The sequence below is a fragment of the Amblyomma americanum genome, chromosome 1 (genome assembly GCF_052857255.1).
Source record: "Amblyomma americanum isolate KBUSLIRL-KWMA chromosome 1, ASM5285725v1, whole genome shotgun sequence".
NCBI classification, from domain to species: domain Eukaryota; kingdom Metazoa; phylum Arthropoda; class Arachnida; order Ixodida; family Ixodidae; genus Amblyomma; species Amblyomma americanum.
Genome location: NC_135497.1, coordinates 164,920,747 through 165,139,523, shown reverse-complemented (window position 1 = coordinate 165,139,523; position 218,777 = coordinate 164,920,747). Strand labels below are relative to the sequence as shown.

Below are 218,777 nucleotides of genomic sequence, written 5' to 3'. Positions count from 1 at the left end.
TGCCGAGAGTGGCTATGGGGTGGTGGAAGAGGGCACGAGAGGGGTTTGTGTGGACTTTGTGATAGCGCGAGCGTATATAAGGGGAGGGTAAGGTGCGTGTTTGGAGCCGCCTCCAAAGTGTCTGGTGATAATTGTCGAAGAAGGGACGGGGTGAGGGGTAGAGCCGACGCTCGGCTTTGCAGGCCTGCGTTAGTTCACTGAATGAATGCATGCGCTCCCTTGAGAACCGTAGATCGGAGGCCGCCGGTGCCCGGTTGAGAGAACCTCGGGCTAAAGCGTTGGCAGCCTCGTTCCCGAGATTCCCGTAATGGGCAGGCCCCCATGAGCTCCATGTGGTGGGGCGGGTGTGCGGCGAAGGAGTTCAGTATACGAAATGCAGGGACGTGAGCTCTCCCGCGGGTAAACTTTTGTATGGCAGTTTTAGAGTCTGATAGTATATACCGGCCTCTGTGCGCCTGTTCAAATAAATACTGCGTGCTTCAGAACCTGTCATCCCATAACTGTTGCATGCATTGGCGCTTCCCTAAACCTCTTTCCTTTTATTTTTTTGCTAAACAATATATTGTAAGAATCACAACATGAGAAAAATTATGAGCAAATAAAAGAATCTGGGAAATTGTTTTTTTTTTACAGAACTTGGGGCTTAAACAGTTAATCGAATTGAATATCCTAATGCCTCTCCAGAATCTTCTCGAACACTGCAAACAGACAACTTTGATGAAAAACCACTTTCATGGAATGCATGCCCAATACCAATTATAATAAATATAAAAAGGTGGGGTGCAGCGGTACATATATAGGTTTAGAAAGCCGCTGCCGTGGCTGAGTGGTTACGGCGCTCGGCTGCAAGCCCAAAAGAGGCGGGTTCGATGCCGGCCGCGGCTTCACATTTCGATGCAGGCGCAATGCTAGAGTCCCGAATGCTGTGCGATGTTAGTGCACGTTAAAGAACCCCAGGTGGTCGAAATTATCCGGAGCCCTCAACTACGGCGTCCCTCAGCCTGAGTCGCTTTGGGACGTTAAACCTTATAAGCCAAATATATTGCAACGGAATTCACAAGGGTGGAAACTTGGGCAAGTCGGTGACGACGATCCATGGTAGATGGGGAGCGCAAAAACGGCACAAGGGACAAAGAAAGACGGACAACACAAGAAGCAGAAAAAAAACATCCATATTATCCGAAGATTGAATGGCTAGACAAAAAACTTTCAGGAAACAATCTTTTAAATAAAAACTGCGTAAAATGACGATTTTTCGCGATTCCGTGATGCTGTACTGCATTCCCACTATAGGTAACATCAAAACAGAAGTGCTCCTAAATACTAAGGCATTCCGCGGCCTCCTTCAAATGCGTGACGGGTTAGCGGTGGAATCTTCTCACAAGCCACAGCGTCCATGTGGAGGTTTCACCATACCAACAACAAGCAGCTCGCGATAAACGCGCATTTTCTGCAAATAGGACCATGCAGACGGAAGACGGAAACAAGGGGACAGTATATTTGCGTCGGAACGGTGAGCTGCGTCCTAAAAAGAAAAAAGCACAGCGACACGCCAGTCAGCGTCCGAAACAGCGCACAACTGGGCTTGGCAAGCTGATCAGCGGCTGATGGCCATTATTGCCATAGGCTGGTAGCGAAGCTTGGAAAACGAAACCACGTAATGACAGGACGCCTCTGATAGCTGGAGTGCCGGTTGGACCTCGACCTCGAGGGGCCGAATTCTCAAGCCTGACGTATCCGACATTGGCCACCATTCTTTCACGCACCGCAAGCGTTGGAGCATATCAAAATGTTTGAATATGCAAATTATACGGAATCGTGGTACGAATTAAGCGAACAACCAAAATTTTTAAATTTGTTCGAATTAACTGTAAGTGCGGATTATCCGAGTTTAAAGTATCGAGAGTCCACTGTGCAATCACTGCAGCGATATCGGCACCAATATAAGCATGAACTGCTTTTTAGGCCTCATTGTCAGCGCGCCGCAGGAGACCTTGGCGCCAGAACGGAAGGGGAACCGAAGGGGGAACATGGAGGCGAAACTAAACTAACTGGGGCGAAACTTGCGGTCACCTCCGGAGCAGCGTATGTGTCAACAGCGTCTTCCTAGTCCCAGGGTGGCCGAAGCCAGAGTGTGGCGCGAAGGTGCCTGCGCACTTTTGTACAGCCCGAGCGGCGCACGCACCCTCTTAGCGACGTATGAGCCAGGCGCCAGCGCCAAGCATGCTGCATAATCCGCGCCCCCACAACTCCTCTCGAGCGCAGGCGCGCGCATCGAGGCACCCTATCTCGTGCGCAGCCATGGCGCCATCCTTTGGCTCGGCGCGGAACCAGTTGAAAATAGTAAGAGCAGCGGAAGGGAACGGCTTCGCATGTTGCACCCGGCCGCCTGTGCGACAGTGCGGGCGGATGGATGGACGAGGATTTGCCTTCCAATGAGGTTCTGTCTCTAAAATGTGTTACGCCGGTACTACAAAGTATTATATGCTTACGTCTACTGCCGCCCGGGTGGCTGAGTGGTTATGGCGCTCGGCTGCCGGCCCGAAAGATGCGGGTTCGATCCCGGCCGCGGCGGTTAAATTTCGATGAGGGCGAAGTTCTAGAGGCCCGTGTGCTGTGCGATGTCAGTGCACGTTACAGAATCCCAGGTGGTCGAAATTTCCGGAGCCCTTCACTACGGCGTCTCTCATAGCCTGAGTCGCTTTGGGACGTTAAACCCCCATAAACCATAAGCCAAACCAAGCTTACGTCTACTATCTCTCCACCATGAGAGAGAGGGCATTTTCTTCCCCATTTCCCAGCACACCAACAGCAGCTGACTGAAATGAGCACTTAGAATAGAATAAGCTGCAAAAAAACAGTACACAGAAGGTGCCAGAGACAGTCACTATATTGGGACTTCCTGTTACTTATAAGTAAGCATTTATAAAGGATAAAAAAAAAAGAAGAACGCTACAGTACACAAAACAAACAGAATATAGATGCACAATTCGGAGCGATACTAAAATCTAAGGCAGAAAACATTACACAAATACAAAGAAGAAATGCATATAAACCATACACACTAATGTAAATTTAGAACTCAACACAATGAAAGAAACAGAAGAAGAGAATTCAAACACGCAACCATATAAACAACTAAGGCAAAAAAAATGCAGAAACCATCAAAGATGATTATCTAAGCAAGCGAATAGCGTCCTTATGCAGTTGAATTATCTGTGAATGTCCGTAGATCACTGCAATCCATGACGTTTTCCCAATTCTTCATGGGTGGGGCATGCTCTGGTGGTATATTTGAGAACATTTCATGAACTACAGTGTATACCAATGCATGGGAGACTCCCTCCTGGCACAAACCAAACACTGCCAATGCTGTACACCGGACACGAGCAGTCACACAATTGTTCCCTCTCACTTTCCACTTAACGACATGATCTTGACCCCCCCACTGAAACCCTTTCCCCTTGGCATTCTTCCTTGCCCTTGACATCATTCAGTCGGATGAAAAAACTGCTACGGTAGCCAAAGAAAACTATTTGCTTTAAAAATGTTTAAAAGGCCACGTAAAATCATTTATTAAAAAAAGACTGAGGAAGGAATAGGGAAGTATTCAGAGTAACAGTGCAAGTGAAAAATGATCAAGGCTAATTAATCAGAAGAAAACTTTTACTTAGTTCATTTCTAAACACGAATGTTGAACATTACATTTTTACACACAGTGGTAGCATACTTTAAGATCAGAAAGACGACAAATAAACTGTTTGTTTACCACAGTTGATGCACACCTGGGGCAAAATTAAATCATTGTTTAATGCTAATCTGGTTAAATCTGGAACATTCTGTCTGTCACTAACACTAATAAAACAGAGGCATATTTATCTTCAGGTTTGACCAGGCATGTTTTTGAAACTACAGCTGAACCCGCATATATTGAACTTGCTAAGAAATGCCTAAATATGAGTTCGATATAATGGGTAATTCGACAGAAAAATAACCCTAAATTGGACACACACTCATTGAGATGGCAAATAAATATATTTATATGACAACCAATTACGGCGCGCAGTTCACCAACTAAAAAAAAGTGAATTTATATGTTTCTTTATCATCATTGCCTTCATTACACATTTTTCAATGTTATAGATGTACTCCGAACAGCTCAGACCGCAGGCTTTTATCCGCATGCAACAGCGACGAACCATGCATGTCAAACCACGTAACAATTCGCATCAGTGATGTCATGGTTATCCGCGACGTCAGCAATGATGTCTTCGTCCGAAAGCTCTCCCGCACTCTCAATGTCGTTGTCCATGGAGAAAAAGTCGCCTACGGCTGCCCTATCACAAATAGCAGCAGTAAATTCAGACAACTGGTTCTACAAATCAATCCCCGCGATGGCTTCGTTGAGTTCACCCGACAAAGAAACTGCTCCGTCTTCTCCAGGAAAGCAGAGACCAGAATGCCGGGAACAGCTCTGGACAGTTTCGTCTTTCATATCCTTTCACAGCCCACTCGACATATACGGGGCACCTAAGTGGTCCATTTATAGGTCTCTTCCTGTCCTCAAGTTCTGCAGGAGCGTTCAATCAGATGTTTCCTACAACCAACCTTCCCCACGCAGGTTATCCGTTGGTCCAATGGTTGAAACACCGATGTAGTGTTTGGTGTCAGGAAGCGAAGCGCAATGTCGCTGAAACTACAGCGGTGGGCACAGCCGTTGTCTACGATGAGGCAGACATTGAGATCTAGGTCTACCAGGTCGTCATTCCAGGGTTTCATCCATTTGGCAAAAAGTTTGCAAGTCATCCCCAGGTCATGCATAGTGCGATACATGTTCTCTGCAATTACCTTTTCACTGCAAGGCCATTTTATTCATTATTTTCATGTAACATATATTTCGGCACGTCAGCATATGCTCACACATCTTTTTTGGGGCACTCCTGTTAAGACGAACTTCTGACAAGACGAAAAAATTTTCGTGACCCTTTTAAATTAGTCTTAAAAGCAGTTTACTGTATTTTTATCGCTTAATTCTGTACAGTCTGATATTAACTAAGCTGGAGATTATAAGCATTCCAACATACAGGTACAAATTAATGAAGTGAGAGAACTGTTGCAGGACTGAAGTACTGGCGGGCTTTAATCAGTAAACGAATACTGTGGGGAATTTTATTTTCATTATTGGCTGTGTGATAGAGAACCGCAATGGAATTAAAAGCTCGAATTGAGTTCTAGAATGAAAACGAGGTTTCCGTCTCAGTTTTCGGTCGGGAAGATGTACGTAAAACTGGATCCCAGGTAAATCGCGCTAAGTGCTGTTGGAGCTAGCAAACAGTACAACAATTTCTTGAACTCTTTACAATGTCCATTGGTGCCTGAAATAAAATTCTGCTTTGCTCGCTGCCGCTCCGGCGAGTCCGTGTCGCTGTCTTCCTGAACGCGCGCCGCCTTCTCACTCTGGACGCGCGCGCCGCCGCTGGTGGCGCGCCTGTCGCTCTGGAGTTAGATGCGCACGGTGCCTATAGAGTATGAGTTACAATCGGTCACAAGAGTGAATTGACAAAGTGTGGAAGCTAAGAATGCAGTGAGACAAAAAGATCGTTGGATTGAGCGGGGATTGATCATTTTGAAGCACTGCTCTGCCACTTTAGACAAATGCCGGGAGCAAACTGAGATGCTCCACTACACTGCCAAGCATCCTCGACTAGCATGGTTCCTTCTGCTCACTGACTATTATCGAGCCTTTATCTACTCAGTTAAGGAGATTTCGCACGTCATATAAGGGCACTGACAATAGTTTGTAACCGTAGCAAGCAAACGTGAACCCACAACCATGCGCAAGCATCAAGGAAAGGGTCACGTCCTGGCTTCTGCGACGGCTCAGCAGCACTTCACTCATCAAACAGACAACGTGATTGGAGGGCCTCTGGCTTCTTACGGATTCGGAAACAGTCACTTTTATTTTCAATCCGAAACTTTCTTCTAATGTTGTGCTGTGTTGCTACCCTGTTGCAATTGCTTGCTTTTTTTTCTTGTTTGTATAGGTTTTTGAGCAACCCTGTTTGTACAAATAACCTTCTATTTACGTTTTTGTATCACGGCCGCCCAACACTTAACGTACACACCATTACTTTTTTTAATGGTGACAGTATTGCATACTGCAACCACTACTATAAACACAACCACTTGTGAGTTATAATTGTATCGGTGACCGCTAAAACTGTACGGTGCACGCCAGCCAGTCTGGCAACGTGCTCGGGCACTTCCGGTGAGCGGGCAATAAACGTCAGTTGTTTCATGGCTACCGCACGTGTCGGTCTCATGTATACATGGTGTCAGAAGTGACCAGTTCCCGCGCCAAAAAAAAAAGAATGACGGAGCTTCCGCCCCCAGAGCCGTTACGTTTCGGGGCTAATGTGGCGGACAACTGGACTCGATTCAAGCAACGGGTAGAGCTCTACTTCATCGCCACTGAGTCAACAGAGCCAGGACGACAACGCAGCAACGCCCAGAAAGCCGCCATTTTGCTTCACCTCGCCGGTCAAGAGGCAATAGATGTTTTCAACACCTTCGATCTTACCGCTGAAGACAAGAAGGACTACGACAAGCTAGTGCAAGCTTTTGAAGCCTACTGGCTACCTCAGAGCAATGAGACGTTCGAGCGCTACGTGTTCCGGAACCGCACGCAAGCCGAAGGTGAGCCGTTCGAGCAATTCTATCGAGACCTGCAACTGAAATCCAAGACCTGCAATTTTGACAACCTTCGGGAATCGATGCTGCGAGACCAAATAGTGTACGGCACATCTAGTAAGACGTTGAGGGAAAAGCTTCTAGCCAAAAAGGACTTGACACTCACCACAGCCGTCGAGTGGGCAAAGGCTGAGGAAATCACTGCCGCACAAAGCAAAGTGTGGAGTGAAGACAAAAGCGTCGACGCAGTGGGGGAAGAGAAAAACAAGCATCAGCAGCACAGGAACGACGCGCTGGGTTACGGCAAAGGGAGACACCAAGAAAAGAAATGCGGCTACTGCAACCGCTCGCATAGGCCTCGCGAGTGTCCAGCATATGGGAAAAAATGTGCTAGGTGCGGAAGGCAGAATCATTTCGCAGTTTGCTGCAAAGCAAGAGCAGCGGATGTTAACGAGGTTGCCGAGCGGCCGGACGACGACGACGACTTTACCGTGCTGCACGTATCTACAGCATGCAAGAAAGCGAGCGCTGCTGATGCGCGCGACTGGGAGGTAGCGACTCGTATTTCGGGACGGGAAGTGCGGCTGAAAGTCGACACCGGCGCGCAGGCCAACCTGCTGCCGCGCGGTCTGTTTGAAGCCCTGGGAACCAAGCAGCAGCCAGAGCCAGCCAGGGCTGTACTACGCAGCTACGGCGGGAATGAAATCGTGCACATGGGAAAGGTATGCCTCCCGGTTCGGATTGGCGCCGACACTCGACTAGTGGAATTCTTCGTTGTGAAGAAGGGCCGTCAAGCGATCTTGGGACTGCAGGCTTGTGAGCAGTTTGGTCTTGTCAACAGAATCAGAGCAGTAAAAAAAGATGAGGCTTTGTCCGAGTGCGTTCGCCGGCAGTATCCCAAGTTGTTCACGGGCATCGGAAAACTGAAGCGGGAATACAGCATGACTCTTCAAGATGGCGCCCGTCCAGTCGCCGAGCCAGCGCGGCGGGTACCTCACGCAATTCGATCGCGGCTGAAAGAGGAGCTTGATCGCCTGGAGGCAGCAGGAATCATTGCCAAGGTGCGAGAGCCATCTGACTGGGTAAGCCCACTTGTTATTGCTCGAAAGAATAACGGCCAACTTCGCGTCTGCATGGCCCCAAAAAAGTGAACGAGCCTTTGAAGAGGGAACACTTTCAGCTTCCGCGCAGGGAAGAGATCGAAAGTGAACTGGCAGGAGCGAAATATTTCAGCACGCTTGACGCCAATAGTGGATTCCACCAAATCCCGCTTGATGACATGTCCTCGAGAATTTGCACATTTAGCAGTCCATTTGGTCGTTACCGGTTCCTAAGGCTGCCCTTTGGTATTTCATCGGCTCCAGAGATATTTCAAAGGACAATGACAGAGATTTTCGACGGTCTACCAGGGGTACGCATCTACATCGATGACATTTTGGTTTGGGGTGCCTCATGGGAAGAGCACCAGGAGAGACTGTACAGAGCCTTGGAAACGGCCAGTGCTGCTGGCCTAACTCTTAATTGGGACAAATGTAGGTTCGGAGTGAAACAGATCGACTTCCTTGGAGACAGAATAAGTGAACAAGGCATCAAACCAAACCCAGAACTGGTAGAGTGCCTAGCCCATTGCCAGAAGCCAGCTACGAAAAAGGAAGTCCAGAGGCTACTTGGAGCAGTCAACTATTTCAGCAAGTACTTGCCGAACTTAGCAAGTCAGACAGAATCACTTCGTGGTCTGTTGCGGGAGGACTCTGTCTTTGAATGGACTAGAGCGCACGACATCGAGTGGGCCCGTCTAAACGAAATGCTCACGCAAGCTCCTGTACTTGCTATATTTGATCCATCTTTACCTACAAAGCTGTCCACTGACGCATCCGCCTTTGCATTGGGTGCAGCCCTTTCCCAGCAGCATGGTAGCGACTGGCGGCCTGTAGGCTATGCGTCAAGGGTCCTGACAGAGACCGAGCGCAGATACGCACAGATTGAAAAGGAAGCCCTTGGAATAGTGTTTGGCTGTGAGAAGTTTAATGAGTTTGTCTTGGGCCGAAGAATCACTATAGAGACCGATCACAGTCCATTGATATCTATCTCGAATAAAGGACTCGGAGACATCCCGCCTCGACTTCAAAGGCTCTTCCTGCGACTGCTGAAATACGACTACCTGTTGCAATTTGTTCCTGGGAAGAAACTGGTTATTGCTGACACTCTTTCCAGGATGCAAGGGAAACGCTTGTCAGATAACTTATCAGATGACTTGGAAATACACGCCATAAGTGTCTTGGAGGACCGGGTGAGCAAGATAACAATGGACAAATTGAAAGATGCCACGGCTAGGGACCCGGAGCTGCAGCAAATCATGGCAAAACTGCAGGCGTCACAGTCTTTGAACGGGGAGTGGAAAACGCACACCAGTGAACTGTCAGTGGTGGAAGGTGTGTTGTTGAAAGGTACCAAAGTTGTCATTCCTTCCGAGCTTCGAAAGGAAATGCTTTGTCGGTTGCATCGAGGGCATCTGGGCATAGCGAAATGCACATCACGAGCACGCAGCCTCATGTACTGGCCCAGGATGGCAGCTGAAATAAGAGAAATGGCTGAGCGGTGTCCGACCTGTCAGATACATGCTTACAAACAGCCTGCTGAACCTCTGCTGTTACGGGATACGCCCAGTCGCCCATGGTACAGGGTGGGAGCCGACTTATGCGAGCATGCTGGGAAGCATTACCTTGTTGTGTACGATGCCTACTCTAACTATCCGGAGGTGAAGGAGTTGAACGGCACCACAACTACTGAGGTCATAAACAAACTATCTCGGATATTTGCACGTTATGGCATCCCCCACGAGGTCTGCACTGATGGAGGTCCCCAATTCACAGCCAAGGAATTTAAGGACTTTGCAGTGATGTTTGACTTTGAACACATCATTTCCAGCCCTTATTATCCGAAATCGAATGGACTCGCGGAGAAAGGCGTACAAATAATCAAGAGGCTACTCAAGAAGGCAGGATCATCAAAGGAGGAGTTTTGGCTTGGCCTCCTCAACTATCGTGCGTCTCCGCTGGAAGACGGTGTCTCACCATCCAATTATCTCATGGGTCGCGACAGCAGAACGCCGCTCCCGGACCCCTGCTCGGATTCAGCTCAGCAGCTCTCAAAACCTCGAAAACATAAGCAGGATACGAACAAAGGACAGCAGCTCCCGCCATTACAGCCTGGAGACAGCGTTCGGATTAGGTCTGGAAGCAAGTGGGGCACAAAAGCTATAGTTTTAGATCTTGTGGCCCCCCGATCATACAGAGTAATAACAGAGGATGGAAGCGAATTTAGAAGGAACCGTCAAGACTTGCGAAAAACGAGAGAGATTTGCAACCCAACATCACAACAGCTTCATCTTACAGGACGCAGCGCTGGAGACGTGGAAAGTCGCCCAGTGTTGCAGAGAGCGACAAGACCCCAACAGGCCCTCATGCGTGTTGACACTCCGTTATCCAGTGCAAGATCAACAGCCCCAGCAAGGGAGCTGTGTACACCACCTAGACTACTAAGACCGCCTACAGCATCCTCGCCAGCAGCAGGAGAAAGGGGTTCCGCGGAGTTCGTTCCTCTCACACCCCCTAGACCAGCTGGAGCGTTGGGGGCAACCGAACCAAGCGTGTCGCCCAAGCAACAAACAGGAGAGCGGCCAGCGGTGCAACCTCAAGGGGGAGCAGCAGAGACTGCTACAGAACACACTACATCCTCTGGACCGACTAGAGTGGTTGGTGCAGAACTAAGACGGTCCTCAAGACTCAGAAGGCCTCCCCGCCGGCTGGCCCACCAGGATTAAGGCGCCCCGTCCTGCATATCACCCGCTCCCTATTGTGAATGACTTACTCTGTAGTCACCTTCTCAATGGTTAAAGAAAAGAGGATGTATCGGTGACCGCTAAAACTGTACGGTGCACGCCAGCCAGTCTGGCAACGTGCTCGGGCACTTCCGGTGAGCGGGTAATAAACGGCAGTTGTTTCATGGCTACCGCACGTGTCGGTCTCTTGTATACACAACGGACTTACCTTTTACGAAGTGGGCGCCGCAAACACGTATGCCCGTCCTTTCGGTGTTGAGATCGGCACGTTTTATACGAGCCAGCCACACCTCCCGTCGCTTCGCGCATAAAGCTTTCGTACGGTCACCTTGATGCTCGATGACCTTTGGAAGACGAAAAAAGTTTGTGTTTGTTGATTTCGCCCAACAAGTGCGGTTGGAGCATCCAACAACAGCGCAGATAACCATCGCAACGCCGTCGAAGTACACCGTACGCGCGAATTGCATCAAGTGCACCACGGCCGCTGCGACTGCACCAACATGGCGGAACAGTATCCCAGGGTTCCCAGCTACGACGTCAGTGCAAGCCATGTATACAACAAATACACCAATACAGGAATATGCTGGTTTATGGTTTATGGTTTATGGGGGTTTTACGTCCCAAGCGACTCAGGCTATGAGGGACGGCGTAGTGAAGGGCTCCGGAAATTTCGACCACCTGGGGTTCTTTTACGTGCACTGACATCGCACAGCACACGGGCCTCTAGAATTTCGCCTCCATCGAATATGCTGGGTGCGCGAGCTGAAAATATGTAAAGTTGTAAAAAAGACTGAGTGTTCCAGCCAAGTGAAACCAACCGAGTAATGTTGTTAGTCGTGTAGCCTGGTCTGCAGCAGAGTTTTCTTTCCCCAAAGTGAATAAGCTAGTAAATACTAATTATCCAACTTTTTAAACATTGGCTTCAGGAATAAAGTGTGATTTCAGTTGTAGATCATTTTGAAAACAGCTGGCTGAATCAAGGTACCGTTTGCGCAGCTTTATTTACCAGTCTTAAAAAAGGCCTGCGAAATACATAAACTACCACGTGACAGCTGCTGGCGTATACCTCTCGCCCACTGCATGTGCAAAGCACCATCGGGGACAGCGTCTCGGAGGAAAGTGGATTTTTTTCTCTCAGGAGCGTATCTTGAGACCCTGAAGTAACGTTGCCATAGCGCGATAGCTTTTGTATGGTTTTGAAGCGAAAGCTTCACTGGGCTAGCTGCAACGCCTTTCGCGTACGCCGGAGTTTGACCTTCAGCCGACCTTCAGGCCAACCACGTTTATCCCTTCCTTACGGCGCGGTTCGGGGGTCCACCCATATAAGTGGGACATTTACTGCGCCATTTTCTTTCCTCAAAACTGGTTCGGGTGTCCACCGATATATGTGAGACAGTTAATAATAATAATAATAATTACTGCGCCGTTTCCGTTCCACAAAGCCAGTTTAAAAAAAAACAATCTTCAATTTTCTTCGAAAGCAAAGGAAAGGCGCTTAACTGGCCCCCTGGGACAGCGGACACCTCAGTAGCACTTTCAGGTACATCGTGGTGGTGAGAGAGAGTTATGGGCTGCAGGCATTAGCGCTGACAAAAAATCGCAGGATTGCACTTAAGTCTGCTTGTGAGCGGAAATGCGAAAGCCTTTCCGTGTCTGCTTTCTCCCTCCATTTTTCTTTTTTCCCCTGCAATTTTGTGTTTCTTTTGGCTTTTTACGCGACAGCCTATACAGATCGTTCAGTCGAAAAGCGGTCGGCGTCGTAGTAGTAGTATAGTTGGCACCGCGTGTCGGAACGGGTGTCCACCGAAATATGTGAGACAGGCGTCATTATAAGTCAGGAGGATAGTGAGAAACGGGAAACACTGAAACCTTGTGTTGTAGATCAAATCCTGCAAATGCCCCCCCCCCCCCACCCCTCTAGGTAAAAGTTTGTTAATGGTATCCTGCTTTCTAACGCTTTCATCTGGTCCCAGAAGGAAACCGTCTGGTTTGTTGGTAGTTGAAATGGTCTCTGTAGTGCCCCAAATGGTGTCTTGCTTGGATCTGCTGGTCCAAGGAAGCCTTCTGGTTTTGAGCTGGGGTCTACTGGTCCCAGAAGGGAGACAATTCTGGTTTGCTGCTTGTTGATGGGGCCTTCACTCAATTGTAAATAAACGATTTCATGGACAGATGTGTTGCTTCATTGTATAGAATCGTCGGAGATTATGAGCGTCAAGATGGCATGCATGCTACAGGTTCGCAAGCGGGGACAAAAACTGGTTTGTGCGTTAATTGGGGCGCCTTCAACCAATGCGACTGCAGTTGCGAGGTCCTACGGCACGCATTACAACCTGCTCTTTTCGCCGTAGTGGCTGCGTTTCGATGGCGGCGCAACGCAGAGAGTCAGTGCACGTTAAATAAACCCAGGTGGTTAAAATCATTCCGAAACCTTCCACTACGGCGTCCTTCATCTCCTGGGCAGCGTCTCGAAATGTGCACGCACAAAACGCGCTTCAGTCCAGCTATGCAATGCAAACTGGGCTTGTACGTAAAGCAGCACATTTCACGGGAATAATGATGCGAGCTGACGAAACATTATTTTATGGTAAAGATTCATTCTCGCAGAAAACGCGCGATAAGCGAAACGGGATCATTTTTCGCCTCAGTCGCAAAAATTTAGCCTACGCGATGCGCTCATTTCGGCTGCGCGCCTTACCGCGCCTCTGCCGTCAGCGTCGCCACACGGCATCGGCGCGCTACGGGGCCATGCTTCCCCGGCCGGTTTTCACACTTTTCCATTCTAGCCACCTTACCCTCACCTTAAGCGGAGGGCGGGCACGCATCGAGGCAGCCGCCGCCTGGCCGAGGTTTGGGAGCTTTTCCAAGGTCCATTGCTTTTCCTCGTAGGGCATTGAGGAAGGATAATAAGGAAGTTAATCTTCCTCTCGATTGCACTGATCTGCAGTGCACAGAATATAGTGAAAGTTCGGCCTAAGTTCTATACGAACCGCTACAAATAGATAATACTGTTAAAAGGCTGCCATGGATGGTGCAAAACGCTGGCGGCGCCGTAAGGGGTGTCGCGGCTTTGTTGAACCGCTATGTGAAAATAAAGTTATTCTGGCTGACTGATACGTACAGTTAACATACACGTACCTATGAAAAGTTTCAGAGTTTATCCAAGGCTTGGTCAGCCACTATACTTCAGTTATCATCACATGTCACATCTTACAGCTTTTTACTGCAAGAGAAGTACGTGATAGGTGCTTTGAATGCAGTAAATATGACCTGCGATTCGAAGGAGAGAAAAATTCCCAGAGCCACCTTGAGCATAGGAGGTTTTAAACTAAAAAGTGGTATGTATAAATACCGACTAGCAACCATGTCTACCACTTAACAAAAATGGCGCACCTCTCGGAGACATGGCATTCACGGGCTAATAATGTTCAAGCAGATTTCAGTGATTATGGAATTCCTTTAGAAATCGTACCGCGTTTGAGTTGCACTGACCCAGAAGCGAACAGGCTAATCACAAGCATGGTGAGTTATAATACATATGGAAAATCAATCATTTTAAATGAACGATTGCTCTCGCACTTCCACATGCTGTCCGAGATGTCTCGAGTCATAGCGAAGCAACTGCTAAGTGTATTTTGCTCTCCTTTCTGCATGATCCTTTTCATGCCTGCACTGGCATTGCCTGCTGTGGGAGCCTGTGTGAGACGGGATCATGCAGAAAGGAGAGCAAAAGGGGACCCCCTTTTCCAGGCGTCTTTCCAGTGCAAAAAGTGCCAATGTGTTCCCGATTACAGGAACACGCGCATCCTGCTAAGTGTATACATACTAATCCCTTCCGTCTTCAGCAGCCTTTAGCTTGATTATGTAAAATTGTGTAAAAAGTAGTGGCAACTTACGTGTAGTTTTGTGTGTCTGTAAATTGGGCATTTGTTCTGAAATTCCCCTTGTTGATCATCGTCGGTATAGCTTGCCTCCTTGTGCCTGTTACGCATGTGACAGGACTGTTTACAGTAGCATTATTTTTATTATTATTGGATGCCAACCGCCTGCACGACATATGCAGCTACGCCTACTTATTCCGACAGTGTCGTGGTCAGGGTGAGAGTACAGTTTGTTATTGTTTACAAATCCGCATGCGATCGCGCTGAACGCGCACTACGAAGCTAAGCGCAGGTTATTGGCGGTTCCAATTCTAGGTTCACTACCGGTGCCTACAGTCTGAACGTTCGGATGACAGTAAAGACGTTTCGCTTTTTGTAATTAGTGCCGGTCTTGCACATTGCTCACAGCGGATCATGGCTGTCTAGCGAAGGGACCTCCTGCAGTCCTTCTCATTTCGATTCCGTTAACACTGTCCAGCTTGACCATAGCAATGACCCTCTGGAGTTTATTGAATAAGCCTGCACCGCCATCTGGCGTGTATCTATATGCACATCTAGCCGGGATTAACAGCCAGTGCGTATAAAAACTCATGGAAGCGCAACGTTTGCTTAGCACTATGTGTAAAATCCCGTTCTACTCATCGTTTATGCACTGTACTTGAACTGGGCTGCAATGTTTCAGCAACATTTTGTCAGTGCACGTCATGTTAAACTCGTGATCGAGAGCTTAGCAAATTGATTCACTTTTGATTTATTTGGAAACAAGACGTTTCTCACGTGGGAACGAAGGAGTATATGCGCCATTTCCTTTGTTCCCTACGTTGCTGCATCTTATTTACATTAGTCCTGAGTAGAATGACCTATGGTGTACTGTATGTAAATTTGTGATGTCTAATATTGAATGATTATTGCAATCTTTTAGATGCCTGTTGTCCTGACCGACACCAACTTGGTTACAACAGCACTTAAATGGGACCTGGACTACCTCTCTAAGCACTTTGGAAATGGTGACTGCACTGTATATGAATCAGATTCTGTTATCTTCAAATATTATGATGATGCCAAGGTCAAGGAGCACCGCCTCAAAAACTTTTCACCTCCAACTCGTCGACGGGAGATGAAAATGGGGCAGTTTGTAGAGCGATTGAAAAATGCTGGTCGAACCAAGTGAGCGATATTCTATGTATATATTTGCTTAACTTGGGTTGACAGACCACAAATGCTGTACAATGCTGTACTTGCATTGGTAGTGACACCTACCACCGCAGACACAGCAGGCTGGCATTGCAGGACAAATATTTTTGTGAGGCATGTGCTGTTGTTTTATGCTGTGATATGTTTTGGCAAGCAGTGTCACCCTAATTGCATCAAAGACAGAAAAGCTAAGTGTCGTGAGCAATTTCATTGCAGTAGTAACATTTGGCAAGCAACAGATTGTCATGTCAGCCATGGAATTGGCCAGAAATAGTGTCCAACAAGGCGGGGAACTTTGATCCTACTGCAGCATCATTAGGAGCTCTGCAACATTTCCATTCTTAAATGCTACGTGCTTCCATAGGCTCAACTAATCTTGTATCATACGCTAAATAAAATTTTATCGTTTTGTTCTAATAGTGTCACGCTTTTTGTTTGCAAAAACGCATTCTTATTCCAGTGAACTGAATTTTTTGAGCAAAATTAGTTGCGTTTGTAAACTTTTGTGCTCTGTGGAGAGAGTGGTACTATTGTCATGTCTAGTGTTCATGTGCTTCTTTGTTGACCTTCAGGCTTGAAATACGTCTGCTTCATTACAACTGTAATGACAGAGTTTAAAGTGAAGAAGGTTCATTATAATTGCATTGGTGTGAATATGTTCATCCTGGATATCAATTCTTGGTTTTTTTAGTCATTTGTCTTACAAGAGTGTAGTGGCTCTATGTGTGTCTCTTCATCATTGTCTGAAATTAGTTTTTTGGCAGGTGCCCACAGGTACTCTTGTGTATCTAACTCAGCACTGATGAATGTATGATTAGCAGTAGCATGAGCGTCCTCATCGGGAAAGCAGCATTAGTGTCGGCTCATATAGCTGAGCTGTAAGAGCGCATTCTGGAGCAAAAATGCTTTTTTATTGTTTTGCTTAGTAATCGTGGCACCTGCCTGCAGTCTCAGAATTGCAAAATGCACCATGTGGTAGCACAATTTGCATAGTTTAGAAGGAAGGTACACAACAGGTGTGTAAAAAACTGGATAATATGAAACTTGGGTATCTGGGCAAGGGGAATGCTAAAAAATGAGATGAAGGGAGGGGTTGCTATAAAAGCTTGGCTTAAAAGAAACCATTTTGTATCTGGAAGGGCAGCAATAAATAGAATCAGGAAGTAATGCTAGCAAAGTGTCTGAAGCTTAGTAGTTAATAATTTAGAAAACCATTTCGTGAACATTGTTTACATTCTTACTTTACGTCTTGTTACCATCGACAGGTTACACCTCAATTGTGACATTTTCCTGGGGTACAAGGAACATCAATAACAAGCAAAGAAACAATAAACAGGCTAGGTATAACATGGAAAAAATAATTAAGCACCAGAGAGTAAATAAAAAAGCAGGTGATAAAAACAATGTAATACAAATTATAAGTTTAAAGAAAAAGTTTAGGCATAATGGAAATTAAAAATACTACAGTGTATGTATTACGCATGAAAAGAACAGAAGTAATCGCAAAAGTGCAGCAACTGGAGAAAAAGAAAACGTTCAAAAATTTCGAACATTTCAACTGCCAACGTCACTGCGACTGAGAGCAAGAAATGTGGAGGCGTTAGATTCAATGGCTATGTGCGCTGGTAAATTGTTCCATTCTGTGAACAACTAGTTAATTGTAACACTGCAACTCCAGTAGAATTCTCAGTCACTAAGTGTATGCAGGATTATTATGTATTTCCTAATTAACGATTTTGTTTAGTTTATCTTTAGTAATCGCAGACCTCTAAAATGGCCCACCGCAGTAGCTCAGTGGCTTTGACATTTGGCTGCCAATCTCAAGGTTGCTGGTTTGATCCCGGCCGCAGCGGCTGCATGTCAGTGACGGCGATATACAAAAACGCCTTTGTGCCGTGCGATGTCAGCACACATTAAAGAATCCCAGGTGGTCGAAATTCATCCAGAGCCCTCCACTACGCCATCCCTCATACCCATGTGTTGCACAAGAACATTAAACTGTACAAATTACAATTTAAACCTTTGAAGCATATGAACAGAGACAGCTAGAAAGCAGTGACCATGAAGAGAAATACCAGTCAGGTCAGTGTGGGAAAGTTGCCTGTGTTAAAAACATTTCTTTTCTGCTGAAGGCTCCCAAGATTACTGCAGTGCACACACTGTGATAGCAACTGAAACTGTGACAGCATGAGCAAACTGTGGCAGCAGCTAATAAATGCACAGCACTACACATGGGACTATTTGTGCAGGGCTCAGCCCCTTAACATTTTACTTTCTCATGAATTTCACTCAATTTTTTGTGCTCCGAGTAAAGCTGACATCATAGAAATAGTGCTGCTAGGTCTTTGTTGTGATGGTGAATACCTTTCTAATTGAAGCTTTTCAAAAACTTGACATTATTGTTAATTACGAGTTAATAAAAGAAAAAAATGCTGCAGAGTATGTCAGGCACCCTATAATACTACTTTTGTCTTTATTCTTGAAAAATCTACTACATTTCTTGAACACCTTGGTTCAGGTTTTATGGCACACCGTGTGTAGTTAGGCCATGACTAGTGACAGCCTTACAAAGCTGGCATGTAAGCATAAAATGTAACCTGCCATTTCTGCTAATGTCCTCATCAGTGAGCTGTGTAAAAATGAATAATTGAAAATTGGTTTTTGCGGAAAGGAAATAACGCAGTATCTGTCTCACATATAAGCGGACACCTGAACCGGTCTGTAAGAAAAGGGATAAAGGAGGGAGTGAAAGAAGAAAGGAAGAAAGAGGTGCCGCAGTGGAGGTCTCGGTAATAATTTCGACCACCTGGGGATCTTTAACGTGCACTGACAGCACACGGGCACCTTAGCGTTTCGCCTCCATCAAAACGCAGCCGCCACGGTCGGGTTCGAACCCGAGAACTCCAGATCAGTAGCCAAGCGCCCTAACCACTGAGCCACCGCGGCAGGTGTGTAAAAATGGCAGATAACAATAGCTTTTAGTCTTTGGCGACCTTAGGCCCTGCTTGAGTAAAACTGCAATCTTCTTATGTACAGTATGTACATTTTTTAACTTCTGTGTCCATGCTGTGGTGTGCTGAAAGGTTGTGCTGATGTAACCTGGCCTGCATTTTTTAATGACACCAATTTATTTATTTCATCATTTAGGTACTATCTGCAGCAGGCAATGAATGAAACTGTGGGGCCAAACATAGTGTTAGACTTTCTCGGCTTCAACTGGGAGTGGGTCACCCGACAGCAAAAGCAAAATGGCTGGGGCCCCTTGACATCAAACCTTCTCCTTGTTGCTACTGAAGGTCAGTCTTGCATTGAAGTTGAACAAAGTGAAGGTAGAGCTGACACGTGATAAAATAACATGTTTTATATTAAGCTGTCCCTGCTGTTCACCAAGGCCTGAAAGAAACAATTTAAAGTTGCTGTGAAGTACATTTGCAAGTATTTCATACTGCTCATAATGCATGACAGCGTGGCTAGCTGTTCAGTGCTGTACATCCACAGTCAAAAGTTTATGGAAGGCAATATATTAGCAAAAAAGTTTATTTGATTGCCATATTCTCATGCATCGTAGAAAAGATATATGCAGCCTAATTGCAATTGTGGAAATTTCACAGTGCAAAATTAAATCTCAAGCAATGGATGCAAATAAGCTGAATTTCTTCGACAGAGTCGCTTTCGATAAACTTTTGACGGCATGTGTACATCAGTTGCTTGTGCATGTGCCTGGTCCTTCTGCTGCGAAAAATTTTACGTCTCCTTGTTTGTTCACAATAAAGCCAGACGGGTCATGGTGGCCAGAATTAAGCCTTACTCGGATATATTCTCTTCTGAATGCTCTTTGTCAAACTGTAGGCCAAATGTGAATAGCCTAACACACTGCAGCTTCTTTCTGTCAGATTAACATGAGCAGTTTAGGTAAATCGCTCAGTTTGTAGGCTCTGCGGATGCACGAAAGAGAAAATTACTGGAAAAAGTAGAGCTCTACAAAATGATCTCATATTAGATACATCTACAGGCATGCTTCAGATGTGGTATTTATACTTTTGTTTGTTATATTCTTTTAATCTTTTATTTGTTATTTTTATTAGCCTTAGACACCTACAATGGTGGCTCAATTTTTGCGTCTTTTTGACCTTAACTGCCCTTGCCCAGAAGCCCATCATCATCTTTTTTCAGATGCCTTAAATGTCTACACTAGAGGCATGCCCTAGTTAACCTGACACAGTTAATTTCTTATTTGCTGTAAGTTTGTCTTTTAGGTTCATATTTGACCATGAAGTGAGAAAGAATTCACTGTTCTGTATTTAAGCCGCCGCGGTGGCTCAGTGTTTATGGTACTCGGCTGCTGACCCAAAAGATGCGGGTTCGACACCGGCCACAGCAGCCGCATTTCGATGGAAGCAAAATGCTAGAGGCTCGTGTACTGTGCAATGTCAGTGCACGTTAAAAAATCCCAGGTGGTCAAAATTTACGGAGCCCTCTACTACGGCATCCCTCATAGCCTTAGTCGCTGTGGGACGTTAAAGCCTATAAAACGAAAAAGTCAAACTGGTCTGCATTTTTGTACATGCAGAAGCTTCATTGTGCCTAATGTATGCTTATAATAGTACATTTATGTGCACAAGTTATAGAAGCATAAATAATGAGGTGGCTATGGAGACGGAATATTCTTGAAATATCAAGGTTAACTAACAAGATGTTTTTGTACCTAGTGTGTGCGTGCATATGTTTGTGTATGTAAACTTTTTTCACTTTCTGATCACCTTTGGCACTAAATGCATTTTGCTTTTAATTTTAATGCTTGAATATAGCTTTCTGCTCACGCAAGTTTTGTTAATACTCTTGCCATGCCGGTCACATTTGTATTTATGGCCTGAAGTACTTGAACAGCATATCGTGCTGCAAACTACTGCTTTATTTAAACAATTCTGGCCATTGTCACTTAGTGTAATAATACTGCTCCGTAAATTACGTGGAAGCTGTGTGCAAGAGACAATTTTCATTAGATTACTCATGGTACCTTTGGTGCCATTATCAGCGCCATTTCTTGCTAAGCTATATGTGCTATCTTTGCTTTCAGGTGATTTATTTATTTATTTATTTATTTATTGAAGCATTGATTGATTGCAGCTTCGAATGTTGATCTTTGCCTACTAATTCTGTGATCTGTACTTGCTCTGTAGGCAACATAACCCCCACGCATTATGATGAACAACAAAACTTCTTTGCCCAGTTAAGGGGCCACAAACGGTTTCTGCTCTTCTCCCCCGATCAGTATAAATGCCTCTACCCACACCCAGTGTGGCATCCACATGACCGACAAAGTCAGGTGAGGCTAGCTTCTGATTTGCATTCTCGAACTGCATGTGTTGCCTGAGCTTGGTGTGTTAAACTTTCTGCAGGCAACCTGGTATGCTCATGTCTAACATAATGTGATCCATGTTCAGGGGGATCCTTTGAGATAGCCTTAGGCAGATGCTGATGAGTAATTACTCACTTGACTGAATGTAATGTGATCCAGAGGTTTAAAAAAAATGCTGCTCACTATGGGAATTGAACTGGAGTATCATTGCTGATAGTCGCTTGGAACAAGTACAAGTAATATACTTTGCGGTTATCCAAATAGGCAGTGAAAACCGTTCAAATTTTTAAGTGCTGGAGGTGTGTGAAAAGTTTTAGTGGAGAAGTTGTAAAGCATCACTAAAAAGCCTAAAGGCACAGTTTATGCGAAAATAGCTTCGGTGTTAATGTATCCTGTACATTCTATGCAAAACCCCATAGGAGCACAAGATAGCACTATTCACATGCACTACACCTGCACCAATTTTGGTGTACCATTCCAACAGCCAGTAAAGGAGCACCAGGTGTAGGATGTCCAAAATATGCTCCTGCTCTTAACACTTCGCTTTCACATACTTTGCTCAGAGAATGGAAAACTTTTGCAATAAAGCTACCATTGTGAAAACTGCACTTTTGAAAGTTTCATTTGGCACGTTGTAACTTGTAATTGAAACTGTTTGCTATTCCCAGGTGGTTAAATGGAGATCAATCTTATCAGGTTGCTCAGGCAATTGTAAAATAACAAAATCGCAAGTACTCCTGAGAAACACTAGGTGGGGCATCTGCTGCAGAAATGCATTTCCACCGATTGTGCCTGTGATTGCTAACAGATTACTGTGCCTCTCCTCTGCTGCTGCTGTTCTCATGAGAGCTCCTACTAAGGTCCATGTAGACTCCTGTTAAGATGAACAAGCGAGACCATATGGTTAGTTTCCCATAGGACTCGATGTGAAAAAAAAATCCGGTTAAGGTGAACTGTTTCGCATGTCCTTCGGTTGAGGTGAGCTTTTGCAGTGACCGCAAACCACGGCGACCCCATGCAACGGCAATCACGGGGCATCTGCGCAGCAATGTCAAAAAATGTATATATATATATATATATAAAATGCGTCAATGCAAGGAAGCATACACCCACAAAGTGGCTTCTGCGCACTTTGGCGCAAAGTTGCGGGGAAGCTGTCTTGCAAGAGCGCATTCTTGGGGAAAAGCTCTCCTGTTGGTGCGGAAAAGGCAGGACTCCACCTACACTGGCGCAGATCTCAGCATCACGCGTGCATCACGTGCTGCGCATTGCCCCCCGCAGACTAAGAGATGTATATGTTATAAGTGCACCCGCTTGTTGACTTGGAGTTTAAGGCGAGCGTCCCACTCTGGCTGAGCGAACTGTCCATTTTAGGCTATGTTCGCGCGAGCATTCTGCATGTTTTTCTTGTTCAAACAGCACAATGTAGGCATCATTCGAAAGCTTGTACACTCTGTCAATCGACGCACACCACCATGGTATAGCTGCATTATCAACTGCACAAGAGGTGGTGTTGCAGGTGACGAAGTCGGTAGTTCCATTGGTATGACCTACTTCGGAGAACAATTCTGAAGAAAAAACTTCATTAAGGACAGTTTCGTTTGGCCTACATATAGAATAGATGTTTATCTAGTATCATATGGTGTCAGAATGTGCACTCGTTGAATTGTATTTGATCGGCAGCCTTTTAAATATAGCAAAATTTGGCTATTTTGGCCATGAATATCTGCTGTGTATCGGGGTGCACAGCTTCATTATTTTTACCACTTGGGATAGACAATATACTAGCGCAGTAAGCGAAGTTTAATCAACTTATCTTCGATAATTCAGTTTTAATTGCATTTTCAATTTGAATATTTTCGTAATACTTGCCTCACGATCTTCGAACTGGAAAGGCAGTTAAAAACAAACTATTGAAGACAAGTTGATTGAACTTTGCACCACTGCAGTAGTATATTCTCCGCCTCAATTGGTAAAAATATTGATGCTGTGCACTCCGATACGCAGCAGATATTCGTGCCAGAAATAGCCAAATTATCCTATATTTAAAAGGCTGTCGATCAAATACAATTCAACGGACGCACATTCTGAGTCTGTATGATACTAGATAAATGTCTATTCTATACATAGGTCTTATAGCGAATGCTATATGGCCTATGCAACCGCAGCGGTGGCATTAGTGGTTTGAGCATCTGCCTTGCATGCAGGAGGTGCGGGGTTCGATTCCCAGTGCTGCCGGTTACCCACTGTGATACAATGGGTACAAGCTTTCCCCTGCCTGGTGCTCAGCTTCTTTAAGGTGAAATGCTTGGGAAACAGGTCTTTGACCCCACCTTGTGCAATGACAACTACCTTGTGTCATGGCGCTCTTTGGCCACAGCTGCCCTTGCACCATAAAAATTCATCATCAATCATATGGCCTATGCCTTCTGCATCATAGCGAATGCTATGGTGCAGAAGGAGCGAGATAAGAGAGGGACACATGGCTACTCTGCTGGGCACCTTCAAAGCACTTGGACCAGGATGCAAAGCAAAAAAAAAAACACATAAGCACAACTAACAGCCACTGTACAGTGACAAAACAAGATGGTGAAAAAAGAAAATGGCTGGCGCTCGGCTACTAAGCCGGAGTACCTGAGTTCGAACCCGACTGCGGCGGCAGCTGCGTTTCGATGGAGGCGAAACACAAAACATGTGTTGTGCGATGTCAGTGCACATTAAAGATCCCCAGGTGGTCAAAATTATTCCGAAGCCCTCCACTGCAGCACCTCTTTCTTCTTTTATTCCTTCCTTTATGCCTTCCTTATGGCATGGTTCGGTTGTCCACAGAGATATGTGAGACAGTTACTACGCCATTTCTTTTTCTCAAAGACCGATTTTGAAAAAGAAAATAGACCAATGCTATTTTCAAGCAAAATAATGTGAGCTTGTTTCATGCTCTCACTCTTCAGCTTCTTTCATGCATAGTGGAATAAATTCTCTATTTGCAAATATCCTCTCTGTGAAACGCTATTTCATTCATTGTTGTCATATAACATATACAGGGTGTTTCACGTAACATGAACCAGGGGTTTAAAAGAAGTGGCTGTCCGGAGCTGGGTGAAACCAAAGACATATTGTTTCCGTTCATGTGGCGATCCTCTAGTATTTTTACATTCCGCTTAATTAGGTAATTAGCTAAGATTAATTGTGCAAATTTTCGATTATTCGCGCTAGGGTAAAGTGCGTTCCTTTACGTTGTAGAGGGGTTTAAGAAATAACTGGTCTATTTTTGTGTAGCAGCGTACCTCATAGATGGTTCTTTTTCCCGGCATTTAAAGAAGGGCCACAAGATATGAAGAAAAAAAAATCACGTGACTGCGCTTATGCACTGCCATATTCCAGTGGTCCAGAATATGTTTTGAACGAACGAAACTTGCGCGCTGACCATGCCCAAGTGAGCAGCCTCCACTCAGTTCAGCGGACTGCAAAGTGATTGTAAAAAATACGGAGCATACCTTGAAATATGACTTCACTGCTTTCCCTTCCTTTTTTGTTTTGTCTGTGCGATGGCTCAATAGAACCTCCATCTGAATTAGCTGTCGATGGCCTGCTTAACACTTATCTCAGATCACGCCACACACTTACTGTGTTCAGGAAGAATGTGCTGACGCATTTTCAAGACTATGCTGAGAGCAGTGCCGGCCGCTCACTTCGAGGCGGTGAACGTGCATACTTCGTTCACTCAGGTCGTGCTTGGAAGCACTACAATATGGTAGTGCAACGGTGCAATCGCATGGTTTTTTTTTTCATGTTTCGCGGGCTTTCTTTAAATGCTGGAAAAAAAGACCACATAGATGATACATTGATACAAAAAACTGGATTAGTTGTTTTGTGCCCCTTTACACCGCACATGACCCGAAAGTAAATATTAAAACTTTTACATAATTAATCTAAGCTAATGAACTAATTAAGAGGAATTTTAAAAATAATCTGAGGAGCGCCACATGTCGGGAAACAATATGTCTGTAATTTCAACCTGCTCCGATGCGTTACTTTTTTAAAATCCTTGGTTCAAGTTACGTGAGACACCTTGTATATGGACACACCTAGCCTGCTGACATATCTTTTTTAGAGGCACTTCTGATGAGACGAACAAATTTTCTGGTCCCTTCAAGTTCGTCTTAAAGGGAGCCTTCTGTATTCTATTGAAGCTATCTCATTCTTCTTCATCTTCCTGTGCTTGCAACCTGACCTGGTTAACATGCATAGGCTGCCCTTCTACCAGCGTAGCCATGTATTCAGTGTACGCTGTACAGGGCCATGTATGCAGCATGCACAGTTGAAAAGGTGTGCTTTTATCCAGATGACCATGGTTCTTGAGCTCTGCAGTGCAGATGCAAAAGTGTTGCCATGAAAATCTGGCATGCAAGCTCTAAAGTGCATTTCTGCATTAAAATACTCCTGCTTGTGCTAGGCAACCGTCAACAATACTATTGCACTTTTGATCCCCGATCATGTAACATATTTCTTAAACAATTACCTCATGTTACATGTGACAAACTGTAGATTGTGCACTGTTATCATGTACTATTCATATTTTTCACATTTCTCCCTTCTGCACATTAAGCGGTATTCACACGGGGGACTGCGGCATGAAGGGTTGTGCAGGAAGTTTCCTAAATGTCACCTTCCAGCAGCACTCCCTTCCCCATGCCACATTCACATGAGTAGCCAGGAGTCGAAGGGGACATCAGTGCTACCACACAAACCACCGGCTGAAATGGGAGACCTCCATGGGCAGTCATCTGGAGAACATGGGCTGCAAACTTGCCAGATGTGAAAAAAAAAGCCTCTAAGGCACTCCCTATATATATATAAAAAAAAAGTGCAAGGAGATTGAGATCATTTGTGCCAACTGAGCACAGTCTCGTTCCCACGCGGCCTCTCAAAGGTATGATGTATGCGCAGTTGCCCTTGCTTTGGGAAGGATTCATCGCCCGTGTGAGTACCGCTTTACCAGCAGGTTGGTTGCAAAAGTGTTCACAGGTCCTGATCTTTGCAGTTGTGCCAAGTAGGGAAAAACCGGGAGATATGGGACAGCGGGTGGAGTGGGACACTCAAATTCATTCGTCCATGAGTAGTCTCAAGAAGTTGACAAACAGCCAAATGGATGATACTAAAGTACCGGCAACCCTGTTTCAAATCGCCTACATGACTGGTGCGCGAATCATTTTCTGGAAAAAGAGTTGTGATTTCGGCACTCAAAAGTAAGTATCCAAATTCACTTTGCTTGATGCTGAAGTCAAAACCAACTAAAAAGTTAGCTGTTCACTAGCCCCTGAAATAGGCTTTATCGATATGCTCTAGGGCACTGCTATTTCATGCGTAGCTGCAAACATGTTGGTGGGAAATGGCATTGTTTTGTGTACAATGTAGTTTAAGAGTTTTAAGAAATGTGGGATGATAAGGGGGGGGACACTGCCCACTCTGTCTAATGTTCTTGTACATGAGCTCCAGATGAATGAATGGTCAAGGTCGCCTTAATGACACCTCATATATTTTTAAGCTTGAACTGTATTGTGCAGACTAGAATTTTGTTGAAGCAGCTTGTCTTGCAGGAAAGCAGTTGAGAGAAATAAAGGAAATATGGAAGCACAAGATAAGACCAACTTGACAGTGCAGTCACTTCCCATTAAGAGCGTGCTGCTCAAGTCTGCTTTCTGCAGATTTCAGACTTGTTGCATTAGGTTGCCTCACACTAAAGGAAAGTAGGCATGTGCACCTCCTATTAGAATGGGATGACCTAAATATTTAATTTTTACGAAGAGGTCTGTTTGCTATCTATTGACACCTGTGAGTGTACACGGGTTTTATCGGCATCATAGCAGTCGCCATGTTCGAGACCAGACGCATGGTGCAAACATTTGCATTTTTCTCATCTGCTTATCGCCACCTCCTCCGACCTGCACTGTTAAAGCTGTCTTGGGGCGCCAGTTTCATGATGTGCAACCCATGTATTGCTGCGAGTTCTTTTATTCTTTTTTTACAGAAGAGATTTGGAAATAAAATGCCTAGAATTTGGTAAGCAAAAGGGAAAGTGTGCAAACTTCTATCAGCCTTATACTTTAGTCTGTGCAAATTGATTTTGAAGGGAAAAGTGAAGCATGGCAGCAAGCAGTCAGTTAGCTTTTATTTTGTGGGCGCAGTCAAAAGTGCAGGCAATTTTGAAGCAACTATGAAGTTGATGAGAAAAAAAAATTGAAACAGGAACACCTACCTTCTGTCATAGGAAAGTGTCAGTACCATGCAGAATTCTGGGCATCATGCTCTAGCTGCCGCAGCGAGGAAAATATGAAGGAAAAGAAATATTGAAAACAGGCTTCACATCTAACATAGACTTTGGTGCGTGTAATGTGAATTAACAAATTATTTCCGAGTTCCTTGACCAGTGTTCCTTTCCTCCCTTTTGCCATCTCACTCCTCTCAGCAGGGAGGTTAGAATAGGGCAAAAAAATTTGTGGGAAATAATTTTTTTAGGTATTTCTTTTACAGTTAGGCACTGTACTTTTTTTACATGTTGAGGACTTTGCATATCCTCACATATGTGAGGCTGTAACTTGTTTGAATATTCCACATGTAGAAATATAAAACTTCTTAATAAAAATGGTTCCACTCCTCCTGGTTCTCCCTACTTACCCTTGGTACTGTACTTGGCACAACTTGCATTTTCATAGCATTGGTTTAAAACCTGTTAAAGGATGCATGCATTGTCATTGCCATAATCATGCATGCATTGCCATAATCCTGCACGATTTTACCAGGATTTGACATGGAATAGCGTAGTAATTTTGTAATCAATTTACCTTAGTGCTCAAGTGGCATGGATGGGGTCTTTCACATTTGTTTAGCCTTCCTTTGAAGATCAGATGCATAGAGGCATGGCATGCCTGTTGTACATTACCATTTGCAAGCACATCAAGCATTACAAACCGATTTCTGAGGGGCTGCTAGACTGGCTTCTCATGAGCACTCCTGTCACCGTTGTTGCTTTTGTTTTTCACGAGAGGAGGCTTTAAGGCATGAAAACCACTGAATGTACAGGGGTGGTCAAAAGTTCTCAGGCCACATGGTCTGCTTTTTTTCGGTATATCCTGGCACTTCTGATGCAGATAAAGCTATCAAGATTGTAAAATGTTAGAACGATGCTTCTTTTACCTTCTGCAGATATTTTGAGCCTAGCGGGTGTCATAACGGCCCAACTATGCTACTCAAAAGCAGACCCTGTGGCCTGGGAACTTTTGGCCGACCCTGTACATGATTCTGAGCAGGTCTTCATGTAGCCGTAGCCATGTGAATGCTATAAGAGTATGTAGCAAAAGGGTTTGAAGTTTAAATGTTGAGATGGAAAGTAGGAGAGAATGTTATGTGCATCACATGTGTGGCAACTGGTTTGAACAGAGTGCTTCGTAACAACATGCACTTTGGACTTGGCAATGGATGCACATGCAGGCTGCACACATGTGATTTATGTGCGGTGTTATTTTGATGCCATTTCCTCTACCTGCATTTGTATTGCATGCACCGCTCGGTGTTCTCCCATCTCTTGTACCCTCTGAAGGTCACAGGTGTTATTTTCAGCTAAAGTTTACTTCAGTGCTTTTCACACAGGAACATGCATGCCGTGTAGCCAAGGTGCTGTCTGAATGCCATATATAGCTGATGTGGTGCTCCATTTTGCGCTAGGCTGCTCACTGCAGCATTGGTTTGCATAATTTTGTGGAGACGTTTTGTGTGGGTGATTTCTCTGCCGGAGGGCACACAGTGCTGGGCTCACTGCAATCGTTGGAAAAAGGGGGTTTATTCTCTCACATGTCCGCGGCTGTCCGTCCAGGGAGTGGTGTCTGTCAGGGCTCAGTGCAGCGAGGTAGCCCCAGGGTGAAGGGTAAGGTGAAAGGGGCTTACTGCGATATGTCACCTTCACCTCCACAGCGACCTCCTCTCTCCGTCACCACGGAGAAGGAAGGTGTGATCAGAGGGCAAATGGGGGATGAGGGGGAAGTGACGCACACTTCAAACATCCTACGTCACGTAGGATGTTAGAAGTGTGCGTCACTTCCCCCTCATCCTACGTGACATGGGCCCCACAATTGGTAGTTATGTTTTCTTATATTGAATCAAATAATAATACGCATAAGTAAACAACTTTGAATATCAAATTTAAGAGCAAATTTTTTTTTTACGCGATAGCGTATACAGTTCATTTGGTTGAAAAGCCATCGGCGTAGTTGGCACTGCATGTCAAATAATTGGGGGCTGCATAAAAAAAAAATCATATCATGCCAACCGTTTGCTGCAGAATGTTCTAGCTGGTGTCATACGATTCAGCGTTTCATGCAGCATAATCTTACTAATTAAGTAAGAGCCTAGCTCGCAGCAGGGATTCGAACTGGTGACCTATAATTGGAGGCTGTGTAAAAAAAATTTTATCATGGTAACTTGTGGTTCTAGTGATTGATGATTGATTGGTGTGTGATAGCCAATGACGAATCAATGAAATCGTAGTTAATTTATTAATAAAGAAATGAAAAAATTGGACAAAGGAGGGTTCAAAGGTGTCAAAATGCTCAGAATGAAGAGGCAATGCTTGATTATGCTAATTAAGGAAATTTAGAGTGTGATTGGTCAGTTAATTGAAACAATTGAAAAAAAAAAAGAAAAATGCATTCTAAGGTGCCAAACTGCTCAGAATGAAAAGCCTAACCAATTAGAGGTCATTCAGGCCGTACTTGATGCCTCCAAAATGGTTGACCACATACTCCACCTTCACTGGCTTTGCACTTCCCAAAAAGAACGAACACGCAACATACCGCCCACAAAGATATCTTATAACCATTGCTGTTTGCTGTTTATCTTAGCACGCAGCGTTGGATGCCTTGAAATATTATTAACCTAGCACACATTAAATGTAAAAGCATTTCAGTGTTCACAAGAAGAGGATTTCATAAGGGCTTTTAATACATTCTAGTTTTTCTGATTTGGCCACCTTTAAAAATTTTGGGTACACTTTCCTGCAGCTTGGTATTCACTGTTCTTGAGGGTCACTAGTTTTCGACAGTGTGTTTCTCCGCTCCAAAAAGCTGCCACAGCAGTGTCATGTTTGAATTTTCCTGCAACACCTGCCCTGCAGCTGCAGGTTGATTTGACCAGGTGCTTTGTCGGTGACAGCTGTGTAGTGTAATAAAGAGGAACCGTTAAAACTTGCCTAAGTGAACAAACGAATATTCTTTCAAGTGATTGATTTCAAGGGCGCAGAGAAGCATGTCTACGTGGTGCACCCGGCCGACACTTCATGCCCGTCTTCTACCAAAATTTCTTTCACGTCGGGAACATGGCAGGATTAAAAAAGCAAAGATGCCTTTAGTTAAGTTTCCTCCTCAAAAAAAACTTGTCAGCTCTAAGGCAGATGGAACCCGACTTCTATAAGCAATGGCGTGCAGGCGCCTGTTGTCATATAGTCATGAAAAATCATCTGCTACGGCGCAGACCGATCTCACTCAGGACACCAAACTGGCCATTGGTGGCGCTGGACGCAGCGCCGCCGGTGGAGGCGCCTGATGGGTTTACGGTGCCTATAGCCAGCCTGCTATGCCATACATCCGAAGGGTACTGGCCTCTCAATTAAAAACAAACGTCAAACCGAATGCGTTTATCTTTTTTTTTTCGATTTAAACTGAAAAAGATATAAGGCAGAAGGCGTGTTGTGTGATGGGACATAAAAAGTGGCAGATTGTTTACAACTGGAACCTATTTTGGTATCGATTTATGTTGGAAGCCACTGTGACTGGAACCGTCTCAGATGGAACCATTCTTGTTGGGAACTATATTACCATTGGCTGGTGAATGAATTTACTTCTCCACTGAGGGGAGTTTTCACTCATTATAGATTGCTGTTTGTGTGCCGTAGTACATTAAATTGTAAAAACCATGCATTTCTTTGCAATTTATTTGAACTGTGACTGGTACGCATTGCTGTATGTTGAGGAGCATGTCTGCCGTGGCCTGTGTGTGAGCAACTTCATCGTTTAGTCAGCGCACTCACTTTAGGTTCGTCACAAACTTCATCGTTTAGTCAGCGCACTCACTTTAGGTTCGTCACATCCTCACAGGTTGACCTTGCCAGTCGAGACCTAGACCATTTTCCTTTGGCTGCTCAGCTGCACGGATGGGAGGCCATTTTAGGACCAGGCGATGTGCTCTACCTACCCATGTATTGGTGGCATCAGGTAGAATCAGCACCCTGCTGTGGCTACACTGTCTCCATCAACTTCTGGTACAAGGTAACTACATCAAGCTGTTTCGTGCAATAGCTTTTACAGCCAGGGGCATAAGCAAGTATGGCACCAGGTGCAGTCAATGGTTAAATCAGAACTAACTCGCAATGCTCAATTCTTATTCAACTCGGTGCACCCCAGAAATCATCCTGCTTGGTTCCATCACTGAATCTTAGTTCTCACCTAATTCCTGCTAGCACTGATTTCTCATTTTTATGAGTTCAGTTGGACCGTAACATTAAATTTCATTATCAGATCTCCAATATTGAAAATAAAATTCCCCATAGTATTTGTTTACTAATTGAAGCCCGCCAGTACTTCAGTCGTGCAACATTTCTCTCACTTCATTCATTTGTACATGCATGTTGGAATGCTTAAAATCTCCAGCTTTGTTCATATCAGACTGTACAAAATTAAGTGATCAAAATATAGTAGACTGCCTTTAAGACTAATTTAAAGGGGCCATGAAAATTTGTTCATCTTGTCAGAAGTTCGTCTTAACAGGAATGCCCCCGAAAAAGATATGTGAGCATATGCTGACGTGCCGAAATATATGTTACCTGAAAATATTGAATAAAATTGCCTTGCAGTGAAAAGGTAATTGCAGAGAACATGTATTGCACTATGCATGACCTGTGGATGACTTGCAAACTTTTTGCCAAATGGATGAAACCCTGGAATGGCGACCTGGTAGACCTAGATCTCAATGTCTGCCTCATCGTAGACAACGGCTGTGCCCACCACTGCAGTTTCAGCGACATTGCGCTTTGCTTCCTGACACCAAACACTACGTCGGTGTTTCAACCATTGCACCAAGGGATAATCTGTGCGGTGAAGGTTGGTTGTAGGAAACGTCTGATTGACCGCTCCTGCAGAACTTGAGGACAGGAAGAGACCTATAAATGGACCACTTAGGTGCCCCGTATATGCCGAGTGGGTTGTGAAAGGATATGAAAGACGAAGCTGTCCAGAGCTGTTTCCGGCATTCTGGTCTCTGCTTTCCTGGAGAAGACGGAGCAGTTTCTTTGTCGGGTGAACTCAACGAAGCCATCACAGGGCTTGATTTGTAGAACCAGTTGTCTGAATTTCCTGCTGCTATTTGTGATAGGGGAGCCATAGGCGACTTTTTCTCCATGGACAACGACATTGAGACTGCGGGAGAGCTTGCGGACGAAGACATCATTGCTGACGTCGTGGATAACCATGACATCACTGATGCGAATTGTGATGTGCTTTGACATGCATGGTTCGTCGCTATTGCATGTCGATAAAAGCCTGCGGTCTCAGCTGTTCGGAGTCCATCGATAACATTTAAAAATGTGTTTTCAAGGCAATGAGGATGAAGAATTGCCCATTATATCGAACTCATAGGCATTTCTTAGCAAGTTCAATATATGCGGGTTCAACTGTAGTTTCAAAAACGTGCCTAGTCAAACCTGAAGATAAATATGCCTAGGTTATATTAGTGTTAGTGGCAGACAGAATGTCCCAGATGTCACCAGATTTTCACTAAACAATAATTTAATTTTGCCCCAGGTGTGCATCAACTGTGGTAAACAAACAGTTTATTTGTCGTCTTTCTGATCTTAAAGTATGCTACCACTGTGTGTAGAAATGTCATGTTCAACATTCGTGTTTAGAAATGAACTAAGTAAAAGTTTTCTTCTGATATTAATCAGAAGAAATACTTCACTATTCCTGACTCAGTCTTTCTTTAATAAATGATTTTACGTGGCCTTTTAAACATTTTTAAAGCAAATAGTTTTCTTTGGCTACCGTAGCAGTTTTTTCATCCGACTGAATGATGTCAAGGGCAAGGAAGAATGCCAAGGGGAAAGGGTTTCAGTGGGGGGGTCAAGGTCATGTCGTTAAGTGGCAAGTGAGAGGGAACAATTGTGTGACTGCTCGTGTCCGGTGTACAGCATTGGCAGTGTTTGGTTTGTGCCAGGAGGGTCTCCCATGCATTAGTATACACTGTAGTTCATGAAATGTTCTCAAAAATACCGCCAGAGCATGCCTCACCCATGAAGAATTGGGAAAACGCCATGGATTGTAGTGATCTACGGACATTCACAGATAATTGTTGTCGTGGGTGCGCGGAATATGCAGCACGTGTAGCGCTCGCCCCTCGCTCATACGTCGCAAAGAGTATGCGTGCGCCGCTCGGGCTGTGCAACAGTGCAACTGTGCGACGCTGCGGCTTGTGAGGAGGCTCAACTGCTAACCCAGCCTTCGCGCCGCGCACTGGCTTCGGCCACCCTGGGACTAGGAAGACGCTGTTGACACATACGCTTCTCCGGCGGTGACCGCAAGTTTCGCCCCAGTTAGTTTAGATTCGCCTCCATGTTCTCCCTTCGGTTCTCCTTCCGTTCTGGCATGAAGGTCTCCTGCGGCACGCTGACAATGACACCTAAAAAGCAGTTCTTGCTTATAATGGTGCCGATATCACTACAGTGATTGCACAGTGGACTCTCGATATTTCAAACTCAGATAATTGGTACTTACAGTTAATTTGAACAATTTTTTAAAATTTGGTTGTCCAGGTATTTTTTCAGTGCATTTTAAAGCCGCTTAATTCGTACTGCGATTCCGTATAATTTGCATATTCAAACATTTTGCTATGCTCCAACGCTTCCGGTGCGTGAAAGAATGGTGGCCAAGGTCAAATACGTCAGGTTTGAGAAATCGGCCCCTCGAGGTCGAGGTCCAACCGGCACTCCAGCTATCAGAGGCGCCCCATCATTACGTGGTTTCGTTTTCCAAGCTTCGCTACCAGCCTATGGCGATAATGGCCATCAGCCGCTGATTGGCGTGTCGCTGTTCTTTTTTCTTTTTAGGACGCAGTTCACCGTTCCGACGCAAATATACTGTCCCCTTGTTTCCGTCTTCCGTCTGCATGGTTCTATTTGCAGAAAATGCGCGTTTATCACGAGCTGCTTGTTATTTGTATGGGGAAGCCGCCACATGGACGCTGCGGCTTGTGAGGAGGCTCAACTGCCAACCCATCACGCATTTGAAGGAGGCCACGGAAAGCCTTAGTATTTAGGAGCACTTCTGTTTTGATGTTCTCAATAGTGGGAATGCAGTACAGCATCACGGAATCGCGAAAAATCGTCATTTTACGCAGTTTTTATTTAAAAGATTGTTTTCTGAAAGTTTTTTTTCTAGCCATATGATGAATCAATCTTCAGATAACTTGGATGTTTTTTACTGTTTCTTGAGTTCCCAACTAATGTACTTTTACTCTCTTAGGAAACCAGCGCATTATTGATAACTTTTTTTTCCGGTCGCACAACTATTTGGAGACTGCTCCTTAAAGGGACACTGAGGAGAAATTGAATTTGGCTTGTATCGACAGAATACCAGCTCCTGATCACAAAAGCGCCGCTCTTACTGAAAACAAAGCTCTTGTAAGGTAGAAAATAGCAAGAACCAAAATACAGGTATCGCCGCCACAGGCCAATCTCGCAAGTACAAGCCTGGTGATGTCATAGGACAACAGACACCACCTTTGAGGAATTTTTCTTCCTATATGGGGCCGCAAATCTCTGAGGCTGACAAAGGAAGGTTGCGCGTTTCAATATTGAAGTAAGTTTTGTTTTAAAACCGATAGTGCACTTTTATCACACAAGGAAGGCAGACAAAAGACAACCTGAATGTTGGAAGCAAAGAAAACCGATGCTTGGCGGCCCCACAGGCGGCCAGGAGAGTCTCGATTTGTTATGGCGCTTCGCGTCTATGAGCTTTGCATGCCCCGTGGTTTCGTTTTTGATGTGCCTCGTTATACAAGTGCCGAACAGCAGAGGAACTCCAAGTGCCGCTTCAAGTGCTAGTTAACCTTTGAAGGAGCCTGTTAAGGCTGGTCAGATGATCGCCACGGTCGATGAAAAACTATGATGGCATGATGGTCAGTGATCGTACAAGGCAGTTCGCAGTATAAAGAGCACTTGTGTCTTTGCACGCTCGCCCGGCGAAACATTCCCGGCTGTGCCAGTCAACTTCAAACTACTTAACGGAAATCTTTTATTAGGGATGGGAGACAAGGTACAAGGCAGTTAAGGAAAATTGCTGATGGCCTAGCTCTGTTAGGCCAGGATATACGTAGCGAAAGCGCGGAGATTTCTGCATCGGAAGAGTGAATTCACTAGATGCGCCTTTATTGATGGTTATACCATGAGCCGTCGTGGCGGAGTGGTAGCATCTCTGCCTCGAACGCCAAAAGCCCTGGTTCGATTCCGAGCCTCAGCACAGGATTTTTTTTTATTCAGTGAGTGGGGGGGGTTTCAGTGGCTTTCAGGGGGTTTCAGGGGTTTCATGCCGCCACCGAATCCGTTGGTTAGCAGTTAAGCGCAGGATCTGTTAAAGCGCGTTTATGCTCGAGTGTAACGCGTGCGCGCGTGCTGCACGGCGACGTCACGTCGGCCAAAGCGAGACCCTCTATACTCCAACAGCGCTTGACCACCGACGCGTTCGCCGGCTTCGGCGCACTGTGACCGCACTGGCGGAGACTTGGAGCATGTCTCTATTTCGCGTCGAGTGCGCCAGCCGCCGCCGGCCCGGCTAGACTGATTCGGCTCCGCGGCGAGGTGCGTGTTGTGACGTAATTCAGTAGCTTCGGCAGTTGGGCGGAGCTGTTCTTTTTGAGCTCTCGGCTAATTTAATCCATTCACAGTACACATCTGAAGGTACATGCAAGTGGGCGAGAGAGCCCGATCCAGTGGACCCATTGGATCTAGCGGAAGCCCTTTGAAGCGTCGTGCGTCGGCTTTAGTTTCAAGCCGCCAACTTTAAACGCGACTGCCCTTGAGCACCCATCCGTTTTTTGTGGCAAAAAAATAAATAACTTGGCCCTTGCAACCATGGGAGACCTCGACGCCGCCTGCTGCACCGTGCAACCGCGCCGTTCAAGGAATCACAATCCGTTGGCCCCAAAACCCCGGCCAGCCTCCGATGGGCGCAACGCGCCGACCTTGTCCTGGCCCCTCACGACTCCCCGCACTGGGGTTATGATATTTAGTTTGCAACGGCTGCTCACGGCGGAAGGAGGAAACGACCCGCCGGTGCCTAACCTAACCCTGCTCCCTCAAAAGCATTGCACGCTCTGTGGTTCTGAGGTCGCTGGAATGCAGGCCGGAGTTTTTGCTAGAACTACGTCGTCGGGTTCGGGAAAAGCATCTATCGTAACGCTGGCAAGACACCGGTGCAAATGTAAACGAAGCGATGGTAGCGACCCCCAATAGATGCCTTCAACGTGCGGCGGCGGTAGCCTTCATTTCGGCAGCTGCTAGACCACACTGCTAGCCACCAGAAATCACGAAGTCTGTGTTTACGTCACGTTTCACGTCACTCCGTCCTGTGACGTCATAAGAGTTCTCCGTGACATCATAAGAGTTTTCGAGTTTGAATCGGAGCGGCGGGAAAACCTTTTTCAACTTCGAATCCAGATTTCTTTGAAATAAATGTATCTCGCTCCCGGACAAGCGGCAACAAAGCCATGAAATGCCGAACTATCAGATTTTGCTAACAAAAAAAATTTGATAGTGTTCTCAGTGTCCCTTTAAGTAAACATGTCACTGCCTTTCACCCATATTTTTATGTTGTGCTAACACGTTTAGCTACGTTTTCATAGAGAAATAGTTCCAAAATACTATTTGTATGCATGGATATTCACAAAGCAAATCACACTTTGTCTTGGATCATATTAAAGGGGCTCTGAAGAACCTTCCAAGGAGGGCACATCAACTCGCTCTGTCACTGCGTTGTGTTGTTATGAACACCTGAGCCAAATAATACACTTCTACACGCAGCAGGGAACCCGCAGTCACACACAAATGTTGGCGAGCACTTTCCAGTGCCATTAGATTCTTTCAGACATTGGGCAACTACCATTGCCGCGGCCAGTAAGTCTTGTAGCTCCGACTTTTCAGGGTGCAACAAGTGACAAGAGGAGAGGGAAAGGCACGAAGATGCTGAAATTAAAATTTTGACTACAAGTTACTCAGCTTCTACAAAGTGCATTAAAATATTCTTGTCGGAGAATATTCATGAAGCAAGCGTCCTTTAACATCCCGGGCATACCACATCTTTATTAGAGCCCTTTCTGGGCACCTTTAATGGGCACGTCTGATAATTCAAACAAATATCCCTGGTCCCTTAAAGTTTGAAATAATGAGAGTCTAGTGTAATTCAATTGTAATAGCATTTATAAGCCCAAATGCGGCCAAGATGTGTAGTGTGGCAAAACTGATACATGGGAGCTCAGTGGGTCATATTAACAACTCCACTTTTGGGGTGCCGTTGCTCAGTTGCAAATGTGCCTTAAGGTGTCACAGGGAGCATGGATGGGATCATATTGCTGAATGTCTCACTCTCGTTGTAGCCGCTCTTTGACCGTTTTGCGAACCATCTTGTTTTCGCAGTGATGCGCCACACCATGTCTTTCCAATAACAAGTTTGACATCACTGCACCAAGGAGGGGATGTCTGTCCATACCAACCACTAGCAGGAACTGCCTCTTATCTGTGTCTGAACTGTGACAAGAAGAGCATTTCTATTTGTAGAACACGTTGGACACCTTGCAATGTTTCATGACAACATTCAATGGTGCTGTTGCCATGCAAGCATTCAAGGACACTTTTACCTCTGAACACAGTTATGCTTTGTGTGAATTGTACCCTTGCGCCATGATTCCCCCTTCCGCATTTTTGGTCTCCGACAGGCATTAAAGGGACACTGAGGAGAAATGGAAGTTGGCCTGTATTGATAAGGTACCACGTTCTAATCACAGAGAGACCACTCTCACCGAAAATGGAGCTCTTATAAGCTAGAAAAGAAAAAAATGAGAAAGAAATATAGATGATGTCATCACCAACTGATTTCGCAAGTAAAATGCATCCATCAACTCCAAATTTTGGGTGCACATCCCAGAGGCTACGCTACACGACCATTCACTTCAAAACTTTGGCAACCCATCATTTTCAGTAAGAACATCACGAACTTGAATCGACTGATGGGAGGATTTTTAAGTCTGATTTTTTTTTTTTTTTTTGCCGATAAATGTGTCTTCTCGTTCTCGACGAATGTCAACATAGCCAAAAAGGGGCTAGAGAATTAGTCTTAACTGAGAACAGTAATTGGATGAAGTTGTTCTCAGTGTCCCTATAGACCAACATCGTATACAAACAAAGGGGGGGCTCGCAGCAGCCGGATTCGACTGGGGTTAGTTGGGTATAACTCAAGAATGAAGCGGCTTTTCCCTATCAAAGGACCCCCTCCTAGCCATTGGTGTCGGCAGATTCTCATCACCCTGATAGTTTGACAATGTAGGGAGAGGACTATACCCTTTCATCTGCCACTCTCTGCATTGTCACGCTGGCACTTTATGAGAATCGGCCGACGCCAGTGGCTACGAAGGGGTCCTTTGACGGGGAAAAGCTGCTTCGTTCTTGAGTTATATCCAACTATAGAACAGGCTGTGAAAGTATGACCCGTCATTTCAAAGTCATTGTATTTTTGAAATACCGCATTATGTGCGCGGGGGGGGGATTCCCTGCTGGGGGTACAGGGCGGGAGCACGGCATTATGCCACTTCGTTTTTTCTTATAAATCTTTCTAGCTTCTGGGGGGATCTGGAAGGGAACCAGAACTTGTATTTTGCGCTATTAATAAAATGTGCTGATAAGCCGTGATCGTGGTGTTTCTTTTCTTGCTTTTGATGGCTTGCATGTTGCTGTTTGTACGAGCGATTGTTTGTTTTATATGCAAATGCACTAATTTGTCTTAGCAGTAACTAAGATTGAAATTAGGCTTCTTTGATTTGCTCCTGCAAGAGCGCATACTTTTTCTGTCTACTGTAGACCTTTTCACAAACAGGTCCACGGGCGCCGCCATACTGGGCACTGGACTGTACTCGTAGTGCAGGAAAATGTTGAGGGTTATGCTCTCCTTTGTTCTCCCCACAGCCCAGAAAACCGGTTCATTCTAGAGTCGTGAAAAGGTCTATAGTAGGATACAGCTTGCAAAACAGCAACTGGTAACACTGGGCCACGGTCCATGGCATCTTGTGTTACTCCACTGGCCAATCGCAACAATAAACGAAATGTTTGACTCTATTAAACAAGGCAGGGATGAAAATTCTAGAGCTTATAACTTTTTCTGGTGATAAGCTCCTTGTTTAGGTAACAAAAAGAGTTTCAACAACGGACTACTTTTTCTTTGTAGAGGAGTTCTGTGTAGCGGTCCTGAATGTGGGCGGAGCTTCACTGCAGTCTTAGTTGTATCCGACTATAGGTGGGAGCATACCTATCTCTATTTTCTACAATTTTAGAGACTACTTCATTGCCCAGCAGTGATTATTTTCTCAAGCTCCAGACAAATAATCAAGGAAACACCTTTACAGATTCATTGTCATCAAATCATTGTAGTCATGCTTTGTTGGGTTAGTATTGTATCTAGTATACGCTCTTAGTAGACATGTTTGTGCACAGAGCAGCACACTATGTACTTCACTGTTGATTGGAGAAGAACAAACGGACCAGGAGGGTGATCATATTAATAATTCCTCTCGCCTACGCTAACTTCCTCTTCGCCGGTGCCTTTTCAACATCCATTTTCACTTTACTTCTTTTTAGCAACCTTTTGAAAACTGCACCAGCAGAGAAATGATTGTCTGCCTGTGCATTCTTGAGTTTTCTTGACATTTAAATTTAATATCACCTGAAATAGAAGCCCTGAAATTTGCCTGACTACTTTATTATTTCTTCATGCATTTTTTGTAGACTGCACCAGCGGACAAGGTCATTTACCCTCTGGTTGGACACCAGAAAATGGCCATCATGCGAAATATTGAAAAAATGCTTGTTGAAGCACTAAAGGATGTAAATGAGGTTAGTACCTGACTGATTTGGAATTATGCTGTGCATGAAATGTGTAGTATATAATGGTACTAGTATCGAAAATATTTGCTTTACAGTCAGTCTGTCTGTCTGTGCATGCGTGCACGCATGCATGCATGCATGCACACGATTAAGTGGCATAATAAATCTGGCATGTGTCTCTACAAAGCTGTGGTCTTTCTTTCTTACAGGTTGGACCACTACTAAGAGCTATGGTGCTTGGAAGGTATCTGTGAGGTTCCCGTCCAGCAAAATACTGTTTTTGTCTGCAAATGCAAATTTTATGTTTATTCCTCGTTTTCCATCGGAGCATGTCTGTTTCACTGCAGGCATCAGTAAGAGTTGATGTAATTTATTGACTCTACTACAGTATGTTGCTACTTTATGGTTACATTTTTTTTTTGAATTTTTTATAGGTTAAGGTCAATAAATGTTATAACAATTTTTAATGTCTTTCCTTGATTTCCTTCAATTCTTGCTTATTGACAATGGAAATGCTTGTAGCAGAAGTGAGCAGCTGCCTAGAGGCATTTCAGAAACGGTGTGCCATGTGGCATTAATAAGCTTTATTTCAGATTTGTCTAGCTGTCACAATTAGGCTGGCTTAATTCATTTATTCTACATCTTGAAGCGTACTGAAAAACAGGTACCATCTACAGTGCAGTAGCTGCACTAGATGCAAGTTTCCCATCTTGAGGTTTTCATGTGAAAAGCTTGAACTAAGTGTAACCAGCAGTGGTGGACTGCTGTGCCATTTGCACCAAACAGCACCAAATCACAAATTGCGCTACATGCTGCTACAAAATCCAAGATTTTGCTCACATTTGTGCCGCATCTGCACCAAAAGATAATTGAAAAACTGAAAAAATATCTTCGAAAAAAGGTAATTGAGAACAGTATCAACACTGAAGCCTACACATTCAAGCCTTGGCAGTCCACTCCTTGCACGTCAGTGTCGTAGAAAGTAGGAGTGCGGAAATGTTCGCAATTTCGAATAGTTTGTGAGTAAAAGTATGTTCTATTTGGGTCACGCCGCACATATTTTGTTCGAAGTATCGAACGAAAAGCGCTAATTTTCCTGCTCCCTTGAATTTGCATTCAAGAATTTGGCGTTTCTAAAGCAGTATTCAGATGTTGGATACCGGCGCGGATGGATGTGGAGAGAAGATGCGCGGCGTCACCGAACGGCCAAAGTCCGTCCCTGTTTTTAGGCCCATCCACACGACGGTCGAAATCAATTTTGTCCGTGCGCAGACACAGCACCACGTGACCTGACTTCACTGGCTCCGCCTCGTCCGCGGACAGCGCAGGCTACGCAAGCCAAAAACGCGGGCGAGTTGCACGTGCAACTCTTCAGAAGTACAACTCTTGAGAGTGCGCCCTTATCCCCAAGCGAGCTCCCTGAATGCCGTCAATTATTGGCATTTTCGCTTGTTTTCTCTTTTATTAGGCGCTTTTGTGCGATTAAATCGGATTAAATTTCCCTAGTACTGGTGCAGTTGTGGGGAGCGGCACTTCGCTCATTCTTGGGAGGAAAGTGCTAGGAGGTCAGGGATCATCAGAAGGCGACTGCGCGGGAGGAAGAGGCTTACCACAACTGGTTTTCCCGTTCGTCCGCGCCGTAATCCGCTTGCCGCCCGCGGACGAGGCGGAGCCAGTGACGTGATCCGGATTATGACGGAAATAACTAGAAGGATAAGAATGGGATGGGGCGCATATGGCACATTCTCTCAGGTCATGAATAGCAGGCTACCAATATCCCTCAAGAGAAAAGTGTACAACAGCTGTATCTTACCGGTACTCACCTACGGGGCAGAAACGTGGAGGCTCACGAATAGGATTCAGCTTAGTAAGGACAACACAGTTAGCCATGGAAGGAAAAATGATACGTGTAACATTAAAGGCACTATGCAGTGAATTAAAAGTCGCTTGTAAATGTTTTCAAAGCTTAGAAATGATGCTAAGGAGTATTTACACTAAGTATGAGCCTACGGAACTGAGTCGGCAATTTATTATTATTTTTAAAAACCGTGTTTTTCAAAATTCGCGGGCCGATTGGTGGTCTCGTAGTGACAGATTTTGCAACTAAAATCATGAAAATATACATCACTAGTTCCGTGACATCCGCAGGCCATTGCACGCTGTCATTCGCTGGAGCCGCGACAGCCACGACGTCACGGGCACTTCCGGTAGCCGTGAAAGTCGTCTGCTCGTGCCGCCGCGCCAGCCAACCTCTGCCGCCTCTTTCTGTCGGGAGTTGTGGAGCCACCCGCAGTGTCTTGTGTTTTTTTCGTCCGCAACAACAGACGACAAGCAAAAGAATCCGAAGCGCGCCGCAATCCAGAAAGGTGAAGAGAGACTGCGGAGACGTTGCCGATGCTGCTGCTGGGGCGCTGGGTGCGACAACCAGAAGTTGCAAACCGAACGTCAGCGGATGACGGGCTCATAGGCGGGGCCCAGTCCCAGACCTGTTTTCTTTATTTTTTTCTGGTGCTCCCCGTGTACGAGTTGAGGGGAGAGAGGAGGAGCGTAATTTCTAATCATCTATATCTTAATTGGTTGTTATTGATGCTAGCTCAAAAATTATTGCACTGAGGTGATGAGTGATCGAATGCCAACCTGCCGTCTGTTTTATGTACCCTCAATTAATTTATTATTGTATAGTTCCTTTAAGAGATCGGAAGCAGGCAGAGTAGCTGAGGGAACAAACGCGTGTAAATGACATCGTAGTCGAAATCAAGAGAAAGATGGGCCTGGATAGGGCGTGTAATGTGAAGGCAAGATAACCACTGGTCGTTAAAGGGGTATTCACACTGGCGATGTAATCCCTCCCTAAGTGACGGCGGCTGCGTACACGTCACGCCTTCGAGAGTGCTCGCGGCGACGCAGCTTCCGGGTTTGCTCCGGCAGCCGCAGCGGACCGAGGGGGACCGTTCGTTCTACCTATACGTTGTCCCTGTCTCCCCGGGAGATGTGGCCTTCCGTGGCACGCGTGGGGTGCAGCCCGCTCCTGTCTTTCTTTGCTTGGGTGTTCCCCCTTGGGTGTCTTTTTAAAGCGAAAGCTTTACTAAGCCAGACAGCGAGCCATTTCGGCTCGTCGTGTCGTATGCCGCGGCCGACCTTGAGCCGCCGTTGCCTGGCAACGCCGCAGCCGCGCTCCAACAGATGGCGCCGCCGTCTCGACGCCGCTCGCTCCACCAGATGTGCTCCGCTGAGGTAGAGGGAGAGGTGTCGACTCGCGGTGTGTGTGTGTGTGTGTGTGTGTGTGTGTGTGTGTGTGTGTGTGTGTGTGTGTGTGTGTGTGTGTGTGTGTGTGTGTGTGTGTGTGTGTGTGTGTGTGTGTGTGTGTGTGTGTGTGTGTGTGTGTGTGTGTGTGTGTGTGTGTGTGTGTGTGTGTGTGTGTGTGTGTGTGTGTGTGTGTGTGTGTGTGTGTGTGTGTGTGTGTGTGTGTGTGTGTGTGTGTGTGTGTGTGCGTGCGTGCGTGTGTGCGTGCGTGCGTGCGTGCGTGCGCTTCGCCTCAGAGTATTGTAGTCGTTATGGAGAGCGCGAAGGAGACACAACGACAGTACGAAGCGAGGAAGGGACAACGCGCTCAAGAGGCGCCAGAAGAGCGCGCCGCACGACTCGATAAGCGTCGTAACGAAGATGCGGCTAAAAGTGCCACGTCCCGGAGTGACTCTGCAACTGCGGAAGAGACCGGTTTGAGTTCTCGAGAGCATCGGAATGAGACGCTGCGTAGAAGACGTGCCGAGGAACTGAAGCTTTCGTAAATCAACTAGGGTTAACCAGAGGGTTGGTTGGTTGGTTGGTTGGTTGGTTGGTTGGTTGGTTGGTTGGTTGGTTGGTTGGTTGGTTGGTTGGTTGGTTGGTTGGTTGGCCGGTCGGTCAAATGAGAAAAGCGGCGGCAGAACAGCAGGAAGTGATCTATTGTATCAGGTTCGGCACAAGAAGGGCACAATGGGGAAACCACCAGGCCAGATCTATGAAAGTAGAAGTTTAGAAGGGGAAACCGGCAACTCAAACGCGTGAAAAAGACCTCTAGCCTGCAAGAGCGCCAGTCTTTGCTACTCCGAGGATGCAGAAGATGCTGATATTCGGGACATGATGTAAGAGCCTAGGCAGCAAATTCCTGAAATATTGTGTAGCTGCGAAACCTCACCGCAGCTGTATATCCACAGGTTGGCATTACAGCAATAATTGGGCCGCAGAGAGAGGCCCTTGCTAAGTAATCTGCAGCCGCATTTAATTGAAAGCCCATGTGCCCCGGTACCCAAAGCAACCTTACCGATTTTAGATGGAGCGGGATCAGAAACTTAAAGGGAATATGCAACGAATAAAAAGTCACTTGTAAATGTTTTCAATGCTTAGAAAAGATGCTAAGAAGCATTCACACCAAGTATGAGTCTTCAGAACTGAGCCGGCAATTTATTATGAACTTTTAAAAACCGTGTTTTTCAAAATTCGCGGGCCGATTGGTGTGCTCGTAGTGACCGATTTTGGAACTAAAATCCTACCCATGACGTCGCCAGGCCACCACACGCTCTATTCGCTGGAGCCACGACGTCACGGGCACACTTCCGGTAGCCGTGAAAATCGTCTGCTCGTGCTGCCTCGCGACCCTCTCGGGCAAGTGCGAGCCAGGGCCATTGCCTTCGCGCATATGGTTTCAATTTTCCTCTGCCGCCTCCTTCTGTCGGGAGTTCCGAAGCCACTCGCACGGCTCTTCGTGCGCACGCATAGGGATCGATGCCCATCGCGGCCGTAAAAGCGAGCAGTCGCACCTCGAGGTCCGGGTTTATTACTGCTAATTACCACAGATGACAAGCAAAGAAACCCGACGCGCGCCGCAGTTCAGGAAGGCGAAGAGACCGGAGAGGTGCCGCCACGCCGTATACGCTACTGCTGGGGGGCTAGGAGCAACAACCGGAAGTTGCAAAATAAACGTCAGCGAAAGACGTATTCATGGGCGGGGCCCAGTCCGAGTGCTCCTCGTGTACGAGTTGAGGGGAGAGAGGAGGAGCGTAATTTTTAATCGTCTATATCTTCGCTGTTGTTGATGCTAGCTCAAAAATTCTTGCACTGGGGTGACGAGTGATCGAATGCTTATCTCTCCTCTGCTTTACGTAATCTCGATTAATTTATTGCATAGTCCCTTTAAAGAGGCGTAATGCCCGAGACTCACTGGGCGAAGATAATGAAGAGCAAATGGACAAAGAGTCCGTCATAACCACGACCTGGGAAACGGTAGTTTCTAATTTTCGTAAGGCTAAGATCACTGCTAATAATTCAGCTTGATAATTTGTAGTGAAGTCAGGAAGACGGAGAGAAAAAATTGGAGGCTTATCAAGGTTAAGCCCAGTGGATGCGAAGCATGTTAAGCAGCTGCCGCATACACGCCCGGCGCAAAGACGCTGGCGCGGTTGCGGGCACAGAGACTGACGCGACGGCGGGCGCGCGCCGCTTCATCCCTGGCGTGACGTCACATATCACGTGATACAGCGATGGTGGCGCCGCCGCCGCGTCGCGCGCGACGGCGCGAACCGAAGCGTGGAGGCCTCCACCGGGCGACGTCCGACGGCGCGATATGAGGCTCCATCTGCAGCCGGTGTGACGTCATCACGTGACGTCACATCATGTGATCTCACTTCAAGGTCAATGGTGGCCACCGCCGGGAGGTGACCGACGGCGCGATATGAGGCCCCATCTGCAGCCTGTGTGACGTCATCACGTGACGTCATGTCACGTGACCTACTTGAAGGTCAATGGTGGCCACCGCCGGGAGGCGACCGACGGCGCGATATGAGGCCCCATCTGCAGCCTGTGTGACGTCATCACGTGACGTCATGTCACGTGACCCCACTTCAGGGTCAATGGTGGCCACCGCCGGGCGTCGCGCGAAGGCCCGAAACCTACGTTAATATGCTTCGCATAAAAGACCAACCCAGTAAAGGTGAAAAAGTTCCCACACCTGCCTTTTCGCGATTCTGTGAGGCATCAGTAGGAATAAGAATTTGAGAGGGAAATGACCTTAGGTGGTCCTGTAGCAAACCATGAAGAAGAGGAAAGGGCTGCAGGTTTGCATTCGATGGGAAATTATCATTAAATTCAATCTCGACAGAAGATGAGTTGTTATACATATGGCGGACATCTGTGAAATGAATGTTTAAGGGATCAAGGAGGGACTGCACGAAACATATCTGCGGAGTATGCAAACGAGACCAGGCGGCCCTAAAAAAGACTGCGGGTTGACTAATAAATATTATACCGAAGGCGTGAAGAGATGAGTCGCGCAACTTTAAAAATGTTTGAACTGTTAAAAGGTGAAACCTAGCTGATAAAGATGGGATTCGCGCCTCAATGTGCAGAACAGCATTGGCGACATATTTTGGAAGCCCCAGACAGAGGCGCAACGCCTCACGCTCCAAGAGCAAGATGGCGAAGTTAATAGGCAGGAGCTACTGAGAATAAAACACAGCCGAACTGCAAAATTGGGCGGACGCACATTTTATAAATCATCAGAAGGGTATGCCTTCTCATGCCCGACCGAGCACTACAAAGCCTACGCAGGATGCCAATGGCCCGAACTCATTTTTCAGAAACTTGCTCATTGTATGGCCGCCAGGATAGTGTCGTATATTACTCCGAGATACTTCGCCGTCTGTACTTGAGGAATTATGTTATTGCTATAGACTAGGCAGATATGTACAGGAACAGAACGCGGAAATACTAACAATGCGCATTTCTTCACATTAAGGGACAGATGAATTCTTCCTAACCAGCTGTCAAGAGCATTGAGGTAATTTTGCAGAGTTTGATAAAGAGTGTGAATATCAGCAGCTGGTGCAAAAAAAAATGCAATATCGTCGGCGTACACAATGTTATCACATTTTGAATGCATGGAATTGGGTTTAGAAAAATGTTAAAAAGAACAGGTGAAAGAACTGATCCTTGCGGTACACCTCTTGTCTGTTGAAATCTCCTAGAGGAAACGCCATTTAGGCAGCAATAAAATTCTCTATTTTCCAAAAACGCAGAAATCTAGGCTACAAAATAGCTTGGGAAGATGAGTTCCTGTAATATGAGTAACAGAACCGAGTGCTCAACGCTGTCGTATGCTTTACTGACATCCAAACTGACAAGCGTAGCGAACTGTTTACTGTTGCGAGCTAATTTAATACGACTCTCTAGGTCAGTATGAGTACACCAAATTGAACAGCCCGGCCTGAAACCAGTTTGACACGGATTCAAGAGAGAATTTTCAGAAATGAAAGACATGTATGACACGGCTGAGGAGGACCCTTTCCACCAATTTCACCAGGTTCGATGTTAATGAAATAGGGCGTATTTTGTATAAAGTAAAACCCTCCCCTTGCTTTTTAAGAAATGGAACTAGTTCAGCAAGACGCCACTCATGGGGTATCCAAGGGCCTTTAATGGAATGGTTAACTAGAGCTAATAGGTCTTGGGTCTGTCCCAATGCCTTAGAGGACATTAATTGCGTGTCCCTGATGAAGGAGCCGAGTCGGCTTTGAAACGTTGGGTTAAAATTAAAGTTTTTGGTTGGAGATGTGCAGTTTATTATAAGTCCTCCTTTGTCTGCAGCGTCTGCCGAAGGAAAACCGGAAGCTTCGTCGCCGCCCGGCCTCTCAAGTTTGTGACATGTGCGCAATCGCCCTCGCTTCGGGAGGGATTCTATCGCTTGTCTAAATACCGCTTAAACAGAGCTCACTAGCTTGACATGCACGACTTTGCGCATATCCTCTGGATGAACCTGCACTTTCCTCGTGTGGCCGATCGCCAGCACGGCGCGGCAAAATCGCACGCGCGGAGCCATCGAGAGCCGTCTCGGCTGCTCCACGTTCGATGACCAGAAAACGAAGTGCAACATACCGCGGCACGTCATTGCGTCGTGCTACGGCGCAGCCGATATTTGGCCATGAATGCGTTAACGAAGAATTTAAACAGGCGCCAGCCCTATCATTTTTTACCTCTGCGATGCGCAGCGCGCACAGAAACGGAGCTTTCAGAGGGCTTTGCGGCCATTAAAATTGGCTGTGCCCTGTCATCCATTTCTCCCCCCACCGCGACGAGTAGCAGACGATCCGCGCCCGAACCCAAGCGCCGGCGGAGAACGGCAGCGCCAGTTTTGTTGTCATTAGGCAGAGGCGCACGGAACTGCTAGGGTGTCTAGAAGGGAAGGTGTGAAGAACGCGGCGCGTGGCCCATAGAGAGGGGTGGCCCCCTGCGCGTTACGGCCGCCAAGGCCAAATCGAGCGCTGCGGTCTGGGGCGCTGTCAGAATTCCGGAGGAGACGGCAGGGTGGGGGTTGTCACTGCGTGGCTTGGGCAGTCGTCATTGCGTACTTCGGTGCGATCTTCAGCGTGTGCTGTTTGAATACCGGTGATGCGTGCTGGCAGAAATGTCGCCGACGTCAAAGAAAAAAACTCGGAAGTGGTGTTTTGTTCCCGGGTGCGATTCGGGTTACAAATCGTGTTCGGAAAAAGCGTCTCTTTTCCGTGCGCCTTCTTGCCTAGATCAGCTCTCTAAGTGCGCAAAGAGTGGGACTTGGGTGGGCTTCTGTACCTATCGGCCTCGCTATATGATTTGATTAATACTATTGAATGCCGGCTAAGCAAGGAATTCTGCAGAACTCGTCTGCATTCTAGATTTGCTTTCACCATATTTAACAAAGTGAGCTCAAACGTGCCACGGATTGGTTGTGTGGAGCACTGTTCTGAGCTCACAAAATATGTAGTAAGGTTTTTCTGCCTCACCAGGATTCATTTTCTTTTGAAGGGTCTCAACCAAGAAATGAGTGAAAAAATAAAAATAAAAGGAACAAAGCCAATTGTGTGATGTGACCCAAGCAGCAAAATTGATCTGCTGGCTGCCAATAAAGCATGCTTGTCCAGGAACATATTGCATGCGTTTACTGGGTTCTTGTAACATATTAAAAGTGCACGAATCGTGGTCACAGCACCCGACCTTGTAGCTGTACGGGTGACGCTTAATTTCGTTTACGTTCAGCATGACGCCCCCCACAGCAGAAGCAGCGAATTTTCGAGGAAGTAATTTAAATTACCCTGAAACATCTCAACAGCGTGCTTGCGGTGGTTTAGTGCTGCTTTGGCAGGTAGAAACAGTCAACTCCTTTCGAACGTGATAACACCGCCGCAAAAGGTAACGAACGAAAAAATCCGGTGTTCCTGGCGATAATTATACTGCGTTCACCCAGGAGAAAAAAAATTGCTTATACAATTTTGCAGAATACATTCAACCCTAGATAAGCACCACAAAAATTCACTGCCTTTAGCAGAGATTTTTAACATATGTACCTTCGGCAGCAGAAAACTCGCGCAAAGTTCGCATAGATTCCCAAATATATTGTTGTGTTTCTCCGAGTTTATTTGTCAACAGCAGCGTCGTTTAAACTTTATAATGTCTAAAAAACTGCGGTGCCTGCCAAAACCTCGAAAATTCAATAAAGCTCGTTTCCTCTACAGCCTTCTCCTTGCTCGCGCAAGCAGACGCGCTGACGGCGCCGCTGACAACAGCGCCGCCGCGCGGCAGTCACGCAGAAGGGGCCAGCTTTTCCTTACCGGTTTTTCACACCGCCTCTTCCCTAACTAGGCTTTATCCCTTGCCGATCGGCAGTAGCAGGAGGTAGAGGGAGGGCGGAAAAGATGAAGCGGGAACTTTGCTCGCGGTTTTCTCATCAAGAGTCATCTTTAGCGCAGAGAAAATGCTGATAGGATTTACGAAGGACAATCTACCTTTTTAGTGTAACTTACTGCTTCCTTTATGATTTCCCCCGAGTGATTTTTTGTTTCATGTCCAGCGTATACTGACATAATTGCTTGGTTACGAGAAGCTAGTTTTGGGGGAGTAATTACAGTTGACATCAACCCGACGGGCGCGCTGTCTTCTGGTTGAGGAAATAATTACATTGACATCAACCCGAGTGGCAATTATTCTGGCTTGTCACGTGATTGTAGCTCGCGAGTCGAAAATATAGCGTGTAACGCGTTCACGTGCGAATTAAGTCTGGGAAAGTGTAGTGGTTATCATGGAATTCCCACCGGAATACACCGAAGAAGAAAAAATGCTGCAGAAGAAATACGCTCAACTGAGAGAGCTGGTAAGTGCTTGTGACGGTAAACTAGCTGTCGTTGATAGTGCGTTCATTGCGTCGACTGGTTCAGTGTACAGTTGGTCGTAGGCGCCAATTTTATCCCGAGTCAAAAATAAAGTTCTGAGTTTCAGCTGAATTATTGACTGGAAAACATGCCCTTCCAGCTGGTTTGAGCCATTGAATCCCAGCTGGAAAATGTCATTTACAGGTGGATTATTGGACTGCAAATCGTGTCAGCCGGTTGATGAGGTCGCTAGGCCTAGTGGACCTACGCAGTTACCGCCATTGTGGCAACCTGTTGCTGTGCAGACGGGGAGGGAGAAAGACCGTTGGCCGCAATTTTCTGTAACCGGCAATCGCTAAGACCGGGATCGAGGCCACCAGTTTCATGTTCAGTATTCAATGCGGAAGGAATGAATAGCAGCGATTCAGGAGGCCGCTGTTGTTTCTTAGCCGACCAGTGAGAAGGCCGGGAAGCTGCCGCCATTTTCCACCATATTGTGTATTCGGCAGGCCGCTGCGTCATTTCCAAGCTAGAAGTCCATATATTCAGCGCCTGGTAGCGTGAAACCTCTCAGAAATATGTGCCCTAACATATATTAGAGATCATTGTAGCAGCCGCATGATACTAGTTAACAACAGAACTTTTTAGCGAGTGAATGAAGCGTCACAAACTTCTGCCCGAACAGACGACGCACGCCGAAACGTTCGCACTTGCAACGCTTTTTCGCCATTAATTCAAATACGGAACGCCAAGCGCGGACATAATAATGCAGGTACAGCATCCTTTTTTTTTTATCCATGGCTTCATCCGCGCGTATTAACTCATGAAGAGCCGAATTAAAGCTTGTCAGTTCTGCATTTCAAGCAAAGCGCGCTGTACACACGCATCTCGCAGAACGACCCAGAAGTCAGAGTACCCAGCATGCCTTGCGGCCCGTTCAGATTGGGCAGCACCTATATGTGTGCGCTTATTTGATGAAATAAGAGATAAGCAGTCATTTTCTGTCAAGAAAGCGCACGCATACATTCCAGTGTCAAGGACGGTTCCTGATAATAAAGCCTGTATGTATTAGGTCTCTCCGCTGGTAAATGAGTACCTGAAGCTCCAGATGTTGCATTTTATTGATTTTATTTTATGTTAATGTGCAAAACCACACAGGCACATCATATCTACCTAAAGTTTGGTCCCCTTCCTCCTAAAGCTTTCTCGTGCGCCACCTTACTATGAACATCCTGGTGCCGTCACTGGTGTTGTGATACACAGTCATAGTTTCTCTGCATTTACAGAAAAGAAGACTGCTGGAGATCTCGAGTAAAACACCAAACCAGAAACCTATACTAGGTGAGCTTCAGTGGCATGCATTCATGTGCTAAAATCTTATTGGGCTGTTAATTGTGCAAAATACCTGCGTCCCTTGCTGTCAAGCATGCATCTGACTGACCTGTTTTATTTCTTCTCCATGTTTAATGTAAGAGGCCAAACCAGGTGCCGAGGATGAAGCTATGGAGTTACTGAAATCTGAGGTATGTACATACAGCTCATATCCTAACGTCAAGCAAAACTTCGATAACACTACAGTAAGTCAGCAGACCACGTGCATGGCCATAGTACCATGAAGCATTGTGGCTTATATCGGCACAATGCAGAGGTATACTGCAGGTGTAAGCTGATGGGGCCCGGATCAAGCACTGACAGGATCGTTTTTTTTTTTGCAGAGGATTCTGCCGTTGTGCAGAGCTTCACTGCAGACATTAGAAAATTCAAATTTTCTTGGTTTGAAACTCATAGAAAAGCAACTTTTCTCTCAAAAGCTTTTATTTATGTATCTACTTTGATATTATGCAACAAAGTGTTTCTGTGAAGTATAAAAAAAAAATGATATGACTATGTACCAAATTGATATTTCGGATACTTGCAGAACAGTCTTGAGTGCAACGGGACTTCACAGCAAAGTGATCATCATGACTGTCAGAAACTCAACGAAGAACAGGACTCAGATATGAAAGAAAGGAATGGGTGCACCTGAAGAACATGTGTTGTTTTTTCTTTTGTTTTTTCTATCTTGAGGTATTTTGCCGTATGAGAGTAGCATTCAGGATGAACATTGTCTGTCTTGTCTTATTCGCAGCATTTCTGACTAAATATTAAAAAAACTATTGATTTTCCATCCTTTGTAATATATATTATGATGCATTTATGTAATAAAATGTTTGGCCCCAAATGCTGACTGTTGTGCACTATAATCTTTTTACATTGCTGGATAAATTGCACAGCACGTGCTTGAAGCAGGAAATTGAGAGCTCAATGTGATGTTAGATTGCACATTGTAGATTCTGTTTCTTATTCTGGAATACTGCTTTACTTAGCATATGCTTGAAAGCAGGCTATCAGTCCCATCAAAGTTGAAAACAGAGCAGCATGGTTTCAAGCATTTTAGAGTATCTCGGTGCAAGCGTAGCCTGAAGAATCGCCCTGAAAGCATTGGATATCAACTTTTGTAGCCAGCCATCCAAAAGATGACTCCAAGAATGCAGCAAGTTCCTCATGAAGCTTGTCATTGTGCTTGTCCTTGCAAGTTTCTAGCCTGCAGTGTGCTCAAGCATAGAAGGAAATGTAGCCTGAAAAGGTTTAAGCACAGCCTGAAATATGACTGCTACAGTCTTGGCATTTGCAAAGCTAGCAAATTTCATTTTATGTACAGCAGAAAAGTCTAGGTACAAATTTCCTCTTAGTGCAAGTTTGGTTTTGTTTATGCTGCTACTTCATGCTATATGTTATTGCATTGATTTGGCTTGTGCTAAGTATTTTTATTTTATTTACCAGGGAGTTAAATGCATGTCGGCACTGCTTATTTGGTTTAAACTTTTTGTTTCTGATGGCACATGTTATGAATGCAGTGAAGCATCATCACCATAGGGTTAGGCACTTTCAAGCACCAAAGGGCACCATAAGTGGGACCATAAGTGGGGAAGGTGTGAAAAGACCACGTCGAAAATTTGCAGAGGTTTTTTACTCTCTTTATGTTGAGCCAAAAAACCACCATGGTTTTTGAATTTTTTCACTGCAGTGCAGTAATGAATGGCGCGAAGAGCTTAATATAACTAGCGGTCTTGTCACATGGCCAAGCATGTCAGAAACCACAGGAAGATTGTTTGTAGTTCTACTTTTTTTTAGTTAGCTTATTGTGTATTATCAGCAAGAAGTGAAATGCAAACAAGGCAATTGAAACACAGACAGGAAAATGAGAAGCTCTTAGCCAGGCAAAACTCAATACTAGCTCAGGTTATTTTAACTTCGAAGGTGCGAAGACTCTTCTCCAGAAGTGTTAATCAACCTCACTTGTACGTATTTCCTCTCCAGGAGCAAATATGTTGGTGTTTTTGTGTTGCCACCTCAGTTTTCTTGTTCAACATTTCATTCGTTGCTGATAGTACATGAAAGAAATATAAGCATAACACAATCAGCCATATTATATACAGTCAACACACTGGCCAGTTTGAAATGCTTGTTGTGTTGTGGTGGCATTGGAAAAGGTTCTTTGAAGTGTGAATCATATGGATATGCTTTCCTTGGTTTCAAAGACTTTTGTGTTTATAACGTAAATGAGGGCAGCCCTCATTTCCCTTATATTTATTTGTGCATTGCATAGTGAGGGTTTCAGATTTGGTGGTCATTCATAGGTGGCATAAGGGGGCTTCGCACAGCTGCCTGCTTATTGCTCTGACATGTCCACTGCTATGGTTGGGAGTGGCACTGGTGAAAACTAAAAGATCTGATCAAGGCTAGGTTCCACACGAGCACACACAAAAAAAGAAGGGAAGGTGGCCCATTGTAGCTCAGGTGTTGCCATGCATGACATGAGGTTCCATTATATCAGATGTATATCAACTAGCCTGCATTACCACTCTGATAATGGGAGTTTCATTGATGGTGTGTTCTTTTTTTCTACTTTCTGTCAAATTGCCTGCTGTCTTAAGTAATTGCTGAATTACTCTTTTTTTTAATTTTGGAAAAGAGTATCCTGGTATGCTTTATTTTGTTTCAAAAACTGCTGGATGTTTTTGTGTGCACGTATGTATGTGCACGTGCATGTGAGAGAGATGTCATTTTTAAATTCATGATGCTGGTAAAATGAAACAATATAACTAGGACCCTTTGTTTTTTTGGGTTTTATTTATTCCTGAATTTGGGGGTAAAATGTGGCGAAGTTTTATGAGCTGAAATTTGGGTAAAAATCAGGTTAGATCAGCAAAATGTTTGATAATTCGAGTTTTATCAAGCCATATTTTGTAACAGAAGACAATTTGCTATAGGCACTTGTTTTTGTGCGGGACATAAAAGGGCCTACTTTTTAAAAAGCACATTGTTTTGTAAACAATATGGAAATAGTAGGTTGCAATGCAAACATTCTATATAATCAGGTATTTCTTTTTTTCTCATTTATATTAACTGTCTCGCATTGTGCATTATCATCTACTGCACAGCACTTCTGCATCTGTGAAGCACCTATCTGCTTTGTTTGCAATCATTTTAAACACAGAAGAACTTTTGAGCAGAACACCGCTAGCATGGGTAGCACTTGATACGGTGACACCAATAGGACTTCCGGTCAGTACTCGCGCTTTTGATTCTCACTTCTGAAAAATATTATTCGAACCTGGCTTCAAATTATGCACCATCATGAATATAAAGCCTTAAATAGAGGTTGCGCAGAATGATCAGTTGACTGAAAACACACTTCTGGGTGTCCACGCGTACAAGATGTCTGCTAATTTCTTGCAGTGTCTTAAGTTTTGTCCACATGGAAACCAAGTTTCTTGGAGGGCTTATCTTTGAGTAGAAATTGGGCCTATTTTAATGCGATAGCGTTGAGGAGCTCGTGTCGGAGAGAAGCCGGTGTCGGTGTTGTTGGCAAATTTGTAACACGAGAACTTCTAAATAAAAAAATCTTGTGGAGATAAAGGGAATTGAACACAGGTCTTTAAGATTGTGCGGCGAGCATGCGTAGAGCACGCTACGAAGGCTTCTTGGTTCGAACTGAATATAAGTGGACCTAGTGAATGCATTGTGGTCTTTAACTTTGTGAAGTGTCTTTGTGAATACTGATGCATACATGAGTAATACCATGGCAGCGCTGCAACATGCTGTTGCAATCCACTCTTAAAGGTGAATCTTAAGAGTCCTCCAATTTTTTAAAGAAATTTGCTCGGGTGCAAAATCTTGGTAAAATCGGGTTTTACCCAACAATGAAGAGCCCTAACTATAACCCATAATTATGTTTTATCTTGCTAATGCAAAGCAAGTGGTTTGTTCCAGGCATGCTACAAATGCTGACTGCCTAAAAAATATGCACACTAATACGGAAGTGATTGTCATTGCATTTTATCTTTTAGGAATCTTTGCAATGTGAGAGAGGTTCTAAATTACAGTGCTGATTACTTGTGGTGCAGAACACCACAGCATCAACTTCGCAACCAAAAATCAAGTCTCCTCGTGAAACTTGTGTAAAAGCAGTCAGTTTGGATAATCACGACAAAAAAAGACTCTGAAGCATCAAAGGTCTGTGGACAACAGCTAGAGGGCACACGCTACAAAGATTGGGCTGCTATGAATGAACAGCAGTTGCGTGCAGCCTTTGAACCTTTTGGTGGCCTCGTGGATATCACCATGATGCTTGAGAAAAGGTGAGTATGATCTTATTTGCTTTGGTTACTTGCCACAGGGATGGTCCACTTGTAAGTACTTGCTTCAGTGGGGCATGAGCTTCAAAAAACTGCATGAAAAACTGACGGGCAATTGCGATAGTTGGTAATGCAAAAGCGAAATTTGAGCACAGCAACTGTTCACACGGCACCTGCCACCACTGGCAGGTGGCGTGTAACACTGCTAGCTACCCTTCGAGATCTTCCCATGTCAGCCACCTTCCGGTTATCCTCCGCTCTTGCCATGGCAGGTGCCATTTCTTGTCACGGTTGTCAGATGGCGTGTTATGCCAACTACACCAATGACTACAGCGCGGAGTCCATGAATGGGCACCTAAGTGCTGTGCTCTAAAAACAAGGGGAATAGAAAGAAATCAGGAAGATGGGATTCTTGGCAACTTAAAGCAAAATGAAAAAAAGTCGAAGGGAGCCTCAGTCCAGTAGCCAATGTTTTGACAACAGGACTTGTCCTCTTGCCAGCAACAACCTTAAGGTACTGCTCACTTACACAGCAGAAGTCGATGAGTGCTGGAAGAAAGCATGGTTAAAGTGACATTGAGGACTAAATTGATTACTGCCTTGGGAACATACAGGATCTTTGAGCAAGAAATTGGCAAAGAAAATATCTATGATAATTGTAGGGGAAGGTCTTTGTTGTTTGAGGCCAGGATGGGAGTTTTGCGGACTAAGACATATAGAGTCAGGTACCACGAGATAGACACGTGTGTTGCATGTTGAGAGGAGGAGGAAACGGCTGAACAATTGATACTTTTCTGTAAAGGGCTTCACCCTAGAGTGGAAAGCAGCTGGGCTGATTTATTCAAAGCATTGGGGTTTAAGGACAGTGAAGGAAAAGTAGATTTTAAGTGGGTAGTAGTAACCAAGCGAAGGTTATCTGATTGGTGGCTAAAATCAAGACAAGGGTAAAATTTCACAAGTCATATGGCTAGGTGTCTTGAGCCACCGCCCGATTTAAAGGGTTCAGCCTCCGTATCCGTCTGTCCGTCCATCCATCCATCCACCATCATCATCACTGTCCGTCCATCCATCCATCCATCTATCCACTGCCTTGCATGCAAAGTAAGGCTAACAGCAGTCTGCCCACCTCCCCCCACAACCTCACCTGCACAGGCAATGACACGTGTTCTTGTTGAACCGTTGCCTAGCAGATTAAGGCTCTCCCTTGACCTTAATTGAATGTTCATTTTGTTCTGTGTTGTTAGGACAACAAAATATAAACAAAAAGATTTGTAGAGAGAACCTTACGGGCTTAGGATGTACATTATTCAGCAAAAGCTGTTGTAGCTTTGGTTAAGCCATTTAGCCTTGAATTTGGCCGAGGAATTTACATCATTAGTCATAAGAGAAAGCCTAGCCGTGTTTACGCAAATCAGCGAAATCTTATTTTGCCACCTGTCATTTCCCACCCTCACTCTTCCCTCTCCCTCCCCTTCCCCAGACATGGACACTTGCCAATGATGGCAGGTGGCAGTTGAACTGAATTAAATTAAATTGAAATAAATTCCATTAATTAGGTTAAATTCATTAAGTAACTAGGGCATTATAGCCGACACTGTAGATTCCTCGGCAGAATGCAGGGCTACATGGCTAAACCAAAGCTGTGACAGCTTTTGCTGTAAAACTAGATGCACAGCAGACTTCAATCTCATTTATTACAAAATGAAACAAGGTGTATTATAACGCAGTAACTGGCAATTGGGCTTATCGCTGTCATCCAGCTGCAGCCAGCTGACAACCATAAGACACTGTTCGCTTGCACAGCAGAATTAAGTCAATGAGAGCTAGAACAAAGCATGGTTAAAGTGACACTGAGACCTACATTGATTACTGTCTTCTAATGACAGAGAGGCTACTTTCACTGAAAATACGCTTTCACAAGCTAGAAAACACCCAGATATAAAATATAGGTATGCATGGCCACTAGACAGTGTTTTTCACAAGATGTGGCAATGCCAGTGCCTTGCATGCAAAGTAAGGCTAACACCAGTCTTCCCCCTCCCCCCAACCTCGCCTCCTGTCTGGCCTTTCTCTTCACATTTTTGGTGAAGGTGTGTCCACTGGTGTTCCTTTTTTTTTTTTTTGCTGCCTTAATGTGGTTTGAACAGCGCTCGCCTCCACAAAAGTTCGAAGCGAAAAGAAAAGTGTTGCCCCTAGCATTATTCCTATATAGTTTTCATTTGCTTTCACTTCTTTTCAGTTTTTTTGGTATGCAGAAAGCTTGCAGCACTCAGAGACATGATATTCTCATAATAAGGTCCATTGGTTAAAATTGGAATTTTTCCGATTGGGACCATGTTACGTTTTTGGACACCAATTGGTTTCAGTGGCGTCAAAAATCAATTGGTTCCAACTGGAACCAATTAGGTTTTCTCCCAGGACCATTGGGGAACATTCTGCCTTGTGCCAAAATTTTACAGGAAAATTGAAATTATGAGAATTGCACACTGTCAGGGAAGTGAAGCCAAACAATCCATCACAAAGGTATCACACACAAGGAACATAAGCTCAATACATATCCACAGAACACACTTTTGCTTCCACTTATATACTCCATTAATGGGACCCTTCTGCTGGAGCTATAGTGACGCTTAATTGTCCATTAAGCGAAATTATTTCATTTACTCATGCCTGCGGTGGTGGTGGAAATAATGAAAACAATTCAGCAGGCAAAGCTGCTAATATCTTTTTAACAGAAACCTCTTTAGTTCACTGTTTTATGTCAATAATGAGCAATATAGTATAGCTGTGAATTTGGACCCAACTGGAGTTACTGGGTTCCAATTGTTCCAATTGACAGCAGCTTGTCCAACTAGTTTTGCCAAGTGGTAATAACTGGAACCAATTGGAGTTACTGGGTTCTAATTGGCAGCAGCTTGTCCTGCTGGTTTTGCCAACTGATGTTGGAACCATTCGGAATCACTAGGTTCAAATTGGCTGCAGCTTGCCCAACTGGATAAGTCCAGTTTGTTCTTGAGATTCCAATAGGACATTCCAATGGGTTTCAGAGGTTTCAGGTGGTCGTTCTCTTAATAAAAAAATTGGCTGCTAATTAGAATTTCCAATAAAATTCACAGTTGTATTCTTTCAAGCAAATGGAAGCTCCAACTCCATATGGAATTCCTTAAGCATTATGCTCAAGGCATTCCATGTGGAGTTGGAGGCTCCAATTGCTTGAAATGACACAATTAACTAAGACCAATTTTTTACTAGGACACCGACCATCTGGAACCTCTATAATCCATTGGAATGTACAATTGGAATCTGAAGAACCAATTGGATTTATCCAGTTGGACAAGCTGCGGCCAGTTGGAACTCGGTAACTACAATTGGTCCCACTTAATACCAGTTAGAATTCTAATGGGAACCAATGGGCTATTTCAGCTAGGTAGACACATCCAACCAATCAGAAAGGCAGCGCCCAATCTGAATGCCACGTCATTTCTGTTGCCGAAAATGGCCGGCGCGTTGAGACACCATCGCCTCGAAATAGTAATTACTGGAGAAGGTTAAAATATTAAATATTACGATTTTGAAGACCTCTTTGGGCTTCCCTATTGTTTAACTGCCTAATCATACTTTTAGCCTTGTTTTGCCCTCACCTAGGCTTTTTTTTTTGCATTTGCTCATGTGGCAATTTTAGTCCCGGCATGTCCACGATTTACAACTTCGACAAAGTGCAATTGTAAAGGTTTCTATTGGATGTGTGCATTCACCCCTCGGTTTTTTGTTTTGTTTTCTGGTTCTGCCTTTTTATAGCAGTAGCTATATGGCCTAACTCTAAGGCATATACATTGGCTGTCTGAATGGGAAAACCAAAGCGCCTCATAGCAATTCATGGCAAGAAACACCAAACAAGAAGAGAATTGGCCTACTCTTGGGAACAGGCATGTGCAATTATGGTATGAAACAGCAAAATAAAAAAGCGGCAAGAATTATGTGCCATAATATACAGTTGCAGTATGGAGACTCAGAATGTGCAGCAGCTGGCCACACTATTACGGTGAGGCCATGTGTTTTCAGGGGACACAGAAGGAAAATGTGCGCTGTAATATACCAGGCAAAGATGTCTATGTATTCTGAATGGGATTTGAGCCCATGCCAGAGCGGAACCAGTGCTGATATGCCTTAAACCACTTGGCCATCGTCGCAGGTATACGTAAGGTATGCCTAACTGCTCAGTATTTGAATAGATCAACTGCATCCTGCAACTGTTTGGTATAATTGGATAATTTGAGAGCCCGCAATCTTAAGAATCTGGAACGCAATGCAAGTATAATTGCGAGAAGGGGGCGGTACTTATGTCTTCAAGGCTGGAGAGGAAAAGCAGGCAAATGTTGCCCTAAATGCTTGGCCGAGACAGATTTAAAGAATGCTGCTGGCAGCATCTCTAATTCGTCCTAGAATGTGCGTGAACATTATTTGAACAGTGGGTCCTCAAAGAAGTTCACATAGCTATCACTGTAGAGCATCCTACATATTGCATATAGGATCACCAATTTTTTAATTTTTTAGCGATGACTTATCCCAGCGCTGGTAGATATTTATTATGTAACTACAATGTGTCTCATGCTGTTGTTTGATAATGCCGATGATTGTAATTGGTAGTTGTGGTGCTTGTAAACAATATACCTTGTTTTGCTTTTGAACGGAAGTGTTGGAAGTCTGCACTGTGTGGTTTTTGTGTGCCTTCTACTGACGTTGCTTTTAATGCAATTTTTAACAGACTGTACGTTGTGATAACTACCTTCCAGAAAACATTGCTAGCACCATGGCATTGATCCAGTAAATGTAAACATGAAAGCTCCTGTTTACAAAACTGCTTTGCCCACATTAAGAAGTGGTAGTTACTAATATTACCATACTTGCCACTGTCTACAACAGTAGCATATAGTAGCATAAAAAAAAGTTTTGCAATGCAAGCCTTTACGTTTGCACCCAAATACCATGTACTGCTAGGTATAAGTCAACTTTGAATATAAGTTGAGCCCCTAAATCATATCCCTTGCTTCACCCCACCGCCCCAAAAGTTGACTCCAAATATAAGTCGACGCATACCTCCTAGAACTGGAACTGAAGAAATGTAGCCACAATGGGAGGCAAAGCTGAAAATCTGGGATGACCAATAGTTATCCAGAAGGGGCATGCATAACATTAAGAAAGGTGCAGTGAATAAGAAGGGTGTTGCATAATGTTCACTTCGAACATCACTGCATTAACTAACAGCATGTGGAAAAGTAGGCGAAACACTAAAGGTGCCCACATGCTAAGTGATGTCAACATGCATTAAAGAATCCTAGGTTGTCTAAATCCAGCCGGTGTGCTGTCAACCTTTTCGTAGCATAAAGCAAATGATTGCATGAGTCATGCTCCTAGCATTAGCAGTAGTCACTGCTACTGTGTGTAGGCTGACATGTATTGGTTGTTGGAAGTGCGTCTATTGGCACAGCGCTTGTCATTATCATCATCAGCCTCACTACGCTCACGGCAGGGCAGAGGCCTCTCCCATGTCTCTCCAATTAACTCTTTCCTTTGCCAGCTGCGGCCACCGTATTCTGGCACACTTCTTTATCTCATCTGCCCGCCTAACTTTCTGCAGCCCCCTGCTATGCTGGCCTTCTTTTGGAATCCACTCCGTTGCCCTTAAGGACAGCTGTTATCTTGCCTTCACATTACATGCCCTGTCCAAGCCCACTTCTTCCTCTTGATTTCGACTAGGATGTCATTAATCCACATTTGTTCTCTCACCCACTCTGCCTGCTTCCGGTCTCTTAACATTACACCTATCATTTTTGTTTCCATAGCTCGCCCTTATTTAAGCTGAACCCTTGGCGTTCAGCTTAAAGGGGTGTGAACAGCGTTGGTGCTATACCACAAACGCGATTTGTTTGGAGCCACAGCGGTGGCCAAGTGGTTGAGCATCCGGCTCACATGCGGGAGGTGTGGAATTCGATCCCCAGTGCTGCCGTGTACCCACCAATGATACAATGGGTACAAGCTTTGCCCTGGTCTGGTGCTCGGCTAATTTAGGGTAAAATGCTTGGGAAATGGGTCTCTGACCCCACCTTGAGAAGACAAAACTACCTCGAGTCATGGCGCTCTTTGAGCATAGATGCACTTGCACCATAAAAACCCATTATCATCATCATTGGGTTAGTAGCAGCACACAGCAAGCTTAGTAAAGTGGCACAGTTTGAAGCAGTTGGTGTTGCATACCTGCCCCTGCTAATGACCATACCTTCTAGCACAGTCCACTGCATTTCTGTTCCCCACAAGGATCTGCTCTAGCTCTTTCAATTTTGCTTAGTTACATTGACAACCTCCTGGCTCACTCTTGCATAATCTTCTGGGAAATAGTTACTGGTAATGATGTTGACAAAGGACCTAAGTTCTTTGTAATTGCAGTTCTGCCGTAATTGGTTAATAAAATTAGATATTAAGAGCAAGCGAACGTGTTTACTTATTATGTTTTAATGATCCTCTATTAGCATTTTTGTCTCAAATTACTGTCTTGACATAGTGTCTAATTTAACCTGGTGTCCTCACTGGGTAGGTAATAAAAAATTTGAACTAGACGGCAGGTTATGCAAGCCCGAACTTTTCGGCTGCTCAATCTGTAATGCTATTACTGTACAAAACACTTGTTCAAGATAAAGGTACGGTACTGCAGTACAGGACCTTAACAGAGACAAAGTAATTGCTTCGTTTGAATTGGAACAAAACAACTCTACCTTTACAACTGCAAATGCCAATTTAACATCTGTCATCAGCGTTTTTCTGCATAAATCTGTATTTTGGTCCAGCAGTGCATGAACTTTCATTGTCCTCATTACGCTTTTCGACTGCATCACTCACCCCTATCATATTGGCGCACGAACTTGCAGTACGAAAAGCTTGCCGTCTTTTGCTACATGAAACTCACAAGATTGGAATTGTTTGCCCAGTGATATTGATGATGATGACTAATTTTCATGGCACAAAGGCAGCTTTGGTCAAAGGGAACCATAACACAAGGAATTTTCGCCTACTCAAGGCAGGGTCAGAGACCCATTTTCTAGGCATTTCACCCCCAATAAGCTGAGCACCAGGCCAAGGGAAGGCTTGTACCCATTGTATCACCGGTGGGTACCCTGTGGCACTGGGTATCGAACCCCGCGCATCCTGCATGCTGCCTTGTGATATTGTTGTTGACATCTATGACAGCACTCGCTTTAAAAATGCCAAGACTAATACTGTATATTCAGAGCTTCTATGAGCTGTATTTGCATTTTGTAACAGTGATTTCTTGGTCCCGAGAGTAAATTAAACATTTTGTGGCACAAATGGTGTTGCAGTGCAAGGCAAATCACTTAATACCTACTGCGACACATTTGTATAGGACTGTGTGCAACTGTACACAATAAAATGATGCTCTTGTCATGGCAATTACATGTATCATGACCATGGAATTTGTTGTGCAGTTGTGTTTCTGACCTTTGAGATGATGGAATCAGCAGAAAAGGCATTTAATGAGGTGAGTGAATGTATACCATTTTTCTCATGGCTGTGAATGAGTACTTTTGAAAGCTGTATAGTTGAGGCACTGTAGTCATTAGTGATAATTCACTGCTCAGGGACAAGAGGAGAGAAAAATAATGTGTAGTCAAACCAGAATTTTGCGGTACAGTAAACTGTTCACCTGAGCAACTGCCAACATTGCATTAGGACATTCCTAGTATTAAAAATCATGTCATGGGGTTGACTTGATGTGTGGGCATTCTGAAACGAGTTGACCTGTTTTTGCAGATGAATGGTGCCACTGTATCAGAAATCAAACTGAAAGTGTCTTTTACGTAGAAGTAGCCTCCGACCCCTCAGCAACCCGGTGGTTCCGGCCACATGCACCAGTGTGGGCAAGGAGAATATGTCATGTTTACCTGAACTTAAATGGCTAGTTTTCTCACATTTGGGTGAATAAATGTTGACAACTGGTATTGCATGTTTAATGTTTAGCACGTTGCAACACAGATTAAGATTGTGGATGCACCTTGCACGTGTCTGTGTTAAGCTCGCATGAGCAGATGTGATTCTGCCAGGCAGTTCCAGATACGAAATCAAATATGCCAGACATTCTAAATAACTGAATGCCTATTTCGCTTGCCCGGTTGGTTATAGTCAAGCCTCTACATAACAAACACTGATATTACGAATTATTGGCTATACTAAACTCTTCATAAATATTTATGACAAACGCATGCAATTTCTACTTTATATACCGAACGCAGCTGGCCTTGAAATGGATGTATCGAACTTCCCAGTGCCAAACGCTGTTAGGACGGCAGGCTTTGCCACACTGCACAAGTGACTGGTGGTTTGTGCTAGAGGTGGTTGCACAAGTGGTGGTTTGCGCCAAAGTTTGCACTTATATCTCGCCAGCAGCGGCGAGTAGGGTTCCAGACCGGCAGTTAGCACGCGTTCACGCCTCTGGCATCCGTCAACAGCGCCCTGGAAGCCGCAACGCAAGTGGTTGTAAGCTTGCAGCAACAATAATGAGCTGATGCCGGCAGCTGCTTTCACTCTGAAATACCGCTTCCCATGCAACACGCCTGTGATGCAGGGAAGCGACAGTAGGCGGCGCTTAAAGGGGCTCTGAATATAGTTTCGATACGCATGGGGTGTAAAGCACGCCGCTTCACGAATATTGTTCAGCAAGAATTTTTTTTAATCCGCTTTGTAGAAGCTGAGTTATCTGAAGTCAAAATTTGAATTTCAGTGTCTTCGCGCTTTTCCCTCTCCTCTCGTCACTTCGCACACGCTGGAGGGTCGGCGCTCCTTTGCCGGCCTCACCACCGAGGGGCGGAGGTGACATGAAAAAGTTGCCGGGAAGGGCTCGCAAACTTTCACGCGTGATTGTGGGTTGTCAGCTGTGAGTAGAAGTGTAATGCTTGCCTCCTGTGTTCATGACAGACAACACAGTGCAGTGATTGGGCGATTTGATGTGCTCTCCTCGGAAGGTGTTTCAGAGCCTCCTTCAACCTGCGTCTGTGGTGCTGTGCAGGGAAGCCAACATTACTGGCGCTCGGTTTTTTTCGGCCTTCAGAATAGCCGCGAGTGCCTTTGAAACTTCTCCAAAACCAGAGGGAACATCTCTCCGTTTCTCTAGCAGGGATCGCCTGAATTGCTGTCCCTTCACCGAATAAATTGCGCCGTTATTGCGGGCATTCCTGGTGTAACTTTATATTACAAATTGCGGCTACATTGAACTATTTTACGATTTTTTACCTGCTCGCTATAACGAGGTATGCCAATTTCACCGAATGAAGCTGTAGGCCAATATAAGTTTTGCCATTAACAAAAACCTGATAGTATAGCCTTGTAAATGCTTTTGACTGGAAAGAATGGCGCTATATCCTTACTGCTCGTGCTGCCAGCCGGCAATGAACAGCTGATGCCAAAACCTGTTATGTAGAGCACTTTTCATCTTGGCTTTGTATAATCTGCATGCTTCTTGAGGCAGTAAAATTACAAAACTCGCTCCAACATAGCAGGTTCCCCACGAGGTACATCTTTCTTAAATGTGAAACTTGAAGTGTTTCTTCTGTCGTCTTGGCAATGGGCACGGTGACTTGGAAATTTGGGGTACTCATTTTGTCCTGATCATGGTGCAAAATACAAATAACGCTATACCAGCCTTGGCACATGACAATTTGTAATATATTTTATGCTTTGTGTGGTTGGAGTTGTCTCTAATATCTGTGTTTAATCTCATCGATCTTTTATTGCAGCTTTTACATTTCTGTGATTTGTAGGTGATTGCGGCCATCAGCTTTGGCCGGAGAGAAACAGTTTTAAGGCCTTATGGCGGAAGTCCACGGCTGCTCATGTCTTTTTCAGTTTCAACAGCCAGTTACAGCCATGAAGGAGAAAGTACTGATACCAGTAAGGCCTTTTTTTTACAAGAAATTTCGTTTGTTCTGACTTGTTCACTGTTTACTCATGAATGTGTAAATACAGCCTTGAAAACAGTGCACATATGTTCAGTTGTCTTCCTCTTCAGTCTCTGTGTATATAGACTGATTTCTTCTCTTCATTACTCTCCCAGAAGACAAAGGAGATGTCTTTGGCTTCACATCCTCAGTCCTTTCTGTTAACTCTGGGAAGAGCTCTTTCTTATCTTCTGCCAAGCAAACAGGACTGCCAAATTCTGATGTGTGCACCTTTTGCCGTTCTTCTGCACTCATCTCATGCAAGGGCACTGACTCGTCATCTGTGTCTGGGCTTGGCTGGTGGCTCAGGTTTTCAGATTCATTCAGCGATGATGACATTGTAGTGCTTGTCACATCTTCATTTCCCAAAAAGCCAGAAATACCCAGTGGTGATGACTGCTGTTGAGGGTTCAGAGCCTCAGCTAATGGGTCTCGAAGTCCAAATCGTTTGCAAAAGGTTTTGGTTTGGGGATTGATATAGGGCTTCACTTGGCCTGGACAACGTTCTGATCCTGGCACATACACAGGAGCAGTGCGCTCAAAATTGAAAGGCACAAGCAAGTCATTGTTGAGGGTAGCTGCCAGCTTCTCCTTTTCTTCCTTTGTAGGTGTGAACTGCCACCTAAGTGAGAACAGAAAACAGAACAAATTTCAGCTGCAGAAATTTCACTACAAGGATGCATACAAATGTTTAGTAAATTAACTGTTTACCGCTGGCCGCATCCCGGTCCAGGCATATAGTGATTCTGAGAGTCAACACGCAGCAAATGGTCTGTTAGCTGCAGTACACAGAGCCACTCTAAGTCGTAAGTAAGTCTTGGAGGCTCGTCACTTGAGGTTGGCATGTCCAGCGTCTGCAACAGTTTGGAAGCGTGAAAACAATTCAGGGAGACTTAAACAATACCTTTTACCTTTTTGACAAACCACTTCATACTTTGCCAACACTGCAATCCAGCAGAGCACAGCATAGTAGGCATAGCAGTGTGCTTACTGGAGAGGGCATTTGTACAAAATATGTGTGTCCAGAGAGCTCTTTTTGTTTTCTGATTTGCTTTGAAAAGGCAACTGCAAATGTTCCACTGGCCCGATTAATCCTGATTTCTTTGTTTCAGATGGATTTAGCAACCTTTATGTTGCAAATGCAGCAAATAATATTTCAGAAAACAGTGAGCTTGGTAGCTCATCAGCTGCCATTTACATACAAATAAGTTTTGCCACAAGTAATGCAGTAAAATCTCGTTACAAGAGACACTCAAGGGACCCGAGAAAGATGTCTCTTGTAACCAAAAATTCCAAAAACACTGAGGAGCTGGACTAGATCAGTTTATTGCACGTCAGGATATAAGTGCGTTTAAACACAGTGAGTTTGTGTCTGATGCGAAACTATAGCAGATAAATCATTGAACAGAACTGTCCCATGTAAACATGGCGACAGCTTCGGAGTCCGACCGATTTGACTACCAGCATACAAAGCAATCGGCATCGCGGAAGCTGGGACGAAAATCCAACCTTACGTAAATTCAACTCAACAGTCGGTACAGGAGCGCAACTGCAATTATAGAAACAGAATGATGGAATTTCGGTGCAGTGAGACAATAACTGCAACCATGTAATGTGTGACACCCAGCTGTGAAATGGAACAGCATCGAGCCAAGGGAATGAAAAGTGCAGTGCGTAAGAGTTGGTACTACGTCGGCTGTGTTGCATGAGCTTATCTGGGTTGTGGCTCTTCTAAACCATGAAGAATTTACTCCAGGAATCTAAAAAAGTTGCCTTTAGTAACCGAGCATGTCTTGCAACCATGTCTCTTGTATATGATGTTTTTAACATGGTGAACATAGGAAAACCAACCAAATCACTTTCAAATGTCTTATAACCGAGTGTCTCCTGTAACTGCGTCTCTTGTAACGAGATTTTTCTGTAGCATCAATTTCTTTTCCTTATGAATTTTGAGCGTAATGCACATCTTCCTTACAGAGTGAGTCCATCATCCCCCAGGTGTTTATTTCAAATCCTGGCATAGCAATGTTGGAACTTTTTGCCACTGTGGCATTTGGTAAAAAATTTTGTACATGCATACAAAAAATACCTGTTAGTCTATAGCATTTTAAGGCCTGGATAATCAATTTATGAGGAAAAATGTTAGTCTGAATCTGAATAACAAAGCAGCACCTGAAATGGTGGTTAAGAATGTGAGCTGCATTCCCTTCTCAGTCAAACACACAACCACGTGCATGCAAGTGGCATCTATTTCGGTAAGAAGAAAATTACGCAGAACACTTGACTGTTACTTGCTTTGAATGCGAAAGCATCGTCGTCTCATTGTGAGCTCTGCTGTGAAGTTCATTAAAGATTCCTTCCCTTCTAATGACTCACCTACTCATTAGCATACAGTCGTGAGGAACTGCATACCCTAGGTTCACCTTCATTCACCAAAAAGTAACATGGCTTTGTGACTTATGGGTTGCATGCTCGCCTTGGCATCTGAACGTCTTTGGTTCAATTCCCCACACCTTTGGAAGAATTTTTTATTTTTCTTTCCTGCAAATGTCACTGTCTTACAATCTACTGCCGGCATAATCCAAGCGCACGGTGATGTCACTGAGGAATTTGTGCCATGGATGGTGACGGATGATGGCTTTTGTGCTAATGGGACATATAATGCTTTCGCATTAAAACATGGCTGCCAATGCCAGACTGTTTTATGTTCCTATATTTCTTGTGTCCAGATGGTTGCTGTAGTTTTGGCGGTGGGCTTTGATGAATTAGGGTACTGAGTACAATGAAACAAAAAAGTTTACCTTGCAGCACATGTTCCCTGAATGCAGAGTTATGATGACCTACAAGGTTACAGTGATGACCAGTGCCAAAGGCAGGAATTTGACTTTCTCCGTAAAAGTGAGAACTGCTTCCCCGCTAGTTGGTGCGTCTAGTTCACTGTAGCAATTTGCACAGTATGCAGGTAATGAGTGCAAGAAGAAGATGGTTTGGTTTATGGGGGTTTAACGTCCCAAAGCGACTCAGGCTATGAAGGACGCCGTAGTGAAGGTCTCCGGAAATTTCGACCACCTGGGGTTCTTTAACGTGCACTGACATCGCACAGTACACGGGCCTCTAGAATTTCACCTCCATCGAAATTCGACCGCCGCGGCCGGGATCGAACCCGCGTCTTTCGGGCCAGCAGCCGAGCGCCGTAACCACTGAGCCACCGCAGCGGCTACAAGAAGAAGAGACCACAAATACTGCTGCATCTGCACTGGCACCACTTAAACATCACGCAGATGATTCCACAAGTTCATTCGCCAAAAGTGTTTTGGGGAGTCCCTACTATCACCTCCCAAGTTTGTTTATGAATGGAAATAAAGGTCTATAAACAATCTCACAACTTGCTGGCGGTGGAGTGGAAACTATTAGCGCATATCGATGACTTGAGATGACTTTCAAGACAAGTGTGCTGTTCTCGCTTGCAAGCCAGGCACACAGATATGGAAGCTTTCACATAGCACCTGCAACTTCCATCCCATTGCCAAGAAGTTTAGGATGGAGAACAGGCAATGTTTTTTGCAATGACTCTTACTTGAAGAAAGTCTCTTCTGGGCAGGCACTTGTCCAGGGCCAAGAACTTCGTGCACATCCCATCCTGGTTCATAAGATATGCACATTAATGTTGAAAATCATTAATCGAAAGGAGACTGAGACTCGCCTGGTGGTTGACTACTGCGGCAAATTTGCAATGCAGATGTGCTGCAAACCAGTATTTCGGCTTCAGTTGTTCCAGCAAGCCCTCAGTTGGACGACAGCCGAGAGTATTGCTGTGAACTTCAGCAGTAAAATATTTCTTTTGCCGCAGCAGCTTTGCAGTGTTCCCGTAGTTGTAGATTCCACGTGGCCAGTCATGCGAAATTACTATGTCAACAGGATCTGCCAGCTACAAGAAAAATTTTGTTTTTTTAAGCAATAGCTAATTTTCAGAAACACAGTGAAGAGCGCTACATTTAGACAGGTTTCAACAGGTGTATCAATGTTGCAGTAAAGGTCTGCCATGAGAACAGTTTCAAAAAGCAAGCCATTGACATGCCTTCTTAGAAAGAGTAGCATATTAATTCCATGGTGGCACAAGGAAATGTCGAAATGGCAAAATGTTGACCAGAAAGGTCACATTTAAAAATGTGCAAGCTATAACGCTACCTAATAAACTACACATCCAGTGCTTGTGCCCTCTCATAATTCTGAAGCGTGTATGAACTGTAAGCACGCTGTCTGTTATCCTACCTGTTTCATTCTGAAGACCTCCAAGTTTCGTAAATGGTAAGCACTTCGTTTTGTGGAATCATTGTACGGTGGAACTTCAAAGTGGCCTGCAAAAAGAATGCAGCTCTATAATTGAGGTAGCAACATTGTACTGAAATGCCTACCTTTTAGATAGTCATGACCCTTATATATTCCAGAGATACCTGCTATCCTTATACCGTTAATGTTGACAACACTTGCATAACCTGAAAAAGAAAACAAGTCTTTGTACTCTCCACATGATTTCCACCTCAGGCCAGGTGAGCCCCATGTTATCCTTCAGCCAGAAATAACTACAGAAATGTACCCAAAGGAACAGGTCTTAAGCTGTTTGGATACCACGTGTTTGTAGGTAGTTGGACTTGGGCATATCGCACTTCAGTGGCCTTGCAATACTTGCCAGCACCATGAATGCTGATACGAAATTTAGAAGTAATGCTGGTAACAGTCCCATTTATGGAAGCTGTTAAGGCCAGGGTGAGCTTTGCCAATTCGTGTTTGTCAAGTCATTCACCTCCAAAGTGGAACTTGGCCCCACCACTTTGCTCTTAAGTCCACCAAAATTTGAGGATTACCATGCGCCTACAACGTATGCTGGCTACATGGTGAATTAATTTTGAAGAACTGAGCAGACTTGGTATAGACTGGATGTGTGTTCAGTGCAGTACGTTCACTGCTTTATGTGAAGAAAAAATCAAACCAAAAACATGCCAATTCTTTTTACTGCAAGCATTTACTATTCCTTGATGCCTAATTAATCTTTTGTATGCTTTTTGACATTGCTGCAATTTATTACAATAAAATGAACATATGCGGAAGTCTTGATCAGGGCACTTGTGGGTTAATGGTAATTCAACGCAAGCGTGTAAAGTCGCGGCCAGAATAATATGTAGCGCATTTCAGTGATCAAACTCTTCTGCTGCGTTGTCTGCCAGAAATTGAGCAGTGTTCAATACTCATGCAAGCAAGTGCCCAGCATGCAATTGCACATAAGCACAGCAAACTTCCCTATTTCATCTGTTGGATGAAAAGAAAGAACGAGAACGGCAAAGCGTGCCCTATATTCCCCATGACTGTACACATATACAAATGTTTGCCTGTCACCATGATTGCTGCCAAGTAGTAATCAGGCAATTGCAAAGATGCCTTTTGCAATGCTTTCATCACTGGTGAAGGAAAGAGTATTAAGACAGGACACTGTGCTACGAGACAGGACAGAGCCATCTTCACCTCTCCTGCAATGCTTCACGAACCGGCCCCTGATTGTGCGCAGTTAAAAATCAAGAAATGGTATTTGCTGCTCGAGGAGAAACTGGGAATTTGAATGTGAACAGTGCTTTTACATGAATTTATCATATGCTCTTGTGCCCATGGCTGCACCATTACCTTATTCCAAGTGCTGTAAAACTAAAATATGCAGCATTTCAGAACACAGATTTTAATAAGCATGCAAGACCATTTTAAATGCGCACGAAAACAGAAGCTTTAAACTTCCTCACCCATGTAGTAGATGTTTTCACACAGCCAACCCCCATATGCCAACTCGGCCATATAGTTGGAAGCCTCATGGTTTCCACCAATTACTATGGTCAATAGTGGAGCTTTCTTCTCTCCAGAGTAGTACCTAGGAACATTCATATGATGAACATACAATTAAGATGAAAGTAAAATGTCTAAGATGCAAAATTTACAGGAGCGGTAGACATTGGTCTTGAGTGCCACTAAAATGTTTTTTCCCTCTTGCAAGCATAAGCAATGATCGCAGCTGAAATTGGTGTATGTCCTATTCATCTTATAAGTTTCAGCTCTTGGACCCAGCACAGTATCACACGCGTTGACTACTAGCACTGGTTCACGCTTTTCTCCAAATCATGGCTAGGCTGTTTGTGCTTTGGCTGGAGAATTAAAAAGAAACTTCAATATCAATACACGCGAAGACACAAGGGCTACGTGTATAAACCTTGCTTAGTGCGAAGACCGACATTTATGCTCTGGGGGCCTTAAAATGACTGTCGTTACGGTTAAAATGTGTAAGACACGAAATTTCACTGAAGCAACAGCAGTGGCAGCTTGCTGTGCCCTTGTTCAAATCGCACACATCCGCGGGGATTAACCGCACAGTGAAAATTCTTCACAGAAAGAACAGAAAAAAAAAAAGGATTCCATGAAAACAAGAATAAAAATAAAAGCTAAAAATCCTCATACGCCGTTACAGCGTCAGGTGTTGCCTCAGTGTCGTTGTGCCCTTGGAGAATGGCACATACCTACGAGGGGGATTGGTCACACATGAAAGCGTCAAAATAGAGAACAGAATGCGGAACAGATGGGGTTTGTCATGCATTGTCTTTTTTCGTATCAACCTGATCATGCACTCCGATTAGCCAAAGGGGTATTTCGCGCAGTAAATGCTGGCAAATCAACATAATGCGTAACCTTCAGAGGGCCCGTGTTATTCTGATTACACAGATACAGAAACGCTAACACAAGCGTTCATAATTTACACTGAATTTCACGGCATACAGAAGGAATGAATTACTTGTGAAAATCTTTCATCTCTTGATATTTCTTAGGAACAGCCATACATTCCATGTCGGACGCATTCCTGACTGCTTGGAAGTCCCCACAGATGATCAGCAAGTCTACCTGGAACGACAGCACCAAACATTCACGCTCTCCAGTGCAAGAGAGCCCACAAAGTTCTTACGTACTGTGAACTGGTACTGGTTTTCTAAGCCTTTGATAGTCTCATAAATCTTGTCAAGTTCTCCATGCGCACAGCCTTCAACAGCGATTTTCATTACTTGCGATTTGGGGGCTCTTTAACGTCACTAAGATGCCTTGCAACAGGTATTCCACAAGTACTACTACAAACAGCGTAGATCCGCAAGTCCGCGCCGCCGTGCTCAAACTTCGACAGTCACGTTTACGGCTCAAACTGGCTCGAACCTAAATTGGCTTCACGTGGTTGGCTTGGTTGACTTCGTGGAGGCTACTTAAGTGTTCAACAAAACTTCTTGCTGGGCTAGTTGGTGGCACATACTTGAATAAAGATGTAGCGAAAAAGAGACGAGCACGGGAGCGTTCGTCTTTGTCGTGTCTCCCTCTCGTGCTCGTCTCTTTTGCGCTATATCTTTATTCAACTACTAAATGTTGTTGAATACATAGTGCATCTTCGGACAAAATGTGCAAAACAATGAGTATTATTTAAACAAAATAACTTTTATAAAGTGAAGTTGAAACTTTCCGAAAATTGTGGCTAAAATAATTTTTCGTTGGAAAAAGATTCACGCGCTTTCTTTCACCAACAAGTAGCAACACTGAGTTCTTTAGAAATTTTTGATTGGTTCGTACATGCTCACGTGACCCAGTAAAATAGGGAAGTAGCGGATGGTAGCGGATTCGGTGATTCGGTCGGTGTTGTTGATGCCCGCAGTGGAAATTTAGGGCTAAGCTTGGCATCAGCAATTTTGGCTTTGCATCTGATTCTGAGAGCAGTATCCTCCAACGCTACGCTCTGATGATTTAGACCTCAGGCAGGTAAGCGATGCCAAAGGTTCCAGTACTCGCGATTTGGCAGCCTTCGTCTTGTGTTTCGAGGAGAAAAGTCTCGATGCAGTCGGTGTTCGATCGCGTAACCGCTGCTGGATGTTTTTCGTTGTCTGTGCACTTGAGTGTTGTTTCGAAATTGTAATTTTATGCGCAGAGACGGTGCCGATTGGTTCTCTTTGCTGTGCGCACGGCAGCTCGTAATAGTATTTAGCGGCGTTTTACTTGTGCTCTGGCTTTATAAGGAACGCATTGACCGTGCTCGCTCGTGTGACTCAGTCCCTGCGGTGAGAGCCCGTGAGGCGCTTCGCACGTGCCCAATATCGTTCGAAATAAATTTCTGTGATATGCTCAGCTGTTCGTCTCCCGAGAGAGCTAAATTATCGTCACCTGCGGCCTGATATTTTTTTCTCCTCGGCGCTTTGCCGAGTGAGAATTTGCGTGGTCGTTGTCGGCGGTGTTGAGCTAATTACTGTGGCCAGCAGGTCAAGCTTGATTGTGCCGTCGACCTGTATGGGCAGCGAACAAGCGTTGACAGCAGCGCAGGGCTCTGCGAAGCGGTCGCATTTCTAAGTATAGACCGCCGTGTCGCATCGCGTAACTGCACGGATCACTTGCTTCCAACACCGCTCCCGCCGCCAGTAAGCAGCATCCCTACAACCGTGCGTAAGTGTGTGTAGTTTGTGTTATCTGTCTCTTGAAATCGGCACTGTTCGCATACTCAGTTTTGTTTGAGAGCTCCGCGGCCCTGTATTTTGGTCGTTTATTTTGCTTCCTTCTAAAACGAGAAAAAAAAAAATCACATTTCCGCGGCAACTTTGAGGCGGTTGCGCGAGACGTGCGCTTCTCTCTTCCTTTTCTTCTCCTTTTTATATTCTGCGGAATGCGGAGCTTATTCTCAGGGCGGATGTGGTCTCTGGAAGCGGCGGCACGGGAAGATGTGTCGGCTTGCTTGCGCATCGGTCTGACAAGTACTGACGTGGGCGGGACGCGCCTCTCACAGCTGCACTTTTTGTTGTCGATCTGTCTATTTTTCTCTGGTTCCTGTGCTTTACGCTACACTCGTGGTGTTTTGGACGCGGCACAGTCGGTCAGTACCTCGATGTGTCATGAAAGAGCTTATTAGTCGTTAACATGATTCCGGGGTGCCGGTTTCGGAATGAAATCGGTATTTGTATGTCAAAACCATGTCGGGGTGCACTTCACGAGAACCTAGCATTGGGCGCGTTTCTTCAGACCAAGCGAACGGTAGTTTTTGTGATTGGTGGATGCCGTACAGGTTCATTCTGCATCTCTGAATGGGCTTGTAGTGAAGTATGAGAGCGCCCCTGTTCTTGCTGCTTGCACATTTTATAATTTTAGTACTAGCAGTGTCGGAAGCATGTTGGTGATATCTGTTGCTTTCACTTTGCTCTAACATTATGCACCTGCTTTTGGGTGTTTCTTAGGTGTTGCCCAGTGTGGCTTGTTGCAGGCAATGGATGGATGGTGAGACACAATTGCTGTGTGCCATCAGGCTACTACTTTTCATGGTGCAGATATGGAAATGTCATAAGCAACTGCCTTGTTCTGGTCATTATTTTGGAATGAAGCTTAGGGAAAGCGAGTGTTTGCATTGCTGCTTTGGGCAAGCATGGCATCGATCAGCACCTGAACTTGCTTGTGTCGTTTTATTGCTTTGTGGTTGGGCTGTTTAGATTGTTTCTAATCAAATCAGTAAGGAAACTAGGTTTTGCTTTCATGTCTAGTGGCACATGTCTTTATATGTTGTCATTTTTGTGAATGCATTTGTAAAACAGTAGTTGCTTTTTTACTATGTTGCTTCCATGTGATGTGAGTCATTTTCTTGTATTTTTTTCTTTTCTGAGGTTTGAAGAAAATGTCATTGCTGTTCATTGCTGCTTGCCATTGATGCACAGTCAGGCTGGAATGTAATGCAAACACACATATGGCATACTTTTCTGCTTTTCAGCCAGATATTTATTTAGAAAGGATGTATAATTGTGTACTTCGGTACGTTCTTTACCTTGAAACAGGAATCAGGCTATTTGCATACTGTTGCTGAAAGCACGCAGGTAAAATATTTTGTTTTGTTCATAGACGCTGTTCGTATTTCATTCCAGCCGGACTGTACATCTCTAATTATTTCACGGAATTGTAACTGCTCATTGGTGAAGAGCAAAACTAGATGACATCCACTTTTGCTTTTCGAAGAAACCGTTGCCACACCTTGCATCCATTATTCAAGTATCAGTGCTTGACGCTCTTAAATTATACTTTGTAACAGCATGTTCTTTATTCTTTATTATTATGGTTGAAATGACTGTTTTCATAATTGTTCTGTGCAGTTATTCAGATGAATTTATAAAACATGTTCTGTCTATCTGGATTCTTACAATGTTATTCTGAGCGTTTGTTTGCATTTCATGAAATGTGAAACAGTTAGTTCTTTGTTCTTATTTGCAGTGTCATCTGAAAGTAAACCCTAATGGTCGCACTTTTTGTGCTTGATTTGCAGAGGTGACAGCTTCCTCTAAATGTCTCTACCTTAACATCTGCCCAGGGCTACTCGTGTACTTGCTGGTAAGTGGTGTCGCAATTTAATTGTAAATTTGCAATAATGTTGATTCCTGTGACAGCAGCCTGCTTTCTAAGGATTCATAAAAGGAAAAGCACTTTGTGCTCGTTTACATTTCATAATGATGTGAAAGTGACATGCAGATAGTGCAAAAGCTACAGTTTAAGAATTTCACCTACTTTTCAAAACTCGTAGATTTCGTCTCCATTCGTCCTTTTCAAGTTACAAAATTGTGAAGCATAAAGGGGCTTCACATACAAGTTCAAAGTGTTGCATTTCTTTAGTGCAGTTGAATAAATGGGTCCCTCATGTTTATTTATTTTCTCAGTGCAGACAGCTGTCTTTTTAGGTGAGAAGCCTGCATTCGATGAACAAATTGATATTTTTGGCCATGGTGGCTGTATTTACGAATTTGAGGCATGGTGTTTTGAATCTGTGTGCCTTGAATCTGTGTGCCTTGAATGGCATTGCTGCTTGTGATGATGCCACTGGGATCTTTATTGCTGTTTTCATGCTATTTGTGCTTTGTACTCCACTGTTCATATGCTACTCTGCAAAACCAACCCCATGCAAACAGGCTATCTCACTTTGTCATGCCTAGAGCGTTCTTGTTTCTTTGCGTGACAAAGTGAGATAGTCTGTTTGCATGGGGTGGCCTTCACAGAGTAGCATATGACATGCCTAGAGTGTTCTTGTTTCTTGCCGCTGCGATAGCTTAGTGGTTGTGGCACTCTGCTGCTGACCCAAAAGATGCACGTTCGATCTCGGCCGCGGCGGTCGAATTTCGATTGAGGCAAAATTCTAGAGGTCCGCATACTGTGCGATGTCAGTGCACATCAAAGAACCTCAGGTGGTCAAACTTTTCGGAGCCCTTCACTATGGCGTCCCTTTTATCCCGAGTCGCTTTGGGATGCTAAACCCCCATAAACCGTTCTTGTTTCTTATTACACGGTGCAATCAGTGAACTTGATCGTCTCAAAATTGTAACCCATAATGTGTAGCTATCTGCCATCGTTATTTGATGTTAGCTGTACTTCCTCCCAAACAAAGCTTCATTTTCGTGTTTGACATCCTTATGATGATAGGCAGATGCATGTCTTTTTTTCTCGGTGTTTCTGTGGTGCCTATGTGAATTATAAGCACTAATTGGGGCTTAATAAGTCATTTAAATAGGATTTAGTTTTGCTGTTTTGTGCCTGTTATAGACGGTTATACCTGCATGTATAGTTTTCTGATATTGATATCCACAAATGCCTGTTTTGGGGTTTGTGCTCCTGCTGTTTTTCTCTACCCAGTTTTTTGGCTGCTCAGATCCATTGCTGCCATTGGAAACTAGTTGTGAAACTGTTATTTCAAAAATTGGACTATGCTTGGTGATGTGCAGGAAATTAAGAACTGCTACTGTGCAAAAGACCAGCTGTTGAAGGAGTGCTTACAAAATTTCAGTCTCTCTTGGAACAAGAGCCACAAGTCTTTTCTGTTCAAAAAAATTCTCGGGGCTCATACCAATGAATGTTCTAGGGTTTCGCTCTTGCAGTACTATGAGCAAGTTGCGCATCAGTCAATGTCAATGAGATCATGAACTAGTTCTGAGCGAGAAAAGGAGCAGGCTCGCACTCCAAAGCCTGGAAATTCCTTTGTGCTACTGCTTTCATTACCTTTACTGTTACTGTGACTGATAGTTTCAAGAAAGGACTTGCTGTGGTGGCTTAGTGGCTATGGCGTTTGGCTGATGAACCCTACGTCGAAGGGTCAAATGTGAAATGACTCATGTGCTGTGTAATGTCAGTGTGCATTAAAGGATCCCCAACGGTTGAAATTAATTCGGAGCCCTCCACCATGGCATCTCTCAAAGCCTGTGTGTAGCTTTGGGATGTTAAGCTCGACATATATGGTTTTAGGGGTGCTGTGGTTGAAAAGTAATGCTGCCATCGCGTGAACTAGTAGAATGGCAAAACAATGGCAGTCCTCATATGATTGTCATGCACATCAGTGTTCTTGTATGTACACTTGCTTAAAAAATTGGGCAGCCATATATGTATTGGCAAAGAGGTAATGCTGTGATCATGAACTTGTTCTAAAGTTGTATTTGCACTGCTAAATGAGATTACATTCTTTTGGCTAGGACCTCTTTGTTTCCAGTTTTTCATTTATGCCCGTGTGCTATCATACTAACCGTCATGTTAAGGTACATAAAATGAGTTCCCATTCATGGAGAAATTTCACCAAAATATTTTATGGGCCTCTTAATGGAACCAGTGCAAGATTGTGCACTATGGAAATGCAATTATCTATGTTTGGGGTCCATAATGTTGCTAGGCATGTGGTGTGGACAGTTATGAGAGGCTGTAAGTATGGTTTATTCCCTTCATATGTCACATGGGAGCACTGTTTTTGTTTTCTAATCACTGATATAACCTGGGTTTGTTTCTCTGCAAGAATTTGGTTGAATTTTTAGTGAAATTTGTATTGACTGTTCTTGGCTTTTTGGTTCCTAAGGCATGCTTTCTTGGTACCTGCAGGCTCTATCACTAGTAGTTCAAAAACTCATTGCATGATAAAACCACAACTGACACTTAGACTGCAGATGGCATGAGAGGAGAGCATTACTATGCTTACTTCCAATAGTTAATTTCTTGAAGCTCATCAGAACTTTTCCCAATTATAGCGCTACATGTCATACAGTTACTACCGTGGTAAGTATTTCAAGAAATGCTGGTCACTAGCATAGAGAATCCAGAAAAGTAGATAGCCATGGTTATACGTTCGCTCCTCTGCAGTGATGACGACCATACCACTATGGTCTTCTATTTTTTTTTATTAGCTTTTATGTCCTGCTGCGGCGGTCACATTTTGGGGAAGATGAAATGCTAGCAACCCATGTATTGTGTGATGTCAGTGCACGCTAAAGAGCCCCAGGTGGCTGAAATTATTTGCAGCCTTCCACATCGGTGTCCCTTACAGTACCCGCCATTACAACATAACTTTTAAAAAAATCCATGTATTTCTTGCCTGTATACTGCTCCTGTATCATTGAATGCAGGGCAGGCATAGTGTCAAGGTAGGTAGGTAGTGTTATATCCCTGTCACACGGCACTCTTTGAAGGCCTTTCCAGCAAAGGCACCTCTTTTCACCAAAAGAGCAAAACCTCAAACGGAGCAGTGACGTAGCTACACGGTGCAGCTCAGAGGCAAAAGTTTAACTTTAGCACCTTTCACCATGCATAAGGTGGCGGAAGTGAGCGTTTTAAAATTAAAGTGGAGTATTTTCTGGAATTGTTGAGTTAGAGCTTGGCTGTTTAATAATGGAAGCATGCATGGTAAAATTACTTTTGAAAAGTAATTAAATTCTATTACTAATTACTGCTCTCAAAAAGTAAAGACATTACATTATAGTTATTTCCCAAAAGTAGTGTAAATTACTTTTAAATTACTTTTAAGTTTCAACGCATAAAAGCTGCTTATTGCTCATAGTTCCTACGAAATTATCAATTTGTTTGCATCGTCACTGAGGCGCAAAGTGGGTGTCCGGAATTTTGCTCCTCTTTGAAGAAAGGTAGCCCCAGTCCATTGAACAGCCACTTTGCTGACTTAGACCAGGTAAACTTAATCGCATAATTTGTATAATTGCACGCTTCACTCTTCAGTCAGTTCATCGTTGAATGCGTAGTATGGTCCCACCTTGCTCAGGCTCACCGTCCCGGAAATGCACAAGGGCGCAGGCAAGTTGCAGTTCTGCTGTCCAATTGGCTTGTTCTGGAAGCACGTTGATGGAAATTAATACCATGTTGTGATGACACTGTCAACCCCTGTTTTTATCTCAAGGGCAGCAAAGGTGACAGCGTCACCTTTGTTGCCCTTGAGATAAAAATGGGTTCAGATCTGGCCACAGGAGCTAGTTTTCCCGAAAATTCATGAACAACTTTGTTAAATGTCATTTGAGACTTCTTGTCCGTGTGGCGACGTGACAATATATATGAAGCAGTCTGGAGGGTATTACTAGCTCAAGCACTCGCAGTGCATCTGTGGGAAGGTGCAATACAGCATGCTGTGGTCATGGAGCTCTCCTGGTGGCCCTGTAGTGAGTCTGTGTGTGCAATTGTTTGCAGTGCTGGAAGATTCGTAGCAGTCATTAGACTCTGCACCAAGGTGGTGCACCAAGGTGGTGCTGATGCCCACACGCACGTCGCCTCTCGTCCACGTGTGCCACTTAGCTGGAGTGTTGGCTATTTCTGGCCACACGTTTTTCTTGCTTTGTAGACGCTCGACCCTGCAAACGCAAGGCCAAAGCATGGCCGATACGAGGAGGAACACGGACTCAGCTTCATTATGTTTAGTGTGTGACATTACAATTACTTAGGCTTAGCTAGTGACTGCACTATAATGCATTTCATGTGTGTGCTATTCATTATGTGGCGTGCTAGAGACTATAGAACATGCTTTAGTGGCGTGTCCAGCATATGCACGTGAAAGACTCGTGCTCATATCCGCTTTGAAGTCTATGGACACAAGGCTCCTCTTGGAGGATTTGATCCTCGGCGCTTGGCCATATAGTTTGAAAACTCTACAGGCAACGCGAGTGCTCTCACGCTTTTTAAGTGACACGGACCTTGCCTCGCGTTTGTGATGTTAGAAAGTGTGCCTTGTTTTTTTTTTTAAATTTTTTAATGGATTTTTTCATTTGCCTCCTCCCATCATCATCATCCCCCATCGTGACCCTCTTTTTTTCTCCTCTTCCCGTTCCTCAGTGCAGAGTAGCAGGCCAGATATTTTTCAGGCCAACCTCTCTGCCTTTCCTGTCAATAAACCCTCTCTCTCTCTAAAATGAATTCAAATTGGAATGTGCTGATGTGTCTTTTACTAGTGAGCCAACACAAACGACTGATAATGTGCATTTTTGCTGTCGGCAAAAGTAATTTTTCTAGTAATTAATAACTTCTACCATGAAATTACTGCCCCAAAGCAATACATTATTAAACTACCAGCCCAGAAAAGTAATTTAAAACTGCAATTTCATTACAATTTCATTACTGCCTTGTCTGAATGGAAGCAATGTTTGTTGGTGGACATACTAGCATCTTTTTTTCTCTTAAAATTCATCTAAACAGCTTCATTATGTTTAGTGTGTGACATTACAAGGACTTGGGCTTCGCTAGTGTCTGCACTATAATGCATTTCATGTGTGTGTCTTTATGGTATGCACTTTTTGTCGCAATAAGTTTTATATGTAAAAAACCTTATTGGAGCCTACTAAATCGCTAAAATGAATTCAAATCGGAATGTGCTGATGTGTCTTTCGATAGCGAGCCAACACAAATGACTGATAAAGTACATTTTCACTCACACATTAGATCACATTCATTTTATTATGTGCCACATTATACTGGGAACTCGTGTGACCTACAAACCACGCTGGAGTTTCAGCATCAGTGGTTTTAATAACTGAATGCTTTAATGACATGCAGCATGTCAAAAATCTTAGTTTTAATTATTTGCACACGCATAGTAAGTTAGTTTCGTTAGTATACATTCATTCTTGGCGCATTGCAAAGGACAGGACAAGAGAAAGACTAACACCATAAGCGATGGCTACCAACTGGTGGTTTTATTCCGGAAAGCACGAAAGTAGAGGCTTTACTTTCGTGCTTACAGAAATAAAACCGCCAGTTTATAGTGGGTGCTCATGGTGGCAGTCTTTCTTTTGGCCGTCCTTCGTGCTTTGGCTGATAGTCATGGAGCACTCACTGGAATTTCAAATCCCAGTGAGTATACTTCCACGCTGTTCCTCATGAGAGGAGTGTGTGTTGTCCTGCCTGTCGGACACATGCCATTTCCTGTCTCTGCTTGACAAGGGCTTGCATGGTGGCCTTTGTTTTTGTTCCCGTGCGCTGTCCTAGGCATCTGTGGCGTCTCAAACGAAGCGTTTCAGAGCTGCTACGGCACACAGTGTAGTTGTATGGACGAGTTAGTGTGTGTTCAGCTGTCTTTTAAATGATGCAGTAGGCTGCCATAGGGCAGTCTTTCGCCTGTAAAAGAGCTTCTCACCAAATAAGGTTGCCGGTTTAAGTCGCATTGTAGTGCAAACCTGTTTTGGGAAACGAGAGTCAATATTATGTATAGATGGAATGAGTCCGAATTTGTTCAGTCCGCAGTTTTCATCCATTTACTTTTTCGTTTACCTGCTCGAAGTCCAAAATGCCATTGAAAAATAATTATATGTGGTTGTCTTTGTTAAGCTGTCTTAAACTTACAGAGCACTGCATAAAACATCAGTTCATGGGACTGCATACAGGCTGCTTTATTTTCTTTTTTTATGCCACTTCTCCGGTATCACTAAAACCAGCACTTTTAATAAGGAAACATAGCTGTATTTTTTTTGGGCTTTAATTCTTAGTGCCATGACCATGTCTTCAAAAAAAAAAATTCTTTTCATACTTTTGCACGACTATGAAAGATTAATTTAATTGTGTGAAATTTGCTGTTGAGCTTAAAACTTCAACCAAAGCATTGCACTGGTAGTTGCTGTGCAGGAACAGTGGGCAGAACATTTATATCAAGGAGTATGAATTCAGTCTAGCATTTTTCAAAATCACTGTAATAATGACCCTTTGGTCAGCATGTGGTGTTTTAGTGATCCCACTACATGTTGATTGCTGTCTTAGCAAGCTTTTCTATCCATTGATTCACGCTTATTTATGAAGTAGCTCTGAACCTGATTAACAAGTCATGCTAGGTGTCTAATTGTGCAGCCATATATATATTTTTTTCCCTCTGCAAATATGCTTATACCAGCCTGTTTGCTTTAGTTTATTTGTGCACTGCGTAGTGTCGAGTAGTTTGGATATCTTGAGACGCTGTTTTAGTCACCAGCGGGCTATTAGCAGGTGACCAGTCATATGTGTGGCGTACAGGATGGCCAATGCAGTGGCGAGGCTGTTCTCTTGGGGATGCTTTTCACTGGCCGAGGCACCTATTGAGTGAAAGGTGCTTGTGGGCAAGCTGCTACTTTTAAAGCGGTATTCACAGATGTGGCGGAGGTGTTGCTGACCACTGGCAGTCCCTCCCCTGCACCGCTTTCACACGGTTAGCTGGGAACGAAGGGGGACAGCACTGTTACCATAAAAAACAGGGATGCCGCCATGGGCACTTCACAGAACCAAAGCTGCTAACTTGCCAGACACGAAAATATCTTCATTTTCAGCCTCTGCCTAGAAATGTGGGGAGGGAGGGGGAGAGGGGATCGTTTGTGCTGGCCAAGCTAAGTGTCTCCTCCCCTATGCCAAAGCATGGTCAGAAGCTATGTCACTCCTTGGAAGGCATGAGGTTTCAATCACATGATATGGATTCATTGCCTATGAAAATATTGCTTAAAGTGGAAGGAAAAATCTAAAATCGAGTGAAAAAAGCCATTGCTGGTTTGCTCCATAACTTACATGTAGTCCCAAATGTTGCTGCTTTTTAAAAAGTGGTTCGTTCAGTTGTGGTTATTATTAAATATTTCCAGCAGAACCTTTTCGGCAGTTATCAGTGTGCAACATTTCCTTTTCAATTTTTTAGATGCCATTTGAGCTTCTTGTCTTTGTGTGTGTTTGTTCTGTTCGGTACGAACAGTTTTACGAATGATATCCATTTTGCAAGATGCAAAATACTAAACAATCAAGACCATAGCGTTGGATGAGTACGGTTTTAATTTACGCTTTGCTTTAAAAGGGAACTGCATTTTAATTGCAGGATGGACACGGTTTTAATTCGCGTTTTGTTTTAAAAGAGCACCTTACTTTAAATGCAGTGATGGGACGCGACACGGCTGCATTTTTGCCTGTGTGCATTCCATGTACATTACTTAGCTTCGGTGTTTTTGTGCTCATTTCATGACGGACTTTATATATTATATGGCTAGTAATAGAGGTTTGACTGGAAATATGCTCAGTGTATAGATCTGATTATGTTCATGCCTCTACAGGAAGTCCAAGCCATGGTGCGCTTTTTGTGCAGGTTGTTGCTGTGCTCTCATAGTTTTGTTTTATTGTGCTATGGAAATCGCGTTGCTTGCACTTTATTTCAGGAGCAGAGTTTTTGTGAATAAGTTCATATTGTAGCTGTTTGTTCACGTTTTTCCCAGTAGCATTTTTTTGCTTTTTGCTTGCCTTGGTAGCTTAGTGGCTATGGTGTTCGGGTGTTGAGCCCAAGGATGCGGGATTGAATCGCAGCCCTGGCAGCTGCTTTTTGCCTCCACTGAAATGCAAAAACACCCACGTGCTGTGCATTGTCGGTGCACATTAAGAAACACCAGGCGGTTGAAATTAATTTGGTGCTCTGCTCTGTGGTTTTCCTCATAGAGTTTACGGACATTATAAACTGCTCATGCTATACCATTTTTTTTTTAGATAAAATGTGTGCCATTTGATCAGTTTAATAGATGGCTACAGCAGTCACATTATGAAATCCTCAATCTATTATTACAGGTATCGAAGAGCATTCTGCATTGGTTTTGACTTGAATTTGCTTTTCCTTTCCAGTCTGGGCTCCAGACATGAGCAGAGTGGCCTCTCAGGAGATAGCTGGCAAGTACGGCTTGGGTGGAGCAGCACGGGGGTCCGGCGATGGCAGCAGCAGCAGCAATGAGCCAAGCCTGCAGCGACAGTTGGAGGAGCTCAAGCGCAAGCTCAAGGAGGACATGCGCAAAGAACTCAAGATCAAGGAGGGTGCAGAGAATCTACGCAAGGCTACCACCGACCGCAAGAGCCTGGCCCATGTCAACTCCATAGTCAAAAAAGCCAACTCTCGTCTCAATGACCTGCAGCGGCAGCTCAGCGACCTTACAGCAGACATCCTGGTTACACAGGGGCATCCGTCACCACAAGGTGAGTGTGGTTTTTGCTGATTGCTGTGCCCTGTGGTGCTTAATTAAGGTTGTCAAAAATGTTGCAAGCAATAGTGTGCAGTTATTTGCAACTGACATGCTGCAAGTTAAAACAGCACCAACAAAGCTAGGAGGGTGCACTTCTGCACAGCTGTTTACTTTTTGCTTGTGCTTGTTGGGTACAAAGAACATGGAAAACAAACAATAGTTGAGAGAAAACTGATGCTAACCAATATTTTATTTTTGCCGAACGTCTTCTTCAGGGGTGACTAAAATGTGACCCAGCAGCAGGGGGGGGGGGGGGGGGGGGGCTGCCTTCGCTCTCCCTTTGTTAGCATGTGGCGCAGTCCACTAATGTTCGCGGAGGGAAGTGTTCCTGGAGTCGTATTCATCGCCGCGTTTGTGAGCCGGATGTGCCATGACTCGACATGTTGCCTCTTGAACAGGTTTCGTTGCACGGCCAAGGCGCTCACCTCCTTGAAGGCTATTCTGTGGTCGGCGCAGTCGCAGTGTTTGGCGAGGGGATTTGTTTCTGAATTCATTAGCCGGATGTCTTTCTTATGTTGCCTTATTCATTGGTGGAGGTTCTTTGTTTCGCTGATGTATGAGGCTGGGCATTTGGAGCATGGGATTTTTGTAAACACCCGGTTGTTTTTTTCTGGTGATGCGGTCTTTCAGTCGTGGTATGAAGCGGCTGATTGTCGAAACATGTTTGTGAGAAATGTAGATTTCATGTTTTCTCAGAATGCATGCAAGTGCCTCGCTGGTTCCCCTTGCGTATGTAAGCACAACACTAGCGCATTTTGTTGTTTCACTGCTGGCTGGTCCCCCTTTTCTCCGAGCCTGATGGCGACCAACGCATTGAATAAAACCATGTGTGTAGCCATTCTTCTGTAGGTCGGCGAAAACGGTGGCTTCTTCATATGCTCCACTTCGGAGGAGCAGATTGACTTTGCTCTCCTCAGGAGAGCAAAAATGAAATATTGGTTGGAGTCAAATTTTCTCTCAGCTATTGTTTCAAGAAACCAACCAGACGGACTTCCATCAAAGATGTTTCGTTCAAATGGAAAACGGACATGAAGGTCAGCCATGATGGCCTGAGTTATCGGCTAGATACATGCGAACACCAGCATGCATATTCAACAGGTACCGTATACACTTGACAAAGGGCCGCTCCCCCAACTTGGCAGTCCAAATTTTGGAAAAAAATTCTCGCCAGCAAACGGCAGCGTCGTCGTGTCTCGCGTACGGCGCATTTTGCAGGAGCCACCAGATGGCAATAGCTGTCCTGCACCAGAATTCAGACGCTAGTACTCAATGGATGGCAGCGGGCCGCCACGATAAAACGCCGACCGGATGACTAAGGAGGGTGTCACTTCAGCTGGTCTGCTCTTGGATTTTAAACGCGTGGCGTGTGGTGTCCACAGACATTTAAAGTTTTTAGGTCACCGGGATTTTCAGTGCCATCGACGGCACTGGGGACGATTGGATACATGAACGTGCGGATGGCCCGAGCAGTGGTGACAAGCCGAGCCCGAGCAGTGATACCGATGAAGACATCTAGCGAGGATGTCCACAGCTAGACGTCAGATATCCCATCGTTAGGTATATATGGCATGATTAAACAGGTTTCTTCATACGTGGATCGAAAATTGAACAAAAATTTCATACTTCCGTGGAAAGGCCATACCCCATCAAAATTGCGGAAAAAAAGTGCGGCCCTTACACGAGTGTATACAGTATGTTTCCCCAAGTCTCTTTGTTTTTGATGCTGAATTAGGCAAGGTCTCAGTTTCGGTTGATACTAGATGACAGTTGCAGTCTGTGTGTCACTTGCAATGTGTCAATTGAAAGCAATGTCACCAACCAGCCTTTGCTGAAGACTTGTTATGAGCAAGTTAAACACTATCTTTGCTGTTAAACTTGTTCACGAAAATATGCTTGCGTCAGCATGCTGCAAGAGCTCCAAATTTTTCATCTGAAGTTTAGTGCACTTCTGTTTGAGAAGTTTTATTTGATGTGTAGCAGTCTAGGTTAAATGTCATACTTTTAACTTATGCAATGGTTTCACTAATGAAAAAAATGTGTTGCTGAAAATAACAGCATTTAAACATTGACATTTTAAATTACCTGCATCTGTAATAGCATGATCAAAGGTAAATTTTTAGATGTTTGTAGGCTTAGATTTTCATCTTCTTTATTTCTTTGAGCATTCCTATTCACTCTAGCTTGCTTCATGGAAAGAAAGCACTTGTACATCTTTCTCATTTTTAGGTTTTTAAAAGAAGAATGTTTCAGAGCATGTTTTAATTATTTACCTGGAAATTTGGCACATGATGAATTGTAGTTGCTTATGTACTAATAAGCTCGACCTGGCATATTTTTTGTATATTTACCATTCTAACTAGGCCAGCTACTGCTTGGTAATGCACTGCTACAGGTGGTATAAGCTGTGCGACTTAAGTGATGCTGTGGATGACTGTGTTTTAGTTCTTGTTATGCGAATTTAAGCACACTAGTTTTGCTAAAAGTTCCTCGCTTGTATGGATTTGTCTAGCAGATCTGTAACCAAACAGGTACTGGATTAGCTGCTGTACTTGCAGTGTGTTTGGATGTGAATTCATTTTGCAATGCATGGTTTGTGGCATTCTACTATTGACCTTACTTTATGATGAAGGCGTGGGCATGAGTGGATGAGTGTTATTTGATGGAGCAAGTATGTTTTATTTACTCGTTAATGCGGCAGCTTTCATTAGACTAGCCTCTTTAACTGGGTGGATTGAGTGCAATCAACAGAAAAAACTAGTGCAGGCCACTGCCAAGCCGAATATGGGTGGAACTCTGCGCACACTTAAAATAGTCAGTGCTAAATATGTCGTCATACCTATTTTCACAAGTCTGGTAGATATTTGAATACTCATTTTACAATGCAGGAAGGGTGAGAAATAAGTATTGCACTGAAAATTAATATGCAAATTTTATGGTAGCCTCAAATAGGCTAGTAACTCATTGTGGTGGCTCAGCTGCTTTGGCGTTTGGCTGCTGATCCCAACGTTGGGGGTTTGATCCCAGCCGGGGCGGCAGTGTTCCAGTAGAGGCGAAACACGAATACACACACCCATGTGCTGTGCGATATCAGTGCATGTTATTAAGAACCTCATGTGGGTTAAACCAATCCGGTGCCCTCCAGTACGGCGTTTGTCATAGCCTGAGTCGCTTTGGGACATTAAAACCCCACAATACACAAATTAATATAGGCTAGCCTTATTAAATACAAGGATAGTGTGTAATAAGCGGAATAGAGTTAGCTCTCGGACTGTTTCCAAGGCAAGCCCATGTGAAACCTGGAGTATGCTTAAAAAAGAGTCAGCACAGCAAATACGTCAGTTCTACACTGGATACTTATTTGTTTTATGTGTTACTTTTTCATCTTGCAGGGATGGTAAGAAGTAAGTATTATGCTAAGTATCTTGGTAATGGGATACTGAAGTCGTCCCCTCCTACGAAGGACATTTTTCTCGTTGACGCCGAAGTACTGCCCGGCTTGAAGGTTCGACGATGCCTCTGTGGCTATCACAACTTCTCGCTTGAAAGCGGCACTGTAGTGGCATCTCCTGCGTGGTGCCATCGCGATGACACTACGCCGCACACCGATACGGCCGACTTGACACAGGTCAAAACGGCGGCCTCGCTTGTGTACGGTTGGCTACTGGCACAGCTAGTAGTGGCTGCGATACTGACTTTTCTAGATGGCGCTAGCTATGCACCATATTTAGCAGTTTCGATCAAAAACTGGCGCGTTTTTTAAAATCCTCGAATCTAAGCCGACCCTTGAGTTTGGAATATGATTATTTGAAAACAACTATCGACTTAAATTCGAATAAATACGGTATAAATCTGAATTGATGCCAGTCAGGGCAGCAGATTTAATACAACTTCTATGTGAAAATTAACTCATTTCGGTTCAGTTCTCTGTGCTCCTCGTGAATTTTGTTTGTGGAATGAAACTTGTTCCAAGATATTCAAGGGACTTTTTCCAGCCATGTCACTTCAATATGTGTTAAGGCAGTTCACATATGTGGCAACATAGTACCGTATATAGCATCTAGCTTCAAGTGCACAAAGTTGTCTAGTACAAAACAAGAATCAAAACAGCTTGATTTGTCCTAAGAACTTTTCACCTATGTTTGGAAGCTTTAGGTCCTTTGGGTTTGCCAGTAACTTGTGAAAAGCCATGATTAACCCTTTTAGCCAGCAAAATAAAGGCTTGCGAGCCCATGATTAACCTTTCATGGGTTATTCATGGGTTTGCAAACCTTCATTTTGTCGCATGCTTGGGTTTGATGGAATAAATATGCCTCCTTTCTGTCAAATAAACAGTTGGTAGTGTGCACATGTGTTGTGTTCTTTCTTGTGTTGTCCTAGTTGCGCCGCTGTTCTCTTGCATCATGCACCAACTCTCTCAACAATCCATCATTTTGAAGCACAAGCACATTTGCTATATATTATGTACTTTGTGTAGTGTCCTTTGATGCCCTTTCTTATCGGCGAATGTGTCTCTTGTTTAGGGGCGCAGCCGCGTTCGACAGACTCCTTCTATGGTGACAAGGGTGACATGCCGCTTTCCACCACAGACCAACGACTACAGTCACTTGAGAAGCAATTGAACATTGAGCTTAAAGTGAAGCAGGGTGCAGAAAATATGCTGCAGATGTACAGCTCAGGCCCCTCCAAGGACCGCAAATTACTGGCTGAGGCACAGCAGATGCAGGCTGACTCCAAAGCCAAGATTGATTACATACGCATGATGATGGCTCGGCTGCGTCAGAACCAGGACAGCCACAGCAAAGAAACTGGCGAGGGGTGCTCCAACAACCACCTTGATAGCACCACAGGGGGTAAGTCCCAGTTGTACACAAGGTGAAAGTTGTTCAGTGTGAAAAGTATTTAAAATTGCAGTGTGAAGTTTGGACAGCCATAATTAGATATGGGCTTACAATGTGTTTGTATCATTTGTTAGCATTTGAGTGCAAGTTTTGTTCGAAGTGCAGAAATGTGGAGAAACTTTTTAAAAGCTATTTGTGTTTTTTTTTGTTGCTACTCATGGAATTGGTCCATTGTGGGTATTAGCACTCAGCATAATGTGCTAAGAAACAGTCTTCTTACTGCGTGTAACACTGAAGGGCATTTTTGATTTCTCCTAGCTCACGCTAGTTAACTGCGTATTCTTTTCATCTTGTAGCTGTGACCAGAACTAGTTGTTTGCTACTGATGCAGACTGCCTAAATTGTAATCAGTGGACTACTAATTGATAGCACACAACATATTGGCTTTCTTAAAATATTGTTATGTATTTAAACGAAGAAACAGCGCGATGAAACACGGACACACGAAGGAACGACACACACAAGCACTGTGTCATTTCTTCGTGTGTCTGTGTTTCATCGTGCTTGTTTGGGGCAACATTTTGCATCCTACACTTGGCTACCAAGCTTCGGGACGGTGCATGCACCTCTATGATAGAAACCTCTGATGTCACACCCCCATCATAGGGTGGCCACACCAGGTAGTAGAGCTAGTAGTCGTAGCCGCCTCAGTGGCTCAGTGTCTGTTTTTGTGGCAGCAGCTTTAATCCTTCCCCAATCCTTGTCTATTGGAACCTAGATATTGTACTTTTGAGCAGCAGGGAATAAGGCAAATGTGGACGACAGAAACATGCCTCCGAGCCGATCCGTGCTACTGTATTGTAAAGCACTGCCAGAGCGAAGTTTGCCATAGTTTTCGTTTTGCCAATGCCACGGCAGCAATGAAACTGCACCAACAACTGCAAAAAGATGCACGCTGCCCATAAGTGTGCACAGCATCATCGTGGGTATAACACTTCAAAAGCTACCGAACACTGTCTAGAGTCCAGCTTTGGCCGGTCTGCTGTCAGCGTTCCGCAATTGCTAAACAAGGTTTCAAAATCCCGGCAGGGACTAGAGCATTATCTCAGTGACATTCTCGACATAGCACGTGGGAACGTTGCCACATAGCGACATATCAGCAGAGCTTGTATCGCATGGGTTTCTATGGGAGCTTGGACAGGACTGGCTAATGAAAATGTAGCAGCCAAGAAAACACAGCACCTGGGAACGTAACAGCAGGGTTCTGCTGTTTTCATATTCATTTTGCGACCTGAAATTCTTATTTACACACCTTAACAGAAGGTCTGTGAGTCTTTTCTCTAGGTATGGTGTTATGGCTTCACCGTAAGTGAGGTGATAAGTTCCACTCAGTGCTTGGGTTAGCACTGAATGTTTATACAGGTGCTGATAGCTAATGTGATATTTGCTGGCATGAAAAATGTTGGCACCAAAGTGACCTATTGCGCTTCTTTTTTTTATTGTTTATGGATGGTGGTTAGCAGCAACTTGAATGACCACCAAGTCATCTTATGTTTACAGGTAAAATACCCGAAGTCATGTCACCGGTAGAACTTCAGATAGAAGATCTCCGTCACCGGCTCAAGGTAGAGTGTGCTGTTGTAGAAGGAGCAAAGAATGTGCTCAAGTTGTGCCAAGCTGCAGGAAAAGTTACAGATCGCAAAGTCTTCCAAGAGGTGAGTAACCTCATCTTCTGCAAATGGAAACATTTAACTGTGTACCCTTGCTCAAGTATGTTGCCTCATAATAAGAAAGTGATACCTTGCATTTTGCAGTAATAATAGTTAGAAGAATTGCCTGCCAATTGAAGACTTGGTATTGTCACATAGTAGTGACTGCAATCCGGAGAGCAGAGAGATAGCGAAAATGGCATCTAAATAAACCTCTTTATTTGAGCTGACTTGCGCCCACAATGGACTGAATCACTCGGTGGTCGTTGAACAGAATACCTGCCACTCTCGGCCGTCTTAATTGAAGGCTGATAGTGAACTTTCGAGATAAAGCGTGCACAGTTACTACACTCAGGAACTATGTAGAATTGGCTCCGCCTGGATGCGATCAATCGAGATAAATCTGGTCACGTCTTGCATTGCAGACAAAGCGATAAAGCGGCATGCTGGCAGCATTGAAAAATGAACAAGCAAACACTGCAAAGATTCGCGACATTACTCCCCTCTAAAAGAAGCATTGAACCGATGCTTTAAAACACAAGGTGGCTAGAAACAAAACAAATTGTGAAAAATAAGCACAGAGTGTGGAAATACAGCGTCCTTAATTTTTAGCGCCCATAATAGGGCTTTAGACGGACGACATGGACAGCTTCTGATCGTATGTGGCATCGCAGGGATGCAGTCATTTAGTCAGTTCACCTAGCCGACTGAAGACCCTTGTATGGGCCGAAATAGCGGCGCAGAAGCTTTTCACTCAATCCGCGGCAGCAAGGAATGGGCGTCCAAACCCAGGCTCGGTCTCCTGGCTTGTATTCCGCGTTATGTCTTCCTATCTTGTAGTGTCTGGCGTCGGTCCGCTGCTGGTCTTTGATGCGTAATCGGGCAAGTCTTCGGGCTTCTTCTGCGCGTTGAAGGCAGGCGGCGCCATCGACATTTTCTTTGGTAACGTTGGGCAGCATGGAATCTAGCGTGGCCGTAGCCTCTCTGCCATGGATGGGCCTGAAACATGTCACCTGAGTGGTCTCCTGCACTGCAGTGTTGTAGGTGAAGACGACGTTAATGCAGGATGACATCCCAGGCCTTGTGTTCGGCATCAACATACATGGCGAGCATATCGGCGATGGTTTTGTTCAGGCGCTCGGTCAGCTCGTTGGTCTGCGTATGGTATGCAGTTGTCCTCTGGTGGCTGGTTTGTCTGGAACGCAGGATGCCTTGCCTCAGTTCCACAGTGAATGCTGTTCTTCTGTCCGTGATAAGCACATCGGGGGCGCCGTGTCGCAGAAGAATGCACTACATGAAAAATTTGGCAACTTCTGCTGCTGTTCCGTTCGGTAGGGCTTTTGCCTCGGCGTAGCGGGTTAGGTAGTCTGTCGCTATGATCCACTTTTTCCCAGACACGTGATTTCAGGAAAGGGCCAAGCAAGACCATGCCGATCTGCTGAAAGGGTCTTGAGGGGGGCTCAATAGGGTTCAGAAATCCTGCTGGATTGGTGGGAGGGGTCTTTTGTAGCTGACAATCTCTGCAGGTTTTCACATAATGAGCAACATCGGCAGACAGTCAGTGCCAGTAATACTTGTCTTGAATGTGGCGGAGGGTGCGAGAAAATCCTAGATGTCCAGCTTTTGGCTCGTCATGTGAAGCATGCACAACTTCTTCCTGAAGTCTTGCAGGTACTATAACAATGAGGAAGGCTGTTTTGTTCGTTGCAATGTTTTTCACGATGACATCATTTTGTACACAAAACAAAGACAATCCTCACTTGAATGAGGCAGGGGGTGAAAAAAAACCTTGCTTTCCAAGGGGTCCAAGCATTCCTGTTGTGCAAGAGAGCTGGAGCTGATGGCTCCTGGGAAGGCGTCCTCATTGTCGTCCGGCGGTGGCGCATCTACAGGGGCTCGTGACAGGTAGTCGGAGTGATTGCGTTAGGACTTGTAAACGATAGTGACATCGAACTCCGTCAAAACGTCAAACTCTACAGAGATTCCCGGCAGTATAAAAGGCAGGGTGGGGTTGGGGTATTGGTCATCTGCTTTTTGTGATAAGGAGATCTCCAGTCTGTTTGAAAATTGACTTCTCAGCATGCGTTACTTGTGAGTAGCCTTGCGACAGCCAGTCTACGAAGGCCACATTCAATACCAAACATTATACACTCACTGACTGTTTTTTCGGACTCCAAAAATTCGGACATGCTTGATTATTCGGACTTCTTCGCAACACTCCCACTCTCCCCATAGACCGTCGTGTATAACAACTGCCCAAATTTCGGACACCGTGCGACCTCTCGTTTGATTTTTCGGACACTCCTTGAGCCAGCTCAGTTGACAGCATTTGCCCTTACCAAATCTGGTCGATGCATGGTTCGACTCGCTGAATGCCATTTTTGTTTTGAACTGTGCCTCCTTGCTGCCCCCACGAGGTGGCGCTACTGCAAACGCGCGCCCATCATCGTTTCTGCGTGTTCTAGTTGTGGCTACAGCAGTTCCAGTCTCAGCTTAGTCTCCGAAGTGTCGATGCCAAGCCATCTCTAGGCATTCCAGCAGCCGATTTGTTTCTTTCTTCGTGTACAATGCTGCGAGTAGGCCACGTTTTTAGTTTGTGGGACTGGTTTCCGTGGGTGTTGGCCTTGTGTGCTCTGTTGAGGTTGCGATGATCCAACTCGGCACACGGAAACATTGCGTCAGGCGGATAATGCCGCTGACAATGCCAGCACAGTCTGCTCTGTGGAATGCTGGCAAGCGTGGTAAATACCACAATGACAATGGCGAAAAAGATCGCCATTGTTCAGCAAGTGCAGTGTGGCCGTTCTCAGTGCACAGTTGCCTTAGAATTTAATGTTTCGAAGCAGACTGTCTCGGATTACATGCAAAACAAGACGAAGATTCTTGGCGATGCGTCCAAGTTTTCTTCCAGTTTGGAAAGAAGTTTTACAGACAGCAGCCACCCTAAGCTCGAAGAAGTCCTCCACATGTGGTTGTGTCTTACGGTCGCGAAGCAGATTCCTGTATCTGGAGACCTTCTGAAGCAGAAGGCAGAGATGCTCGCTCTCCGGACGAAGATCGAGGGATTCGTGTTCAGTGATGGGTGGCTCCGCAATTTCTAGGAGATATTTGACCTCTCTCTCTAGAGAATGTGTGGCGAGAGTGGTGGCGTCGACCGGACCCTTGTTGCGAATTATCGCTCTGACACTTTGGAGTTGCAGTTGTGCCAGTTTTCGCCAGATGTGTTCAACTGCGACAATACAGCTCTTTTATAAGATGCTGTCCGAAAGGACCCTTGTTTTGTCTGGCCACGGCGGGAAGCATAGTATAGAGCGCGCCACGATAATGGTAGGCTGCACCATGTCGGGGTCGGACAAGCTTCTGCTTCTTGTCATTGGAAAATCCAAAAGCCCAAGACGTTTCAAGGGAGTGAAGTCGCTGCCGGTGTGGTACGAGGCCAACACAAAAGTGCTGATCACGCAGGAGCTCTTCAGCGACTACATTTGCAAACTTGACAGGAAATTCAAGTCGCAGAACCTGAATGTACTGCTCTTTGTGGATAACTGCGGTGCACATGGTCACATCCGTAATCTCGAGCGTTCTTCGAGACTTGCGCATTGGGGGCATTGCGATTCCGGACACCGTCTCGTTTGACAGTTTCTCAGGTGCTGACAGTGCTGTGCGGATATTCGGACCTTGTACATGCAGTGACTTTCATTTCAGCCACCTATAGTGACCACACGACACTCTCTCAGATTCAGGCTGATCTGATTGCATGTAAACAGAGCAGCATGCAACAGCATATTCGCGATTTCTTTAAGCCTATTGCCAGCCTGAGTAAGTACATGAAAATAAAGGTTTCTTGTTTTTTTTTTGTTAATCTGTTTTTTCGGACACCTGTTTATTCGGACTTTTCCACGGTTCCCGTGAGGTCCAAATAAACGGTTGGTGATTGTATACCCTTAGACAGATTTTTCTGACTATGCAGCATAAACTATGTGCACAATGCAACAGCTTCCATGCATGTTTATCATGCATTCATGGGCCAATCATGCAGGTCACTATGAGATTGTGTCAAATTTAGGCTTCTACTGCACATCCATAGAAAGTTGTCTGCTAAGATGTTATTTGGCATTGACTGCAGGCTTCGTTGACTGGCCATCTAGTGTAACTGAAAAAAAAAAAAAAACTTCACCACACACTGAAAATGAAATGTGCAGGGTTAGCTGGCATGTCCCCTCTCTTTCCATATGAAGTTCCTTGCCATATGTCAAAAAAGGATGTTGTACCTTTAGCTTGTTGAGCCAACCTCTCCAACTAGCTGCAAGCTCTGGTAATCTGGCATTCTTCTGAATTTGGGCAGCACAGGCTGAGCTTATGCTGCTGATGCATTGCAAGCCCAGGAAGCCTAGGGTTTCTGCAAGCTTGAGTGAGCGCCCTGAACCTTCTCTACATACCTGTTGCTGGCCCAGGCAACCTGGCATTTCTTTGAGCTTAGCTTAGCTGAGCATGCCAGCCCTTCACTGGTGATGTGTTGAAAACCCGAGTAGCTTGGCCAGGGTCCATGCAGGTCCTTAAAGGCCTTAAAAGCCTTGAACATAAAGTTTTCAAGGGCCTTGAGTGTCCTGGAGTTTCTGTGGGTCCTGAAAAACCCTTGCGTTTCATTAGAGGTGTACATCATTTTTTTTCTTTATGATAGGGGTAACATTAAGAGACTGGAAAAGAGCAGGAGTGGGTCAGGAAATAAATGCGAGTTCATGATATCTAAGCTGAATTCGAGGAGAAAAAATGGATGTGGACAGGGCGTATAATGTGAAGAGAAGATAACTAATGGTCCCTCAGGGTAACTGTATGGATTCAAAGAGTAGGAAAGCATAGCAGGGGGTGGCAGAGAGTCAGGTGGATGGATGAAATTAAGAAGTTTGTGGCGATAATGTGGCCACAGCTGGCACAGGGCAGGGTTAATTGGAGGGATGTGGGATAGGTCTTCTTCATGCATTTGAAATACCTTTTCCTGTGGAAGTCATCCACAAGTCGACATTGGCTGTTACAGATTGGTGGTGATGAAAAAAAGCAACCACGAAAGAACACTAGTGCCCACTTTTTTTGTGTGTGTGTAAAAATAAATTTGTTGTGGAGAATTTCACTGCTGGATCCAAGCAGGGGGTGAAATCTGTGCCATAGTCACTGAATAAACTGAGACTCAATACTGGGAATGAATGCATGTGCGCATATTTATGTGCTCCGTCGTCGTTGTAGTCTGTGATTTTCAGCCATTTGTGAGACGATTCAGGAAACATTCCTTTAATAAACGTCTCGTAGGGTAGAGTTCGTGATCATTGCTGCTGCTGCCTTTCGAGCTACTTCAGCTGCTATCCAAATTAATAAGAGTGAGTATAGCTCCTCGATCTGGCGATACACTATATGCAGTAATGTAAACAAACCCCCAGGAATATCGAGCGATTTTTTAAGTGCGCGAAAAACAGCAAACTTGGCTTGCCCAACTTTGAAATGGTGAAGCAAAATCCGCCTCTGTTCAATGATTGATTATGCACTCCTCAAGTTCTTCGTACAGAGAATTGTGGAGATTTAAACTGTTGTTCATTCTGAGCCAAGGGCATGGGAGCCTGTTGCAGGCCTGAATATTATTCAGCCTGAGTAAGCAATTCACTTTGGAAAATTTGAGAGGAATTTCTTGCATTCCACAGCGGATTGTGTGTGATGCTGTGAATACAGCAGATGGTACCCTTTCTGCAGATCACAAAGGAATTATGGCTGGCCGTCCGTGGCTTCAGCAAGGCACCATTTCTGTGCGCCATTACTGTGCACCATTACTGTGGAAGGTTGAAAAAAGCATGAGGCCGAAGGGGCCCGTGCATTTGCTAGTCCGAACTCAGCTCCACACCACTTTTGGACTGCGACTGACATGTTGCTAGTAATTATTTTGTTTTGAAAAGTAGCCTCGTTATTCCGACGCCAGTGTCCGTTCACCTCGTTAACATCCACATTCTACCAGCACGCCGATACTGCGTGCTCGTCACAGGCTTTTTAGTGTTTGTGCATTGTGCAATGGAGCGTCCTCGCATGGCTTCGCAACATTTTAGCATTTTTGGCAGTTCTTTCCTCTTTCGGGGCACGGGGAATTTTATAAATCAACCTTCGGACAATCCGGGCATTTCTTCCAGTTCCTTGAAATCCGAATGAATGAGGTTTTACTAGCTATCATGTTATTTGCAGTTGCCTGTCGTGCCACTCCATGGATTTCATTTTGTTACTCATTTAGCATGATCTCATTACATGTTGCATACTGTTGTGCTTCGTAATAAAGTAGTATACATTTAGTTGCACATCATGTTTTCTATATGTTGCTGAGTCTGTCTAGTTTTTATTCCAGTTGCAAAGACTATACACTCGACCATACACTCTTTTAAAAATAAGGGCAGCAACTTATGCGTGTTTCTTTTCCTGAAATATTTTTTTCTTACTGAACAGATATTCGATATTTGAAGGCAGTTTTTCTTCATATTCATATTCGATTTATAGTTGAAATTTTATTCACACACCCTTACTTGAAAATCCTTGAATTTCTGAGCTCGGGACCAGCATGAACCCTGTTGGCGTTCACTTTGAGATAAACTGAGCGTGACAAGCCATCACCACTGCCACATAAAAATGCTGCGAAGTACTTCGTTCTCTCTGTACTTCGTTGGACATGCTGATCACCATACCCGGCACCCAAAAAATTGAGTTAACTTTCTGTAGGGCACATTCGATGGTCAAATAAATCGCTGTGCTGCATAGTCTGTTTGCCATGCGATCTCGTAGCTCATACTGTGCTGTCTGCTGCACTGCCTGCAGCTGTCTTCTCTACAAGATGCCTTGCCTCAATTCATGGGCATATCGTGGAATCCTTAGGCTCCTTGGAGAAATTTTTAGTGCGCTTTTCCCCTACTCACTGATCTCGCCTGTCTGTCTGGGGATGCTGCTTGCCCGGGGCCTACAACACCTGCAATGGGAGGTGCTGGAGAGGTTTTCTTTTTTCTATTTTTAATAAGTTTTGAGTGTTCGCTGAAACACCTGGTGCATGGTCATCAACCCATTAATGCTATCGTGTCATACCCTTACGGCAGACCTTAAGTGTTGGGTCCAGCTTTAGTGTGCTAGCATTAACGCCCCCCCCCCCTAAAATTTTGCTCACCGATTTCGCCGATCTTTAAAGCCTGCTTGACCTTGAAACCCTAGCCATGAACCGAAACCGAAGTGCTAGTGCACTTAATTTGCATTCGGCATAACCACACTAAATCCTACGTCTTTTTGATTCCCTGAGCACCTATATTCATGTAGCAATGGAGTGAATTCGAGCCAGACAAGGTTTCATGCACCTTTTGAAAGGGCTCTCGGAAGCCAAAAAGATTGAGAGCCCCTGAGCTAGAAAGACAGATGAAGAAATTTGTGCCATGGCACATAGATTGATGGGGTGTTGTGTGGTATTAGGGTGTAAATTCCATGCTACGGAGCAACAGTGTCGTGCGACCAAAAAGTTCACCGCAGCTTTACCTGTAATAAAAAGATGTTTGGTTTGTCGACAAGACTATTAGAGTTTTTTAGATGTGCTGAACCGGGATAGTGCTGAAGTGTAGAAAAGAGGATACATATTGTATTTACTTGCGTAATGAAATACCCAAAATACCCTTTATTTGAACTGTCAAAATGTAATTTTTACTTTTTCTTGAGGGGGTGGGGGGGATTTTGGGGGTGGAGTGATAGGTTTGCATTTGCAATGGCAGTGTTTTGGCATAAAAATTTACTTTTTTATTCTTGGTTCTTGGAAAGCATCTTTTCTCGCATGAAATGCAACTTGTTCCTGTGTTTTGCCTCACTGTTTTATCCTCAGGCACAGAACAGCTTGGTTGAATCAAGTGAGAAGCTTGATCTGATTCGCCGATCACTGGAGCTGCGACGTGCAGAACTGTCACCGGGCAGCGCCAAGTGGCAATTGCTCAAGCGCGAGTTGGAGTCTAGCCAGTTGGTGAGCCCCTACTCGCCATCCATCGTGCCACATGGGCCCCGAGCGGAGCAGCCTGGCTCACTGGCATCTCCATTGAGTCCGCTGGCAGCCAGCCCTACCATTTCTCTCTCAAAGCCAGCTTCTGTCACTGGCCAGCTTCAAGTCAGGTGGGCCTCATCTCTCTAGCACCCTAAGATGTTATATACTATAGACCGTTGTCAGTTTAAAGTCTCTTGGAGTGCATGAAACGTTTGAATGAAGTTGTTTTTAATTATCCAGAAACAAAACAAAACAACTGGCTTTTAGCGTCCAGCTTAGTTTTATGATAATTACAAAAAACCCTTAATTCAAAAATGTGGTGGCAGCACTTTGGAGCTGCCATCATGGCACCTGAAGTTGGTGTTGAACATTTGATTGCTGCTACAGTGGGAGATCATGTGGACTCATTGCAGTCATGATCAATGCCAGTTGCCATGATTTCAGGCACGCATGTTTTGATATCCACAGAACTTGTTCATTTGGCTTTCTCAGTGTAACCCAATGGCTAGCAAAGCTCCTCGTAGCTCGCCATTGTGTTATACCCAAACATTCTTGGCATGTAAGAGATCGGCAGCTGAGATGGACTACATCGGGTTAGCGACGCTTCATGAACTGAAAATTCGCTTCCCAATTGGTTTGACAGGGCACAGTTCTGAAGAGCAAGCACAACATCTGGCTTTAAAGGAATTGGTGAGCAATGCATACCCAGATGGAAAATGTTCAAGTTGTTAATGGCAGAAGGCCCAGTTAGTCCCAGTTGGTTCCATTTAGGATTGATCAGAATCAGCTGGGGCCTTCCAAGTTTGTCTCAAACCATTTTAACTGGTTAGTATTTTCATCTGGGCTGTTGTGCAGGCAACGACTTGTGCTACTGACGAATGCACTTCAGCGCTGGATAAGATTGCTTTGCTTGCTGTGGTTTGGTTGCGGTGTAGTTAGTCACGAGTAAAAAATATTAGCACAAATCACTGGCGATTAAAATTTGTATATCTCACCATGCGGCGCTGCGGTTTGCAGACCTGCCTATCGGGCCGTCTCCATATTTGCAGCATAGGGGAGGACGGCAGGAAGTAAGCTTTATCAAGCATGCCATCGCCCGAGCGTCGAAGTGTGGCCGACCCTACGTGACTGTGCATGTGGCATTTATTTTGGCTCGGTTATCATGAGCAAAGATGGCTTCTTTTTTATTACTGTTTTTTTAATGACCGTGATGATGGTTTGTCAAAAGGAACTTGCGGGAATAATAGGTGATAGCACTGCCTTTAGCCAGTGTTACAACGCTTTGAAGGCGCTCATGGAAGGAGTCAAACAGCTGCTTGCAAGGTCAGGAAGAACCTGGAGCCTGCTCCATTCCTCTTGAACCGCCGCCCGAAGGATATCTGGTGATGACTCTTGCAGCTGCCTTTTAGCTAGTCTCTTTTTCATTAACCCCCATATACCGTAAAAACTGGAATATAGGTCGAACTTTTTTTCAAAAAACCATGGTGAAAAGTAGACCCCTGTCTTATATACCGGTCATTGGCGGAAAAACTACGGAAGTCTTGCAACAATGGGTGGCTGAAGTCAACGGCCTCCATCACCATCGCCATCAGCAGCAGTGCCGCCGTTTTGCGTTTTCGTAGGTCCAAAGCGGAAGACGACGGCAATTTACCGTCGCCTTCAAGAAAAACGAGATTGAGTATGCGGAAGCTCACGGCAACCTGGCCGCGCAGCGCGAATTTGGAGTATCCGAAAAGAGCATTCAGTACTGGCGGAGGCAGAAGCTGCGTATTACAACTTGCAGCAACCAGAAGAAAACAATTTCGTGGGTGGACCGCAGCGTATCCAGAATTGGAAGGAAAGGTTGCGCTGCGTGCAAGATCGCTGCCTGTGACTGCCGAATGCATCCGTGTGAATGCGGTAGAGATGCAGATCGCAGCGTATCCAGAACTGGAAGGAAAGGTCGTGCTGCGTGCAAGATCGCTGCCTGTGACTGCCATTCTGGGTGCGGCGATTCATGAAGAGAAAGGGCTTTGTTCTACGGCGCCGTACTTGCATGTGCCAGAAACAAACACGCGGGTCAATGGGTGCGCGATACTGTTAAAAAATTGGCCGGGTGTACATACAAGCAACATTAAAATGAAAGTAAATGCTGTAACCATGGTGCAACCTGTCGAGTCGAATTTGTTTTAAGGTAAGGTTGTCATTTGGTACTTTTTTTATTGAAAAAGATTTTTTTAATTTTTTCGGTACTTTTTTTATTGAAAAAAGATTTTTTTCATTTTTAGAATTGGTTAGCTAGGGGGTCGACCTATAGTCCGGTTTTTACAATATTTTCAATTATATTCAAATCTGCACCCTTGGGAGGCCTTGGCAGCTCCTGGATGCAGAGCTGTTCAAGCAGTTGCCAAGCGCATTGCGGCTGAGGCTGCTCGCAAAAATAACTGCCAAACAAGCAAAAAAAAAAAACTATCCTATTCTTCACCACTTGCCTGCGGGAGCAAGGCTGCGTTAAAAAGAAGAGAGAGGGCGAGACAGAAGAATAAATTTTGCTGGGTCGTGACAGTCCGCTGAACACCCGTAATACTGTAGAATGGGAATGACCCGGCACTCTCGTTATCAGCCTCTTCGTCACCCGCAGCGCCACGCGTTGTCATTCTGGTGCTCCGGTGTTCCGTCATGTGTGCTAATCTTTTTTACTCCTGAGTGTACCTGTGTTCGTACAGATAGCACTGACAACCCAGTACTGTCCTGCTCTTGGTTCCCCCAAGACTGCATCCCCCAAAGCATGTGCTTGACTTTGAAGTGTGTGCAGGCCAGAGGAGTGCTCCACTTACATGACACACTTTTTTTTCTTTCCTTGTTTGCGAGCAGTATGTACAATCTCTTGCAAAAGTTTACTCAACAGCACCGTTTATCCGAATGGCGCTGGGGGCTGTAAGCTTTTGCTACAGACAGTATCTGTGGCCACTATAAGTTGCCTTGAAACTTGACCATTTCCACTCTCTTGACATTTATAGTTGGCATTCTTCTCAGTAGTAGAAAAATGGTACTTCATTATCATAGTCCTTTTATATCAGATGCCCAAAGCAGCTATGTAGGCATGTGTGAATAGTGATTTCTTGGTTCAAAGCAAATTCAAGTCGAATAGTAATTTTCTTCAAATAATTTTGAAGCAATGTTTCGAATAGTTCTAGCACACAAAAAAGGTTTAACAGCCGAGTAGGCATTTTAAAAGTAATTTATTTTTCAAACACACAAGGCTATTACATGAAAAAAAAGTGAGAATGTATTGATTTTTATCACACTCACTGTAGCTCTGCTGATGTGCTGCAAAAGTGGCAATCGGAAATTGGTAAGTTGGCTTACTTGTGGAGCAGACATATTTGTGTGGTGTGAGACCTATCTCGGAACCCCCGAGTGCTTAGCTTAATTGTGATTGCGTCATTTCACAGCTATTGCTTTGAAGTGACAACTCCATGAACACCTGCTGGGTGTCGCAGTGCGCACCAAGCGCCACCCTGCATCAGGTGTTGGAAAGTGGCACCCGTCACGGTGTGCCTTGGGCTAGCTTCCTCTCATGCTCGCTCCATCACACATGATTCGCGAATTTCATGCAAAGAAGAGTGGCTGCGGCCCCTGCAGTCTGCTCAAACTTGTTCCGCGGAAATCAAGAGAACCGTGCGTCCATTGATTAGAGAAATTTAGCATAGCACGATTCGCGGCTTCTATGGCGATCCGATTCCGCGGGGAGCCACTGTGCATGCGCGTATTGCCCTGAGAACGCTACAAAGGCACCGGCCAGCTGCTCCAGCGCATGCTTTCCCCATCAGGACCACTCAGCTTGTGCACACTAGCTGAGTGGTCCTGATGGGGAAAGCATGCGCTGGAGCAGCTGGCCGGTGCCTTTGTAGCGTTCTCAGGGCAATACGCGCATGCACAGTGGCTCCCCGCGGAATCGGATCGCCATAGAAGCCGCGAATCGTGCTATGCTAAATTTCTCTAATCAATGGACGCACGGTTTAGCGGCGTGCGGAAGTGGATTGAGCTATGCTAAATCTCTCTATTGATGCACACCACCGTGCCGTTTACAGCGCTTGCGCACTGCGGGTAGGGCGGCTGCAGACGCCTGCAGGTACAGATCTGGGCGTCACGCTTCCGCCTGCTTGTGTCTGTTGCTGAGTCTGAGGTTTGGTTGCACGCGGAGGTGCAGAGTCTGAGGTTTGGTTGCGCGCATGCTGTGTTGTGATCCTGGAGTACGAAGCACGAAGCAAGAGTTCCAGAAACGTTATTCGCTCGGGACGAATACAGTCGATCCCGCATATTTCGAATTATTGGCTATATCGAACACAAAGATTATCCCCTTGAAAATACTATGTAAAAGCATAGGAGAGTTGCATAGTACAAACCGGTCATAAGCGAGGGCAGCACCTCCTCACTGGTGAAGGAGACGAGAGAACTGCAAAGAGCCAGGCGTGGCCTCTATGATAGAGCGTGGCGTGTGTGTGCACAGCTGAGCCAATCACGGAGGCCACGAGCCAGGCGATGGTTGTGCCCGCAGCGCCCCAAGACTGGCACAGCTAGCACCAGCAGCACATTTCCGCTTTTTTTTCTCCCTTTCTCTTCTTCATTTCTTTTTGTGTCTTCTCGACCGGCGCCAGTCGACTCCATCGGCCAGTGCGGAGCCTGTCGCATTTTTCTTGTGCGTATCTTTATTTCAATGCTTCAATTGTAGTGTGCGTGACTGCAGTCATCTAGTGAGCTATGGCATCTGCGGACGTAAAAAATAAAGAATCTGGACTTCGCAACAAAGCTTGAGGTGATCCGGCGCGTCGAGAATGGCAAAAAAGTCCTCCGTGGCACACGCATTCGGCATTCAGGGGAGCACTCTAAGTGCGCTGTAAAAACCGAGCAGGACGTCACACTCAAAGCAGGTGAGCAAAGTCGCTCGGGAGCATGTCATGTGCGCCCTGCTGCTTTCGACAAAGTTGAGAAGGCGCTGTACGCGTGGTTTCTCGAAGTCCGAGCGAAAAACATCCCTGTGGATGACCCCATGTTAATGGAGAAGGTCAAATGATTTACCACGGCTCTTGGTAAAGAGAACCTTTGCGGTGTCACTGGGTGGCTGCAATGGTGTAAAAACCGCCACTGCATTGTGGGAAAAGCCATTTCAGGCGAAAGTGGGGCTGTCAGCAGCCAGGAGATGCAGCAGTGGCTTTCAGAGGAGTGGCCGAAGATCACTGCAAAGTTTTCGCCTGCTGAAGTCTTCATTGCTCTTTTGGCAAATGCTTCCGAATAAGACACTCGACCTCCGTGGGAGCTCATGTCACGGCGGGAAAATGAGCAAAGTCCGTATGATGGTTCTGCTTGCTGCAGACATGGATGGCTTGTGCAAGCTGCGTACGTTTGTCACCGAAAAGAACACGTCACCACGCTGCTTCAAGAATTACAAGTAGCTTCCCGTCCGCTACGGGTGTAATAGAAAGACCTGGATAACACGCCAACTTTTTGTTGAATGGCTGCAGGCTTGGGATGCCAAGTTGGGCAGGCCGGGCCGTCGAGTATGCCTTCTGTTAGAGAACTACTCGGCCCATCAAACAACTTGCACGCTGCAGAACACTGAACTCAAGTTTTTCCCGCCAGAACCACAGCGAAACTGCAGCCCATGGACCAGGGTATCATAAAGGCTTTCAAGGTAGGCTATAGAAGGTGACTTGTTCAGCGGCTCCTTATAAACCTCCGCATGGGAACTGATCTCAAGATTGACTTGCTCGGCGCTATCCAGATGATTACCGGTGCTTGGAATGACATAAAACAGGCCACGATAGCCAACTGTTTCGGCAAGGCAGGCCTTGGAAGTGGCTGGAGATGAATGTCCTGAAGCTTTGGATGATGATGATGAAAGCTTGGAGGACACATTTCGCGACTTTTCCCATTTTCCCGGCGTCGTCCCGTCGGAACTTACGGTTGAGGACTTCATCAATGCTGATAGCGAAGTTCAGGCTGTAGCTGACCTCACTGATGACGTTGTGGTCGGCACAGCTGGCGCCCAAGAAGGCTATTCCAGTGACGACGAGGACAGCTGTGTTCCAGAACAGATTAGCACGTGCACAGCCGCTGAACTGGCAATAGCGTTCAGCCTAATTCGGCGTTGTTGCGGCGAAATGGAAGGTACTGGGCTGTTGCACCTGGACAGTATCGATAAGATCGAGACTGGTGTTTTCAACTTCATTAATCATAGCAAAAAGCAGTCGAAAATTAGGGATTTTTTTTTTTTTTTCTGTGAAATAAAGTGCTTTCACGTTGCATGCCCGGACTTTGCGGTTTATGACTCTTGCAATTGGTATGCCACAATTTGTCATGATCTCGAGTGCAGGCGGTTCATGACTCTTGCAATCAGTATGCCACAATTTGTCATCATCTCGAGTGCAGGTTAAGCCTCTATCTGTATATCGAGTTTTCGCTATATCGATCTATCTTCTAATCCCCTTAGAATGTGATATATCCGGGTTCGACTGTACTTCAAAATTTTGAATACCAAACATTCGGTTCAAATTGAATATCAAATACCGAATATTCGCATATGCCTACAGCTATGTTATCAGAGTTCATTCAGAAAGTCTTCTCTTTGCTGGAGCGTACTTTCAAAGTCAAGTTTGATTTGTGCTTAAATTTTTTTTATTACAACCAGAGTACTGGCTACAGCTTTGAAAGCAACTGTCTATTTCATTCTAAGTTTCTTGAAGGGTACCGTGATTTGTAAAATGGGGAGTTCCAGGAGAATTTGTTGCTCCCTAGTAGGTCCCCTCACTTTATGCTCGGGTTTTGGTCTCAATTGCGCTCTGTGCCGTGCAGACTGATGGGCTGCCAGGACCTGCTGGAGGATGTTCCAGGTCGACTGCCCCGGTCACAGGTGGCAGGAGTTGGGGCTGACCTGCGTAGCAGCCTTGTTCGGGCCACAGGCCGAGGCTTCTCAGGGCGCAACTCCTCACGCTCCTACAGCATCAAAGAGGAAACCTCAAGTGAGTTAACTCCCTTTTTTTTTCTTTTCTGGGAAAGTGTGCATTTGTCCTGAATGTGCAGCAGCAGATAAAGTTCTGTTTTGTGTGCCAAGCGCACACATCTGACAGACTTATAAATTTTTCCTTCCTGTGGCATCAGGATTTTGTTATCGGTGCATGCCCAAAGTGTGCCAAAATCAGTCTTCAAAGGATGAACAATGTTCTTCTGTCTTTGTCATAGTTGGCATGGTTTTCAGTGTGGCGTATGAAGTTCTGAGCGCATGACCTCAGCTCTCACATTGTAAAGTTGAACTAGGCATTCCCTCTTAGCTTCACACCCTGGCCATTTCCTTGTAAGTGGCAAATGCTTTCCTCTATTCGCTTCCGTCTTGACACTCTTGATGCCTCAACATTGATGAACACATGCATATCTTTCATGGTATGCCCATGCTAGATCTCTGCCCCACAAGAATACATACAGTTGAACCCTGTTATATAATAGGCATGGATGTTACAAACACTTTGGAATAAGAGACAGTTTTTGCACACTGTTCTCGCTCTCTCATTAAGGGGACCTCTTTTGTAACAGGCGTTAGGTATAGGAGACATTCAGTAATAAAGGGCAAATGATCTTTGAATTTTAATTAATGATCTAATTTATAATGGACATTTTAATTTTAAATGAACTTCTGAGGGTTATCCTCGAGTGCGTGGATGTGGCGTCATTCCTCACCAACCACGATTGTGTCTGTGTTGAGGGAGATGGTATAGCATGATCAATCAGGTCGTATTAGAACTGCAACTAATGCAGAATGGGCCAGCTAGCTTCAAAACATCGAGGGGCTCCATAACTCTTTTTACCGCGCCATTGGCCATCAGTCATGTATAACAGACGTTTTGAACCTGCCGCTAAAAATTCAAGTTGGCACTCTTGGACAAGCTGTGCTGTCTAGTTTGCTTTTATAACACCATCTCTTTGGTTTCAGTTGCTTTTTTTTTTTTCATTTTGTAATGGGAGGAGGTGACGTGAAAAATGAAACTTCGACCGGACATAGTCCGCCAGTCAGTGATCATGGCATCCATTTCGCCGCAAGCTGCTCAACTGTGAAAGGCTACACTGAGCATTTCTGGTGGTATTTATGCTGTCCTTTTTTTTTTTTTTCATTTTGAGTAGCAGTGGTGAGAGCTAGACAACCATGTGGAAAGGTCAGATTTCAGTTCCGATTGCGAGACGTCTTCTCAGGCCAGGGACAACAGCGCATGCTCAGATGTGTTTCGTTTTACCATTCATATTGTATTTATTAAGCGTACTTGATTTTTAATTGATGAGAGGGGTTTTATTTGATGCTTTAGGGTCTTCGTAGCATACTGCCAAGATATTTTACCAAATGCGGCAGCAGATTTTTTACTGTGATGATGTCAAGGATGGCCATGCCCCCTTTTTACCCACAGAACCCATTCTCTACCACGAAAAAAAAAATGGAGAAAAGGAGGAACTGCAAGCTCTGCTATAAAATAAACAAGAACAGAACTCTGAACAAGTGTAATGTGCAGCACATCCCATATCTACCTCCACTTAATCTCCTCACGTGACTGCTTTCTCTAGTGGCACAGCAGTCATATCCCCTGACTAGAAATAGAAAGGTCACGGAAAGTGCAGTATATTATGTAAGCAGCTGTAAATCACAAAAATTGAAGCTATGAACATGTGCAAGGTTTTGTATACAGTGGAATCTGATTATTTTTCCCCCGTTCATGCGATGGCCCACATCTTACGATGATCTCGTGTGGGCCTGGTGAATCTCCCAGAGGGGTAATGCTTTAAAAACCTCTATTATACGACGGAAAAATATGTATGCCCCGCTTCATACGTCTGCCGACAGGAACCATCCGGAATGAGATGCTGGCAAAGCACTTTATTGGCAGGCGTGACGTCAACTAAGTTGGTTTCATATCGCAATCAAGGAGACGTGCGTGCAGCGATTCGATTAAGCGCACGAACGGCTGTACAGTAAAACCTCGTTAATTCGAAATCGCTTAATTCGAACTTCCGGTTAATTCGAACTGACGGCCGGGTCCCGGCAAAGCCTTGTGTATTTCAATGGGTCAAAACTCGCGATAATTCGAATATGCCGGTATCCACGTCGGTTAATTCGAACTAGGCGCCGATGGCTGGCATTGCTCCTCGCATATAGAAGTCACCTCGTAGCAAATACAATGCGCTGAAAATTAAAAAAAAAATGCAGAATGATGAGAAAAAAAATAAGCCAGCACGCATGTCAGCACGCACGAGGTGAGATGTGAATTTCGTTGCCCGAACCAACCCTGCGGTGCATGCCGTAGCAGGTTTTTGCTGCCGGAGCGTCGAAGCATTGGCTTGTCTATTTTTGGCTGACGCGCGGTCACGCGGGTAGCCACCCTACCGCGGGCGCCGCCTATGCTCCGGCCACGGTGGCTCCGGCGCAAGCCGTTGCAGGTTTCCGCTGCGCCGAGGCGGTCGTGACCATTGGAGACGCACGCGACCATGGAGGAAGGAAGTACTCGGGAGAGGCGGTTACGTCACATTTTTTTAAAGCGGGGTTTTTTTCTGATGGAAATAAACGTTTCAATCAAGCGGGCCTCCCCTCCCCGTTCCCCCGCTTCCCTCTACTTGGGCGCCGTCCCAGCGCGCCTGCCCATGCAGCAGACGACGCCGCTGCGCCCAGCGTTCTATTGGCTGCGCCGTCGGCTAAACTCTCCCAGTAGCCCTTGTGAGAACGCGTGACTTCCGGTACCCTTCTTTTGTGCAGCTCGGGAAGCGAAGACTCTTTCCTTTCCTTCATCCTGCACGCAGCTCCCGGTCCCTCTTGCGCCTAGTCTTTGTTGCCGCGGTGTCTAGCGAAGTTTGTGTTGCGTGATATTCCTCGTTTGTTTGGTGTCTCGCTGGCGACGTCTCATCAACTGTGCCAATCATGGCAAACCGAGGAAAGTACTCCGCAAAGGATTTGAAGACGAAGGTGGAGATATTACAGGAAGTCGAACGTGGTCTCCTAACAAAGACAGCGATCGCAGAGAAGTTTGCAGTCAAGAAATGCACGCTGTCCACATACCTCAAGAACAAGGACTCTATCTTCAATGCGTATCAAAAGGAGATGGAGCCCTCGCGGAAACGGCTAAGAATATCGGCTCATCCAGAGATGGAGGATGCTGTAATGGCATGGATTAAGGACGTTCGCAGCAGGAACATTCCGCTAAGTGGACCAATAATTGCCGCAAAGGCAGTGGACTTCGCCAGCCAGATGGGCATAAGTGACTTCGGCGCGTCGGAAGGCTGGTTGTCGCGTTTCAAGGCCCGTCACGGACTTATGTTTAAAAGCGTTTGTGGAGAGGCAGCCGCAGTCGATGAAGAAACGTGTCAAAATTGGATCTCAGGTCAACTAAAAGACTACCTTGCCGATTACTCGCTCAGCGATGTGTTCAATGCAGATGAAACCGCGCTTTATTTTAAGTTGCTGCCGAACAAGACTGTCAGTTACAAAGGCGACACGTGTTCAGGCGGGAAGAGAAGCAAGGAAGGAGTGACGGTGTTGGTGTGCGCAAACGCGACTGGCACGGAACGGTGCCGCTTGCTAGTTATAGGCAAAGCAGCGAAGCCTCGCTGCTTTAAAGGGCTAAAAACTCTCCCTGTTGATTATACTTTCAACAGAAAGTCGTGGATGACGCGAGCAATTTTCACGGATTGGCTGTGCACACTCGACAGGAAGTTCGCGGCACAGAACAGGAATGTTCTGTTGTTCGTCGACAACTGTTCAGCCCATTGCGACATCAGCGGACTGAAGGCGATCCGTCTGGCATCTCTGCCGAAAAACACTACGGCTGTGCTGCAGCCTATGGACCTTGGGGTTATTAAAAACCTCAAAACACTGTACAGGCGCCAACTCCTAGAGCGGATTCTTGTGTGTATGGACAGCGGCAAATCGTACGACGTCAATCTCCTCGGAGCCTGCCACATGCTGGCAACATCGTGGAATGCTGTCAAGGCGGACACAGTCGCGAACTGTTATCGAAAGTGCGGCTTCATTGAAGGCCCAGAAGCCTGCAGCACGGCAGAGCTGGATGCTCAGTGTGATGACTCCGTCGCGCTGCACCCTGCCTACGCTGCTTTATCGGAGGGTGTTGACTTCCAGAGCTTCGTAGACGTTGACAGCGGCGTGGAGACATCGGGGCTGTTAAGTGATGCCGAGATTATTGAAGCGGCCTGCGGTGACCAGATGCCGCACAACTCGGGCGCGGCGAGCACAGCTGACAGCGACGACGAGTCCGACGGAGGCGACGATCCATTGCCACCCCCGAGTGCATGTGAAACAGCGTCAGCACTCGATCTGGCTGCGCGCTACTTCTCCGCCGATGATAATTTGGACGCTGCGTTGGAGCTGTTGGGCAAGTTGCAGACGATGCTTGTCGAGTCACGGCAAAGAAAACGAAAACAAATGCGCATCACCGATTATTTTTCTCTTTGATATGCTTTGCCAATCTGCTGTTAATAAACATGTTTTTGAAGCATAGTGTCATATTTAATCATTAAGCTTGCTGCTTACGCGAATGCATTTTGATGTTAGCTCCAACCGCATAAACAAATTAACTTTATTTCCTTCGTCATTCGGGCTCTATGATTTTAATTCGCGCAATCGCCCGCCGCAAATGTGTAGTAGCGCGTAGTAAGAGATAACGATCTCAGATATGCCTGTTTTAGCTTCGGCCTGTGCTGCCGGGCGTGATGGCCGCTTTTTTTAGCGCCCGCTCGTTAATTCAAACTCCGCTTAATTCGAACAATTTTCCGGTCCCCCTTTAGTTCGAATTAACGAGGTTTTACTGTATTGACTGTTATGCCGTGGACTCGGACTCGCATGCTACCTGTGGCCATCGGCGCGAGGCGCCTTGCCTGGGCCGTTTTTCCGCGCTTTGCTGACGAAGGCCTTAGAGAAATCAAATGTATGCTCGTACCAGCATGAAGTTATCTTGGCGGTGGTAACAAGATTATACATTCGTACCAGCATGTAGTTATCTTGGCGATGGTAACGAGATTAGACATTTCTATGATTGTCTGCAGCTAGTTCAAAAGCACTTGTCACTTCGGCTTCAGTGCGGAGCTCGTTAGGCCTAGCGACACCCAGCGAGCCAGGAGCGAGTGGCGCGCTGTCACCTGGCTGGCTGCACATCGCTGCAGAAAGCGTGATGCTGATGCATTCGTGTCGCAGGCGAACATAGTGTTTCCTTTATGATATGAAATCCTATTACAGACACTGCTGCCTGCTGCTGTTGAGTGACACCAATTTTAGTGGAAGTCTGAACAGAAAGACTTGTCTCTGCCATAGTTGTACAGCGCACTGCAAAATGTTACCAAAGAGTCAGAGCAGTCATATTTCTGGCCTGTCTTCAAAATCATCATTTTCGAGGTGCATGTGACGTCTACTTTACGCGCAGGGTCAGGAGTGCATGTGCTCCTCATCTAAAGCCGCCTCTTTGATGCCGAAAAGCCTGGCTGTGCATGTTCTCTGAACTAATTCTCACAGAACGAAAACGTGCACTTTTATAAAGTGCAGGGAAAAGAATTTCACTTAATTTTTGAAATCCAGATTAGCAGACGCGATTAATACACGAATGCATCATTTGTGTGAGATTTTGTATTAGACGGCGCCGGGATTATATTACTGTTTCACACGATCCCCAGAAAGTTGTATAATCGAGGTTCCACTGTATTTGGAATTAGCACACAAAAATACATATTCCCTGAAGATTTCAATAATGTGATTTCATTAAAGAAAACTTTTTTTAAGACCCTCTTTCCCTTTTTAAATCTGTGCAGACTTTGTCAAGCTGTCAAAGTGCTTGCAGTGTAAAAAAGAATAAGCTGTAATTGATGTTTCCAAACAGTAATTGAAAATAACTTGCCATGGCTCTACAGTTGCGGTTGCTGCTTAGTTTTGTATATGGTAGGTCCCAGGTATATTGAGCTTGAAAGGGATCTTAAAATAGTTCAATGTATCAGTAATTTAATATGCAGTAATCCCTCGTTATAATGAAATCGCTTTACTTGAAATATCGATTTATTCGAAATTTCTTCCGGTCCCGACCCAAACGCATGCATTTTAAGCCGCATTACTCGAAGCACTTGTAGAGCTTGAAGGGCTCGACCTGCTTAGAGCGAAGTGGCGAGCGGAGGCATCGTCGCTGCTTGGAGGTGGCGCGACCCTTTTGCCGATGCAGTGTCAATACTGCCGAAGAATTAATGCAGGCACAGAACAGGCCACAAAAGTACCAAACCCATGATCGCTGACCTGCCAAGTAACGGGCACCGAGTGAGTGGCGAGTGCCCTCAGTTGTTTCAGCAGAGTGAACGGAAACTGTCAAATTCCATAGTGCAGCGTGCCCGAACCGTTAATCTCGGTTGCAATCGCATCGCTGGTGACGTTTTGCGATTCTAGAAAACCGCGGTCTCTTGGATGCCGAAAAGTGGCCAAAAGACTGCGGGCAGACTTGCGCCGTAGCATGCAATGGGGTGCGCTTGATGAGCGAAGTTTTACTGCTCTAAAGAGCACTTCTGCCGCTGAAACGTGCCAAAAGGCACCAAAGAAGTGTTCCTCCGATTATGGGTGCATTCACACTTGCGAATCGCAGAGATGTGTGACTGTTTTGGTTGAAAAGCGACAGTCGCAAACGGTCGCATTGGTCAAAAAGCGACAGTTGCAGGCCAGTCGCTCGCTGCTGGATTTCAAGACCTCTTGATTTTCCATCATTGCAACTGCGAGCCGCAAACCGTTGAACCAATCAGCGAGCGAGACCAGCTTTAGGCGAGACGAGCTTTAGGCAACGATGCCGACCGCGGACGCGCTGGGCAACTAACTGAGCTGCTCCCTGGCTGCCGTAGTCGTCGCTAAGCCTAACCGTTTCACATCGGCCAAAGCAGACGAAACTGTCAAAAGCGCGCAAACAACGGCAATCCCAGGAGTTTCCCTTCAAACGAGAAGGCGACCCGCAGGGGTCGCACTTGGAAGTATGCGCAGCGGTGTTGTCGAGCTGCTGCCTGGTCACGTGCCCTTTGCCATGTGCGATGCGAGGAGCTACGTAAGAAATCGGGAAGACGAATTTGGGGAATCCGGTCCAGAAATTCGCTCGCCGCTCGCAGTAATCGGCTTGCATCGTAATAAAGCATCGCCCTTAGCTTCGTTGCACTCTTGATTGTGCAAATCGACTGATAACTTGCCGAAAACATGAAAAATCTGAGCGTCGCCAGCGGCAAGTCAGGCTCTCAACATAGCGGGTCAACGCAACCATGGTGTTTCCCCAGCAATTTTCTCGAGCCGGTCATGCTCGATTCGCACCATCTGACTAGACAAACGGTCTAAATGTGTGGTAGGGTCATTAACTTTTGTTCCTAGACATTTGTCAATGGCGCGGACGTGACGCTGTGCGAACACCGACACTCGAACTGTAGAATTAGCGCAGTGTATTCAACATAGGTGTGCCCAAAAACTCTCGTTTCGGAAACTTCATAGCTGTACAGCTCGAGAAAAAATTTCCTAGTAATCAGGCAAATTCCCTACTTCAAAACCGTTGTTTTCACGATCACGCTACGCACAATGAGCAGCTAATCGTTTTTTGAGCATAACAAACACAACCTCAGACTCGAGCCACGGCATTTGCAGCGCTTTCCAGCACAATACTCTTGCAGTCTTCTGTGACTCCGCCCTCTCCTCCCCGTAAAAGCAGCCACTGCCTTCGAAATACCCCCATAAAAGCGGCCACTGCCCTTGCGATTCGAAATATCCCGAAGGTTGAATGCATGGGCGGCGACCACGACCTCATGCAATGCTTGGTCAGATTAGAACAGGGGTTGTACGCACCCCGCCAACAGATTCGTCAGCAAAGTGACTGAAGCACACCAGGCGAGGGTCACTGCTAGGCCAAAGCTCACTGCCTATTTTGCACCAGAATAAAGTTTTGCTTCATTGAATACATTGTATTTTGACTTCCTCACAGTTGTGGCGCAATTGAATCTAAACTGCTTTATTTTTTCTTGGGTGGTCGCTTATAACAAATTTTTTCGCCGTCCCGCTGACTTCGCTATAACGAGGGATTACTGTATAAAAAATGGCAGTAGGTAAGCATATCTAGAAGCTAGAAGTAAGAATACACTGCATCCACGCTAGCGACATGCCTGCCGGCACGCTGGCAGCGCACCGCTCGCAACATGTCACTAGGCCTAGCCTGCTCATCGCTTCACCTTGATCACTTTCTTGAAGATCCGTGATTGGGGGGTGTTGCACAAGGGGTGTGTACAGGTATAAACAAACTTATGTATCAAAATATTACGGTTAAATATGGCAGTTATACGATTCGGAAATAGAAGCTGCAGCAGATGGCGCTTGTAACTAGCCACTGTCTACAATAAGAGGTCTAATCCTGTTCCTGGTACACTATAAATAGAATTTCTCATTAACATTAAAGTACGGTTAGTTTCCGCAATGGGTTCATCAGCAAAGTGACTGAAGCACACTAGGCGAGGGTCACCGCTCGGCTTTTGGCAGGTAGGATTCCCTGTAGAACAAGTTGTGCACTGAAAGCTGCCTTTTCTGCATGGCAGCGGTGTTGCTTGGGAATTTAGTATGAGAGACCGAAGGCTGCAGTCACGCGCCCACGTTCACCTCCTTGCGCGGTTTTACAACGCCAGCGCAGCCAGCATGTACCCAGAGCTGCGCAGCTGACCCGCCTCCTGCAAGAAGTTATCACAGAAATGCCGTTAAGAGAAGCCCCACTTGCAGGGGCACAGCGCTTTTGAATATACTGAATGTTCCAGCGAATGGGAGTTCGATAAACGCCAACAGTAGTGCTGTAGTTTTTCGTGGGATTTTCAAGGGGATGTGTTGTTCTGACTGTTCGATATAAACAATAATTTGATATATCTGGGTTCGATATATTCGCAGTTGACTGTATTTGCAGTGCTTTCCAGGCTTGGATGTCAAACCCAATTGTTATAGTCATATTAAGAGGTATTAAGCTTTTTTTCTCCACCATGGTGCACAAAGAAGCAAGTTTGAAGCATTCAAAACCTGTTAAAATTATGATTTCCAGTAGTCAAGTTTACACAGGTGAGGCATGGACTATGAAAAATGCGAGAGAGGCAGTGAAGCAAGACTAAGTTTCTCTGTCCTGTTTTCATGGTTCTTGTTCCCTGTATGCTACTCTAGTGCAGCACTTGTGGAAATTATATGGAAAAGAACATATGAGGTCGTGAAACAAAAGTGCATGTTTGAAATGACGTAAATGAGAACAAAAGAGCATGATACACAAGTGTTAACTTGGGTATCATGTGGTACTGGCTGGCCAAAACAGCCATCCTTGAAAGTTTCATGTTAATTTTTTGTTTACTTTTGCACTTATCTTTGATGTACTTCCCTTCCCCTTAAGCCATTTTATAAATGTTGTGTTCTTGAGCTTATCCATATGTATTATTTACAGGTGAAATCATGGCTGTTTTAAAGCTAGATAATGTCCATGTGGGCCAGACCACTTACAAGCCATGCAGTCAACAAGCATGGGATCAGAGGTTCACTGTTGCCCTTGACCGGGTAAGTTTACATGTGCACTTATAAATTATAGTGCGTTCAATTAGAGAGAGCCTGAGAGAGTAAAACAGTTTTAGTGATTACATGTGAGTTCATTAAATCTTTAGAGGAGGTTATTGCAGCTATTAGTCAGTCAAGCTTAAGAGCTTTGCATGAGCCCTGTAGTTTAAAAAAAAAATATTATATATTGCAGCGCCCAGCTAGTATGGGTGAAACTGCATTTTCAGCTGCCTCTACCTATGGGATACCTTGACCAGATGATGTTGATGCCTCTTGCGAGGAGGCAATGGCCACATTGGCATTTCGCAATGCACATTGCAGCATTGGTCTTTAAAAGTAATTCTGAACAGTGGAACCGTTTCAAAACAAATTGTCCCATGAAATAAAAAAAAAAAATTATGCACAAGTTGAGCATGTAAACTGAGGGTTAATGCTTATACTCGTTTCATACGCATCATATTTATTCGAATCTAGGCCAGTAGTCTTTTTTAAAAAACAGGAGATATGAAAGTCCTAAAACTGGTTACATTTGAAGATTTTGTCATCGTATTCATAAAATATGAGGACGCACAAAACCGGAAAAAGTAGCATGCAGGTGGCACTCCCATGAAGCACCAACAGAAATGGCACTGTAGCTATTACTATCCGTAGCCGTGTCAATAAAAGCACACAAAAGCATTGGCTGCCATTTTGACGTGTTTTTCTCTTCGTGTGGTGGCATCGGCATGTTCTGTGGCACTGCAAGTTTGTCACGCACGGTTTTTCACCGATACCGTAGCACCAAGCAGACGGTGTCATTATAGTGCCACCTTCAAGCGAAAAGTTGTGTCCTTTGCGGAGCAGTCTTAACACCTGCAAGCCGGTCGAGGCTTCAGCGTGGACGAAAAGAATGTTCGCCATTGGAGAGGGCAGCTTGACTAACTTTTTGCTTGCGCCGCAATGAAGAGGGCCTTCACGGGCTGAAAGGAGGCTGCCATCCCGAAATGGAATTAGCACTGGCAGAGTTCATGGAATCGCAGGGGCCAGCGGCACTTCCAGTGACCACAGAAGTGCTGCATGCCGAAGCGAGAGAGCTGGAAAGAGAGCGAGACATTCCACGGGACCATTAAAATGCACGAGCTAACTCCAACGTGGCCAAGGCCTCATCATGTGCACGTCACTAGGAGTTGTAGCTAGCTGAATTGCTACAGCCTGGGATGACATCCCGGAAAGCTTGGTTGAGCGCTCGTTCCAAAAGTGCAACAGAAGATTGTGCGCTATACCAAGAGGATAATAATAAGGAGGTCAGTGAGCGGGAGCAGGTTTGTAGAAATAAATGCAGTTTGGGGGCTGTACCTGCTGTCGTTCTTATTTGTTTTTTTCGGCCGGCTTATATTCGAGGAAAGTTTTTTTTATTTGGCCTTCAGCTTTCGGGTGTCTGCTTAGAATCATGGCTGGCCTAGGTTCACGTAAATGCAGTAGCAGTCAATGTTGCCAAAGCTAGCACACCTTTTTGCGCAGGCTGGTCTGCGCCCAAAAAGTAATTCGCATACAATCAGTGAACTTTGGGACAATGTCTGGTACCGTGACTGGCAACCTCCTTCATTTTTTCATCCTGTGACTCATTGAGACTTCGAGAAGATGTGGCGGTGTGATACGCGGCTGGTAAGGCGAATCACTCTAGACTCTGTCCGCACCTAAAAGTAGTTCACACTCAATGAAAATTACATCCAGAGGCCCCGAATAATGAGGGCCTCACAGCTTTGACCGTGATTTTCAATGCTACTACTTTGTTTTAAACTGCTCTTTGTTTCCGTCCAAACACTGACCAAGGCTTCGAGAAGAACAAATGATGTGTGACAGAGTAATATTGTTTCTTAAACGCACTACTTCCGCAGCCTCCGCAGTGTTGCCTGCTATGTATAAAACTGAGTATAGTGTGTGATGAGAAGCGTGGCAGTACTTTGCATTGCTGAAGGTTGTTGTTTTTCTGCCTTGCCAGTTGTGCTCATAAGGAGTAGGATTATGACAGGTTCCCACTAGCTTTCCTAATGTTTGGAATGCGAATTGCAGAGTTTATCACTACTTTTGACTGATTTGGATAGGCCCAACTGATTTTGTTTGATTAGCCTAAGTGATAGTGGTTTACCATTGGCATAGTAATGAGAGAAGGCATGTGTCGCAGCCCTTCTAGAGCTGCCTTGCTTAAAATAAGCATTTACCACCTTGGTCGATTTATATTGTTACGTGGCAGCCAGCTGAAGAATGAGACGAGTTGACTGATGGCAGTGAGCCGATTTTAATGGCTGCCGGCCTAGCGTGGGCGCTCCGTCCTGCGGCATTGCCAGCTTTGTTTTCTTCATGACACTACTTGGGGCCACTGAGGGACCATTTTGATCGTTGACAAAAAGACATGTGAAATGATGATGGGCTTGAGAGGATGCTAAAACAGTAATGACAGTGGTGAAGTGCTGGCCCGTAAAATTTTCCCGTAAAATTTTTTCTGACTGCAATGGAGCCAGATTATGTGTCCTGTTTGATGCTGCAACTCGAATTTTTATGATGAATTAGTGCAGTCCCAGCAAATTCTTCAAATATATAATGCATTGAAATTATGGATGATAGTGCGCATGCCTTAAGACCAATACAAATTAACCGCAAAAGGTAAAACAGGTTCCTGGATCAGTTTACTGGCAAACATTATGTGATTGAGTTAAGATCAAGATCCTCTAAAGAACTGGCGCTCGATTGACCGATGGTTCGGAGCGGCGCGCCACACTTGGTGACCAATGGCCGCCAGTGTGAGGCAGTGTTCGCCTGTCCTGCTTTTCCGCACGCTTCACTGTCGAAAGCCTTGCAAATATCAGTTATACGCTCATTTTAATGTGAAGTTATTGTGTTATAGTAAACTGGTATAGAAGGTTAAACCTTTTATAGTAAACTGACTAGGTTCAAAACAATCTTGCTATAGCTTAGACACGAAGCATGCTAGGTCTAGTGAAACCAGGTGAACGGCACAGTACAACGGCTTACTGCTGTGGCGCCTGAGCGTGGCAGGCGATGCGTCGCTGCTAGTGTGGGAGCTCCACATTCTAGTTTTTTGCGCAGCATAATGTTTTGTCCTTTCTGGAGTGAATGCTGAGCGGACAAGACACTCGAGTTAGCAGCGCTACAGCATCGCTACAGCATCGCATGTTCGCTGTCCTGGCGCACGGGCAACTCATTGTGGTCGTGCAGGCAGTTATTGTATATCAGCTCCAAGCATAATGTGTCACATGGGGAAAATAATGCACACAGGAAGCAATTCTTTTTTCTTTTGTCTGGCTTTTTTTTTTTCCGGATGACTGGCTTCCAAGTTGGGGGTGCGGCCCTTACACGGAACTTGAATGGCAAACCGATGTGTCACTGCAACTCTCTGCAAGTTGGTAGTAGTAAGATTTTGATGTACTTGCTTTTGAATGTCTCATGTCGTAGTAATTTGTTGTGAGAGAGTGGTTTGTTTTATAGTCGGTGCAATAGCAGTGTAGATGTAATGCACGGTGTTTATGAACTGTATTTTCCATTTTTATGTGCAGTCTCGAGAACTGGAGATTCAGATATATTGGAAGGATTGGCGTGGAATGTGTGCTGTTAAGTTTCTCCGGCTGGAAGAGTTCATCGACGATGAAAGGCATGGCATGGCTCTCCATCTGGAACCCAAGGGACTTCTTTTTGCGGAAGTAAGCATCACTGTAATTTTATTTTTGTCCCATGGCTTCTTCATAAGCAGAACAAGTGTAGGCTGCCGTGTATGCTATCGTATGCAGCATATCCACGCTGTGCTGAAAGGGAGGCGGCTGCATTGCGTGTAATAAATGTGTACACTCTGCCTCTCCCCCTCTTCCAGATAAGGTTCCAGAATCCAATGATCTCAAGGAAACCTCGTCTCCAGCGCCAACGGAAGCTCTTTATTCATAAAGGTAAGCTTCCTAAATGTGTAAGCTGCCATTTTACGTGGTTTTGTGCCAGGCTGTTTGCCCACCTCTTGTGTACCTCTGCAGCTGGGGTCCGTGAGGCATAGCAACACTAAGGTTGATTTGCTTAAGTTGTAATGGGTTTTAGAGTACTCCACTAGCAACATTGCTCAATGGTGAAAGGTGTCTTGTTTGACTCTTGCAAATGTAGTATACTGTGGTGAGCAGCTATATAGTCGACGACCAAAAATTCGGATGCCTGGTTTTTCGGACATGCCTTATTCGGACTTTTTCGCGGCACCGCGACATGGCCCATAGAGCCAATGTATAAGAGTGCCTGAAATTTCGGACGCACCGCAACTGACTGCTCGATTATTCGGACCTCGTTCGCACTCGCCGCCAATACCGAAGCCGCCACATAATGTGTGCAGTGGAACTTCATTAATTTATAACTGCAGGAGAGATCGAAAACTTAATCAAACAGAACGAAATTCAAGCTTAAAGGGATCTCTTGCGATGCTGAAATTCTACGCGAGTCGGCATATTACGCTCGCGTGGTTTCGAATTCGTACTGTTCTTGGATGTCTTCCGCTGTACGAACTTGAACAGTAGTCACAGTTCACGGAACTCATCTGTGCCGACTCTTTCGTCTCGAATACGGATATAGGTAGCAGCGAAGCGCATGAGAGGCGTATGGCTTCATGGAGACGGCGAGCGCGGGAGGGAATGGTGGTGCATTTCTAAGCGAGGTCAGCGTACCCGCGGCAAAACGCATCGCAAACCTGACTTTTCTATCGTAAAACCTTAAACAACTGGCGTTTCGATGACAGGCAAGACGCCTATCATTATACGCAAGCCACTACAGAGTGCTCATCGCTGGATACGATCGCTCTAGTCGCTAGGCCTAATGACGAGGCCAATGCCGATGGCCAATGCGTTTGCTTCGGCTACTTCTCGGTTCTTATTGCTTCGTCATCTTCGCGTTCTCGTTCCGGGCCCATCGTATTGCGGTTGCAGTGCAGTTCCCGCAGTGGCGTGTTTGCTTTCCCGTTTAGACTTTGTCCCAACTGTGCGTTCATCGGCGACATGCCGAGGGCAGCACAGCGAGGTCGAGCTCGTGAAAGCGGTCGCCGCCCGTCGCCTGTGCATGTGTCACGCGGCGAAATTTAGTCATGAGGAGCTTTATAATGTGTGCAATACAATTGACCCCTCCGTCCGGCTTATTGATAATAAGTTTCGTAATTTTTTCAGTGAAATTTGGTTTTCCGGACTGCCTGATTTTTCGGTCGTTTTTGTGGTCCCTAATGAGTCCGAAAAATTGGTCGTCGACTGTAGCATGCCCAGAATGCCATTTCGAAATCTGATAGACTTTGTCTGCATGAAAAGTCTGCTCTGAATTTAGTGCACCACCTAACATGACCAAGCAAGTGCAAATCTTTACTGCATTGTCAGTGTAGAACTGTGCGAAAATATAGTATTGAGAGACTGACTACAGTTGAATCTGAATATAATGAAACCAAGAAAAGTCTGCAGTTTTTCGTCACATGCAGGTTTTCATTACATCCAGTTTTCATGTGAAGTTCCTATGCCAGAACTTGGGAGGATGCATCGAAATACGTCCATTTTGTATGCCAGTGAAATTCAAAACCAGCTGCCATGATGCCCTCTGTTTGGTTTCATTTGATAGTGCAGCTCGCTATCTTTCGTGCCAAAGTTGCACTTACGGAGCCTATTCAAAGCTGAGAAAAATGCCAAAAATAAAAACGGAAGCTGCCTCGCAATTGGCTGCCTTGTACCACGTGGCAAAATTTGTGCTTTTTATTGGCTAATTTGAATTTCCCAAGACATGCAGTTACGTTTTGTGTGCCGTCATTTTGAAAAGTTCATTAGCGTAATCAATTGCAAAGTCGAAACAGGGAGCCTGCAATGTCAATAAATACATAAAATATAGGCAGCAGAGTTAAGGAAAACTATTTGTGCCATTGGTGCTTATGACTACTGGCGATAGGGTGGCGTGACGTCGGGAAAATTTGGTAATTGGCAGCGTCTACCGTGGTTCCTTGCAGCTTTCATTGGTGGTGCTTACTGCAAGTGATTCGCAAGAAAAGTTGACAGAAAGACCGGCAGTTTCTCTGTGGTATCTGCGCGCGAGTGAGTGGCGCGGACAGGAACCTTCCAATCGCGTGCGGCGATGTGGTTAGGGTGACGCTGGCTGACAGCAGCAGCTTGTCGTTAACATCAGTTGATGCTATCTGGGATACGTGAGACCCTCGAAGGATAGCGCAGCGGACTTCGAGCAGAGATGCCTGTGACTAGTAGAAAGCGGTGTCGTGGCTATAGGCGGCCTTTTTTTCCAGTTGTGGCTTTAAGAATTACAAAAATTGTTTTTAATTATCGCGGGAATTTATTGATTCATCTGAAAACTAATATTTGAAATCAGCTAAAAAAAAAGTGGATTGGACTGTGCAGTTCAAGATTCAAGCAAAAGCAAAGCTAATGCAAGCTGAAAAGGACTTGCGCTGAAGTAAGGTGTCAGCACACAAGTGTGCATCTGAAAACAGGCAGCAGGGGTGGAAAAAGGGCCATGTGGGAAGAAAGTCAGTCAGATTACATGCCAGATTACATTTCCAAGTGCAAATGTGATTATGTATTTCACTGTATGCCATGGAATTTAGGTCTGTTAATTTTTGCCATTTTCTCGAAATGTTTGTGAATCTAATATCTTAGCATCTATTGAATATAGATGTTAGAATAATAATTTTTAATTTGCATGAAGTCTAATATGTGCAGCACACTATCTTGCGAAGAGGCTTCTTAATTTCTGGTTTGAAATTTTCTAGAATGGCATTTTGTATTAGCACTACAGTGTTGCCATGTTTTGACCAGTGAAATTCGATGTGCAATAAAATACAGAAAAAAAACACAAGAAAGTGCTTGTAACATTGTGTTCCTTAATTCTTTCTAGTGTCTAGCAATATATTACGTAAGTTCTTGCGAAGTGACTATTTTCCTCTTTTTCTCACGGACTTTAGAGCATTGTTGGTAGTTATCTTAAGAACTTATTAGTCACGCAAAAAAATAATTGCATGCAAGTGGTTCTTGTTTGTTTTTTAGGGCTCATTCGGTAATTCTAACTTCCAGGTAATTCTAACATTATTCTAACTTTATTTCTAGGGTTGTGCTGATATTTGAACGTTTCGAATATCAAAGCGAATAATGCGGTACTCTATTCAGACTTCGAAGCAAATAGCAATGTTTGGAAACCTCAAATATTTTGAAAGTGTTTCGAAGTTCGAAGGAAAATAAGGTGCTTGACGAAGCACACGATGGTCTTATGTATGCTTTGATACTTCTGCGCAATTGCATCGCTCAGGATGTCAGCACGCGACATGCACATGGCGCGGCGACCACATCCGCAAACTTGGCCTTCAACTTGAAGGCAGCACAGTTCGGTACGCACGTGATGGCACAAAGCCCAGACCCAGATGCGAAAATAAATACACCGCAGCGCGAACTGCGCTGTGCTCACCAGCCGGAAAGCCAAAAAGACGAAGGTGACAAAAAAGATATAGTGTGGAACTATACCAACGTGACTGAGGCGAGAGCTCCGTTGTCGTCGTTACGGTGTTGCTGGAAACGAACTACGAAACAGACAATACCATATTGTTTGTGGCCTTTGGCAATTGAAATTAGACGAGTGGTGGAACACCAGTTATTTAGGTATTTCGAAGCATTTTGTTCAGTCTTTGCTTCGCAGAGCACTGCCATTATCTTGCACTCACAATCTTGAAGTAGGGGTATGCCTCCTCTGCTACCTTTTGCATGTTTAGAGGAAAGTACTCGTCCTAGGAAAAGTCTTATTTATGTCTGCAGACCAAGGGTAGATGCACTCCCCGTGCCTTTTGCAGCGGTGCAAGAGGGCGCACTCGCATGTCCCCGCATCTTGTGCTGGCCCATGCTAACAACACATCTTTGTCTGGAGCCGTGCAAGGCACAAAGTTGCAAGTTTGGTCTCCACAAAGATGCAGCACAGAAATCGCGGGTACCACATCCTCTGATTGGTGTACGGCGGCGTGCCGCTTCCAGGGCTGACATCTTTGAGTTTTGCACAATGGATGACTTGCGTGTGCAGCGCAGTCATGTGACAGTATGCCACGTGAATAAGGTCAGAGGGATTGCTGCATCAAATGCTCTGCGTCCAAAGTTTCAGTGTCTGAAAAATCTGTTGGCAGTTTTTGTAGTGAAGATCATCAGCATGTAAAGAATTGCATAGTAAGGGCTTGAGGCTATGATGCTTAGTGCACTTTGGCTTGCTGCATTTCGAGCATTGCCTAACGCAAGTTTGAAAGCATTTATTTTTATTTTGTTTGCCTTTTTTTATTTCACTTGCCTTAGTGAATTACGCAAATGTTGAGCTCTAATGAATAGCTTCTGTTTTTTCAACTATGTTTCGAGTCTCAAACCATTTGCTTCATATTTGCTTCAAACTGAAAATCCACTATTCGCACAGGCATGCCTAATTTGTTCTGGTCCCTTTTAAGTTTGCATTAACGAGCTTTTGCTGTAATGCTATATAATGCTGAGGCATTACGGACTGAATGGTAAGAGTGAACTGTCTAGTTTTGCTCTTCATGGGGTAGATAATAAACAGTGTATCATTGCCTTTGTTGAAAGCTGCAATATGTTACGGACCTCATGTTGAAAGAGCTTTACTTTTTCTTTTTCACTAGGTTTCAAGAATTTTCGTAAGCACATATATTATGTTTCTTATCTGCTTTTTATGTGTGCAGAGTGAATAATTACTGCCATGTTTTCTTCCCTTTTTTTTTGTATGAGTCTAGTTTCTGACCTTGGTGTTATTAAATGGTATTCTGCAGGAAAGAACTTTCTTCGGCCAACACAGATGAACATCAATGTGGCCACGTGGGGCCGCTTGATGAAGCGTGCTATGCCTCCCGGTTGTTCTGACCAAGTAACAACAGTTAGCCCCCCTGATGCTCTTCTAACCACAGGTGAGATTTTTAAATTTATTTGGATGAATGTAAATGAGATGTTGGCACCTTACTTGTCCCATGGGAAAAAAATTGCTTTCGTACTTGCGAGTTGTAAAACGTAAACATTCAGAAAGTCCTGAATAATGCAGTGAAGTATGCATAGAAGACTCTAAAAGTGTTCTTTAAACAGTTGACTCTATGGCTCAGTGGTTATGGTGCTCGGCTGCTGACCCAAAAGATGCAGGTTCGATCTCTGCTGCAGCGGTTACATTTGGGCGGAGGCGAAATGCTAGAGGGCCGTGTAATGTGCGGTGTTGGTGCGCATCGTAAACTCCAGGTGGTCGAAATTATCTGGAGCCCTCCACCATGGTGTCCCTCATAGCCCGAGTCGTTTTGGGACATTATACCCCATAAAACTATAATACCAGTATTTAAAGGCCAACTGCAACAATTTTTTGCCCCTTTAAAAGACTTCTTTAGTAGTGCCATAAAAACTCGTGTATAGTATGGATCCACATAGAAAGCAAGTTGCAATTTGGGGGTAGCAAAGACAGTTTTCATCCAAAAGCAGTTATTTGCATTGCATTTCGGCATTTACTCAGTGACTCAATGGACACTTGCCAGGCAGTGCACTTGCGCACGCAGCACCATCTCGCAGTAGGCATCGATCGATAAGGGGATGCATTTCCATGTGCCTGGTGCTGGCTCGGTCCCTCTCTCAGGCCGACATGCTTGATTAGAGAATTTTGCGCTGTGAGGAAAAGAACAGCTCACACTCACCCCTGCACTCTCAGGAGCCACGTAGTCCCCCGATTACTGTAAACCGGTGTGTCGCTTCAGGTGTGTGCGCTGATAGCTGGCATGTACTGATCTGGGTGCCGCCCTCCCGCCTGCTTACGTCTCGCACCGCGCGCTTGCTCAGGCCGGCTTTGGCATATGCGTGTGCATGCCCAGGAAATGTCCTGTGAGTTGGGGCTTTAGTGGTCATTGTCGTTGGATGTACTGTATTTCGCAGTCCCTTGTCACAGATATCTTAGCATAGAAACTCTTCTTCAGTACTATTGAGCGCATTCAAGAGCCTGCATTTCTTGAAAGCGTGACCGAGCTCCTGGGGAATGCTGACTCCAGCGTCTGCAATCCAATTGCAGAGTGTGGCTGGAGAGAGTCGTTAAAGGGGAGATGTGGGTCTTGAAATGAATTTTTATTATTAAAGTTATCGTAATAAAATTAGGTGCATATATGTGTTTCTTCCTGTTTTCAAAAATCTAATTAGTTTCAGTACATCTCATTAGTTCCTATATTATAGGAAAATAATTGAAGCCTAATTATAAGTAGTTGAATTCTTATAGGTTGTTAAGACACTTTCTTTCTACATCTTTTGGTTTTGATTGAAAGGGGTCTGTAGCCAAGGACCTGCCATGTGGAGCTATGCCAATTATATTGTTGAAGTACATCATTATACAGTCAGTGACTGAAAATTCGGACCCCTGATTTCTCGGACATCCTTGATTATCTGGAATTTTTTGCGGCACCGAGACATGGTTCATAGTGCCAATGTATAAGAGCGCCTGAAGTTTCAGACGCACCACAACTGACTGCTCAATTTTTCGTTCGCACTCGCCACCAATATCCAAGCTGCCATATACCGGTAATGTCTACAGTGGAACCTCATTCATTCAAACTGCAGGAGAGATCGAAAACTTAATCAAAGGAAATGAAATTCAATCATAAAGGGAGCCTCTTAATTTGCGATGCTGGAATTCTGCGCGAGTCGGCACATAGCGCCCGCGTGGTTTCGAATTCGTACTGTTCTTGGATGTTTTCGCCTCACGAACAGTAATCACAGTTCACGGAACTCATCTGTGCCGGCTCTTTTGTCCCGAATATGGGAAGAGGTAGCAGCGAAGTGCGTGGGAGGCGTACAGCTTCACGGAGACGGCGAGTGCGGGAGGAAATGGTAGTGCATTTCAAAGCGAGGTAAGCATATCCGCAGCAAAGCGCACCGCAACCGTGACTCTTCTTTTGTAAAACTGTAAACAACTGGCGTTTCGATGACAGGCAAGGCGCCTCTCATTATATGCAAGCCACCACAGAGTGCATATCGTCGGATACGATGCCGATTTTGGCTCTAGTTGCTAGGCCTAATGACGAAGGCCAACGCCAGCGGAGTGCTTGCTTCGGCCGTTTCTCGGTTCTTATTCTTTCGCCATCTTCACGTCTTCGTTCCGGGCCCACCGTACTGCAGGAATCGCTGTACGGTGGGTGCACCATAGCGCAGTTCCCGCAGCGGCGTGTTCGCTCTCCCGTCTAGACTTTGTCCCAATTCGTGTGTTCATCGGCGACATGCCGAAGGCAGCATAGCCAGGCCGAGCTCGTCAAAGTGGTCGCTGCCCGTCGTCTGTGCAGGTGTCGCATGGCGAAATTTAGTCATGAGGAGCTTTAGAATCTGTGCAATACAACTGACACCTTCCTCCGGCATATTAGCAACAAGTTCGCGATTTTTTCGATGAAATTTGATTTTCTGGATTGCTTGATTTTTCAGTCGTTTTCGCTGTTCCTAGAGGGTCCGAAAGATCGGTCGTTGACTGTATAAAAGTGTTAAATTTTGTCCAGGTGCCATAATTATGAAGTGTAATTAGGTGACATTATGGTTCACAAGATTTGAAATGCTCGACTCAGCCAAACAAAAAACAGCATAGCTCCATATTTTAGTTCTTTCTGAATTCAATGGTATAAGGTTAATTGAAATTGCACCATAAAAACAAAATAAAAACTTCTGTAGAGCTAGTCATATTGGCAAAAACACTGAGAAAATCTTGCTTCAATTCCCGCGCCTGTCATTCGGAGGTTGTTGTAGAGGCCTCAAAAGCAGTAGAATGCGGATGTTCCAAAAATATTTCGCAGTAGTAATACCAGGTAGTGGGGAAGAGGCCCAGCTTTCAAGCAAAACCAAGATGGCAATCATTGGGGGCGCGGTCGTGGGAAGCGATGGGCGGGAAGTGCTGCCAGATTTCGCTCTGAAATCGCCATTTCCGGGCTCGTAGGCGCGAAATATATAGATATTTTAGTATTTGGGGTTCAAATTTTTAAATTTTTAGGTAGGCACTTTAGATTCGATGGATCCTGAATATGCCATTTTTGCAAAATCGAAATTACCCCATTTTTTAATCATTTCAAGACCCATCTTACCTTGAGTCCACGCAGCTGCAGTTGCTTTTGGCAGCTATGATTACTTTCCGTTTAAAAGCAGCGGAGTATACTTTCGCAGTCCCGACATTGTACGAGTTGCGGTTGTCCTGCTTCCGATAGAGGGTGCGCTGCAAGGTCAGTGGGATGAACTGACGTTGAGATTAAAACCATCGAAACAGCCAGCTGACACCACTGCTAATTGGTGCCTTCTCTCTGGAAGCTTGATGTGATAGTGCTGAATCATAATGGGACTGGAACTGCGAATTTGGGCTAAAAATTGTTTGGATTCACATTAATGCGAGGCAGAAGCTTTACACGCTGATGTATATATAAAAAAAAAACTCATATGCGGGTTTTTACGGGGTTTGAAGAGTGGCTCTCAAAAAAATTATGGCTATCATAATAGAAGTGAGTGTGAGGAATCGTTTGCAAAAATCATCGTTCTTAAAACTGAAGCTCGAAAAAGGGTGGCCATTACCAAGTGCATACTTAAACAGGAAAGCTCTGAACCATTCAACCTTGTAGTTGTGGTGTTTTGGCGGCTCGTTGCTGCCCATAGAAACAGTAGCAAGCTGGCACGCATCACTAGCCTGTCTGGAGAGACCCCCTTTTCCTGCGCAGCGTCTGCTTTTCTCCTCCTGTCACTGAAGAGAGGTGGGGCTGTTAATGCAGCTTTTTCGAAAACTGTTTCTAGAGACAACACAGATTTTCAATTCATTTTGACCATACCATGCCAGGGCCCCACCAGAATGCCACGTGAAAGAAAACAGATGGCCATATGCCATACAACGCTCACTGTTTGTCATACTTCTGAATTGCATGTAGCGTGCATTTTCGTGCTTCTGGCAGCTACACAGCATTTTGGCATGTTAATTATGGCTGGAATTTTGAAATACTTTACCACAGTACCAAACCTAGAACTGCCAACCCGCATTTTAGCTTCCGGTAGTATTTCACTTCACGCTGTCCACAGTCCACTCGCCTCCAAAGGCCGCCTCACTTTGAGGAGGGCTCTGTTTCCCATAGCTACATTATATCCGGTGACTCACCTAACTACATTAAGTTGCCTAACATGTTGTTGTGTGCATGCATCATCTGGTACAGAGCTTTCTCAGCGCTTCTAACTGTACTATTTATCTAACAACTTGGAACTTTGTCACGGTTAGCTTTATGACATACCCAGCATGTTAGAGGCGTTCAGCCATAGTAAAATTTTGTTGAGAAATGGTGGGAGTGGTTACAAGCATGAGACTGTAAAATTCAGCAGTATTCAGTGAAATTAATTAAGGTTACAATAGTTTCTCAAAATGTTTAACAAAACAGCAAGTGATCATTAATGGTTACTTTTAAGGGAAGGTGGTTCCAGCCTGTAAATTGCAAGGCAGAAATGACTGGAGAAATGACTATGTGGCATGACTCAGCTCTAACTTACGGCAGTGATCCTATATTGACATAATATTTGGTTGGGTGTTGAGTTAGTTGCTCAGTATTCAACTCTTCTTGACTTGGGAACGTGAAAATTCTTAATTGGCTTAACTTGCTTTGAAAGTAAGGCATCTGAAAGACAGTTGTAATGACTAGATTATTGTCTGAGCTAGCATACTGCCTCTTTTGTGTCCAACAAAGACAAAGCTCGATCTTTGTGGCCGTCATTGCCCAGGGAAAAAGACTCTCTTTGCCTTGTGCAGTGTGTGTCAGCTGGCAACAGCATTGTGTTTTGCCAGCGAAGAATTCGTATCGCAATGTCATGTCCCATATTGTTGTGGTGGTGGTTTGAAGTGTGATGCAGACAAGTGCAGTGCAGGCATGGTAAAGCATTACTCTAGCTCAAGTGCAAGCTAAAATAGCTTACAATCTGAACGTGAGAAGTGGTGAAATTCCCAATTTTTCAAGCTGGTTTCTCTCAGCAATCTGATTTTTTTTTAATTTCATGGTTTTTTCGTAATGTTCAATTATTCGGACCTTTTTTTCCGGTCCTACAGAGTCTGATATATCTGTCGGTGACTTAAAAAGGACAGGTGCAGACACTGTCATTAGAAACCTGACTAGGTGCTCACAGGAAGCTTAAGGAGTGATTGAATTAGTAAAATAAATTAGACTGCGTCGGAAAATAATAAAATGCTTCACTTTTTAACATGAATAGACTCATTTTGCAGAAATAGAACTGAAACATATATTCATATGTTGTGTGTTCAGCTGCTGCTACTGCTCTGCTCTCAGGAGCAGGTTTCAAGGTTCTGTTTTGATGTGCTGAGTGCTGCCAGATTCGTGATGTCCTGATGTTTATCAGGCATGCAGTTAGATCTTTGTTCTGCGCTTGCCTTGTAGCTCCTGTCAGTACTTCACCGGAGCTGGATAGTCTGGTTGTCACCAAGCTTAGCTTTGAAGACACCAATGAGCCTGACGCCTCAAGCCCATTGTCATCGCATCAGACCTCACTTGAAACGGATGTTCAGGTAATTTTTTTATCTCTAGGAAGCAGCTGCTTGAATGATGTTAGTACAATGGGATGTTATTAATTTAAACTGATTCTTTGCTTCCATCAACGTCAAGTGTATTTTTTGAAAAGGCTGCCTTCGAATTCTGCATAATTTAAACTAATTTTCAGTCTTCGAATTTGGATTCTTGAGAGTGGACTGCATTGCCCTAAATAGTGGAAATGTATAAGTGCACTGGAATTTTACGGATGCATTTTTCATCAGGTGCACAGTTAAGGGGTGATGTGGTTTTCAACACAAACTTTCTTATTTTTCACTCGATTCTGATAAATTTTTTTTGTGTTTAGTATTGCTTCCAAACTTGAGTGAAAAAAATTTCAAGCGTTTATGTCAACGTTTTTTTCTACAAAATATTTTCCCTGCACCTTGTGAAGAGCCTGCAGACTAGACAGTATATATTAGAAGACTGCTTCTACCTTTGTTAAGTGGAAGCCCACGGAGCCGATGCCCCCCCCCCCCCGCACCTGTTACCAGGAGCGATCATGCCCGGGGAAGGGGAATCGAGGAATGTACGCCCGCGCTTAGGGTGAAAGGCGGCACTAATGACGCGTGGCAACCGGTGGATCCAATGCGCATGCAGCGAGCTGCGCATTCCCAGTGAGCTGTGCATTTCACGGGGCTCGGGACAGCCCACGGGGACAATGCCCCCCCCCCCCCCGAGCTCCGCCCAATTATCGAAGGGGTTAAAACCCGCGGGAAACGACGACTTGAGACGAGCGCGCCGAGTCTCAAGCTCGGCCGTTTTTAACAGCCGTTTTTAATCTGCCCTTTTTTTAAACTGCCTTTTACTCACCTGCCTTTTTATGTCAGTGCCGTCTTTAATAAATAAGTTTTGTTCTAAGAAGCTGGAATTGCTGCCCCAACCGGCAATGTGTCGCCGGACGAAGACCTGAAGTACTCTTCGTACTGCTAAAAGCCGTCCCCATCGGTAGGAGGGCAAGAGGGAAGTTTAACTACCTTCATTGGATTTCTGAATGCATACTACGAGTCATGAGTCTTTTTTTTTTCCAACACAATTGCAATAGCCTACCAATTTTTCAGACTCCAATAATTCGGACTTGCATGATATTTCGGACTTTGCTGAGAAACCGTCACGCACCTTATAGAAACGTGTACATTTTCACGGGTGATATTTTGTACTTTGTGGAGTCCAAAAGTTTGATTTTTTTGGACTAAAATATACGCCAGCAAAGCTGTGGGGATCGTTTTTCAACCAAAAATTAATTTTTTTTTCGGCCTAATATTGATGCGAGCAGGCATCACAACTAACTGGTACTCCGCTGCCGTGAAAGGTGTCATCTTTGATTTTAGGGATGAAGTAGGTCTTAGGAATTGTTCTTTTTACGCAAAAGCATAAAGGCCCCATGTCGCAGAAAAGCTGGTATTGGTGGGACGGAGAAGTTAGGACTAGTAGATTACAAAAGGCTCCCATATATGGTGCCAGCCACACCAGTGGTACATCGGAAAATCCTGACCCTTGGGCCCTCGGGTTGCGAGCCAGACACGCTACTGCTTACGCCATGCAGACACATTTGTACGGCTCGGTTAAAGCGGAACTTTATCACTGAACTACTTGTCCACACTTGCGCCATCGTCCTCACTAGTGCTGCCATCGTGATCGCTGCTGCGGTCCCACAGTACATTCTAACGTCGTCGTCCAGCAACATCCCGCACTTCGCAAACAACCACATCACGACATTGCGTGGAGCAGGTAAAAATTTTCCTCGCTGCAGCTGCCATACCTGTATCACCTGTTGCGAACGTCGAACTTGCGGCCTGGCTCGCGGCTGTTCCTTTCTTCAGTGTAAAAAATGGCAGCCATCTTGAATGTAGCTGTGAATGAGCGCCGGTCGCTTACTGGACCTGGAGCACAAATGATGACTAACGAAGCATTACATTACATTAAAAACTTGTGAAACGGGGCCGGCAGTAGTCAAATGCGTCAGAGCCAAAGAGAAAACTACGCGTGAATGGCGTCTGCTCTTCCGTCGGCTACGGACACTCCCTGGCACTGCTGCCGTTCGGAGTGGGGGCGCTGCCTAGATTGGAACAGCGGCCCTTCCATCAACTATCAGTGCTTCCTTGAGTGCCGAGCGCGCATTTGAAAGTAAAAAGAAAACTTTTTGGACGCTTAAGCTTCCCAGTAGAACGCGATTGCGTTATCGGGCTACCGCCGTTAATCAGCAACCGCAGTCGGCAGCCACATGTGGGGTGCCAGTTTGCTGCTTATCGATAGCCGCCATTGGCCGCCGCCTGCACCGCGCGGGGAGGGGATGCCAGTTTTGCACGTTGACATAGCAGCTGCTCAAGGCCAGCACCAATAGCGATGTGACAGAGCCGCACAGCAAAAATGCAACCACGCTGTAGCATGACTGATATCTCGTTTGTCTCGCCTTTACTTGTAGTGCGATGTTTTCATTTCAATTGTAAGTCGACGCCCCCACTTCGGATTTTCAAATTTAAAAAAATAGGTTGACTTACAATCGTGTAAATATGGTACATTTTTTATAGCTCCATTGGTTCAGGAAACAAAGTTTAAAAAAAAAAGGGTACTTCTTATGGGGATTTTTCACAATTTCACCTTGCCAAACACAAAAAGTAACTGTCTGGCCCCAATGCCAAGACATGCATGTGGAGGTTGATATTTTTGTTCACTTGAAAGCAATTTATAGGCAAGGAAATGTTTTACTGGAAAGAATTTTGCTTAACTTTCTCTCATTACCATGTTAATTGTAATTTACAAAATGATACTAGAGTCACATAAAAAGCATCACTCCCTAGTTCTTTTCACTACATTTACAATACCAAATTTGTCAAATGTCACTGAGCAACAACATAGAAAAAATCCCCATAAGGCTGATTGCAGTGTCTAAAAACATCATACTTAGAAAAACGCATTTGAAGTTTTAGTCAATTGTAACTTTTGCTAGAATGCAGCTATGGCAATGTAAATGACATCATTGCATAGCTCAGTTCTTCAAGAGAGTCCGTACTAGATATGTTGGAGTTCCGTCCCAAAATAGTTGCAAAAGCTTGCCATAAAGCCGTGTCTTCATCATCATCATCCCGACTACACCCACTGTAGCGAAAGGGCCTCTCCCATGTGTCTTCAATTAACCCTGAATTTGCATGAGAAACTAAATGTAGGTGAAATCACCTTGTAAATGTTTACAGTAAATCCCCATTACTCTAAGTCATAAACGCGGTGAACGTTTGGCAATCACTCTGGCTGACAGCATGACTGCGGCTGCAGCCGCCGCCACCTCACACAACACCGCTACGAGCGGCGCGGGTGAGTGTGAGGCAACACGACCGGAGAAGAGAAGAGCATGTGCGGTCGTACCAGCCGCAGATGCACCTACTCCTGCATGTTCAACCATTATCCCAGGAAATGGACTCTTTGCGTTGCATTGCCGGCACTCTCCACCATCCCCACTCCTGACGTGCTAGAGCTATCGGCACCGGAATGACGCGAGCAACCACACGGCGGCAATGGGCATGCACTGCTTAACCAGTGTCTTTATGGAAGGGGAAACGTAGCAGAGGAAGCGAGCTTTCAAACGACGCCAAAATGACTGCAATTGGACAAGCCGGGGTGGAATGAGTGGAGCGCGAACTTTGGATTCATCTAACCATTCCCGATTGTTTTTGGTTGTGCAGGCGCATAAAACTTTGTTTTTACATGAAAACGTAAATGCCACGTGCTGCAGATAAGCCGGTGGTGGCGTGGCGGAAAACTTAAAACTAATTGATTACAAGCCGCTCCCACAGATGGCGCCAGCCGCACCACCGGTGCGTCCGAAAGCCCTGACCCTTGGGCCCTTGGGTTGTGAGTCAAACATGCTACCACTGTGCCACACAGACATGTTCGTAAGGCTTGGTTAAAGTGGGACTTTATATATGTATATGTCGACCCTCTGCGGTGGCTCAGTGGTTAGTGGGCTCGGGTACTGATCCAGAGTACCCGGGTTTGAACCTGACCGCGGCGGCAGCGTTTCGATGAAGGCGAAACACAAAAAGGCGCCAGTGTGCTGTGTGATGCCGGTGCACGTTAAAGATCCCCAGGTGGTCGAAATTATTCCGGAGCCCTCCACTATGGCACCTCTTTCTTCTCTTAGTCCCTCCTTTATCCTTTCCCTTATGGCGCGTTTCAGGTGTCTGTTCAGGTGCCTGCTGAGATGTGAGACATACTGCGCCATTTCCTTTCCCCAAAAACCAATTTTCAATTTTTTATATCGTGTGGCCTTTCACATAATGATTGTGACTGCGTGGGCAAGAGGAACCGCACTCGCGTCATACCCTTAAAAGCAGAGCTCATTAATCTTGCCAGTTGCAAGACTCTGCTTCAGAAAATGGCTAGTTTTAATTACCACTTGCTGGGTGCTTACGGATGGCTGGAAGCTGCAAATAAAAGTTGTTACCATATGGCGCCATGTCTTCTGCAAAGGATTTTCTTTTTTGCTTTTCATCTCGTAATTTATCTGTCAGACTGTTATATCTATGGATTTTTGTTCATACATCTGTTTCATTGATTTTGTTCGCAGGCAGTTGTGTGTTTAGAAATAATCCTGAAGTCTGCAACTTGAACACAGTTTACATTATTCACCGTAAGTGGCGCGGCAATCCGTAAACACCTGAATTTTGCCCACTGCAAACTGCTGAGTTTTGATACATCGACCCTGTGGGATGTTTCACAGCTGGTAATATCAAAGTGCTCTCCTTAATGGCGGAACTTAAAAGTGTCCCTCAGTTTTTTTATTTCCATATGGAGGTTGACTGATTTTTAGCATAAAGGTGAATGTACAAACATGCCAAAAATGGGATTTTTAGAGAACCAATTTCCTCCCATTTTTTTTTTTGCGTTGCAAACCAGTGTCGTCCCCCCACCCCCCCTAGGGGGGAGCCTGGTCTTGAAAAAAAAATTTTATATTGAAGTCACAGTTAAGAAATCTTCAGGGAACATGTATTTTTGTGTGCAGATTCTAAATATGTCATTTAATTTTATGTAAAGCAATTCCTTGGGCAGTTATGTAATTTTTATGCATGTATTTTGTGAAGAAGTTTGAACAAAATTTGCTGCAGAAAACTTGCTGAAATGTATGCTATTGGGTTCTCTTGATGCCAAGGAATGCAATAAGGGTAAAGTTGTCTTCCTGCTTATTATAGAACTTAAGTTATAGGGTTTTGATGTAGTCACTTCAGAAATGCGAAGAAAAGTGTGTATTCCCGTTTCTGAAATGGCAGCTTCAATACCCTGTAACTCGGGTTCGGTGATAGCCAGGATAATTTTACCCTTATTGTATTCCTTGGTATCAACAGAAACCAATGGCATAAGCGAGTTTACCGCAGCAAATTTTTTTCAAGGATTCTTCACAAAATACTTGCATAAAAATTGCATAAATGCTCAAGAAATTGTTTTACTTGAAATTAAAATGACATACAGTAGCCGACGGGTAATTCGGACTCCAATAATTCGGACTTGTAGGATATTTCGGACTAATTTCAGTCGCCTGCGGTCCAAAATTGGCCATCTTATCAGCTTTTCGCCGGCGCAAAAGGTGCCATCTTGGATTGAGGTGGATTTACGCTGCAGCTGGATTGGCTTGACATACTTTCGGTACCTCATTGTTGCCAGTAGAGGTCCCTGCGACCTCTGACACTTCGAGGTGGCAGCCGGATTGTCATCGCCGTCAACTTGTTTTTGTTGCCGACGTTGTTGCGGGCAGTTATTGCTTGTCCCATATGTTGAAAATTGGTTGTTGGGGGAAGGAAATTGTGCAGGAGCTATCTCTCATCTCGGCCAGAAGGAATAAAGGAGGGACTGAGAGAAGGAAGGAAGAAACAGGTGCCGTAATGGAGGGCTCCGGAATAATTTCGACCACCTGGGGATCTTTAACATCGCACAGCACACGGACGCCTTAGCGTTTCGTCTCCATCGAAATACGGCCACCGCGGTCGGGATCCAACCGGGGTACTCCGGATCAGTAGCTGAGCACCCTAACCACTGAGCCACCGCGGCGGGTCTCATACGTTTGCCATTCGTCGTTTCGTCATTTGGGTTCCTCTGACCGTGTCGACCGAGTGGCGCTCAGTCTTCACGAAGTTACATCCGTTCGCCGTTTGGTGATTGCGTAAGGCGGTTCCGCTGCTTTGAATGAAAAGTGCCTTATCTTTGCATGTGTTTGATGAATGGTGTGGTGCACACTCGTGTTGTGGACAACATGGCCCCGCCGGGTCCCGTCAAAGAAGCGTGGGAAGTATTCCAACTAAATGCGGTGACCTTGCTCTCTAGTGTGTACAGTGATAGCACAACTTTGGGTTAAATACTGGCGCAAATCGTCGCCAGCGAGAGAAATTTGTTGCGAGTTAAAATCGGTGACATTTTTAAGCCGATTTCATCTTAATAAAGTGGTTTTTTTTTTGTACTTCACGGATTTTCGGACTTTTTCGATTGTTCGGACCATTTTTGGGGTCCCTTTGAGTCCGAAAAATCGGTCGGTGACTGTATTTAGAATCTGCACGAAAAAATACGTTCCCTGCAGATTTCATAATTATGACTACATTAATAAAACTTCGTTTTTGAAGACGAGGCTCCCCCCTTAACTGAGTCAAACGGGTGTACTGGCTTGCATAGGATTGGCTATTTGCACTTCATCATAGATAATTGAGATAAGGGCACCCTCTGTGTAGCCACAGAAATGGCCTACAAAGAGCGCTCAATCACATTGAAATGGACAGCTGCAGCGTCCGTCGCATCTTAGATGCCGCCTCCCGCGATGAGAGGCAGATGGAGGGGAGGGGTGGGGGTTGCATTGGGAGCTGCTCACTTCTGCTTGCATCATCCCATAGCTTACCTCTCGCAATTCATCACCCTAAAAAAATTTGGCGTAGTTTAGAGAGTGCAGTAAAACAAACTGTTTCAAAATAGACTGAACAATTAGAAGAAATCAGCTTCGCAAGGTGAGCAGCGGCCCAGAAAAGCAGCCCTTGGTTGCAGTTTGTCTGCAGCATTGCCTTTCGTATCAGGCCTTTCGAAGCCTTATAAGCATTTGATGACTTCTATTTTTTAGTGGCATATTTTCAGCTGCTTTCAGTAGATTGTTACATGCCTGAGCAATGTCGCCCAAAGAGCTCTGCTCCACTTCCATGACATGCATGCACTGCTCAGTTTGCATTGCCAATCAAGCCACTTTCCGTAGGCGCGCTACCAGAGGAGCCTAAAGTGCTCAGATATGTGTCTATGATGCCCTTCACAATAAATTCACTTGCAGCAGCTGTTTACTATTCTTGATCGTTGATGGCTTTCTCTTGTGGTTGCCGTAAAGGCACGTTTATACTCTGATCTAGCACACGTGCACGTGTAGCACAGCAATGTCATGGCCAAAGTGCGACCCTCTACACTCAACAGCGCTCGACTGCCTGCGTGTTGGCGCCTTCCTGCGTGCTTTGATAGTGCCTGGCGCAGAATGGAAAAGTCTCTATTTCGCACATAGCGTGCCAACCGCTCTGCATCGCTTCAGAGCAGTTGGACTCTAGGCTGGTCGAATTTGCACCTGATGCGGCGGTGCCACCTTAACGTGGCCGGCTACCACCGATGCTCACCTGTATGCTGAGAACGTCAAAATATAATTGTGCCTGAGCAGTGCACCATTTAGATTTCTTTTTAATGGGATGTCGGTCATGGAAGTGTAGTGTGTCGCTAAAGTTCAAACAGCCAAAAATATAATGCCACGTGGCCATGAGCAGATGCCTCGCTGTCGGCTCCCACAAAAACTTCGCCAGTTGATAAGGGCACTGAAGAGGCCAGTGGCGACACGGAGGCAGTCACGTGGCGCGATATTGAAACTTTTGCTTTCTGTGTCTAGAATTGAGCTGAGGCGCCAGTTTTCAAGATACAGAAACAAGCTTTTCGCCGAGCCAAAGATAGCGCCGCTCGGTTGCTAGGTTAAAAAAAATTTTTTTTTTTTTCAACGATTTCAAGCACCACTATGGTTTAAAAAACCTTTTTTAGTAATGATTTTTTGTCCATTTTTTGTGATTTGAAAATGATGTCCCTCCTTGAACTTGTGTACCCTAAAGATTTGGAATTTGTGCTGCTGAATTAAACTCCTGCTGATAATAGCAGTATGGATTTAGTTGATGCCAGAAAAATTAGTGGATGCAAAAATTTCCTGCTGCCTGTCCCTATCACGCTAAGTGAGCCCAAACAATCACTGAGCCACATCCACACAGTTGCTAGAGTTAACTGGAAAAGGCAGCACAAAAAGATAAGCTGATGTAGTCACCATTGTAGAAAGCTAGCAAACATAGCAACCTAAAGGGTTTACATCCATTCCAACCTTCAGTTGCACTGCCGGGTGTGTGGCTGCACACATCGTGCTTCCAAGGGATCAAGGTTTTGTTTGCACACAGGGACACTACTGCGCATGAAGTTGATGAAGCCTTTTATATTGCTTAGAGCAGTGCCATAAGCATGGACCACTAGTCTATAATCTTGTTTCATAAGGTCTTTGCATAATTGACAGCTAGTGTCGAATGCTTTCGACTACATTTTTTTTTTGAATTCTCTGTGGGCTGCTTTCTGGTCCTTATAAATTTACGGTTTTTCGAGTAGCTTTTGGTTGCAAGTCTGTTTTTTAACTGCATTCTAGAGAGGTTCCACTGCATTCAAGACTATACTGCTTGATAGGTTATCAAACCACTGCGTAAGGTGCTTGATGAGGCACTCATAAAAAATCATTTTATGGAACCGTAATAAGTACAATACTTGTTTGCAGTCTGCGCTTGGGGAGTTTGACTTTTTGCAACAAGAGACTTCCATCACTTCGATGGCTGTGGAGGAGAAGGCACAGCAGACATCCAACATGGTGGTTGGCGGCCATTCACCAAGCCCCGAGCCCATAGTTGAGCTAGCTCCCGATGAAGAGGATGAAGTAAATAAGCTCGGAGAGCCACCACAAGTGACACCTGTTGTTGTGGTGCCCGATGTTGAAAGGTGAGCCACTGTGCGATTGTCTAAACCAAAATGTCCTGGCGCAGAGCACGTCAAGGCCGAGCACATCATGAACCGAGGTGCAAGTGTAGCATGCTGTAAAGGGGGGGTGAGACTTTCAAAATGGTTTTCAAAAGTTGACTGTACAGCAGCTGTGTTAAAAGCTATGGCCATGAAATTAGCTAGCAATCTTGTAGATAGATGCAGCTTGCATTAGTGCTAAAAACTGGATTTAAATCTTGTCTAGTTCTTTTTTTCTGTTAATGTACCTTTTTTAAAAATCTACTGAATGCACTGTGTTGAGATTTTGCATTGAAGTAGGAAGTATTATCAACTGGTATCAAAAGTATACATTGATGAAAAAAATATTTATTACGTTTTTTTCTTCTTTCTCTGTGCTCCATGACCCATGAAAAATTGTTTTTAGACATTAAAATAAAAATGGACTTGGGCTTTTGATTCTGGTACCGGTCATGTAAAAGGCATTGGTTGAAACCTGGGGAAAATTTGTTTACTTCTGCCTAATAGTTCCCGAGAAAAAGGTACATGGCAGTGCATTGAGATTTTGCATTGGAAGTAGGAAGTGTTAACAACTGGTATCAAAAGTATACACATTGATGAAAAACAATATTTATTACGTTTTTTCTTCCATGAAAAATTTTTTTTAGTCATTAAAATAAAAATGGACTTGGGCTTTTGATTCTGGTACCAGTCATGTAAAAGGCATTGGTTGAAACCTCGGGAAAATTTGTTTACTTCTGCCTGATAGTTCCTGAGAAAAAGGTACATGGACTTCAAAAAAGGCTGTTTCGAGAAATATGATGAAGCATATGAAAACTTCTTCCTTTGACGCGACTGCAAAAAAGGATGAGAAAAAAAGCATTTCTGATGTTGCGAATAGCCAAGTGCAATATATTTTCTGAAAGCTGAAAAACATGCGCTGTCAGAATGTTGCCAGAACTAAAAATCAAAGTGGGGTGCGATAAATTTAAATGAAACCTCTAAAAAACTTCCACGAAAAAGGGTGCAAAATTATAATTGATTTTTTATTTGACAAAACAGTCTCACCCCACTTCAAAGGAGAATAACAAAGCCTAGCATATGGTAAAAATGCTTTGGTAACTATTTTACTCAAACTTGTTGGGTTGGTTTTTGCATTTTTTTTTTGCAAAAGCCTGCACATGAAAAAACACTGCAGAAGAAATTTGAAAGAGCTTGGATGGCAGAGGTACAAGCTTTCAACGAAGTTTATTTGATGAGCACCATTAGAAGTAGACCATTGCTGAAGTGTTATGTTTGCACCAAGAGAAAATCAATGTGTACGTCACTTCAGAGCCAAGAATCGAAAAGTGTGATGTGGCACTACAGCGGTCTGCTAAGTCCTGCTGACATGGACAGACGTACATAGGCCACACAGAGTGCTATGGAAATAACTGTGCAGAGAAGCATGAGTTGATTATTCAAAAATAAAGAAAAAGCATTTCTGGGTAATAATTTGCCACCATCACACTGAGCCACCTGCTTTTGAGCCTTGCTCTTTCCAATTTTTGTTCTTAGCAAAGATCGATTGTGTGGCTTTTTCTGTGTAAGTTAGTGTTTTTCCGGCAGCAGAAGACTCCTTTATTGCTGAAAAAATTGCCTTCAAAATTTTCCATCCACTAGATTCGAGCTTGTGAGTTAGAAATTTCTTCAAAACAAACTTCCAGGAACTTGTATGTCATCACTCTTTTCAATTGTTGATCTTGGAAAATGGAGTTTATGGGGACATTGGTTAATCTATTTCTTATTAATTTATTGTTGGCTTGATTTAGTGTCACAGAAGCAGATTTAAAAGAGCAGAGTGTTGCTGTGCTTGGCTTAGCACTTCGGGCTATAACCAGAAATTGAATTGACTGCGTAAAATTACAATGCATCTGATAAGTACACTAAAGAGGAGCTTTCAAAGAGAGTAAGCTGTTTGAATATGGGTGACATTTTGGGAATCTTACTGAACGCCTTACTTTTGGCACTTGCCTTCTTTTTTCAGTGGACAAGGATCTCTGACACTTGACCACTTTGAATTCATCAGTGTGCTCGGACGAGGACACTTTGGAAAGGTGATATGAGCTCTCTGTATTGTTTTAAATTGAACTATTGCTCTGACCACTTCGATGCTATGTAAAGTTTCAATCAAGGTATTACCATATTGTTCATGTTAACTACCGTATTTACTCGCGTAATCCTCGCACTTTTTTCCCTGAAAATCAATGCAAAGTTTGGGGGTGCGATAATTATGTGGGGAAAATTTTCAAGCAAATGTTTCGGAGTGTTAAATGCAAAGATGAATGGGTGCAAGATCAGGATTGTCAGGTCCGCAATTGTAAATATAACGAAAACATTACTTTCAAGCATAACTTACCTTCGTTATGAAAGTACAGGGTGAACGTAAGCTCAAGCTGCTAAAGCACTTTATTTGCTGCGCGCAACCTCCCCGTCACTACTCGCGTTGCGTACGTCCTGCAGGCAATTCTACTCTTCATCAGTGTCCGTGTCGACACTGGAATCGATGGTTTCTTCATCTTCCGATGCGTCTTCGTCATCCCACACCAGGTGGTCCTCGGTCGCATCCAGGGCGTTCGAAATTCCTGTTTTCTTGAAGCTTCTGGCCACCATGTTTACATCAATCATCCCCCATGCCTCTGATACCCAGCTGCACAGCAGCTCCACGGACGGTCTTTTGATCTTACCGCCCGGCGTCAGAGCATGTTCGCCTTCGGCCATCCATTCTGCGTACAGCCTCCGGACGTTATCTTTAAATGGCTTGTTCAAAGATACGTGAAGAGGCTGTAGCATTGATGTGAGGCCGCCGAGTATAACAGCCAGGTCCGTGCGCAGTTCCTTGAACTTCGCCCGAACCGACTCTTGAAGATGGCCCCGAAAGCTATCAAGCACGAGGAGCGACGGAAAAAGAAGCGCTCCCGGTCGCCGCCCCCACACAGTCTTCACCCAGTCCACCATAAGGTCCGCGGTCATCCACCCCTTTTCTTGGATGCTGACGTGTATACCAGGGGGGAGCTTTCCTTTCGGGAGGGTCTTCCGCTTGAAAATGACGTACGGTGGGAGCTTCCGCCCGTCCGCCGTCACGCCTAGCATGACCGTGCACCTCTGTTTTTCGGCACCTGCAGTCCTGACGTGCACAGTCCGAGCGCCTGTCTGTTCGACTGTCCTGCTGCTGGGCATATCGAAATTCAGCGGAGTTTGGTCTGCGTTCCCTATCTGGGCGAGCAAGAAGTTTTTCTCCTCTCAGATCCTGATAACGAATCGATGGAAGTCCACTATTTTCTCTTCATAGGCTGCGGGCAGGCGCTGGCAAAGCGTCATTCGCCTCCTGAGCGAGAGTGGGGGGTGCGAGCATTACGCGAGTGCGAGCATTATGCGAGTAAATACGGTATTAAGGGAGCCTAGTAATCAGTTTCAGTTTTTAAGTATCACTGAAAATGCAATAAGGAAACCTTTTATGAATTGATTAGGCTTTATTCAAGACGGATCTAGTGTGGTCATTACTTTAAATGGCCATTCAACCATTTCATGAAACAAAAATGTAGAGTTGTCTGCACCTAGTTTTAGTTTACTTGTCTTGTTGCAGCATCTGGCATGTGAGTCAGGCATCTTCCTGTCAAAGCAAGCAAGTAGCTTGGAGGCTAACTTTACAACTTCTGTGCTTTACAACTGCTGTTAAAGGTACAATTGCTGCTTAAGTGCAAAAGTCATTAATAATTGCACAAACTTGTGCATTGTAACTTTTTATGTTTGAAATAATTACAGTTGTAGGTGTTTTGCTTCTTCTGTGTATTGCAGGAACCAGTTGCTAGTGTTCTTTTTGTAGTGTGTGTTCTAGAGAGGGGTTTTTAAATTTACTTTGGGCATGCAGGTGATCCTGAGCAAGCACAAGACTTCTGGCCAGTACTTCGCTATTAAGGCTTTGAAGAAGGGGGACATCGTGGCCCGAGATGAGCTAGAAAGCCTTATGGCAGAAAAGCGCATCTTTGAAGTGGCAAACTCTGTCCAACACCCATTTCTTGTCAACCTCTTTGCTTGCTTCCAAACCACGGTGAGTAGGGGCTAGAGGGGAATAATAATGAGAGGCACTGCTGCAAGCAGCGCTGCATTGTTATGTACCACTGCATTTGTGCAGTTGTACATCCATTCATTGTTTTCTTTTGCACTACAACCTGTGTTGTGAAATACAGTTAAACCTGGATGTAACCAACCTCTGTGCAACTAATTCCTCGACATTGCGAAGTTTATAAATTTTCTGACGACGCCCCCATTGCAGCGTGTGTATGTGCGAACTCCATGAAACAAAGGTGTCGCAGCAGTCGACCTTGATGTAATGAACTCTCCACGCAGATTTTCCATTAACTTGAAATTCAGCTGAATCATGTGAACCTTTCACGATAAGACACGAATCACCATGAGACAAATGTTTACAATTGCAATGAGTGAACGCAAGTGACAAAAAATGCCGTGCTCTAACGACAGCTTTCCACGGGAAACGCAGCAGTCTCTGCAGCTTTCACTTTTTAGCATTGCACCAGGTGGCACCACGACAATTCATGTCCGAAAGCTGCACAAAACAACAGGACATGGCAAAGAAGGCACGGGTTGAGTGGTGCACGTCCATCCCTGCCACTCGGTTGCTCACGCGATTCAGACGCCGCATGGCAGGAGCTGAAGTGGCGAGTGTGTCAACAATGTGAGGTGAAAAGTCTGTTTCTGAGGGCGACTGTGGATGGGCAGACCTTAAGACTTCTTTTTTTCACGAGCATCCGGAAAGGGGTCGGTGCTTCCTACCGCTTCCCCTACTCTGCCCACCCCGTGCATAGTGGCGTCATGTGATCCGCGGCGGAGATGATGGTGGCTGCTGTTGCGCTGCCATTATCAATAGGATCATGAAATGCCTCTCCATTGTTTGATATCAAAAAACAGGCATTTACTTGTTAGCATTTGCTAGGCCGTTTCATCTACATTTCTTATCCATTTTGGCTTCCGTTCCGTACAGTCCTTTTGATTTTTCACTCGAAAACTGGATGTAACAAAAACCTGCACGTAACGTAAAATTTTGGACTTTTGTAGGCTTCATTATATTAAGGTATAACTATACTGATGCAGCCAAGCATTTGTGCAATGTTGTGACAGGTATGTTGTCAGTATAATGTGCATTGTGTACGACATAACTCAACAGCTACAGATCGATTGCGCGGTGAAGCTTCTACGGATTGAAAGTTTTTGCCTTGTTGTGACTGCTGTATCATATACCGGACTAGTGAGGTGATCAACTCAAGAATGCTAGGGAAACGTTTCTTTACTGCATAAATAATAGCAGTGGAGCCTCTCAGTTAGCATCCATCTGTGCTTCTTGGACCATCTTCTGCAATCTGTGCCTTTGGCTGCGTGAATATTACTCACTGTCAAGCAAGCTGCTTCATACACACACATGCACTGTACCCATGCCCTGCAAATAAGCACAGTATTTGCTGGTGTGTGTAAAAAGTCCAATGCAAAATAAAACATGCTTGTTGATGTCTTCAGAGTTAAGTACAGTAATCCCTCGTTATAACGAAATCGCTTTACTCGAAGTATCGCTTTATTCGAAATATCTTCCTGTCCCGATTGAAACATATGCAATTTAAGCTGCATTACTCGAAGCGCACAAAGAGCTTGACCCGCTTAGAGCGAAGTGGCGAGTAGAGGCATTGCCGCCGCCGCGGCGACCCTTTTGCGCATGCAGTGCCAAATTAATGCCGCCGGGGAATGTCTCATGCAGGCACAGAACAGGCCACAAAAGTACCATACCTACGACCGATGACCCGTTTAGTAATGAGTACCAAGCGAGTGCTGAGTGCCCCCATCTGTTTACAGCGGATGCGAACGAAAGCACACCCGAAACAGCCGCAATTAACCGCATCGCTGGTGTCCCCCATGATAGAATCCAAACGAAAATAAAATTTTCGTGACACTTTGCGATGTCAGAAAATCGGCAGTCTCTTGGATGCCGAAAAGTGACCAAAAGACCGCGGGCAGACTTGCGCTGTAGCATTCCATAAGGTGTGCTCGGTGAGCAAAATCTTCCCACTGTAAAGAATATTTCTGGCGCGGAAACGTACCAAAAGGCACAAAACAAAAAATGTGTTCCTCCGATAATGAGCCCATTCATGCTTGTGAGTCGCGAGCGAGACGAGCTTTCGGCAACGGACTGAGCTGCTCCCTGGCTGCCGTAGTCGTCGCTAAGCCTAACCATTTCACACTGGCCAAAGCAGACGAAACTCTCAAAAGCGCGCAATCAACCTCATTCCCCAGGGTTTTCGCTTCTGACGAAAAGGCGACCCGCAGGTCATGCTTGCAAGCGTGAACAACGGTGTTGTCGAGCTGCTGCCCGGTCGCACGCCCTTTGCCGTGTTCAAGGTCGACCCCCCAACTAACCAATTGTAAAAATGAAAAAATCTTTTTCAATGGAAAAAAGTACCGAAAGACACCTTACCTTGAAACAAATGCGCTTCGACAGGTTGCACAATGGTGAGAGTATTTATTTTTATTTAAATGCTGCTCGTGTACACCCGAAGCAAAGTCCTTCCTCTTCATGAATCACTGCACCCAGGATGGCGAGCTCTTGAATTGCGCCCTCGTGAGTCTAGAGGCACGCGCGATTTCTACTGCTTTCATGCGGATGCATTCAGCAGTCACAGGCAGCGATCTTGCACGCAGCGCAACCTTTTTTTCCAATTCTGGATACGCTGCGGCCCGCCCACGAAATGATGTTTTCTGCTAGTTGCTGCAGGTTGAAATATGCAGCTTCTGCCTGCGCCAGTACTGAATGCTCTTTTCAGATTCCAAATTCGCACTGTGCCACCAGGTTGGCATGAGCTTCCACGTACTCAATCGCGTTTTTCTTGAAGGCGACGGTGAATTGCCACCGGCTTCCACTCATTTTGAAACAAAATGTGAAAAAGCAGCCTTTAACCAAAAAACGAAAACGCAAAATGCATTGCGGTGCGACAACATCGCGACGCTGCACTGCTGCTGATGGCGATGGTGATGGAGGCTGTTGACTTCAGCCGCCCATTGTTGCAAGACTTCCGTAGTTTTTCCGCCAGTGACCGGTATATAAGATGGGGGTTGACTTTTCGCCATGGTTTTTTGAAAAAACGTTCGACCTATATTCCAGTTTTTACGGTAAACAGTCGCACAGCCTCCGTAACTCGAAAGTGTGAATTCGCGAGTCGTGGAGGTTGCGCTATCCTTTTGGTTGAAAAGTGGCAGTCGCGGGGCAGTAGCACGCTGCTCATGTTTACAGCTTTGTGAGTGTGCTCACAGGAGGTCGCACGCTTTTCATGACTATAGTGCAGCCCTCTGCTGAGCAAGTTCAGACGTGTTGAATGCTGCCCACTCTTCACCAGTTTTGAATTCGAAGAAGGGGCCTTCTGATAAGTTCAGGCTTTACAACAGATGTTGGCCATTGCCTTCTGTGGCAAAAAGCAGAAGGTGATGAAATATTTTTTGACATTAAAATAAGGTAATCTCACTACCCAACTGCTTCGGATCACAGTGTGCCGCATATTCTGTTCACTTTTGTTAGTTTGAACTTCATTGAATTCGAACTGCATTGGCGTTGGATGATTTCCTGTCCAACCGTTCTTTTCATGCACTCTTAGTCTCAACCCTCTCAAGGAGCTTCATTCAGGAAAATGGAGTACCTCAGAGTTCTATTTTAAGCATCACACCCTTTATTGTAAAAATGATTTGCATAGCTAAAATAATCGCAAAGTCCATTACGGATTCAATCTATGTTGGTCTTCAAATAGCTTGCACATCCTCAAACGTAGAATACAGTTGACAGTAACACTACAGCAGAATCTCGATGATACGAATCTCGCGGGGTCACGAGAAGCTTTGTGTCACCCGAAATCTTGTATCATCCTTGTCACTAATGCTTTACAAATGTGAAAGCTTTCAGGTTGGCAGGTATGGATTTGGTTGTTTGTAGTACGAGTTGCATGTAATTTTCCCTGATTTGAAAGAAATCGTAAGATCAGGCATTAGGCTCAACAGATGACATGACTAGCAAATCTGCTGTTAAAGGGTTATGTGGCAGGCCTGTTAGTCTGATTGAACTGAGGTACAACTTTTTGGTCTGCAGTGAGAATGTAGGATATACTAAACATATTTTTGTACCTCTTGCTAAGCAGACGTATTTCTGGTTTTTGTAGCTTGCTGCACTAGGTGGTGAATGTCACATGTATTATTTTTCTTTTCTGTTTGCAGAATCATGTGTGCTTTGTCATGGAATATGCTTGTGGTGGGGACCTGATGATGCACATCCACACCGACATTTTTCCAGAGCCGAGGGCTGCTTTTTATGCTGCCTGTGTTGTTCTGGGATTGCAGTTTCTTCATGAAAACCGCATCATCTACAGGCAAGACAAATTTTGTTTTGCGCAGACAGCATTTTCACAGAGCTTTGAATGAGCAGAGTTGTGAAATCATCATGTAAAAATCTTCAGTTGCATGCTGTTACGTTAGAATGTTGCTGGGTTAGATTTAATGAGTTGCACAGTAAATTTAAGTGAGAAAAGATTGCCAACCAAGTTAAGACAACACGACGTTTTGGAACAGAGTCGAAACCTGCTCTATTCCTTCATCAGGTGTCTTCGGACGAGTGGCAACTTGGCTCTTTAACTGCGAGTCACTGAACATAAATCGGGGATGCAGGAAGAGGGATGTGTGCCAAGGGAGCAGTTAACATTCCCCGCTTGCTGAATAGGCTACGACTTATGTAGGAGCCTCCTGTGCAGGTTTGGCTCAGGTACCAAGCACAGTGGTTTCATCAGTCTTTATGCTGTGGTGGCGTGCCGTGCAGTTCTTGGCCATCGCTTTTCGATCCTTGTTCATTTTTCTGACATCAGCTTTGTACTTCTTCATTCTTTCCATGAAATTCTTGGTTTTGCCAGCGTAGGACACCGATTATTTTGTATACCACGGCTTGGGTCTCTTCTTTAGGATGGCGGTCTTTTGGGCAGGGGAGGAGGCGTCCGATTCTGGAAGTGTGACGGCTGCAAAATCCCTCTGAATAGAGAGTTTGGAGAATACGGTAAATGAACAGATACTTAACAGGAAAGCAGCAAGTAGCATATCGTATAAGTGGGACATGGACCTGACGTCGAATTTTTAGAAAGAAATATCCAGTATTTGTTTAGTAATAGCCATTTAAATTTCCGAAGGCGCACGATTTGCCTTTTAAGTTGAGGTCAAATCATGCCTCGCCGTCGCTCGGTACCTACGCGTTCGCTCCCCCGACGCCGTTTTGGTCTCGTTCGAAAGCTCACGCCTCCAGCTTTTTTTTTAATCGGTAAGCAACGCCGGGATTTTGCGTTCGCGGACAAAATGACCGCAAAGAAAATGTGCGCGCCGTGTTGTCATTGGTTAGAAAAGCCATGTGATCAAAATGGCGCTCCGTGATTGGGTAGGCCTCGAGTTAGGCTTGTGTGCTCCAGAAGCGCGGCGCCATTTTGAGAGTCTGCCGCGCGGCGCGTGTTGAAGTGTCACTCGTTTCATCGGTTCGGCGCCCGGAAACGGAGAAAACGCAAAAGGCACAAGGAGCCTTGACTATTGCAGCCTCCGCAGAGCTAAGGTCAAAGTGTGGATGGCGCGCTGCCAACCGCGCCGTTAACGACCGTGAAGCGCGTTGCGGACCCGCGCCGTCAACAACGACGCATTGCTAGTGCCGTCGCTGGCTCCGCTACCGAGCAAAAGTGAAGAAAACGCTGTTCGAGTCGACGCTGCAGTTGATGCAGCCTCAGCAGGGCGAAGGTCAGTGTGGTTGGCAATGTGGTTGGCAATGTGGTTGGCAATGTGGTTGGCAATGTGGTTGGCGCATTGCCAACCACGTCGTGAACAACCGCGAAGCACGTCACGGACCCACGCCTTGTGCCGTCGCCGGCTCTGCTCCCGGGCAAAACGATGTGCAGCTTGAGTTTTGCCAGCCGCATGCGGAATCGATGCTGGAATTATGACCGGTAGCGGTGTGGTCGAAACTAGTGCCTCGTTGACGGGTGATACTTCGTTTTGAATTGACGCTAGCGACAACGCGGAAGACGAGCATTTCGTCGCATCTGTTTCTGATGCTTCACCAAGAAGCAAAAGTTATCTGTGGGCATCATTAAGATGGCAAAAAGGTGGCAGAGAGATGAAATGCATCCTGATTATGCCCCTGGTGCATTCCTGTGAGTTTGAAGTTGTTCCTGTCGCATAAAGATGGTTGGAAATGTTTTTTGTCGTTTTCTCAAAACACCAATTTTGAGACATTTGTAATAGTGCAGGGATGATATCTCTGGTTCTAGGTGGGCTAGCTTCATAATTCTTTTTTTGTTGGAAAGATGAACTCACAGAGAGTGAAATAAGACTAAATCAAGACCAGTTGCCAATCAACATAATTTTAAAACAACACATTTCGTCTGAGCCGCCATATTGAACTTTCCCTGGTAAAGTTTAATGTGCTGTAACTTCTGTTCAAACGGGCCTAAAACAACCATTTTTGTCTTATTACACTCCATGGACATTCTAGATCATGTCTCCATGCTGAACTTCACCATGGCATTTACCGTTACAAAATTAAGTTACCTGCATGTTCCAAACAAAGATGGCACAATATTTTGAGAACACCTTGTTTCACAGAAAAACTAAAAGCATATTTGAAGTCAGCATATTGAACTATTTTTCTTATTTCTTGATAGATGTTCATGAAATGCACCCAGTTTATGTATTTCAATGGTGCCGGCACGGTGCCGCCACTCTGAAGGCTCGAAATGCTACCGTAATGTAGCTATCGCTACAAAAGGGACGGTCAAGCGCGTTTTCAAGGCCACCTGCAACATTTTTAACTACAAGGTTCGAGTAACAAGTGCAGCATTGCCGCCGCGGTCACACCACTCCCTGCAGCAACTGAATACCCACTCAGCGCTGCGTCTGCTGTGATTAGCACCGCACCCCTCTAAACTCCATAGTGGCGCTTCTGCTTCCTTCAGCTCAACTCAACAAATGAAATGGGCGAAAGCTTCTGCGATCGGGTGTAATGCCAGCCAAGGTGCCAAGTGGGCTGTTGTGCAGACGACGCCACGAAGGACTGCAACCCAGATGACGCTTGACTATTTCAGGAAACGCTTGCATGCGCAGTGGGCTTTGTGAAATCGGTCTCTTCTAGAGGCCCGTGTACTGTGCGATGTCATTGCACGCTAAAGGACCTCAGGTGGTCAAAATTTCCGGAGCCCTTCACTACGGCGTCCCTCTTAGCCTGGGTCGCTTTGAGATGTTAAACCCCCACAAACCAAACTAGCTCTCATGAACTCTCTTACTGTCTGCTGCACTCATGCAGGAAGTACTGTAGTTCTTAGTTCTGTTCTTTAAAAGTAATTTTGTATTGCCTTCACAAAACATCTGCCTCTTGTCATTGTGCCTGATTGTAACACTACTTTAGTCACCACCGCCATGTGGCTTGAAAGCTGAAGTATGGTTTTGTTGCCTTTTCTTACAGGGATCTCAAACTCGACAACCTTCTGCTGGATGCTGAGGGCTACGTGAAGCTTGCAGACTTTGGCTTATGCAAAGAAGGAATGGGCTATGGAGATAGGACAGGCACTTTCTGTGGCACACCCGAGTTTTTGGCACCAGAGGTCTTGACAGAAACTTCATACACTCGAGCCGTCGACTGGTGGGGCCTGGGTGTGCTGGTCTTTGAAATGCTTGTGGGCGAGGTGAGGCTCAGCTTCTCGCATGGCTGCCAGCTCGTATGCTGCTTCTTACACTGCAAAACACAAGATTTGAAAAGGGCTACTGTCAACATGTAATGCAGAAAAGTACACTGTTCCACAGAATGACTAGGTTTCATTTTGTGTTCGTCTTTGTTGGTTAACCTCTTGCCGCATAGTGCATCATGTGTGATATGCTGTATATTTCCTATCCTAAGTAGTTATGAAAGGTTAGCAAGAAAGCAGTGCTTATTTAGCATCATCAGTGGGCACTGTCTAGCAGGCATGCCCATGTTAAATGACCATAGACACCTAATTTTAGGTGCGCTCAAATGTTAGTTCCTTCAAATGATGCTTTAGACACTAGAATACATGGATCGCCACGTGGTATTCCCCTACGACCGCTGAATGATTTATAATTGAATTTCTTCTCTCTTGCTGTTTCGGTTTCATTCACGGAATGACAGCTGTGACATGCAGGTAGTAAATTCAAGATGGTTCTTTGCGTTTCTTCGGAGGGGCACAGGACCTCTCCAAACGTGAATTCGACGGTGTTGAAGGAGCAAACGATGATTGATGCCAGATGATGGAGACAAAGAGAAAATATATTTACAGGATGTACATTGGCAAGCTGCGTTAGAAGTTGAGTTACACAGACAGTCAAACTGTAACTTGTAACTGTAACTGTAAACTGTAAGAAAAGATCTCTCACGGGGGGGGGGGGGGGGGGGGGGGGGGGGGGGGGGGGGGGGGGGGCACGCGGGTAGGGGGAGCTTGGAGCTTCACCGAGAGCTCTCCACGTAGACCGGAGGCCCGCAGTGACCGCAAGTGTTTAAAAGTTGCTGCTCATAGTAGCTTGCAACCGATTAGGGCGCCACCTCACCACGCATCCCCTACCACAATGACGTCAGTGGGCAGTCTGGGCAAGCCCACTGATGTCGTCGAGCATGTGCTCCAGAAGTGAAGGTGGGAGGGCGCGGAGGGGTGCAGTTCTTGCCTGCTTTCTTTTTTCTCCGGCATGTCTGCCTTTCTGATTTGAGGGGGTGAGGAGGAGCATCATTTTTAATCGCCAATATCTTCGGTGTTAACAGTGCTAGCTTAAATATTTTTGCAGTGCAAGGGACAATGATGGAATACCTATCGCTCATGCACTTTTGCTAACCTCAATATGTGTCATTTCATGGCCTCTTTTAAGTCATGTGAGGCATCATCATCATCATCATCATCGGCCTTACTACACCCACTGCAGGGCAAAGGCCTCTCCCATGTCTCTCCAATTAACCCTATCCTTTGCCAGCTGCATCCATCCTTTGCCTGCAAACTTCTTAACCTCATCCGCCCACCTAACCTTCTGCCGCCCCCTGCTACGCTTACTTTCTCTTGGAACCCACTCCGTTACCCTTAAGGACCAGCGGTTATCTTGCCTTCGCATTACATGCCCTGCCCAAGCCCATTTGGGCAGAAATTTGGGCAAGGCTGTTGCTTGTAAACATTGATCTTAAAGGCTTCAGTAGCATGCTGTGTTAGCTTTTGTTGTTGGGTGATGAATGACACGACTAATGGCGAAATGGATAAAAACAGGCGCGTCGCAGCTTCTCCGGCACTCCGAATCCAAAACTACCTCCATGACCTCAGAGATCTGTAGATACCTGTTTTGTTTTGCGCTGATCTCGAAGCCTTTTGTAGCTTGCGGTGATAGCTTTAGTTTCTGAGTGATGGATGAACGACCAGTGGGGGGGTACAGAAAATCTGGCATGTCTCAGCGTCTCCAGCACTCTAAATCCGAAACCACATGGTTGTGCACAGAACCGTGGCCTGCACGAAACGAAGTGGGGCGTGCGGTGATGTATGCTGTGCATCTGTCTCCGCAACTTGCATGAATTTGTAAGTTGTGGAGGGAAAGCAGAAGTCCCCAGGCTGCACGTACATTGCCCGATTTTCCAGCCGTCCGAGTCGCAAACTAACAAACTAATGAGCATACTTTTTGTGATATCCTGTTTCGATTATGCACCGGCGCAGGCTTCATGCATGCTTTAAAACTTATCTTGAGGTGTTTTGGTGTGATAATTACCGCAGATTGATGGTCATGCAACCTCTGCGACTCGCAAGTGTGAATTTGCAGGTCTTGGAGTTTGCGCTATCGTTTTGGCCAAAAAGCACTAATCGCAGGACGGTCGCACACCCTTCGCGACTTTGGTGCACAAATTGGGACACACAAATTGATTGCTGCCTGCCTGTTCAATTTAGAAGGCGAAGAAGAGGTCATACGATGAGTTCGGACGGTAATGCCACCGCCTAAGTCCGCGCTCAAGCAGGGTGGAATGCTCGGGGCCTTTGCCTCAGCCGGACTCTGCTGCTGATCACTGCATCGGCAAGACCTCTAATAAATGTGGCTGAACAGAATTTAGGTGTTGGCTGTTGCCTTTTGCAAAAAAGAAAGCAAAAGGTGATGACTGAATATTTTAGAACAATAAAATAGGGTATTCTTACTACCTGACTACTACCCAATCACAGTGTACTCCATATTCTGTTCACTTTTCTTAGAACTTCAGGTAATTCGAATTGTGTTGGTGTCCTCGTAAAATTAGGATTAGCGAGCTTTTTTTGTACTACCAAGTTTTTGAGACATTTCAGAGAGGACATTCGGCGGAACTGACGGGACCTGTGGTGCACGTTTATTGCCTGAAACATCTCGTTTCCACAACCACACTGTTCTCCAGATTTAGTTCCTGCGAACTTTGTCCTCTTGCTAAAGATGAAGGTCCAGCTCAGAAGTTGTCATTTTGACTGCGCACCGAAGATCCAGAGCGAATCGCAGAACGTGCTTGACGCATTTTGAAAAGACGTCAAGGGCACATATCAACGGTGGAAGGAACTCTGGGGGCACTGTATTGCTGTGCAAAGATATTATTTTGAAGGTGGTAGCATAGTAAACATACATAAAAAACAGTTCCTTGGAAACAGCGTGTCTCGAAAATTTTTGATTCCGCCTCTTACAACAACCTCAGCAACGTGTTAAGTCTTAAGATTGTGTTGTGAGAAAGGCATTAACTTGTGCATCACATATGACACAGCATGCAGTTAGGAGTAGCTTTGCTACTCAGTGACGTTTCATAATTTAGGCAGCAAAAAATGAATTCCGCATAGTGGATTGCTTCTACATTTCTTTTTTCACATTGACAATATTTATTGATAAGAGCCCAGTACATATTGTGGCTGAACCGAAAGTAGGCCTCTGTACACATTCTGCTGGTGGTAGTAGGAACAGTGATAATACTGACTGAGGATGACGACGATGACCTGCTGTGGGAAAGAGCAACATAAAAGGGTGTGGAAGAGGACAAAGACTCTGTAGATGATGAAGAAAGGAAGAAAAAGATTATAAGATGTTCCTGAAGTAGCAAGTATGAAAAGCAAGAAAGCAGCAAATGAGAAAAAGCAAGTCTTCAACAGGATTCCAAACAAGTGTTGATTCTGCAACACAGGTGGACCGTGCATGGTCATTGCACGTCAAAGACGATGAAAAATTTGTGTGGGAAAGGCATGGGGTGAGAAGATGTCATATTATTTCTGTCTGCCTATTCTGAGATCATGATGAACAGTGATGAAAGGAAATGAGCAGCTCAAATTAGCTCTGAAATGGAAGTGCATTTTCGCTCCCGATCTCAAACTCTCCGAGTTAATTTAAGGTCTGAAGATGCTGCTTCTGCCATAACATTTCAGTGTAGAGGATGTTTTATAGCATTCTGGTTTATGCTCCTTCCCTATGCTCGAGCGCTCATAGGCTTTCTAAGCATACACTGGCGCAGCAGTGTGCCGAGCAAGCGAGCACTCCACTGCTGTCGGTGCTTCAATCAAGGGCGCACAGCATCTGGGCACTCTGCCAAGTTCACCGAGCACACCACCCTGGCAGCAGCTGTCATCAAAACATAACCATCACATGATCTTATTGGCACGTTGCCAAGGTCTGTGCTGTGGATGACACGAAATTAAGGAACTCGCTGTTAAAGTGAACCCTTTAAAAAAAAAAAAAGGTAAATTCTCGGCAATAAAAGTGGGGATAGGTTATGTGAGTGGGTCGGATGTGCAAGTATGGTATTCGCCCTTTTGCCTTGTGATAAGAACTGTATGCTGCCCTTCTGTACTCTTGCGTTAGTCGTTTAGACTATTACCGTTTCTACACTCCACACCTGCAACAAGGTGTTCCGTTTAGCGTGCATTTGAACAACTTTCTAGGTGTGCATAAGCAACACAGGTGTCTTAGTCGTGCATATTTATGGGGCCGCGCTATCTGGGACTTTAAAAAAACAACAATTTTTTTTCCCCAAGAAATTGCAATTCTGTCAACTAGCCTGGTAAATTTTGTTCAGTTATAGACTCTTCAAATGCAGTTGTGGATGTTCACAAAAACTGCATGGTGCATAAATATGACATGTGACAATATTTTGTAAAAAATCTCGTAACCACAAAATTTTTTTGAGAACTAAGGTTGCTCTCTGTTTGGTTGATGCTTGGTATCTAAAATGTGCTCACATCTTCTCCAGAGTCCTTTTCCTGGTGATGATGAAGAAGAAGTGTTCGACAGCATTGTGCACGACGAGGTTCGGTATCCACGCTTCCTTTCCATAGAGGCTGTTGCCATCATGCGGAGGGTGAGCGAGATTTCTTTCATGTTTCATCTTAATCCACTTAATTATATTACCTCGCAACAAGGTGTATTGCATTTATACTATATAAAGTACTGTATTGTACTATAGTATACTATATGAAGCAAGGTTAGTCATAGTGATAAGAAACAACAGTAGTTAACGATAAACGTGCTGACCAAAACTGCAAGGACTGCTTGTTTGGCTGAAGCGGTGGCTCTTGCTTGGAAGAACGCCGCCATGTTTTCACACTAAGTGTTAAAAAGCTGCAACTCCTGTAATGCTAACTTCTTAAAATTGCATGCGTACGTTAACGCTATTTTCCAGTTAGCTTTTTGCGCATGTGCACTCTGGACCTGCTATTCCCTAATCATGCAGTCACGCAAAGCCGGTTGTAATAAAACTCTCTATTGTTGGCTTACAGTTGCTGCGGAAAAACCCTGAAAGGCGCTTGGGTACAAGTGAGAAAGATGCTGAAGATGTCAAGAAACAGGCTTTTTTCAGAGTAAGTCGGTGCTTTTGCACATCTCTTGTTTTGCTTTTGTCTTGCATTGATGCTTTTATTTTTAAAAGCTAGTCTACCTATCTACACTTAGATATCTCTGCATATGTGAGCCTGTTGATTGTGCTAAGTGTTTCAGGCTTATGTTGTCAAGCCCAAAATTTGGTGCTTATTAGGTTCGTTGCTGGCAGCACTTTTTTTCTTAATTTCTTTTCTCTGGCAACAAACAAGCATGTCACCCCTTAAAACCTGCTCTCATGCATCGCGTTGAAACAGCCTATCTGGTCTGTTGGCAACCTGCAATGCTCATGTACGAGCACAGTTTATACTGTGCTTTGCACCCTGCTGTGGATCTAATTGGAGTTTCATTTCCTGAGTAGCTTTTAGCTAGCTGGGTTTTCTTTATTGTTTTTTTATTTCTTTTAGAACATCAACTGGGAGCACCTTCTCGTGAAGAAACTGAAGCCCCCATTTGTGCCCACTGTGGTAAGCAAGATATTGTTTTTTTTTCTCTCTGATTGTGTAAATTATTTGAAGTGCTAAATGAAAGTTCAGATTTTGGTCTTATAGGCTGGAGTAAAATCCTAGCTGCTGCAGTGGCTCAGTGGTTATGGTGCTCGGCTGTTGACTGGAAAGACGTGGGTTGGATCCTGGCTGCGGCAGTTGAATTTACGTGGGGGTGAACTGCTAAGAGGTCCGTGCAGTACTATGCAATGTCAGTGCACGTGAAAAGAACCCCAGGTGGTCAAAATTATCAGGAGCCCTCATATCCTGAGTCGCTTTGGGACGTTAACCCTCATAAACCGTAAACCACCTTTTCGGCACTCCAGCATGCCTAAGGCAAGTGCTAAATGATTGTTGAGACTTTGGCCTGACAGCCAGAGTATTCTTCAGGTCTCATAGCAGCATTCCGGAATTCTTCTCAGCATGCCATGCCTTGTATGAATTGCACTTTTACGGTTGCCTTTTAAATTCTCTTTTTGCGCAGCATGTGAATGTCAAAACGATTCCAACACGGCCAATCTGTAAAGAACACAGCGAAATTGCACTTGGTGCCAGTTCATTCATATTTGTTGTGAGCCAAGTTTAAAAGGCATTTTATTCTGGGGCAAAAGCTGCGATATTGCTCACACATTTTATGCTGGAAGCATTCTTTATTCGCAAGATGCAAATCCAGCCTCGTGGGTGGGGTGGGGGATACATTACTTTGCATTCCACACAAGGACCTTTTTTTGGCAGTTAAAAAAAATACAAAGGTCATAACGTGCAATATATGCCATATATTGCCGCCCATACGTCGACCCCTCCCCCCCCCCTGCTTACACCCCTCGCTTGCCAAAAAAATCTTTGCATTCGCAAAGCTAGCAGTCAGGGACAAATGAAGATGAAAAACAATAAAATGGCGCTCTTGTGTGGGGCCTAACTGACTAGCGGCAACAGGAAGAGCAAATGGTTCAGTAGTTTTGGATTGGCGAGTGAAAGTTTTTTTTTTAAACCTGGGTAATAAATTATGGGAGCGCAAATTACGTGAGGTCACAAATTACGCAAGTCAATACGGCATTTGCTGAAAACCTAGGCAATGCTTGTCTGCTTTCAAGATGAAAACTGCATGGGAGACGAGATTTTTTCCTGTTTCGTCAAATTCTTTACTGTGCGTGCACTGTCAGCAGAGGGAAACAGATCTGCTTCAGAATCGTACAGCCTTTTCCAAAAGTTTAGAAAGCCCAAAGTGGTGTGCTTTTAAAAGACTATAGACACCTAATTTTGTTGCATGTTTTATTCTTTCAAATATGTGTTAAACATTAGAATACATGGATCACCGCGTGGTTTTCACCTACAACCGCTAAATAATATATAATTTAATTTCTTCTCTCATGCTGTTCCGGTTTCAGTTTCATCAACCCAACGATGGTTGTGACCTGTAGTATGAGTGACCTGTAGTATCAGTATGACCTGTAGTTCATGTTTAGGTCACTGTGAGGCATGAAAAAACGGCAATATAAATGGTGATACTTAGTTTTAACTCACTACAGTGCTTGAGCCAGCCTGCTTCAGTAGCTAGAATTACAACAAACGAGGCATCAGCAGTTATATTGCTGTTTTTTTCTTTGTGCCTTCCGTGACCTAAACATCAACTACACGTCACAGCCATCGCTCGGTTTATGAAACCGAAACCGAAACTGCTTCAAGAAGAAATTCAATAAAAAATATATAGCGGTCGTAGGCGAATATCATGGGGTGCTCTGTTTATACCAATGTCTAGCGCGTTGCTTGAAAGAAGAAAACACACAAGCAAAAATTTGGTGTCTATAGTCCTTTAAGGTGCATAGATCCATAAACGCGGTAACCCGCGAAGGGAAGAGGACCAATGTTTCTCTTACACTGAAGAGATTTAGAATGCTGGAGATGCATAACAAGCCACTGGCATGGAGCGGAAGCAAACCTTGTGCTCTTAAACTTTTGACAAAAGGGGTGTACATGCCTCTGTGCCCTTTTGTCACGTTGTGAAGCGGTAGCAGTAGGGTGTAGTCACAAGTGTTCAGGTCGCATGTGAGGAGGCTCCACTGCACAAATTAAAACTGACAGGGGTGCAGTTTCAGCACACTGAAGCCTCACCCACACTAGCGGGAAACTTCCGGCAGCAGCACACTGTCACCCTGCAGCTCCAATGAGTGAAGTCCACACTACCTGTGTTTTCCCACTGGATAGTCGCATGACATCAGTCACCTTTGTGCTTCATCACCATCCATGGGCATGGGGGGAGTGCAGCAAACATCCCTATATCATGAGAGCTTACCCCTTTCAGTGGCTTGTTTCACCTGTGGGATGGAAAACTTGTTCTGCAGGAGAAAAACCAATTGGTACAGAAAATGGTGTGCGGATTGTGGTGCGTTTTAAGTTTTGCTAATGTGAGCGGTGCCAAAGAAAGGAACAAGCATGCGGACGGAAGCAAGGGAGATGCATGCCGGCATTGGAACTGCAAAACATCTCTGAAAAAGAAAAATTACAGCTGATTTAGCCTACTTGGCCAAATGTGAGGTATGTGCCCTTGCACATGGCATTTCATTTCGGTTTCGGTTCGAGGCTAGAGTTTCAAGGTCAGGCTTCAGGTAAAGATCGGCGAAATTGGTGATTGGGGACCTTATTTGTAGCGAACTATAAAATTTTGGGACCTCGCAGTCTTGATAAGTTCTCCACGCTGATTTTAAATCTGCAATTAGATTTTTGATAGCTCTATCGGTTCAAGAAATGTTAAAGGGACACTGAGGAGAACTCTATCAAATTTTTTTTATTAGCAAAATCTGATAGTTCGGCATTTCATGGCTTTGTTGCCGCTTGTCCTGGAGCGAAAGATGCATTTATTTCAAAGAAATTTGGATTCGAAGTTGCAAAAGTTTTTCCCGCCGCTCCGATTCAAAGTCGGCCTTTCTTATGACGTCACAGGACGGGGTGACGTGAAACGTGACGTTAACGCAAACTCCGTGATTTCTGGCGCCTAGCGGTGCGGTCTAGCAGCTGCCGACATGAGATCTACCACCACCGCACGTTGAAGGCATCCATCGGGGGTCGCTACCGTCGTTTCGTTTACGTTTGCACCGGCGTCTTGCCAGCGTTATGATGGATCCCGAACCCGACAACGTAGTTCTCGCAAAAACTGCGGCCTGCATTTCAGTGACCTCAGCCCCACAGAGCGTGCGATGATTTTGAGGGAGCACGGTTAGGTTAGGTGCCGGCGGGCCGTTTCCCTTTTTCGCCGTGAGCAGCCGTTGCAAACTAAATATCATAACCCCAGTGCGGGGAGTCACGAGGGGCCAGGACAAAGTCGGCGCGTTGGGCCCATCGGAGGCTGGCCGGGGCTTTGGTGCCAACGGATTGTGATTCCTTGGAACGGCACGGTTGCACGGTGCAGCAGGCGGCGTCAAGGTCTCCCATGGTTGCAAGGGCCAAGTTATTTATTTATTTTTTTGCCACAAAAAACGGATGGGTGCTCAAGGGTGGTCGCGTTTAAAGTTGGCGGCTTGAAACTAAAGCCGACGCACGACGCTTCAACGGCTTCCGCTAGATCCAACGGGTCCACTGGATCGGGCTCTCTCACCCACTTGCATGTACCTTCAGATGTGTACTGTGATTGGATTAAATTAGCCGAGAGCTCGAAAAGAACAGCTCTGCCCAACTACCGTGGCTATTGAATTACGTCACAACGCACACCTCGCCGCGGAGCCGAATCAGTCTGGCCGGCCCAGCGGCGGCTGGCGCACTCGGCGCGAAATAGAGACATGCTCCAAGTCCCCGCCAGTGCGGTCAGAGTGCGCCGAAGCCGCCGAACGCGTCTGTGGTCAAGCGCAGTTGGAGTATAGAGGGTCTCGCTTTGGCCGACGTGACGTCGCCGTGTAGCGCACGCGCGCGCGTGTTACGCCGGAGCATAAACGCGCCTTAACAGAACCTGTGCTTAACCGCTAACCAATGTATTCGGTGGCGGCATCTATGGGAGCCACTGAAACCCCCCGCCCCCTCACTGAATAAAAAAAAAACCCTGCACCGAGGCTCGGAATCGAACCAAGGCCTTTGGCGTTTGAGGCGGAGACGCTACCACTCCGCCGCGACGGCTCAAGGTATAACCATCAATAAAGGCGCATCTAGTGAATGCACTCTTCCGATGCAAAAATCTCTGCGCATTCGCTACGTATATTCTGGCCTAACAGAGCTAGGCCATCAGCAATTTTTCTTAACTGCCTTGTACCTTGTCTCCCGTCTCTAATAAACGATTTCCGTTAAGGGCACAGGGTAAGGTAAAATTAGAAAAAAATCGTTTTTTTTTTCTTTTGGAATTTTAGAAGTTCAATTCTTTCTACACATGTTCCATGATCGCACTTTCCTCAGAAAGCCATATTTACGGCTGAAAAACGCTTTTTCCGAAACAAAGTAGTGAGCGGCCACGCCCCCTTTCAGGATTAACGTCAATTTTTTCAACCAAAAAGTCCACCACCTGATTTCAAAACTTGTCTAAAATCAGCTACATATAAAAAATTGTCTGGCAACTATTGTACAGCTCCTCTTTTTTAGCCAAGACAATCCTGAGACGCTTTGCACGTTTTTTCCACGTTTCTGCAACCTTCATGCAGCTGCGTCCAAGTGCTATCCCTTTCGATCAGTATTGTAAATTGTGCCGGTGTTGGTTGCTGCTGGTAAGTTGAGATGCCCAGGGCAAAGAAGGCCTTCGTCAGGCGTGAATTTCACGGCAACCGCTACGCTCATCGTGAAAAAGCAAAAGGATGTCCACGACCGAATGAGATCCCGAACGCCGAACGCGCCAGCTCCTCGACATCGAAGCTTTCAAGATTTTCTCTGTGCTTCCAGGAAGAGGATGTGCTACAGAGCAGAAGCCAATATGCCTTAATGGACATGGACGGCATTTGTGCCGCAGTTACACAGATTTGTGTGTGCAGAGAGTGCGGTGGAAGTGTTGAGCTCATCGAAATTGTGACAAAACGGGTAGGTGTTGCAAGCGTTTACAGTTTGAACTGTGATGTGTGTAGTGCCGCACAACGATTTGAGACGTCGAAGAAAACTACTTCTGGCCTCTATGAAGCCAACCTCAGGTTAGTGTATCCCTTGAGGTCCATTGGTAAGGGAATGGCTGCAGGAAATATACTCTGTGCTATGCTAAACCTTCCTAAGCCGCCGACAAAGTTTGCGAAATACAATCAAGAGCTTCTAGGTCACATCGAAGCTGCTGCTCAGGAGTCGATGAAAAGGGCAGCTGACGAAGCTGTGCAGCTGAATGAGGGGGATAAAGACATCGCAGTTGCTCTTGATGGAAGCTGGCAGAAGCGAGGCCATACTTCCAATAACGGCATAGTCTCTGCGACCAGTGTAGACTCTGGGAAAGTGCTGGATGTGGAGGTTTTGTCTAAACGTTGTCCAAAGTGCAGCATCAAGGGTACAAACAGTGACCCCCTTCATAGAGAGGTGTGCCAAAGCAACTACCAAGGCACCAGCGGTGGAATGGAAGTCGCAGGAGCACTGAAAATTTTCGGCAGGAGTGAGGAGCTTCACGGCGTTCGATACGTCAAATACCTTGGGGATGGTGACAGCAAGGCTTTTATGGCTGTGAAGGCACAAATGCCATATGGTGATTCCGTTGAAATATCCAAGGTTGAGTGCATAGGGCACGTGCAAAAAAGGATGGGCACAAGGTTACGAAGGCTAAAAAAAGGAAACAAAGCAGGAAAACTCTCTGATGGAAAGAGCCTCTCGGGCCGAGGCCGACTGACTGATGCAGTAATAGACAAGCTCCAGACGTACTATGGTTTGGCCATCAGAAGAAATGTTGGAAACCTGGATGAAATGCGAAAGGCCTTTTGGGCAACCTTCTTCCACTTATCGGCCACAGACGATGACCCATGCCATGGACTTTGCCCAAAGGGACCTGATACGTGGTGTGCCTTCAACAGAAGTCGGAGGGCAAGCCATTTTTCCACAAGGAGAGTTTGCCTGCATCTGTCTTGGAGGCTATCAAACCCATTTATAGGGAGCTATCGAAGGCTGAGCTCCTAGAGAAGTGCCTGCATGGGCGAACTCAAAATGCAAATGGGTCGTTCAACCATGTTGTTTGGGAACGCGCGCCAAAGAATGTGTTTGTTAGGCTTCGGACCCTACGGATGGCAACACTGGATGCTGTTCTTTCATTTAATGATGGTAGCATCGCACGGGCCAACGTTTTGAAGGCGTGTGGATTGAACCCAGGGAGCAACACCATCAAGTGGCTGAGAGAAGCTGACCATAAGCGCATGTACTTTGCGGACCGAGCAACACGACAGCTTACAAAAGAGGCCCGACAGTCAAAACGACAAGCCGAAAAGCGAAAAAATGACGGCGACAGTGACTACGAAGCAGGGGGCTATTAAACCAATTACTATGGAGGCTTTTCTGCGAATAAAAAATGGTTTTTCACATCTTTTTTCTCTTTACGCTCTATTATCTCAAAACAGTGTTTTTTCTTACAAAGGTATCATTATTTCCAATGCCTTTCAAGACAGACGGCTGATTTTTTTTTGCAATCATCTACATAAGTGTTGCCAACTACTGAACTAGAATTAAGCAATTTCACTGAGCAGTTATTCTGTTATGAATTTTGAAATGCGCAAAGAAATTCCAGATTTGTGTACTACCGGAAAAAATTTTATTAAAAATCGAATTTTCAACACATTTCAAATATTCTAGTTCAGTAAAAAGAGCACAAAATTTGGCAAACAATGATATATGTATTATTGGGCTACTGTTATTAGTTAGTGAGAAACATGTACCTCAATATGGCCTAAAATGCATGGGAAGTATAGGGCTTACCCTGTGCCCTTAAGTAGTTTGAAGTTGACTGGCACAGCTGGGAATGTTTCGCTGGGCGAGCGTGCGAAGACACAAGTGCTCTTTATACTGTGAACTGCCTTGTACGATCACCAGCCGTCGTGCCATCATAGTTTTTTATCGACCGTGGCGATCATCTGACCAGCGTTAATAGGCTCCTTCAAAGGTTAACTATAGCACTTGAAGCGGCACTTAGAGTACCTCTGTGTTCGGCGCTTGTAAATCGAAGCGCGTGAAAAAGAAAACCACGGGGCACGCAAAGCTCATAGATGCTAAGCGCCATAACAAATCGAAACTTTCCTGGCGCTGTGGCGCCGCCAAGCATCGGTTTTCTTTGCTTCCAACATTCAGGTTGTCTTTTGTCTGCCTTCCTTGTGTGATAAAAGTGCACTATCGGTTTTAAAACAAAACTTACTTCAATGTTGAACCGCGCAACCTTCCTTTGTCAGCCTCAGAGATTTGCTGCATATATAGGAAGGAAAATTCCTCCAAAGTGGCGTCTCTTGTCCTATGATGTCACCACGCTTGTACTTGAGAGATTGGCCTGTGGCGGCGATACCTGTATTTTGGTTCTTGCTATTTTCTACCTTACAAGAGCTTTTTTTTCAGTAAGAGTGGCGTTTTTGTAATCAGGAGCTGGTATTCTATCAATGCAGGCCAACTTCAATTTCTCCTCAGTGTCTCTTTGAGGTTTAAAAGAAAACATTAATGGGCATTTCTTATGGGGCTTTAAGGAAATTTCGTCTCTTGAATACAAAAAGCCAGTGTGTGGCCCCAATGCCAAAGACATGCTCTAGGGGGTGATGCTATTTTTATTCATTTGAAAGCAGTTTATAGGCAAGAAACTGGACAAACATTTACTGTCAATAATTTTGCTCAAATTTTTATCACTATCCTAATTTGTAATTAGCAAAATAATGCTAGAGTGATATAAACGGCATCACCCTCTAGACCTTTTTAGTATGATTACAGTGATACCACATTTGTTATTGTCGCTCAGTGACAACATAGAAAAAAGCCCCATAAAGCTGAGTCCAAAAACATCAAACTGAGAAAAACACATTTGAAGTTATAGACAACTGTAACTTTTGCTGGAGTGCAGGTACAGCAATGTGAATAGCATCATTGTGTAGCTCTGCTCTTCAGGAGAAAGGCCATACTAAATATGACTGCAGCTTCTCAAAACACTGGCCAAAGGTTGCCATAAACTTATGTACCTACCCCTAGGATCAGCAAGAAAAACTGAATTTAGCGCTTGACATGCCTGTTTCAGTGCCCTTCAAGCTAAACAAATGCTCAAGTTATGTAATAAAGCAGTCCTGCCATAGACAAACTTGCACAAGGTTTAGTTGGAACATGGCGGCATGTTTATTCAAATGGCTGGTCACTGTCCCAGAGTGAAACTGCTATACAGCAGACCAGGGCTGTACGCAGGGTCCCTTGCTAGCTTGTGTTGCTTAGCAAGCCTGGCCTTGGCAGCACTTTTGTCGAGGTGCTCCCTTTGAGACTTCTGCAGCCTGCTTCTGCCCTTCTCGGGGCTGCGACGCACCAAGCAACTTCCAGCACTGTAGCCGAGCTTCTCGGTAATTTGTGTGCTGCTTTTGATGACACCTTGGTTGAAGCAGCTGATAGCCTCAGCCACTGCTCTTTCAGTGCTACGCAGTGAGGCATGCTGATTCTTTGGGACCTGCTCCCAAATAATGGCATGCAGGCTTTCATTGAGTTCTGTGTGATCCTATCACTGCTCCTCACCCAAGTCGCAGGTGCTACAGGAGAGCACGAGCTTAGCACATAGCCCATATTCTCTGCCTGTCTTTGATAATTTCTCGTTTTTCGTGCCGCACTCGGGGCAAAACATAAGCCCAATGAAAGTGTTCACTGCGGCTAAGTCCACAATGATAAATTCTGTGCCGGTTTCCTTGCCGCTGTCGCTCACCAGTTCAACGTCGAGAAGCTTGAAATTTCATTCTGTTGCGCTGTGCGAGACGAGGCGCTCTTTCAGGCACTTCTTCACATCCGAAGCATTTCTCGCACACAAAGCAGACCCATCAGCAGAATAGAACACTATGTTGATGCAGTCTTGGATGCCTCCAGAAGGGCCCGCTGAAGGTTCGATCATGCCAGATGTACTGTAGCTGGGCTGGCTAGGCAGAGAACAGGCCGCTTCAGACGCAACAGGCGATCCTGGTAACGTGCTGTCGTCCTTCGGTCGTGCATTCCATGGACGTTTTCGTTTCTTTTTGTATGCTTGACACGTCGTCTTTAGGCGGGCATCTCTGGACATTCCGGCACAAAACGGAAACACGATGCGGCAAGAGAAACGTTCGGATGAGAACTCTGTCGCAAAAGCAAGGCGTCACAAAAAATTTCAGTCATCTCTTGAACAAAATTTCCCGATGGCGTCGTTGGTGTCACGTGACCCCAATTGACCAATCAGATTCCCCGATTGGATTAGACGGGTCACGTGACCTTGTGACGTTGCCACAACCTGCCTGCCGGATTGTGAGCAAACTGCCCACCGTTGCCAAATTCAATGCAGTTGCCACCTGCCCACCGTGGCGTGGCGCTGCATATGAGCTTTATGGGAGCTTGGGGAGAGAAACCTGGGTCTTGCAAGCCCCACCGGTGGCTGTGTTTGAAACTGCCACCGGCCGGGACAGTGGCACATCACTTAAAGGTGCACTAAAGAGGAATCTGAACTAGCCATTTTACCGCAGGAGCTCTTATCTACACGTTCCGGGCGTTCGAAACCTCGAATTATTGTCCTGTGCGGCTGATTGCCCTCATTAAATCGGATTAAACGTCCCGGCTCCCGCCTTTTTTGGAATTCAACGCGGTAGGTAGGCGGAGTCAACCAATGCGTGGAGTGCCTTTCAGCCAGTCCAGTGGCAGCTTTGCTTTCACTTTTATTTAGTTTTTCAGGTTTCTCTGAATAAACATTTTCAGTCAGACAATATAGCCACAAATTAGGCCCACGGAAATAAAAATACACGTGGACTCTTTGCCACTCCGCCGATGGCAGAGCGGCAACCCACCACGGGACTGGCTGATGCGTTGGTTGACTCCTCCTACCTACCGCATTGAGTTCAAAAAAAAAGGCGGGAGCCGGGACATTTAATCCGGTTTAATTAGGGCAATCGGCCACACAGGACAACAATTCGAAGTTTCTAAGAATTCCCGGAACATGTAGGTAGAGTTCCCGCGGTAAAAGGACAAGTTCAGATTCGGCTTTAGTGCACCTTTAACAACAGCACCACTGGCCAGTAGGGGCATGAGGACTCTCCGCAATCTATGAATGTGCTTGAGAGGATCGTGATGTCAACACCGCTTGACCACCAGTGGACCAATCATAGGGCACCGCCAAAGTTGAAAATGTGAGGACCCCTGAATTTTTTAAGTAGGCCCACCCCAGAAAATGCTATTGCGTTTTTTTCAACAAAATTGTGGTTAAGAAGGCCCCCAGGTTTTTTAGTACGCTGGCACAAGAGCTCCCACTGAGCAATTTCGCTGATGTTTGAACGGTTGGTCCTACCGTCCCAGGTGGTGGTTCAATTAATGACTGGCTGCCAGAAGTTTCTTGGGAAAAGCAACCTCTAGAGAGTGACCAGTTCCGCATATATGGGCGTTAACCCATTAATGCTATCACGTCATACCCGCAAAACTTAAGTTAGAGTTGCATTTAGCCTAACCACGCTAATTCATCCGCCATGTTTTTCAGTCCATGCCATCCCTCGTAGCGTGTGATCTGCAAAAATTTTATTAAAAGGGTCATATTCTTGACAAGCCTAGTAAATCAGTAACATTACATTCTTTTGGTTCTGAAAGTGTGGAATGACCATAGCATCCGCATGCAACAGAAAAGCTATGGTGTCAGAGCAGGGCGGCAGGCTTGAATTGTTCTTTTCCATCCGAGGATTGCATTCTTTGCTTGGTGAAGGCAGTGGGCTTCAGTAGTGTGGGTATTTGAGGGTCTGCTGCCTGCTTGTCTGGAGCAGGAGCTGTGTTCCTGTGGTCAAAATTTTGACAGTAACTTCACATTTGGTAGTTTTAAGTGGCAGGCTTATGCCTTTGTATATCGAATGTGATCCAGTCCAATGAAAAAAGGCAATTGTTGACAGATGTCCTAAGAACAGCTGGCTCTTCAGTATTCTTTACATCGCATTAGATGGCTGTGGTAAATGCCTTCAAAACAACCTTTTCAATATTGGCCTAGAGTCCAGTCACAACAAAAATTTATTAATCAGTTTTGGCTAGTTGATGGGACAGATTGCATTGGCTAGTTGCCCCCTTTATACTTGCGAAGTTTCAAGAGACACAGTTAAAATAGGACGCTTGCTGTAGTGAAGCCCTTCCCTTTGAGTCTTCACAGGCTGCAGAAAGTACTTCCCACCAGTTTCTTTGCTACTACGTATTGGGAATGTGGAAGCTCCTTTTCGAAATATGAAGTTTCCTTTCCTCTTGCAGACAGTATCAAGAACTGAAAAGAAAAAAAATGCTGTGGTATTATTTTTGATGGCGGGACATGATGTTCTGTGCACCTGGACTTTCCCCTCTATTGCTGAAATGTCAGTTTTGGTGCAGCGTGCCCATTTCTGGCTTTTATATAGCCTGAAAAAGTGTGTAGCAGTTTTGATACTTCGGAAAATTTCTAGGAGGTTATAGATTGAATGCTGCTGTTCACAACTTTTACCTCTTGCTACTGAGCATGGTGTCAGTATGGCCAATGCATCAGTTAATATTATGGAAGCAACTTTTTTCTCTTTCTTTCGTTGAGTATGGTGGCAGAAAGTTTGCAGTTTTTGTATGTGTTTATGGGGTTTGTCTTTCATAATTACTCAAGCTATGAGGGATGCCGTAGCATACCTGCCAACTCTTCTGAATTTTCCATAAAATGTACCAATTTGGACCTGTATTACGATTTTACGAATCTTGCCCCAAATTTTACAAAAAATAAATTTTATTTGCGAAAAACGTTTGAAATTTATATAAGAAAAAACCTCACCATTGATAATGGTACCTTGTGCCACCACGAGAACTCTTTCTATATGTACCATCTGCGAAATTAGCAGCAGCAGCAGCAGCTGGAACATTGTACAGATAGTAGATGAGTCTGATAGAAAAGAACTCCCCAATCCACATAGGTTGAGGTGGAGGAGGGAACCTTGCCCGCACCACTTATGTATCGCGGGTTATGTAGTAAAACATCGTTAATTCCACCCAACTATATAAACATTTATTCCTACTCCTCAACACCCATTAATTTGGATAATCCGGACTGCCGCCAGAGTTCTGTTAAATGCCTGTGTGCTGTTTATCCGAACGCCCAGATGCTGGCATCGGTCAATTTGGATGGACTCTTGAAGTGGTGCCGTGTCGGAGCTTGACCTGCTCGACAAACTTATCGCCCACATATTTGTCCCCATGCCTGAACTGCATGCTACATAGCTTGACATGCGCGCAACTGCAGGTGTTTTGATCAAAGGCACGCTATCGGCTATCGGCTGCGTTTATTAAAGCCCCTCAGAGCTTGTCAGTCAGCGAGCCGAGCTACACGCCGTTTAGAAAGATGATTGCTTTGTCGCGGACATTTTTTGCTTGTTCATTTGTGTGTTTATTGAAGGCGTCTTAATTGCTGCTCCGGCAAGGCTCTGAAACCATTGCGCGCATCCCTCGATTCTGGCCGTGTGATAGTTCCGTTCTTCTAGCACGGTGAAATTCCGCGCTCATCGTGTGCTGTTTACCGTTTATGCATTTACTCATGTGCGACACCCCGCTAGCATGTCATACACTGAAAGAAGTGGCGCAACGCGACATTTTGCTTTAAAACAAAAAAAAAAATGTGCGCTGGCTACCCGTGCCCCCCGCCCCTTGGTTGCAAAGGCTTTACGAATTTGAATGCCTTCAGGTTGGCAGGTATGCCATAGTGGAGGTATGCCATAGTGGAGGTATGCCATAGTGGAGGACTCCAGAAAATTCAACCTCTGGGGTTCTTTAATGTGCACAGCACTTTGGCTCTAGCATTTCGCCTCCATCGAAATAAGATCGCCGTGGCCGGGATCAAACCCATGTCTTTTGGGTCAGCAGCCGAGCACCATAACCACTGAGCCACTGTGGTGGCTCATTTTTGTATGTGTGTTGTTTGAGATAAAAGGAAGTTGCAGGTTTCGGATACAGTACATGGATACACTGACTGGCTAAAAAAAATTTTACATTTCTGAAGAGACCGAAAGTGGTCCTCCATATTCACTTCAACAGAGTTGCCAGGGAAAAGGTTAAATATATGTTTTGTCTAAAAAATAGTGCGTTATTATAGCCAAATGGGCATGTTGTATTTTGCTTAGAAAAACATGTCACAAAGCAGTCGTAGGCCTTGCATTTTATTTCTGTAAAATCGGGACAATTTCGTTCTGGCTGATGGCTGTCATTTGTGACCTTATTTTATGCAGCAGTGCACCTAAGTGCAGCAGTTTGGTCATATGAAGATCATTGGATTTACAGTAGAACCCCGCTATAGTAAACTCTGATATAGTAAAGTGAAACTGGGGTCCCATTTCACGTCCCATAGAGGACTGTACATATAGTAAAGTTTTTTTCAGATAAAACTGCTATAGTAAAGAGGGTCTGGCCGTGGTGACGTACCTCCCGTGGAATGTTAACGCAGCGTGCGCGAGGCCAATATTCGGAGGTAAATGCATGCCAAAGACAATAAATAAAACGGCACTCTTTCAGATAGCGGCGCAAATGAAAAAAAAAAGTAAAGCGGGCTGTGAACGCAGAAAGGAGGAGGCCCTGGTCGCTGAAAAAGGAAAGACAGTAAAAATGCGGTGAAGGCAAGAAATAGAGGCGCGGCAGCACTGTGTTAGCGGTACCGTCACAGCTCGACAATGACGCCATGTTCACGCTAAACTTTAGTATTCACATGAAATCAAACTCGCGTTATATTTGTAGCCCCATTGTATTTGTGCAAATGCAGTACTTCCTCAAGACGTAAACAAAGCCAAAAACGTGATAATATGAAATGTGGTAACTCAAAATAAATAATTATCACATAAAGGGACAATAAGAGCAGGATAGAAGGTATTTGGGAGTGTTTCATAAGCCAACACTGTGTTTAGTAAGTAGCCAGTGATTACCAGAGAACATCCTCAGAGCCATGCCATCACCAACAATTGATATAATGAAGACCCTGATATAGTAAAGATGTTTGCTGGTCCGAGTCACTTTACTATAGAGGGGTTCTACGGTACTTACAGTGCATTGCATTTATGAAAACATAAGGCCTCGTGCAGGGCTAGCAGTGGTATGGTTTCTCAACTTGGGTTGCACTTTACTGAGTTGGCATGTTATTTTTCTTTTATTTTCGCAGAAAAGCCCAGAAGATGTCAGCAACTTTGATGACGAGTTCACTTGTGAGCAGCCAGTCTTAACAGCACCGAAAGATCCCCGCCCTCTTACTCAGGAGGAGCAGGCACACTTCAAGGATTTTACTTACACCAGCAACTGGTGCTGAAGAGTTCTAGATGCCTCTACCTAGAAGTCTTTCCCTACTGTTGTATCTTCTGTGGTCATGGCAAATCCTAGAAGCACATGGTACACCAGGAAACAAGAGTGGAGCACTTCAAGAAGAAGAAAAGGGATTGTGGGTCTGATGAGAGCAGTGTGCTAATTATCTAAATTTCCTTGTGCAGAACTTTTTTAATTGGACAGATGTAGAGTTTGGTTCCGATTGACACTTTGTGGCATTACTGCTTTGCATTGTTCGCGGTCGTGTTGCCTGCCAATGTGTTAGAGCAAAACGTCAAGTGATGTGCTAGACAGGCATAGCATGTGGCATTCTTTGATTGTCGTGCAGGCGCAGTGTATGGCATTTTTCTTTGATTGTTTTGCAGAGTCACAGTGTAGGGCAGCTAAGTGAGAGACCTAATACATATGTCTGAAAAAAAAAATGATTTTGAGTGTGATGTTCTTCACTGCTTCTTGATGGTGTATGAGATGGTTGGAAAGCCGAGCTTGATCTGCTCAGCAGCAGTCTGAGTGGAATGCTGCTATTGCCCCCTTTTCTTCGTAGTAAATACAGCTTGCAGAACGGAGCTATGGGATTTGTTCTGTCATTTTGCACGGAAGTTCCTGGTCATTTTGCTTAACACTTAAGATGCAAGTCCCTAGCTTGCACAGCTGCACTCACTGGTGTGTTGTGACAGTACTTGGCCCTACTTTGATATTCGTTGCACCTTCATGATCTCGTGTGTCATGCCTTTGGCTGTGTTTTTGATTCTAGGTGTAATAACTGTCAGTCTGCTATTGTGTTGCTGGTCTTGTTTTTGTTGTCTGTCTATGCTGTGCATTGCACTACAGGTCACACATACACATATGCATGTATATCCACACACACAAAAAAAAGCCATAAGCATCAAGACTTCCTGGCTGCTTTCACGGCAGTTTCATGCAGCCCTTGGGAGCTGTTGCATGCAGGCCACTTGTGTGCATATTTAAACTGAAATATTTTTTCTCAAAACCAAGCCGTAAGAATGCTCTGCATTGGGAATTTGTGATGTCGCAAAAGCAGGCAACTCCAGCCTTTATTTGAAGCATTACCTTGCTTGGACTCCTTGCAGTGCCAGCCAGCTCTCCTGGTGTTTGGTTTCTGCTATGCGGAGTTTAATAGCCTGTTACATTAATGGGCTAGTGAAGGCTTGTTTGGATAGTACGCTGCAGGGTGAATTCGTGGCACTTGTCAGGATTCTGCACTGAATGGGTGTTCTTTATCCTGACTTCTGCTAAATGGAGGTGTACTGGGAGGAGGAGGAGGAGGAGGAAAGGGGGGGGGGGGGGGGGAAAGAGGTTGAGGCAGCATGGATGGAATCTCAAAAATCTGTTGCTTCTCATGTGCTAGCAACTTGCTGGAAAAGGGTATTCTCTCACGCTATATGATATGGGTATTACCTAAGGAAACGAAGGAACACGAATTTTTGTGCCTTTTTTTTTTCTTTGCACATTGAGTACAAACTGGTGGCCTATAACAGGGAATAAATGATCTTCCTGTTTGCTCATTGCTCTGAAACAAAATGAATGGGGCCAGGCTCGTAACCATAGCCAACACCTTTGATGTGTGCCTTTTAAAAGTGCTTTGGAAACAACTCTGCTCAAGCAAAATGAAAGGAAAAGGGAAGCAATGTTAATGTTTACGTGAAGAGGGCATTTATGCCTGTAACTTGAGCCTATGTCACAGGCCTTTATTAACTTGATTCTACTTCAGCACTGCCAGCAGCTGTGTTCGCAGTGAGAGGCATGCTGCTCTTTGTGCTGAAGCTGAGTGATTCATTGTTTTTGTTCTATAGCGTGACAGCTGCAGAAATGGGGGTAGTTGAAGATTCTGTAGTGAAAGCACCTCTGCTTCCTGCTCAAACCTTGGCACTGCTACAAGTCATTTCTGCTAGACGTGCACCTGAAATACTCATGATAGGCAGTGCAGCAGCTAGCTGTTGAAGTGGTGCACATGCTGCATCAGCACAGAGAGCACAGTGCACTGCCTTTGTTTTTTCCTCTTTGTAGCATTGCTGTCTTGTCTCAGGATCTTTAACTGGTGTTTTTGTGGGCACAGGGCGCAGAATATTGCCTCTTTCTTGCTGTTGCACTCGTATTTATGATAGTGGCTTTGCCCAAATTTGCTGAAGCTTTTCTTCTGCCTCTCTTGTGTGTTGTATGTCATCCCTTTACTTTCTCACATGCACTTGCAGTTTTTTTATTATTGTTAGAGCCCGTGTGCTTCAAGTCGTCAGTTAATAGGTAACGTTAGTGTGTTAAATTGGCTTGAAATGGTTGGCTCTTACTATGCCATAGTGGCTTTTTTTATGACTTTTTTCTTTTACGCATTTTGACAGTATGTGGTTCAGTGCTTATTGGGGCAATGAAAAGCTCCATTAATGCCAAGACAACCCTGTAGCATTAAGCAGGTTTTTTCCTCTGTGTTGGATCAGTAGATTGCTCATTCGGCTGTTGCATCTTTCAGCGTAAAGTCAAACTTTTGTGTTTTGTAATTTTATTCTAACTTCTAGTTCATTTTGATGTATTTTGGAGCTTAATGTTATACACTTTTTTATGTAATTAATTGCTTACCTAGCTTCCCAGCAGCTGCCTGTTCAAGGGGGGTGCAGCAGCAGTGGCTTTCATCATATTTGGCCTTGCTTTTGCTACTGGTAGTTTTAGAATTGCATCGTAGTTATTTAAAGATCTCAAAGCGAGACATTTGCATATACTGGGACCGTTGAAATTGTTACGATTGCACATGGCTGGCTGTATATAATATAAAGAAAGCCATTCATATAATGTGCATTTCTCTTTGTACTTATAAAGCTAAATTTGTTGTACATTTTACAAAACTCTTGGCATCAGTTTTTATTAGTGATGTCAATTGTCACCAAAGAATACAGGAGTAAATATGTGCACCATGCTGCTGTGCCCTCTGAGGAGGTTCAGTTCATGTTTGTGTCTGTATGCAAGACTTTTGCCTAACATGTAACATCTCCTTTCTGCCAAGGCCTTGTTTTGTGTGGCAGAGGGCTGGAAAGCTACCCATTGTTCAATCAAGTCAAATTCCAGATAACTGCAAATGCAACTCGAGAGCAGATGCATTTTTTGCCAGACATCTCGAAGTTTTATACTGGGAGCCTTCTCCGACATTTTTTTATCCATTTTGCAAACCAGGTGATGCACATCTTGCATGAAAGATTTCATGGGTGCCAACTGTTTTTACATGATATCAACAGCGTTCAAGTTGGCCAGTTTTTATTGCTGTGCTTTTAGAAAGTGTTTTGCAGTTATTCTTCGTTTTTGTGGAGCCTTGTGATTTTTTCGTTCAAGGCAAGGTTGATTGTACAGATGTTTCAAGAACATTGCAATGTGTATTAGTCAAGATAACAAAGTTGTTCTTGACTGTGTTGATTACAGGTCTTCCGTTTTATTACAGGATGGGTAGGTGTACTGTATATATGTTTGAATGTACTGTTACTAAATAAATTAATTGGACTGATGATATGGACAAGCATTTCACTAAGTGATTGAGAGGTTGGCAAATTGAAGTGAAGTGAGAATTATACATGCAGCAGCTAAGGTTAGGTAAACATTTGCATTTACTAACTGTGTGGCTTCCATTGCTTGTTTAATGCGTGGAGAAAGTAAGGCCCTCACTGCTTCCGGTGCGGTATTTGCTGTGTTCGCCAGTTTCTGATCAAGCTACTGTAGGAAAATTAAAATAATCTGGGAAATAACACTGCGCACTTCGCCGAGATTTTAGCGTCGTTGGACTGGTCTTTCAACGACAAAAGAGAGGAAAAACTACGCGTCGTGCGTACAAAGTCTACCCGAGTCCGGCGCTGCATCAAATGTCACGCGTTTAGCGGCACGTTGTGAACGTCGAAGGCGACTGTCAGCAGCTTTTGAGGGAATCGTTGTTTTTTGAGGGAAAGGAAATGGTGCAGTATCTGTCTCATATATCGTTGGACACCTGAACCGCGCCGTAAGGGAAGGGATAAAGGAGGGAGTGAAAGAAGAAAGGTGCCGTAGTGGAGGGCTCCGGATCAATGGCCGAGTGCTCTAACCACTGAGCCACCGCGGCGGGTTACTAGGGGGTGCTTAAAATTGATTTCGAGAAGCATACACAAAGTTCAAAATACTAATGCTGTAATGTAGTGGAAGCAGCAGTATGCATCTGTGATTGCCTTTGCACCATTTTCAGCAACGGCATGAAGTTTCCTGTCTTTAAATAACAGTAATATTGCATACAAGTTTTGTATTCTCTGTGCTTTCACTCTCCCACTATTCCTGGTGGTCAGTAAAATCTCGATGATGCGATCACGGTTGGCACAAATTTCGGGATGACACGGATTCGTAAAATTCCCTGGCCGGAGTGCATTGTGTGCAGTGTGCCGGGCGACGATGGAAGGTGCGCAGGGGTACCGCCGGGTAGTGGTAGCGTGAAAAGCAGGGCGAGCGCACGGAGGCGCAAGCAATGGACGCCGCGCAAGCGACGCAGAATCCGAGGTAAACGGGCTCCCCCAAAGTTAGCACCGCAGTCGGTAATCTGCAAATTCTGAAGAGCGCGCGTGCCGTTTCTGACGTGCATCGAGGAGGCCGCAAAGGTTGCAGTGCTGTCGCCGCCTGCCAGCGTCAAGATGGGCAACTGCCCACTGTGAAAAATGCCGAGCCGAAACAGCCCGCTAGAATCAGGTGCCTTTCTGCATAAATTTCTGTCGTCTATTATGTGTCTTAAAGAGAGCAGTAATAGAACCCGTACACAAGCCCATCAAAATTGAATGCCTTCCCGCCAAAACAAAACAAAAAAAAAGGCGGAGATAGGGCCCGTTTTCTAAAGCCCTCTTTTAAGGACAGATCAAATGCTGACAGTAAAAGACCACTTGAAAGCGTTTATTTTGGTTACAAATCTCTTATATCAGTTTTGTTACAATTGGATTTCTAACTCATGACGTTTAGGTTTCGCTTTCATCAGCCGAACGATGGCTTTGACATGACCTTTAGCCCACTTGAGGCACGAAATGAATTGCTGGCGGTAGAGCATTGCTAAGCACAAAATATTGCGCAAAAGCACGGTTTTTTGCAGCTGGACACCGTCTCCAAGTACCTCAATGTGCGATTGAGATGTCTAGTAACCCAGAGAGGCAGTTATGCGCCTTTCCTTTCCTCAAAATTAACCTTCCGCTGGTTTTGAGAAAAGAAAAGGCGCATAACTGCCTCCGAACACCAGCGCTGAAACCAGGGAGTGTGCTTTCGCACTAAAAACCTGCAATTTAAACCCTGATACGTGGCTTTAATTCGCTAAAACTATTCCACCATTCTGCTTCAAGAGTTGGAACAACATCGATTGATGTTGCTGTAACAGCCCCAGCTGTAACGCCTTCGGGCAATTCGGTGTAATCATTGTATAAACAAATATAAAAATGAAACCGAAACCGAAACAGCATTAAGAAGATATTAAGTTATAAATATTTAGTGGTCGTAGGGAAATGGCACGCAATGATCCATGCATATTAATGTCTAATACATCTCTTAAAAGAAGAAAACAAGAGAAATATATGGTGTCTACTGTCTTTTGTAGAATCTCAGGTGGTCTAAATTATCCCGGAGCGCTCCACTAGTCTAATCGGAACGTTCATACCCAACCCTTCTGCGCGCGCAACATCGCTCAGTGCCATAAATATTGCTCAGTGCCTCGTTTTTTTTTCTTGTCGTGAATTTAGCATTAAATATTAAGTTTTCTGGAAACGACAAACATACCTCACGCTACCACACTCAACGTTTCTGGTAATCTAGTAACGTTGACCACACTGTACCCACGCCTTTCGTTTCTATGACAACTAGTTCCGCTTGTCCGGCGTGACGCCCCGTCGGCTGCCGTCGGCCCTGTTTCCTTCCTTGTTGACCTCGACAGTCGTCGGCATTCTCTACAGATGCAAGCTTGTTTAGGCACTTTCCTTGTTTGTTGAATTTTTCAGTGCTGGTCGTCATTACGTACAGAAACAGTTTTCTTGAGACTACCATGACGTTGAAATTAATTGTTACCGATGATAAGGCACGTCTTCTTTCACGTCTCAAACTTTTGATCCAACAAGTTGCGGACAACTTCGTTTCGTCTGGAAACGAATATATTAAAGTTGGTGTTTCCGGTGAGTATCATGTAGTTTATTCAGCCCATATGGGGCACGCGAATGCAGCGCTGACCGTCAACTTGGTTTGTTGTTTGTCTTTTTTTCTTTTTCAGGTGGCAGCATGGTTGGCATGCTCGCCAGTTTGCTGCTTGAGGTAAAGACGGATTGGCAAAAATGGCGGTTTTTCTTTTGTGATGAAAGGCTTGTACCATTCGACAACAGTGAGAGCACTTTCGGCTGCTACAGAGCGCAACTTCTACCCAAGCTTAATTTAAAAGAGGAGCAGTTTGTGATCGTGAACCCGTCGCTGTCACGTAAGCCCCACATGCCCGTCGTTTTGTCGCGCAGCATCACAGTTCTACATCATTTTTTTCAGCTTCTGACGCAGCTCGAGACTACTGTGAAAAATTGGCAAAGTACTTTAATGCCGTGCCTGAATTTGACTTGCTGCTTCTGGGAATGGGACCTGATGGGCACACTTGCTCCCTGTTTCCTGGCCACAAGTTGCTTGAGGTTGGTGGCCGTGTTTTTGCCATGCTGCCCGCTTTTCAGTGAAATTCTAGGCTTTCGATTTCAGTGTGCAAAATATGTGTGGTAGGTCACTGGCCATATTTCCTTCGATTCCTCAGTGCTGCATTATTGTCTGTATTATACTCCAGGTCTAATACTCTCTATATAGAGTGCATAGCTATGGAAACGGTAGGAAAGCATCAATATTTTCTCCTCTTTTCATGCCATTTATTGAGTGCCGAACTGGTAATTATTTTATGCTATATGTAGTTCGTCCCATGGGAGACTTGGAAGCTACTACATCGGTGTGCGCAGACTTACACTTTGTGTAGTCATATACCTAGTTTTTCCGTGAACTGAAAAATGAATGTTTAACAGTATTATTTTTTTCTAGGAAAAAAGCAAGTGGGTGGCTGAAATTACAGACTCTCCAAAGCCGCCGCCGTGCAGAGTGACCTTAACTTTACCCGTCATCAATTCTGCAAAGCTGGTTGTGTTTCCAATTTCTGGCGTTGAAAAGGCGGGCACTGTCCTTGTGAGTTACTGCTTCTCTATTCTTGTTATTGGCATATAAAAAATGAGTCACTGCAAATTATAGCCCCATCGCCTTTTGTGCTCATAGTACCCTGATTTGTTTTTTGTATCTATCACTTCCATTTCAAGAACTGAGGTTTGGTGGAACATGTATGAAAAGAAAAGCAGTATGGTGATGAGCTTTTGAAATATTAGCTGCTAGTAGACATTGTTGCCGTTGAAAAAAATAAGCTATTAATTTTGAACATCATAAGGTGAGATGTAATGGAAGAAAAGTGGCACCATGATGTCTACTAACCTGTAGTGAAGTTTTGAAAAGCACGTAGACACATCATAAGCCTAGCAATATGTGGGACAAACATTTAAAAACTATGCCATACATTTTGTTTTCATTATGAGTTGTTGTATCCATGTTATATTATTTTGTTCATAGTGGGGCAAGGTGAGTTGTACTGCTGTTTATTGCCAGCAGCATGCAATAACAAACTTTCAAGTTCAAGCGTAGTACAGGCATTCTGTTTTGGCATGTTTCCTTTTTACTGTTTGTGAAATCGCGCAATGTGAAAAATTTGCTGCTTTGGACTATAGAATTATGGAGTACTAATTTGGCAAAAAGGCACTGTGGCACATCACTTATGTGTTAACATATGCCTTCCCATCTATTGTCAAATTAGTACTCTGCAATGCCATACTTGAAGGAACATCAACCAGCCTAGGCAAAAGTCCTGCTGTTGCTCTGTTTTTCTGTGTTTGTTCACAACTACTGTACTTGAAGACATGGTGACCTGCAGCTCTACTTCCTCTGTATCATGATGGAAATGGTGAAGTTAGACAGCTGTGAAGAGAAGCAGAATGATAGTCGCTTTGAAGCAGGGCATGTTCATATTCTTTATTACTGTAGTGATGATTGAGGATACAACAATGAAACACTATGGTGGCCACTTGGTTGTAGATTCAACCTGCCTGCTAGGATTATGAGCATAATTTTTATATTTAAGGTAAGGGTTTCCAAATATCTGAAATTTTCCAATAGTAGAATATCATCCTATTCAATTCGCTGAACAAATAAAAAAGATATTTGGAACAAATCAAATTTGTTGTAAAGTTTTTGAATAGTTGTTGAATAATTGGCACAGTGTTTGAATAATGCGCAGCAGTTTTCTTTTACGACAGTTAGAAAAACAAATGAAAACTAAGTACCTCGACATGACACAGACAGGACACGCACGCACACATACACACAGTGCTAACTTCCAGCAATCATATCATGCACGAACAAGCCCAAGTGTGTACCCTTTTGAAAAACAAGGCCCACTCCAATGCCACACGCACCATGATGCCACAGTCTGTCTGCATGAAATCGAGTGTTCAGCGCTGCAATGTGCCAGTTTGTGACATCATTCATTATGCTCATATATGGCCTTGAAGATTTGGCGATGAGGCAGCACTAAGGAAGGTTTAGCAAACTAGCAAACCCCACTTTTGATGCACGATCATGGAACTAATGACTCATATGTCGCTCTCGCTCCTCTACGCTGCTGAGATGAGGTGATGTTTATTCGCTGTCGTCACGGGTACCAAAAGGTAATGTTCTTAAACATATGAGATGGCAGGTGTAGAATTATATACTGACTTTGTGTTATGCACCCCCAGCACAGTTCAGTGTTGTGTCTTTTGGCCACTATAGATATATCTCCCATAAGCTAGAGCGCCATGCTGCATGCACCACCGATAGCGGTTAGCTCTTTCACATATTCGTTTTGTACGAATATTCGCACAAATAGCATATATACTTAAAAGTACAACCTCTGTCTGTAAAGTTTCGAGACTGATTTATTTTCTTCCCTAGAAATGATTCCCCGCAACAAATGTTGGTGCGAATGTGTAGAGCTATCTTTTCGGGCTAACCTGAGCTATTTATGTTAATTGCTGTGGCAGCCGCTAGATGGCACTACATGTAGAAAAATACGTTGTCACTAGTCGTCTGTGCATTCTACTGTGAGTGAATGTGGAGAGATAGACGTCCACCTCGAACAGCGTGTAAACATAAAATTCTGTGTGAAGCTTGGCAAGACAGCCACACAGATGTATGAGCTCCTTCGTGACGCTTACGGCAACGAGACATTATCACGGGCGTGAGTTTTCGAGTGACACAAGAGGTTGGTTTCGGGGAGACCGTCGGTGGAAGACGACACAAGGCAGTGGCACCCTTCAACCTCACGGAATGAAAACAACATGGCTCGGATCAGGGAAATCGTACAGCAAGACCGCACCATTACAGTCCGCATGCTACCAGATGCTCTCGACATTAGTAAGACAACGTGCCACCAAATTTTGCATGAGAACTTGGGGAAATGAAAGCTGAATGCCAGACTTGTGCCGCACTCCCTCACACAGGACCAGAAGGACACGCGGGCATCAGTGAGCTATGATTTGCTCTCCGAGGCAGAGAAGGATGCTGCATTCGTCGACAGCAGCATTGCTGAAGACGAAACATGGTGTTTTCAATATGATCCTCAAACAAAGAGGCAGAGCGCTGAATGGCGATCCACAAGCTCTCCGGCGTAGAGAAAGGTGCGGCGACAGAAGACCAAAGCAAAGACGATGCTGATAGTTTTTTTCGATGCCAGAGGTGTCATACACCATGAGTTCGTCCCACAAGGGCAGACGGTGAATCAGGAGTTTTATATCCGCATGCTCCAGCACATGCGTGATGCACTGCGACGCCATCGCCCTGACTTATGGGCATCTGGACAGTGGAGCCTCCTGCAGAATAACGCAAGGCCACACACCGCTCTCAGCGTGACAAAATTTCTCGCCAAGCACAGCATTACTGTACTTCCCCATCCGCCATACTCGCCTGACCTCTCCCACCTCTCCCTATGCGATTTTTTTCCTTTTTCCTCGTGTGAAGAAAGCCTTAAAAGGCCGCTGGATGCGGAGCGTGGAGGCCATTCAAGACGCCACGACATAGGAGCTGACAGCCCTGCCAAAAGAAGCGTTTTCCAACTATTTCCAATACCTCAATAAGCGTTGGAAGCTGTGTATAGACTGCAAGGGAGACTATTTCGAAGGGGTGCTGCACAAATGATTTCAATGTTAAACGCATTTTTATAATGGACTCAATCTGGGAACTTCACGAACAAAGGTTGTTTTTGATTTATGTGTGATTCAGTTTGTATCTACATTACTCGAATTGGCAGGACGCTTCACTATTCATATTTGATTCAGTTTTGAAAAAGTGCTATTTGCACGCCCCTAGTTTAAGGTAATTTCACATTGGAATCAAAAGTGCAACCACAACCCATAAACAGAACACCATCTTTTGAAAAGCCTTAGTGAGCAACTAGCATGATTCATCATTTTGTAAGAAATGTTACTGTGAAGTGTATATTCACCAACCAGCCACACATTACTGTCAAGCTACACATCTGAGTAATAGTGCATAGGCTTTTTCAGGCTTAAATCTGTCTTCTATAGTACAAGTGCAGTTACATACTAGGGGCGGCCATGGAACATGTTTGGGTTGTTGAAAGGACAATCATTGGAGTAGTGTTGTCATTGCTGCCAGTACCATGCAATGTTTCATTATTGTCATTGATATAGCCACACTATACAGTTCGTGCAAAGAAGAGAGATTTTTTGCAGTGAACTTGATATCTGTTGAGAAAAAGTTGGTATTGGCAATGAAATGGGCTTGTAGGTGGTAGTCCTATGGGCTGATGTGAATGCCTGCAAGTGGTGTTAGCTTTTCTGATCTCTAATACAAGACAAGAAGGGTGCAGATGTGAAGCAGTGCCATCGCTCTGGTTTGTGAATGCATGCTTGTAGGTTGCAAATATAAATGGCATTATGTTAAAATGAAGGCCGCGCAGTTGGTGATAAGTATTTTTTCTTGCGCTGAGAATGTTTCTCGATGAGGGTACGTACATTCTTCCTAAATTGTATTTAGCGATGGCTTCACCGATGTGGTAGCTGATGAGTCGGTTAAAAGAACTGCATTACTAGTTTTGTGGTGCGGAGAGGGAGAGGAAAAAGATATCTGGAGTTTTCTGGCCTACGTGCACTAGTTGAGCATTTACAGATGTTCACGTAACGCGCCGCTTACTTTTTTTTTTTTTTCACCCGCTGCACTGGCTCAGTGGCTTCGGTGTTTGGCTGCTAACCTCGAGGTTGCAGGTTCTGTTTTATTCATAGCTGCGGCATTTCGATGCAAGCGAAATGCTTAAACGCCTGTGCGCTGTGCAATATCAGCGATGTTAAAGAACCCCAGGTGGTGTAAATTAATCTGAAACCCTCCACTATGGCGTGCCTCATAGCCCATGTGTCGCTTCGGAACGTTATAAGCCCCACAGTTTGCAGTTAATAGTTTTAATGTTGATTTTAGTTTTTCTTATAAAAGGTCTGTATTTTTTAATTTATTGAAATTTTTCATTCGGCAAAATGATTCATGGCTCCCCGAAGTGTATCCTTCTTGCTTCCAACTGTAGTGAAGAAGAAATGTGTACCTACAAGGCCAATGCATATACTGTAGTGGTGGGCTTTGGATCGATTTCAAGCACCTGGGGCTGTTTTGAGTGTACCGAAATTTATTGAATGGGTTTTCTTGCATTCCTCCACAGCAGTAATGCGTCCGTGGATCAAACCTGCGACCTCACGCTCGGTAACAGAGCAAAGCGGCTTGATGTTTAACTAGTTTAACTGTAGAGTAGGTCCTAAGCGTCTCTAAAAGAGTGTGTTTGTTTACTTCTTGCATTGAATGTTTGTATTTTCAGAAGGTTCTACACCCGAAGGACAAAGAACAGCCCCTGCCAGCGTCACTTGTTCAGCCTACCAAAGGCGATGTCATATGGCTTTTGGACAGCGCGGCTGCCAGCCTGCTGCCAAAATAAATCCATCACGGCGTATTCATTGGCACCAGAGAATGATGTGTGTCGACCTCTTATTAAATGTTGGCTTCAGTCCATGCGTGCCTTGAAAAAAAAAGGTTTTCAGTGAGGGTGTGTATTAAGCAGAGAAGAAAATGGAGTTTCTCACATTGGTGGTCTTGATTGAGCAGTTACACTGCAGTGCCTCTTTAGTAATGCGGTAGAAAAGCTGAAAAAAAAATCAAGCGAGAAGGTAGAAATATAGTTTTAAATCTGGGTTCAAGCTTGAAATCTAGTGTCTGGTTTTAGCAGTTGCAGTGGATCGCTTGTGTCCTGTGTGCACTGTGAATCTGCTGGGACTTTCCATGAGATTATCCCTCCTTTGAAGGGAAAAATAAAAAGACTGGAGGGGACACTTAAGCTACTCAAGGATACGACGTGATAGCGTTAATGGGTTAATGCCCATATATGCAGAATTGGTCATTCTCTACTTAACATTCACAGATCCCCGAGAGTTCTCGTATCACTCCTGGTGCAGTGGTTAAGCGATGCACCACTGCCCTGAGGTGGCAGGTGCTGCCACCGGTGGGGCTTGTGCGACTTGGGTTGTTCCCGAGAAACCCTTCGCGACCAATCGTTAATTTAACTGTCACCTGACATGGCGTGCAGTTTTCGAACAATCTGATGGGCAGGTTGTGATGATGCCACAAGGTTACGCGACATAGGCGGCCAACCTGCTTCCTAGGTTGCTTCTCTGGGGATTTTTCTTGTATTTCCCGCTCACGGTCAACGGTGCAAGATTTTCTGCGACACTAGCTCTTTAACTCTATCGCCTTAAAAAAGGAAGGGTTAGAAAACAAAATTGATGAAGCTGTTACGGCTAACATGAAATTCGGCGACAGCTGGTGAATGTAGTGAGGATGGTGGTAGTGAGGTCGGCAGCCGGAAACACCTTGCAGCGCCGGCGCGGTAGGTCAGTGGTTACGGTGTCGGCTGCTGACTCGTAAGTCGCGGGCTCTATCCCGGCCGCGGCAGTCGCATTTCGATTTCGCTAGAGGCCCGTGTAATGTGCGATGTCAGTACACGTTAAAGAACCCCAGGTGGCAGAAACCATCCGGAGCCCAACACTACGGCGTCCCTCATAGCCTGAGGCAATTTGGGACAAATTTAAATCGCACAAAACCAAAACCAGCGTGGAGCGGCAAAAGCCAATAGCAGCGCATGCTGTGAGGTCTTTGAGAAACAACACGCAGCACGCACGCATCAACCGGTAGCCAAGCGGCTTGCCCCAGAACTGCTGAATTGTGAAGTGTTTCCGAGCCGCTTCCGCCTTCTGGTTGCCTCCGACGCCTATTTTCTTCGCCATCTGCAACGCGCACTCTCGGGTCTTAACGATGAAGCTGCCTTAAGTCTTCCTGGCGGCAGGCCACTCGTGTAGGGTGCTCTTGCCGCATCCTGAGTTCGGCGGCTCGCACTGCGACGTCTCGACGGGCTGGCTGCTTTTTTTTCTGGTCTTGAGCTCGTCGTAAAGCCGTGTGAAGCAGCAGGGTCTGTTATCGCCGGTTCCCCGTCGCGTTTGAGAGACGATGCGCGCCGTTGAGGAAGAGGAGCACAGACGGAAGGTGCCAGAAGAGTGCGAGCAGCCGCCGCGGGTGCCGGACGAGACATTTTTGTGGATGTGTTAGACTTCACGAACTCAGCTCCTTCAATTCCACCTCACATTTTTCTTTAATTTTAGTTTTTGATGAAATTAAAAGTCGCAGTAACTGTCTCGAACCTCAGTGGACACCTCGTGTGGGAAAAGGCTAGGAAGATGGGAGTGAAAGAAGAGGTGTAGTGTAGAACTCGGGAATAATATCCTGCATGCGTTATGCATTTCCTGTTTCATTTCGCTATTCCCTTTTGTTTACTTCTTCCTTCCTCAGCATTCATTTTATTTTCGTCCAGTAAATATTCTGAAAAACTGTGTGCCCCCCAATTCTTGGCCATGTGCCATTGTATGAGGATCGACGACAATTTTCGGCCACCTGGGGATCTTGAACATGCACTGACATCGATCGCACAGCACACGGGCGCCTTTTGCGCTTTGCCTTGGTCGAAACGCGGCCGCCGCTGCGTTTCTGGTGTTTTGCTCCAGATATTGGAGAAAACAGGAGGAGCGTCAAGCAGCGATAGACGGTATTGGCCAGCTCGGACCCCTCGACCCAGCTTCAGCTGGTGAAAAATGCCTGATGGGCAGCACCCGCCCTTGGACTCCCAGCGCAAAAATCTGGAATACGGTGCCTGTTAATGTGAAGCTTGGAAATAACTTTAAGCTGTGCTGCAAGTTTTTCATTATTAACAACCAGGAAGGGCCCTGACCTCCACCCTTTTCTTTACGGTTTGTTGACCTTTATGAACTTTTATTTCCTGTTCCTTATCGCTGTGTGTTTTCCTGTTCCTTATCGCTACTTCAAGTGTGCATCTTGTTCCAAGCCATTATTACTGTCTGTTTTTTATTTTTGCTCATTACGACTGTCTGGTGTATTTTATTTTTGCACTGGACCGTTTCACTAGCCGCACGGCTATCGGTCCAAATATTTTTTATGTAATGCCTTGTACTTTCAAAATAAAGAATACTTTGACTTCGGATAACCGACCCCTAAACTGAAAAGATCAACAAAATGTTTTCCCTAGTCGCTATCCCTCTCGCCACAAATTACGGTCGCTTCAGCGCTTCTCGCCACCTGCTTCCTCAGCACACCTTCTCTCAACACCGTGGCCAATGCGATTTTGGGAGTTGAGGCATCAACAGATGTCGCTGTGAAAGAGAGACTGAGGACAAATTAAAGTTGGCCTATGTCGGTAGTTTAGTTTTCTAAAGACAAAGCAGCTTCCACGGAAAACGAAGCTTGTATAAGCCGGAAAAGACCAAGAAATAAAATTACTGGTGTCATCTTCACAGACGGATTTTGCTAGTAAACGCTCCCAGGTGGCACCGAAACATTACAATATGTTATACATTTTTGTTTCGGTCAAACATTCTTTGAATGTTCTAAATCCCCCTTCTTTTCTAGCCTTTTTGTAATGTTAGAAATGAGTCTTCAAATAATGTTCTGAAACATTAAATAACGTTTAAACTCCATAAATGTATCGTTATCGAAAATGTAGCAACCGTGCAAGCGAGCCCACCAGTGTGACTATACTCTGTAGGACTGTTTTGCAGGGACCAGCAGCGAGGGCGACACTTCCATCTCCACAGTACAACACAGCATGCGACTCGTACACGGTATGCACTCGCCTCCGAAAGAATGCAATGGAGTCAAGCTTGTGTACCCATTACTGAGGATGTGCAATGCATGATAGGGGCGAACGGGTAATAAGCAGTTTTCTAACAAAAAATGACAGGGTTGTGCATGCAATTTATGGTGGGCACAATCCAAGGTTTAGTTGCAAAGTACTGCTAGTTGAAAGAAATGTTCACTGTAGGAACAGTAGGAAAAGTTCTGCGACCCAGTGCTTAAAATATATTACGTTGTTTTATAGTTATCATTCAAACATTATAAAATGCTTAAAAGGCTATATTAAAACAATGTTTACATTCAATGTTAAATTGATGCACCAGATATGACGTTCGTTGTATGTAAACTTTAACATTAATGTAACATTCCAATGATACATATATAACGTTACTGCAATTTGCGTAACATTTTTTATAACATTTCTCTAACGTTCGGTGCTACCTGGGCTTCGGTGCGTCAACACAGTTTTTGGGGCGTGGATCCCAATGGCTAGGACAGGGATGATGAATTTCTATGGCGCAAGGGCATCTGTGGCCAATGAGCGCCATGGCGCAAGGTTGTTCTTTTTCTCAAGGTGGGGTCAAGGACCCATTTTCCAAGCATTTCACCCTAAAGAAGCCGAGCACCAGGCAGGGGAAAGCTTGTACCTGTCGGAGCTAAGGCGAGGAAGAATCAGCTCCGACAGCTGCTGCTGCTGCTGTTGTTGATAGGAAAAAAGAAAGGAAAGTGCACGGGCCTGCCTACTGGCTCAAGCCGAGCCACGCTCGCTGCCTCGTGCTGAAAGTAGGAGAGTTAAAGGATAGGAGAGGAAAGATAGAAAGAAAAGACGCCGCGCGCTAATAGGCCCATAGGCCCCGGGCCGATCCCGGAGGCAGTGCAATACCGGGCCGACCCGTGCCAGAGTGCGTCTAGCACTCCGCCATATTCCAAAAATAAGTTTAATATCTTGGGTCCAAGGAGCAGCGGCAGATATTAAATCAAGTATCAGGTATCACCTGATCAGACAGCGTTGAGATTCTAACTGTTTTTAATTGCGCTGCTCGTGCTGCGGCGGCCTAGCCCAACTTCCTCTTTCTTGTCCGGCGCCGCGTGCCATGGCCTGCAAGCCGAGCGCGGCGCGAGAGGCGCTACAGACCCCCCCCCCCCCCCCCTCCGTAGAGCGAAACCACATGATTCGCCTAGCGGATGTGCTTGGAGGAAGGTGCGGGCAGAAGAGTGGCAACGTAGGCTGGTTTGAGGCGGTCAGCAGCCACGACGTCTTCGCGGCCGTTGACGTGAAGGTCTTCTGCGCACGATGGAGAACGCGGAACGGTCCATCGTAGGCTGGCGTGAAAGGTGGACGGACGTGGTCACGACGGATGAAGACATGGGTGCAGGAGACCAAGTCGTGGCTGACGAATACGGACTGAGGGTGATAGGAGTAATATGTGGCGAAATGTGTTGCGTAGATCTCGGATGTAGGTGGAAGCGTCATGAATTAACGGAGGAGAGGAAGGAGAGAATTCCCCAGGAAGACGCAGGAGAACACCGTAGACTAGCTCAGCAGAAGAGCTGCCGAGGTCAGCCTTCAGTGCCGAGCGAATGCCCAAGAGGACGATGGGAAGGTGGTCGGACCAGCGTTCCCTTGGGTGATCAGTGGTCAGGGCAGCCTTCAGTTGTCGATGTAGACGTTCCACCATGCCATTGGCCGAAGGATGGTAGGCGGCCGTATGGGTGTGGCGGATGCCCAGAATATTGGCAAGGGCAGTAAACGGCCGATTGAAACTGGCGGCTGCGGTCGGTGGTGACGACAGACGGGCAGCCAAAGCGAGAGGCCCAGCCGGTCATGAAGGCCGAAGCAACGGCCTCGGCTGTAGTGTCAGCAATGGGCAACACCTCGGGCCAGCGGGTGAAATGATCCACATAGGTGAGCAGATAAGAGACCCCACGTGATAAAGGGAGTGGTCCAACAATCCCAGTCACCCTAGGGAAACGGCCAAGGCGGTAGAAGTCTGTCGTGTCCGCTTGAAACTCGGCCGCAGTAGCGGGGGACTTCACAGTTCTAGGGAACAGATGTGCCGCGATCAGCGTGGATACTCGTTCCACTGTACGGCACATCGTCGGTTGCGAAACATTTGCCAAGTCACCGGTGACGACTTGGAACGTTTCACTTCCAAAAAATCGAAGCGCAATGGCCAGCTGAAGCATCGGTGGTAGCGGATGACCGCGATTGCTGACGCTTTCTTCCATGGGCAGGCACTTCAGAAGCTCTCGCACGGTGTCCTTCGAAAACCGGTACCGGGATAGGAACTCCCCATCGCTGAAATGCTCCAGCGGGTTTATTCTGTCCCGCAACGCCCGTCGTGGCACAACTGCAGCTTCGCTATCGTCGGCGCCGTCGTGGAACAGTTCGTCCACGCGTAGCACATGTTCGGCGAACTCGGCGAGCGAGCCGGCAGCCATCTTAACACGGTTGAGGGGGGACGCTTCGGTCGAGGAGGCGTTCAAGGTAGCAGCAGCGCCACCTAGAGATTTTGGAGGAAAGCGTGGAGGAGTTCCTCCGTTCGAGGGCCGGAGGGCCGGAGGGCCGACATAATTAGTTTTTCGACATCAACCTCACATCACCCTCTTTCGATTACAACCATTCGTTTGGCGCCACCTCTTCTAAGTTCCTCGCAACTGCTGCGGACACATTTTGCGGACATGACCTTGTCGACATAGCTAATTAGTAATGCTTTCGCACTAAAAATCTTAGCCGCGCTTGTTGCGCTCTGAATGTCAGTGTCGCTGAACCCGAAACAGCCGCGAGGTTAGTTGATGAACCAGTGCTCTGATATTTGCTATGAATAAACATCAGTGCTTTACGTTGTACTTTTTCTAGTTTTGTTACATTAGGCACTGAATGGGAGAACAAAACTGTGTTAACGTACTCTAAAGCCTGACGAACGAGAGCAGTATATGCAAGTAGCTTAGTCGACGTGGGGGCGAGACGCAGACATCTTCGGAGAAAAAAAGTCTGCATAATGCCTTGGAGGTTACGTTAGCAATGTGCGCGTCCCATCTGATGTCAGAAAATTCAAACAGCGCTAGACAACAGTACCAGAAAGAGGAGGAGACAAACACGGCGCCGTGTTTGTCTCCTCCTCTTTCTGGTTCACTTGTCTAGCGCTGTTTGAATTTTTTTGTTACCATGGGACACCAACTAGCCCGATCTGCCGTCCTTCTGATGTCAGAAGTTAGTGTGATGCCCAAGTACTTATGTTGGTGAACCTTCGTCAGTATTCTGCCATTGACAAAGTACAGAAAGTCATAAGGTCGCTTTTTTCTTGTTACCGTCGTGCAGACTGATTTAGTCGTGATATCGTCATTTGCCATGTTTTGCACCATTCAGCTAGCTTGTTCAGTGAACTGCTGAGTGAAATATGATCTTCGTAGCTGTTAATTGTTTTGTAGATAATGCAGTCATCGGCAAAAAGTTTGATGTTAGAATGAGTATTGTTGGTTATGTCGTTAATTAAAATTAAAAATAACAGTGGCCCCAACATGGATCCTTGGGGGACGCCTGATGTGATGGGCACTGTCGCAGATTTCATGCGCTGAAAGAGTACAAATTGTGTGCGGTTCGATAAATAATCTGTAATCAAATCTAAGATTTCTCCCTCCCCGATGAACCCTCGTAATTTTCCTATTAATTTGCTGTGGCAGACGCGATCAAATGGTTTAGAAAGGTCCTATAATATAATATCCGTCTCGCTACAGTTATGGATGGTAAATGTCAGATCATGCACAACCTCGGCAAGCTGTGTGATGGTTGATAGCCCATGAAGGAATCCGTGTTGGTTTGACGATGAAAGGTTATGAGTATCAAGAAAGCTTGTTAGGTGCTTAAGAATGATACGCTCGAGCATCTTGCAAGCAGTGCTGGTGAGAGATATTGGTCTGTAATTGGAAGGTGATGTGGTATCTCCCGTTTTGTGAATTCATATGATTTTTGCCTTCTTCTAGTCATCGGACTGGAAGAAGACAAAAAGCCACTGGTTAGCAGCTTGACGAAGGTTGCTGCCCCTATATTTGAGAGGTTGAAGGGCGTTAACATACAGCTTCTCATTGAAACAATTATAGACGTCTGGATTAAAAACAGAGATCACTTACACATATGTTGTAGACATTCTCAGTGGACACAATCAAGCTTACTATTCATAGGTGTACATGGGGACATATTACAAGCACTAAGGCACAACTAATAACACGATTGGACATACATTGGTGCATACGTTACACACTGCAATGCTACCCAAGCACTTGGCATGCCATGTTACAATAATACACATAATAAAAAAACGCACCATGTTCATTATGATGCAATCTATCAGCAGAAAAAATAAACAAAGTTACGTAAGACTTCATACAATGAAATGTAAGGGAAACCATATAAAGGCACCATTAGATGCAGGACACAAATTATCGACACAATCGCAACAAATTGTCATTGAGGACCGGAAGTTAATTACATTGCTAGGCTAAGTTGCAAGATCTGTGCTAGAAATCAGATATTTTTTCCAGTATTTTCTTGAGATATTTTTTTATCTAGATTTACATCCTCTAAGTTATTTTACAGTTTTGGAAGACAATTTGCTATCCTCTTGCACCCTTGGTTATTTCTAGAAAATGGCAGCGTCCAACTCTTTCTGTGCCTGATGTATGGAAGTCGCAAAGTTTTTGTCAGGTCGCATAGTTTGAGAAAGTAGTTGAGAGAATTTTTCAAGCTGTCTTGGTATTTTAGCAAAACGTTGAATTCATATATGTACACCGCCCTTAAGCAGCTTAAGGCCGTTCGACGCACATTCCAGATTACACAATCTATTCATCTGCTCTGCGCAAAGTATCAATGTCCTGTATGCATACATTGGATTCGCGGCCATGCCCAGGATCCACATGGCATTCAAGCGGATACTATGACACACCTTGACACATCAGACGATCCGCCACCTTCCCCTCTTCCCCCAGATCCGTTCCTGTCCCATGTTTCCGATTCATAAGTTACGCACCAGAGAAAGCGCGCTCTTATTCCTCCGTATTCGCGCCCTCTCCCCCGTAGTCTTAGGCCCGTTTCACATGCATGCGATTTTCGCCTGCGACACTGCGAATTCTGTCGGTCTGCGACTGGGGAGAGCCGTCGGTCTAGTCGCAGACGGCTTGCGATCGAGTTCCGTCTGGTTGGTATTCAGTCGCAGTGTCGGTGTGTTCGCACTGCGACTGACCAATGGGGAGCGCCTAGATGGCGTGCGACGTGCGCTCACGTGGGAGCTGTTATCGCGGTGGAAGCAAAACTGCTTATTCTAATGAAAACATACGGAATAATGTCTTTCATCTAAAAATACGCTGGTCATAAAATCATCAACACATTCCGTGTGACGTTTCTGTCGCGTTTAATAATGGGCTGACTATGCAAACATCAAGCAACCTTGCCGGTTCCTCCGACCGAATTCGTTGTGTCGGTGTTGCATGTGAAAGCAGTGACCGAAAATCGCACTGCGGCCTCACCGACTACACCGGTTATTTTCGGTCCAGTCGGAGCATATGAAACGGGCCTTATTCGGCAGGAGGAAGTATCCGTGCGCCGGATTCGGGTAGGGGTGGCTCTGACCCCATCTGTCCGTCATCGGTGGCGGGAAAAACCAGCAACTGACAGATGCAACACTTGTTGTGGACGTGCCCAGCAGCAGCACCTGTGAGAAAACGGCTCCTCAGGGAGGTGGGCTTGCGGTGGAACCTCGAATGTGATTTTTAAGAAGTGGACAATGAACAATCAATACATAAGGATTAAACGCTCGAGCATACACAACTCCATCGCGTCCCTACTTTTGTCCTGCTCGATAATTCACCTTGGTTCTTCTTTGCGACACCTTGCCTTTTTCATTACTGGCACAAATTAGCCGAGGCATGCTGTTGTATTGCTGTGGCATGGAACAAGGGGGCATAGCCAGGCATTTTCACCCTCGCGTCCCAGCATACATCCTCTGAGAACGCTCCCATCAAAAAGCGGTCAACTCTGCCTTCACCGAATGCCACTCGATCAATCACCTAGTTCGGCAAGTATAGTAAAGAGGCATGCGGGCCGGGCCTGCACGAGGAACATGCATGTCAACTCACGCATGCCCTGGCCTTCAATCGAATCTTCTGTTCCGCGCCCTCATCCAGGCCCATTACACCTTGCCAGATGGTGGCAGTGGTGGTGAAAAGCTTTTATTGAAGTGAAGGCCTAAAGTTAAGAACATTACGCAGCAGCATTGCGGGCGGACTTCAGGCTGCCGGTTGTGGCGTCCAGGCGGTGCCTACTCGCGACGTCCTCTGCCCAGGTCACCAACCGAAGTTGGAGATCCGGCTCGGTGCTGGACAAATCAGCCTTCCACTGCTGCGGACTGGTTAGGTGCCAAGAGGCAGGAGGCAAGTGTGCTGAGCAGGAGAGTAAGATATGAGCGTAGTCGTCTCTTGGGCTCTCACATAAGCGGCAGGCCGCCGAGTACGTTCAACACCCTCTAGAGAATTGTTGGTACGTTCCGGGGTGGCGGAGGGCAAGACGTGCGGGAGTAAGAAAGGTGTTAGCCTGAAGGTCGCGCCACAAGCGTTGGTGGTGTTGGGAAAAGGATTTGTGCGGAGGGGGGAAAGTGAGTCGAGAGAGGCGGTAGTGCAAGGTAATATCATGGTACCTGAGGAGCGCGTCGCGCGTACTCATTCACGGCGGGGGCGGGCTTGCTCGGTCAGTCGATTCGCGAGCGATGGAATTAGACGTCTCGTTGCCAGGATGGGCCGTGTGAGCCGGCACCCAGATGATTTTGATGGGGTACCTTTAGTACCTGGTACTTCTAGATCAAGAAAAACAATTATGCATTGTATGACTTCAGCCCGTGCTACAAGATTCCCCTCCCTACTATTATGTGATGTCATATAGACCTCAAGGATAACATAAATTATTATAAGGAGTAAAATATTTGTGCGAAATAAATCCTTATTTTTATTGCTGTCTTTTATGAAAACGCGTTTCTCTTTAATTTAAACTGTTGACATCTGAACTATTCGAGAATATTCTATGTTACTTGCAACCAGTTGTTATTACGCTTATTTGCTTCAAACCCAAACTTTTGATAATCGCGCGCCCTTATTGGAAATGCTTGGAAGAAAAAGAAGAGAATAGCTGCCTTAATTAAAGAGATGGAAGGAGGAGGAGGTGAAGCAATGGTTTCTTCGTGAATCATAGCTTGAAGATGGACTACAGAAAACAAAAATAATTAAAGCTCTCCCCTTTAAATAAGAAGAGCAGATCTGTTTTAGTGCGGCGTTAGCAGTATAAGAACATTTATTTTCCTATGGATGGTTCATGTATACTGTCCATTATCTTGGCCGTTATATTTTCCCGCCTCTTTAGTGTTCAGGCAATTTTCACTGAAATAGTGAAGGAAAACATAAAAAAGTCAGGGATGTCGAAAAGAATAGCTTGCTAGACACCATGAGTAAAACATATAAGTGAATTCGCTTGTAGAGATTTCATTGTACGGTGTTCATGTTGATAGTTGATATACAAGTGCCAACTCCCAATCCAGCGGCTTCATCACACTAGCTTTTTTTTCTGCTGCCTGTTTGTGAACAGACACTGCCTTCAGCTTACCTCCAATATGTCAGCTTCTCTGCTGGGTAGGAAGCAGTTCCACACCCAATAAATATATTTTGGTGCAGAAGCATTATCAATAAAGAGGAGGAACTCCATTTGCGAATTACTTATAGCATATATTGTCTCAACTGGTTGGGCGGGCTTGGGCAGTCGCCGCCGCCGCTGGAGTCCTGGAATAAGGGCCCAACTCTCGACCAAGACAGCCTTGCTTTGACCAAATAAGATTCGTGCTCTCTCTACCTCATTGTGGGGTGCCGTTACGCATGCCGCCTGAAACCGCTAAAAGGGCGTTCAATATAAGTGTGTTCAATATTAATGCCATTTATCGCACGGGTGTACCAAAGATAAGCTCAATGCGTTCATGTTGCCATGCTGGAGGGGTATACATGATAAAATGTGGACTGCTCCGCTGGCGACCGGACAAAATGCACCTTCAGCAGACAGGCATGCTGTCCTAGCTCTGCATATCTGAACATAGCCAGGCGCCTGGGTGCACAAGAGTGAAACGTAAATATCTTCAATCGAATAGCCTTTTGCTGACTAATAGTCGGACTAACAAAGTGCGTTATCTTTAGATCCGCATGATATTACCTTGTCAGATTGGCAGTGTGTGTGGAGGAACAGGAAATGCTGACGCGTTTTTTTACCTCTGCGCTAACATGAAATGACACTTTTAGCTGGGAACGCCGCATTAATGGGCAGCGTCTGTTCTGCTTTTCTAATGAGTGCTTCACCATGAGATTAGACGGAATGTAATTTTTACACTCTAGAGATGGCACTTTTTTCCATCCCAAATTACTTCGTTCTATCATGGGCTTCAGTGTGGTTTTTGTTTTGTCGTGGGGGCACTCACAGGAAGAATGTCACAGCTCCAGGAACAGGCAGGATATATAATGGTACAGTCTATAAGGGACTGCACCGTTCTTCTGTCTTGTGGCAAATGTGATTTACTTTTCATCTAACAGGTTAGATTTGCGCGGGCAGGAAGGTTCTGCATCGTGGCAATGCCACAGTGGCGGAGAAACTGTTACATTTCTTAGAAAACATAGCGCAAAAAGGACACGGACGACACAGAAGTGGACAGGACAGGCGCTATGTCCTGTCCACTTCTGTGTCGTCCGTGTCCTTTTTGCGCTATGTTTTCTAAGAACTGTTACAAACTAGCCCAAACCAAGCTACTGTTAAACTGTTACATACCTTAGTAATGCGCAGGTTCCAAGCATACGGGGTGAGGAAAAGGTTATGCCTAGTATTTTATGATCTTCAACGATGTCAGTATTGTTGTATCGTGGCCCGAAGGAAAAGGGCGCGAAAATCAGAGAAGACACCAGGCAGGGAGCCCAACCTCCGGTAACGGCGAACAAAACCAAAAATAGCCTTTAATTTAGGTAGGCGGCTTATATACCCTCCGCCAGGAGGGCACACAATGTTGTTTGCACAGAATAAGTTCAACTGGTTGCCAACACGCAACACGGAAAAAACTACACCTGACAACACCACATCATCCCCTTCGCAAAAAAAAAAACTACGTCACACGTAGAAGTCCCGTAAACGTGACGGCATCCGTTTGTCCCTAGTCGACGGTTCTCTTGATCTCACTACTGAAGAAATGCCATTTGCAGGGGGTTGAAAAGAACCTGAAGCATCAGGCGGTGACCTCGAAGGCGGTGTTGCAGATTGCAGATGCAATTTCGAGTTTTCCACAGCACCTGGGTCTGCGCTCTCCCCAGTAGGCAGCTGGCACGACTGCTGGTTCCTCTCGGTCAGACACTCCTCTGGAACAGGCACCAGCTTGGATGCATTCCATGTCCGGCCATCCTCCAGTCGGAAAGAACTCGGGCCCAGCTGCATTCTTATTCGTAAGGGCTTTGAGTAGGATAGCCCTGCCTTTTCCGTACGCGCTGAGTTACGGACTCGCACATAACTTCCCACCCGGAACTTCGGAACCTTCGCCGCTCTCCTCTCGTCAGTATGTCTTCATCGAAGTCTGCTTTTCCCGAACACGGGCACGAAGCTGGCGCATAGCCAAGGCAGGCTGTTGGAAGAACTCCCCCGAAGGTATGCCCACAAAGTCGAGGCGGGTTCTCGGCTGGCGGCGATGAAGTAACACAGCTGGCGAGACTCCTGTAGTAGCGTGCGGGGTTGCCCGGTACACGGCCAAATACTCCACTGCAGTTGACTGGATGCATTGGCCTTCCAAGGCAGAAAGTTGAATGAAGTCCTTGAGGCTTCTGTTAAACCTCTCTACTAATCCATTAGCTTGGGGGTAATACACCGAGGAGACACAATGTTTGATGCCCCTCTCCTTCAGGGAATTTTCAAACACTTAAACTGGGGTCCATTGTCCGAGACAAGTTCTTCCGGGTAGCCCTCACGACTGAAGACACCACACAAAAAGTCAATGACGACTTCAGACGTCACTGTATTGGTTAAATAAACTTCTGGCCACTTGGAATGATAATCTATGAGAGTTATTATGAACTTCGGGCTGGCCTGCTGCACGTTCAAGGGGCCTACTATGTCAATAGACACCTTTTGCCATGGCAGCTCCGGAAACGCAACAGGCTGCAGGGGTGCACTAACCGCTTTTGCCGACTTTTCAGCTGCTTGGCAAACATGACAGCTTCTCACAGCATGTTCCACTTCCTTGTCCATTCTTGGCCACCAGAATTTCTCTCGAAGCCTTTGCTTCGTTCTCGTTATGCCGGGGTGCGTGTCATGTGCGAACAACACTAACACGGATGTCAAGGTTGCGGGCACAACAATTCTCTCCTCTCTAAAGACAATGTTGTCTATTACCGAGAGCCCCTCCTTCACCTCATAATAGGGCATTAGCCCTGTGCCTAACAGCTTTTTGGCAGGTCATCCTGATGCAATGTATTCAGACACAACTCCAAACAGCTGTAGCTGTTTGGAGTTGTTCTTTGGTGATACAAGACAGTACCACAGACACCACTTCTTCGTCCAACTCCGGCTCAGCTGCAGACGTGACTGCTAACCTCGACAAGGCATCAGCAACTACGCTATCACTTCCCTTGTGGTACACGATGTCAAAGTTGTAGTACAGAAGTCTGGCAGACCATCTTGCAATCCGTAGCGGCCTCCTACCAGAACCTCCTGACGACAGCAATGTCACCAACGCCTGATGATCAGTTCGGAGAAGAAACCGTCGGCCCCACAAGTAAACATGCCAATGTTCGCACGCAAAGAGACATGCAAGGGCCTCTTTTTCTCCTGCGGAGTACTTGCGCTCAGAAGCTGTCAATGATCGGGATGCAAATGCTACAGTTCGCAGCTCGTTCCCGGCCTGAGTTGAGTTGAGTTGAGGTGCTGAAAGCTACAGGTGGGGTTAGCCTTGCTTTATCTGCCGGCAACTGCTCCACCGTAGCATCCCTTCTATATTAACAATGTCCTAAAACCTGTCGCATCTACCCCGCTATGCGCACAGACTCTTATAATAGCACACATTCTCTCCCGCAGTCACCATCTAAGCACACAATCAAGCCACACAGTCCACATCTCAGTCCACTCTAGAAGTCACCATCCATGCACATATTCAGTCACAGTAGAACATAGGCCAATGTAGTGCCACAATCCATACACACATTCACTCACAGTATAACGTAGTACACTCCGGAAGACACCATCTACGCACACATTCAAACCCAGTAGACCATAGTTCGTTCCTGCTGTCACCATTTAGAAACAAGATCCGTGTCCTGCAGAAATGTTAAAAGAAGGCGTGCAGCCTCCCTTCTGCATGTCTGGTTTCCACTCGGGTAGACAATGTCCTGCACTGTGTTGTGACGGGTTCCTGTCTTCTTGAAGGAAGCGAACATCACATGCCTTTCCGCGTTGTACTCTGGGCAGTACATAATATAATGTTCGATATCCCCGCACACACCACATAAAGAGCAGAGCGGAGACGATGCTATGCCCGTCTTATGCATCCATGCGGGAGTGCGAGCAGAGGCCGTGCGAATTCGATGTAGAAGGGTCGCCTGAGATCGCCTTAGTCTCTTGGTCACACATGGCTTGTGAGACGCACTCCACAGGGTACTGAAGTGATCGAGCATCGTTTTCCTGTAGAGACTTTTTCCATCTTGAGGTACATTTTTTTGATGGAATCCTTGCGAGAGCTTTATGGGCGAGATTGTCTGCCACCTGATTACCGTTTACTCCTATGTGAGAGGGCACCCATTGGAAATGTAGAGTAAAGCCTCTGCTGTGCAGATTCTGCACCAAGCGCAGAGAGCTTATGGACAAGGCGTCAGTAGGGAATCCGCGCTCTAACCTCTGAAGGGCAGATTTTGAATCAGTTAGGATGACAACAGGTTGAGCCAGACAAGACCCTAGCTTCCGTAAAGCCGCTTCAATAGCGACACTTTCAGCCGTTGTGGAGGATACGACAGCAGTAAAGCGTACGGACCACTTACAGTCCAAAGAAGGAATGTAAAAAGCCGCTGCGCTAGCTTGTTTGACCTTGTCCACAGAACCATCCGTGAAAATTTGAAGATGGCGGGCATACTCTGTTTCCAAGTGCTCAAGTACAAGTGAACGCGTTGCTGCCACAGGAGAGCTGCGCTTTGCGCTTACATGGGGAATTGTGACCTTACAGTCGAGGGTCGGAAAAGACCAGGGGGGTTTCAACCGTTTCCTTTGCCTTCGGACATTAATGCCTAAAGAACTAAGAGTATTGAGTGCCAAGAAAGCCTTCGACTCGTATCTCTTACAGAGCCGCTGGAGGAGGGATCGCCCAGCTACCGTCTCTCCTAGGCGGTCAAGATGCATTAGTAGTCTCTGAGAAGCGATAAGGCTAAGAGGTTTCGATAGGGACTCATGAAGTACTGCCTTATTCGCAGCCGCCTGGGGAACTCCACTGGCTCTTCTTAGGCCCCTTCTATGGACAACTTCGAGACGTTCAAGTTGTGATGCCGAGGGGGAAATTAAAGGTAATTGATGCATTATGCGACTAACCACCAGCGCTTCATGAAGTTTGACCATTGAAGAAGGATGGTTTCCCCATTGCTCACGTGCAATTCTACGGATCACTTTGAGACGAGAAGATATAGATGAAACAATCGCGTCTACAGCTTTTCGCCACTGTAGACGGGAGTCAATAATGACGCCCACGAAACGCGTGTGGTTGAATTGACGGATGCACGAGTGACCGAGGTCTATCTTCAACCGCGCTTGACGTCCTCCTACATCTGGGAACAGAACAAAGCCGGATTTTTCCACTGAGAGAGACAACCCCACACCTTGAAGGTAAGCTTGTGCCGAAAGTAGAGCCTGTCGAGCTATCAAGGCTAATCGCTTGTGTTGGCAGCCAGTAATCCAAATACAGATGTCGTCAGCATAAAGTGACATACGCACTTGCCTGCAAATTTTTTTCAACGAATCGGGAAGGCCCGCCATTACGACGTTAAAGAGCGCGGGGGAAAGAACACTTCCTTGAGGCACACCTCGTGATAGAGCCCTTTCGGTGCTTAACGTACTCCCTAACCGTACACGAACCGCGCGATCACTTATAAACTTGTAAATGAATCTTAACATGTGGCCCTGTATGCCCATGCCTTGCAAACTGTTTAGAATTGAGCTCTGAAGCACGCTGTCGTAAGCTTTCGCAACGTCAAGAAAAATGACTAAGGTGGAAAGGCCGAAAGCTCTCTGGTGTTCAATGTGACTCACCAAGTCTAAGAGGCTATCTTGGGCACTAAGACCTCGGCGGAATCCTGTCATACATGTTGGCAGTGCCTTGCTGTCCTCAAGCCACCACGATAAGCGTTCATTTACCAGCTTCTCCATCAACTTAGCTACACAGGAGGTCAATGACACAGGGCGATACGAGGCAAGGTCTGCCATGTCTTTGCCAGGCTTCAGTACTGGAACTACATGTGCCACCTTCCATGACGGAGGAACATCGCCAGTCTCCCAAAGTCGATTGATGACGTTGAGGAGCTCCTTTCTAAGTAGCAAGGGCAGGTTATTCAGCATTTGATTGGTGATTCCGTCGGGACCTGGTGCACACCGGCGCCGCAGGCCATTGAGCGCAGTCTGAAGCTCACGAAGCGTGAACGGGACGTCCATGATAGACCTGGAGGAAGCAGGTGGTGTATATATATCTATTCTAGGATCAGCGCGTACGAGTGCGTCTGCAAATTCCTCTGCCAAGCATGCAATAGGTTTTTCCTTGCGTATTGCAAGAGCTTCAAAAGGCTTCGAAGGGCGAGATTCTCCAGCAAGGCTGCCAATAACTCGCCATATTCTCGTCATCGGTGAGAACACAGTCAAACTAGCGCAGAATGAGGTCCATTGCGACCTGTACAGCTTATTCGTGTGCCGTCTAATAGCAGAATTCAGCCTATTGAAGGTCGTCTTCAGTTGCCTGTCGTCCTTCTTCCGCACGAGTTGGCGCTCCGCCCTTCTTCTCGCTGCGAAAAGGTTCCTGAGTTTTAAATCCGGGGCCGGAAAATGATCAGGTAACGTAACCGTCGTAGTTGCTGCTACCTTACTAGAAATAATTTTGTCAACAACATCACCAGAAACACGTTCTAGGTGCTCTCTGTACTTGTTCCAGTTGACCACATTGCTGATTTTAGGACCATGCATACGAAAGTCGGCAGCAAACGCAAAAATCGGATAGTGATCACTTCCCATGCGGTCAGGCGCTGTTGACCAACTCACACAGACGTCACGTGAATGCAGTGTCGGGTCTATAGCTGTCGCTGAGGCTGGAGGCCGGAAGAAAGTGGGGCTTCCGTCATTGGCAATACACAGGTACAAACTGTCAATAACCTCTACGAGTTTGCGTCCACGGGAATCCTTGTTCCTGTCACCCCAAACGGCATGATGGGCGTTGAAATCACTGCAGAGTATTCTAGGAGCTGGGCAGCGGTCGCAGAGCTGCTGTAGAAACACATCCAATGCTACCTTCTTCCGCGGAGACACGTACACGGATGCAATAGAAAGGGTTCGAGAGCCGAGCTGTATTCTCACAGCCGCTACCTCAATGTCATCCGTGCGAAGATCGGCAACGCTTAGAGAAACATGTGGAATTTCTCTTCTTATGTAAAGCGCAGCACTTCCTGCAGGGAATGACTTTATGCTGCAGTTTTTTATGGGCGACATATATAAACGGCACTTTTCGGAGCATATGAGATCCACGAGGTTTAACCCCATCCATATTAGATCGCAAGGAAGTTTGCTGCGAAGGTGGTGATTAGACACTCAAAAGAAAGCACCAGCTGTAGGAAGTTCATCAGGTTACCAGGCGCCATCGTTGGAACATGTGAACGCAGGGCCCCAAACAAGACATGAAGAAGGTCAGAGATACCTTGATTTTTGAGCTCCTTATTTTGCGCAACGCATTCACTTACAACATTGACAAAAGATGCCGACGGGGACACACTCTTGGCCGCAGTAGCTGGTTTCTTTGTCACTTGTGCATATGAGGGTCCCCCTTGCCGTGGAGTCTGGCTGTGATCCGGCCGCTCAGGAACATGGACACTTTTTGCTGGAGGTCGAAAAGCCGACACGCGCGTACTGGGCCTTGGTGTCTTGTTGGACTCAGGTCTCTTAGGGACATTGTTGGGTAACGCAACAACATCAGACTCTAACACTGGGAACTCGTATAATCCTGGGATAGGCGTCTCAGTCGGTTGGGTTTTGGGACCAGCAATAAAGGATATCCGACGGTGCAGAGTGCTCACACGGAAGGGGCAGCCTCCGAAACTCGCTGGATGATCACCACCGCAATTGGCACAAACAAAATCTGCCTTGCACGTTTTAAAGTCGTGGTCGCCTCCGCACCGCTTACAGCGTCGATCCTTTGTGCAAACTTTGGCCACGTGCCCAAACCGTTGGCATCTAAAACACCGTGAAGGAGCTTCAGTGAAATCTGCAACTGCGTGTTTTGTGAATCCCAGATCAATTTTTTCGGGGCGCTCTGAGTTGGGAGCGAATGTCAACACGATAGAGTTGGTAGGTTTCGCAGCCCATTCTTTTCCTGGAGACTCCACACGACGCACAAGTCGTTTCACATGCAGCACACCTTGTGGTTTCAGATGATCAACTAGGTCGCGTTCTGAATACCACTTTGGTACACCCGTAATAACACAGGTGTTCTTCATGTAGGAATAGGGCAACCGCACGTTAACTTTGATGCCAAAAATCTGAGAGCTCTGCAGGAGCTTGTCAGCCTGCTCTTCCGTCGAGACATCCAGCTGAAGAGCCCCATGCATGGTGAACCGACTTCGAATCGGAGCTGATCCCAGCAGTGATTGAATGGCCGCGAAAAGTAAGATGGGATTCTTCTCTCTTAAATCAACCCCCTTTTCTGTGGGCTCAACCACTACCGGGATCCCTACCGTTCGTTGCTTGCGATGACTCACCAACTTGAAGCCCTCGTTGTCCACGTCAGCCATATCGGCCACTGACTCGTCACCGTCCACGATCGTTGACTCATCCCCACTAAGCGATGAGGTCTCGCTGGACGGGTGGTCGTGTCCATGTTCTGGTCGCTCCACAGCCTGGGAAGCCATGGCCGCCTCTTCCGAGCAAGCCTCCTTTGAATGGCGCGGTCCCTTTAGGCTTGCCGGCGCCGGAGCAGCCGTACTCTTCCCACAGGGACAGTACCGCCTTGAAGGTGCTGCCGTCCTCGAATAGGTAAATTTGGGAAAATTAGGTAAATAAACAGAGCTGAGGCAACAGGAGATCGAAGAACGTCTTCGTCTCCGTTCCCAGCCTGCTGCTGCAGCACAGCTCCGAGCCCTGTGTCGGATGCGTCAGTAGACACGACCACTGGCAAGTCTGGATCAAACATGTGGATGAAAACTGCATGACGATAAGGCCGCTCTGAGTGCATCAAAGCTATGCTGCGCTGCTTCGTCCCAGACGAATGCTTGTTCTTTGCGCAAGAGTTTTCTCATTGGCTCCACCACGTCCGCATAATGTGGCACGAAACGAGAATAATAACCGGCGAGTCCCAAGAACGGTCGTAACGCTGACTCATCCTTTGGCACCACTGCCCAAGTGACTGCTTCCACCTTCGAACGCATAGGTGCAATGCCCTCACTGCTGACTTCATGTCCCAAAAAGGATATCTTGTCGACATCAAAAACACATTTCTCGTTCAATGTGAGGCCTGCGTTAGAGATCCGTCTCAGAACTTCTCCCAAATTCTTGTCATGCTCGCGAGCAGTCTTGCCCCAGACTATGACATCGTCGATGTAGCAAAGTACCCCTTGGCACCCCTTAAGTATAGCTGACATCAACTTCTGAAAAGCTGCAGGTGCAGATGCAAGGCCAAGGCACACTGTCCTAAACCTGAATAAGCGTTCGTGCGTTACAAATGTTCTGAGCTCGCGGCTCTCACTTGTCAGTTCAAGCTGATGGTACACTGCTTCAAATCCAGTTTCGAAAATCTGGTTGCACCTACCAGCTGATGCAGCAGTTCCTCTGTGTGGGGGAGGGGGTACCCATCCACTATGATCGCCTTGTTCACCTCTCATAAGTCAACACAAAAGCGTATATTCCCATTAGTTTTCTGCACAACGACTATAGCAGACACCCATTCGGATGCATCCACTCGTTCTATGATGCCTGACAGTTCCAGTCGGTGCAAATCAGCAGACACACCTTCACGCAGGGCAAGCGGCAATCTTCGTAGCTTGGCAGCTACAGGCTTCACCGAAGGACGAACTTTTACTTCGTGCACGAAACCTTTGGCCAGGCCTAGTTCAGCGGAGAACAGGTGTGAAAACTCACCACGCAGGCGGGCTGCCAGCAGCGAAGAAGCCTGCGACTCTGTTCGTAGACAAGACAGTGTATCCCTTTCAATGCAAATTTGGAGATTCTGTATGGCATCAAGTCCCAGAAGCGATGTACCACGCTCCACGACGTGAAAAAAAAAACGGGAGTACAAACTTGCTTGTAGGCTACATTCGCCAGAAAGCAACCCGTCACCGCAATCCGTTGCTTCGAGTAATACACCAGCCTCACTTTTGCATCCGTGAGTGGGCAGCCGGAGAAGTGTTCTTTAAAACTTGCTCCACCCAGCAGGGAGACAGATGACCCAGTGTCGATGAGGAGGCTCAGTGTATAATTATTCACATTAACGTCGATGTAAATACCTTTCCCGCTCATGCCTTCAGAACTAAGCTTGAGAACGGAGATTGTATTCGTCGCTTCCGACATGGTCTTGCTTTCCCGGTTGACCGGAGACTCAGACTTGCCTCTTGACCGGCATCCAGATGCAAAGTGTCCGACTTTGTCGCAGTTGCGACATCTAGCCTTCTTTGCTCGGCATTCTCTTGCAGGCTGGCACGATGTCTGGTAAACCCGCAATGGTAATACGCCAAAAAGTCACTAGCGCTCCCACGTGCCGGCTTGTCAACTATTCTCTGCACGACCGAATCAGCTGACAGCTCCTTTAGTTCATGGCGTGTCTGTTCGATGTGTTTGCCAAGGTCCACAGCTCGGCTCAGCTTAAGGCTTGTTCCTTCGAAAAGTAGACGCTCACGTATTTGTTGCAACGTTGCCCCTTCAAGTAGCTGATCTCGTACGGCCTTCTCGATTTGGTCACCGAATTCACAGCTTGCGACGAGCTCACGTAGTGCAGCTGCAAACGCTTCGCAGGGCTCACGCGGCAGTTGACGACGCTGCCGAGAGCGGTGTCGCTCCATCAGTTCGTTGACGCTTGTAGCGAAATGCTTGTCAAGCAGTGCAAGTGCCTCGTCGAAAGCATCGGTGTCGGGCTCGGTCTTGACATTCACGTTGATGAGCCCCAACGCGGTAAGTGGCGCCAAACTGCAATATATTCGCTGCCCCTCCAAGCCTAGTGCATTCCGTAGGATAGCTTTTCTGCGTCGATGCGTGACGTCCTCACCACCGATTGCCTCTAAGTAGTTGAGGAACGCAAGCTTACACTCTTTCCATGGCACTGATGCAGGACCTGGCGTAGGAAGAAACAGAGGCGACGGCGGGTTGCAATTGAACAAGGCAGCCATGGCTTACCGGCGTAGAGCGAAACGCAGGCGTCAACAAAACAGGACAATGGCAGCGCTGCGAGGCCTAACTTGCCGGCGCAAAGTCGCGAGCGACGGAGAATGCTGGAGCGGACGACGCAGTTCGAGCTCGCATCCTTGAGGTTGACTAAGCCTCTGGGCGATGCTGGCAGGCGTGTGCCGTACAGTTTTACTTCGTCGCAATTTTATGTTGTATCGAAGCCCGAAGGAAAATGGCGCGAAAATAAGAGAAGACACCAGGCAGGGAGCCCAACCTCCGGTAACGACGAACAAAACCAAAGAGAGCGTTAAATTTAGTTAAGCGGCTTATATACCCTCCGCCAGGGGGGCACACAATGTTGTTTGCACAGAAATGAGTTCAAAAAGTTGCCAACACGCAATACGGAAAAAGCTACACCTGAGAACACCACAAGTATGCTTTTCGTTCAAATGTAATAGTATTTCAGATCAAGACACTCGTTTCTAGACCTACAATGATTATATTTGTCTTTTTTGCATTGATGCTGATTCGATTGGCTTGCGACCTGGAGGATAGCTTTGACAGCACGCCATTGCACTTTGTTGATAAGGTATTAATATACTATCCGTAGAGCAATATAATACTAAAGTCAGCATATATGGTAAACGTAGCTATTTTGTCAATATTCACGATATAATTGATGTAAACGTTGAGTAATAGAGGACCCAAAATATTTCCTCGAGGTGCACCTCTTGAAACAACGATATACTATCAACGGCCACTTAGGCACACCGATTAAGAGCGATTTTGTTAATATGATTTTGGCAGTTCTAGAGATAGTCAGCGGATTCCCGAGAGCGCAGGTTTTTTAATCAAAATGTCTTGATTTAAACGATGAAAAGCGTTTGAGAAGTTTATGAAAAGTACCAGTATAAAACATCTTTATCAATATTTTGTGCTACGTTTTCCTTCAAAGCTAAAAGCGCCTTCCTTTGGACCGTAATTTACGAAAGCTGAATTGTGCTTTAGATAGTATATAATGCCTAGTCAACAAACCTGTTAGTAAACGAAAAGCAATGTTTTTTAGTACCTTTGGAAAAAAATTTTGGTAGAGACAATCAATACGGCTTACGTGTGCAAAGGCGTGACCCGGCCAGTCACTTTGTGAACGCAATCGCCGTGTGCTCTGGCGTTATGTAACCCGATGCCACGCAGCTGGCAGTTCTAACTCTGCGTGGTTCTACGTGGCCGCCGCCGCAACGCCGCCGCGCCCCTTCTGATCTGCGCGCTGATCTGCCTTAAGGGCATGACGTGACAGCTAATGGATTCACTCCCACAAATGCAGAATTGGTCTTTCTTTACTTAACATTCATAGCCTCCTGGCAGTCCTGATACCATTCCTGGCACCATGGTTCAGCGGTTAACTGGTGCGCCGCTGCCATGTGATGGCCGCCACAAGCCTTTACTCGAGCACAAGTGACTATATCCTTCGTCTTAGGCGAGCAGCGTTTAGTGTGAACATGTCACGAACCCAGCCGGACGCTGCCGCGTTCCAGGAAACGAAAGGCCAGTAGTGCCCACCCAGTATCGAGGGCTGCGTAAACATCAGGCTTCGTCCTCATCTGAAGGCGCCACAGTAGCGCTTTTCCAGCATTAGCCTGCACCCTTGACCTCCTGGCATGCATGAACAGCTTTTATGGGGTGAGGAACCGGAAAAGAATGGCGCGAACTCTTCGAGAGCTTTCTCTCGGGATGCTTTCAGGGCACAGCGCCAAGGACGACTTCCATGACTAAGGAATCGTGCCCTGGCCACAGACGTGACTGGACTAGCCCAGGGCCTCTTTCCTATAAGCGCTTAGAGGGTCGACTTCTCAGCGAACTCCTGGGCTGCTCAAGGGGGTCTGCAGCTATGTGCGTGAAGAGGATGTGAACGAAGTACGAAGCGGGAAGAAAAGAGGCTATCCTCCGCACATTATCACTATCTTGCCTTGGATTACCAGTACTATTACAAGTACGTTGCATTACCAGTACCGGTTCATTACTGCACATTACCCGTAAGGTTATTTTTAGGACACAGGAAGCAGTGCGTTTCTGTAAGTGAAGAGCAATCCGCGCTACGAATCTTAACATCAGGTGTACCACAGGGCAGTTTCCTTGGGCCAATTTTCTGCAATATAATACATTAACTATATAACACAGACATGCGAAAATGCCTTTTTTGTAAGCTAAGCCCATAATACCTGCTTTTTCATTCAGTGTAATGATGAACTCGAGAAATTAGGAAATAATGCCCTGAACAAACTGTCAGAATGAAGCAGAAGTAATTCTTTTAAAATAAAATATAAGAAAACAAAGGGGCAGTTTTCACCATCACAAAACTGTGCTAAACTTGACCTCAACCTTTACTAGGGGTCTGAGAGGATAGAAATAACAAAGGAAGTGAAAACGGTGGGTGTCATCTTCAACGAAGACTTGATGGCGGATATGCATTTCATTTTAGCCCCCGCGGTGACTCAGTGGTTATGGCGCTCGGCTGCTGGCCCGAAAGACGCGGGTTCGATCCCGGCCGTGGCGGTCGAATTTAGATGGAGGCGAAATTCTAGTGGCCCGTGTACTGTGCGATGTCAGTGCACGTTAAAGAACCCCAGGTGCTCGAAATTTCCGGAGACCTTCACTACGGCGTCCCTCATAGCCTGAGTCGCTTTGGGACGTTAAAACCCCATAAACCATACATAAATCATGCTTTTCATTTCATTTTATTTCTGTAAAGGCCCCTCGGGTGGGTATTACATAAGGGGTGGAATTAGCAAAAAACATTAAGAATAGCAATGTTACGTGTTCATATACATAGGAAGTTGGTGAAATTTTCTGCGAACGATGACGGGCCGGTGATGTCGACGATATGCTGGGGAAGGTCTCTCCAATCTTTAGCTGCACGTGGACAGAAGGAGGCTGAAAAAGAAACAGTTCGGGCACGTGGACCGAAAACTTGGAGAGTGGCTAGTGCGGTGGGATATGTACGATGCTTGCATGATCTAAGATGCACGGTTAAGTGACAAGTACAAGAAATTTGAGTAGAGTAACTGGGTGGCTATGCGACGACTATCAGAAAGAGGCGATATTGCAGATTTATGACCACGATGAATTTTTATGGCGCAATGGCGCTTGCGGCCAAAGAGCGCCATGGTAGAAGGTTTTTTTCTTCTACTCAAGGTGGGGAGGACTGCTCCCGTGGACAGTGCATGTGGAATCGTGCTCGTTGAAAATTTCACGATAAACTTACTCCTGTTTGTCAACAGAAGCAACCTCGTGTTAGTCAGACAGCTTCTTTCCTCGAGGGTGTGAAGGAATAAACGAGAAACAATGAAGAAATCGATGCATGGCGTTTGGAAACAGCCGGTGTGAATGTAAAGCGGTAGGCGTTCGACGATCTTTTTGAAGAGAATTTTAAATCAGTCACATCAACGACCAACAATTTTGTGCAGCCGGTGAATGACAAAACCAGAAGCTCAGGTACGCAGGACCCAGGAACTGTCAATTTGCCTTGCTGCTTAGCACAGAACAAGCTAAAAATGTTTGGCAACCGCTGTCGCTTGGGTTTTAACTGATAAAGCTGCGTCCTTTTGCTTTTTTATGCACAATAATTTTATTAACCACGTGTTACATTAAGCCGCCGCGGTGGCTGAGTGGTTATGGCGCTCGGCTGCCGGCCCGAAAGACGCGGGTTCGATCCCGGCCGCGGCGGTCGAATTTCGATGGAATTCTAGAGGCCCGTGTGCTGTGCGATGTCAGTGCACGTAAAAGAACCACAGGTGGTCGAAATTTCCGGAGCCCTTCACTACGGCGTCCCTCATAGCCTGAGTCGCTTTGGGACGTTAAATCCCCCATAAACCATAAACCATGTGTTACATTAAATGAATGGCTGTCTAACCGAATGTGCAGGTGGAAAGCGAGACCACTGAGGTCACCTTTTTCATGCGCGCTGGCTTCTCGGAACAATTAATCGCGCCTTGTGCCGTTAGTTTGTTCGCATGCAGTGGACGGAAGGCATACAATGAATGTAAGGCTGCCATGATACAATTGTTTCCGTTCAATTCTATTCGCTTCTTGCCATCCTTGCGTCGGTTTGATTCCAGCGACAACGAGTGCATTGGGCAATTGAAGTGCAAAAATAATCGAAATGATGTGGAATTTGAACGATATCATTAAATTACACCCTTCCATGGATATGAAAGCAATATGCCACCATATACACACGCCGTAGTAAGGCCTGTAGTTACAGAGACAGTCGTGCACAAAACTCTTTGCGCTTGAAATGGGCCCGTTAGTCATGTGTTTACGGCTATTTTTTTATAACACATTCCTCCTCGTATCGTAGCCTCTTTTAATCCAGACAGACCATCTTTTTAGAAATATAGGCTAGGTTCCTGATAAGAACTGCGTTGTCATGGTCCTGCGGGCGTTTCACTGCAGCGTGCAAACCTCATGTTCGCATGCTCTCTTTCTATTGCTGGCACTGGAAAAAAGCTGCAAAGACCACTTAAGACTGCTTACGTGCTTTGAATGCGAAAACATTGTTTATTTTTATTTTTCTCTTCCTTTTTAATGCCACGCCTACTCATTAGCATACAGCTGTAATGCAACGCATAAACTAGGTTCACCTTTGTTCGACAAGAAGCAACTCTGTTTTGTGACCTATGGGTTGCGTGCTCATCACGCAGTCTGAAAGCACTCCGTGGGTTCAATTCAGCGCACCTTCGGAAGAAACTTTAAGGCGAAAGACTTACTAGCTCCATTACGAGAAAAGCCGGCGACGTGCTAGTGTGTGTGTGTGTGTGTGTGTGTGTGTGTGTGTGTGTGTGTGTGTGTGTGTGTGTGTGTGTGTGTGTGTGTGTGTGTGTGTGTGTGTGTGTGTGTGTGTGTGTGTGTGTGTGTGTGTGTGTGTGTGTGTGTGTGTGTGTGTGTGTGTGTGTGTGTGTGTGTGTGTGTGTGTGTGTGTGTGTGTGTGTGTGTGTGTGTGTGTGTGTGTGTGTGTGTGTGTGTGTGTGTGTGTGTGTGTGTGTGTGTGTGTGTGTGTGTGTGTGTGTGTGTGTGTGTGTGTGTGTTCACAGATGGTACAGAAAATCCGAGCGATGTCAAGAAAAACAGGGTGACGTCATCAAGCGGCCGTAGGACGCACACAGCAAGCCGAGCACCGCCATTTCAGACAATCATAAACATGTGCTTTCATCTATATATATCCTCCACTGGCTCAATGTGGCGCAAGTTTTCCCGACTACATTCGTACCCGAATTGTGAGCGATCATTAGTCGTACAGCGTTCCGGGTGGTGTTAAACGATTTCTCGATAGAGCATACACGCGCTAGTCAAGTTAGAGGCTAGCTTGCGACAGGGATTGTAACCGACGACATATGCACCTTCCACTGTATGCCTTCCCAGACTCTATACCTCTATCCTTAAGGCGCGGTTGAGATGTCCAACGAGATGTGAGACATTTACTGCGCTATTTCTTTTCCTCGAAAATAAATTTTCATGTCGTAATCGTGACGCAAACTTTAGTCGCACTCCGTTGCGGGTGGTGTCAAACGATTTCTTGTTGCGTGCATCATACGCCTCTTAGGTTGGAATCTCGCTCCTGGCAGGTGTTCGAACCGAGTGTCCGAGTGTTTCACTCGGACCTTTGTGGATTCAGCGTCTGTGGAATCGCGTCTTCGTTTCATTTCTCACTGCTCAACCTGCGCCCAGGTCGAACGCTCACGATGACGCACTAATGCTTTCGCCCTCATAGCACGTAAGTAAATATCTTAAGTGCCCTCTGGATTTTTTTATTTTCTTTTGATACCACGGTGACTTCATCTGGGATCTTTTGGGACATCTGCTGCTGGTCAACGCCGACGCCGGGTTTCGTTTCCGAAGCGCCATGCACTGATTCCGAATTAGAATCTCGCAATGACACTTTGCTGCTCTTCTATCTCGCTTGCTTGCAGACATCCATTCAATAGCGCTCCCATGAGATATTTTTACAACAAAACTCGCACAACAACGTCTGAATGTGCCGGCGAACCACTGAGGCAACTGAACAAACGACTTGGTTCCATGCGCGCCGAAGGTTCTAGATAGATAAATGGATAATTATCAGCATACCCTTGGTTTCGGCGTGGTCAAAAGTGACACCAGCCATTGATTCTTGTACCAGTTCGCAGCGCCGCCGCAACGTGGCTTCGATTTGGGGAAAATCGCCAATGATTAGTTAATAATAACCACATTCCTCATTCTAATTCCACTTGCTTTGCTGCACACAAATTTTTATTACCACAGCTGAATAGTAAAACAAGTTCACATTGAACTTTTCTGCAAACAGGGAAATAACGGGTGCTAGATGGTAGTTCAGTGCGCAGAAAACCACGCCGGACTGATTACTAAAAAAATGAAATATACATACGCTTACTCGTCGTCCTTTTGCCTTTAGTAATCAGACCAGCGCGGATTTCTGCATAACTTCTTTGCTTCATCTATTTTCAGTTTACTACCAGTTAACATGAATCATTTATCGAGTATTACAACTTCTAATCTAAACCTGCACGCATTTCTCTAGTCTTTTTCAGTGAGCGTTCGTTTTGTGACCTCGTTATATTTGTTGCATTTTTTAAAATTGCACTGGAGTGTTTTTTAGGTCTCCCAGCAGACTTTTACTGCAGCATCTCCTGCGTATGCTTGTTCGTGACGCTGCGTATTTTTGTGCGAGTGATATAACCCGAAACTTGGTATAGCACACTATAGCACTGCAGCAATTAATGCAGAAATTAGGCCACGGCGCCTACTTGGCGAGAGGACTGGGAATTTCGAGCCGATCGAGCGGATAGGCCCGTGTATGCGCAAGGAGGTTGCGTTTGCGCGGCCCAGCGACCAAAAGTCTTCCTGGCGGGTCAGGTCGATTGCGGCACCCGCAGTCGCTTGAGCGAGGAGAGGGAGCTGCGCCGGGTGCTCAGTACAACGCGAAGTGGAGCGGAGCAATGCGGGAAACGTGGCTGCAGGGCGGAGGGGGTCTGAAGATGAGGAGCGTTTCCACTTAGATATGGGCTGATGGCTGCGTGCATTTGCGGACACTGCTCTGAGCTTCGATTAAAGGGTTGCTCCTTTCCGGTCATTGTTAGTCCTCAGCCTCCAGCGGACCGGCCGCAGCATCTGCTGATGTAGACAGACAGAAGCCGGCACCATGTCGTTTTTACATCCAGGTTTATTGCGTCGTTAGCTAAGCATCGACCGGCTGCATTTGATGTGACTGAAAATGACCTCTTGACAAGAAGATAAAGGACTCATTAACGCGGGTCTATTCCACAAAGAAGTATTATTTCAGCGCATATAGCCGTATATTGCGCGCCAGTGTTGTCTAGGAGCATTCAATTATTGGTGACTGCACGTATTTGTAGGTATAAAAGCAGGATCATTTAATAAAGAAACCCAAGCGGTAATATTCAGTGCCGTGAGTTAGAGATGTTTCAGGTCACGTGAAAATGAAGTCAGGCCCTTATATGTCTACCGCAGCCTAAGTAGTAACGTTGGGCTGAGAGTGTGTTTGTTAAAAGCAAGTCTAAACATAACCAGCCCGGGTTCATATTGCGTTGTTTATATAGACAGTCGCTACTATTCCGCAATTTAATTGGTAGTGTAACGAAGAAGGACGCCGCGGCTGATCGTTAGAGAGAGAGAAAGAGAAAAGAACCTAGTTTAATTTCGCGCCTTGTCTAGCGCTCGAGTTTGTAGCTTATGCTGGTCGTTTTGTCGGCACCTGGTAGGGCTCCCCGAGTGTGAGAGGCTGCTGGATTCACATTCCGTAGAGGAGGCGGTAGTCAGTCGGGTAACACTCCAAGGTCAAGGGCCGGGGCTGGATGGAAATGGAATGCTTGATTTGTGTGGAGAGGCTTGCGAGTGGGGGTGGTCCCATAGAACATGCCTGTTAATTACCTCTTTCGTCCCGCGCAAGCAGTGTTGCGGGGATCCAAGAGAAAGGGCTAAAAGCCTTTAACCCCGGATATCCAAGGCCTTACTGCCTTTCGGTCCCGGGCACGGCCTCTTTCCCCCCAGACGGCCGGGCAAGCGGTCAGCCTATTTCGTCTTGAGCTTGAGGCAGGCCCTGACGGCTCTCATCTGCGCGGTCTTTCAACAAGTGGCTATTCTAGACTAATTAGTGTTCAGTTTATTTCCTGTGAGGAAGGAGAGCTCGCTACGCGCTGCCGTAAACAGATGGGATCCCATTCTGGTGAACTGGAAGCAAATGGTAGCGCAGGCTATTTCCACGCCCTTGGAACAGCCCAGATAGCGATTGTCTCGACTTTAATATGCTGATAACGAAAAGGTTTACCTGGACGGGTGACCGGAGCGTGAAACTGAAGACCGCGCTGCAGCAAGTAGCTTCAACTCACGACGCCAACTGTCTAAACTGCATGGCGCCCATGTCTTCAAAGAATGGATTTCAGTGGCATGTGATCTCAGCTGTTCCATACAAAAAGCGGGGAGGGTTTTAATGGTCTGTCTACGCACGCAGATCGTATTTTTAGGACAGATGGTGGAACCAGCGAAACTGACGCAGGACAAAAGAACAAGGGGGCACACAGACAACACCGCTAGACTTACATCTGATTTATTCCAATGAATTGAGCCACATTTAACATCACTCCTGCGCACACTCTGATCAAGGTGAAGGAAAACTTTACGAAGATAAAAACTGAAACTCCTTTTCAGTGATTATGATTGAAGGATCGCTTACGCATATCTGCTTATTTTTCCTGATTAAAAACGCTTCCAGCATCTCGCGCGCATGTCTTGATTTCCCCCGACCGATAATACTGACCAGGTGAAACAAGGGGAACAGTCAATATTATCGTCAGCATTAACGGTCGGTACTATGGTCAGTCTTTATCGGTCGGGGAAAATTAAGACGTGACCGCGAGCTGCTGGAAGCGTTTTTAATCAGGAAAAATAAGCAGGCACGCGTAAGCGCCCCTTCAGTCATAATAACCGAAAATGAGTTTCAGTTTTTATCTTCGCAAAGTTTTCCTTCACCTTGTTCAGAGTGTGCGCTTGCGCAGGAGTGATGTATAAATGTGGCTTAATTCATCACAATAAATCAGTTGCAAGTCCAGCGGTGTTGAGTGTGTGCCTCCTTGTTCTTTTCCTGCGTCAATTTCGCTGGTTCCACCATCTGTGCATTATGAACCAACTAGCCCAGCAATTTACTCTATTGTATTTTTGGGAAAGACAGAAAGAAATACAGAACAATCTTTCAAATCGCATCATCATCATCATCACCACCACCACCATCATCATCATCATCATCAGCCTGACTACGCTCACTGCACGGCAAACGGTTCCCCCATGTCCCTCCAATTAACCCTGTCCTTTGCCAGCTGCGCCCACCGTATCCTCGCAAATTTCTTAATCCCATCCGCCCACTCAACTTTCCGCCGCCCCCTGCTGCGCTTCCCTCCTACCCTCTGAATAAAGACCATAGGTTATCTTGCCTTCGCATTACATGCCCTGCCCAAGCCCATTACATCCTCTTGATTTCGACTGGGATGTCACTAACCCGTGTTTGATCCCTGACCAAGTCTGCCCTCTTCCTGTCTCTTATCGTTACACCTATCATTTTTTCTTTCCATGACTCGCTGCGTTGTCCTTAACTTAAGCTGAACCCTATTCGTTAGCAACCACCTTTTTCCCCCATAGGTGAACACCGCTAAGATACAGCTGCTGCATATTTTTCTTTTGAGGGATAACAGTAAACTGCCGTTCATGGCTTCAGAGAACCTGCCATGTGCGCTCCACCCCATTCTTAACTCTTCTAGTTATCTCACTCTCGTGACCAACCGCCGCGGTAGCTGAGTGGTTATGGCCCTCGGCTGCTGGCCCGAAAGACGCGGGTTCGATCCCGGCCACGGCAGTCGAATTTTGATGGAGGCGAAATTCTAGAGGCCCGTGTGCTGTGCGATGTCAGTGCACGTTAAAGAACCCCAGGTGGTCGAAATTTCCGGAGCCCTTCACTACGGCGTCTCTCATAGCCTGAGTCGCTTTGGGACGTTAAACCCCATAAACCAAACCAATCACTCTCGTGACCCGGTTCGGCAGTCGTTACTTGCGCAAAGTAGTTTCCTTTACCACTTCCAGCATCTTGCTACCAATTGTAAGCTGCTGTTCCCTTGCTAGGCTGTTGAACATTACTTTGGTTTTCTGCGTGTTAATTTTTAGACCCACGGTACTGCTGTGCCTGTCTAACTCATTGACAGTGTTTTGCAGTTCATGTCCTGAGCGATTTAGCAAGGCAATTAATGTAATCAGGGAATCGCAGATTACTAAGGTCCTCGTTAACTCTTATCACCAAGTATTCCTAGTCCAGGCTACTGAACACCTCCTGTAAACAGGCGATGAATAGCACTGGCGAGATCGTGTCTCCCTGCCTGACACCCTCTCTTCTTGGAATTTTATTGCTGACTTTTACGTATGTAAGACTGTGGAAGTTGTGCACCCTCTTTAGATATCTTGCAGGATTTTTACATAACGCCCTTCTACACCCTGATTCCGCAATGCCTGCATGAGTGGTGAAGTTTCGGCTGAGTCAGATGCTTTCTCGTAATTTTGAAAGGCTATATATAGGGGTTGGTTGTACTCTGCGCATTTCTGTGTCACCTGATTAATAGTGTGAATATGGTCTATTGCCGAGTACCTTTTATGAAAGCCTGTCTGATCATTTGGTTGATCAAGATCTATGGTTCTCTTGATTTTATTAGCGATTACTTTAGTAAATACCTCATAGGCACCGGACAGTAAGCTGATCAGTCTGTAATTTTTCATATTCTTGACGTCTGATTAGTTATGAATTAAGATAATGTTAGCGTTCTTCCAAGCTTCTGGTACGCTCGAGGTCATGAGGCAATGCGTAGGCAGGACGGCTAGTGTTTCTAGCACAATCTCCCCTCCATCCTTCAACAGATCTGCTATTACCTGATCCGCACCAGCTGCTTTCCCTCTTTGCATTGCTCATAAGGCTTTTTTACTTCCTCCTTCGTTACTCGAGGGATGTCCCATTACTGTGCTGTACTGCCTATCTCATTAACGTTCTGATTACATTGGCTACTATATATATTTGTGTAGAACTCTTCGGCTACTTTAACTACCTTATCCATATTGATAATGACATTGCCCTCTTTGTCTCGTAACGAATACATCTGGTTTTTACCTATGCCTATAGTTTCTTCATAACCGCTTTTAGGCTACCTCCATTCTTTCGAGCATGCTCGATTTCTCCACATTAAACTTCATTGGTCGGCTACCTTGCGCTTATTGATTAACTTGATAGCTCTGCCAGTTGTATTCTGTCTGTGGGGTTAGACGCCTCCATGCTTTGGCGCTTCTTAATCAGATCTTCCGTCTCCTGAGATAGCATGCGGTATCCTGTCGAATCATCTTTCCGCCTACTTCTACTGCGCACTGCGTAATGATAGCTGTGAGATTGTCATTCATTTTTTGAACATTAGGATCGTCTTCCTCAGTTAAAGCCGAATATCTGTTCTGCAGCGATATCCTCAATTGCTCTACTTTCCCTCTTACCGCTAACTCGGTAATTGCCTTCCACTTCACTAGTTTATTCCGTTTCCTCGTTAAGCTTACTCGAGACCTTACCACTCTGTGATAGATACGACGCACTTTTCCGAGGACATCCACATCATGCACGATACCAGGGTGAGCGCATATAGTATAAAGTCTATTTCATTTTTATCTCACCATTGGGGCTCTTCCACGTCCACTTCCTGTTCTCTCGTTTCTGGAAGAGGGTATTCATGATCCGTAAATGATTTCTCTCTGCGAACTCTAGTAATAACTCCCCCCTGCTATTCCTGGAGCCTATGCTATAGTCGCCTACCGTTTGGTCTCCGGCCTGCTTCTTCGCTACCTTGGCATTGAAGTCGCCCATCAGTACAGTGTACTGTGATTTTACTTTGCTCATTCCCGATTACATGTCTTCATAGAAGCTTTAAACGGTCTGGTCTTCATGGCTGGATGTAGGGGTTGGGCCTGCACCACCTTGTACTTGTACCTTATTAAGCCGAATTACGATAGGTGCCACCCTCTTGTTAATACTATAGAACTCCTCTATGTTGCTGGCTGGGTCATTCCACGCCAAACGTTCCAGACGTTGTGCTCGACCATCTCCAATTTGTTAAAAAAATTTATGGAAACTTATCGTAATGTGCGTAATGAAAGTCTGAAATATTTTTGCGGAAAAAAATTTATTCGTGAGGTGAGGGCAGTTTGAATATTTAGAAAAGGCGAGAAACCAGGCACTGCTCAATAATTAATAACAAGTTAAAATTTTTAGAAAAAAACTTCAAAATTTTTTTCATTGACATATTCAGAGATTCTGTCTTTCGATATAATTCGGAGGATGAAGCTTTACACGGCATAAATATTTAAAAAAATCGAAAAAAGAATGAAAATATACCATTTTTGTCGTTTTTTGTTTTTTAATATCAACTTGATCTCGGAAATTCTGAAATAGTCGTTTTGTTCCCCTAGATGTCTAGTGCCTATAATAAATGTTACAGGTGATGAAACTGCGTACACCAAAGTAAAAAAATACTAAATTCGCAAAAAGTGCGTTTTGAGCCAAAAACACTAGTTAATTTCACCCTGAGATTGTTCAAGTAAAAATACAAACTATAACGGGTTACGTAGAATGGTTTATTGCCTCTCATTCCTGAAATTTTTATCGAGGTAATTTTGGTTCAAGAAAGAAAAGAATTTTCGAATTTGAGCTCTTGGGACGCAAGTTGCGTCATCTCTTAACGCCTCTTCACCGCAGAACACGGCACCAGGCAGGACACAACACTTATCGCCAGACAACTTCGTTTGCTGTCGTTCGCT

General features: G+C 45.4%; 5 protein-coding genes and 1 long non-coding RNA gene across 12 annotated transcripts; 5 read left to right on the top strand and 1 right to left on the bottom strand.

Annotated features, from left to right (window-relative positions):
- Positions 1-6,371: 6,371 nt before the first annotated feature.
- Positions 6,372-7,841, top strand: LOC144114658 (uncharacterized). Its single transcript, XM_077648541.1, has one exon. It carries the CDS (start codon positions 6,372-6,374, stop codon positions 7,839-7,841), a length of 1,470 nt encoding a protein of 489 aa, XP_077504667.1.
- A 5,456-nt stretch (positions 7,842-13,297) lies between these two features.
- Positions 13,298-40,613, top strand: LOC144114119 (hypoxia-inducible factor 1-alpha inhibitor-like). Of its 2 annotated transcripts, none has more exons than XM_077647627.1 (7): positions 13,298-13,377; positions 15,332-15,576; positions 18,751-18,899; positions 20,784-20,929; positions 31,111-31,281; positions 40,053-40,160; positions 40,361-40,613. In XM_077647627.1, exons 2-7 carry the CDS (start codon positions 15,332-15,334, stop codon positions 40,403-40,405), a joined length of 864 nt encoding a protein of 287 aa, XP_077503753.1. In that variant the 5' UTR covers positions 13,298-13,377; the 3' UTR covers positions 40,406-40,613. The 2 variants fall into 2 exon arrangements, with proteins under 2 accessions (XP_077503753.1, XP_077503752.1); XM_077647626.1 differs by lacking the exon at positions 13,298-13,377 and adding an exon at positions 13,869-14,050.
- A 9,242-nt stretch (positions 40,614-49,855) lies between these two features.
- LOC144136791 (uncharacterized) lies at positions 49,856-52,516 on the top strand. The gene is made up of 4 exons (XR_013315672.1): positions 49,856-50,307; positions 51,592-51,646; positions 51,779-51,828; positions 52,224-52,516. It is a non-coding gene; the product is annotated as an uncharacterized LOC144136791 (long non-coding RNA).
- Positions 52,517-65,907: 13,391 nt separating this feature from the next.
- ldbr (lariat debranching enzyme) lies at positions 65,908-73,227 on the bottom strand. Its single transcript, XM_077647625.1, has 9 exons — positions 72,989-73,227; positions 72,817-72,923; positions 71,780-71,904; positions 70,406-70,486; positions 70,263-70,348; positions 69,694-69,918; positions 69,568-69,630; positions 66,702-66,844; positions 65,908-66,612 (listed from the first exon to the last, which is right to left on the bottom strand). The coding sequence occupies exons 1-9, from the start codon at positions 73,076-73,078 to the stop codon at positions 66,042-66,044; spliced, it is 1,491 nt and encodes a 496-aa protein (XP_077503751.1). The 5' UTR covers positions 73,079-73,227; the 3' UTR covers positions 65,908-66,041.
- Positions 73,228-73,646: 419 nt separating this feature from the next.
- On the top strand, positions 73,647-175,403 carry Pkn (serine/threonine-protein kinase N). 6 transcript variants are annotated; one of them, XM_077647618.1, is made up of 23 exons: positions 73,679-73,817; positions 76,345-76,409; positions 79,073-79,100; positions 84,924-85,268; positions 88,705-88,716; positions 89,836-90,165; positions 91,714-91,868; positions 99,736-100,016; positions 106,723-106,889; positions 116,367-116,476; positions 120,028-120,171; positions 120,339-120,411; positions 125,283-125,417; positions 130,917-131,044; positions 139,864-140,081; positions 142,105-142,174; positions 143,989-144,168; positions 148,380-148,531; positions 151,645-151,864; positions 156,403-156,510; positions 156,929-157,009; positions 157,433-157,492; positions 171,738-175,403. In XM_077647618.1, the coding sequence occupies exons 3-23, from the start codon at positions 79,079-79,081 to the stop codon at positions 171,879-171,881; spliced, it is 3,135 nt and encodes a 1,044-aa protein (XP_077503744.1). In that variant the 5' UTR covers positions 73,679-73,817; positions 76,345-76,409; positions 79,073-79,078; the 3' UTR covers positions 171,882-175,403. The 6 variants fall into 6 exon arrangements, with proteins under 6 accessions (XP_077503748.1, XP_077503750.1, XP_077503744.1 ...); XM_077647620.1 differs by lacking the exon at positions 79,073-79,100; XM_077647619.1 differs by lacking the exon at positions 88,705-88,716.
- Positions 175,404-177,784: 2,381 nt separating this feature from the next.
- On the top strand, positions 177,785-184,001 carry Pgls (6-phosphogluconolactonase). Its single transcript, XM_077647617.1, has 5 exons — positions 177,785-178,050; positions 178,146-178,346; positions 178,409-178,545; positions 178,937-179,077; positions 183,852-184,001. The coding sequence occupies exons 1-5, from the start codon at positions 177,924-177,926 to the stop codon at positions 183,966-183,968; spliced, it is 723 nt and encodes a 240-aa protein (XP_077503743.1). The 5' UTR covers positions 177,785-177,923; the 3' UTR covers positions 183,969-184,001.
- The last annotated feature ends 34,776 nt before the right edge of the window (positions 184,002-218,777 follow it).

Excerpts from the sequence above, each read along its gene's own strand:
- Pkn (XM_077647618.1), top strand. The coding sequence starts at position 79,079 with ATGTCATACAGTTACTACCGTG. Across the intron at positions 131,045-139,863 it reads CACTTGAAACGGATGTTCAG|TCTGCGCTTGGGGAGTTTGA; the intron begins GTAATTTTTTTA and ends ACTTGTTTGCAG. Across the intron at positions 151,865-156,402 it reads TTGAAATGCTTGTGGGCGAG|AGTCCTTTTCCTGGTGATGA; the intron begins GTGAGGCTCAGC and ends CATCTTCTCCAG.
- Pgls (XM_077647617.1), top strand. The coding sequence starts at position 177,924 with ATGACGTTGAAATTAATTGTTACCGATGATAAGGCACGTCTTCTTTCA. Across the intron at positions 178,051-178,145 it reads TATTAAAGTTGGTGTTTCCG|GTGGCAGCATGGTTGGCATG; the intron begins GTGAGTATCATG and ends TTTCTTTTTCAG. Across the intron at positions 178,546-178,936 it reads CTGGCCACAAGTTGCTTGAG|GAAAAAAGCAAGTGGGTGGC; the intron begins GTTGGTGGCCGT and ends ATTTTTTTCTAG.
- LOC144114119 (XM_077647626.1), top strand. The coding sequence starts at position 13,913 with ATGGCGCACCTCTCGGAGACATGGCATTCACGGGCTAATAATGTTCAA. Across the intron at positions 14,051-15,331 it reads ACAGGCTAATCACAAGCATG|ATGCCTGTTGTCCTGACCGA; the intron begins GTGAGTTATAAT and ends GCAATCTTTTAG. Across the intron at positions 18,900-20,783 it reads TCTCCTTGTTGCTACTGAAG|GCAACATAACCCCCACGCAT; the intron begins GTCAGTCTTGCA and ends CTTGCTCTGTAG.
- LOC144114658 (XM_077648541.1), top strand. The coding sequence starts at position 6,372 with ATGACGGAGCTTCCGCCCCCAGAGCCGTTACGTTTCGGGGCTAATGTG.
- ldbr (XM_077647625.1), bottom strand. The coding sequence starts at position 73,078 with ATGAAAATCGCTGTTGAAGGCTGTGCGCATGGAGAACTTGACAAGATT. Across the intron at positions 69,919-70,262 it reads AGGTCTTCAGAATGAAACAG|CTGGCAGATCCTGTTGACAT; the intron begins GTAGGATAACAG and ends TTTTTCTTGTAG. Across the intron at positions 69,631-69,693 it reads CCGCAGTAGTCAACCACCAG|GATGGGATGTGCACGAAGTT; the intron begins GCGAGTCTCAGT and ends CTTATGAACCAG.